This window comes from Bos mutus, chromosome 1 (genome assembly GCF_027580195.1).
Source record: "Bos mutus isolate GX-2022 chromosome 1, NWIPB_WYAK_1.1, whole genome shotgun sequence".
In the NCBI taxonomy this organism is placed as follows: domain Eukaryota; kingdom Metazoa; phylum Chordata; class Mammalia; order Artiodactyla; family Bovidae; genus Bos; species Bos mutus.
Window position 1 is genome coordinate 107,071,092 of NC_091617.1, and position 288,358 is coordinate 107,359,449.

The 288,358-nt window shown below is 40.2% G+C and overlaps 1 protein-coding gene and 1 non-coding gene across 2 annotated transcripts; both read right to left on the reverse strand.

Annotated features, from left to right (window-relative positions):
• Window positions 1-21,910: 21,910 nt before the first annotated feature.
• On the reverse strand, window positions 21,911-232,951 carry IQCJ (IQ motif containing J). The gene is given in 5 exon segments (XM_070361170.1): window positions 21,911-21,958; window positions 21,961-22,011; window positions 24,327-24,462; window positions 45,728-45,792; window positions 232,637-232,951. Coding segments are annotated over 5 exon segments (309 nt in total). The 5' UTR covers window positions 232,646-232,951.
• TRNAC-GCA (transfer RNA cysteine (anticodon GCA)) lies at window positions 34,411-34,482 on the reverse strand. Its single transcript has one exon. It is a non-coding gene; the product is annotated as a tRNA-Cys (tRNA).
• Window positions 232,952-288,358: the final 55,407 nt, after the last annotated feature.

Sequence of the window (288,358 nt, forward strand, 5' to 3'; positions counted from 1 at the left end):
CTTCAGCATTGCAGGTGGATTCTTTACTAGCTGAGCCACAAGGGAAGCCCATACCATAGGTGGTGCTGTGTAATTTGGGTGAATTAGGTCAAGAGGACTTGATCTTACTGCTGCTGAGATTGATCAATCAGTGGGATCAGGTGAGGACTGCCTGAAGCCTCGTTGGTATGATTACCCATCAATCTTTCATCTTGTGGCTTCTTGAATTCATGAGCATTACCTAACTCTGTTGCTTTATTTGGGCTGCAAAACAGTGATTTCCTAATTATATCATTCTTTCCCTATTCATTGCTTGGAATTTTGTAAAGAAGAAATTTCCCTTTTTAGGTAGGTGCATCTGGTTGTCCAAAAATAAAGTTCATACTGGAAAAACAATATACAATTAATTCTTTCATATGATTCATAGTCTTCTACTTTTAGAGTGGAGTTGTTGCTCTAGTTATTGAAGTGGTGTCCAATAATGTCTCCTTCTATCTCTGTAGTTTTATGACAACCCCTTGGTTTTAATGTATTTATTCTGTTTCCAATAATTGCATTCAATATCTCTTTCATGCCCAAATTGTCTCATGTTTGGCTCAGTATCCTTTGATAACTCTTTTGGTCTTTGGAATCTCCCCTGTGAATTCTACATATTTTTACCCCAAACCTGGAACCAGTCATTCCTCTAGTAATCCTGGTTCCCTTCAGAATGGTAGAGTATTCTTTTTACTGAGGTATAATTTTTAAAATTAATTTTTATTGGAGTATAGTTGATTTACAGTGTTGTGTTAGTTTCTGCTTTACAGCAAAGTGAGTCAGTTACACATATATATCAGAGTAAAACGGTTTTTGGAGATGACAATTTGAATAGCATGATGCTCATTTCTGTTGGGTTATTATTTCTTTTATGCCTCCTCACTGGACAGAACTAAGAAATACATAATTATAAATAAAGATAAAACTTTAAGTTTATATTGCCATTACCAATTACATTAAATAATGTAGGATTTTGCTTAGTATATTTGACTTTTATACTAAATTTCTTTTCTGATATCTGAAAATCTTTATTCCTTAAAACACTAAAATAATCACTAACTTGCATTCTGTAAATAACTATAACACTAAAAACAAGCAAAAAATATTTTGATATTATAATACCAATATCACTAATGAGTGAAGTGTAAGATTTCTTTGCAGCTCTATATCTCCTCAGATAATATTCCCTTAAAGATTGTAAAAATACCCATGTTCTGAAATCACTTGAAATAATTCTTTCTCTGTGGTTATGGCACATACAATTAGATTCATTTGTTTTCATTAATTTTCAAATTTTAGACATTGCTTTATTTTCTTTTTTAATTTTATTCTCTGAATATATTTACATATTTCCAGGTTCAAAACCTTAAAACAAGATAAGTCAAAGAGGTTTCATTTTCACTACCCTCAGTCCACCATGTTCCCTGAATCCACATACAGGTGATCATTTTCATTAGTTGTGTTAGTTTGCCAAGTTTATCCTTTCATCTCTTCTTGGCAAAGAAAAATATTCTGTACAGATATTTATTTATTACCACCCCTCCCCTGCTGTTCTTACATAAAAGGTAGCATACTACATATGCCTCTCTGCTTCTTTCTTTTGTTTTCTCAATATATATACCGGAGATGCTTCACACTAATGAGTTAAATCTTCTGCATTCTTTTTTTGTACAAGTGCCTGCTGTGTTATCCACCTTTTTCAGCTGTCTTCAGTGGGCAGATTATTCCAAATTACTTAGTCCCCATTGCCAGAGCCAACTTTCTTCTTCTTGGATCTGCAGGTAAAACATTAGTTTGATAAGTACAGCTCCATGCCCACAGGTACCAGTTATTCCCGTGTGGTTTCACTGGATGACGGCAGAATCTTTTCTCACCCTACTGCCCGGCCCTCTGGTACTTTACTCCAGAGAAGTATAAAAAAGAGCACAGTGCGGACAGTGAATGCTACCAAGACTCTCTCTCTTATCCTCTATTTGAAGAAACGTTTCCAAACTGAAATATGCCGCCACCATTTACTAAAAAGAAGAGACATTAGTTGGCCAACAAAGGTCCGTATAGTCAAAACTACAGTCTTTCCAGTAGACATGTATGGATGTGAGGGTTGGACCATAAAGAAGGCTGAGTGCCAAAGAATTGATGCTTTTGAACTGTGGTATTGGAGAAGACTCTTGAGAGTCCCTTGGACAGCAAGGAGATCCAACCAGTCAATCTTAAAGGGAATCAATCCTGATTATTCATTGGAAGGACTTACACTGAAGCTGAAACTCCAATACTTTGGCTACCTGAGATGAAGAGGCAACTCATCAGAAAAGACCCTGATGCTGGGAAATATTGAAGGCAAGAAGAGAAAGGGAAGACCAGCAACAAGATCGTTGGATGGCATCACCGACTCGATGGACATGAGTTTGAGCAAGCTCTGGGAGATGGTGAAGGACAGCAAAGCCTGGCTTGCTGCAGTCCACAGGGTCACAAAGAGTTGGGCATGACTGAGTGAACAGCACAAGTATCATTTCCTTCTTCCCTTGATGTTTTCTGAGAGTTGCAGCATCTAATGAATTCTCTCATTCAATCATTCAATAGAAATGTTTACTGAACATCAACTATTTGGAAGGCTCTGGACATACATAAAAATAAAATTAGGCATGGTTTCTGCCCCCAAATGGTATTAATGGAGGACTCATGAAAAAGATATTCTGTTTGAAATAAATTCAACCACATACTGCTTATCAAATGATCATTTAAAATGACTCAGAAATGTGGAGAATAAATTTAGTAACTTACTTATCAGGGAAACATAAAAATAAGGTAGGAATAAAGAATATGAATATCTAATTAATTAATACAGTAACTCTTTGTATGATGTTGTGAAACTGCTGCACTCAATACGCCAGCAAATCTGGAAAACTCAGCAGTGGCCACAGGACTGGAAAAGGTCAGTTTTCATTCCAATCCCAAAGAAAGGCAATTCCAAAAGATGTTCAAACCAACTCACAATTGCACTCATCACACACGCTAGCAAAAAATGATCAAAATTCTATAAACCAAGCTTCAACAGTACATGAACCTTGAACTTCCAGATGTTCAAGCTGGATTTAGAAACGGCAGGGGAACCAGAGATCAAATTGCCAATATCCGTTGGACCATTGCAAAAGCAAGAGAGTACCAGAAAAATATATACTTCTGCTTTATTGACTATGTCAAAGCCTTTGACTGTGTGGATCACAACAAACTGGAAAATTCGGAAAGAGATGGGAATACCAGACCACCTTACCTGCCTTCTGAGAAATCTGTATGCAGGTTAAGAAGCAACAGTTAAAACTGGGCATGGAACAACAGACTAGTTCCAAATTGGGAAAGGAGTATGTCAAGGCTGTAATTGTCACCCTGCTTATTTAACTTATATGCAGAGTACATTATGTGAAATGCAGGGCTGGATGAAGCGCAAGCTAGAATCAAGATTTCTGGGAGAAATAGCAACAACCTCAGATACACAGATGACAGAAAGCAAAGAAGAACTAAAGAGCCTCTTGATGAAAGTGAAAGAGGAGAGTGAAAAAGTTGGCTTAAAGCTCAACATTCAGAAAACTAAGATCATGGCATCTGCTATATTTATATTTAATGATTTTTATATATAAAACATTTCAGTATCTCTTTTTTACTGATGTATTTTCCCATTTTTTAAATGGTTTCATTTTTAACGTATGTCTTAAGTTCATTTGAAATTTTGGTATGTAGTAGGAAGAGAAGCAATAGTCTTGTCTTATGCCAAGTAGTTAACCTACTACCTGAGCACCATTCACTGACCAGTTCCTTATTTGTCACTGATCTGTGACATGATCTTTATCACGTGTTAAAAATCTATCTGTTTGAATCCCTTTCTGTACTATTTTCCTGGTTACATTTATCAGTTCTAGGACCTGGTTCAGACTGTCTTAAATATTATGTTTTGGCCACCTGATGCAAAGAACCGACTCACTAGAAAAGACCCTGATGCTGGGAAAGATTGAAGGCAGGAGGAGAAGGGGACAACAGAGGATGAGATGGTTGGATGGCATCACTGACTCAATGCACATGAGTTTGAGCAAGCTCTGGGAGTTGGTGATGGACAAGGAAGCCTGGCGTGCTGCAGTCCATGGGGTTACAAGGAGTCGGACATGACTAAGTGACTGAACTGATATTCAGGAGTGGGACTGCAGGTTAGACAGCAGTTCACCAAAATATTAATAATGGTCAGTTCAGTTTAGTCACTCAGTCATGTCTGACTCCTTGCGACCCCATGAACTGTAGCATGCCAGGCTTCCCTGTCCATCACCAACTACTGGAGCTTGCTCAGACTCATATGCATCAAGTCAGTGATGCCATCCAATCATCTAATCCTGTTAATAATGGCAGCCACTTTCTATTGGGTTAAGGGTGAGGAATATTTTTAAACTTCTGTGTATATTTTCTAAAATGAGCATAAATACATATTAAGAAGCAAATAGGCATTGCTATAAAATGAACAGAGAGTTTTATAATGTAATTTGGAATACTGTCATTTGAAATATGTTGATTGAAAAAAAAAGTCACCTGCCATTATTGGTAGGTTTCATTTATGTAGAAGCTTCATTTTCCAACAGTGTTAGATGAACTGGTGGTCACTGTATTTTGTTTTGAAATGCAAGTAGCTTCCTTCTTTCACTGACAAAATTTGGGTAAGTCATTCTTTACGAAGAGGCAAGACCTATTTTCTAGGAGTAAGCGTGTTCAAAGCTGTACTTTTTAGCGCTTGACACTGAACAGTTTCTGTGAACAACTATTACTCTAATGTATGGATGGTATATTATCACTTTTAAAATACACATAAATATGTATTTAAGGCACATATGTGGAAGCCTAAGTATTTGAAAATGATTCTGGTCCAAACAAAGGAAATCATTTATAACTTTTCCATGTAATTACCATCACAAGACTTAAACTTCAATCACATGAACAAAAGCTTCCCTGGATTCCAACACATTTTCCTGCCTTCTCTTCCTTCCAAAAATCATTAAAATGAAGTTCCAAAAGTATGTACTTCTCCTCTCTACTTCTAATTAGCCCACTCTTCAGTTTAGTTGGCAAATGTGACATTTGCATAACCAATAGCTCTCTTTCAAAGAGAACTGTGATGTGGGTAAATTTGAAAGGTCTAAAAAAGGTTCTGTGACCTTCAGTAGGGTCCATCTGACCACTCAAACAGAAGCTGCCCAGCCACAAACCACCCACGTGTCAGACAGGGAGCTTCCTACACACAGCCTACGTGGATCACTCCTCTCTCATCCGTTTCCTGCTGAAACCAGTCAGAGGTGCTGTTCCAAGTGTGAAATGTGGGTACAAGCAGCAATTCACAGAGTGTGCACTGCTTTTTTTGTGTCTGTTGGTGGCACATCGGAAAATGGGTCTGGCACAGCTCATCCCTCACAAATGCTGAATGCCATCCCTGGGGACAGGAATATCATAAGCCCAGAAAAACACAGCTTTTAGCTGCTTGGTACTGAAAATTTCAGGCAAAATTCCAAAATCCCTCAAAGCTAATGTCGAATTGACAAAGTGCCAAAAACCCTCTCTGGCATTAAATTTCCACTCTTTATTTTCTCCCTTCAGGTGAACAGCTTGTGAAAATAATAATGTGATAATGCCACCCTGTGTTCCAAATATCTCGAAGCACCATCTTGTTAAGCACCATCAGCGTCCCTTTGAGACTAACGGGAATTGAGCCGACTTACTCATTTTACAGATCAGAAAACCCCACCGGAGATGGGTCAAATCGGGGCAATGGTCACGAGACTTATCACATAGGACCCAGGTCTGAATTTACTTCTCAAAACAAAGCCAAGTGTTGTAGGAAAGGACCTGAAAAGCCAGCATTTAAAAGGGCCAAAGCAAGTTTCACACAGGATGCTAGGTGGGATGGGGTAATAAGCTGGCAAAAGTGATCAAAGCACTCCAGGGGGATAACAAGGCATAGTCTACGCATAGCAATAAGGCATAGTGTAGGCATGTGGCCAGTTGGAATCAGTGAGCTTGGCATGGGCCATGAGAAGATCAAATGTGGCATCAGGGGCATCTTACAACAGCAGGCAGAGTAGACTTCTTTTCTTTTTTTCAGTTCTTCTGAGCCCCCATCCCATATTTATAAATTCCACTGTTACAGGAATTACAGCAAGGAACAGGACTTTACCCTTCACTACAAAAGTAACTCCCTTTTCCTGCAGCCTAGCAATCTGGATTCAAACATAGGATCTAAACCAGTCCATGGGATGGCCCTGATAAGGACTCTGCATCTGGAGGGAGTATGTCAGAAGAGGGCACATTTTACAGCTCCTTATGACCACAGCAGCACTCCAACCATGCTGTCACCATGCTTTCCCTCAGATGTGCCTTTGCCTGGAGTTCTGGCTGAACAATTTCCCTTAGTGCCTCTTTGTTTCCTGAGCCTGAGTCTCCAGTCTTCCTGCTAATTCAGGCAGAGAGTCGATATCTTTCTAATGAATTCGAATTCATTAGAATTCGAATTTTTAGCTGAAATTAACTAGGCTCAGATTCTGTAGTTTGCAACCTGGAAGACTGAAATAGGCAATGACTAATGCTAAAGAAAGGGCTTCCACAGTGGCTTAGATGGTAAAGAATCTGTCTGCAATGTGGGAGACCTGGGTTTGATTCCTGGATTAGGAAGATCCCTTGGAGAAGGAAACGGCAACCCACTCCAGTATTCTTGCCTGGAAAATCCCGTGGATGGAGGAGCTCATGGGGTTGCCAAGAGTCAGACACAACTGAAGTGACTTAGCATGCACATGCTTATTACAATGTAGCATAAATATACAATGAATAGTACAAACTCAGTTAATCAAAGACAGAGTCAAATTCGGGGCAGTACCAGCAGCAAGGCTGACTCAGTGTTGAGCCCCTGAGTCAATAGTCACAGCTTTGAAATTTCTCTCAATTAGAAAAAATACACATAACAACTGGGATAAAATCTCTAAGGGTCAATTATGTGGCTATAGCTACACAGGTCAAAAGGATGCAGGCAACAAAGTTCATTAGAGATTTGACAATAGTGAATAGAATTGTGGAATTTATTAGAGGTCAATAAATCCTAAATTTTTGTTTCTTTTCTTGCATTGAAGTATCTTCATGCTAGAGATAATGAAAAGATAAATTATAACTTGGGTTCAGCTTTTACCCCTTTAAACCAGTTTTCTTCTCAAATAGATCCAAGTAATGGAACCTACTCTCTCTCCTGGGTCTTTTTTCCCACCCTTGTATTTTTAATCCATTTCTCAATCTCCCCATTTTCTTACTCCTTCTCAAGAGAGTGGTTTCTTGGTGGCTCAGTGAGACATGGGTGATCAGTTTTTAGAATCAAACGTTAGCTTAAATGTGTACCTAATGTCTGTTGAGCAAAGAAATTATTCTTGTTTTCTCTTTTTAATGAGAAAACTGCACTGTCTCCTCTCCATGTTCAAGTTGAAAGAGACCTTAGAGATCATCTAGTCCAGTCACTACACACCCAAACCCACACGCCTTTCCACAATATAGAGTCCCCTTCCATAGCATTCATTCTATGCAGCCCATCCATTCTGTGCATGTATATTTCTGGTGACAAGCTTACTGTTTTAAGGGAAAGTCGATGTCATTGAATGACAGTTTCAAAGTTTAAAAAGTTGTTCTTATTTTAAGTAAAGAAAAAAAATTATCAATGAAACTTTCACTAATTGCTCAGCACTAGGGTTCTTGGTGATCACATATCTGAAAACAAATTGCTTAGGAGTCAGAAAAATCTGGTTTCTCTTAACAGTTCCACTTTTGCAGCTGACCTTAGGAAAACTGTCTCTCCTCTCCTGCATGACATGTCCTCAATTATGAAATAAGAGATGAGAAAAATATTGTATTTAAGATCATTGATTAAAATAATGCTTATAACAGAAAGCTATGACACACCACTAGACACATGTCCAGGCTAGCTCTGGTTCATCAGTTAACATGATTTTGGTAAGGCTATATAACCAGCTAAAAAGTTACCAATTTGTATTATTCCATCCACAATGATTACCTTCTCCACAGAGATATCAGAAAAAATCCTCATAGTTAATACTGAAGTCCAGATACAATGCCTACATTTATATTCGTCATAGTCCCCCCAAAAGTTAAATAAGGTCAGTTTGTATGACTTGCTGTAAGGTATTGAAGCTTGATGTTCTTTTTCTAACTATTCTCAAATCACTAGTCTGAGTCTATCTTAGACTCTTATCTTAAAATATAAAGATATTTAGTAAGTCGTGCATGGTCAAAGGACGTGCTCTCTGTGCCAGCACCATGATCTGCCCAGTACAGTTCTATCAGTTCTGCTGCACCCAAATGAAACTCCGGGAGCAGAGATGTTTCCTGTGGTGCACAGGGGTCAGACGTCAAGCACCAGAAGTGTATGCTGGAGAAGCGTGTTACTGAGATAACGGCAGAGTGTTGCATTCGAAATGGGTTTTCCATCAAGACAGGTCTTATTAATGGAGTCAGGTGCTGTGTAATGTACTGTGTCAAGTGCAGAAGTACAGATTAGATGGTGTCAAAGACACGAGTGAAATCTAAAAATAATGTATATATATATGACTCACTGACTCACTTTGCTGTACAACTGAAATTAAAACTGTAAATCAATTATACTCCAGTAAAAAATTTTAAGAAGATACACATATGATGAGAATTAGGAGCATGGGAGAAGCTAGAGAAGATGGAAATGGCCTGAATCCATCCCAGGGACTGGTTGCCCGGATGTGTTTTACATGCTGTGGCTTGAGTTTACTTATGCAGCTTCGTATGGAGGGGATGGGATTTGAAAGACGAGTTACAGTGAGAAAAGCACAGTACATACTTCTGTCTCTTTGGAGGATATTTCTGGTATTTTAGCTTCCCTTGGAATCTCTCTAAGCTCTGTTTAGTTTCCTGAAACAGTTCAGATTACTCCACAGTTTCTAGTAGTATTTAATATAAATCTCAAATCAGTTAGGTCATATCTACTTAGGTCCAACGTGTCCTGTAAAGTAGGAATGGCCCTTGTGAGTTACAAAAGAAAGAAAGAAGGTATATTAACAATAAAACATGGTAACTGAGGACAAAAATCACGTGGTGGTAATCTCTATGCAGAAGCACCGACCCAGGGCACCTGATGTAATCTGAGCCCTGCCCTTACTCATTACAACAAGCCTAGAATCCATTTGGAACCAGTCAGGGTCCTGCTTTATTGAAATAATCCCTAAGAATACCCATTTTCCTCTAAAAAGCTACCTTTGGGAACTTAATATAGCACATTTCACTTGCAGGCTCTCCTTTCCTGAAACTGCTTCTGTTGGAACTGTAGCTGGGAGAGTTGCTTCTGGTTGGAAGCTGTGATGGAGACATGCAACAGCAATGCATCTGTGAGTACCTGGGATGGAAGAAGTATTTTGCAGAACCAACTTCTCTCTCTTATTGTCAAAAAAGGTTGAGATCAATAGAAAGAACTACCCTTGTCAGTCAGCTCCCCTTATGTTCAGATGCCCTGCAAAGCATCCTAACTAAGGTGATTTTCATTAGGTAAGTGAAAGTGTTAGGTATTCAGTCGCAACCGACTGTGACTCCATGGACTGTAGCCCTCCTGGCTCCTCTGTCCATGGGAATCTCCAGGCAAGTCTATTGAAGTGGGTTGCCATTCCCTTCTCCAGGGGATCTTCCTGACCCAGGGATTGAACCCAGGTCTCCTGCATTGCAGGCATGTTCTAATACCATCTGAGCCACCAAGGAAGCCTTCATTAAGTAAATATGCCCTAAAGTCCTTTGTAGCCAAAGGTTACAAAGCCTTTGCAAGGGTGGGTGAACCATAAAAAAAGAGATTCATGAGCATATTTTTACATTGGCAAGAAAAACAAAATGTCACTCAACTAAATTTAAGATTGTTCACACACATCTGCTACCACCAGAATGTTATAAAAAATCAAAAAAGAAAAAGAGAAAAAGAAATGAGAATAGTTCACAGTCTAAATAGCTCTGGACATTTTTCTATTGTTCAAATGACTTATGCTATTTCAACAATGATTGAAAGGCTATCAAAGCAGAAGCCAAAACATGTTTGTGGTCTGTCATGTAGCAACAATTTCTGGTTAAATAAATATACAGACAACCATATCTCAACTAGAAAATGTATATGTTAGATAGCTGTTGTTATAAATACATCACTAAAATGTGTGCAAAAACGCAAGAAATATAAAATGTTACATGTCAGACAATATCGTAAGTAAATCACATCCCTGAGAGATAGAGACAGAGAAAAGACTGCTAGAAAATATGTTTCTGAATCAGGTACATTTCCTCCCATTTCAGAGAATAAAGAAGGTACATCTTACAATATGAGCCTCAAATCTTCTAAATTAGAATATTACAGTCTAATTAACCAGAGCAATTTGTCCAAAGTCTACCACTGCAAGAAATGGATACAGTTTATCATAAAGCCACAATGAAAGTTTTAAAATCACAAAAGTGTGCTCAACAGTGTGTAAAAGGCTCTACTTATTCATCTCAAAAATCAAAGCATAATTATAAAATACAGGGAAATAAAACTCAAAGAACTAGAATCATAAATCTATCTTTAATTATTTTCAAAAATGAAGTTCTTTTAAACATTGACATCAATTAAAGAAATCATCAGTGGATCTATTAAGCAAAGCTGACAAAAATATATAACAAGAGCTCCTTAATATAAAACTAAGTCATGAGTCTCCAAAATTTTGCACCAAACACACTGTCAAAATGTTTAAGTGCCATTTATCCAAAAATCAAATGCCAAATTACTGGAGTTAAGAGTAACAGTAAATTTACTTGGAAGTTATAATAGAGAAATTAGTGATACTTGAATTAGCTGTTTAGTTAAGTAAGTTACATTTATAATGGTTTTTACATATGAGGAGAACTACTGAGGGAAATAAATTCCATATTACAATAATATAAATGGTAGCTTTATTAGACTTTAAAATAAATGCTTCAGCATATTGTCCCAAACCTCACTTAATTGTCCTGAGAAAAGATAATTATTTGTTAAATTGCCTTTTTATGACACTCTATTCCCTTAGACAAATTTAAATAGTTAATCAAAATATCTATGGAGATGATTCTTCATAGCAATTCAAAGTATCATTTCTTCATTGGCTGTGTGATATAACAGCATCACAGAACTACACCTTTGACAGTTTTAATGAGGTTGTTATAAGATATTTTGAATAAACTATTTTTTAAATTTCTGGTTTGAACAGTTAAATTGGACTACTTTGAAACAAATTAAATACTTCAGAGATGCCAAAAGTACCTCTCCAGTGGTCCATATCTAATCATTTTATAAAAGGATCTGCCCTTTCCACTTACTATTGGCTTTTACTGTATGTATTTTATACCAGTAAGTTTAAGTCATCAGATATACTCTATGAATGCCAACATTAGAATACCCAGACACTTTCTCTTTTGATAAGTAAAATAAAATCTGCAATTTAAAAGTTTAAAACTGTCCTTTCAAACAAGTGTGAATCAGAAACAACTTTCCAAAGACAGCCCCGAATTTACAGAAGGCAACAAACTGTACATTTAGGGCTATTTAAGTAAGTATATAAAAATGCTATCCAAAGCAATTGTTTTGTACAACTGCAATTAATTTGTGATAAATTAAAACAAAAACTCAGATTATCAAAATCTAGTCATAGTTGACAGTTATCAACTGCTGCAATAAGAAAGCAATTCTTCAAATTAACATACTAACACTTTCTAATATTGTATTTTTAAATGGTTAACCCTGAATTTGAAATGTGATGAACACCATCACTTTTTATAGCTTAGACTGACTTGGTTAGAGTTTGGAGTTTCCTCTTTCTACCTGTAAAAATATGGTAAACCAAAAATAGATGATAGACATTTAGAAAACTTACACTGTCAGATTGCTTGCCCTGGTCACAGTCCCACGTCGTCCTTGTTCGCTGGCCAGACCTCTCCATGGTGCTGAAGAGCTACTCTTGCCCATTTGAGAGGAAAGAGTTGTTTAGTCAAACTGGCTTTGCAAGAAATCCATAAAGGACTGTCTGCGTTAGCAAGTGAAGTTATCTGAAGAATTTCTGTACCACATACTACAAACGAGATGCTTTGCTCTTCAGTTATCAACCACGATACTCAGGCAGCTCAAAGAAGATTTTGGAGCACAAATCCTCAAGTATTGACAAGAAAGAGGGAAAGCTCTTTGGGAGATGAAGTTTGCTGATTTTTGTCAATGTTCTTCAAATTTGGGGAAAAAAGAGAGAGAGAGAGACTACAAGGCTATTTAGAGAACAGAGGATTCCAGAAAAGTTCTTGATCTTAATGCAGAAAACAAGCTCCCATTAGTCCAAAGAAGCCAATTCGCTTCATCCTATCATTGCCTCTATTTTTTGATAAAAATATAATAAAATGAAATAAAGCTTAGAATTCCACGAGGCACTGCACACACTGTGTAAACAGGTATGCCTCTCTCTAGCCCCAGCCTCTGTCTGCTGAAGATTATGACAGCAGAAATCAGGCTCGTATGACTTTCACAGATTATCTCTTTCTGAGGCTGAAACGTATAAAGAGCCACATGACACCCAATGATGTCATCTCTAAAGCAGGTCACAGTTGCTGCTGTATGTACATGAAGTCCTTCTAGTGAAGTATTTGACATGGTGATTTTCTTAAAAATCTACTTGCATTAAACAGTGTGGTCTTCTATCAATATACTTAACCCTATCAATACCATAAAGAGAAAATCAATTTATTCCCCACATGTGAAGCAGAATTTCTGTTTAAATTAAGATCAGCTTCTGCTGCTCCTTTAGGTTGTAATTAACCCATGGTGAAGATAGCAAAGAAGGGATTTCCCCTCACAGAGATATGAAGGGAATGAGAGGACTTGCAGAGATACAGAATCTACTTCTAAAACGTCTCTCAGAATTTTTAGCAAGTTTTTTAAAATTATGTTGTAACATCAATCCATGAAAATTGCAAAATAAAAATTAAGGCAACTGTCCTCAATTCCAGACATTTTACTTGATGGAATTTAAAATTTTCCATAGACAAAAATTTTACTAACACTATCTCACAAAGGATTTTAATATGTTTTCAAATGTTGGTAGGAAACTTTTTTATTCACTATTTCTAGAAGTTTTTCAGCTTTGAATAAAGTAACAAGACTTTAGCTACACTATAAATTTTACATGTAACTGGTAATAAATTGTATACACAGATATTATTTTAAAGAAAGTGTAATAATGACAAATATCTATTTCTATTCTGTGTAGTGTAATATATTTTCTCTTTCTCAACTATGTAGTCACACATCATAATTTAGGGTTTTCAGTTATAGTTGACATTCTTGTCAACTAATAATTAAATCATCAAATATCTTTTCATGCCAACTAAGAGCTCTCAAGAGCTGGGAGAAAGCAATGGCACCCCCACTCCAGTACTGTTGCCTGGAAAATCCCATGGATGGAGGAGCCTGGTAGGCTACAGTCCATGGAGTTGCTAAGAGTCGGACATGACTGAGCGACTTCACTTTCACTTTTCACTTTCATGCATTGGAGAAGGAAATGGCAACCCACTCCAGTGTTGTTGTCTAGAGAATCCCAGGGACAGAGGAGCCTGGTGGGCTGCCGTCTATGGGGTCGCACAGAGTCGGACATGACTGATGCGACTTAGCAGCAGCAGCTAGAGCTCTCAAAGTCAAAGTGAAGAATAAATTGAAACTAATCTAATCAGTGCTTATTGAATGTATCCTCTTTTAATATAGACCAAAATGGATCAAACAACAGAAGCCTTCCTTGTTGAGCACTGTATTTATATTCTTGAGAAAGAAAAGAACCATAAATCTTAGAAAGAGAAAATAGAATTTTCAACACAATGAGTGCCCCTGGGAAAATTCTATTAAAACAATAGTGGGTGTTTTGTTATAGGAACTATGAAAATTTGCCTAAGCACCTCCTCAAGGTACATCATTACAATACAAAAATATCGAGATGAAAATTAGAAAAAATATTGATCACCTGGATGATCATGTAAGTTTCTTAAATAAAATAGATTTTTTTTGCAATTTCTATAACTCAGTGTTTTCTATACTTCAATGATAATGAAAGTTACCTAGAATATTAAAATAAAAAATACAGAATTCCCAGATATTCTGATTCAAAATATCTACTGTGGTTATAGAATCTGTATTTTTTAAAGCTCTCAAAAATAATTCTTATTCAGAAAACTGCAATAATTAATAAATTACAAAGTATACAATTATCTAAGTGCAAGGGAAGTACAAAAATATTTATGATATTAATATTTGTCATAATAAAAGGCCAATTATTGCTGCATGAAGCATCCAATGTTGGAGGTTCCCTTCTTCCCATCTCCTCAGGTTTCTATGAGAAAGAAATTTCCTAAATACTACCAGTCTTTGACTTCTACCCTTTGATCCATTTCAGGAAGGTGGAAGGAGTTACTCTAATTGGAGGATTAGGCAAAGGTCCTGGCAACCAGCATCATTCTCCCTCTGCTTTTTAATGGAATCCACCTCTCTGCACAAGATCTGTGGGTGAGGTTGACAGTATTTAGTGCTTCCTGGGATTGGTAAGTTTCCCTAAAGCCACAGTTTAGTAGCAGAAGGCACTATGTCGGCAAGTCCTAAGTACACTCTCAAATCCAGCTTTGACAGGAAATAAAGCTCAGATTTCTACATCCCTCTGCCTGAATCGCTTGTCCTTCAAAATATGTTTCCAAATTAAAGGCAGAAAAGGAGCTATTTATTAACTCCCTAAAACCCCATCTCCTAATGCTGCTATGTTGTTGACTAGGTTTGGTCTTTGTAGCCAGTTAATGTAATAAGTTTTATATGTGAACCAATTGAGTAAATTTTGCATCATATAGCTCTGTGATAGAGACCTATTAAAAAAAAAAAAGGAGATGTCATGTGTAAAAGTTTAATTGGAAGTTTTCAAAATGCACTGTTCAATTTATACTATTATTGAGCCACTTAGAAACTCCAGTTCTTAGGATTTGATTCAATAAGTACTAACTCTAGTAGTGTTCCATGGATCAGCAATCCAATAAGATGTTACTTTTAAAGAGTTTCCTGGTCAAAGAAGTTTGGGAAACATGGAGACATGACTGCCTTCTTTAAATTCAAAATGTGTATTAGCTTATTAGTAAGGCCCCAATAAGTCCTGAAGTAAATAAATTGACTTATTTCACCGTTCACCCAATTAGCATCTATCAATATCCTATGAGACTAGTACTGCAGGTTTTACATTTTGGGAAATTCTGCTCTGGAAGATGTTTTAGCAGTCAGATTTTTGTACCTAAACCATCTATACAATTAATCACTGAAATGTTATTGAGGATCTCTTTTAAGTTGTCAGTACCTCTGTTAAAAGAATTGCCAACCCCTACTGGGGAATTATGTAAATTATGCAAGGGCAGAAGTTGTGTGTATTTAGGAGGTCATTTTTACCTCCAGTGCTAGGAAAGGCCCAGCACACAGTAGGCACTCAAATATTTGTTGAATGAGTGAACAAACACTATAGACTTAACCCAAGGATGTGAATAACTCCTCTTCCCCTCAAGATGTCTTATTTAGAGAAACTACATCCTAAAGAGTGACTTCCCTGGTGGCTCAGACAGTAAAGCGTCTGCCTACAATGCTGGAGACCTGGGTTCAATCCCTGGGTCAGGAAGATCTCCTGGAGAAGGAATTTCCAGTATTCTTGCCTGGAAAATCCCATGGATGGAGGAGCCTGGTAGGCTATAGTCCACGGACTCGCAAAGAGTCGGACATGACTGAGCAATTTCACTTTCGCTTTCAAAGAGTCTTAGGCCAATGAGCTATCCAGGAAAAAGAAAAAAGAATACATTAACAGACCTCACTCCAGTTCCACCACATCCAATTTCTCCTTGAATTCTAAAGCATCGCTCGATGTTCATCCAAAGAGTAAAATGCTGATTTGTGATGGTGAAACAGGTTTTGTAACAGAAGGTGCATCTGGTTCTAAACTAGGGATTCAACATTTTATCTCACCTAAGCTGTAGAATTAAGGAGAGGATCTTTATGAGGACAAATGCTGAGACTGGACTTGAGGTAAACTTCAAAAAGAACAAATTCTTTTTCAACTCTCTTTGTGTAAAATGAGGTACTTAATGCCTAGATTTTTGCATCTGTACTCCAAGGTCAATAACTTTTAGACTGCTTAGAAGGATTTATGATTTTACTATGGATGAATGAGTCAGTTATCAAATAAGGAATTGTCAATTTTGCATATCATTCTGAACTCAGGAAATGTTCAATGTTAGCAGTTCTTAAAATAATTTTTTAATCCTCAAACTGAAACAACATGCTCACCTTTAAACCTAACAAGAAAAATGTCCACAAATCATTAAGTCAAAAGGATGATTTGGGAAAAGGAATCAGTATTGCCAACCAATATTCAAATACATAAAGAAGAGAGTGTTTGTGGTATACAGATACTGTTTTTTGCTGGAGAGGATGTGAAGAAAAGGGAACCTTCCTACGCTGTTGGTGGGAATGTAAATGTGTGCAGCCTCTAAGGAAAACAGTAAGGAGGTTCCTCAAAAAACTAAAAGTAGAGTTGCCACATGATCATGAAATCCCATTTCTGGGCATATATAGGAGAAAGCCATAATTCAAAAAGATACCTGTACACCAATGTTCACAGCAGCACTATTTACAATAACCAAATACGGAAACCACCTAAATGTCTGTTGACAGATGAATGGAAGGAACATGTGGTACATATATACAATGGAATATTACTCAGCCATAGAAAAGAATGAAATAATGCCATTTGCAACAATATGGATGAACCTGGAGATTATCATACTAAGTAAATCAGAAAGAGAAAGACCGATGCCGTATGGTATCACTTATACGTGAAATCTAAAATATGCCATAAATGAACTTAGGTATGAAATATAAACAGCTGCACTAACATAGAGACTTGTGGCTGCCAAGGGAGGCAGAGGGGAGAAGTCAAGGATTGGGGGTTTGGGGTTAGCAGATGCAAGCTATTATATGTAGAATGGAAAAACAACAAGGTCCTATTGTATAGCACAGGGAACTATATTCAATACAAATCATAATGGAAAAGAATATGAAAATGAATTATATATTTATAACTGAATCACTTTGCTATACAGTAGAAATTAATACAACATTGTAAACCAACTAAACTTCAATAAAGTAATTTATAGAAACATTATTTTTGTACAATTCCATTTTATTCATTCACACGGTCATATATGGTTATAAATATATAATTTCTAAAAGTTTGAAAAAGAAAACACTTGTTCTCTAAGACCCTAGTTTGAAGAAGAGAAAAATGTATTTACTTCTATATCAAGAAGTCTTCTCTTTTTACATATGATTACTCTTGAGAAACATATATGCAGGTCAGGAAGCAACAGTTAGAACTGGACATGGAACAACAGACTGGTTCCAAGTGGGAAGAGGAGTACATCAAGGCTGTATATTGTCACCCTGCCTGTTTAACTTATATGCAGAGTACATCATGAGAAACACTGGGCTGGAGGAAGCACAAGCTGGAATCAAGATTGCCGGGAGAAATATCAACAACCTCAGACATGTAGATGACACCATGCTTATGGCAGAAAGTGAAGAGGAACTAAAAAGCCTCTTGATGAAAGTGAAAGAGGAGAGTGAAAAAGTTGGCTTAAAGCTCAACATTCAGAAAATGAAGATCATGGCATCTGGTCCCATCACTTCATGGGAAATAGAAGGGGAAACAGTGGGAACAGTGGCTGACTTTATTTTTGGGGGCTCCAAAATCACTGCAGATAAAAGATGCTTACTCCTTGGAAGGAAAGTTATGACCAACCTAGATAGCATATTCAAAAGCAGAGACATTACTTTGCCAACAAAGGTCCATCTAGTCAAGGCTATGTTTTTCCAGTGGTCATGTATGGATGTGAGAGTTGGACTGTGAAGAAAGCTGAGTGCTGAAGAATTGATGCTTTTGAACTGTGGTGTTGGAGAAGACTCTTGACAGTGCCTTAACTGCAAGGAGATCCAACCAGTCCATCCTAAAGGAGATCAGCCCTGGGATTTCTTTGAAAGGACTGATGCTAAAGCTGAAACTCCAGTACTTTGGCCACCTCATGCGAAGCATTGACTCAGTGGAAAATACCCAGATGCTGGGAGGGATTAGGGGCAGGAGGAGAAGGGGACGACAGAGGATGAGATGGCTGGATGTCATCACCAACTCGATGGACATGAGTTTGAGTGAACTCCAGGAACTGGTGATGGACAGGGAGGCCTGGCTTGCTGCAATTCATGGGGTCGCAAAGAGTTGGACATGACTGAGCGACTGAACTGACTATATTCTCTGAACTAAAATTTGAAGCAAAGAGATTGGCAAAAAAATTTGTGCTATTTCATGGTCTGAAAGACTAGATAGATAGAACTTGGGTGCTGAAATATTAGAATTCATGGAACCTAAATTTATAACAGCTGAGCGTAATACTGTAACTTGTCCCTGACCTGGAAAATCTAGGTTATTAAATTATTAAGTAGCACAAGGCTTACATTCTCTATAATGTCACAGCCCTCAAGACTGTACTGGAAGTCCAGTCTTTTAGGGCCTGAGTTTCCTCCTAGAACAAGTGCAACTTTGTAAGAAGACTTTCTCTGTTTAGTTACTAGATTTTTCCTGATGTATTTAAAGCCTAGAGGTTGTAAATCTCAAAAAGGGTAATAAAACTTGAGGATAATTAAGCATATTTAATATAGGCACACTTGCCATGTCTGGTAGGCAGGCTCAGTGCTGGCTTTGGTGGTGTCCTTGGGGAGGTATGGTGGGTCACCTGGCTGCCTGTTATTGACTACTCAGCACTTACGCTGAACGCCAGGACCCTTCCAGCAGCCCCATAAATATGAGGGCTCCACGGCTTTTCACCAGGACAATTAGGGTATCAGTGTCTTGAGTTGGTCTAGACCACTGCTCCTGAACCTGGTCAAGAATTACAAGAACTACAGAAACTGCTCAAGAATCACAAGAACTGTAATTGCTTCTGCCCAGGAGTGAAGTAGGGCCTCGTGGTGGTGGTGGTTGTGGGGGTGTGGGCAGCTGCTGGAAGGGCTCTTTCTGCACTGGCCTGCCTGAGAGGTGAGCCCAGGAAACCCTGTTCTCCCCAACACGCTGCAGAGTCCGCCATTTGTTTTTCCTCAAGTCTGAAGTGAGTAGAATAATCTAGATTTTCTTTTCAAACCAGTCAATCCTAAAGAAAATCAACCCTAAATATTCACTGGAAGGACTGATGCTGAAGGTGAAGCTCTAATACTTTGGCCCCCTGATGCAAAGAGCTGACTCACTGCAAAAGACCCTGGTGCTGGGGAAGAATGAGGGCAGGACGAGAAGAGGAGACAGAGGATGAGATGGTTGGATGGCATCATCAACTTACTGCACATGAGATGGAGCAAATTCTGGGAGATAGTGCAGGACAGGGAAGCTTGGCATGCTGCAGTCCAAGAGATCACAAAGAGTCAGACAAAACTGAGCAACTGAACAACAAAATTTTTCTTTTACTATGTATGTGGGTGTGATTTATCAAAAGAAACTCGTTTAGAGGCAAAAGTGCTTGCACCTGACATCAACTTTGAGCATTGAAAATTCATTTTTAAAGGATCAATACTAAAATGAATGCATAATATATTACTTTTTAAAGTACAGCTCCAATCTCAAAACCTATACACATATACATATATACCCTGAACATATGAAAAAAAATATATATATATACACACACACACTTTAGGGCACAATTTGATTCTCATGGATTCATCTGGTGAATTGAAAACAGGCTGCATGCAGCCCCGGCTCCCTCAGTGGGAATCAAGGTAAAACTGTTACCTGTGCTCTTCACAAGTTTTCCACAGTGTTTTGAAGGCATGGAGTGTTTTCAAGAGTGGGTTCAGAATTGACTAACATTTATTGAGAGACCTCAGGGCCCAGGTTCTGTGCTGTTTTATATATGCAGTGCCATTTAATCTTCACAGCAATAACAATCTATCTGTCTCTAAATCTATTATTTCCAATTGGCAGTTGAAGAAGGGCCTCTCAAGTGATAACCTTAGACTCAAAAGAAGTGGCAGAACTGCTATTTTAAGTCAGGTCCTCAGGTCCTCTTACCAAGCCAGGTCTCTATTCCCTGATCCACACTGCCCCCTACAGGCCAGATGGTAACAGTATGGGAACCAATGGGGGAAAGTGGGTGTGGCCAGGAAGGAAGGCCCAGGCAGAGGGAATCCCTTCAAAACAAATGGGACTCAGAATGTCTCCAAACAACGAAAGATTTTTTTGTATTTACGCAGGGATATGCTATTGATTTTTTAAAAAGATATAAACCTAATGCTTTACAAGGTACCATTCTATAGCTTCTTTCCATGATATCCTATTGCATAAATCACAGATTTCTTAAAACTGGGAACTAAAAAGTAAGTATTTGGTCACATGAATTTGCTTAAGAAAAAAAAAACAAAAAAACACAAAGCATTTTCCAGTGTTGTCCTCTATGCAATAACTAATATTTTTATGGTTAAAAAAAGTTATTCTTTGCTTCTCACTTTGATACCCACAAGTTCCTTTTCTTAATAACAGCTGGTATTCAAAATTGTTATTTCTAAAACAAATTTTTCTGTTACCACATGATACACTGTGATAAAGGGTACTTAATATGCAAATTGCTAACATAACTTAATATTATCTTCCCTCCTGTTGCTCTTTAATTTGGCATTGAGCAGCTGAGGTTTGAGGTTTTAATCAAAGAGCATTGAATGAGGCAATTTATAAAATCAAATGAGCGTTCTTTTTTCAATTATTTCATTCACTGTTTATACCTACTCAATTGTAAAACAGCCCTAGAAATGCATTAATGCAATGATTATGTCTTTCACTGCTTGACCATGTCTAAATGAAGGCTTATTTTCAAGTGCTGCAATATAGTAGAACAGTAAAGCATGCAGGCTCCAGCCCAGTGAGTAACCCAAGGCAAGCTGGTTATCTCTCAAAGTCTCATCTTCATCATCTGTAAAATGGAGATAATAACAGGACCTCCTTTATATGGTCATAGAGACGATTACAGGAAATAATCCACAGAAAGCATTGGCGAAGTGCCTGGCATACAACAAGTGCTCAGTTCTTACTAAGATGGTGAATTTGAGAGCTCATACGGAAACATTACTGTCGCTGTTTAATTTACAGCCAAAACATTCTAAGAACTGTATTAACTACATGCTTGGCCAAAAGAGAACAGGAGCATGCAAACGCATCATTCTCAGCTCAGCACAAGGACTACCCTGGATCAGGTTTCTGGCTTCCCATGTAGCACATGCCCAGAGGAGACAGCTAGGATGAACAGTAATTGCAGTTATTATAGGCATGGGGGCGGGTGAGCAGCTGGCAAGGCCCACAGGTTAGGCAAGAGCAGACTGGCCTCCAACTGAGGTTGTGTTAGAGGTTAGTAGAGGCGTAGAAGGAAACAGACCGCTGATCAGACTGGAGAAGACAGACAATGGTCTCGGCAGCAACAGTGACAGATCAAGCCCAGAGGAAGAGGACTGTGGTTCAGCAAGCAGAGAGGATCCAGCAGAAGTCAGGGGCCTGGGGAATCCCCCAGGGACACACCTCACTGACAGAATTTGACTGGGACCAAAGGCTTCTAACCCTGAGGTTCCGAAGGACTTTCTGATTATTTGAAAAAGCTCTTCTCTTTATGACAGGCTTAGCCAAGGTGAGCTGGGGGTCATCCTTATCCCGTCCATAAATTTGAGGTCTACTCATCAGACGGTGGTAAAACCAAGTCTTCCTATCTGCTCCCCTGATAGGGTTCATATATGAACCCAGTGGGTCTGGCAGGTCAGTCAAGGTAGAGCATGGGACTCTACCCAAGGTAGAGCATTTGACAGTCCCATGAAAAGAAATGGGACTGTCATTTTCATGGGACTGTCACCAACAAAAGATGTGAGAATGAATGAATCTTTTTGAATGAAGCCTCAGCAAAGGGATAATCATGGAAGATAAAACAACCTTTAGTTATACCAGTTCCAAACAATGAAGCATAAAGTTTTAAACAATAATGGCTTTGGTATTTTACCTGCCTGACAAATGAGAGACTTGGGAATGTGCCAACATCTTATATTTTCATGTTTTATTCTGTATTTAGTGTCACACCATTGCCATCATCAATACCAAAGTTGTTCTCATGGTCAACATTAGAATTCTGGGCAGGATCTGCTTGCTTTCTGAAGCTAATTCCAGTAATGATTTTTGAAAGTCTGCTTTGATTTTCAGTGTTTGTAGGCAGTCAGGAGTGAGCCAGACTCCCACACAGGAAATAGAGTCATCTTTGTCCCATGGGCACAGAGCTAAGGCATGATGACATGGTGGTGGAGCAGGGTGCCACTCTCAATTCAGTCTGACACACCTTATGGGAAACCAAATTGCTGGGCACACCAGAAAGGGAAAATCTCTGCTACTAAGAAACCTCAGGGCCCCTGGAGTCTAGGCTACATTAAATAAGGCGAAACCATTAGCAAAGCTGTGCAAAGATAGATGTAAACATAATGACCAACGAGGGGGAAGAACATGCATTTTAGGCACAAAAACACTTGAGGTGCTAGAATCAAAGCGATGCAGCAGCATAAATATAAAGCAAAGACAGATTCTTCCAGAATTTCAATAAGCCGAAAGGTTAACTATCCTAAAGCAATACTAAAACCATCAGGGATTTCTAGACAGTTGCTATTGTCTGGAATTAGGGCTGAGAAAGCACAAAGGTGGTAGTAAACTCAAGCCTTTAACTCCAGGGCAGAGTGATTTCTCATACTCAGTTTCCATCACTCAGATCAAGGCTTCCGAGTCGTTTACTTTGTACCTTCTATTAACATTCACAGCGAAGGTATCCAAAACACTCAATTTTCACATTCTTTTTCACTGACAAATCAAGAATTAAATACAAACTGCTAAACGCAGACATTTTCCAAAGTGGTTCATGAGCGCCCTCTAGTGACGGTGAGGCCAGTTAAGACAACACATGCCCCCTACCAAAACTGTATTTAAAAAGTGCAGATTCACCGTATTCCATTTCTAATGCCAGCTAAAAATAGATCTTCTGCCACCATTATTTCCACAGCTATAAACTTAACTTGCTTCTCTCTTTAGAATCCGTAACTAGATAAAGCCATTTATTAAAGAATATGTAATGCAATCATCTGAAAACATTTCAAAGTACCTTTGCTTGATCCCAATGTGAATGCATTATTTTGGCTGTTGGGAAGCATTTTTACAACCAAATAAACTTGATTACAAAGCAGTCAAGGATGATTTTTTTAAAAATAACAATACACGTGTATAGTTCATTTTTCTTCCTATTTCAGTACTCCAGTGACTATGGTAACTGATCACAATGGCTAAATCCACACAACTCTGTGTTACAATTGCCTAATCATTTATTTCCTCATACATTTGGTGTTCTTTTTTTTTTTTTTAAACAGAGGCTTCCCTCAAATTCCTCCATTCCTCAACCCTGTACTCCAGAGTTCTTAAACTAGTGGACCTGGGAAAATTGTGGTCTGCAGGCATGGTCTATTTACATTTAAAATTTTCTTACTGATTGCCAACATTTAAAAATCTTCTGAAGAAGGAAAATGATCTCTGGCAACACTTGGCAACATACTTCCAGGAGCCGGGGGAGGTGTGTTTGAGGGGGGGAATGTCCCTTTAGGTGAGTCAGTCACAACTCTCCCCATCAGTCACATAGGTTACTTACCCAGCCCTGAAAGCCTTTAAGATGCAATCTCTGAATCCAAGACCCCTTTCAGTTCTTCTCCTGAAAGTTCTCTTTAAAATCCTAGTAACCAACCTAATCTATCCTATTTGTGCCACAAAAGGCTGCCAACAGCACAGATTAAAAGGAACACACTATCATCAAGAAAAGTAAAAAGTAACAGAGGAATGCCAACACACAAATGCATAGTTTAGACTGATTTCAAATGCAGTCACTTCCCTAAGCCTTGATAAAGTTCTCTTTGCCTTCATGACCCACATCTTTGAGACGACAAAACCCTCACCATAGCAAACAAGCAACTTGTAGATCACAAACCACCTGCTCACATCCCCAGATTCCTCTCTTGGAGCCAAAGCCCTGGAGACCAGATGACTGGCCAACCGAGTCATGAGAAGGACATGTGCACTCACGGGTGTGCTGCTATCGGAGAAGGTGTTCATGCTGACAGAGCTGCTCAGCTTGTCCGAGGACACGGAGGGCGGGGAGGGGCTCCGCTTCTCCGGGGGCTCCTGCCGCTGCAGGTATTCACGCCATGCTCGCTGAATGCTGCCAAAAACAAACAAAAAGCACAGGCACCGTCACTCCAGTCATAGACTCAGACTCTGACAAGCACAAGGATTCCGAAGGAACTGACTTTGACCAGGAACCTCAAGCACACAGAGCGTTACATGGGAAGTCAGAAGACCTGGACTGTCTGTGTTATTGGTTTGACTTTCACAAGCTTACCTGAACTAAACCAGTCTATAAGAAATAACTTAGAAAAAGTCATCTGTCAAAGTGCAATCAGTTTGCACATGTAAATGTACATGCTTCGACTTATGGGACACAAAACCTTTCAATTTCTCATCACTTTTTCAAGTGAGAATAATAAATTATTGTTGAAAGAACTGTTCTGCGCCAGGGTCAGCACTTGGCTCTGGATAGAGGAGACAGCACAGCCCTAGGGGGGCCATTCACACAGACTTCAAGGTGAAGGGCGTTCCATGATGTTAGATGGTATAGTCTATGTGACCAAATGCATTGGCTCTGCTCTGGGACAAGACAGGCAAGTGCCCTGCGGTCATGGATTTTACATACTGTGGAAGGAAACCGGTAGTGTATGATGAATAAACAAAGACATCGACAGAGAAGACAAAAATATTTCAAACTGTTATGTACTATGCAGAAAATTAACTCATGATTAGGTGGCTTCTTGAGATTTCACCCAAGGAAGTTTTTTATGTCCTGTAGTTAGTAACTCTCAAAAGAGTCATCTTCTGATCTGAATAACAGAAACCTCTTCTTCATTCTTGCCTGGAAAATCTCCTGGAGGGAGGAGCCTGGTAGGCTACAGTCTATGGGGTCGCAAAGAGTTGGACACGACTGAGTAACTTCATTTCACTTCACTTCTTCATGAAAGCTAAGTGACATTTCTCCATTTGGACTAGTTTCTAATCTTTGAAGAGATTAATATCTAGATTTTCACATGTGACCAAGGAACTGAATCTGTTTTCTCCTGGGAGTTGCTAGACATGAACACCAATTGTCAGGATTCAGCTTTTGAAAATAGTTTTAAATGGCTGTGCTGATTCTCTCATGATCTCTTCTCAACTCCTGGAAGCATTTGATCTTCTTCAATTCTTTCACATACAAACAAAGTTACTGAAGGTGTTTTTGTATAAACAAACATTTGTTTTCATTTGGCTAGAATAGTTCAGAAACTGTCCATTCTCAATAATCAGAAAACATAAAGAACACATAAACATTTGTATGTGTTCCCTCATTTATTAAGGCTTTGTGAGTTATAATGTTCAAGGAAAAGTCCAGAAACTACAGTGAAACAACCCAGGGATCAGAGGCCAATTTTCCCTGAAACTATGAGCTGCTGGGGCCCTTGGTCATAGATGGTCACTGTTTTCTTATTTAATGTCTTCTCAAAATATACCCTTATTTATTTATTTTCCTTTGGTTTAAAATTTTAAACAGGATCTCAGAGAGACTCCTGTAAGATTAAGAGGGTCCTGTAAGGGTGGCTGAGTGTGGTAATCCTCTTGTTTCTTCTGGGATCCATTTTACTAAGGGAGTATCAAACTTGGCAGCTAATTTCCATGTCATCCAAAGTGCTTGAAGCGCTGGGCAACTGCCAGAGCACTGCTGAAAAGTTCTGCTACTTTTGGACACCTACAGCTTGTAAACCTGCCCATCAAGGACTTAAAAGCATGTGATTTTTTTTAAAGTAACTTAAAAAATAGAGAATACTGACAACTCATAGGATACCCACACGTTTATAGGACATGAAGTATTCCTCTCTCTAAGCCCCACTTTTTAATTGCCTTGGTTATTCAGAAAATATAGAACGAAGATATAGTAGCCTTTTGAGAAGTTGGGCTTCCCTTGTGGTTCAGCTGGTAAAGAATCCACCTGGGAGATTCTTCCCACCTGCGGGAAACCTGGGTTCAATCTCTGGGTTGGGAAGATCCCCTGGAGAAGGCAAAGGCTACCCACTCCAGTATTCTGGCCTGGAGAATTCCATGGCCTGTATAGTCCATGGGGGTCTCAAACAGTTCGACAAGACTGAGCGACTTTCATTTTGAGAAGTTATATTTTAGTGTGATGCACAGCAGGGGGCAGCATGACACCTTCAAACAAAACAAAACAAAACAAAACAAAACAAAACACTGCTGGACAAAAACCCAGGTGAGATCTGCAAAGAATTTAAAGCATTTTCTTCTCCTTTGTAGTTCTATGGGATCTGGAAAATGACATACCAGTTTTCCTTAAGTCAAAGATTAAGAAGAGAGTATTCTCCCCTTCGAAGTGGAAGGATATCCTCTTCTTTTCTTAATTGATAAAATGTGACATTTGTTGTTTGTTGTTTATTCTCTAGTTAGTATCCAACTCTTTGTGACCCCATGGACTGCAGCACACCAGGCTTCCCTATCCTTCAATATTTCCCAGAGTTCACTCAAACTAATGTCCAATGAATCGGGGATGCCATCCAACCATCTCATCCTCTGTTCAGTTCAGTTCAGTTCAGTGGCTCAGTTGTGTCCCACTCTTTGCAACCCCATGAATCGCAGCACGCCAGGCCTCCCTGTCCATCACCAATTCCTGGAGTTCACTCAAACTCACGTCCATTGAGTCGGTGATGCCATCCAGCCATCTCATCCTCTGTCGTCCCCTTCTCCTCCTGCCCCCAATCCCTCCCAGCATCAGGGTCTTTTTCAATGAGTCAACTGTTTGCATGAGGTGGCCAAAGTATTGGAGTTTCAGCTTCAACATCAGTCCCTCCAATGAACACCCAACACTGATCTCCTTTAGGATGGACTGGTTGGATCTCCTTGCAGTCCAAGGGACTCTCAAGAGTCTTCTCCAACACCACAGTTCAAAAGCATCAATTCTTCAGCGCTCAGCTTTCTTCACAGTCCAATTCTCACATCCATACATGACCACTGGAAAAACCATAGCCTTGACTAGACAGACCTTTGTTGGCAAAGTAATGTCTCTGCTTTTGAATATGCTATCTAGGTTGGTCATAACTTCCCTTCCAAGCGTCTTTTAATTTCATGGCTGCAATCACCATCTTCAGTGATTTTGGAGCCCCCCAAAATAAAGTCTGACACTGTTTCCACTGTTTCTCCATCTATTTGCCATGAAGTGATGGGACCAGATGCCATGATCTTCGTTTTCTGAATGTTGAGCTTTAAGCCAACTTTTTCACTCTCCTCTTTCACTTTCATCAAGAGGCTCTTTAGTTCCTCTTCACTGTCTGCCATAAGGATGGTATCATCTGCATATCTGAGGTTATTGATATTTCTCCTGGCAATCTTGATTCCAGCTTGTACTTCTTCCAGCCCAGCGTCTCATGATGTACTCTGCATAGAAGTTAAATAAGCAGGGTGACAATATACAGCCTTGACGTACTCCTTTTCCTATTTGGAACCAGTCTGTTGTTCCATGTCCAGTTCTAACTGTTGCTTCCTGACCTGCATATAGGTATCTCAAGAGGCAGGTCAAGTGGTCTGGTATTCCCATCTCTTTCAGAATTTTCCACAGTTTACTGTGATCCACACAGTCAAAGGCTTTGGCATAGTCAATAAAGCAGAAATAGATGCTTTTCTGGAACTCTCTTGCTTTTTCGATGATCCAGAGGATGTTGGCAATTTGATCTCTGGTTCTTCTGCCCTTTCTAAAACCAGCTTGAACATCTGGAAGTCACGGTTCACGTATTGCTGAAGCCTGGCTTGGAGAATTTTGAGCATTACTTTACTAGTGTGTGAGATGAGTGCAATTGTGCAGTAGTTTGAGCATTCTTCGGCATTGCCTTTCTTTGGGATTGGAATGAACACTGACCTTTTCCAGTCCTGTGGCTACTGCTGAGTTTTCCAAATTTGCTGGCATTTTGAGTGCAGCACTTTCACAGCATCATCTTTCAGGATTTGAAAGAGCTCAACTGGAATTCCATCACCTCCACTAGCTTTGTTCGTAGTGCTTTCTAAGGCCCACTTGACTTCACATTCCAGGATGTCTGGCTCTAGGTGAGTGATCACACCATCGTGATTATCTCGGTCACGAAGATCTTTTTTGTACAGTTCTTCTGTGTATTCTTGCCACCTCTTCTTAATATCTTCTGCCTCTGTTAGGTCCATACCATTTCTGTCCTTTATCGAACCCATCTTTGCATGAAATGTTCCCTTGTTATCTCTAATTTTCTTGAAGAGATCTCTAGTCTTTCCCATTCTGTTGTTTTCCTCTATTTCCTTGCATTGATCACTGACGAAGACTTTCTCACCTCTCCTTGCCATTCTTTGGAACTCCGCAGCCCCTTTCTATTCCTGCCCTCAATCTTTCCCGGCATCAGAATCTTATATATACAAATGCCTTTAAAATAGGCATTAAAATCATCTATTGGTATAAGCCCACTCATTTCCTTAATTAAAAAGCTATTTCAGTTTTTGAATATTTACCTTATTATCCTTGTCTACATATATGAAAACAGTTTTACTTAGTCGAAAGCATATTATATTATGTTCTTTTTTCTTTAAATTTAGGGGTCAAAAATGAAAGGCCAGTCACATCACTTTAGGCTGCTATTCTAAATTGCTACACTATTTCTTTTGAATGGTAGAGCCTTGCTATTATTACTCTCTGAATCATAGAAAAGTATTTGCATCATACATTTACTCCTCTTTGCACTGATACGATGTTCATAGATTAAATTAGTCTAATATTAGCCCTCAGAATACCATCTCTAAATGTTATTTTACTGTAGGAGAGAATTAAAATGCAGAGGCATTTGTCCCTCGGTCAAAGGGAATGACTTTCACTCTCTTATTCCAGCTTTATCACAATTTCTACTCACAAGTCTCCTTTACGGCTGCAGTGAAAACCCTGAACACTAACTACCTTGACATTTTTACTTCTGAAACTAAGCAATACCATCAATATAATGCTTTAAAAGCTGGTTGCAGAGAGGGAGCACTCTCTGTGTGTTCCCATATGTTGAATTATAAATAAAGTGTAGAAATTTACTTCAAAAGAGATGATAAATACATTTTTCAATTTCTTTGCCAGCTCAATTCCGATTTATCTTCCCTTGTCTCAGGGACGGCATAAGCATCTGCCTCTACCCTACCTCGTCAGTTTCACAGGGTGGTGCTTCTCTCCCACACTCACAGCTACTTGGGGACTCACAGCCTGGGCAGTTCTGGTTGTCTCTGGATGTCCTTACAGAGATGAGCAGCAGAGAACACTCTGAGAGTTGGGATGCTTAGAGGAGGTTCGAGGGAGTCCTGGTTTTCAATTGGTTTTCAAGGATGGATGGGATTTAGACTGCTAGGGAGGAAGAGGAAAAGACCTTGGACAAAGGCATGGAAGTGAAGGTACCTGGTAGGATGCAGGAGGATCCCAGAAATGACGGCAGAGGATATGAAGATAGGAAGAGGATCCCGATGTCGACGGGGTCAGGTGGGGGCAAGACTGGGCAATACCTGCCCCTTGTGAGGGGGAATCCCCCATCAAGGCACAGTCCATAGTTACCAGACCTTTTCAAAGGCAGCCAGAAATCTGGATTCTCATGTAAAACTTACTAAATAATTTAAAAAATACTTTATTACCCAAAGTAAGTGGAATTTGAGGATGAGAAAAGAGGGCACCATCAAAGAAAAGACAAGTCTAAGTATCTTAGGAAACGATTTTATACAGCTCTTTTTGTGTGCATTCTCCCAATCAGCCCTACCACATGTGGGCTGTCGGGAAGGCTCCACTAATATTATTATCATAGTGGTAGGTTTTGCCTGCCCAACATTAACTTCTCTTGGTTCCAGCACCCATTTCTCCACGGGGACCCACCAACCCTCAACCAGTGAGCTATGAATGAGGCAGGTCCCACCCCTCCACCGTAGAGAGCAGCTTGTGTGCCAGACTGAACACCCAGAGGGCAGTGATTGGTTCATAGAAGCTCACATGGCTCAAGCCAGGCAACAAGAGGCTACAGAAAGAGAAGCCCCCTCTTGCACCTGGAAGTTTGCAATTGGTAACCTTGAGCTATCCGTGACCAGTTTGCTACAATGTTGGGAGAGAATGAAGAGAGAAGAGCTTACAGAAGACAGAGATGCCTGGTGACTGTGCCCCTTGGATGTTTATGTTAGGTAATATAATAAAAAATCTCTTTTTTTATATACAAGTTAGTTTGAGTTGAGTTTCTATTACTTGCAACTACCAGTTTCTATGTATTAGATGAAACAGCCCCTTCTCCCAGTCTTGAAGAGTTGGCCTTGTGTAGGAGATAAACCTTATCATTCAACCTTGCCCCAGCTCTTGATTGTCTCCCAAGCTTCTGCTTATCCAAACAACCCATTTCATTTTTAATAACTCCCAGTAGCTAAGGGTGTGCCCACACAGGAGACGTGGGTTCAATCCCTGGGTCAGGAAGATCCCCTTGAGGAGGAAATGGCAACCCACTCCAGTATTCTTGCCTGGAAAATCCTATCGACAGAGGAGCCTGGCGGGCTTCAGTCCATGGGGTTGCAGAGAATCAGACATGCCTGAATGACTGAGTACACACACACAGACCAGTGAGTGCCACAAAGGGGAGGATCTCAGTCAGCACCTAGATTTGGACTCATTGGAAGCTAGACCCTCAGGAAGCAGCTTTCAAAAAAGTACAAATACGCACAGTCTTGTGGGACCATGAGCACAAGCCCTGCTGGCCTCCAGAGCCAGGAAGGGATCAAGGGGTAACATGCCCTGGGTGGCAGTCACAATAACCAGGGTGTGCATACTCAATTGCTTCAGCCGTGTCCAACTCTTCTGGGACCCCATAGACTGTAGCCCACCAAGCTCCTCTGTCCATGGAAATCCCAGGCAAGAATACTGGAGTAGGTTGCCATGCCCTCCTCCAGGGGATCTTCCCAACCCAGGGATCAAACCCGAGGCTCCTGAGTCTTCTGCATTGTGGGAAGATTCTTTATCCACTGAGTCACCAAGGAAGCCCAATATCCAGGGCACCAGATGTAAAAACTGGGGCCCCAGACACTCACAAGAGCTCCTCTGCAAGAGACGCTGAAGCTTTGGAGTATGGCTGAGGGGCAACTTGAAGATTAGTGCCCACCCCCCCAATGTCTCAGGAAAGGTTTACAGTCAGCCCTTAGATGTGCACTTAATTAGAAGCCTCCTGTTTCACATCAAGACTGAGCTCTTGGCTCTGCTCCCTCTCGCTGTGCCCTGGGAGTGGTAACAGTTTATAAGAACACTTTCTCCATTGGTTGTGGTCCATATCCTACTCCTCTGCTATAAAAGGGAGACTGTGTGCTGGGGCTGACCAGCTTTCAAATCAGCAAATGAGTTCTTTGACATGAAGTCTGGGCACTTTTTTAAAGGATGCTTCTGTGCTGAACCCTGGAGTGGGTGAATCTGCACACAGGCTCTTTAAGAGAGGTTCCTCAGTTCACCATAAACTCTAGGATCTCGTGAGCATGAGCCAAATGGTCCTCAAAGCCAAATGCTTGGGGAACTCATCTCTCAGGGGCCAGTCATGACAGTTGGGGTGTTCAATACAGAGTATAACTCTTTGTCTCCTCAGAGAGAAGCGCAAGATTTTGAGTGCACTCCCAAATAGGAGTCATCACACCAGCGTTTCATGGAGAGATTGTGTCTCAGCCTTTCCTATCCACTTTGATGTGGTTTCCCTCTTGTCTGCCCAATATGAAGGGGTCACTCCACCAGTTTTTAATTTTCCCCCTGAGAGGGAATTGTTCCATTCGTAGTTGTGGGTTCAGTGTGTCTGTGGGAGGACATAGTTCAGGATCTTTGTGTGTTGATGTCTTGAAACAAAACCTCGTGAAAACTAAACATGTTTGCACATGCTTAGTCACTCAGTCGTGTCTGACTCTTTGCTACCCTTAGGGACTGTAGCCCTCCAGGCTCCTCTGTCCATGGGATTCTCCAGGTAAGAATACTGGAGTGGGTTGCCATGCCCTTCTCCAGGGGATCTTCTCAACTCAAGGATTGATCTTGGATCTCCTGCATTGCAGGCAGATTAGAGTGATGTAGGTTCTTGCTCAGTTTTACTTCTTATTAGCTGTGGCCTTGGGAAAAGTACTCAACTTTCAGGCCTACACTTTGCTGATGCACAAAATGGGAACAACAATAATGTTTCCATATTCTTGCAAGGAGTCAAAGATATGGTATTTATATTTACGTCACTTAGCCCCAAACTTGACAAATAGTGGTTCTAGATAAATCACTATAATTACTTAAGAAAACCAGACACTTTCAAATATTTTTAAGTAATAGGTGCAAATCATAAGGGCTTCCCTGGTGGCTTAGTGGTAAAGAAACTGCCTGCCAATTCAAGAGGTTCAAATTCCGTCCCTGGGACAGGAAATCCCCTGGAAGAGGAAATGACAACCTGCTCCAGGATTCTTGCTGGGAGAATCCTATGGACAGAGGGGTCTGGTGGGCTGCAGCATATGATATACTGGATTTCTGAGGATCTTTACAGGAAATATTTTATTAGCCCAATTTGATATAAAAATATGTTTAGAAAAGGTACAATTGCATGGGGAAGACACACTAGTGTAAATGTTTTTCTTAGATTTTCTCATTGAAAGCTCACTACAATCTTTTAAGATATGGTTCGTATTCTCATTTTATAGAAGAATGCAATGAAGGCCCAGATAGGTAAGCAATGCTCCCAAGGTCACTCAGCAGACAAGGAGCAGGGCTGGGATTTGAACCTAGGGTGCTCTAGCTTCAAAGTCTGCTCTCTTAACCCCTCACCCCTCATGGCTTCTTTTAATGAAATTTAAACAAAATTTTGACAAATTGATAGGCAGTAGTTTCAAACAAAGGCACTTCGGGTTTTACTGAGATTTGAGTTTGACTTATTTGGGGAATTGTCTTCCTTCTCAAGGCTATGTCTGTCTGTCTCTGTCTCTCTCCCTTTTAGAGTCGAAATGTTATTTCATCACTAAATAAAATATACTAATAAAAAGTAAGGAGAGGAATTGATCATATTTAATGAGAAGACTTTTAAAAGATGATTCGTATTTGGTAGATCTTTATGTTATTCCATCACAAAATAAACATATTGTTAAAAACATAAAGAGACAGACCACACAGAGTTAATAATCGAGTGTTAAATGATGGCCTGTGTTCAGAAGATGCACTTTCGGTCTCACTGCAACATGCAAGGAGTGACCCTGATGTGAAGGGCAGGGATTTGAAGGGGTTTGGAGGGTCCATTTCCTTCCTCTGCAGCCAGGCCTCCCTGCTAAAGCCTGCACTTCTCTGCTGTGCACACTCATTCCCAGACCCTTGGGCAGCCTTGGCCCTAGCTCAAACCTTGTGACAACCTAGAGGGCTGGGATGGGGTGGGAGGTGGGAGGAAATGGGACGAGACATATGTGTACCTATGGCTGATTCATGTTGATGTATGGCAGAAACCAACATAATATTGCAAAGCAAATATCCTTCAATTAAAAACAATTTTTTAAAGAATACTTTGTGTCTTAGGGCTGCATAAGAGCGTTTGTCATGGTGCTTTCACTATGACTTTTGCTTTCACTAAGTTTTCTGACTTAAGAGGCTTTCCTTTGCTTGATCTTCCTGCCTTTCACCTTCCCAAAGTGACTTTTTATTAATAGCTGTGCAATCCTGATTGCTTTCGCCCTTTTGATGCAGTTCTTTGATCCTCTGAGTCTAAAACACAAAATTACCTCTTAACGGCGGCATTCTTGAGCCAGGGGATTTGCTCTTCCTGACATTTCCTCTAAATTCCACTCTCAGCACACTTGCTCTTTCCCCCACAGGCCTCTAATTCCTTCCAGGGGGCAAATACTTTGCATTGCCACCTACTGGTTGCGGTGGTTTAGTCTCTAAGTGAAGTGAAGTCGCTTAGTTGTGTCCAACTCTTTGTGACGCCATGGACTGTAGCCCACCAGGCTCCTCCATCCATGAAATTTTCTAGGCAAGAGTACTGGAGTGGGTTGCCATTTCCTTCTCCAGGGGATCTTCCCAACCTGGGGATCGAACCCAGGTCTCCTGCATTGCAGGCAGATGCTTTACCATCTGAGCCACCAGAGAATCATTTCACTAAACCTCCTAGCAAAGCAAGGTTCCCCCAAACTACTATTAATTAAATGAACAGGAGTCTAGATTTTTGTCTTTTTCTTTAAGGCCCCTGACGAGGCCTATGGTGTACTTTCCTGACTAAGGACTAAGTCTCTAAGTCATGTCTAATTCTTTGTGACTCTGTGGACTGCAGCTTGCCAGGTTCCTCTGTCCATGGGATTTTCCAGGCAAGAATACTGGAGTGTGTTGCCATTTCCTTCTCCAGGGGATCTTCCCCATTCATGGATTGAACCTGGGTCTCCTGCATTGCTGGCAGATGCTTTACCAAGTGAACTGCCAGGGAGGTGCTCTTATCAAACTGCCTCCTTTTAATGTTGTCCTGAGTGTGAAGGAATGACTGAGGTCCTTTCCTGCTCCTACTGACCCCCCACCAGAGATTGGCCTGCCAAAGTACATTCCATCTCAGGGCTTGCAGGGGCTGGACCGTCCAGAAAACCTTCATTGGAACCTACTTCTCTCTTCTCATTAGGGAGGGGATTTAAGAGTCTACAGGAAAGCAAATGTTACGATGTAGTAACCCCAGCTTCTCCTTCTCCCCATACCCCTTCTACCTGGGAAAGATAGGTTTCCAGCTGGTTCCCACCAAGAGAAGACAGAAGACCATACAGAAAGCTTGTGAAGTTTGACAGTAACTCTGGAACATGGAATAAAACATCACCTTTCATACCCAAGGCTCTGTAGGTCTAAAGGTCCCTTGAGAAGCAGGAATGGGTGTATGCCAAGGTATTCCTTGTTGAGAATGCCAAGGTCAGCCTGGGGAAGACCACCAGCAAAGCAAGAGACACAATGAGGGGTGCAACCCGCACCACGGGTGGGGGCTCAGGGGAGACCCAGCAACCCTTCCCACAGAGTCCCAACTCTTTTAAGGAAGGAACTGCCTAGGGTGTGAAAGCTCACCATCGACAGGAAACCTGGAGCAGCCTTGATGTTTAGCTCTCAGAGGGTGGGAGAGGTGGCACCAGAAGGGGAGGAGAGGAGAAAGGAGGGGTGACAGGGAAAGAGAAAGAGGAGAGGGAAGGGAAGGGAGCCGGCTGCACAGCTGTGGGGAAGATATAATGCATGTAGAGGGGAGGTGTTCAAACTGTCACGAGAGTTAAGAATTTAATAACCAGATTAGACAAGAGTCACTGAACTGGAGTCAATTCTCCGATGGGACTCAAATTCCATTATTGGGTAAGATTAAGTTTTCTCTCCCTCATCCCCCTCCACTGAGTGGAAATGGGGTTCAGAGTTATTAGAAGAGATAAAACCATTCTGTTTGCACCTCACTGAGCTGAGACTCCTCCATCATACCAGCTACACATAAAACCCCAGATTCTCAGAGCTACTGGGCTCTTAGGCACAGAGATTCTTTTTGTTCTTTGCCTGCTCCTCTCTCTGGCACCTGCCCCTCTGTCTCTACAGATTGGAGAAGATGAAAACTAAAAAAGACCAGGGAGGTTTCTTAACTTAATTTCAGCATACAAATTAATCACTTTAATTTTTCACACAGCCAACCTTCCTTTCCAGTGCTTTTTCAGTTAAGAGAACGTTATCTTAATGAGAAAATTCCTAACAATAAACAACCTATGTTTGGAAACTAACATCTTGTGGAACGAGGCTGACACACAGCTTACATAAAACGATTTGGTAGCCTGATTCATTATTCACTTAGTAAGTGTGACACACAGCTCCTTAGCAGGGGGCCTGACTGGTTGAGAAGCCACATCTGAACTTTACGTTGAGAGGCAGCCCTGTGTGCTCACTCAGAGGCAAGCTTTTTACTGATAACCAAGGTTAATGTAGATTTATAGGGGTGTGTATTCATATTTGCTTTTATCCAGCAGGATATTATATATCTGCATCATTTCTGTTTCAATTCCTACATTCAGCAATGGCTTACTTTTTCAAAGTTGTACACCTCAATGCTCCCCTCTTCAAGGTGACTTCTTTCCTAAAAGATTCCTCTTTGGGCTTTTTGCAAATGATCAGTGTTCCTGACCAAGCACAGACATGTTCAGATTTTCTAGATACATGCTTTTCAGAGTGTTAAGCTGTGTGTGTGTGTGTGTGTGTGTGTGTGTGAGAGAGAGAGGAAGAGGGAAGGAGGGAAGGAAGGTGAGGGAAAGGGGGAGAGAGAGAGAGAAAGACTATATACACTCACTGGTAATGCTCATAACTTATCTCCAAAGAAAAAATCTGAATGGGAAAGGATCACAGAGTACAAACATAAACAGTTTAAAATTGCTTCTAAAGTGACTATTTGGAGAAGGAAATGGCAACCCATTCCAGTATTCTTGCTTAGAGAGTCCCATGGACAGAGCAGCCTGGCAGGCTAGAGTCCATGGGGTCACAAGACTCGGACACGACTTAGTGACTAAACCAACCAGCCAACCAAAGTGACTATGATGGGTCCTTTCTTAATAAAGTTTTAGAAGGTTGTTATTTTGTTCTAGAATACATCCTGTCTGTCTTTGGATCTCATTAGTTTTATTTTTGTTAACACTGAGGTGTATATACCAGTATTTTTATGCTTTAGTCACTTGCAGTGGGAGAAGGAGAATCTCATTAGGCCATATTAAGAGAGAATAAGAAAGGAAAGGACAAGAAGTGAGGAGGAAAAGGAAAGGATTTTTTCTTAAAATAACTGGACAAGAGTTGGACTGGAAACAGAAGGAAGAGGGTGGAAAGAGTGTGTATGTGTGTAAAAGACATGGACTAAGGTGGAATAAACCAAGTTACGGAGAAGAAAGGCAGTGACAAATATTAGTGAGATCTGAAGAATGTTACTTTGCCTGAAAGGGAAACAAAGTGATGATCATCAAATACTTCCCTATGTTATCCATCAATGGTGCTGTGTGCTCAAAACAGCTTTGTTGCTACTTACAACTGGGAAGAAATACTGTGTAATATATAAATATAAATGTGAATAAATGTGTGATTCTTATACCCATGAACTCCAGAATAGTTCATAGATTAATAGAGTAAGAACTGTGAAAACACAAAAATTTTAATGTGAACTTTAAAATAACTTACATTTTCACCTTGGAGTCCAAGGGCTGTAGATTGAGGTGACACTTTTGAATGTTATTCTCCACATCCATGGCCAGTTGGTGACTACAAATAGAAATAATGCCTCAATATAAATGAATCCATAAAGCTGTCATCAATAAAAGTGCCAATTTAAATTTAATTGACAAAACAAGTACATATGCACTTTTGTTCATTTTATTAATACAGTCCTAAAAGTTCTGATTGATGGATAGTAGATAAATAACCATATCATAGAAAGAAAATGTGGTTTTGCCTTTTAACATTGCTTTTCTTTTTATTTCTACCACTTAGCTCAACATTCATATCTAAGGCATGTAAATCATTTACTTTACACAAAGACAAAGGCAGAATATTAAACTGTTTCAGAGGAATAAAAGCCATGAGTAGAATGTAAGCCCATGGTATTGTCCAACTAGTAAGTTGTAGAGAGAGTCTCATTCATTCCCAATGGTGTCACTACCACTGAACCTTTTCTCCTTTCATTGTGTAAGCTTTTTCAGAGCTCCCACTATGAACAAAGCATCAGTCAGCCCTGGATAAAGATGGAGGAACTGTGAATATATGCCATTGCTCCTATGAACCTAGGACAACCACTGGGTGCTACAATGGTCAAGGAAGACTATAGCCGCTGTGCTGGGTCTTGAAGAATGGACAGGGATTAGTAAGTTAACATGTAAAGGTAATGCCTATAAGGAAGATCCTAAAAGATGATGCTGTTAAAGTGTTGCACTCAATATGCCAGCAAATTTGGAAAACTTAGCAGTGGCCACAGGACTGGAAAAGGTCAGTTTTCATTCCAATCTCAAAGAAAGGCAATGCCAAAGAATGTTCAAACTACCAAGCAATTGTACTCATCTCACATGCTAGCAAAGTAATGCTGAAAATTCTCCAAGTGAGGCTTCAACAGTACGTGAACAGAGGACATCCAAATGTTCAAACTGGATTTAGAAAAAGCAGAGGAACCAGAGATCAAATTGCCAACATTCACTGGGTCATAGAAAAGGCAAGAAAATTTTAAAAAATCTACTTTTGCTTCATTGACCAGGCTAAAGCCTTTACTGTGTGGATCATAACAAACTGTGAAAAATTCTTCAAGAGATGGGAATACCAGACCACCTTATCTGCCATCAATAACCTCAGATATACGGATGACACCATGCTTACAGCAGAAAGCGAAGAGGAACTAAAGAACCTCTCAATGAAAGTGAAAGAGAATGAAAAAGCTGGCTTAAAACTCAACATTCAAAAAACTAAGATCATAGCATCTGGTCCCATCCCTTCATGGCAGATAGATGGGGACACAATGGAAACAGTGACAGACTTTATTTTCTTAGGTTCCAAAATTACTGCAGATGGTGACTGCAGCCATGAAATTAAAAGATGCTAGCTTCTTGGAATAAAAGCTATGACAAACCTAGACAGCATATTAAAAAGCAGAGACATTACTTTACTGATGAAGTTTGTATAGTCAAAGCTATAGTTTTTCCAGTAGTCATGTATGGATGTGAGAATTAGACCATAAAGAAAGTTGAATGTCAAAGAATCGATGTTTTTGAACTGTGAGGTTGGAGAAGACTCTTGAGAGTCCCTTGGACTGCAAAGAGATCCAACCAGGCAATCCTAAAGGAAATCAATCCTCAGTGTTCATTGGAAGGACTGATGCTAAAGTTGAAGCTCCAATACTTTGGCCACCTGATGCGAAGAACTGACTCATTGGAAAAGACTCTGATGCTGGGAAAGATTGAAGGCAGGAGAAGGGGATGACAGAGGATGAGATAGTCGGGTGGCATCACCAACTCAATGGACATGAGTTTAAGCAAGCGCTGGGAATTGGCAAAGAACAGGGAACCCTGGCATGCTGCAGTCCATGGGGTCACAAACAGCCAGACACAACTGAGCAACTGAACTCAACTGATGAGGAAGATATTAAAATAAAGGAGTAAAATCCAAAGAAAACAAAAACACTAATTTAAAAAGATACTGCTGCACACTCCCCAATGTTCATGACAGCATTATTTACAATAACCAAGATGGAGAAGTAACCTAAGTGTCCACCAAAAGATGAATGGATAAAGAAGATGCGGTATATACATACAGTGAAATACTATTCTGCTATAAAAAGAATGACATTTTGTCCTTTGCAACAACATGGATGGACCTGGAGGGTATTATGCTTAATGAATAAGTCAAAGACATACTGTATTGTTATCACTTAGATGCTGAATCTAAAACATAAAACACATGAGTGGATATAACAAAGCAGAAGCAGAGGATTACAAGGTACAAACTACTCTTAATATGTACGAAGTAAATAAGCTACAAGAATATATTTTACAGCACAAGGAATACAGACAATATTTTATAATAACTTTAAATGTACTATAATCTATAGAATTGTAAATCATTATGTTGCACACCTAAAATTAATATAATATTGTGAATTAACTAAGTATCAATTAAAAATTAGGTCACTGATTCCAGAAACACAACCCAGGCAGGCCCAGGCAGGACTAAATCCCACTGAGATCCCATTCTGAAGGCGTGAGAATAGGGAGAGGAGGGCAGGAAGCTATTGACCTGGCCATGCAGGTAAGGGGATCTGGGATGCAGCTATTGGTCGGGCCCAGTTAGATCCGGTATCTTTCTACACCACCTTAAGGATCTTGTTCACCTGTGACTTTATTGTTCACCTTGTCACTTTTTTGTGACAAGGAAAATGATTCATTGAAAGTGACTCTACTGACATTATTGGGACCTCTGATGGCAATTTATTTCCATGACTGTGAGCATCAAACTAAACAAATGAATGTATTCTTTCATTGATATGATGACTTGAAGTGCCATTGTTAAATGATTATAAAAGTGACCTATGTTCTTTGGAAAAAAAGAGTAGAAGTGAAATGTTCAGGCTATTTTTGAACAATAAAAAAAAATACTGTAGAAGGGGACAATACAAGTGGGAATAGAAGAGGAAATAAGTTTGTATAAGCAGAAAACTAATAGTCATTAGCCACACAATGTGTACAAAACACTGTTGTGACATTTTGCATGTATTACCTCATTTAGTTCTCCCAATGGCCTCTATTAGTCACGCATTATTTTCCATAGCATAGAGGTGAGAAATCTGAAGCTCAGAGAGGTTATGTGAAACTCAACAGAAATCACATTAAAACTCAACTCTTGCCACTACAAAGCACCGTTTGGAAGATTTTAATATCAGACTTTACTAAACTTCTACTGACTGTGGTTACCATAAAATATTTGACATCTAATCATGTGGTAATGGGTGTATGTGTATGTGTCCGTGTGTTTAAAACTGAAACAAAAGTTTCAGGAATTATGAATTCTCCAACTACATATAATGTACTCTGATATTTTTAAATTATATTTCAGATTTTTTAAAAGGTCAGTGGTGACCCAACAAATCAGTTTAACAAATCATCAGTGGATTGTAATCTACAGTTTGAAAAATGTTGCTACAGGAAAACAAAGAACTTGAAGCAGGAAAATGAGATAAATGGGATGTTTTAGAATGGCTTGTGGTGGGAGTGAGCAAGGAGAATGAAGGCAATCATTTAGCTGGGTATTCAAATTGGCCAGATAATAAAGACCAGGATTATAGTTACAGTAAAGAAGAGAAAAGGATAAGAAAAAAATTTGTGTAAGAGACATCATTAGAATAACGAATGTATTTTCTCCTCTCGAGAAAGGAATACCCAAGTGATGGGGAAAGCATGGTAGATTAGATATGGCCACTGCATGCTGCCAACAGCCCGACATACTGTTGTGGTTGCTCAAGTGGGGTGCTCGAGGGCAAGGGAAAAAACACCCTTGTCTTGTCTGTGCCACTGGTATTCAGGGTCCATTATTAACTTTATTTGCTCATTTAAAGTTATATTAAATGTCTCCTTTGTGCCAGGAATGATGCAAAACATGGGAGACACAATGATGAAAAGATTAGACATGGTTACTGTTCTTACGGTCCTACAGTTTAGGAGATGTATATTGAAAAAGTAACTAAAAATGTGGCAGATGTTATTAAAGGGCACCACAGAGACCTGAGCCAGTGGTGGTAGGCATGAAAAATCTTATTTTTATAATTCTATGGTCTTGTGGGAACAACAGCCTTGTAAAAAGGATACTTTAAAATACTGTATTATTACAATAAGAAATTAACAATTTGGGCAATACAGATATACATGAAGTATTGTGGGACCTGTTGCTATACGCAGCAACCAAAGACAAGGCTCAAGTCCATAATGAGAACAATTTTTATAATATTAGCAAATTTGTTAATGTTTGTTAATTTATACATCCTCAGGAACTGATACACTATAAATACCAATAGGTTTAAACTAGAATGAACTTTAATATCAATAATTGCCAGTGGGTCATAAAGTGATTGGGGATTCCCAGGTAGCTCAGCTGGTAAAGTATCCTCCTGCAATGCAGGATACCCTGATTCGATTTTTGGGTCAGGAAGTTCCCCTGGAGATGGGATACGCTAGCCACTCCAGTATTCTTGGACTTTACTGCTGACTCAGACAGTAAAGAATCCGCCTGCAATGCGGGAGACCTGGGTTTGATCCTTGGGTTGGGAAGATCCCCTGGAGGAGGGCATGGCAATTCAGAGAATCTCATGGACAGAGGAGCCTGGCAGGCTACAGTCTATGGATGGAGTCACAAAGAGTCAGACACGACTGAGTGACTAAGCACAGCACAATAAAATGATTATATTAATATGTCAGAAGACTGTGTGACTTGCAATCATGAATTTCCTATTCTCACACCCAGCCTGGCTCAATATTTACAAAAATAGCACTCAACCTAAGGTCTTAAGTTAATAAATGATTCTCAAAAACAACAGAGTCACAAGCAGCCGCCTTCCTGATTAATGGCCTTAGTAGTTGCTCTTCTCTGTTTATGGGCATATGCCAAACTTCACTGAGAGAAAGACAGACAGACAGACAGAGAGAAAAATGCACCCAAAGCTCCTGCATATGGTCTCAAGTAGAATAGAGTTGCCTTGGAGAAAGGAAATGGCAACCCACTCCAGCGTTCTTGCCTGGAGAATCCCAGGGACGGGGGAGCCTCATGGGCTGCCGTTGATGGGGTCGCACAGAGTCAGACACGACGGAAGTGACTTAGCATCAGCAGCAGCAGCGGAATAAAGTTGCAGCCTCCCCTCCCTTCCTATCAACTGTCTACCACAAAATCCTGTTGAGCATTCAGAATAAATGTAATGTTCCAAGGGGGAATAACAGATCAACTGCCACGACACCACTATCGCTTAACTTATGGTCATTTCAAGTAGCTGAGATGATTTACATCAGCACCCAAGTCAGCTACAGCTATAATGAAATGCCTAATCTGCTCACTCAAAGTACCCCAATTTCTCAGTCAAATTTGACAGCTTTCAAGGACACAGTGTGGCCCTGAAGTAGACCAGAATTCCAGGCAAATGGACGGAGCAGTTAGGACCAGCATGAAAGAGAAGCTTGCCCCGCAGGCCTGTGTGTTTTGAGAGAAGACTCTGAATCCCATCCCTCGAATTCCTCAATCATGACTGGGCAATACAAGTGTACAAAACAGATTGGCCATTTTCAGAAGCTTTTAGCTTTCTCGAGTTTCAAGAAAATTCAAGAGAAAAACAGAGGGCGGGCAATGAGGCAGAAGTCCACATATTGACCACTAGTCTTCGCGTATCTTCTTGAGAGCACAGAGCTGGGAAAGATACATGCTGGTGTTAGCAAGGGGTTTAATACAGAGTAGTGGTCAATTAGGAGGAAGAAACTTCTAGAGTTCACTTCCCACATTAAAATCAATAATGACAAAACAGCATAGTTAGATTTAAAAAGTAAACGAGCTGAGCTGAACATCACAGAGAAAGTGTGTCCTCAGAGAATTAAGCTAAATGAGATTATTGAATAACTAAAAAAAAAAAATCTAAAATATATGTAGACCACTGGTTCTCAACCTCAGATCCTCATTAGTATCACACAAAGGAAGCTTTCAATAAATACTTATTCTTGGACCTCAGTCCCAGGGCTTCATATTGGACTTGTCTGGGCTGGTATTTTTATTAAACTCCCTGGTGATTCGAAGTGTAGCCAGGATGAAGAACCACTGATTTAATGTCATTATAATACTAATTAATCTCCATAGAAGAAAAATCTTCTTCCTAGTTTCAGCCAAAAAGTTTTCATTTATCATTGTTTACAAATAGTGATGATGGTGATGAGAGAGAAGAGGAAAATCAAACTATTTTATTCTTCTTTATTCAAATTAATGAGAACCGGCATAACAAAGATAAATCAAATCCATAGATAAGTCAGCGTCTTCATTTGATCAAATGACCTGTTCTTCAAGTGGTACCATGGAGAATTCTTAGTATTGCCATAGGATGGCGATGAACCTGGGGGGTGGCTAATTCAAACAGCCCCCAGAAGGGTGGGGAAGGAGCTGATACTGAAGGCACCGTGCTATCATGGGTGCCACATTTCATGTGCTCCATAAGACTGTCAAGCCAGCATTCTTAGCTTCATTTTTAAAGATGGGGAAATGGGCTCAGGATGATTAAGTAATTTTTGCAGATTCATAAAGCCAGGAAAAAGCAGAAAGAGGAATCAAATCCAGGTTTTCCAATGTGCAGAAATGTTTTCAACAGCATCTCAGATGGCCATGCACACTCTTCTTAGGCACTTCCAGTGTCTATCACCTGACTGCTTAACAAAAAAAGTGCTCTCTGTTGAGCAGGCTGAATCTTTACTAAATTCATTCTTTTTTCTGTGTCACCAGCTATTGCTCCATAAATTCTGCTCATTAATCCCTGTTCTGCTTTCTAAAACAAGAAAAACAATGTAGTTCCTCTTTTATAGGAAAATGTCTTCAAATGTTTAAGTATAGGTATTTATGTCCCCTCCGAGATCTTTTTTCTCCAAGCTACACATCCTCAACTCTTTGCAGTAGTTTTTACATGGTCCCAGAACCCTCACAATGTTAACCCTTTGATGCTCTTGGGGATGTCAATGTGCTTTGAAAATGTGGTACCCAGAGACAAATGTGACCCCCACAAGGACTTGACCATGGGGCTCCCTTTGAAGACAAAAGGAGAACGGAGCAGCAGAAGATGAGATGGTTAGATATCAATAGCATCACTGACCCAATGGACATGAATTTGAGCAAAATCCAGGATATAGTGGAGGACAGAGGAGCCTGGTGTGCTATAGTCCGTGAGTCCATGAGGTCACAAAAAGACACGATATAGCCACTGAATAACAGCAATGACATGGGGCTTACTGGTTACCAGCATGGGCTCTGGTGGCACTGAACCTGGCTTTCATTCTCATCCTCACCACTCTCAGCTGAGTGTACTTAGACAAGTGCTGAAAGCTCTCTGGGTCTCTTTTCTTATGGGTAAAATGGAAATAATAATGTCTATATCAAAAGGCCATCATCAGAGTTTGCTGAGGAAACATCTGTGAGCATCCACTGGTACAAAGTACACTGTAAATGCTCGATTAATGATAGCTCATTTTTTTCTTCTTTTATCTTGACAATATATACCTACTACTCAGACTATTATGGTGATATTTTTAGAAGCCATATAAAATCATGGTCTTGTGTTAATGTCAGATAAAACCTCTAAGCATTCACTGACACAGAAGTCAGAATATGTCTTTCACAAGCTCTAATGGTACAATTTTCTTTAATATCTAAATAAAAGACTGTACTTTAATCTCTGTTCAATTTCGTCTCTTTCATTCTTGCTTTTAATTCCAGCTCAGTTTTGTGCCACTCTTCAGTATTATTTTGAATGCTCATTCTATCAGTCTTAATGTTACCCTTGTATTTTTACAAATTTTATGACCTCCTTCTCTACACATCCCTGATTAAAAGCCAAAGCCAGAGTAGGGCTAAGTTTCAAGCCCTCAGACATACCATCAGATACATCTCCAGGTATCATGTCTCTCTGTTAACCAGCACAGTCTGTGTACTGCAGCTCAAGTAGCCATAAGTCTGTTTCACTATATCTCAAATGAGCCACATTTCTGGGTCCTGATCAAATAATATCCTAAGATGAATTTACTTAATTATTTTTGCCTTGTGAATAGTTTTTTTTTTTTTTTGATGCCAGCCTTTCAACTTTAGTATTTTAACTTACTTTTCAAGCAAATACTTTCCATCATTAACTTGTTTCAAGGGGTTCTGCAATCTTTTCAATTCTTCCTGTGAAAAAGAAAAAAAAAATGTCTTACAGGTTGACTCCATGTACTCATGGGTAATATTTCAGGAAAATTGTTACGCAAATTGAGATAATCACTGTTACGAGTTCTGGACTTTGCAATGGATGAGTGTTTCACATACAATTTTATCCTTGATCAAATTAAAATACAGTTCTTCCACTTACATTGTATGATTTTTTTTTTAACCACTAAAGATAATGCCTCCTGTTATTTTTCCAGAGTGGCAGTATGTTTATATAGATCCACCCACACACCTCCCAGATATACTCTTATCCACAGGGTTATGTTTGCTGGTTGCTGGGTGAGGGGCTCTAAGGAAAGTGGACTGGGTTTGACCATTTAGGAAACAGCGTCTCTTGTCTCTTGGTAACTCTTGGTTACCTCAGCCTCAGTGCTCACACACACACACACACACACACAAACACACGCACACACTCCTTCCCTGAATTTCAGGCATCCAGTCTCGGTAATCCCATTCCCTCAGCCACAGCGATTGCTTCAGGGATGCGACAGAAGTCAGCCCAGGTTCCTGGTGAGATTGCCTGTCTCCAGACTTGTTGTCAGTCACAGCAGGATTTAAGGAAGGCCCACAGACAGCTACAGTCCATAGGGTCACAAAGAGCCAGACATGACTGAAGAGCCTTAGCATGCAGGCATGCACGGAAGTCTGGACCTGGGAAGACCACAATTCCTTGAGATCAACCTGCTTGTCTCATCACCACAAATGGCTGAAATGCCAAGAGGAAGCCCCAGTCTGCACTAACTACTCATTCACCTCTGAAAGACCATCAGACTAGTCCCAACATGTTTCCAACCCATCAGCCATCTGAGTCTCCTCGGTTAACCATTTTCTTTAACTTCTTACTTGACTGTACAACCCCAAATTTGACCCGATCACCCAACTCTCCCCAGTCCCTCCAGTCTTTCCACTGAACCCTTTGCAACTCACAGTCCATCATTATTAAAATCCTCTATCTCCTCAGTTTTTTTGAACATTCCCTTAATTATCTCACTCTAACTGAACCTTTGCTGTTCTGGGGACAGCTAAGTCTTTGCTGGAGCTAGAAGATCAAAGAACAGTTTCAAAAAGAGTTTTAGGATATAAAGGAGTCTGCTGATGACAAACCTGGCTGATCCTGAGCACCCTGTCTCCTCTGGAATCCTCTGGAGAGGTGGCCATTTCCTCCCCATGTGCCATATACAATACACTCTGGAGGAGGGATGGGGCTGTTTTTGCTTCTCCCTGCTGTTCCCAGATCCTCTTCATCCTATAAAACCTCACTCTTCTGGAAACACACCAGCAGCCTGTCCGAGGGCTCTGGTCTTTCTCATCTATCTTCTCTTCTCAGGAGGTCTTATCCAGTCCTCAGCTTTAAATTTATGCTTGCACCTGACCTCTCCTCTAAACGCCATCTGACACATCCACCTGCCTTCTTGGGAGTTCTGTGTGCCTGGCTGACAGGCATCTCAAGTTCAAACCAAAGTCTTGATTTCACTGCCTAGACTTTCCCACCCAAACCTCCTGCTTCACCACTTTTTCCTCATTTTAACAAATAACATCAATATTTACCTAGATATGCAATGATATGACTCCTAAAACCTAGAATTCAGCCTCTACTCCTTCCTTCCTCTCTCAATCCACGGTCAATCAATCAGCTGATTATATTGGTCCCAAGTTCAAAATATATCCAGAAATTGACCACTACTCCTCAGTCTGCTCTAAGGCAACTGTGAGAGTCTCCTATCTCCCTGCTTCCCAAGTTAGCCCACTTCATTCGCTTCTCCTTATATCAACCAGCACGACCATTGAGTATTTGGGTTTGCTTTTTTAAATGACTGAAAAGCACACATCATAAGTGTACAGCACAACGAGTTTTGACAAATGCATACGTTGGTAGAATTACCACCCTAAATGAAATACAGAACATTTACTTCACTCCTGAAGGTTTCTTTGTGCCCCTGTTCAATCAATTCCCCTCTCCCAAAGGCATTTCTGTTCTGATTTTTATCACCATAATTAATTTTTTAATTAATTTTTATTGGAGCATAGGTGCTCACCATAGGTTAATTTTGCCCGGACTAGAATTTCACATATATTTGTCTATTCTTTGTATCTGGCTTAATTCCCTCAACATCATATTGATACATAGGCAGCTATATATGGTGAATGGCTATGAAGATAGAGATGACTTAAGGGTAGACAGAGAGAGACACAGCATCCTTTTCACTCTTACACATTTTATTTTCAAGGTAAAACTTACCCTTCAACCCTATAGACTCTAGTTTCTAGACTCTGGTTCCTAAGAGTAAGTCTCTACCTCTACTCTCTCACTGTCAGTCACTCAGTTTTATCCGACTCATTGTGACCCCATGGAATGTAGCCTGACAGACTCCTCTGTCTACAAAATTGTCCAGGCAAAAATAATGGAGTGGGTTGCCATTTCCTACTCTGGGGGATCTTCCTGACTCAGGGATCAAAGCCATGGCTCCCGCAACTCCTGCATTGGCAGGCAGATTCTTTACCCCTAGCGCCACCTAGGAAGCCCCCTCTGTTCTCTATTTTCTCCCAACCCTCCACTCCTCCCAACTAATCCTTCAGCATATCCCACCCCACCTCCAGCAACCAGAGCAATAAATCCAGGTCATAGAAAAGGTCAGGCTTAAAGCCACTTTTATACAGAGAGGAAATAGGTTGGATAAGGATTCTTAGTTCTTGAAAACCAGAGGTGGATTTTTAGGCCATGAACTTTTCCTTGTTTCCCACCTGTTTTAGGAAAAGGAAAGAAACTGAGTTGTGGTGGTTCTGGCACTTTCTTCTCTTGCATGTGCCTGTGGGTTTCTTTTCTTTTTCCCTGGGCATCTGTGGGGCAGGAAGGAACAGGTTTCTGCACTTGGGGCCAGCCACTCTCTTTCCTTTGGTTTTTTCATTGCAGGGAGCTTTGGGGAGGGAGAAGGAAGGCTTTGGTACAGCACTTTATTCAATCTGACTGTCCACGTTCTAGGAAATCATATTAAACATAAGGTCAATGACTAACAAGAGCTTTCTGAACAGCTGCTCTGCTGACAATTTGGAGGATTGATTTCATCATTTGGTTATTTAAGCTAACTATACAAAAACACTTCAGTTCAATTGGCCTGCAAGTTCTACACTGTATCCTCGTTTTCTGGGAGATGGACAAAGAAACTGGCTTATTCCATGGATCTTTGCTCGGAGTTTCACTCTGACAGTTTTCCATCGATTTACCATTAAAAATATATACATGTTGACCTCTCCCACCCCTGGTTTCTCTCACTAGTCTTCGTTGCCTCAGTTGCACATCCAAGCATGCTGTTTCCTACTAGAAACCAGCATGGCTCCCAGGTGCTTTCAGATGGATTCCAGCATCTCACCAGAGCTTGTTTGTCTTACCAGGGAGGGCCTGCCTCATGCCCTCCCTCTCCAAGTCTGGTCCTGTGAAACTTCACCCAACCCTGAACTCACATGCTCTCTTACACTGGGGGACACTGGGGCCCCAACTCTTCTATTGGCCCGCTCTCATTCTTCCTTCAGGAAGCCCTCCTACTTTCCCCTCCTCCATAGAGCCTTCCCTAACTCAACAAGAGGATCCGGTACCTCACCCTGCCTCCTCAGCATCCTGGGATGATGGTGATCCCTGGTTTAGCCTTACCTCGTTCCCTGACCCACCCCACCACTGGGCTTTTCAAAATCAGGGGTGGTGATTTATTCACCTTGAGGTTCCTACTCCCCAGATGATGCATTTAGGTTGTGCCTACTGAATACATGCTGAATAAATGAATTGAGCTGAATGAGATGAAAAGAAAACTTAGTGGCTTAGTGTTCCCTTCAAATCTCAAGATGTTGTATGTCCTCCGGTGATTTTTCCCTGCCTCTCCACCTCTTTTGTTTGTTTTTTAATCATTCTTTAGCTTTCTTTTTTATTTAACATCATACCTTTTCTAACTTTACTTGGGTATACTTGACAGTTACAAATTGTATATATTTAAGGTACATACTTGATATATGTATACACTGTAAAAAAAAAAAGGATCACAATGAAGCTAATTAACATATTTATCACCTCCTACCCCTGCCAATTTCTTTCTTTTTTTTTTTGTTTTTTTTTGGGGGTGGTGAGCATACCTAAGATCTGCCCTATTAGCACATTTCAGATTTACACTGAAGTATTGTTAAGTACAGTACACTGCTGTGCATTAGATCTTCAGAGTCTACTTGTCTTGCATAACTGCACATGAGACCTTGACCAGCATCTTCGCATTTACACACTTATGCATCATCTCTATTCTCTTCTATGCTCTGGGAGGCTCAAAATTAGACTTTATCATGCAGGTCCCTTGGCTCTGTGGCTTTGAATAGGCTTTGAGCAGTGGGAGGCACTGGTAGGAGATCAGAAGGGAACAGAAGAGAGAAGCTGAAGTATTTCTCCTCTGTGCTTCCTTCTTTTACTGCCTTCAGTACAGGCTGGAGTCACTGCAGACCATAGCGCCTGTGGGGTGGTGGCCTCTCTCACGCAGTCATTCTTGTCACATTCCCATAACCGCTCCATCTTCTTGCCCCTCTGAAACATTTCTTTCCCTCTCTTCCCTCCTTCCCCTTCCTTCTTCTGGCCCTTCCAGCTGTTGATAGCCCCAGATGCTTCACCATTCCCTGTGGTTCTCCCTACATCCTGCCCATATCTATAGTCACTCAGTTCAACTCTTCAAATCACCCTTCTAAGTGAGTCATCTGCCTTCTCCCTGGACTCTGGCTCACATGTCTCAAGGATGCTAAGATTGCTTTTGTTTGCCCTATCCATGTAATTCCTTTTCCATTAATATAATCCAACAAGTTTAATTAACATTAATTAATCACATTCATTAACATAAGAACATGTCTGTTTGATGGCTGATCCCTATTAGAGAAGTTGTCCTAACTCAAGGGCCCAGCTCAGCTTTATGACTCAGTTTGACTCACCAGATCAGGGGACAATTTCTACCATGCTCAATTTAATGTCTGTCTTTTTGACATGTGGGCTAAGCCCCTCAACAAAGTGCAAGTTGAGCTATTCAAGTACAACCTGGACATAGAGCATTACATATTCTTTAATATCATTTCTCCAAATGAAATCTGTGTTATAAGGGGCTCTGAGTGTAGGCTGCCCTAAGGGGGAATAATTGACTGACTACTTGCCAAACAAAGCCCATGCTTCCCACTGGCATCAGAGTCCTTTTGAGGTCACTTTGGTGTGAAATGCTAGACTGGATGATGGATTCTGGATTTTGTTCTTTTGTGTCTGGCTTCCCTTTCCCACCTTAATCCTGTAGGTTTTCTCGTGTCACAATCAGGAGAATATAGCTAAGAGGTTAGACAAATGCATCTCTGTGGCCACTTGGTCAGCCCCTTAACCTGACCAATAACAAAACACTCTACTTGTTTTTTCCTGTCTTTGCCACTTTTACTGTATAAACAAGCAGGGAATGTTCTTCGGACAAGTTTAAAATCAGAAATTCACTCAAAACTGCTTTCTCTCTAAAGTGCACTTGTGTCTAAGCGGCAACCTTTTAACTTTTCTGAATTATGCCCTTGCTGTTTTATTCTCAGCATATCCCAGAGCATTTAAGGTAACTTAAAACCCACAGCAACAATCTACAATTTACTTCTTTGTGTAGCTATGGGTGACAAAACCGGTACCACTTCCATACATCATTTTTGAGTTGGGAATAATTTCATATTAACCTAAGGGTAGCTATTTAACAAAAGTTAAATGCCAAAATTACTTCTGACTATTCAATCATTCAATTAAACACCACCAGGCTTCCTCAATCCCCTCCACCACCCGCCCATTGCCCTTTTTTTAATGGAAGTGTAATAAGGGCACTAAAAAAGGGGTTACTAATGTTTGCATAATTTGGAAAAGTAGAAGACATAAAATCTATACTAATTTTAGCTCTGCATCATTAAACATGAAATATTGATTATTACTCTTTGCCACAGAATTTATGAAGCTAGTAGCTAGGCTGCTGTATCCACATAAAGTGAGTCTGATGCTCTGCCCTCGGACCTCAGTGGCTGTAAATGATGCTCCTTGGTGACAGCTGGGAGGCTGGCATTCTGATCCACAGCCTTAAGAGATACATTTCCCAGATTAGACCAGGAATGACCCAGCTGCACAGCCCAACTTCAGAAAATTAAATTGGAGGGAGTCCAAACCTCTGTTGAAATAACTGTGTGAATTACAATGCTTCCATGGGTCTTGTTATAATGTAAATGTGCTTTACAATTTACTGCACTTCCCTCCTACCCCTGCTGTGAATATGAGCATTAACAGTCATCTCATATATTTAAAGGCAAAAAGGCATCAAAAATAAAAATGCAAGATTCATGTTTTCTCCCTTTGGAAAGCAGAGGCTAAACTCCTTTCTTTTTTTCTTTGGTTTGTGTGTGTGTGTGCAAAAAGCACATACATTTTGTTTATGTATTATGCATTAATGTGTTTTATGGCTGACAGACCTGTAAATTTTACACAGGGAAGTTACCTTGCAGCTGAATGTGAATTTCTTTGGGAGGAAAAAAATGGCTAATAGGACATCAACAGCTCATTTAAAAGATTCATTCAGGTAAGCTATGGGCACATGAGGCATATATGAGGTAGCAGACTTTGAAAGAGATTTGATTTGCCTGTTTCTAGCACTTTAAGAACATTCTGAATGTCCAATGAGATGCATCAGGGGGCTATGGTTTTATGGTGACAATCACTTAGTGAGGTGATCCTGGTTTCACTATGCAAGGTCTCAGTAGCATGATTATTCATCACCTCATACATAGTGAAACCTACAGACTTAAGAACATACAATATGATACTAGGCATCATTGTGATAGCTCATTCTTTAATCTTGTTTGACCAACCAGGCTCTCATTATAGGCATTAGGACATAAAAGCCTTTGACTGACAATGCTGAGCATGCCAAACACCTGAGCTCATTTGAACAGATGCCAAAGAGAAACACCTTAAGTAAAAATCCAGTTATAACTGTTTCAATCATTGGTCACCTTGAATCTGATATGATATCAGCTCCTAAGATTCTCCTGGAGTGATGGATGGGAGGGTACACCTATAACCAGATCACCCAAGTCAACCCTGTGCCCTAATCTGAATAAGCATCTATAACTCCATCCACTTTCACTATTCGGCGCCAGTGGATCCAGGATTGTCAGACAGGGTAGCCAGCCCAAAGCCATGTGGAAAAGCATCTTCTAGGCTTAAATGTCCCGCATGACCTTTTCCTAAGATTGTGCATGATGTTCTCAAGGACTTTTGCTAGTTTTTAGGATCACCGGCATTCTAAAGTTACCATTAAGGAATGAAGCCCCAGCTCATTACAAAAAATCTAACCACTTCGACTAAATCTAGGATATGAAGAATTAAAACACTATTAGTAGTAATCTTGGAGAAGGCAATGGCACCCCACTCCAGTACTCTTGCCTGGAAAATCCCGTGGACGGCTGAGCCTGGTAGGCTGCAGTCCATGGGGTCTCGAAGAGTTGGACATGACTGAGCGACTTCACTTTCACTTTTCACTTTCATGCATTGGAGAAGGAAATGGCAACCCACTCCAGTGTTCTTGCTTGGAGAATCCCAGGGACAGAGGGGCCTGGTAGGAGGCCGTCTATGGGGTCGCACAGAGTCAGACATGACTGAAGCGACTTAGCAGCAGCAGCAGCAGTAGTAATCTTAAATTGGTTACTCTACTCAACCAATCCGGGCTTCCTGGATGGCTCCTGCAATGCAGGAGACATAGGAGATGCAGGTTTGAATTCCCACTTGGAAAGATTCCCTGGAATAGGAAGTGGAAACCCACTCTTGTATTCTTGCCTGGAAAATCCCATGGACAGAGGAGCCTGGAGGGCTACAGCCCATAGGGTTGCAAGAGTTGGACAGGACTGACTGTGCATGTTCCTGTTCACTCTGCTGCTGCTGCTGCTAAGTCGCTTCAGTCGTGTCCGATTCTGTGCGATCCCATAGACGGCAGCCCACCAGGCTCCCCCATCCCTGGGATTCTCCAGACAAGAACACAGGAGTGGGTTGCCATTTCCTTCTCCAATGCATGAAAGCAAAAAGTGAAAGTGAAGTCACTCAGTTGTGTCCAACTCTTAGTGACCCCATGGACTGCAGCCTTCCAGGCTCCTCCATCCATGGGATTTTCCAGGCAAGAGTACCGGAGTGGGTTGCCATTGCTTTCTCCACCTGTTCACTCTACTCAAAGTTAATTCAGCTTAATTTCAGCAGGACAACCATGAAGACTCAACTGAGGCTGAAATACTAAGTTACAATCACTAGGGTGTAGATATTTCTGCATCTTACGTATTTCTGTATTTTGAGGGGAAAAAAAATCTAAATACCATGATTCAAGCAGAAAATTCAAATGCACATAAGCACACAAGCCAGCAAATAAACCCCTCTGAGAATGCAGACAGAATAGCAAAGGTGGATGAGTGAATCCACACACACCAAGTCCAGGTTTCCTGTGCCAAAGGACAAAAAGAAAGTGCAGGTATACAGAACAACATGTGACTCCTGAAGCAAGATTCTGGAATGCATTTCATTGTAGTGCAGCAAATGCTGTCCAGATTAGATTCTTGGGTTAGTCCAATCAGAAAATGAGTTTGGGTTGCTTAGGTACTCATCAAGTGATATTGTGGAAAAGCAGCCCAAGTGCCTGCTGGGAAGAGCTCTCCTAACACAACTGCAGCACCTCAGACCTGTTCACCCCTCCCTCTGTTCTCTCCACTCCCAATGTATGCAGGACCTTTCCTGACTCTCACCAGGAACGGGTTGCACTGGATTGCCTAAATGCTTTTCTTTAAGTACATTTCTAATAATTTAACACTCCTGCTCATAAACCCTCAGTTCAGTTCAGTTCAGTCGCTCAGTCGTGTCCGACTCTTGGCGACCCCATGAATCGCAGCACGCCAGGACTCCCTGTCCATCACCAACTCCCGGAGTTCACCCAGACTCACGTCCATCGAGTCAGTGATGCCATCCAGCCGTCTCATCCTCTGTCGTCCCCTTCTACTTTTGCCCCCAATCCCTCCCAGCATCAGAGCCTCTTCCAATGAGTCAACGCTTCACATGAGATGGCCAAAGTACTGGAGTTTCAGCTTCAGCATCATTCCGTCCAAAGAAATCCCAGGGCTGATCTCCTTCAGAATGGACTGGTTGGATCTCCTTGCAGTCCAAGGGACTCTCAAGAGTCTTCTCCAACACCACAGTTCAAAAGCATCAATTCTTTGGCACTCAGCCTTCTTCACAGTCCAACTCTCACATCCATACATGACCACTGGAAAAACCATAGCCTTGACTAGATGGACTTTTGTTGGCAAAGTAATGTCTCTGCTTTTCAATATACTATCTAGGTTGGTCGTAACTTTCCTTCCAAGGAGTAAGCATCTTTTAATTTCATGGCTGCAGTCATCATCTGTAGTGAATTTGGAGCCCAAGAAAATAAAGCCTGACACTCTTTTCACTGTTTCCCCATCTATTTCCCATGAAGTGATGGGACCAGATGCCATGATCTTCATTTTCTGAATGTTGAGCTTTAAGCCAACTTTTTCACTCTCCACTTTCACTTTCATCAAGAGGCTTTTGAGTTCCTCTTCACTTTCTGCCATAAGGGTGGTATCATCTGCATATCTGAGGTTATTGATATTTCTCCTAGCAATCTTGATTCCAGCTTGTGTTTCTTCCAGTCCAGCATTTCTCATGATATACTCTGCATATAAGTTAAATAAGCAGAGTGATAATATACAGCCTTGACGTACTCCTTTTCCTATTTGGAACCAGTCTGTTGTTCCATGTCCAGTTCTAACTGTTGCTTCCTGACCTGCATACAGGTTTCTCAAGAGGCAGGTCAGGTGGTCTGGTATTCCCAACTCTTTCAGAATTCTCCACAGTTTATTGTGATCCACACAGTCAAAGGCTTTGGCATAGTCAATAAAGCAGAAATAGATGTTTTTCTGAAACTCTCTTGCTTTTCCAATGATCAAGTGAATGTTGGCAATTTGATCTCTGGTTCCTCTGCCTTTTCTAAAACCAGCTTGAACATCAGGAAGTTCACAGTTCACCTATTGCTGAAGCCTGGCTTGGAGAATTTTGAGCATTACTTTATTAGCATGTGAGATGAGTGCAATTGTGTGGTAGTTTGAGCATTCTTTGGCATTGCCTTTCTTTGGGATTGGAATGAAAACTGACCTTTTCCAGTCCTGTGGCCACTGCTGAGTTTTGCCAGCCTAAACAAAAATCATCTTCAGGATTAAAAATAACTGTTAATTTCCTAACCCCAGCATCTCTCCTTCAATCCCTTCTGAAATCCTTTCAGTTCAGTTCAGTTCAGTCGCTCAGTCATGTCCGACTCTTTGTGACCCTATGAGTTGCAGCATGCCAGGCCTCCCTGTCCATCACCAACTCCCGGAGTTCACCCAAACTTTTGTCCATTGAGTCAGTGATGCCATCCAACCATCTCATCCTCTGTTATCCCCTTCTCCTCCTGCCCCAAATCCCTCCCAGCATCAGAGTCTTTTCCAATGAGTCAACTCTTTGCATGAGGTGGCCAAAGTACTGGAGTTTCAGCTTTACCATCAGTCCTTCCAAAGAACACCCAGGACTGATCTCCTTTAGAATGGACTGGTTGGATCTCCTTTCAGTCCAAGGGACTCTCAAGAGTCTTCTCCAACACCACAGTTCAAAAGCAGCAGTTCATTGGTGCTCAGCTTTCTTCACAATCCAACTCTCACATCCATACATGACCACAGGAAAAACCATAGCCTTGACTAGACGGACCTTTGTTGGCAAAGTAATGTCTCTGCTTTTGAATAAGCTATCTAACCCTTATGGCAGAAAGTGAAGAGGAACTCAAAAGCCTCTTGATGAAAGTGAAAGAGGAGTGTGAAAATGTTGGCTTAAACTCAACATTCAGAAAACTAAGATCATGGCATCTGGTCCCATCACTTCATGGGAAATAGATGGGGAAACAGTGGAAACAGTGTCAGACTTTATTTTGGGGGCTCCAAAATCACTGCAGATGGTGACTGCAGCCATGAAATTAAAAGAGACTTACTCCTTGGAAGGAAAGTTATGACCAACCTAGATAGCATATTCAAAAGCAGAGACATTACTTTGCCAACAAAGGTCCATCTAGTTAAGGCTATGAAATCCTTTCAAGTTCATTGCAAATGCCATTTTGTATATTTTAGTATTTCCTTCCACAGCTAATTGCATGTCATTACTTTGAACTACTGTTATTACTACTAACATTTATTGAATTTTACCAGGTGCCAAGCACTTTGCATAAATTATCTTTTGAAAATTATGACTTCAGCCCCATAAAAATAGCAAAAGATGTGATTATTATTCCCATTACCTGGATAAGAAAACAGACTCTGAGAGATTAAGGAACTTGACCAAGGTCTTACAGGAGAAATGGCATGTCAACCCAAGCAGTCTGATTCCAGATTCTTTCCTTTTCACTCTTTCCCCATGAATGACATGGACAATGTGAGCAGCAGCAGTCTCTCACCAGTGGTGCTTGTAAAGCAGAAGTCATACAGGTCTGCAAAGTACTCAGACTTCTTACTTGAGCCAGACATGTCATCTACCCACTGTGTGACCTTAGACAACTGACTCACACCTCTCACCTCACTTCTGTCATTTATAAAATGATGACAACCTCTAGTACAAAGTGTTTTGTGATGATCAACTAAAATGACATATTTTAAAGTGTTTTGTGTACAACAAAGTGCTGGCCACTCATAAAGAAATTCTTTAAGTGCCTGTGTTCCTAAGGACAGCAATGACATCTCTCTTGTCATTCCTGTGGTGCCATCTCTCTCAGTTCTAGTTGTGAGCTCTTGGGCTGGGTGGCCCGTCAGTTTCATCATCTTTAAAATGAGGACACTAATTGTACCAAATTCCAAGGATTGCTGTGAGGCGTGATGATTCAAAATTCATGTAAGTCATTCAGCCTTGCACTAGGCACAGAGTAGGTGCTCAGTATGTTTGTTATTTTCATGGTTTTTATTAGTATACTTCTGTAGCCCCTTCAAACATGGGTCTATACCTTGACACCTTCCCCGGGCCCGCACTAAACCCATTGTCCATTAGTCACCCTGTTCTGCCAAATAGACTTCCTAATTGTGTCTAGAGCACACCTTCTCTGTTTCCACTGTCCCTGGTTGAGGATTTATCAACTGCCAGATGGAGCAACCTAAATGCTAACCTCATCCTTGGGTCAGTCCCCTGTTTGAAACCTTTCTTGCCTCCCTTCACCGATAGGAAGAGCTTAAGCCGCTGGGCCTGGAAGGACTGCATATGAGGTTTTGTGTGACCTGCCCCATCTGTCCCTCCAACTCCTTTCCCTGATCATCTGACCTCCCTATCCCACTTAATCCTCTTAGAACATCAACAAGTCATTAAAACTCAAATGTAAGATCAAGTGCTCAAAAACTTAAGAAGAGTCAGTCCACACATGAGTTGAAATAAAACAATGATAGAGATATTTTTAAAAGCAGAAGCAAAAGAGTAATAATGCACTATAGTATATATTTTATCACCAAAATTATCTACAACATCACCTCAATTATCTGGAGTGTGGGCTCTTGGAAAACTCCATACTACACTGGAACATGTCTCCTGGGTACTAGGTCCTCTGAATTCCTCACACAGTCCCTAAACCCACCCATATTACCTATGGAGTCTTCATTTAGAGTTTTCTTTAGAAAACAATCCTTGTAAATCAACTATACTCATAAATTTTTTAAAAGAAAACAATTCTTCAGCAAATTTATTGTGTTTTCTAACTTGCAGCAAATAAAAAAATTCCAAAAAATGAGATTATCAGAAGTTGTGAGCTGAGATGTTCTCAGACTAAATGTGGGAGGAAGAAACAGAAAAACTAGAAAGTGGATCCTGATCTATATTTTCACTGAACACATAAAGGAAAATTCTTACTGCCTGGAATGTTGCCTTTTCTTGCAAACTTCCTGCAAGTTCTCCCCTTTTGAAGTAATTTTAATTTGCTGAAACCTTGTATGTGTTTACTCTGGGTATAGCCCTTATGTTGCTCATATACTTTGTATTTTATTTTCCTTAATATAACCTAAATGTTTAAGGGTAAAATTTATTTTTTTTCATTAAGTGTAAGTATCTTTCAAGCTTGCAAACCCTACTTCTGAATCTGGCAAACTAGGGTGTGCCAGCAACAGGCCAGGGGAACTAGGACCCCGAGATTAGGACACATTTTCCCAGGGCATCGCTTCACCCCAAGGATAACAAATGCATGGTTTTAAAATGAAGTTCAAGGTTTACATCAATTTTAAAGTAAAAACAGAAGGCCTAAAATCAGGGTTAGGTTTCCTTATGGCAGCTTCTTCTCATAACCCCTAATAATAATATGTGCTCAGTTGCTAATTCATATCTAACTCTTTGCGACCCCATGGACTGTAGCCCATCAGGTTCCTCTGTCCATGGGATTTCCCAGGCAAGAATACTGAAGTGGGTTATATACATGCTCACTATTTTATGCTTTTGATATTTCTGAGAATTTGATAAGCACTACCCTAGTCAGGAAGGAAAGTGACTATCATGTATTTTTAAAACTAAGATTTCTGAGCAGTTTGCAATAGTATGATTTCTATCAACACTGAATAAAAAAAAGAAACATTCTGTACTTGTAAGGGTAACACTGTTCTTTTCATTGCCATGGGACTATATTTCTATAGAAAGGCTATTTCTAGCTCTATTGTGGCACTCATTGTAGAGGGAAGTGGAATCCATGTATGCCTGTACATATGAGATCAAATGAAGTAGATATTACTGTACTTATGGAAGGGAAAACTCACTCCTACAACTGATTGCCCATCAGACCCAGTGAATACTGAGCTTTCTACGCCTGGATTATGATCTCAAGGGTGCATCAATATGATAAATCTAGCGCCCAGCATAATTCTGGGACTTAGCAATAACTTGACTGCTAAGAGGAATATTTAATAAACAGTCATTAAATGAAGAAAGAGACACTTAGGGGTTAATGGAGGCCGCAACACAGAAACCATGAAACTGAAAACAGATTGAGGAAGAACGTGAAGAAGAGGCTCCACAAGTCAGCAGCTGTCCTTTCGTCATTTTTTCATGGTTTTACTCATGATTTAATGAAAATATAATCCTACATGTTCGGCACTGTGCTAGGCATGAGGACACAATGGAGCCCAGGGAAAAGACAAGCAGACACAGCCATCCACCTGCCACTTGAAAGGTCCAAAAATAACCAGAGGGGGAAAGGTGAGTTTTAAGTAGCCAAGGAGTTGTCTTAAGATTATTTTTACTCAAAAACTGGTTTAAATATTTTGACACTCAGAACAGAATGCAGATCAGTCAAATAAGGCTGACTCTTGTGTGTGCGACAATAGAGCCTGAACATGATATCCTAAGAGGGCCAAGAAAAGGAGGTGAGTGGGCCCATGTGCTCGTGGTGGAGCACTTGCTCCTACCAGCTGACTAGAATGGTGTGCCTGCGTGCAGTGTGCAAAGGTGTTGGAAATGGCACCAAAGTTCTAGGGCGCATATCAGGGGCTCATTCCGTAAGCATGACATGTCTTCAGGGAGGCAGAGATGAGGCAGGCAGGCAGACAAGAGAACAGAAGACAGTGTGTCCGAATCTGCTTTGTCACACGATCAGCCATGACATCATCACAAACAAGAATGCCTAGTTAATCCTTGCACGTTATAACCTATTAATAATTGAGTATCATATACATCTAGTAACACAAAAGGCAGATCATACTGAATAATAATGCTTCCTTCTATAGATTATCCATTCTAAATTAAGTGTTAATTTTCTTGAACAGAGAAACCCATGCTGAACGGCAAATAAACAGGACATCACTTTTCAAAAACCAAAGAAATTCCCAATGAGACGACTTTATCCTGCTTATACGTGAAAATTCCTCATTACATTTCATGATTTTAGTGATTGCCCAGATCGCTTCATAACAAGTAGCTGAACAACTTGATAAGAAGTAATATATTCTGAACTGAGGTATGTTGGAATTGATGTTTCCTTCAACAGCTATAGCAGAATGTTCAGAAAGAACACCAACATCCTGAAGAGGATATTAAACTTCAGCTGATCTGTCTTTTATTAAAATTACTATTACATCTTTTAGACATGCAATCTCTATGTACTCAAGATATAGTAACATTGTTATCTAAAAACCAAGTGGGAATACATGGGGGCAAAAATGAGTGGTTATCTAAAGGTGGAAGATGAAGAAGAAAAGAAAAGAGAGAATAAGAAATTATTGGAACAAAAAAATAAAGAGACAAATAAGAAGAAAATAAAAATAAATTATTGGAACACAATAGGGAATGGAGTCTGGATTACTAAACCCATGAGTGATATTAACTTTCCTGAGCAGCTCCCTGAAGCTCCCAGCCCCAGCCTGGTGACTAGACTGCTCATCTCTTGTCTCTCTCTTCATGTTAAATTGCCTTACTGACTATCACTTAGCCCTCCCTATTCAATATGAAATAGTCACTCTCAATATCTGTAAAATCTTCAAATTGACGATTTCATTCTGAATTCTCCAATGATTTCATGCACACCTGCTCTGTAACTTCCATGTCCCCACCAATAACACAAAGCTCTTCTGAAAACGCAATCCTTCTTTGACAAAAAATTCACATCATAGTCTTCAGGTAAATGTTTCTCCTTTGCTATATGAAAATCTGGCAGAATCTTCTCTGAAGAATGCTCTCAGCCACAATCTTCAAGAAAAACTTGATGCACACAATAGGCTCCATCCATCTAGCATCTGTTTATTTTTTTTTCTAATTTTATTTTATTTTTAAACTTTACATAATTGTATTAGTTTTGCCAAATATCAAAATGAATCCGCCACAGGTATACATGTGTTCCCCATCCTGAACCTTCCTCCCACCTCCCTCCCCATACCATCCCTCTGGGTCGTCCCAGTGCACTAGCCCCAAGCATCCAGTATCGTGCATCGAACCTGGACTGGCAACTCGTTTCTTACATGATATTTTACATGTTTCAATGCCATTCTCCCAAATCTTCCCACCCTCTCCCTCTCCCACAGAGTCCGTAAGACTGTTCTATACATCAGTGTCTCTTTTGCTGTCTCGTACACCGGGTTATTGTTACCATCTTTCTAAATTCCATATATATGCGTTAGTATACTGTATTTATGTTTTTCCTTCTGGCTTACTTCACTCTGTATAATAGGCTCCAGTTTCATCCACCTCATTAGAACTGATTCAAATGTATTCTTTTTAATGGCTGAGTAATACTCCATTGTGTATATGTACCACAGCTTTCTTATCCATTCATCTGCTGATGGGCATCTAGGTTGCTTCCATGTCCTGGCTATTATAAACAGTGCTGCAATAAACATTGGGGTACATGTGTCTCTTTCCCTTCTGGTTTCCTCAGTGTGTATGTCCAGCAGTGGGATTGCTGGATCATAAGGCAGTTCTATTTCCAGTTTTTTAAGGAATCTCCACACTGTTCTCCATAGTGGCTGTACTAGTTTGCATTCCCACCAACAGTGTAAGAGGGTTCCCTTTTCTCCACACCCTCTCCAGCATTTATTATTTGTAGACTTTTGGATCGCAGCCATTCTGACTGGTGTGAAATGGTACCTCATAGTGGTTTTGATTTGCATTTCTCTGATAATGAGTGATGTTGAGCATCTTTTCATGTGTTTGTTAGCCATCTGTATGTCTTCTTTGGAGAAATGTCTATTTAGTTCTTTGGCCCATTTTTTGATTGGGTCGTTTATTTTTCTGGAGTTGAGCTGTAGGAGTTGCTTGTATATTTTTGAGATTAGTTGTTTGTCAGTTGCTTCATTTGCTATTATTTTCTCCCATTCTGAAGGCTGTCTTTTCACCTTGCTAATAGTTTCCTTTGATGTACAGAAGCTTTTAAGGTTAATTAGGTCCCATTTGTTTATTTTTGCTTTTATTTCCAATATTCTGGGAGGTGGGTCATAGAGGATCCTGCTGTGGTGTATGTTGGAGAGTGTTTTGCCTATGTTCTCCTCTAGGAGTTTTATAGTTTCTGGTCTTACGTTGAGATCTTTAATCCATTTTGAGTTTATTTTTGTGTATGGTGTTAGAAAGTGGTCTAGTTTCATTCTTTTACAAGTGGTTGACCAGATTTCCCAGCACCACTTGTTAAAGAGATTGTCTTTAATCCATTGTATATTCTTGCCTCCTTTGTCAAAGATAAGGTGTCCATATGTGCGTGGATTTATCTCTGGGCTTTCTATTTTGTTCCATTGATCTATATTTCTGTCTTTGTGCCAGTACCATACTGTCTTGATGACTGTGGCTTTGTAGTAGAGCCTGAAGTCAGGTAGGTTGATTTCTCCACTTCCATTCTTCTTTCTCAAGATCGCTTTGGCTATTCGAGGTTTTTTGTATTTCCATACAAATTGTGAAATTATTTGTTTTAGCTCTGTGAAGAATACTGTTGGTAGCTTGATAGGGATTGCGTTGAATCTATAAATTGGTTTGGGTAGTATACTCATTTTCACTATATTGATTCTTCCAATCCATGAACATGGTATATTTCTCCATCTATTAGTGTCCTCTTTGATTTCTTTCACCAGTGTTTTATAGTTTTCTATATATAGGTCTTTAATTTCTGTAGGTAGATATATTCCTAAGTATTTTATTCTTTCCGTTGCAATGGTGAATGGAATTGTTTCCTTAATTTCTCTTTCTGTTTTCTCATTATTAGTGTATAGGAATGCAAGGGATTTCTGTGTGTTGATTTTATATCCTGCAACTTTACTATAGTCATTGATTATTTCTAGTAATTTTCTGGTGGAATCTTTAGGGTTTTCTATGTAGAGGATCATGTCATCTGCAAATAGTGAGAGTTTTACTTCTTTTCCAATTTGGATTCCTTTTATTTCTTTTTCTGCTCTGATTGCTGTGGCCAAAACTTCCAAAACTATGTTGAATAGTAATGGTGAAAGTGGGCACCCTTGTCTTGTTCCTGACTTTAGAGGAAATGCTTTCAATTTTTCACCATTGAGGATAATGTTTGCTGTGGGTTTGTCGTATATACCTTTTATTATGTTGAGGTATGTTCCTTCTATTCCTGCTTTCTGGAGAGTTTTTATCATAAATGGATGTTGAATTTTGTCAAAGGCTTTCTCTGCATCTATTGAGATAATCATATGGTTTTTATTTTTCAATTTGTTAATGTGGTGTATTACATTGATTGATTTGTGGATATTGAAGAATCCTTGCATCCCTGGGATAAAGCCCACTTGGTCATGGTGTATGATCTTTTTAATGTGTTGATTCTGATTGCTAGAATTTTGTTAAGGACTTTTGCATCTATGTTCATCAGTGATATTGGCCTGTAGTTTTCTTTTTTTGTGGGATCTTTGTCAGGTTTTGGTATTAGGGTGATGGTGGCCTCATAGAATGAGTTTGGAAGTTTACCTTCCTCTGCAATTTTCTGGAAGAGTTTGAGCAGGATAGGTGTTAGCTCTTCTCTAAATTTTTGGTAGAATTCAGCTGTGAAGCCATCTGGACCGGGGCTTTTGTTTGCTGGAAGATTTTTGATTACAATTTCAATTTCCGTGCTTGTGATGGGTCTGTTAAGATTTTCTATTTCTTCCTGGTCCAGTTTTGGAAAGTTGTACTTTTCTAAGAATTTGTCCATTTCTTCCACATTGTCCATTTTATTGGCATATAATTGTTGATAGTAGTCTCTTATGATCCTTTGTATTTCTGTGTTGTCTGTTGTGATCTCTCCATTTTCGTTTCTAATTTTGTTGATTTGATTTTTCTCCCTTTGTTTCTTGATGAGTCTGGCTAATGGTTTGTCAATTTTATTTATCCTTTCAAAGAACCAGCTTTTGGTTTTGTTGATTTTTGCTATGGTCTCTTTTGTTTCTTTTGCATTTATTTCTGCTCTAATTTTTAAGATTTCTTTCCTTCTACTAACCCTGGGGTTCTTCATTTCTTCCTTTTCTAGTTGCTTTAGGTGTAGAGTTAGGTTATTTATTTGACTTTTTCTTGTTTCTTGAGGTGTGCCTGTATTGCTATGAACTTTCCCCTTAGGACTGCTTTTACCGTGTCCCACAGGTTTTGGGTTGTTGTGTTTTCATTTTCATTCGCTTTCTATGCAAATTTTGATTTCTTTTTTGATTTCTTCTGTGATTTGTTGGTTATTCAGCAGCGTGTTGTTCAGCCTCCATATGTTGGAATTTTTAATAGTTTTTCTCCTGTAATTGAGATCTAATCTTACTGCATTGTGGTCAAAAAAAATGCTTGGAATGATTTCTATTTTTTTGAATTTACCAAGGCTAGCTTTATGGCCCAGGATGTGATCTATCCTGGAGAAGGTTCCATGTGCGCTTGAGAAAAAGGTGAAATTCATTGTTTTGGGATGAAATGTCCTATAGATATCAATTAGGTCTAACTGGTCTATTGTATCGTTTAAAGTTTGTGTTTCCTTGTTAATTTTCTGTTTAGTTGATCTATCGATAGGTGTAAGTGGGGTATTAAAGTCTCCCACTATTATTGTGTTATTGTTAATTTCTCCTTTCATACTTGTTAGCATTTGTCTTACGTACTGTGGTGCTCCCGTGTTGGGTGCATATATATTTATAATTGTTATATCTTCTTCTTGGATTGATCCTTTGATCATTATGTAGTGACCTTCTTTGTCTCTTTTCACAGCCTTTGTTTTAAAGTCTATTTTATCTGATATGAGTATTGCTACTCCTGCTTTCTTTTGGTCCCTATTTGCATGGAAAATCTTTTTCCAGCCTTTCACTTTCAGTCTGTATGTGTCCCCTGTTTTGAGGTGGGTCTCTTGTAGACAACATATGTAGGGGTCTTGTTTTTGTATCCATTCAGCCAGTCTTTGTCTTTTGGTTGGGGCATTCAACCCATTTACGTTTAAGGTAATTACTGATAAGTATGATCCCGTTGCCATTTACTTTATTGTTTGGGGTTCAAATTTATACACCGTTTTTGTGTTTCCTGTCTAGAGAATATCCTTTAGTATTTGTTGGAGAGCTGGTTTGGTGGTGCAGAATTCTCTCAGCTTTTGCTTGTCTGAAAAGCTTTTGATTTCTCCTTCATACTTGAATGAGATCCTTGCTGGGTACAATAATCTGGGCTGTAGGTTATTTTCTTTCATCATTTTAAGTATGTCTTGCCATTCCCTCCTGGCTTGAAGAGTTTCTATTGAAAGATCAGCTGTTATCCTTATGGGAATTCCCTTGTGTGTTATTTGTTGTTTTTCCCTTGCTGCTTTTAATATTTGTTCTTTGTGTTTGGTCTTTGTTAATTTGATTAATATGTGTCTTGGGGTGTTTCACTTTTGGGTTTATCCTGTTTGGGACTCTCTGGGTTTCTTGGACTTGGGTGATTATTTCCTTCCCCATTTTAGGAAGTTTTCCACTATTATCTCCTCAAGTATTTTCTCATGGTCTTTCTTTTTGTCTTCTTCTTCTGGAACCCCTATGATTCAATGTTGTAGCGTTTAATATTGTCCTGGAGGTCTCTGAGATTGTCCTCATTTCTTTTAATTCGTTTTTCTTTTATCCTCTCTGATTCATTTATTTCTACCATTCTATCTTCTAATTCACTAATCCTATCTTCTGCCTCTGTTATTCTACTATTTGTTGCCTCCAGAGTGTTTTTAATTTCATTTATTGCATTATTCATTATATATTGACTCTTTTTTATTTCTTCTAGGTCCTTGTTAAACCTTTCTTGCATCTTCTCAATCCTTGTCTCCAGGCTATTTATCTGTGATTCCATTTTAGTTTCAAGATTTTGGATCAATTTCACTATCATTATTTGGAATTCTTTATCAGGTAGATTCCCTATCTCTTCCTCTTTTGTTTGGTTTGTTGGGCATTTATCCTGCTCCTTTATCTGCTGAGGCTTCCTCTGTCTCTTCATCTTGTTTAAATTGCTGAGTTTGGGGTGTCCTTTCTGTATTCTGGCAGTTTGTGGAGTTCTCTTTATTGTGGCGTTTCCTCACTGTGTGTGGGTTTGTACAGGTGGCTTGTCAAGGTTTCCTGGTTAGGGAAGCTTGTGTCGGTGTTCTGGTGGGTGGAGCTGTATTTCTTCTCTCTGGAGTGCAATGAAATGTCCAGTAATGAGTTATGAGATGTCTATAGTTTTGGGGTGACTTTGGGCAGCCTGTATCTTGAAAGCTCAGGGCTGTGTTCCTTTGTTGCTGGAGAATTTGCTTGGTGTGTCTTTCCCTGGAACTTATTGGCCCTTGTGTGGTGCTTGGTTTCAGTGTTGGTATGGAGGCATTTGATGAGCTCCTGTCAATTAATGTTCCTTGAGTCAGGAGTTCCTGGAGTCAGGGTTTGGACTTAAGTCTCCTGCTTCCGGTTATCGGTCTTATTTTTACAGTAGTTTCAAAACTTCTCCTTCTATACAGCACCATTGATAAAACATCTACATTAAAGATGAAAAGTTTCTCTACGGTGAGGGTCACTCAGAGAGGTTCACAGGGTTACATGGAGAAGAGAAGAGGGAGGAGGGAGTTAGAGGTGACCCAAATGAGATGAGGTGAATCAATAGTGGAGAGAGTGGGCTAGCCAGTAGTCACTTCCTTATGTGCACTCCACAACTGGACCACTCAGAGATGTTCACGGAGTTATACAGAAAAGAGAAGAAGGAGGAAGGTGACAGAGGTGGCCAGAAGGATAAAAGGGGGGAATGAAAAGGAGGGAGACAGATCCAGCCAGTAATCAGTTCCCTAAGTGTTCTCCACCATCTGGAACACACAGAAATTCCCAGAGTTGGGTAGAGTAGAGAGGGGTTAGGGAGGAGACACAGGCGACCTGGTGGAGAAAAAGGAGAGTCAAAGGGAGAGAGAGCAGTCAAGCCAGTAATCTCGCTCCTAGTGAAAAAATGGGTCCTGAAGATTGGGTCCTTAAAGGTACAAAATTGGTAACAAATACATAAAAGCAAAAATAAAAATCTAGAGTAGAGTTTGGAATTTCAAAAATACGATGTTAAAGAAAAAGAAGAAGGAAAAGAAAGAGAGAAAAATGAACAAACAAAAACAAACAAGGTCACGAAAATTAAAAAGAAAGTACTGTACAAAATTGATAACTAATACCAGAAAGCAAAAATTAAAAATCTAGAGTAGAGTTTGGAATTTCAAAAATACGATGTTAAAGAAAAGAAGAAGGAAAAGAAAGAGAGAAAAAAACAAACAAACAAAAACAAACAAGGTCATGAAAATTATAAAGAAAGTACTGTACAAAATTGATAACTAATACCAGAAAGCAAAAATTAAAAATCTAGAGTAGAGTTTGGAATTTCAAAAATATGTTAGAAAAAAAAAAAGAAGAAGAAAAATAAAGAGAGAAAACAAACAAACAAATACAAACAATGTCACAAAATTATAAAGAAAATACAGGTACAAAATTGATATCAAATACCAAAAAGCATAAATTAAAAATCTAGAGTAGAGTTTGGAATTTCTGATATACAATGTTATATAAAAGAAGAAGAGAAAGAAACAGAGAAGAAGGAAAAAAAAGTCACAGAAATTATATAAAAAAACTATAGGTACAAAATTGATAACATATACCAAAAAGTGAAAATTAAAAATCTAGAGTAGAGTTTGGAATTTCAAAATATACAATGTTAAAGAAAAGAAAAAAAAAAAAAAAAAAAAAAAAAAAAAACCAAGGTCAAAAAATTATAAAATACATATATATGAAGTTTGCTGAAGAAGAAAAAAATAGGGTCTTTCTTTTTTTTTTTTTTTTGCAAAAGTAATAGGTTATAAAAGTGAAAATTAAAGGAACAATAGAGGACTTAAAAAAATTTTTTTAATTAAAAAAAAAGAAAGAATGATCGTAAAAATAATAAAAATATATCTAGGACTTTCTTGGCTTTTTTGTGGGTGTTGTGGGTTCAGTTCATTTTTGGCTAGTTCCTTGGTCAGACTTATATTTCTCAAGACCTATAGGCCCCTTCCTATGTAGTCCGTAGTAACCACAGGGTTTTGATCTATTGCCTGTAGCTTCCAAGGCGTTTCCCTCTGTTATATCTTCTTCTGTTTGCTAGTCTCTTCAGTATCTGGTTTCCACCCTGGCACAAAGGGCACGGTGGAGGACACTTTTTTTTTTTTTTTTAGGCTTACTTGTTCAGTAAGGGGAGGGGAGGGAGGGAGGGATGCTGCAAACAAATAACACTGGCGTGGGCTCGCAGTGCCTCAGCCACCCTGGGTCTGCCCCCGCTCACGGCGCGTGTAGCCTCCCTGTCCACACTGCTCGGACTCTAGGTTGTTCCGCCAGTAACAATCTGAGGCCGGCCCTGGGCTGCATGCACCTCCCAGGTCCAAGCAGCTCAGGTTCAGGCACTTGGGTAGTCCTCAGAGGTGCAGACTCAGTTGGGCCTGCGTTTTGTGCTCTTCCCAGGTCCAAGCAGCTCAGGTGATGAGGTGTTTGGTGAGCACCAATGTTGCGACTTATCGCCTCCCCACCACTCGGTTATCTGGGTGTAAAACCGGCGCACCTTCTCAGGCAGATGTTGACCGTCCAGAACCCCAAGAAGTTTTAGTTAGCAAAGAAGCCTGCTTACAGTTTTATAGATAATGTCTCTCTGGGGCTGTGATTGCCCCCTTCCGGCTCTGGCTGCCTGTCACCGGAGGGGGAAGGTCTGCAGCCGGCTATCTCTGTTCAGTCCTTTGTTCCGTGCGCGGGCCTGGCGGTCTTAGGTTAGGGCTGGCTTTTCGCGTGGTAGATATCCCACAGTCTGGTTTGCTCGCCCAAATTATTTCGTTCAGATAGCGCTCAGGGTGTTCGGGCCAGATTCTTACTCTCAGTGATGCAGCCCACGCCGCGCCTCCCTGCCCAGCCCCCGCTTGCTAATGGCGGATGCAGGCCTCTGCACTGCTTCTCCGCTGGGGGAGTTACTGTAGGGCTCGCAATCTGCGAGTTTTAATTGTTTATTTATTTTTTCTCCCTGTTATGTTGCCCTCTGTGCTTCCAAAGCGCGGCACAGATTCGGCAGTGAGAAGGTTTCCTGGTGTTTGGAAACTTCTCTCTTTTTAAGATTCCCTTCCCGGGATGGAACTCCGTCCCTCCCTCTTTTGTCTCTTTTTTTTGTCTTTAATATTTTTTCCTACCTCCTTTCGAAGACTTGGGTTGCTTTTCTGGGTGCCTGATGTCCTCTGCCGGCATTCAGAAGTTGTTTTGTGGAATTTACTCGACGTTTAAATGCTCTTTTGATGAATTTGTGGGGGAGAAAGTGTTCTCCCCGTCCTACTCCTCTGCCATCTTGGCTCCTCCCCCCCTAGCATCTGTTTAGAGTCCACTCTGCACCTGGTCATTCTCTGCCATCAAGCAGCTTTGAAGATCTAAGGCAGGGAGACAGCCTTAGATGAATGAATCTACAATGTCACATTTAAAGGCCATTATAATACACCCAGATGCAAGGTGAGTGGGGCAAATGCATTCTGGGACATCCGTTTTAAGGAAAATAGTCATGCTATTCCACCCCCACCCTGATCCTACACAAAAAACAATAAAGATTCTCACTGTGTTAGAAGGTCTTGAAAATATCAATGTAAGTGGTTATAAGCTTTAATAGGCCTTGGAATCCAATTAGCTGCAATTTTGTGGTGGCTTAATAATTTATGATAATTGCAAATTCATTAAGTTATAATTCACCACAGCCAAAACTATGGATTTCCTGATATCTTTAAAAACATGCATTCTCAAGGTGAAGCATGGTGTTGTCTACATTCATTGCTACCAAAATAATCTAATTTTAACCATTCAGAATGCATCCTATTACTTAAACCTGGATCATCTGGAGGTTTTCCCTGTTAATGCAGAGACGTAAACCTAAGACTGTCACACCAGCTCATTAAGCCTTCCGATTTCAGCAGCTGTCTAGTATTAGCTGAATGCAATCTACTGTGTGTGCTTAAATGGTCCCTGTTCACCTCTTCCTCTGCTCCACAAACAAAAGCACATCCAGAGAAGGCACACAAGTATGAACATGCACACCACAGACACAACACTTGCACAAAAAGGTAAAGTTGGTGAATTGTTATTATGTATATTCCTATCACTATCTCCTAAGAAAGAGAACTTCACGAAACATGTCAGAAGCCCCTTCACATGTCCATTCTGATTACAACTCCCTCCTCACTCCCTCCAGAACCACCTTCACCATAACTTACATAGGAGCCACTTCCTCTCATTTTGCGATAGTTTTCTCATCCAGTTGTACAGACTTAACCACTAAGGTCTAACTTTGCCTATTTTTAACACTTTTTGAGAAATAATTATAGATTCTCAGGGAATTACAAAAAATTTACAATGTGGTTTCATGCACCCTTCACTCTCCCTTATTAGCATCTTGAATAACTATGGTGCACTAGGAGCACTGTGAAATTGACATTATACAATTCACAGAACTTATTCAAATTTAATCAATTTTATATTCACTCATTTATGTGTGTATGTATTTATAGCACTATGCAGTATTTATCACACATATAGCTTTGTGCAGTGACCTCCACAATCAGGATACCTGTTAATCACCACAAGGCTCCCTTATGTGCCCCTTTTTGGCCACAGCCATCTCTTCCTCTTCCCAGTCCTGCTCCTGCCAACTAGCAATCTGTTTTCCATTTCCATAATTTCTTCCCAGAATATTCCTGAATGCATCCATAAGTCGTATAAATTTTTGAGAGTATTTATCACATAACATAATATCCTTGAGGTCTATTCATGTTGTAGTGTGTATTGATAGTACTGTTCCATTTTATTGTTGAATGCTGTGCTGTGCTTAGTTGCTCAGTCATGTCCAACTCTTTGCAACACCACAGACTACAGCCCACTAGGCTCCTCTGCCCATGGGATTCTCCAGGCAAGAATACTGGAGAGGGTTGCCGTGCCCTCCTGCCGGTGATCTTCCCAACCCTGGGATCAAACCCAGGTCTCCCACACTGCAGGCAGATTCTTTATGTGTTGTTCCATTTTATTGTTGAGTAGTATTCCACAGTATGGACATATTGCAGTTTGTTCAACCAGTCATCCATTGAAGAACATTTAGATTGTTTCCAATTTCTGACTATTATGAATAAAGCTGCTATGCACATTTATATATAAATGTCTGTATAAACATAACTTTTTACTTCTCTAGGATAAATGCCAAAGAATGCAATTTCTGGGTCGTATGATTGGTGCATTTTTAGTTTTAGAAGAAACTGTTGGAACTGTCATCCAGAGTGACTGTGCTATTTTACATTCCCACCAGAGGTACAGGAGTTAGCCTATTTCTCTGCATCCTTGCCAATACTTTGTTTTGCCCATTAAAATTTTTTTGATATGTACTTGATTTTTTTTTAGTTTACAGATTCTCCCTTTATCTCTTTCTTTTCCTACAAGTGTGTTTGCTGAGAAACTCAGGCAAGTTGAATTACAGAGTTTCCTAGTCTGGATTTTACTGATTTATATGGTCATGATGAATTTGTGCATACAGTTGGATCCAGAGACGTCATCAGATTTTAGTTTGGTCCTCCAGGCATACAGTTAGGTGGTTGTGTTTCCTCTCATCAGGAGGTTCATCATGGTCTGATGTATCTCTGATGATAGTAACCACTAAAGCTTAGTGCTTAGTCTGCACAGTTGCTCAGTCATGTCTGACTCTTTGTGACCCCATGGACTGTAGCCCAGCAGGGTCCTCTGTCCATGGGACTTTCCAGGCAAGAATACTGAAGTGGGTTGTCATTTCCTTCTCCCCACCCAGGGATTGAACCCACATCTCCTGTGTCTCTAGTGTTGGCAGGTGGATTCTTTATCACTGAGCCAGACTGCTTAGTCTACATCCATTAATTTTGGGGAGTGAGTTGCAAAATGATTGTGTACTAATTAAATTATTTTATTGTATTTAATATACAAAATAATTTTATAAAGAAACTTTCCCTTACTATTTGCTTACCCACTAGTAGATTGATATAGGAAAGTAAATTTTGATTATTTTAACAGTTTTTAAGATGAAGTGGTTCTCTGTCATCCTGCAAACGTGGCCAGTTATTTTTCTAACCTTACTAGGAATTCATGAACTTAAATCGTTTTTTTCCTTATTATTAAATATTACATATTTTAATTTTTGTTGTGTTTCTTATTATTAACACTCAAATTGTTCCATTATGGAGCATTGAGAACCCCCTTGAAACTGGCTCCTGTGTCCTTCTGATACAGCCCTGTAATCTCTGATAGCTTCCTGGCTGTTTGCTCTGACAAAATAATCCAGACTTATATATTTCCTGCCACAAACCAGGAATCAGCCATTTCTTCAAGAAGCCCTGGTTTCTTTTAGTGGGAAATGGTATTTTAATATCATCATCTGGGCAGTAGGAATGCTCATTATCACTGCACTGGTCATTATTTCAAGTACTTTTCAGTAGACTGAGATAGGATATATAATAAAATACCTCACGGGCTCCCACTGAGATTTCCAATTCAATTTAAGGACTGCAGAGTTTTAACTTAACCTCTTTCATAAATGTCTCTATTTCCATCTCTCACACTGAAGTCTGGTCTCAATGACATAGGAGATAATAGAATCCTGCATAATTACTCACTCCATAATAACATTATACACAGAAGAACTTACACATGTAATGTTACTAATACCACTACCACTCACTACAATTACCAAAAATAATTAGATTTTTACGTATGTCATCCTCATTTTGATCCCTCACTTCTTTAAATAGCTCTATTATATCTACATTGTTGCCTGTGGTCATTGTATACTATATTCTATCTTTTTTGATCCTGATCTTAATCTTAATTATTCAGTGAGTTTATGTTTAATAAAGACCACCATGCCCTCAGCTTGCATCTCTCTAATCAGTTTGGTTCTCTGAAGTTTTTTCTCTAGTAAATTCCTCTTAGAAACAAAATCCCCTAAGTTCTTATATGTCTGTAAGAGTTTGAAGAAGTTTAGCTCATGCCACACCAAAATGTGTTGCTTGTTACATCGATTATTTTGAGCTCAAGGAAGTTGAAAAATAGCAAAAGTAGGGATAGGGTTTCTCTGAACTCCTCTTATCTGCTTAAAGACAGATCCTCCAAAAGGAACTTGATTGCCACAAATCCCTTCCCTGGGAGGTTTATTGACCATTACAGGAGAGCAGATGCAATGCCCACACCACACGCAACTTGATCACAAACGACCACCTCTCCCAGCCAGTTTTCTAAGGGTCCATTCATCCTCCCTAAAAATCAATCCCCTCCCCTTCCCCTATTATGATGCTATAGAAACTCTGAAAGCTCACTGCTTTTAGAGTATTTACTTTCTCTTGTGATACCTCTGTGTATGTCATATTAAAATTAATAAATGTTGTTTATAGTAATGGTCATTTTTTTTCCTGTTAATCTACCTGTTATCAGTTTATTCCAAGCCCCAGCTAACTAACTTGGAGGTAGAGGAAAGGCTTTTTCGTCCCCTACAGAGTATCTTACATTTGGAAAATTTCTTTCAAATACATAAAGTCTTTGGCATACTTTTTTTTTTTTAATCTCTTAAATATGTTACTCCATTTTCCTTGGACCTAATAAAAAATCTAAAGGTAATCTAACTTTTTTCCCTTGTAAATCACATGTTCTTCCTGCCTAGATATTCAATGGCTATTTTTCTTTTTCTTTTTAGTTGAAAAAGTTCACTAGAATATATCGTAGTATTTGACATTATGGATTGATAGGTTTGGGTACACAGGATTCTCTTTCAATATATAGTTACAAGTAATTATTTCAGCAAAGTTTCCTCATGAATTATAATTCTGTTATTTGGTTTCCTTGATTTCATTTTCTTCTTTAGGGATTGAGTATGTTAGACCTTTCTTGCGTGTCCTAAGTATTTGTCATATTCTCTTAAATCTTTTTTTTTCCTCTTCCATTTCTTTTGTATTTTAAGCATTTTTCTCTTTTTCACTTTTTTATTTCTCTTATGGGACTGTGTACTTATTCACTCATGTGTCTTCTAGTTTTGTGTTCAATCCTAAAATTGTTTCTTTCTTTATTTTCAATTCTTTCTTGGGCTCTGTCATATCCCTGGCAGAGAGGCTGGATCTAGGATAAGCCCACCAGATTGGAAAGAATGAATAGAGTAGAAACTTCTCTTAATAGCGACTGTGGTCTGGCTTAAGAGACTGAGACAGCAGGGTTTTTTTGTCATTTGGGAGAATCTGGACCAAATAGAAAGCTGACATGCATTCTATATTCATATCTCCATGAAGTCTATGAGAAGAAGAAAGTCTGTGCCTTTTAAAGCCCCAGTGTTTGTCTCTACTTAGAAAAACTTGTTGCAATTTATAATCACTTCACTTTCTGTAGGAAAACTCTTAGACACAATCACCTTCAGGCTTTTTCCTTCAGAATTCTAGGGCTGAGATACAATTTTAAGAACAACTTTTCAGAAAAGCATTACGTAATTCTTGAAGGTCTCTTGTTAAGTATCTGTGGTACTGGAGAAGGTGTCTGGAAGTTAATGGTGCATCTATCCTATATCAGGAACCTTACATTTATGACACAACCAAATTCTCCCCCACAAGCCTATGACACTATTTCAATCATCATTATTTTAAAGAGGAAGACACTAACACTCTGAAAGGTTAAATACTTGTCTAAGATTACACAGAAGGGTGGGCATTTGAATTCAGACATGTTCTCACTTCAAGACTATAAATAATGTCACATTCTGTTTGAAATCTGAAAGATACAAAAACAAAACCCAGGTGTTGTTGTTTCTGACTTCCTAATTTACCTGCTCTCTGCTGGATTATTCTAAATAACCTTTCAAATGTTGGCAACCTGGCTGTTATGCTCTCTATAACAGATTTTTCCTTTATATCATTAGGTCTTTCAAATTCTGAAAGAAATTGAAGGGTAGCACAATATGCTATCCTAAATATGCCTCTTTGACATTTTAATTATTGAGCTGAAAGCAGCTGAGATGAAGCAGATACAAGAAAAGCTCTCTGACCTTTCCTACTTGCCTTAAAGCAAGACATAAATTTATAAAGGTACCTCCCCTCCCCTTTTCACCAGGAAGGACAGGCATTAATCTCCAGAGACAATTCTGGACCTTTATCAGTGCAGAGGAATCTACATAACACATCTTGCTGAAACTAGCACTTATCTACCATTAGTCCCATCATACATTTACTACTTTCACAGTTTGCTGCCCTAGAAACTCAAAGTTCCTTTCCTCTCTTGTGTTCTCTAAAAAATGTATTGTTCTTTTGTTAAGATGCTATGAAACCCAGGTTCTAAGCACTCCTTCGAATTACTCATTGCTGAGTGCTCCCGCATGTCTATGTAATGCACATGTTAATCAACTTATTTGATATTCACTCATTTGTTACTCTGTCTTTTGTCAATCTAATAAAGGCACCCATGTCTGAGAATCTAAAAGAAGCAGAGGAAAAAGATTTTTTTCCCTCCCCTACAAACCAAACATGTAAATGACAACTGCTAAGGAAGGAGTCTAGTACAGAAATGGAAGCTTTAGTTCAGGACACAGAAGAACTTGGGCAAGTCACCTAAACTATCAACTTTATTTTCCAATACTGAAGATGAAAATAACCACCACCATAGTCAGCAGCCAGGATATGCAGCCCCAAATCTTAGTGTTCCAAACCCACAGAGTTAAAGTTTTCGCCTGTGTTCCACATTCATCACAGATCCACTGTTGAGCTGCTGTCTTTGCTGTGCTGAGGTTGGGACCCAGGCCAATGGAGCAGCCACCCTTTGATATTACCTGAAGTGTTTCCAGTTCAGACGTTTCATGACTAGAAATAAGAGAGTGTATCTGTTTTCTGGGACTCCCAAAGCAAAATATGTAGACTGGGTGGTTCAGCCAACAAAATGTATTTTCTCATAGTTCTGGAGGCTGGAAGTTCAAGATCAAGGTCCCAACAGGGTTGGTTTCTCCTGAGACATCTCCTCTTGCTATGTCCTCACATGTACTTTTCTCTATGTATACACTTCCCTAGTATTTCTTTCTGCTCTTATAAGGACACTAGTCCTATTGGATTAGGGCCTCCATCCTAATGACCTCATTTAACCTCAATTATGTCGTTAAAGGAGATCCAACCAGTCCATTCTAAAGGAGATCAGCCCTGGGTGTTCTTTGGAAGGAATGATGCTAAAGCTGAAACTCCAGTACTTTGGCCACCTCATGTGAAGAGTTGACTCATTGGAAAAGACTCTGATGCTGGGAGGGATTGGGGGCAGGAGGAGAAGGGGACGACAGAGGATGAGATGGCTGGATGGCATCACCAACTCAATGGACATGAGTTTGGGTGAACTCCGGGAGTTGCTGGTAGACAAGGAGGCCTGGTGTGCTGCAATTCATGGGATCACAAAGAGTTGGACACGACTAAGCAACTGAACTGAACTGAACTGATGTCGTTAAAGGGATTCCCAGGTGGTGCTAGTAGTAAAGAACATGACAACCAATGCAGGAGACATAAGAGTTGTGGTTTCAATCCCTGGTCAGAAAGATCCCCTGAGGAAGGGAATATTACCCCCAAATATGCCACTTTGACATTTTAATTATTAAGCTGAAAGCAGCTGAGATGAAGCAGATACAAGAAAAGCTCTCTGATTCTCCAGTATTCTTGCCGGGAGAATCCCACAGACAGAGAAGCCTGTCGGGCTACAGTCCATAGGGTTACAAAGAGTCTGACACGATTGAAGTGATTTAGTATGCCCGCATACCTCTTTAAAGGCCCTATCTCCAAACACATTCACCTAGGGCCTTAGGGCGTCAGAAAAGGAATTTTTTCAGGGGAAGAGGGTTGCAAAACTAAGACCAAAACAGAGACCATAGAGAACTATGCATTGACTTCAATCCCATAGTCTTCTCCCATTTTTAATCTGCTACGGAGGCTGCCTCTCAAAGTCTAATGTGAGAGTGAAAAAGGAAATATCGGGGAGCATATGTCATGGAAATCTGAGACATACAAAGAATGAAACAGACCTGCTGTAGACTCACTTCTTGTCCATTAGGATTTATTCATGCCTCAACAGAGAAAAATTTCAAAAAACATAAAGGGCAAAGAGAAACCCGTTAAATTGCTCCATAGATATTCCTGAGTGCAGAGGAAAGCATCCCATTTAACTAGCCTTCCACTTTCACTCATCGAGGGCCTCATCCCATGGGACCAACAACTGGAGAATATTGCAAACTTGTATGTGAACTGGAAGTTATAAAGAAGTTGTTTTAGCTTAGACCAAAAGTCACTTCTCATATATAGAAATATGAGCAAGCCTATGTGTATATCCTGATGAGATCAGCCATTCCATTATGTCAGGGATACAAGCCAGTACAGTTAGAGAAAAAAAAAAAAAAAAATAAAGTCTCTAGCAAAGGAGAGACCCTTAATGCTTTATTGGAAAAACCTTGTGATCCTTTTGAAAGATCTGGAGTTGACTCTTTCTCAAATAACCTTTTTGAAGTTTGCTCATTGATGACTACAAAATTTACCTCTACCTCCTCTGTTAAGCACCAGATAGTCTTATCTCTCTTATACATCTAGAGGTGGTCCTCTTTTTTAACTGCAGGTCAGAGGATGTGGGGTCCTAGTCTAGTCTCATGTATAGAAGGCCAGTAACTTTGATATGTACTGAACTGAGATAGGATAGTCCCAAGCTTCTAAATGGGAAGACTTCCTCCCACCCTTTCTGCAACTCAATTCTTTTTAAAAGTAGTTTCTTTTTACATCGTAAGTTTGAATAAAAAAATCTGAGTCTTTGGATTTATTTTCTACAATGCCCTCAACCGGATGTCCTTTGGCTACTCATGCTTTTCTTAGAGATCATTAATAGTCATCATAGACAGAATAATGGTCCCCACCCTGAATGATGTTCCTGGAATCTGTGTTCCCTTACATAGCAAAAGGGTCAGTACAGATGTGATTAAGAGTCTTGAGATGGGGGGATTATTGCAGATTATCCAGGTATGTGCTCAGTTACTCAATAGTGTCAGACTGTTTGTGACCCATGGACTGTAGCCTGCCAGGCCCCTCTGTCCATAGAAATTTTCAGGCAAGAATACTGGAGTGCATTGCCATTTCCTCCTCTCGGAGATCTTCCCAACCCAGGGATCAAACCCGAGTCTCCTACATCTCTTGAATTAGCAGGCGGATTCTTTACCACTGAAGGAAGACCAATTATCCAGATGGGCTAATGTAATCACATGCATCCTTATAGGAAGGAAATAGAGTCAAAGTGAGAATGGAGATTTGATGATGCTCTGCTGAGGGCACTGAAGATTGAGGAAGGGGCCAGGAGCCAAGGAACACTGGCAGTCTCTAGAAGGAGGGGACAGGCTCTCTTTGAGAGCCTGTAGAAGGGATGCAGGCTTCTGTACACTTGATTGTAGCTCAGTAAAACCCACTTATTTCAGACTTCTGACCGTCAGGTAGACAAGATAATAAATTTGTGTTGTTTAAGCCACTAAGTTTATAATTATTCATTACAACAGCAATGGAAAACTAATAAAAAGTTTCAATCCATACAACTCTGAAATAAAGTTTGAAATAGAAAATTATGCCTACTTTTTTATTTACCCCACTGACAATATAAACAGCTCTGAGTCTTGTGAACTCTCAAATCCTTTTCCCCATGCTAGGTCACCTAGGGATTTTCAAATGGTCCAGTTAAGCCACAGGTAGATTCTGACACTACTTCTTGTCCTCTCTTATTATACAAAAGACAAAGACAAGCTGATTCAAAAGCTTGTGACACAGTATTGCATATTTACATTTCTGACCGCTCCTGAGTCATCCCATTGACTGACTTGTCATAATCTTGCATCTTGTGTATTTAAATTTCTGATAATATGTTATCTTTCTCTCCATCTTACCTCCCCACTCTCTTTCTCACACACACAGAAACACACACACATACACACAATTTCTCTTTGGTGAAATGTGATTATTACTATCTCAATAATTCAGCATACTCACTTAGAGCACACCTAAGTGAAAGCCACTCATGGTGCCTCTTGGCATCTGTAACTCTGTACTAGTTCAAGTATACTTGTTTATTCAGCTATTCATTAAGAACTCAGAACCCAGAGCCAGATTACCTGGGTTCAAATCCCAGTAACTCTTCTTGCTAGCTATATGAACTGAAATATTCAAGTTACTTAACCTTTTTGCTTCATCGTGTTTAAAATGGTAATAATAGCAACAACTACCATATAGGGTTGTTTTTAAGACTTCCATGTATTGATTATATAATCAATCCAAGGCAAGTGCTTGGAACAGTGACTGCCACCAAAGCTGTACTAGGAAGAGAACACAGCCCTTGTCATCAGAGTTTTCTAGAAGGAGATTCAAGTAAGAAAAGAGGTCAGTGTGACTGAGGGTCCATGCTTCAACACACAGGCTCTGGAAGTGCTTATGGGGATGCAGAAGGGGTGAAGGGGCAGTTGAGAAAGACTACTTGAGGAAGGAAATCCCTCAGCTAGGATCTGAAAAGCAAAAGGAGTTGGACAAGTAAATGGAGGAATTAAGGGAAGAGGCTGTGATCTGGGACAGGCAGAGAAAAGAGAAGACAAGAGAGCAGTGGGAATTAAGCATTCCTGTAGCAAAGACAGAATGTGTCCAGAAAGGACAGTATCTTGGTTTAAAAGTTACTCTCTCTCAATTCACTGGAATCCAGAAAGTTGAATCCTGCTTTTAGTACAATATGCAAATTCAAGATCATTGTTCCTAAGTAACAGAGATTGAGAGAGAATTCATGCTCCGGATTCTTACATGACAGAAATTATACATCTCACAAACTTTTAAGCCATCATGATGCAATTCAGCCAAGCATGTCATAAATGCTCAGCAAACACAAAAGATATTTTATTTTTCTAAAGAAAAGTGTCTTGAAGGACCATCTTGAAATCTAGATGACAACTCAATCATCCAACAATAAAGAAAGCACAATTTAGTGTTATTTATAAGAGTTCTACTGAGCAAAATTTCTAGAGGTTTTCAACCCTGGTTGGACATTAGAATTACCTAGAGAAGGGGGTTTCCCTGGTGGCTCAGGGGTAAATAATCTGCCTGCCAATGCAAGAGACACAGGTTTGATCCCTGATCCGGGAAGATCCCACATGCCTGGGACAACTAAGCCCGGAAGCCACAGCTCTTGAGTCTGTGCTCTAGAGTCAGCGAGCCTCGACTACTGAAGTTTGTGTACGGAGCCTGTGCTCCAAAACAAGGGAAGCCACCGCAATGAAAAGCCTGGGCACAGCAATTAGGCAACTAAAGAGTAACCCCCTGTCACCACAACTAGAGAAGCCCACACAGCAACGAAGACCCAGCACGGCCCAAAATAAATAAATAAAATTATATATACATGTAAAGAATTGCCTAGGGAGTTTTTGAAAATTACCTATTCCCAAGCCTCATCTCAAACCAATTAAAACTGAGTATCTATGGATGGAAACAGTTCACTCATACGTTTTCGAACCTTCCTGAAGCTATTGCTGCTAAGTCACTTCAGTCGTGTCCAACTCTGTGTGACCCTATAGATGTCAGCCCACGAGGGTCCCCCGTCCCTGGGATTCTCCAGGCAAGAACACTGGAGTGGGTTGCCATTTCCTTCTCCAATGCATGAAAGTGAAAAAGTGAAAGTGAAGTCGCTCAGTTGTGTCCGCCTCTTAGCGACCCCATGGACTGAAGCCTACCAGGCTCCTCAATCCATGGGATTTTCCAGGCAAGAGTACTGGAGTGAGGTGCCATTGCCTTCTCCGTTGAACCTTCCTAGGTGATGGTAAAATGCAGTCAGGGGTGAAAATTACTGGCTTAGCACTCTGTGTAAGATTCTAGAGTTTTGAAATATTCCAAACTTTTCTAGTAAGTGATCTATTCCAATTTAGATAACTATTTCATCCCAAATTTGTTAGGCAAAAAAGGGAGAGATAATCGAGTTCTTAAACTGGTGAAATGGCAACTATTAATTCAATGATTAAATTGATATTGCTATTTGGATTGTCTATTTACCTTCACATATACCCACAGTCAAGTTACTGACTGCTATTTTTCCCAAGTCACTCTATTTTGGTTTTAAAGCTAACTTTAGGGGCTGTTTGGATAACACCCCTCTGACATTTTATCGTATTGCCTAAATGAATTCACCATTGATGGGAAATGGACTGTGTGCATGTATGCACTCATTTATTTTGAGGAAAAAAAAATCATATATGTCAGTCAAGAAACAAGTCATGGACTGCAGAAAAAATGTCCTGCTGAACAGAAAATTAGGCAATGGGCAGGAAACAAAGGGCACCATAATGGAAATCTTTCAAGCTTGAATTAGGTTACTGACTAATGAGGATCCTGCAGGGAACAGTGATAAGGGGGCTGGATGTTTATAAAAGAACTATTCATGCAAATTACCTGACTGATTGTGTTGCTGGCAAGGCCCCTAAAATCCCCGTGATAAGGCAGGACCTAAAGGGCAGCAGCCATTAAGCAATTCAGATGCAGAGGCATCTGAAAAGAAAGTAATTAGGAATTTTCTTTACATGTATTAAAGGAGGAGAACTAGCATTATTTATTAATAGGAAGATACTTTGGCAAAAATGCCTTAAATTACACCTGGTTGACAACTGAAAAAGGGGGATCTTTTTTGATGTTCACTCATAACAATGTGATGCATTGCTGTCACAGGACACCTGTGCAGAGAAGGTGCCCGTGAATGCCTGAACTCACGGAGCAAGCAGGGGCTTCCCCAGAGGTGCTAGTGGTAAAGAACTTGCCTGCCAATGCAAGAAACATAAGAGATGCAGGTTTGATTCCTGGGTCAGGAAGTTCCCCTAGAGGAGGTCATGGCAACCCACTCCAGTATTCTTTCTTCATACACGCATGCACATGGAGAGAGAGTAGGGTGGAGGACAGAAGCTTCTCAGTTCCTTTTCTGAGTCATATATATGACATAAATATATATGTGTGTATTTTTTTTCTCTCCCTCTTTAATGGAAGGGAGAAAATCCTTCAGAATCTATATGAAACACATTTACTCATTCCATCTGTAGTTACTGAGTTATTTCTAAGAAATGTAAGATGTTCTAGAACCTGGAAGTGTGACCTGAACCCAGCCCCTATTCCTGAGAGAAACCTGAAACACAAGACAAATAATTACTGCTAACTGTAGGCGGAAATTGGGCTTCAGTGGAAAACTATACATTATCTAATCCAGACACCCTCTAGTTTATCTGCTCTAGCTGTTCATTGCCTTTGAGGTACTTCACAACTCTGTAAATTGTAGATAACTGACAACAATGCAAAATAAGTCCCACCTGCAGACTCTGTCCTGTCCAGGAAAGGTTTAGTTGACCTTTCTGCACTATAGAAACCAAGTTTACCTCCGTTTCATTTGCACATTCATATTTAATATTCCTGTTCTATAATGGGTGTTTTTCAACTTTGCTGGTTTTCTCATTAATGAATTAAATAAAATCATTAATGTGTTCATTTGGAAATTGGAATGAGGGCTATTGTAACTTCTTTTGAAGTTATTTTTTAACAACCGACTTCCCTTCAGTGTGGCAGGCTGAAAAGGGACAGCAATACCTCCTCTGACTCCAAACACATGGATCTGCGGAACAGACTTTAAAAAAAAAAAAAAAATTGTAGGTTCATAGCCAAGCTCAAAACTAAGAAAGGAAAAACTCCGGTTACCAGAAACAAAGAAGGAAACGATAGCCAAAGCTACAGGCCAGAGTTGAAATTGTGGTGCTCCCAGAAAAACTGGGTTAGTGCCTGCCTCGCAGGTGGGTTTTTATGTTTGTGAATGCACAGGACCTGCTGATAAGGTGAAAAGGGTCTCATCGATGGGCTGTGAGCCAGAAAGAAGGTTTGGTGTATGTGAATGAGTGAGGGGAGATCATTGCCAGCAGCCTGCCCTTGGCCACATGGTGAAATTGAGACATCATTGACAGATGAGGACCTAAAACCTGTGCTATATAAGTGAGAGGCTTGAATTTGAAACACCCATTTGATTAGAAGCATCAAGTCAAGAAACTAAGCTTAAGAATCATGCAGAACCAGTGAATCCTGTGAAGATCCTAATAGGAAGATCTTGAAATAGTTCAAGCAAAATGTGTTGAGGAGTGAACTAGGTCAATGGCAGTGAGGATCCAGGGAATGCGGGATGCAGGTAAGAGAACTCCAGGAGGCCGAACAGCTAGCACCAGCCCCAGATCAAATCAAGGAGAAAAAGAGAGTTGACTATAATAATCCCCAGGTTTTTTACTCCATTAACAAGTGTCATTAATAAGAATGAACAAAGAGAGAGTAAAACGATAGGCTCAGGTGGGCATAGAGGTGATCATAAGTCCAGTACTGTGTTCTGGTCATGCTGAGTTTAAGGTCTAGACAGATATGCCCAGAAGGCAGGTCAGCAACTCAAGGAACAGTCAAGGATAAAGACAGACATTTAGGAATCAGCAGGTAGTAATATGGAGAAGGCAATGGCACCCCACTCCAGTACTCTTGCCTAGAATATCCCATGGATGGAGGAGCCTGGTAGGCTGCAGTCCATGGGGGTCGCTAGGAGTCAGATACGACTGAGCGACTTCACTTTCACTTTTCCCTTTCATGCATTGGAGAAGGAAATGGCCCCCTCCAGTGTTCTTGCCTGGAGAATCCCAGGGACAGGGGAGCCTGGTGGGCTGCCGTTTATGGGGTCGCACAGGGTCGGACACGACTGAAGCGACTTAGCAGCAGCAGCAGCAGGTAGTAATAGGAAAGAAAAATAAAAGTTATGACAAACCAAGACAGCATATTAAAAAGCAAGGATGTCACTTTGCTGACAAAGGTCCATATAGACAAAGCTATGGTTTTTCCAGTAGTCTTGTATGGATGTGAGAGTTGAACCATAAAGAAGGCTGAGTGGCAAAGAATTGATGCTTTCGAACTGTGGTATTGGAAAAGACTCTTGAGAGTCCTTGGACTGCAAGGAGACCAAACCAGTCAATTCTAAAGGGAATCGATCCTGAATATTCATTGGAAGGACTGATGCTGAAGCTCCAATACTTTGGTCCCCTGATTCGAAGAACCAACTCACTGACAAAGACCCTCATTCTGGGAAAGAACGTGGGCAGGAGGATGAGATGGTTAAATGGCATCACCAACTCAATGAACATGAGTTTGAGCAAACTCCAGGAGATAGTGAAGGACAGGGGAGCCTGGTGTGCTGCAATCCATGGGGTTGCAAAGAGCTGGACACGACTGAGTGAATGAACAACAACAACAAATAGGAAGGAAGGGTTTCCTCAGGAAAAGTGTGTCAAATGAAAATTAAAGAACAAAAATGGCTGTTAAGAACATGAACATTTAAAGAATGAGTTGAAAAAAAAAAAAAAAAAGAATGAGTTGGAGAAGAGAAGCCCACAGAATAGATGGAACATCCCAAGCTAGTAAAATAGGAAGAGAAAATGGGGGTCACAGAAAGCAAGTTAGGAGTTTGCAAAAAACAAGCTTAAAAATAATCAAGATCAGAATTGAAAACCGGCTTTCATAGGTGGGAGACTGTCTGTGGCAACAGCAAAGTTTATTCCTTTGGTCTAATGGTATGTTGCAGGCAAGTGCAGATTTCAGTAGTTGAAGAGTAATTCTTTCCAGAGCCTTCTGCCACTAAAGTAGGCTTAGCTTCTCCCTAAAACACTATGACTCCCTAAGAAATCTCCCACATGGAAGCAACTTAGATGTCCATTGGTAGATGAATGGATAAGGAAATTGTGGTACATATACACAACAGAATATTACTCAGCTATAAAAAGGAACTCAGTTCTAATGAGGTTGATGAAGTTAGAGCCTATTATACTTAGCAGCAGTAGCAGCAGCAGCATACAGAGTGAAGTAAGTCAGAAAGAGAAAGACAAATACCATATATTAACACATATATATGGAATCTAGAAAGATAAAACCAATGATTCTATGTACAGGGCAGCAAAGGAGATACAGACATAAAGAATAGACTTTTGGACACAGTGAGAGAAGAGGGTGGGATGATTTGAGAGAATAGCATTGACATATACATTACCAGTTGTCAGCGCAAGTTTGATGTATGAAGCAGGATACCCAGAGCCAGTGCCCTGCGACAACCTGGAGGGATAGAGTCGGGAGGGAAGTGGGATGTGGGGGTCAGGATGGAAGGGACACGTGTATATCTATGGCCGATTCATATTGATGTATGGCAAAAATTGCAAAGCAATTATCCTCCAATCAAAGTAAATAAATAAATTTTAAAAATGAATTTTCAACTCCCTAAGAAATCCCTTTCAAACACCTGGAGAGGTGAATCACCATCATTCATTATTTGATTCATTCAACAAATATTTATTGAGCAACAAGTACCAAGACAAATTCTGCTAGGCAGTGAGATGTAAAAAGTTATAAGACCTAATATTTGGTGGAAGGAGTTTAAACTGAATTGGAAAATAAAATAAATGTATACAGCATAGGACAAGCTGTTACAGTGTCTAATGGGAGGATTCCCTATGATTGCCTGGAAGTGAAGTCAGGAAGTACTCTCAAGAGGAAATAAGTTTATAAGCTGAATTTTAAATATTAACAGCTAACATTAACGTAGTGCTTCTCAGGAGCCAAGTTTCATTCTAAATACTAAACATTTAACTCACTTCATCTTCACAAGAACCCCAAAGTGTAAGCACTATCATGACCCACATTTTACAGGTGAGGAAGAAGAGGAAGTTAATACAGATATTAACTTGCCTAGGATCACACAGCTGGAAAGTGATAATGTTAGTTCTCTGCTTCCAAAGTTAGTGATTAAAACCACTATACTACATTGCCTTTTGGGGCTTCCCTGGTAGCTCAGACATTAAAGAATCTACCCACAATGTAGGTTTGGAAGATCCTCTGGAGAAGGGAATGGATACCCACTCCAATACTCTTGTCTGGAGAATTCCATGGACAGATGAGCCTGGCAGGCTACTGTCTAGGGGGTCACAAAGAGTTGGACACCACTGAGGAACGAACACTTTCACTTTTCACATTGCCTTTCAAAAGACAGCTCAGAATTTGTTCAGTGGATGAGATGGGAATGGTTGTTCCTAATCTAAGAAAGAGTATGCAATAAGACAAAGAAACATGAAGGAACATGCAGTTACACTGAGTTTCACGCACGACTACCCTGGGGTATGCCATCTTAGTTTTGTGCTCAGTCACTCAGTTGTGTCCAATTCTTTGTGACCCCATGGACTGTAGCCCACCAGGCTCCTCTGTCCATGGAATTTTCCAGGCAAGAATACTGAAGTGGATTGCCATTTAGCACTCCAGGGTATCTTAGTCTTATCCGCTATCTAATTCAGGTTGTGCTTTTATTTAAAATCTAAATTGGAGAAATCAATGATTAAATGTAGGGCATTACTTTGATTACTGTGTAGATTTTTTAAATTGTGCAGTATCACTGGAAGATTCTCAATTTGTAATATAAAGTGGAGAAAATCTGGATGCAAATTTGAATTGTATAATTATTTATGTTAATCCTAACTTGTGTATTACTCAAACTGCATTTAAATATATATCCATAAGAAATAAAAAACAAACTTTTATTTCTAAAATGAAAAAAAAAATCTGATTTATTTTCTCTATAGTTATACACTCTTCTGCTGAATCTCAGCTGACTTTACCCGCACAGTCCAACACTAGAACTTCTCTGCCTCCTTCAACTCTTTCCACTGTCTTCACTACCATGCTGTAGGATTCGACTCTAGCTGTGACAATTTTCAAATCTCTATCTCTTTTCTGTCTAGATTGCGTGTCATCACTATGGCATTCCTTCTAAAACCATTAAGCAAAGAAATAGAAACTTGAAGATCCACACTAGTGCTTTCCTTCTAAACACCTCATTGGCCTGCTCAAACAGTGAAAAGAGATGCACTTTCACTTCAGTTCAGTTCAGTCGCTCAGTCGTGTCCGACTATTTGCAACCCCATGAATCACAGCACGCCAGGCCTCCTTGTCCACCACCAACTCCCGGGGTTCACCCAGACTCATGTCCATCTAGTTGTTGATGCCATCCAGCCATCTCATCCTCTGTCGTCCCCTTCTCCTCCTGCCCCCAATCCCTTCCAGCATCAGAGTCTTTTCCAATGAATCAACTCTTGACATGAAGTGGCCAAAGTACTGGAGTTTCAGCTTTAGCAGCATTCCTTCCAAAGAAATCCCAGGGCTGATCTCCTTTAGAATGGACTGGTTGGATCTCCTTGCAGTCCAAGGGACTCTCAAGAGTCTTCTCCAACACCACAGTTCAAAAGCATCAATTATTCGGTGCTCAGCTTTCTTCACAGTCCAACTCTCACATCCATACATGACTACTGGAAAAATCATAGCCTTGACTAGATGGACCTTTGTTGGCAAAGTAATGTCTCTGCTTTTGAATATGCTATCTAGGTTGGTCATAACTTTCCTTCCAAGGAGTAAGCATCTTTTAATTTCATGACTGCAGTCATCATCTGCAGTGATTTTGGAGCCCCAGAAAATAAAGTCTGACACTGTTTCTGCTGTTTCCCCATCTATTTCCCATGAAGTGATGGGACCGGATGCCATAATCTTCGTTTTCTGAATGTTGAGCTATAAGCCAACTTTTTCACTCACCTCTTTCACTTTCATCAAGAGGCTTTTTAGTTCCTCTTCACTTTCTGCCATAAGGGTGGTGTCATCTGCATATGTGAGGTTATTGGTATTTCTCTCAGCAATCTTGATTCCGGCTTATGCTTCTTCCAGTCCAGCGTTTCTCATGATGTACTCTGCATATAAGTTAAATAAGCAGGGTGACAATATACAGCCTTCATGTACTCCTTTTCCTATTTGGAACCAGTCTGTTGTTCCATGTCCAGTTCTAACTGTTGCTTCCTGACATGCATATAAGTTTCTCAAGAGGCAGATCAGGTGGTCTGGTATTCCCATCTCTTTCAGAATTTTCCACAGTTTATTGCAATCCACACAGTCACAGACTTTGGCATAGTCAATAAGACAGAAATAGAACTGGAACTCTCTTGCTTTTTTGATGATCCAGAGGATGTTGGCAATTTGATCTCTGGTTCCTCTGCCTTTTCTAAAACCAGCTTGAACATCAGGAAGTTCATGGTTCATGTATTGCTGACGCCTGGCTTGGAGGATTTGGAGCATTACTTTACTAGCGTGTGAGATGAGTGCAATTGCGTGGTAGTTTGAGCATTCTTTGGCATTGCCTTTCTTTGGGATTGGAATGAAAACTGACCTTTTCCAGTCCTGTGGCCACTGCTGAGTTTTCCATATTTGCTGGCATATTGAGTGCAGCACTTTCACAGCATCATCTTCCAGGATTTGAAATAGCTCAGCTGGAATTCCATCACCTGCACTAGCTTTGTTCATAGTGATGCTTTCTAAGGCCCATTTGACTTCACATTCCAGGATGTCTGGCTCTAGATGAGTGATCATACCATCGTGATTATCTGGGTCATGAAGCTCTTTTTTGTACAGTTCTTCTGTGTATTTTTGCCACCTCTTCTTAATATCTTCTGCTTCTGTTAGGTCCATACCATTTCTGTCCTTTATCGAGCCCATCTTTGCATGAAATGTCCCCTTGGTATCTCTAATTTTCTTGGAGAGATCTCTAGTCTTTCCCATTCTGTTGTTTTCCTCTATTTCTTTGCACTGATCGCTGAGGAAGGCTTTCTTATCCCTCCTAGCTATTCTTTGGAACTCTGCATTCATATGCTTATATCTTTCCTTTTCTCCTTTGCTTTTTGCTTCTCTTCTTTTCATAGCTATTTGTAAGGCCTCCCCAAACAGCCATTTTGCTTTTTTGTATTTATTTTCCATGGGGATGGTCTTGATTCCTGTCTCCTGTACAATGTCATGAACCTCATTCCATAGTTCATCAGGCACTCTATCTATCAGATCTAGGCCCTTAAATCTATTTCTCACTTCCACTGTATAATCATAAGGGATTTGATTTAGGTCATACCTGAATGGTCTAGTGGTTTTCCCTACTTTTTTCAATTTAAGTGAATTTGGCAATAAGGAGTTCATGATCTGAGACACAGTCAGCTCCCGGCCTTGTTTTTGCTGACTGTATAGAGCTTCTCCATCTTTGGCTGCAAAGAATATAATCAATCTGGTTTCGGTGTTGACCATCTGGTGATGTCCATGTGTAGAGTCTTGTCTTGTGTTGTTGGAAGAGGGTGTTTGCAATGACCAGTGCATTCTCTTGGCAAAACTCTATTAGCCTTTGCCCTGCTTCATTCTGTATGCCAAGGCCAAATTTGCCTGTTACTCCAGGTGTTTCCTGACTTCCTACTTTTGCATTCCAGTCCCCTATAATGAAAAGGACATCTTTTTTGGGTATTAGTTCTAAAAGGTCTTGTAGGTCTTCATAGAACCATTCAACTTCAGCTTCTTCAGCATTACTGGTTGGGCATAGATTTGGATTACTGTGATATTGAATGGTTTGCCTTGGAAATGAACAGAGATCATCCTGTCGTTTTTGAGATTGCATCCAAGTACTGCATTTTGGACTCTTTTGTTGACCATGATGGCTACTCCATTTCTTCTGAGGGATTCTTGCCCACAGTAGTAGATATAATGGTCATCTGAGTTAAATTCACCCATTCCAGTCCATTTTAGTTCGCTGATTCCTAGAATGTCGATGATCACTCTTGCCATCTCCTGTTTGACCACTTCCAATTTGCCTTGATTCATGGACCTGACATTCCAGGTTCCTATGCAATATTGCTCTTTACAGCATCAGACCTTGCTTCTATCACAGTGACATCCACTGGGTATTGTTTTTGCTTTGGCTCCATCCCTTCATTCTTTCTGGAGTTATTTCTCCACTGATCTCCAGTAGCATATTGGGCACCTACTGACCTGGGGAGTTCCTCTTTCAGTATCCTATCATTTTGGCTTTTCATACTATTCATGGGCTCTCAAGGCAAGAATACTGAAGTGGTTTGCCATTCCCTTCTCCAGTGGACCACATTCTGTCAGATCTCTCCACCATGACCTGCCCATCTTGGGTGGCCCTACATAGCATAGCTTAGTTTCACTGAGTTAGACAAGGCTGTAGTCCATGTGATTGACTAGTTTTCTTTGATTATGGTTTCAGTGTGTCTGCCCTCTGATGCCCTCTAGCAACATCTACCATCTTACTTGGATTTCTCTTACCTTGGACGTAGGGTATCTCTTCACGACTGCTCCCACAAAGCGCAGCCACTGCTCCTTACCCTGGACGAGTTGCAATTTATTGCCATTTAAACAGATTCATAACTACCTCACTATTTGCTGGTTATTCAATATTTGTAACTCACAACTGACAGTAAAGTTGTCAGTTGCCATTCTTACTAGTAGAATGACTTTAATGTCCATTTATTTAAAACTACAAACAAGATTTCAGATTTTTAACTGTTCTGTGTGGCAAAACTTGCCCGTCATCTAAAGGATAATCAATGGGACACACTGATGGATGGGAGGGAGGAGCTCCATTGCTGAGCTTAATGCCCAATGCAAGGCAACAGGCTTAAGCTAGAGGTATCCTAGGAAAACCAGGACATATGGTCACCTTCATTATTTGAATAGCCTCCTTCTTTTCTTTAAAATTTTTATAAAAGAGTATTCAGATTGAATAGAGTAATTGCAAGCAAAAGATTTAAATTTGGAGAAATGAACTTAAAACCCACCATTGCTCAAATTCTACATCTACTTTTCCTCATCTACACAATTTTTGTTCATTCGCTCAGTCATGTCTGACTCTTTCCGACCCCATGGAGTGCAGCACGCCAGGCTTCCCTGTCCTTCACCATCTCCCAGAGCTTGCTCAATCTCATGTCCATTCAGTCAGTGATGCCATCATCTGTCAACCCCTTATCCTCCTGCTTTCAATTTCTCCCAGCATCAGGGTCTTTTCTAACGAGTCGGCTCTTCACATCAGGTGGCCAAAGTATTAGAGCTTCAGCATCAGTCCTTTCAGTGAATGTTCAGGACTTATTTCCTTTAGGATTGACTGGTTTGGTCTCCTTTCTGTCCAAGAGTCTTCTTTTGAGCTCTCAAGAGTCTTCTTCAACACAGTTCAGATGAGGTCAGATCAGATCAGTCACTCAGTCATGTCCGACTCTTTGCGATCCCATGAATTGCAGCACACCAGGCCTCCCTGTCCATTACCAACTCCCGGAGTTCACCCAGACTCATGTCCATCGAGTCAGTGATGCCATCCAGCCATCTCATCCTCTGTCGTCCCCTTCTCCTCCTGCCCCCAATCACTCCCAGCATCAGAGTCTCTTCCAATGAGTCAACGCTTCACATGAGATGGCCAAAGTACTGGAGTTTCAGCTTCAGCATCGTTCCGTCCAAAGAAATCCCAGGGCTGATCTCCTTCAGAATGGACTGGTTGGATCTCCTTGCAGTCCAAGGGACTCTCAAGAGTCTTCTCCAACACCACAGTTCAAAAGCATCAATTCTTTGGTGCTCAGCCTTCTTCACAGTCCAACTCTCACATCCATACATGACCACAGGAAAAACCATAGCCTTGACTAGACGAACCTTTGTTGGCAAAGTAATGTCTCTGCTTTTGAATATGCTATCTAGGTTGGTCATAACTTTCCTTCCAAGGAGTAAGCGTCTTTTAATTTCATGGCTGCAGTTACCATCTGTACTGATTTTGGAGCCCCCCAAAATAAAGTCTGACACTGTTTCCACTGTTTCCCCATCTATTTCCCATGAAGGGATGGGACCGGATGCCATGATCTTCATTTTCTGAATGTTGAGCTTTAAGCCAACTTTTTCACTCTCCACTTTCATTTTCATCAAGAGGCTTTTTAGTTCCTCTTTACTTTCTGCCATAAGGGTGGTGTCATCTGCATATCTGTGTTTATTGATATTTCTCCCAGCAATCTTGATTCCAGCTTGTGTTTCTTCCAGGCCAGCGTTTCTCATGATGTACTCTGCATATAAGTTAAATAAACAGGGTGACAATATACAGCCTTGACGAACTCCTTTTCCTATTTGGAACCAGTCTGTTGTTCCATGTCCAGTTCTAACTGTTGCTTCCTGACCTGCATACAAATTTCTCAAGAGGCAAATCAAGTGGTCTGGTATTCCCATCTCTTGCAGAATTTTCCACAGTTGAAAATCATCAGTTCTTCAGCACTCAGCTTTCTTTACGGTCTAACTCTCACACCCATACATGACTATTGGAAAAACCATAGCTTTGACTAGATGGACCTTTGTCGGCAAAGTAATGTCTCTGCTTTTTAATATGCTCTCTAGGTTGGTCATGGCTTTTCTGCCAAGGATCAAGAATCTTTTAATTTCATGGCTGCAGTCACCACCTGCAGTGATTTTGGAGCCCAAGAAAATAAAGTCTGTCACTGTTTCCACTGTTTCCCCATCTATTTGCCATGAAGTGATGGGACCGGATGCCATGATCTTAGTTTATTGAATGTTGAGTTTCAAGCCAGCTTTTTCACTGTAGTCTTTCACTTTCATCAAGAGGCTCTTTAGTTCCTCTTTACTTTCTGCCATAAGGGTGGTGTCATCTGCATATCTGAGGTTATTGATATTTCTCCCGGCAATCTTGATTCCAGCTTGTGCTTCATCCAGCCTGGCATTTTGCATGATGTACTCTGCATATAAGCTAAATAATCAGGGTGACAAATATAGCCTTAACGTACTCCTTTCCCAAATGGCATATTTGACACATATTTGACACCCAGGGTGGATCATTTTTTAATACCCCACCCAATATAATAAAATTTATTTTCAGAAAAATATTCACTGAAAATAATCTTATTTTCTTGCTCTATCCTTCACTCTTAAACAATTAATAATTTTAAAATAATTCATTGCAATTTTAAAGATATTCAAATTCAGTAAAATACTTCATGTATGAAACAAAATTTGCATTTACTATAGAAAAATAGTACACCTTGAGATGTGCCCTCTATTTCACTGTTTCAAAACTCAGTCCCAAATAAGATTTCAAATTATTTTCAAAGTGACAGAATTAAAGTAACTCCAATTATTTCTTGGTCTATAGAATCCATGAGCTATCCCTGATTTTTATGAATCAGCCCCTTACACACAGGAATATGTAGTCCCAGGTACTGAAAACATGAACAGTTCCAAAGAAACATCAAACAATACCTGACCCTAGACACTGACTCTCAAAAAACTGTTTCAAAACTCAGTCCCAAATAAAATTTCAAAGTATTTTCAAAGTGACAGAATTAAAGTAACTCCAACTATTTCTTGGTCTTTAGAATCCATGAGCTATCCCTGGTTTTTATGAATCGGCCCCTTACACACAGAAATATGTAGTCCCAGGTACTGAAAACATGAATGGTCCCAAAAAAAACATCAAACAACATCTGACCCTAGACACTGACTCTCAACCATGTGTAGTTGACTCTGCCTGTCAGGGGTTGACAGCATTGACTTCTATGTAGAATACAATGTTTATTAAAGTCTAAGTAATAAAAACATGCTCATTTTAAGCTTTATGTATATAATATTAAAACTCATCAGTACTTCAGCAATTGTTTAAAACACAGTAATATAGATTTATGAGGAGACAGACAAAACCATTTTATCAGACAAAATCATTTCTAATTGTTGGCCCATGGTGTTGACAAAGAGCAGGCTGACTTTTAGTGGCTTTTGTTATTTTGTTATGTTGCCTATAGCCTATGAGCCTCTCACTGTCTGCACTGGGCAGAGCACACCCACGGGCCCACTCCTGGCCAGGCACAGCTTTCTCAAGACCATGGACCCTCCAGCTCACTCAACCTCTCCTTCTCCTGAGCTCTGGCTTCACTTCTCCTTAGCTGTGCCAGTTTATTTTGGTGTGCCTGGTATCTGTCTTTACAGGTAAGATGACCCATGACATAATAACATAACTTTTTTTTTTCATGTTGAGGCATTGCGCTGACAGCTAGGATATAAACTTCCCAAGGAGGGAAGTAGATTTATTCTCATCCTCAAAGTGGGAATTCACAAGTCTTCACTTCTGTGGTTTGTTTAATGGTCATTGCCAAGATACCCCCCATCCCTCCAGCTTTCATAGTACAAATTTAGGTTAGTATGGAGCAGTTTCATCCAAGTCCATCCCTGACTACAGCAAGATCATTTATTAGTTTCCTGGAGCTGCCATAATGAATGATTACAGACTTGGTGGCTTAAAACAACAGAAATTTATTCTTTCACAATTCTGGAGACCAGAAGGCCAAAGTCAAGGTGTTGTTAGGGTAGCACTCTCCCTGAAGGCTCAACGGGAGAATTTTTCCTTACCTCTTCCAACTTCTGATGGTACTAGGCATTCCTTGGCTTGCATCTGTGTAACTCTGTATCCAAGTAGGACTCTATGGGGTCTTCCCAGGACAAACTCTGCTCCCATATCCTTTGTTTTGGCTCCTCTCTGAAATATCTAGATAACTGTATCTGATGCCCATTTCCTGAGTTATTTTACAGATGCTAACTCCCACCATGGGGAAACAATGGAAACAGTGTCAGACTTTATTTTTTGGGACTCCAAAATCACTGCAGATGGTGATTGCTGCCATGAAGTTAAAAGACGCTTACTCCTTGGAAGGAAAGTTATGACCAACCTAGACAGCATATTCAAAAGCAGAGGCATTATTTTGCCAACAAAGGTCCGTCTAGTCAAGGCTATGGTTTTTCCAGTGGTCACATATGGATGTGAAAGTTGGGCTGTGAAGAAAGCTGAGCACTGAAGAATTGATGCTTTTGAACTGTGGTGTTGGAGAAGACTCTTGAGAGTCCCTTGGACTGCAAGGAGATCCAACCAGTCCATTCTAAAGAAGATCAGTCCTGGGTGTTCTTTGGAAGGACTGATGCTAAAGCTGAAACTCCAATACTTTGGTCACCTGATGCGAAGTGATGCTGGGAGGGATTGGGGGCAGGAGGAGAAGGGGACGACAGAGGATGAGATGGCTGGATGGCATCACCGACTCAATGGACATGAGTCTGAGTGAACTCCGGGAGTTGGTGATGGACAGGGAGGCCTGGTGTGCTGCAATTCATGGGGTCACAAAGAGTCGGACATGACTGAGCAACTGAACTGAACTGAACTGAACTCCCACCATACACCAAATAGAAGAAATTAACCACCTGATGCCTATGAGCACAAAGCCCCCAGAACTACCAGTGCCTAAGGACTGACAATGTTAGCCTCTGTGACACCACACTATTATCTCACTATCAACCAGAGAACTGTGCATGAGCAGGTCACGTACCCTGAGACTTCCCCCTCTCTCACCTTTCCTTTAAAACTGCTTTGTTCAAACCCACTGGAGAGTTTGGGCTTTTTGAGCATTAGTTGTCCTGTGCATTATGGTGCCTTACAACAAATGCTTCAGTTTCCTTCCCCACAATTCTGTGTCCATAGACTGGCTTTACAGCATGTGGAGCCAAGCTTAGTTTGGTAACAACTCCAATTTTCCTGTCTTCATGAGGCCGGAGACAGCTGGGCCCCAGTCTGAGCTCCTGGAACTTGTCTCCTGTTACTTTGATTTAACAATAAGGGTAGGAGCAGACTCTCCATGAATAAAGATAAGGAGGTCATATTTTTCTAGGGATCAAAGAGGCCTCCTAGACCACACATGTGCAGAAAAGATCCTCAGAAGTCAGGGAAGAGAGAGAGTGGCAACCCATAATATGTCCTGCCAACTTCCCAGAAGCCCTCTCACCAGAATCCATCTTAGCTAAAAGATGCACAGATGCACTGAGGAGGGCCCTGAGTCAGACCAGATGAGACAGTCAGACAGTCAGACAGTCAGACAGATGAGACCCTGACCAGACAATGAACAAGATGATTGGCCAGATGGAATCTGCAAAACCATCCCAAAAGTACACCTTTCTCTGAGTTCACTCATGTGTCCTTTTAACACATACTCTGCTTTAAATAAACACTTTACTTGCTTCACTACCCTCCATCTCTTTGCAGAATTCTTTCTTCAAAGAAGCAAGTACTGAGGTTCTCCAAGATAGCTGGCCCTTGTGGTCTAGCAGTTAGGATTTGGCATGCTCACCAATGCAGCCCAGGTTTGATTATCAGTCAATCTGCTGCACCCCTCGGCTCCCTGAGACCATTTACATGGCCTTCTCTGTCTTCTTCCTCCTATCTATCTTATAAGGACCTCTATCATTGGATTTAGTGCCCTCCCTAATCCAGAATTATCTCATGTCAAGAGATCCAGATCCTAAATTACATCAGTAAAGACTCTTTTTTCAAATAAGTTCACATTCTCAGGTTCCTAGGGTTAGGACATGGACATAACTTTTGTGTACCACTATTTAACTTATAGGCAGAGTACATCATGAGAAATGCTGGGCTGGAAGAAGCACAAGCTGGAATCAAGATTGCCAGGAGAAATATCAATAACCTCCGATATGCAGATGACACCACCCTTATGGCAGAAAGTGAAGAACTTTCTGGATGGCATCTTGATGAAAGTGAAAGAGGAGAGTAAAAATGTTGGCTTAAAGCTCAACATTCAGAAAACGAAGATCATGGCATCTGGTGCCATCACTTCATGGCAAATAGATGGGGAAACAGTGGAAACAGTGGCAAACTTTATTTTGGGGGGCTCCAAAATCACTGTATATGGTGATTGCAGCCAGGAAATTAAAAGATGCTTACTCCTTGGAAGGAAAGTTACGACCAACCTAGACAGCATATTAAAAAGCAGAGACATTACTTCGTCCACAAAGGTCCGTCTAGTCAAGGCTATGGAACAAAACAAAACAACAAAAAAAAAAAGGCTATGGTTTTTCCAGTAGTCGTGTATGAATGTGAGAGTTGAACTATAAAGAAAGCTGAGAACTGAGGAATTGATGCTTTTGAACTGTGGTGTTGGAGAAGACTCTTGAGAGTCCCTTGGACTGCAAGGAGATCCAACTAGTCAGTTCTAAAAGAAATCAGTCCTGGATATTCCTTGGAAGGACTGATGTTGAAGCTGAAAGTCCAATACTTTGGCCGCCTGATACAAAGAGCTGACTCATTTGAAAAGACCCTGATGCTGGGAAAGATTGAGGGCAGGAGGAGAAGGGGATGACAGAGGATGAAATGGTTGGATGGCATCATCAACTCAATGGACATGAGTTTGGGTAGGCTCTGGGAGTTGGTGATGGACAAGGAGGCCTGGCGTGCTGCAGCTCATTGGGTTGCAAAGAGTTGCACACAACTGAGTGACTGAACTGAACTGAACACACCCACAATGGGCTTCCCTGGTGGCTTAGATGGTAAAGAATCTGCCTGTAATGTGGGAGACCTGGGTTTGATCCCTGATTTGGGAAGATCCCCTGGAGGAGGGCATGGCAACCCATACCAGTATTCTTGCTTAGAGAATCCTCATAGACAAAGGAGCCTGGAGGGCTACAGTTCACGGGGTCACAAAGACTCAGACATGACTGAGCGACCAAGCATAGCACAAAGCCCTCTATAGACAGTGATAGTTTTGGGTTAATTCAAGAACCTTCCACAAATAAGAAGTTAGAGAAAAGAGAATTTCCCTTGGCAAAGTGAGGATTATTAGGAATAGAGTAGTTTCCAGTCCATTGGTCAATAATTTTGCACTAGGGACAAGTTCCTTAGAAGGAAGCTAAGAAATATCAGGAATGCAAGAAGCAGAGAAAAAGAGGCTTAGGATTGCACCTGACCTCTCCACGGAGGAGAGTGGTAGGAGTCAAGAGCATTGTAGAGAATACTGACGGTGGGGGGGGGGGGGCGCAAAATGTGGACAGGACAGTTTGTGGCCCCTGAAGGCTCATCAGCTGGGGCAGCTGACTGCTGATCTGGTCCCTCTGATGCTGGTGGGAAGTGGAAGGCATCAGTAGGACTAGCTGGGTGGGGTGAGGTGGAAACAAGGGCTGGACATGGCACAATTGTTCTGGGGATGGCTGTTCCTGGAGGAATAGTCTGACAGTCTTTCTATCATCTGTGAGGAGTTCCTGGAAGCACTAACAAAGAATCTTTTCACACTGAAAGGTCTCAGGACCTGATGGTGCGTGAAGACTCAATGAACTCATTTTTTCTCCCTTCTAAGTTGCTCCACTCCCACACTAGCAAATGCACATTCATTATCTTGTCACAACTGTGCTAAAGGGTAAGTTTTAAAATAATGGTGCTCTGCACCACAGCCCTAATTGCCTCCGAACTATTCTGTGTTAGCTTTCTTAGCATGTGTACAAATGAAGTCAAAAGATCTTGCTGCATTTGCTTTTCTGCTTGTTCAGCTAGGGATGCATACTGGAAAAATCAGAGCAATTTCAAGTGCCCCAAAGGTTCAGAATGAAGTTAGTTATTACCCCCTCACAATGCCAACCAGATGGAGCGAGATTTTTAATAACAGCTACAAATTTTCCCAAAAAGAGAGATCTTTTCAAAAACAACTTTTTAGCCTTGTTTGCCATATTCCCCAAATGCTAAACTTTCCTTCTTATCAGCTTTTGATGAATGATCAGAAATCTTATTTACAACTTCCCTGAGTGAGAATAGGACTCCGTTAGGCCTGCTTGCACCCATGACACTAGAGAGGCAACTGCTGTGAAACCCATCAATGCAACAGTCAAGTGACTTTCAAAGTCATCTATTTTTTTTTCCAAAATAATATACAGACATTTATTTTACTCTCTGATCATTTTATGGTATCTTAAATTTCCCCATGGCTCTTCATTTTGAAATGCCATCACTTTTAACTTTCATATTTTATTAATAAGAAAGGAATATTGATGGAAAATAAAACAATAAAGCATTTATCTACAGCTTTTTCATGACTCTACACAGTTGAATGAAGTAACTATTTGGGTTTTGAAGGAAAGTTCTAAAACATGAAGAAAATCATAGAATATTAATTATGAAATTAACTGTTTAGGTATATGGCATGAAAGCAAAAGGAGTAACAAAATAGGAAATATAAATAGACCGTATGTATAAATGTCCTTCTTCTACTATTGCATGTGGAACAGTGACTGCCGGGCTCAGGGGCTCTGCACAGTAATTCCAGAGCTTAGTAGAGTTCTATTATGATGTTGACCACTGACTAGTATCTTGGGATCTTAGATGAAAGCGAGTTAGAGAAACCAAATTACTAGGGTTCAAGAACTAAAAGTAGAGTTGGCAAGCTCTGATGTCTCAAGAAATCGGCAAGTGCAAAAACCATATGGGACTTTTGACAAAGTGCATAACCTTTGTGAATTTAAATTACTTAAACTAGCTGAACTAGAAATTTTATTCAGTAGATATTAGTTTTCCTCATCCCTGTACTTTATAAGACTAATGAAAAGTCAATAATAAGGTTCCACTGGGCTTCTTTGGTTGCCAGCAGCAGAGACTGCAAGGCTAACTTAGAGGAAAAGGAAGAATTTATCAACAGGATATGGCTAGCTCATAGAATGAGCAGAAAAGCTGAAGAACTAGGTCTTGGGAAATGGCATGAACCAAGGCAGAGTTAGAGAATGCAGGTAGTGAATCTAAGGGTCCACCTGTTCCATCATTCACAGGGATGAATGATGCTATCCACTTTGAATCTTGTATTACTCAGCTAAGATTTCTGTTCCAGGGAGGGAGCCACTTACCGGCCAGGATCACACAACAACCCCTTGGCAAGAACAGGGTTAGCATCTTGACTGACAGTCCCAGCAAGATTGTTAGTCCCAAATGGGGAAGATACTGTTCTGCAAAATTGGGGTGTTATTACCTAAAGAAAAGGAAACAGCTACTAGGTATGTGAAAACAAGGGGTCCCACCATGGTATGCAGTAGTGCATGGTTAACTACATGCATGTGTGTGTGCTTAGTTGCTCAGTCATATCCAACTCTTTGCAACCCCATGGACTGTAGCCCACCAGGCTCCTCTGACCATGGGGTTTTTCCAGGCAAGGATACCTGGAGTAGGTTACCATTTCCTTCTCCAGGGGTTAGCTACATAGCACCACAGAAATGCCCATTAGTCATTATGACTCTATCAGTGGAGAGAGTTAGAAAAAAAAGGAAATGTAAGAAATGGTTCAGTTTAAAAATGGAAGGTACCAAAATACAGAAAATGGTAGAAGGGAAGTTGATAGGTGTGAGCATGTTCCACTGATGTAGCAGAAGCTGAAACTGAAAACAGGAATGACTGAAGATCAAGAATCCAGAGGAGTGGGTGGGGGTGGGAAGGAAGGAACACAGGAGACAAAGGAAACAGGCAAATCTGTGACAGAGAGAAGGTGAGGCAGTGCCCATCCCATTTATTCTTCTAATGCTCCTAGCAAAGGGAAGGAGGTACCCAGAGTTCTGGGGCTGGTGGCAGGGGGCTACTGAGAACACTGAGTGGAGAAAAGAAGAAGAAATTCTGAAATACTTTATAGTCTAGAAGCAGGAACATTACAGTTGCCAGAATTCATATACTGTAAAGAAACATGTCATCCTAATTCCTGGGTGCCACTCAGAGTGTTCACATGAGGGAAACTGTCCACACTGCTGGTTGCCTTATTTACATGAGATTGTGGAGCAAATAATTTAACCTTACTGTAACAGGTCTGGCCTCTGCCCTCAGCTCCTGAGATATAATCTTTGTTCAGTTGTGGTCCTTGAGCTAGCTGGATTATTAACAGCATGAATAAGGGTAGGGGCTGGACACTCTGAGAAAAACATCAACGTGATTTAGGGTGGAGGATTTGAGTCATATAGTCTTAGTGGACTTGGAAACTGAGACCAACCATATGGGAAATTAATCAATTATCCCAGTGTAAGGGAGTCCCAGCAAAAACCGAACACAGTGGCTTGGATGAGCTTTCCTGGTTGGCAATACTGTGTGTGTACTGTCACACACTGGTGCCAGGAAAGTGGCACGGCCTGACTCCACAGTAGGAGAACCGTGGAAGCTCCGTGCTTGGCACTTTCCTGTCTCTGCTCTGTGTGCTTCTTCCCTTGACTGCTTTTAATCTGTATGCTTTCCTTGTAATAAACCACAACCATGAGACAGCATTCACTGAGTTCTGTGAGTCCTTCTGGCAAATTACCAAAACTGAGGGTAGTCTGGGGAGGCCCCTGATATCAGCGGTGAGGGCAGTCTTAAGGACTGTTCCAACTTTACAGTTGGCCAAACTCCTCACAGAGACACACTGCATGGTGTAGAAATGTTTGCTACTTGTCAGCATGGAACTAAACTTGTGAGGCCAGGGCAGCTGGTTGAGTCACCTGCCACTCGAGTCTGAGACCCACAGCAGGACTTGCCTGGCACCCTTCAGAACATCAGCTTACCACCCAGTGACACAGGAAGTGACGGTGCAGCCAGCGATGTTCTGAATGCAGAAGCACAACATTCACTCAGTCCCATTCAGAAACCCCCGTTCTGCCAGATTCTCCTACCTCCAGCACACAGCCACACTGGTCCCCTCTCTTTGGACTCCACCCTGCAGGAATTGCTTCCTACACACACACACACACACACACACACACACACACACATACCCCTGTCTCCTGAAATACCCGAGGACCCAGCCCTGTAGTGCTTCCCAGGTGATGCTAGTAGTAGAGAACCCGCCTGCCAGTACAGGAGACATAAGAGATGTGGGTTCGATCTTTGAGTTGGGAAGATCCCCTGGAGGAGGGCATGGTAACCCACTCTAGTATTCTTGCCTGAAGAATCCCATGGAGAGAGGATCCTGGTGGACTATAGTCCATAGGATCGCAAAGAGTCGGACATGACTGTAGCAACTTAGCAAGCAGTATGCAGCTCTGTTAGGCACACAGAGACTAATCCATCATTACAGCAGATTGAAGATGGCCACAAATTTTCTGACATTCCTCCCATTGGAAGATGGTATGTTCCCTCCCCTTGAATCTGAGCAGGCTCTTATGACTGCTTCAGCTAATAGAAAGTGGCAGAAGCAACACTGAGTCATTTTCTGTATAAGAAACACAGCTTCCATCTCCTATCTTTTGAAGTACTAGCCATGTGGGGAAGCCAGCCATCCCATAAAAAGCCAATCTAGCCACTAGGAAAGATGACTGGCCAGCTTCAGCTGTGCCAGCCACCTGAGCAAGATCCCAAACCCGAGAGTGAAGAAGCCCTTCTACACATTCCAGCCTCAGCCAATGTGACCTAGAGGAACAGAGAAAGAGAGACAGCGCGGAGAGGGCCCCAGGTGAGCCATTCTTGCCATCCACAGTCACCTGAGACCACCCAGCTGAGGTCACTGCATGCAGACAGAAGCCATGCAGGCATGTCCTGTGCAGATTCCTGACTCATAGGGCTGTGAGAGATCATAAAAGGGTGTCACAGTTCTATGACACTAAGTTTTAACAAGTTTGGTATGTGACCATAGGTAACTACAGTGCTCCCTCACAAACAGGGCCCAGTCTTTCCTACCTGGGTCTCTGCCTTCCCATGCCCATGGGGGCCTGGTTCTCTCTCACACACAGAGCCATGACCCTCTGGCAGTTGCAGAAACCAACCCTGCTACACATGCAAGAATTCAATCCTCTCTTCCTCCTGGGGACACTCAGGAGGACAAAGCCCTTTCACACACACCAGCGTGGCCCTCCTACCTCCATGGAAAACTGCCCTTAACATACATGAAAGGATTGAATCCTCTCCCACCCAGGGACTGAGCTCTTACACTCCTGGAGGACCACCCTCTTATGCCCACCTAGAGGTATTTTGATGGCCTGTCCTCCCATGCTCAGAGATGTCTCCTTTCTTAGACAGGATTCAGATTCTGCCTTCTGCATGGTGCTCCTCTCATGCACAGACTCACAAGAATCCAGGAGCCCCTATATACACTGTCTTTTTCTCTTCAGCTACAACTTGTACTTAACAGCCACCTTGAAAAGACCATAATGGAACCTCTGGGGTCTGGGGTATAAGTCACTTCTGATAAGCAACATTTCAAACCTTTTAGGAGGAGATGGGACAGACTGCTAGGCAAATGAGTGGGTTTGAGAGTGACATTTGGGGCCATGCTGTGACAAAAGCATTGCACACTAAACCAGAAAACTCAGGATGTTCATTCCTTATCACCACTGTGAACTTGACAAGTGGCCTTGCTTCCCAGAGCTGCAGGTTCCTTATCACTAAAGTAGGGAGAGTCACTCCACAGACCACACCCTCCCTAACTATTGCTGACCTGCTCAAACCAGTGTCCTTAGCTCTTCAGTACACAATCTTGTTAGATGAGGCTTTTCCTGTGACACTAGTGGTAAAGAATCTGCTTGTCAATGCAGGAGATGTAAGAGACGTTGGTTCAATCCCTGGGTCAGGAAGATCCCCTGGAGGAAGAAATGACAACCCATTCCAGTATTCTTGCCTGGAGAAATCCATCAGAGGAGCCCAGGCTACAGTCCATGGGGTCACAAAGAATCGGACACAACTGAGTGATTAACTCACAAATGACCACTGAAAAGGGAGCAGTATCCTTTTTAACTCACTCAGTGACATTGGGAGTTTACAGATTGGACAAAGGAGAAAAAGTTTTCATAAGCTATCAGAAGTTAGTCAATTTCTGGGTGAAAAAAAAAGCCAGTAGGAAGGAATTTCATTAACAACACATTTCCTGGAATGCTAGCTCCTCTAACAGCCAGCATGTATAGGTCAAAAAGCAGTTAGGAATGTAACAGTCAATTAAAAACCCATTGTACCTTATCAAAAAGAAACTGTCTTACTTGTCTGTGTGCTCAGCTGTAATCATCGAGCTAAAAAGAAAGCTGACAGAGACGGCTCCCTCCTTTTCCAAACAGCACAGGCAGCAATCTGCACCATTATGCAGGACTGCTGCTTACGCAGCCCAGAACAAGCGTGGTGATTGGCATTTACAACTTGCTTAGCTCCCGCCATAAATCCCACTCTGCTCTGGCAGTTGGAGTGCATATAAGGGAGGACCGAGAGCATCCAGAGGAACCATAGAGGAATGGCCACCACTTTATGCTTATCTGCTTCAGGACAGAACCAAGTTCTCTGAGGGAATTCTGAGATCCTTAGAAAGCATTTGGGAAATGGAGACAGGGAGATGGAGAGTCCCTCAGGGAACAGAAATCCAGGAACTTACTGTTCAGTCACATCTTCATATTTTGATTTGCTTTCTGTTTTCATAAACCACCTGGATTAGTTTTCATGTTTAGAAAATGACATTGATCCATCTAATGATTTCACCTTTCCTTCCAGCTCTCAGACTGACAACTCTTCCTGTCTTGGAACATTCCAGAAGGAGAACTAGGGTTTATTTTTCAGTCACTCAGTCATGTCCAACTCTTTGTGACCCCATGAACTGCAGCATGCCAGGCCTCCCTGTCCATCACCAACTCCCAGAGCCTACCCATACTCATGTCCATTGAGTCAGTGATGCCATCCAACCATCTCATCCTCTGTCGTCCTCTTCTCCTCTTCGCATCAGGTGGCCAAAGTATTGGAGTTTCAGCTTCAACATCAGTCCTTTCAAAGAATATCCAGGACTGATTTCCTTTAGAAGTGACTAGTTGGATCTCCTTGCAGTCCAAGGGACTCTCAAGAGTCTTCTCCAACACCATGGTTCAGAAGCATAGAGTCTTCGGTCCTCAGCTTTCTTTATAGTCCAATTCTCACACCCATACATAACTACTGGAAAAACCATAGCCTTGACTAGATGGACCTTTGTGGACATAGTAATGTCTCTGCTTTTTAATATGCTATCTAGGTTGGTCATAACTTTCTTTCCAAGGAGTAAGAGTCTTTTAATTTCATGGATGCAAGCACCATCTGCAGTGATTTTGGACCCCCCAAAAATAAAGTCTGATACTGTTTCCACTGTTTCCCCATCTATTTGCCAAGAAGTGATGGCACCAGATGCCATGATCTTAGTTTTCTGAATGTTGAGCTTTAAGCCAACTTTTTCACTCTCCTCTTTCACTTTCATCAAGAGGCTCTTTAGTTCTTCTTCAGTTTCTGCCATAAGGGTGGTGTCATCTGCATATCTGAGGTTACTGATATTTCTCCCAGCAATCTTGATTCCATTATAGATGAGAATAACTTTTAACCACTAGGATCTTAAAGAGTCTTTCAAGTTGCCAGTGGACCATCACGAGGCTAATGAAGCTATAGACATTCTCCTCTGGAAAACATGAACATGAACATGAACTTGCATGCAAAATTTACATACTTTTCCAGGCAACTACCAGTGAGTAGGATCTCAGAAGTGAACTGACTTGCCTGAGGTCACACTCTAATTACAGGGGACTGGGAAAGAACCCACATCTCCCATCTTCCAGTGTAGTGCTTTTCATGGTCTCACGTTCTCTATGCTGGAAAAACAGACTTGCCAAGTGACTCAACTGAACTGTAAGCTCCATAAGGACAAGGATCAGAGAGTTTCTGCTTTCCAACCTAGACCATAATTAACTCACTTACCCATGAGGAAGACTGAAAAATTAGATGAAGAATCACTGTCAAGAGTTTTCTTTTTAATAATGGCATTGTATACCATTAACTCTCAGCAGACTTGGTCTTCTATTCAATTTGAAACAATGCTCTTCCACATGCATGGCTTCATAAAGAACGCTTCTAGAAATTCTTACATAAATGCACCAGCATTAAGTATATCAGAGAATCATCTTTAAATAATAATTTTTTTCTAAATCTCAATCTTCCCCTTCTGACATGCTCAACTGTATATAAAATACCTTTGATTGGATTTTTCTAAATCATACTACTATAAAAAATTCAGATATTTACTTTTCAAAGGAATCACAGAGTAGTGTCTATTGAATGTAAAATTATTAAATTAGGTAATAATTAATATTAACTTTTCTGTGCATATATACATAATAAGCACAGGCCCTCACACAAGTGTAATCAGCCAATTACATGTCAGTTTCTATACTAGTGCCTTTTCTTTTACAAAAACACATGTTCCCTACTTCTCTCATTTCATACCCTAGCTAGGTAAGTTTTAAGGCCTCTTTATGATTACTGATGAACTTCTCTTAGCTTTTAATTCACTTCCTTCTTCACTTCTTTTTTTAAAAAAAAAAATATTTATTTTTATTTATTTGGCTGTGCTTGGACTTAGTTGTGTGGCATGCAAACTCTTAGTTGCCTCATGTGGGATCCAGTTCCCCAACCAGGGATTGAACTTCACCCCCCTGAACTGGGAGCACAGAGTCTCAGCCACTGACCACCAGGGAAGTCCCTTCACTTCTTTCTTATCTTTCTGCAATTGTCATTAAACCGTGGCAGTGCCTCATGAGAGCACAGAACTTCTTACACTTCCTTCTTTAACCACCTCTCTCACCAGCACACTGCTCCTTCACTCAACTCAGACTAGATAGGATCCCCAACTCTAGCTTTCTTTCTTTATCATGAGGCTTTTGAGAAGTCAGTAAAGATGTGGTAGAGTCTTGCTGTGATGGGAAGGTCAGAGGCCAGATCCTTTTCTCGTCTGCCCAGTACAGCTAAAGAGAGGGCATGAGGCTAGAGTGCAATGAATCAGATGTTCTCTTATAGGACACTCAGTCTTCAGCAAGAGACCAGGACAAACTGGCCCTTCAGCTGGAGGACCTGCTTCCCAGGTCTTCCGTCCACCACCACCAATCCTACCAATCAGCTCTCTTTCTATTCAATCAGCCCAAGCAGTTTCTCTGATTGCAAACAAACAACACTTACTGCTTCACGAAGAAACCCAGGGAGCAGACTAACCCAGATCACTCCACTGCCTCCCTGATGCCACAGCCGCATCATACCACTAGGAGGTTAACTGCGTCTCCCCTCCCAGCTATTTCAGGAGATCACTCTGTCTTCTAGTAGAAAAATCCCTAAACCAGGACATAGGACATCTGGATACTGAGCCCGGCTATGCCAATAACTGGCTAGGTCTCAGGGCTATTCATTTACTTACACTCCTTGAGCACTTACTATGTGCCAGCCACTGTTCTAAGTGCTTTACATGATTTACCTCTCACAACAGTTCTACAAAAATACTACAGTTGTTACTCTTTTTTTAGAAAACTGAGGCATGAAGAGGCTAAATATTCTCTTAGGAAGTCGTGACACAACTTAGGAAGTAGTTTGAATCCAGGAAAATCTGAAGCCTATGTACTCTTAGCCCCTGCACTATGTTGCCCTTCTGGGTCTTTGTGAACTTTTCTCTCAGTTGTAACTGAACTACTTTGAGGATCTTACTCTCTGTCTGGAAGAGATGTGTACTCTAACTATAGACCATTGTGACCAAGCATGAAGGATCCAGGACTGCACCCCTCGTGACTGCTTTAAGCTTTCACCATCTCTGAAACGCCCCAGTCCCTCTCTTCAGCTCCTGATGAATGTTCAGCTTGTCTTCAGAGCCTATTTAATCAAGACAGGGAAAAGCTCTCTTTTTGCCATACCTATGATCTTCAGCTTAACCATCTGTCCCTATGGCTGCCATAACAAAATGCCACAAATATACTGGCTTAAACCAACACACATTTTTACTCTTTTCAGGTCTGGAGATGGTAAGTATAAAATGGGTCTCACTAAGCTGAAGGCATGGTGTTGCAGAGCTGGTTCCTTCTGCAGATACTAGCAGAGAATCAGGTTCCTTGCCTTTTCGTTTGTAGAGGCTGCCTGCATTCCTTGGCTCATGGCCTCTTCCTCCAACATCAAAGCCAACGATGTAGTACCTTTTCTAATCCTGTGACTCTCTCACTTTGGTCATCACATCTTCTATGGCTCTTTTAAGCACCCTTGTTATTATAGTTAAGGCCAACCTAGATAATCTCCTGATCTCAAGGCCCCTCACATAATCATAGGTGTGAGGTCCCTTTTGCATGTAAGGTAACATATCCACAGGTTCCAGGGATTAAGATATTAATAATCCTTAAGGACGATTATTCTGCCTACTACTCTGTCTAAATGCACAACAGTTAAATCTACCACAACAATGGAGGGGAGTTCAGACATCTAAATCCAGAAACAGTGATGGGAATTCCATATTTCTTGGACTATTCTAAATGAATATTTATTAAAGGATCTAATCCTCCTTCTGTGCCAGAGAAATGCAGGCAGACATCCAGGAGAAAGGAAAATCACAAATTGGGACTCCCTCTGATTAGTTGCAAAAGTTATGTGAGCTTTTATCTTTCAACACTTTTTGAGTCTATATTTTATTGTTTAAATTCAGAAGCAGCTGGCTTTTCAAGCCCAGTGAAGCCCTGAATTTCTGGATTCTCTATATCATCTCCCATTTTTTATCTCAAACTAGCCAATTTTGGCTTTAACATCTTGTCTAATGAAGCAAGGAAACCATTACCAAATGTCCTGCCACTGAAGTTTCCAACTTTTCAGCCTGAAATATCTATTTTCCTAACTCACTGACTGCAAATTTAGAACCACATATTTTAGGTTTGCATATGGCAATACTCACTTCACAGTACTAATTTGTATATTAGAGTAGTATCAATTGTTGTAAAAAAAAATTTCTCAAAGGAACTCCTGCACAACTTATAGTTATCAGGAGGCAAAAGGAAAGGGATAAATTGGAAGATTGGGGATGACACATATACACTGCTATACACAAAATAGATAACTAATAAGGACCTATATATAGCACAGGGAACTCTACTCAACATATATAGGCCTATGTGAGTGTTCCAGGTAATGAGTGGCTTCCTATCATGAGGCAGTTCAGTGCCCTCAGTTCTTTGTACCCTGAGGCTCTGCCATCAGTTCCAGGTCCTGGTTGCCATCACCTACATCCAGCTCACATAAAGGGAGAAAGAGCATGCAAGGACCACAGACACATTTTTCAGTTCTGGGGCCCAGAAATGGTACACTTTTCTTCAGTCCAAATTCCATTGTTCAAAATCACCTGCCAATCTGCAAGGGAGGCTGCAGAGGGTGATCTACTTTAGTTTCCAGAACTATACATTTTGATTGGTTTATCTGCTCACCAAAGTGAGAGTTCTAGGGTAACTGCCTTATTTGCTTTACTCTGTTTCATTTTTTATTATTATTTAAATTTTTATTGGAGTATAGTTGATTTACAATGTTGTGTTAGTTTTAGGTGTACAGAAAAGTGAATCAGCTATGCATATACATATATTTGCTCTTTTTAAGATTCTTCTTCTGTGTAGTACTCAATACTCATCACAGAGTATTGAGTAGAATTCCCTGTGCTATACAGTAGGTCCTTATTAGTTACCTATTTTATATATAGTAGGATATATGTGTCAATCCCAATCTTCCCATGTTTCCCACCCCTGTTGCCCCATGGTAACTATAAGTGTATTTTCTATACCTGTAACTCTACTTCTGTTTTGTAGGTAATTCTGTTCTACTCTGTTTTAGAAGGTAGTAGGAAGTACCTGAGAATTATGCCTCTAAGATTCCATGGTTTCTCACTTTTAATATTATTCAGATCACTGATTTCAGATCAGCATCACCCAACTTTCAAACTCTTCATTAAAAGTAGAAAAATGGTGGAGTACCATGGAAAGAATATAGATTTTATCATTAATATAGAATTGTGCTTGAATCCTGGGTTTATTCCTTCACTAGCTATTTCATCTCCATTGTGTTACTTCATTTCTTTGAACTCTCATTTTTTTTTTCAAGGAAAAAGGAAAACTTTACCCATGATTACTTTTTTCCATACATCTCATAGTCTAATCACTAATATCTCACTGGCAAAGCTAATAGCTTCTCATCATTCCTTTAACGTCATCATACCAACTTATTTTATGGAGAATGTGTTCAGGGGCAGTAAGTGCTCACCCAGCCACATTTCTATGTCATAGGAAGAGTGAATACCATATTTACTATCCCTCTCAGCACGCTTTGTATATACTAGATGCTCAGGAATGGTACATCCCATTATTTTCTCCTTTCCCTTTTCCAATTGTTTAGAATTAGAGAAACGTGCCTCTGTGAGAAATTCTTGGTTCAGTGAAGTACACATGCTTTTCTGCTTGATTAAAATTTCACAGTCCATCTAGTTACCCTATAACCATTGAAGGAATGTCTCCATTTCTGCCACACATTCTTTGTTTAATAGGATAAAGCTCATTTCAGAGATTGCTGGAGAGCACTTTTCATTAGGATTTACAGGCCCTACTTTTAAAATTCAAAGCCCTAGAGTATTTACAATTCAACCAGAGAGTCAGAGTACACAGAGGAGAAAACAACCTTCCCTAGTCCACTGGTTGCAAACTGGAGGCCACAGACCATATCAGTCCTGGGTATGATTTGTCTGTGAGCATATACTATGCTAGTAAAAATTCTGACTCAGTTCCTAACATTTAGAAGTCAGGAGATGTGATATTAAATTGAAAGTTCTGGCTTCCGGAGGAAAATGGGAAGAGCTGGCTTCCCTGGGCCCAGAGCACACAAGGTAATGATGTGCTCAGCTGACAGCAGCTACTCTCTGCATAAGGAAAACACTTCAGTTTGCCTGAGCATCCTGCCTCCCTATCTCCATATTTATCTATATTCCCTGCCTGGCCCCTGTAGGCAACTGAGTTTGTGCCTTGTGTTCTGGATCCTATAGCCTATAAGATATAATTAAGATAGCTTCTGGCATAGTTTCCATGCCTTCAGGAGAAAATCTATTGGATCAAGTGACATGATTTTCTAAACTTTCTATGATGTCTATGAAAATAATTCTCACATTTGAGAATGTATTTCTCATCAGCGGATCCAAGGTGGACTCAGATGCCATGATCAGACCTGTGTTTCAGTCTGGCTTTATCTGGATCTAAGGAAGACTGGAGGTGGGAGAGAACAGTTAGGAAACAAGGGAAATCATTTAGAAGAGACAGAGGAAACAGCGGTTTGAAACAGGGCAATGGCGGCAGCCATGGAGAAATGCTGGATGTGGGAGATTCTACGGAGGTCAGTGGACCAGAGCTGACAATGGGTTGGATTTTAGTACTAACCTACCCTTCACAGCTCCCCAGATCCGACCGGACTTCCCACACCCACACTCCCCACTCCAGTCAGGCTCTACAGCTCAGTTTCCAATTTCTGCCTAACATTCTAATAGGTCACTTACACACAAGTAACGGAGGAAATGGGGGCATCAAAGACAAATCAAATTGTAGCTGCCTTTAAAGAAGACAAAGAATGCAGGAGAATGGACATTTGTTTTCTTTTTCAGAAGGTGGGGCATGGGAGAGGCTGGAGGTGGGGGGAGTTAAAGGTTTAGCTTGGCACATAAGAATTAAGAAATGGATGGATATGTACAATAATTAGTGGCATAATATAATGGCCAATCCCATGGACTCTAGAATCAGATCTGGGTTTGGATCCTAGCTCCACGACTTCTTATCTATGTGACTCTGGGTAAGTTACTTAGTTTCACAGAGCCTTGATTTCCTCTGAAAAATGGAAATTACAAACTGAGCCTATTGCATAAGTGTATAGGGCAGGAGTGAGTCTGGGATCCTAGAAAGAGACATGAACCATCCCAAGCATGGACAATGAATGTGCTCCCTGGAGAAGACATTGCAAAGGGAAGAAACTCAAGCACAGAGTCCTGCTGGGAGGCAGAGAGGCAGACGGAGCCCTAGGACAGCATTTTGCAAATACTACTGCATATTATAATCACCTGGAGACCTTCCAAAAAATACTCGTGTCTGGTCTAGCCCCTAGAGATGCTGACTTTTTGGCATGTGGCCTGAGGGTTACGAGTTTTAAAAGTTACCCAGGTGATTTTAACACACAGACAATTTTGAGAATCACATTCCTAAAGAAAGGATGAATATGAGTGTTAGTTGCTCAGTCATGTCCAACTCTTTGAGACCCCATGAACTGTAGCCTACCAGGTTCCCAGGCAAGAAAACTGGAGTGGGTAGTCACTTCCTTCTCCAAGGGTTGAACGTCGGTTTCCTGCATTACAGGTGGATTCTTTACCACTGAGCCACCAGGCAAGCCCAAGGAAAGAATATCTCATTTTAAAATGGGCTCCATCCATCAAAAAGTAGCTCTAAATGTAAATTCCAACAAAGCCCTTTCTTATAACATTACTGTATGTCAAAGACTTGTTAGAAGATATAAGAAAAATAATAGCCACCATTTACTAGCAATTAGAGTAGAATAATGTACCGATTATGAGCATGGGCTCTGAAATTAGGCCTGGGTTCAAATCACTTATTCACCTGTACTAATTTGAGAGAGTTACTTATCTTTCTACCCTTTAGGATTATATTACTGATAATCACAGAGAGTTAATTTGTAAGGTAAATGCATTAATATGTGAGAACTTAGAAGAGTGCCTGGCACAGAATAAGCACTTCGTAAAGCTCAACATTCAGAAAACGAAGATCATGGCATCTTGTCCCATCACTTCATGGGAAATAGATGGGGAAACAGTGGAAACAGTGTCAGACTTTATTTTGGGGGGCTCCAAAATCACTGCAGATGGTGACTGCAGCCATGAAATTAAAAGATGCTTACTCCTTGGAAGGAAAGTGATGACCAACCTAGATAGCATATTCAAAAGCAGAGACATTACTTTGCCAAAAAAGGTCCATCTAGTCAAGGCTATGGTTTTTCCAGTGGTCAGGTATGGATGTGAGAGTTGGACTGTGAAGAAAGCTGAGCACCGAAGAATTGATGCTTTTGAACTGTGATGTTGGAAAAGACTCTTGAAAGTCCCTTGGACTGCAAGGAGATCCAACCAGTCCATTCTGAAGGAGATCAGGCCTGGGTGTTCATTGGAAGGACTGATGCTAAAGCTGAAACTCCAGTACTTTGGCCACCTCATGAGAAGGGTTGACTCATTGGAAAAGACTCTGATGCTGGGAGGGATTGAGGGCAGGAGGAGAAGGGGACTACAGAGGATGAGATGGCTGGATGGCATCACTGACTCAATGGACATGAGTTTGAGTGAACTCTGGGAGTTGGTGATGGACAGGGAGGCCTGGCGTGCTGCAATTCATGGTGTTGCAAAGAGTCGGACATGACTGAGTGACTGAACTGAACTGAAAGTGCTTACTGTATTATTATCCTTATTGTCATTACTTTGGGTTTATTGGTACCAGAGTGACCCAATGAAGGAGACTATAAGATGGAATTTTGGGGAGAGGTCATCTGCTAGCCAGCTGCAAAGATGATTCTATCACTACTCAGAGGGGAAGAATGGACTAACCCTGGCATATTTTAACAGTGCAGTTTTTAAACCTTTTAACCAATGGTGAACTAGAAAGATATACCAAAGGAGGGGAGTGTACTGGCAGGTGCAAATACATCAGATGTTTGATAGATCCTGGAAAAGTAATCATTAAATAATACTGACTGAATGCCATAGCAAGGCAATCAATATTAACTCAGGTCTTCCCAAAAGGGATCTATGACCATTTACTTAGGCAATACACTGAAGAAAGGGAAATACTTAGATATTTTGAGGACCATGGACACTGATACCTTCTGACAACTAAGTGGACAGAACTACTAGAGCACATGGTGATAGCCTCCGTCATCGGACGCTATCAGTTTTGGCCAATGGCCATATGAACAAAGTAGCCATGACGACAGGAAGGGAGGGTACAAAGGGGCTTAACAGCATGGGATTCCTTGCATCAAGCCTTATCTAGCTTCCACTGCTATCAAACATTCCATCTGTTAGTACAAAAGACCAGTGATTCTCCGTATGGCACCATCCCCTGAGAAGACCAAACATCTACTTACAGACAAGTTGATTACACTGAAGCCCTTCTTTTTAAAAGTGATAGTGATTGATCTTGACTGGAACTGACACATATTCTAGGTTTAGATTTGCTTTCTCTACCCATAGGATCTCATCCTACCCTACTATCCAAGGGCTTATAGAGTGTTTGTCCCACCAATATGGAATCACACTTGGTATCACATTGAACCAAGGAACCCACTTTGGAACAAAGAAGGTACAGCAGTGGGTATCCGGGCTCCTATCGCTTACTGCACAAGCCATAAGCTGCTGGACTCAGCTGACCTTTGGAAGGCTTATTGAGATATCAGTTTAGAGATGACACCTTTCAAATACTATCTGCTGCCTAGACCAGGAACCAAGGGATAGAAGTAGGAGTGGCCCCACTATGATCACTCCCAGTGACCTACTTGGGAAAATTGTGTTTTCCATCTTCATAACTCATCAGCTCCATAGGTCCTGGCCAGCAGAGAGGGAGTAATTCCTTCTGACCAGGTGTCTACTGGGGTGTCTCTTGGTACTTTCCTACCCAGTTTTTAAGATTAAACATAGCAGTCACAGACCACGAAGGACATCGGAATCAGGGGTTCAGACCCCTAAGGGATGAGAATCTGGGTTGCCTCATAAAATAAGCCACTTGGACCTGCAAAGTGCTAACTTAGGGTGAATGGTGGGTAGTAAAGGAAAGAAATGATGAGTATCAATGTGACCCTGAGACCAGCAACTGTGAAGGGGCTGAGGTTCATCTTCTAACCTTCTTTTTATAAGCTTCCCTTGGAAAGAGGCTAACTGGAATTCTGGATGACCTGTTTCCAAACAGAGGGAACTTAATATTTGAAAACAGTAGATCTGAGCAATCAAGTGGTAAACTACAGTCATTGCTGAGGTGCATGGCTCGGGATGCCCTTCAGGACCAAGACACCCATTTCCTCAGGTGCCAAGAGTGTTGGCCACTGGTGGCACACAGCAGCATCCCTCCCAGGAATTGCTCTTGGCTTCCTTTCCTCAAAGTTATATGACCTCCCACAGGTGGTTCATATTCAATGGCTGATAATGCAGAGATATGGAAAGCAAGGCCCTCTTATCTCAGTTCTGGACAACTTTGATAGACCTTTCTAGTTCTAGAATTCCCAGCTGAGGCCTTTGTTACAGCTGTTTCACAGGTCAACTCCTCCCTCTTCCCAATCCTACTTCCTTCGCCCCCTCATATAGGTGATTAATGACAGTACTCTCCTATAAATATCTTGACACGAATACCCATCTCAGAGTCTAAGGGAATAACACTATGACAACAGAATAAAGGTTTTGTACTTGTGGTGCTGGAGAAGACTCTTGAGAGTCCCTTGAATGGCAAGGAGATCAAACCGGTCAATCCTAAAGAAAATCAACCCTGAGTATTCCTTGGAAGGACTGATGCTGAAGCTGAAGCTCCAATACTTTGGCCACCTGATGCGACGAGCTGACTCATTGGAAAATACCCTGATGTTGGGAAAGATTGAAGGCAAAAGGAGAAGGGGGAGGCAGAGGATGAGATGGTTAGATAACATCACCAACTCAATGGACATGAATCTGAGCAAACTCCTGGAGATAGTGAAGGACAGGGAAGCCTGGTATGCTGCGGTCCATGAGGTCACAAAGAGTCAGACATGACTTAGCGACTGAACACCCATTTAATGGATAAAAGAAACAATTTCCTCCACTCTAAATTTACTCTTGATGAGAGTGGCAATTCATGGATTCTAAAGGAAATTTGTCTCTAGAGCATGTAACTCTTATTAATAAAAGTAAAAATGAGAGAGATGCTAGGGAGAGCATGCTTAAAGGAGCCAAAATTCTGATTTTTCCAAATGATCATCTACCAAGATACTTTGGAAAGCAAACTCCCCCTAATAACTTTAGCATAAATTCATGTGTGAGCTTAATTAAGAGGGAAGAGTCTCTTCTCACTTTTCTGAATTTAACAGCATCACTACTCTGGGGAGGAAATGTCAGCTTTCTAAGGGAAATGATTTTCTGTTAAAATGTCTGAAAGGGCTTCAGAGGCCCCAGTAGTCTCCTGTACAGAGAAATGTACCAGAGATACTGACAAGAAAGTCATCATAATGATAAAATATAGACCTTTACATAGAACCTAATGGGGAGAAGGGAAAACAGAGCCGGTATCCAATCGCCTCTGTTTCCTGAATAGAATTTTCAACCTTGGCCAGGGTGTTTTCAGAACGGCTTTATAGTATCTTGTAACAGAGATAAAATCTCCCTGTTAAAATAGCTATAATATTAGTCACCTCAGGGGGATGCTGTCAGGCTTTGCAAAGTGCTTTGTGGCTCCTCAGATAAAAGCAGAGATAAAGCTATAGTGTTATTATTTTTCAACTTGGAGGGCTATTTGGCTAACCCTCTGCATGAACTCACTCTAATAAACCAACTCAAAAGCCTTATATAGGCTATAAATCCCATAGCCCACTTCATTTCAGCAATGACAGGGAAAACGAGATGACCACTAGCTAGCTCTGTGGGCCAGCTGAAGTGTCAGACTCCCAGAAGGGAAAACAAGAGACACTGAGCTATGGGTGCCTAAATGGGGGAGGAGGGTATCACTGCTGCCCTACCTAACAACTATTACATCTTTGGGCGAAATCTAGATTCTCAGTCCAGAGCCACGATGTTTATGATCAGTCCCCAGCGTCTTCCTCTTTTTCTTCCTCTTCATATTCCTAACTAACAGAGGCAGAGGCATCTAACTCAACATCAAAATCCACACCCACCCCACCCCACCCCATGAGTAAAAACTGTCCTGGGAAGTAGCTGCCAGCTAGGTACGGCCACGGGACATGTTCTCACCACATGATACGTGTCACTTTCAGGCCCGGGTAAAGGTTAAAAGGAATTGTGTTTTTCCCACCCCCATCTGCTGACTAAATGCCAAGGGCTCATGAATGGTGAGTCACTGAATTGAAGAACTTCTGAGAAGAGGACCATCCCTATAGGACTAATGAAATGAATGAAATTACATGAACGAAAAATCAACCTCTGTTGTGCCAAGCACTGATATTTGGAGGTTTATTTGGTATAATATGTAGTATTATCTTAACTGTACAAGAACATCTTGAGCTGTTACTGTGTGTCATGGATTTTTCCAAGCACATATCCTGGATATGTCTCTTTTTTTTGGAGAAGTATAGAACAAAATACAATTATTGGAGAACAACTGCTCTATAAGCTTGTGTTGGCCTCTGCCACACATCAAGACCAATCAGCCAGAAGTATATATAAATCCTCTCCCTCCTGAACTCCCGACCCATCTTGTCCCTGTCTCCTTCGAAATTATCACAGAACACTGGGTTGAGCTCCCTGTTCTACACAGCAAATTCTCACTTGCTACCTATTTTACATATGGTAATGTGTATGTTTCCATGATACTATCTGAATTCATCCCACTTTCTCCTTCCCCCACTGTGTCCACAAGTCGGTTCTCTTGTTCTCTGTGTCTGCATCTCCATTGCTGCCCTGAAAATACATTCATCAGTACCATCTTTCTAGATTCCATATGCTGACATCAAGCCCCCAAGTTAGCTCCTGCTATTATCCCCATTTTACAGATGAGAAAATGAGGCACAGAAGAGATATGTAAACTATACAAGGCCACATTGCTGGTAAACAGTGCTGAGTTGAGTCTTGAATCCTCACTGGCCCCAAGATGCTGTCTCCATTATCTTCCTTCCTTTGTCCTCGGTGCTCCTCAGGCTACAGCCTAACCTGATCATGTACCTCATGACTAGTCTTACTGTTGGGAATGATTTTCCTTTCCTCCATCTTTTCTTGTCAAATCCAGCAAGGCACTGTGGAACTTCCAGTTGCTTCTGAAGCAGTCCTTCCCAGCAGGACTCACCCCTTAGTTCCAAAGTCTCACTATGTCCTTCACAGGTCATTCTGTCACAAGAAAAGAATACACTCCCTAATGGGCCTTCTGGAAGAACAACTTATCCTTTTTTAGGCTTCACATACTGGGAATTCAGTACTAACTTACCTAGCTCAGAGCTTCACACATTACCTGGAAGAAGTAGGTGCTCAGGAAATGTTTATTGGATTGAACACATGCACATAAAATACAGAGCAGGAGACAAGTGCTTGTCTTCCTCAATAATACACCAAGACAACTGCAAGATCTCTGTATCAAATCCAGAAGAATCTAGTTTGGGAAAGGAGAGGCTTTCTCCAATTCAGTACATCTGAGCAGGTGCTGACCCTGACCCGAGTTCCCAACTCTGGCCATACATCAGGTGGGTGCTGGGTAGTTCCAGCAATAGTTCAGGAGCACTGGGATGGAAGGTATCCTACTGAAAACTGTATCCACCCTCCACGCCCTGCTCACAGCTATCTAGTGCCTGAAATTTTACAATTAAAGGTCCATTTCTTGACAAAGATTGAATATTTTCAGATATTTATATCCTGATACAAACAGATTTGGCAGGCCCTTTCCAGAGAGTGTACTATGAGAGGTAAACAAGAGGGTACAAGGATCTTAGCATGATGGCCCTTTCATTTAAAAAGAGAGGAATCAGAATTGGCAACAAGGGGAGAGAGAGGGAAAGAACCACCAGGATGTGGAACACAGGGCTTGCCTGCTGCACAGATGTACTCAAGGTTGGTCCAAGCCCGAGACAAATCCCCACGGGATTGCATGCCTTTATGTAGAGGGAGGAAGCTATTGACAGCCTCCTATTTTTCCGAACTAAGTCTCCTTGAAACAGGACTCAAAAATCCTACCCTTGGCCAAGACTAACCACTAACTGCCTTAGGGCAGCAAATACCATACAATTAGTTTCCAGAGCTTCACTCACTATCTCTGTCAGTTTTAGGAACTGCCTGTCACTATATCCCTCCAGTACCAGAGGATGAGGCTATGTGCAGCATAAAACCATGAAAGAGCCAGAATTTGCTAGAATAATCCTGGTCTTAAATGTTCCAGGGCTAAAGCTCCCAGCTGACTGTTAGCAAACTATGAAGGGCTAAACATTGAATTGTTAATTGTGAAAGTGAAAGTTGCTCAGTCATGTCCAACTCTTTGGGATCCCATGGACTATAGTCCATGGAATTCTCCAGGCCAGAATATTGAATGGGTAGCCTTTCCCTCCTCCAGGGGATCTTCCCAACCCAGGGATCAAACCCAGGTGTCCCACATTGCAGGTGGATTGTTTACCAGCTGAGCCACAAGGAAAGCCCAAGAATACTGGAGTGGGTAGCCTATCCCTTCTCCAGTGGATCTTTCCTGTCCCAAGAGTCAAACTGGGGTCTCCTGAATTGCAGGTGGATTCTTTACCAACTGAGATATGAAGGAAGCCCTAAATTCAGCTTAAATATATACATATCTTTATTTATTATGTATTATTGTTTTATTTATATATATTAATTAATACATTTTATTTATAAATAATAAATAAATTATTAAAATTATAAATTATAAATAAATACATTTTGTTTATTTATTAATGGGAGGGTTTAATTATCATCCCACCTTCAGGGGCTATGAAAATACAAAATGAATAATAAAATAAATAATACCTCCTACCACCTTCTGTAGCCCCAGTTTCCTTTTCCAAATTTCCTTTTACAGAAAGCAGCAGATTAGCTACAGTAGTTATTTCCTTGACCAGTAAACATCCTTCCTAAACATCCCACACAGTGGCTATCTTCTGAATCCAATCCTCCATTATATCAAAGTTCTATTCATGATATGGGACTCGACATAAGCCTGCTTCTATAACATGAATTCAGATGTGCCTTGAAGTCATCACTAGCCAAATTCTTCCTACCACAATCTCATTACCACCCCCTTCCCCAACTGAACCTGTAATTTCATGCTTAGAGCATCATCCTGTCTGGTTTAAATCAAATTCTGGTTTAAAAATATAAATTCTCCTAAAGGGAAAATTCCTAAAACCATTAAATGAACAGAGACTATAAAAGTCAACTTTTATTAATTCAACCATCCAAAAAGTAATTTCTTCAACTCCTACTATGAGCTGGACACGTTGATTCAATAAAGGCAATAGTTGATTTTAAACCACTTAGTAAAGGAGAGGGAGACCAAGGAAGGTCTGAGAAACTGCCATAACCAAGAGTAGCCTAAGAAGAAATGAAAACTAATTGTAATATAGTATCCAGGAACTGCATTAATGGGATCCAGGAACAGGCAAACGATATTAGGTAAAAATAAGAGAATCTAAGTAAAATATGGATCTTACTGAACAACTATTTATCAGTATTAGTTCATTAATATGACAGATGTACCATATACTGGGGCTTCCCTGATGGTTTAGAGGTAAACAATCTGCCTGCAAAGTGGGAGATGCAAGAGACACGGGTTTGATCCCTGGGTCAGGAAGATACCCTGGAGAAGGGAATGGCTACCCACTCCAGTATTCTGGCCTGGAGAATTCCGTGGACAGGGGAGCCTGGTGGGCTACAGTCCACGGGGTCTCAAAGAGTTGGACACAACTGATCATACATGCAGCATACACTGGAAGGTGTTCATAATCTGGGAAATTAGGCATGGGGTATATATGGCAATCCTCTATACTATCTTGCCGATTTTTCTGTAAATCAAAAACTACTCTAAAAAAATTTAATCTATTTAAAAAAAAAAAAAGGAAGGATGAGAACACTAAAAACAGTGACAGAGGCATCCACAACCCCTCCGTTTCTAATAGTGCCCAGATTTCCTTTAAATCACCTCTCCTTTAATGTCAGTAGGCAACTTGGGTGGGATCCATCCCAGTTCCAGCTCCAAAGAAGAGCTCTCATGATCTAAGCCAATGAGAATATCCCACTCACCTGGGCCATGTGATTGTTCAAAAATAGGCAGGTAACCAATCAGAGCAACAGGATTCCAGCAGTTGCAAGAAAAGCTTTTATCCTTCCTCTGGATCAGGGTATGAAAATCTGAGGTTTCCAAGCCTGTAGAAGTTATCTTGTTACCAGGAAGAGAGTAAGACCGAGGGATGCTATGAGACAGCTCACAGCCTGGGGAAGCAAAGCTGAGAAACAGGTCTGGGCGGCATTATTTGAGTTTCCCAGGTGGCACTAGTGGTAAAGAATCTGCCTGCCAATGCAGGAGATGCAAGAGACAGGACTTCAATCCCTGGATAGGGAAGATCCTCTGTGAGGAGGAAATGGCAACCCACTCCAGTATTCTTGCCTGGAAAATCCCATGGACAGAGGAGCCTGGTGGGCTACAGTCCATGGGGTTGCAAAGAGTCAGACACGACTGAACACACACACAGGACAGACTATGTACTGCTCCTGAGGATAGCAGAGTGTTTGGGTTTCTGTCACTTGCGGCATGAAAAACTAATTTTTGGACGTACAAAGTTCACAGCGTTGCCCATGGTGCCCACCTGACTGATCCGGGAAGGGTGCCCGCAGAGAGATGTTTCCTGCCTTTACTGACATCACCAGGCCTTGTGGCAGAGCCCCACTCACTTAAAGAGGCACACGCAGTCACAGTTTTATAGAGCTTGTTTATGACTTTGAAAACAGAGCAGCAAAAAGACTGAGATGGTGTCAGATGATAGGTCCTTCTGTGTTCTTTGGGGCCTGTCAAATCAAGTCACCTTCCAGTTCTAGGCAAGACTAAGTAGAGATCAAAGGGTCATGCTTTACTTGATTCTGACACTGAGTTCTCAGTCAGGAATAAAAAGCTGGACTTCAACAGCCATGGAGGCAGGAACCACTTTTCTCGTTCACCCTGAATTCCCAAGACTTAGCATACCAACAAGTTTCTAATAAGAGCTCAACATATGTCTGCTGAAAAATAAATAAATTGCTTAAAATTGCCTTTATTTAACTATAAGCTAAGTTTTCTAGGTTGAAAGAAACATTTTGCTATAACAGCATGTCCAATCCAGTGTCTTCCAAACAAAACCTTGAGGCAAGTTTCAAGATTAGATGCCCAAAACCAACATTTTAAAGGGGAGTTCGGTGGATTTCTCAGAAATCCTTGCCTGAGCAATGGGGTGTTGTCACCCTGAGGCTTGTTTTTCACTCTTCAGAAAACCAGCCATGTGATTCAAGAAAGCCTTTCAAAGATGACCAATCTGACATTCAATTTTATCTCTCCAACGACACGTTCAAAAGTGCTGCGCTGGTTTAGACCTGCTAGTTCAGATTGATGAGTGAGAAACACGCTGCTCTGTCATTAACTGCATCTTGCTAGACAGGAAGCAACTTTTCAAAAATAGCTAGCGATTCAGGCTGGTGAAAAAAGAAAGAACAGTAACAGTTACCTTTTCTCCCATCTGAGTTTGCTGAGCTGAGAGGGTGAGCACATTTTCTGCTGCTCGAAAAGCAATGGTTATCTTAATAATATCTACAACACATGGGGCTATTGACCTGCTCTTCACTGTAGCTTCTATTTGCTGATCACAAACCCTGAACAACAGATACATGAGGGTTTCAAACTGACTTTCCATGATGTTTGGGTTTTGTGAACTGTTTTGAAATGAGTTGTCTTGTTAAAGAAGCAAGTTAGAACCCAATGCAAGCAGATTGGCTACTGAATGACTTTATATTATGGTTTGGGCTTCCCTGGTGGATCAGACATATTTACGTCATACTAGGTGCTGGGGATACATAATGATGAGGCTGCCTAGATCAATCATATTTATCTCATACCCCAAAAGTATAGCCCTTACTGTATCAGCTTTATTGTAGCATTATTTCCATCTTGACTACCCTCCTGCCCTGTTAACTCTTGATAAGATAACCACGGAAGTTTTAAAATACATCCACAAATTCTGTGATATTCTTCTCTTCAAAAAATGGAAACAAATTTCCCTCACCTTGAGAATGGATCTGCTGTTGTGACTTGCTTCTAACAAACAGTTGCTCTTGTTCAGTCGGTCAGTCATGTCTGACTCTTTGTGACCCGATGGACTGCAGTCTGTCAAATAGAGTTTGACAGAATTCACAGTGTGGATCTCCAAGACTAGCTCTTAAAATGTTTGTGGCCTCCTCCTGGTTCTGTCTCTTGGAACACTTGCTCTGTGGGGTGGGGAGGGAAGCAAGCTACCATGTTGTAAGGACAATCACGCAGCTCCAGGAAGAGGCCCACATGGTAAGGAATAGAGGCCTTCTGCTAAAGTTAGCATGGAACTTTGGCTCCTGCAAACCACCATGGGAACGAGCCATCTTGGAAGTGTATCTTCCAGACCTGGTCAAGACTTTGGATGACTGCAACACCAACTAACATCTTGACAGCTATGTTGTCAGAGATGCTTAACCAGAACCATTTGGCCGAGCCATTCCCAAATTCCTGACCCTGAGAAACTATGAAAATAATGTCTGTTGCTTTGAGCTGTTAGTTTTGGGATAATTTGCTATGCAGGCAGTAGATAACTAATACAATGACTTTCCAGAAACTGCAGGTTTTATGAATATAGTAGAGTGGCATTTAAGATCTTTTCCAACCTTCTTCTAGAGTGCCCTCCTTTACTGCAGACATTGTAAAGTTGAAAACCTTACTTCGGAAACATCCTTGAAGCTAGGGTTTCAAATGAGATTTAGTGCCCACCAATCAGAATCAAATGAATGTTGCATTTAAGATGACTATGGAACTTGCAGATTTCTCAGTCAGCCATGAGATTCAGAGACTGAAGTACAAGTGAGAGTTCAGAGATAAAGAGGAAGATTTAAAAGTTGTCAGAATATAGGTGGAAGTTTTTGTTTGACAAGAATAGTTTAATTTTTATTAATTAATTAAGTTTTACTTTTGGTTGTTGCTGGGTCTCTGCTGCGGCATGCAGACCTTCTCTAGTTGTGGCACATGAGCTTCTCTTGTGGAGCACGGACTCTAGAGAAGACAGGATCAGTAGCTGCAGTGCACTGGCTTCTCTAGTTGCAGCCTGCGGGCTTAGTTGCCCTGGGGCATGTGGGATCTCAGTTCCCTGAACCAGGGATCAAACCCAAGTCCCCTGCACTGGAAGGCAGATTTTTAACCACTGGACCACCAGGGAGGTCCCTAGCTGGAAGTTAAAACCAGGTGAGCCAGTAAGACCTCTTGCCCAGGGAGAATGTCAGAGGGAGGAGAACCTCAGATCAAGGACAGGGCATTGAGGAATACCAGTGTTTAAGAAATGGGAAGGAGGAGAGGCATGTGAAATTTCTGAGAAGGATCCAACTAACACAGGAAAGGCAACAGGACACAGTGGTGAAACCTCAAGAAAGGAGACAGGAAACCTCAAGAAAGAAAGATGAGAAGACAGTAAGACAAGAACCGAAATGTGTCAACCAGGCTTAATGGTGTCTTACATTGTCCAAGAAGTTGCCATGAAGATGCTGGATTTAAGTGTGCGGAAGAGTGAATGGAGGTTGAGGAATGAGAGAGCACCCTTGAAGAAGCTTAGCTATGACAGGAAGAGGAGAGGGCAGTATGGATAGATTAGTAAATCTTGATCCAGGAGAATGATTTTTCCATTGAGGGATTTCACTAATGTGAGAAAATGCTTCGGCCACAGTGCTAAGTGAAAAGCAGCAGGTCACAGAGCTGTCCAAACAACTTGATGACAAAATCATGTAAATGAAAACCATAGCCATAGAAAAAAAGGCTGGAAAAAAATGCACCCAAATGTTATGATGTGTTGATGTGGCTATGTCTGATGGAGGGGGTGGGGTAGGTTATGGGTGGTTTTTATTTGCTTCTTTTGCCATTTCTTTATCTTTTACATTTTCTCTTTTTTATAGAAAAATTTAAAGAAAAGTTAAATGATAACATAGTGTATACCTACATACTCTTCATTTAGAACCTATCTTTCACTAATTGTTAACCTGTTCCACATTTTCTTGTCTCTCTCTCTCCTTCCCTCTCTCCATCCATCCATTCATCCATCTACTCTGCTGCTAAGTCGCTTCAGTCATGTCCGACTGTGTGACCCCATAGACGGCAGCCCACCAGGCTCCCCCACCCCTGGGAATCTCCAGGCAAGAACACTGGAGTGGGTTGCCATTTCCTTCTCCAATGCATGAAAGTGAAAAGTGAAAGTGAAGTCACTCAGTTATGTCTGACTCTTAGCAACCCCATGGATTGCAGCCTACCAGGCTCCTCTGTCCATGGGATATTCCAGGCAAGAGTACTGGAGTCGGGTGCCATTGCCTTCTCCATCTACTCTATTCTTCTTTAATAGTGGTCTATATATAATGTATAATATTACATATATATATATATATATACACAAACACATATGTACAGGGAGGCCTGGGGTACTGCAGTCCATGGGGTCGCAAAGAGTCAGACCTGACTGGGTGACTGAACAACAAGAACATATATGTATATACATATATAACATTTTTTGTTGAATTACTTTTAAATGGCAGACATGATGTCATTTTGCTTTTAAGTTCTCCTGGGAAAAATGACATTTTGAAAAAGATAATTATTAAAACCACACCAATTATGTGTGTATGTGTTCACACAATCACTAGGATTGTATGTGTGTGTGAGAGAGAGAGAGTGTGTGTGTTACTGACTCTAGGAGAGAGGAAGAGCTCTGAGTTTTGACCCATGGGTCAAGAACAAATTTCAAATAAAACTCCAAGAGTCAGAATCTGCTTGTGTTGTTCTCTGCTGATATACAGCATCAAAGTTTCTATTTAAGCATATTAATAGACTACAGACAAACCTCCCTGTCTACAACAATAGTCCTCCTTTTCCTTCTGAACCCACCTTGGGTGCCACTTCCTCCAGGAAGCCCCTTCAGCCAGGTAAACTTTTCCTTCTTTTCAAATATCAAAGCATATTTGCTCATCCTTCTCTTATAGCTCCCATCACATCTTCCAGGAGTTTTTCTCAGGATTCCTCATACACTTGAATCTACTTGAGCACAAAAGTTCTGTTTTGTTCACAAATTCACAGCTAAGGTAGATCTGGCTCGAAAACCTGGCTCTTCCACTTTTTAGTTGAACATATTATTTAACCTCAGATACGCAGATGACACCACCCTTAGGGCAGAAAGTGAAGAGGAACTCAAAAGCCTCTTGATGAAAGTGAAAGTGGAAAGTGAAAAAGTTGGCTTAAAGCTCAACATTTAGAAAACGAAGATCATGGCATCCGGTCCCATCACTTCATGGGAAATAGATGGGGAAACAGTGGACACAGTGTCAGACTTTACTTTTCTAGGCTCCAAAATCACTACAGATGGTGACTGCAGCCATGAAATTAAAAGACGCTTACTCCTTGGAAGGAAAGTGATGACCAACCTAGATAGCATATTCAAAAGCAGAGACATTACTTTGCCAACAAAGGTTCGTCTAGTCAAGGCTATGGTTTTTCCTGTGGTCGTGTATGGATGTGAGAATTGAACTGTGAAGAAGGCTGAGCACCGAAGAATTGATGCTTTTGAACTGTGGTGTTGGAGAAGACTCTTGAGAGTCCCTTGGACTGCAAGGAGATCCAACCAGTCCATTCTAAAGGAGATCAGCCCTGGGATTTCTTTGAAAGGACTGATGCTAAAGCTGAAACTCCAGTACTTTGGCCACCTCATGCAAAGAGTTGACTCATTGGAAAAGACTCTGATGCTGGGAGGGATTGGGGGCAGGAGGAGAAGGGGACGACAGAGGATGAGATGGCTGGATGGCATCACTGACTCAATGGACGTGAGTCTGGGTGAACTCCGGGAGTTGGTGATGGACAGGGAGGCCTGGCGTGCTGCGATTCATGGGGTCGCAAAGAGTAGGACACGACTGAGCGACTGATCTGATCTGATTATTTAACCTCTAATTCTCAGTCCCTCATTTAAAATTTTCTCAGAAGGTTGTTATGAAAGGAAACAATGTGTTAAAGATGGATCTCTATTAAATACTTAATAGGTGGTAGTTATTTTATAGCTCTTATCATAGTCTCTCTTCATAGATCTGTTCAATAAATACCTGCTTAATTAATACTAATACTAACTCATTAGTAACTGATACTGGTCAAATATCACAACTGCCTCTCTGGCTCCCACACACCTATAGTAGATATTTTAATCCAAGGAGAAAAATATGATAATTTTAAGAACAGGCATGGATTACAGTAAAAGTCTGTGTGAGGGCTCTTCCATTTTCCCTTAAATAACTGCATCATGGTAATTCTCACTTACATTGATGAGACCAGGAGTGCTACAAGCCCACCAACCAATTACCAGTTTATTAGATTCCTTGAAAGATCATGGAAAGCAGGGAGAATCAGTGTTCAACTTCTGGGTCAGGAAGACCCTCTGGAGTAGGAAATGGCAACCCACTCCAGTATTCTTGCCTGGGAAATTCCATGGGAAGAGAAGCCTGACTGGCTACAGTCCATGGGGTCACAAAGAGTCAGACAGGATTGAGCAGACATGTGTCATGATAGAGGGGAAAGTATGCTGGGCTAGGGGTCAGAAAACTCACACTTAGGAATTGATTCCATACCTTTTCTGTTGGATTATTGTTTCCTTCTACAACTGAGGTGATAATAATGCCCTCTACTACTGTACAGAGCTGTATGGAAGATTAAGGAGTTCAATAGCTATTAAGTGCTACGCAGATATAGCGATTGTTCTCTACCTGGATATCTTCCAGCATGCTCCCTTCCTTCAGAACAGAATACAATGAAAAGGTGAGACAGCATATAACACAGGGGTGCAGCACTATGGGCAGATAAACAGAATTGGTAGAAAGCACCTCTGAGTAGAACCACCAGCCACATAGACAATGTTGTACTCTGTGGTAATAACACTTTTATTGCTCTCTGAATATTTCCTTGTGCCAGGACTCCTGTTGTATTCCCACAAGGAATGACTTTTCTGGCTGATTGCAGGGCTGCAATGACTTCAGTCATCAGAGTGAGTGGTTTCATTACTAGGTAACAAGTCATTCACCCAAGATTAAGTGCCTGTCAGTCAAGTGGAGGTATGGATGGAACCACCTGTCCCAGAGCTGTGTGATACACCTCAGCGTGCCCTGGCCTGTGACGGGTCCTTTTCTGACTACTCCCGTTAGTAGGAAGACGCTCGTTTGCTTCATGCCACCCATCATCTCTCCATGAATTTACTCTCAGGATACTGACATCCCCAGTATGAGGAGATAGAAATGAGGAAATGCTTTTCAAAAGCTGCTGCTGCCTGGTATTGCCTCTGAACAGCTCCCTTGGATTTGCTCTAAAACAGCAAACATGATTAGAACTGAATTTGCCCCATTTTGGAGGAGAGCAAATCATTAAAATGTCCATTATATATGCCTGTGCATGTGTCACAGAAAACACTGCTTCTTGCAGTCAGAAGCTGAGTTCACTATCTATCCCTGGACAAAGTATAGTGCTCAGCACAGGTGAGGCATTCAACATCCACTGACCACAGTGAATTAAACGGAAGCAATATTTGTTTCCAGGTCAAATTCCATGGCTTGTATGAACTGGTATTGTATCTTTATATTCTCTTTCTGTTGCATCTCTTTTGGTCCTAGTATTTAATAATTACATAATACATGTTTTGTTTTGTTTTTTGTTTTTTTGCAGTAACCTCTGTAGTAAAAAACATTCTTTTTTTGTGTGTACAGCTCTATGAGTTTGGCAGATGCCTACAATTGTGTAACTACTGATGCAAACAAAATAGAATTTTATCACCTCGAAAAATTCTCCTGTGCTTCTTTGTAGTCCTTAACTCCCCGCAACCTCTAGTTCCTGACAATCCCTGCTTTGTGCAAGGATTTCATTTATCAAACTTTCATTCAGTTTGGTAAATCTTAGGAGTGGGATTGCTGGGTTATGTAGTAAATATGAGTTTAGCTTTATAAGAAGCTGCCATACTATTTTCCAGAGTGATTGTGCCCGACTCCCTTTTCACCAGCAGTGCAGGAGAGTCCCAGTTGCTCCACATCCTTGGTAGCATTTGGTATTGATGGTTGTTTTTCGTCAGGCATTCTAATAACATGTGGTGCTGCAGTAAGTGTTATATGTGAATTATCGGACAGGGGAGGAAAGAAGAGAACACACCCAGATTCCTCCATACAGTTAGGAGTGTTGTGATAATTAAACCAGTAAAGACCATTCCAAAGGAGTCCCATTGATATGGGTTATAGAACAATAACATTGCTAAACTATAAATTTCTCTACCTGAAGGAAGAAACTTGGGTGTGTAGTTTCTGATCAAAAGCTTCCCCACTGTTTTTTGTTTAAGAGTAAAAGTTTTCCTGTCACTAACATGATTCTTAAGACCTATATCCACTTTCTAAGATATAACACACAAACAGAACATTAATGAACCACCCAATGGTATTTCCAGGAAATCTTCAAAGCTGAAATTGCTTTTTGATATTCACCTGGCTACACACTTGAATCTTTTATATTTTATCATCAACACTTGGTTCAATTCTGTCTACACCATAGGAGATTATTCAGTTAAAATAAATTTTGCCTTTCCTTTAGTGTACCAAGATGGTACAACCCTAACCCATGTGACCTCAGAGCACTTCAAATGTGGCCAATGCCATATTTTAAAATTGTAAACTAAAACAGGGTATGAAAGAAAAAATGTAAAATATCTCATTAATTTTATATTGATTATATGTTGAAATGATAGCATTTTGGGACATATTTAGGTTAAATAAAATATATTACTAAAATTAATTGTGTCTATTTTAATTTTTAATATAGTTATTAGGAAATTTTAAATTACAGTAGTAATTACATACATGACTTACATTACATTTCTATTAGGTAACACTACTCTAGAATGTAGGACTATTGCTAAAGAGAGTTAAATTTGGTTACATTGAAAAGCTCTATGCATGCTGAGTTGTGTCCAACTTTTTGCAACCCCACAGACTGTGGCCTGCCAGCCTTCTCTGTCCATGGGATTTTCCAGGCTGGATGAAGCACAAGCTGGAATCAATATTGCTGGGAGAAATATCAATAACCTCAGATATGCACCCTACTCCAGTACTCTTGCCTGGAAAATCCCATGGATGGAGGGGCCTGGTGGGCTGCAGTCCAAGAGGTAGCTAAGAGTCGGACACAACTGAGCAGCTTCACTTTCACTTTTCACTTTCATGCATTGGAGAAGGAAATGGCAACCCACTCCAGTGTTCTTGCCTGGAGAATCCCAAGGATGGAGGAGCCTGGTGGGCTGCGGTTATGGGGTCGCACAGAGTCGAACACGACTGAAGCAACTTAGCAGCAGCAGCAGATATGCAGATGACACCGCACCTATAGCAGAAGGTGAAGAACTAAAAAGCTCCTTGATGAAAGTGAAAGAGGAAAGTGAAAAAATTGACTTAAAACTCAACATTTAGAAAACTAAGATCATGGCATCTGGTCTCATCACTTCATGGCAAATAGATGGGGAAACAATGGAAACAGTGACCGACTTTATTTTCTTGGGCTCCAAAATCACTGCAGATGGTGACTGCAGCCATGAAATTAAAAGACATTTGCTCCTTGGAAGAAAAGTTATGACCAACCTAGACAGCATATTAAAAAGCAGAGACATTACTTTGCCAACAAAGGTCTGTCAAGTCAAAGCTATAGTTTTTCCAGTAGTCATGTATGGATGTGAGAGTTGGACTATAAAGAAAGCTGAGCGCTGAAGAATTGATGCTTTTGAACTGTGGTGTTGGAAAAGACTCTTGAGAGTCCCTTGGACTACAAGGAGATCTAATCAGTCCATCCTAAAGGAAATCAGTCCTCAATATTTATTGGAAGGACTGACGCTGAAGCTGAAACTCCAATACTTTGGCCACCTGATATGAAGAACTGACTCATTGGAAAAGACCCTGATGCTAGGAAAGATTGATGGAGTAAGAAGGGGTCGACAGAGGATGAGATATTTGAATGGCATCAACGACTCAACGGACATGAGTTTAAGCAAACTCCAGGAGTTGGTGACGGATAGGGAAGCCTGGTATGCTGCAGTCCATGGCATCGCAAAGGGTCATACATGACTGCACAAATGAATTGATGTATATATAGTACAAAGTATATATAGTACAACTATATATATATATATATATATATATATAATGTAACTTTATAAATGTATATATATATTTAAGAGTTTACTTAGAGTATACAAAGAATTCCTCCAAATAAATATTAAGAAGTCAAGCAATCTGATTGAAAATGGCCAAAATTTTGAATAGAAACTTTACCAAATACCTTACATACAAGCATAAACCAGAGCATGAAGAGATGCTCAATATCATTAGTCATTAGAAAAATGTACATCCTTATTTAAAAAAACTAAAACTAAGAAAACTGATAATTTCAATTGTTTATTAAAATGTAGAGCAACTGGAACTCATATGTTTATATTGGAATTTAAAATGGTACAACCACTTTGGAAGAACAGTTTGGCAGTTTCTAATAGTTAAATGTGTACCTACAACTCAGAAATTCTAATACTAGGTATTAGCCCCATCCACACAAAAACTTGTAGGTGAAAAGTAGCTCTATTTATAGTAGCCCCAATCTAGAACCAACCCAAATTTCCGTCAACATGCCATCAATATGAGGAAAATCCATAGGGGATATTACTTAGCAATTAAAAAAAAAAAAAACAGACACTATTGAAACTGAGCAGGACTCTGTGGGGCCCTCCTAGGTACAAAAACCCTTCTGTGCTCTCATTTCTTATTTGTAGGAAAAAGGCTTCAGCCTCCTAGACCTTCCCTGAGTTCTAAAGGGCAGATTCAAACAGTTACTAATTAGGGAAGTGAGGGAATACATAAATAAAAAAAAAGGAGCTCTCAAGAAATATTAGCGCAGTGACAATAGACTCCTAGTTCCTGCCCAAGGGATATACATAACATTATATCTTTGAGCTTCACAAAATCTAAAACCCTCACCCAGGTGGCAGATGGTAACTTCAGGCTGAGCCCAAGATTCCTGGAGCACCACTGTGCTACCTCACTACCAATCAACCAGTAGAAAATCGCATACCCTGAAGTCCTCACCCCAAATTTTGTGTTTAAAAACTCTTCCTTGAGAACCATGGTGGGGTTCAGGTCTTTTGAGCACAAGCCACCTGTTCTTGCTTGGCCTTTTCTCTGCTCTGATGTTTTGCTTTGCTTAGCCTCACTGTACAGGCACATAAGCTTGGATTATACAATCTTGTATAACATGCAGTAAACTGGATAAATTTCAAGCACATTATGCTAAGCAAAATTCTAGAAAAAGGAAAACTAATCAAATACTTTGGCCACCTGATGTGAAGTGACAACTCACCTGGGAAGACCCTCATGCTGGGAAAGACTGAAGGCAAAAGGAGAAGAGGGCAGCAGAGGATGAGATGGTTAGACAGTATCACTAACTCAATGGACATGAATTTGAGCAAACTCGGGGAGATAGTGAAGGACAGGGAAGCCTTGCATGCTGCAGTCCATGGGCTCACAAGGAATCAGACATGACTTAATGACTGAGGGCTTCCCCAGTAGCTCAGACAGTAAAGAATCTGCCTATAATGCAGGAAACATGGGTTTGATTCCTGGGTTGGGAAGATCCCCTGAAGAAGGGAATAACAATCTACTACAGTATTAGTGTCTGAAGAATCCAATGGACAGGGGAGCCTGGCAGGCTACAGTCCATCAGGTCACAGAGTTGGACATGACTGAGTGACTAACATTTCACTTTAGTGACTGAACAACAACTACAATGATGATTGAAATAAGACCAGTGGTTGTTAGGGGCCAGGGTTGGAAAAGGAATTGATCAAAAAGGAGTAAGAATGTACTTCTGGGATGATAGAAATCTTCTTTATCTTAAATGTGGTACACTGTATACACTTCTTACTGTTCATTGAATTGTAAGTTTAAATTAGCGAATTTTATTATGGCATCTGGTCCCATCACTTCATGGCAAATAGATGGGGAAACAGTTGAAACAGTAGCTGACCTTATTTTTCTGGGCTCCAAAATCACTGCAGATGGTGATTGCAGCCATGAAATTAAAAGACACTTACTCCTTGGAAGAAAAGTTATGACCAACCTAGATAGCATATTCAAAAGCAGAGACATTACTTTGCCAACAAAGGTCTGTCTAGTCAAGGTTATGGTTTTTCCAGTGGTCATGTATGCATATGAGAGTTGGACTATAAAGAAAGATGAGCACTGAAGAATTGATGGTTTTGAACTGTGGTGTTGGATAAGACTCTTGAGAGTCCCTTGGACTGCAAGGAGATCCAACCAGTCCATCCTAAAGGAGATCAGTCCTGGCTGTTCATTGGTAGGACTGATGTTGAAGCTGAAACCCCCATACTTTGGCCACCTGATGCAAAGAGCTGACTCATTTGAAAAGACCCTGATGCTGGGAAAGATTGAGGTCAGGAGGAGAAGGGGATGACAGAGGATGAGATGGTTGGATGGCATCACCGACTCAATGGACATGGGTTTGGGTGGACTCTGGGAGTTGGTGATGGACAGAGAGGCCCGGCGTGCTGTGGTTCACGGGGTCGAAAAGAGTCAGACATAACTGAGCGACTGAACTGAAGTGATTATATATAAATTGTTTCTCAATAAAGTTGATTTAAAAAGTAAAATCAGCAATAGAATTATCAATAACAATATGAAGAAATGGAAATTTTCATAGATGGCTGGGGGATGCGAGTATGAATTGGTACAACAACTTGATAGTAATGTGGCACTATGAACAAAGTTGGTGATGAGCCCAGTCAATGATCCAGCTACTTTACTATGAGAATCTTCTCGTGAAAGATTTCCAAACATGTACATGGTGAGATATGTACAAAAATGTGTGCCCTATGTGCGTCAACACAGATTTTAAAAACATGGCTAATCAGGGGAATTCCCTGGTGGTCCAGTGGTTAAGATGCAGAACTTCCAATGCAGGAGGCAAGGTTCAATCCTTGATCAAGAAATAAAAATCCCACATACTGCTCAGTGTGACCAAAATAAATAAATACATAATTTTTTTAATGGCTAATATTTAAAAATGGACATTTTAAAAATAACACAATATACTTTGTTGTGATTTTGGGATATCAAATAAATATTATCATAAATATATTATTGCGTAATATATGGGCACAAATATGGATTAGTATGGATAAGTAATATAACCCACAACTTTAGGATAGAGGTGTCCTGCCTTTATAAGGCAAGAGAAAGAAAGGATAAATGAAACATATATTTTCATAATATATTAAAAATATATTTTAAGCATCTATAATAATTATTGTAGATTGATGGTCAATACCAACATCAGATTGATTATATTCTTTATACCCAAAGATGGAGAAGCTCTATACAGTCAGCAAAAACAAGACTGGGAGCTGACTGTGGCTCAGATCATGAACTCCTTATTGCAATTCAGACTTAAATTGAAGAAACTAGGGAAAACCACCAGGCCATTCAAGTATGACCTAAATCAAATCCCTTACGATTATACAATAGAAGTGTCAAATCGATTCAAGGGATTAGATCTGCTAGACAGAGTGCCTGAAGAAATATGGAAGGAGTTTCGTAACATTGTACAGGAGGCGGTGATCAATACAATCCCCAAGAAAAAGAAACGCAAAAATGCAGAATGGTTGTCTAAGGAGGCCTTACAAATAGCTGAGAAAAGAAGAGAAGTGAAAGACAAAGAAGAAAAGGAAAGATATACCCATCTGAATTCAGAGTTTCAAAGAATAGCAAGCAAAGATGAGAAAGCTTTCCTAAGTGAACAATGCAAAGAAATAGAGGAAAACAATAGAATGGTAAAAACTAGAGATTTTCTCCAGAAAATTAGAGATGCCAAGGGAAAATTTCATGCAAAGATGGGCACAATAAAGGACAGAAATGGTATGGACCTAACAGAAGCAGAAGATATTAAGAAGAGGTGGCAAGAATACACAGAAGAACTGTACAAAAAAGATCTTCATGACCCAGATAACCACGATTGTGTGATCACTCACCTAGAGCCAGACATCCTGGAATGCAAAGTCAAGTGGGCCTTAGGAAGCATCACTATGAACAAAGCTAGTGGAGGTGATAGAATTCCAGCTGAGCTATTTCAAATCCTAATAGATGCTGCTGCTAAAGTGCTGTACCCAATATGCCAGCACTTTTGGAAAACTCAGCAGTGGCCACAGGACTGGAAAAGGTCAGTTTTCATTCTAATCCCAAAGAAAGGCAATGCCAAAGAATGCTCAAACTACTGCACAGTTGCATTCATCTCACATGCTAGTAAAGCAGTGCTCAAAATTCTCCAGTCCAGGCTTCAGGAATATGTGAACCGTGACTTCCAGATGTTCAAGCTGGTTTTAGAAAAGGCAGAGGAACCAGAGATCAAATTGCCAACATCCATTGGATCACAGAAAAAGCAAGAGAATTTCAGAAAAACATCTACTTCTGCTTTATTGACTATGCCAAAGCCTTTGTGTGGATCACAACAAACTGGAAAATTCTTTAAGAGATGGGACTACCAGACCATCTTACCTACCTCCAGAGAAACCTGTATGCAGGTCAAGAAGCACTAGTTACAACCAGACATGGAACAATGGACTGGTTCAAAATTAGGAAAGGAGTATATCAAGGTTGCATATTGTCACCCTGCTTATTTAACTTATACACAGAGTACATCATGAGAAATGCTGGACTGGATGAAGCTCAAGCTGGAATCAAAATTACTGTGAGAAATATCAACAACCTTAGATATGCAGATGACACCACCCTTATGGCAAAAATCTAAAAGAAACTAAAGAGCCTCTTGATGAAGGTGAAAGAAAAGAGTGAAAAAATTGGCTTAAAACTCAGCATTCAAAAAATGGAGATCGTGGCATCCAGTCCCATCACTTCCTGGCAAATAGATGGGGAAACAATGGAAACAGTGAGAGACTTTATTTTGGGGGACTCCAAAATCACTTCAGATTGTGACTACAGCCTTGGAAGAAAAGCAATGACAAACCTAGAAGGCATATTAAACAGCAGGGACATTACTTTGCCAACAAAGTTCATATAGGCAAAGCTATGTTTTTCCATTAATCACATATGGATGTGAGAGTTGGACCATAAAAAAGGCTGAGCACTGAAAAATTGATGCTTTTGAACTGTGGTATTGGAGAAGACTCTTGAGTCCCTTAGACAGCAAGGAGATCCAACCAGTCAGTTCTAAAGGAAATCGGTCCTGAATATTCATTGGAAGGATTGATGCTGAACTTGAAGCTCCAATACTTTGGCCACCTAATGCAAAGAGCTGACTCACTGGAAAAGACCCTGATGCTGGAAAAGATTGAAGGCAGGAGAAGGGGACACCAGAGGATGAGCTGGTTGGATGTCATCATTGACTTATTGGACATGAGTTTGAGCAAGCTCTGGGAGATGGTGAAAGACAGGGAATCCTGGTTGGCTGCAGTCCATGGGGTCACAAAGAGTTGGACATGACTGAGCAACTGAAAAACAACATAATGATTATTACTCTAAAATGATCTGAAATATTTATAATAAATTTTTGTATTTTTTTCTGCGGTAGAAATAATAGGTGTTTGTTCTAATCTCTGTGCTTATATGTACATTGGAAATATTTCCTTTTTTAAGTAAAGAACTGTTAGAGCTACTTTAACTACAAAGAATAATTAAAAACTATAATCAAATGTGACTTTATATTCAAGAAAAGATAAATATTTGAACAATCAGAAAATTACTTTGTTGTTAAAAATCTTTAAAGAGAAGATAATAATCATAAAATAAGACCAGGAGCTTATGAATATAAAAACAAAAGAATATAAATCTAGAACTGAAAGTTTTTTTTTAAAGAGCAATTAGAAATTTTATAAATGAAAATATAGTTATTATAATTTTTTATACTCAGAGACAAGTAGATTAGAAGAGAAATGTAATGAAATTGTAATTGAATTAGAAGTTAGAACTGGTGAAATTTCAGACAATACAGCAAAGAAATATAAAGGGATGAATAAATTGACACATATGAAGGATTTATTCAAAAGTTTCAAGATACGCCTAATAGAATTTTTGGAAGAAGAAAACTGCTAAGTGGTTTCCAGAACTGGAGAAAAACATGAGTCATTAGAATAAAAAGAAAACATGATACACAAGCAGAAAATATAAAATTAAATTGACATCCATGCATACTATAGTGAAATGAGACAATATCAAGGCGGAAAACAGTATGGAAGGAAAAGATTGCCCAGAAGGAGTAATAATCACTTGGCAGCAAACTCATTAGCAACAAGAGATGCAAAAGTTAACACAGACTATCTCCAATGTTTGGTGGGAAAATCTAGAATTCTTCACCTTAATTAGAAAGTGTGGAAGTAATGACATTTTGGGGTACATAAGAGTGAATTATTACCCACAGATCTTTGAAATAAGAGGTGTACTTCAGCAAGAAAAGAAATTATCTTGGAAGATAAGAGTGGAATAAAAGGAACCAAAGAGAACAAACAAATTGGTAAATTTTGTTTACAAATCTAAATACTAATAGTAGAAAATATACTCTCCAAAAATACAGAAAACTAGTTAAAGATAGAAAAATCATCTTGAGTTCCAAGGACACGTCATTTCTGAACATTGGGTTAATGACAAGAAAAGAAACTATAAAAAATGTCTAGTATAATTAAAAAAAAAAAAAGTTAGCGTGAAGGAACACTTAAAGACCAAATGCAGAATTTATTCATTTTTCCTGTTTCAAAATTCTGTATGCCATCCTAAGGGTTGCCCACAGTCTGATCCTAAGGATGGCATGGGTGTTTATGACAAGTAATCTAGTCTTAATAAGGTCTGCAAAGCAAGATTGCCTCTGGCCATCTAAGTCTTAAATTTATTTTAATTATAGTGAGCAATCTCCTGAAATAATATTCCCAGTTGTGGGATTTGATCTGGGGATTTGATCTGTTTTGTATCATCTTACATGATGATATAGGAAAATAACTCTCAACATCTCTGATGAACCAGCACAGAACCAAAGAATATATTTGGAGCTTCTTACAAATCCTTAAGATATTGCATGCATAGTGAATAGAGATCAGTTTCATTTGAATGCTTTATCATTCATCATGAAAACGAAACATCAACAGGCCTTCTGCCTCTTTCTTTGGCTGCGCTCTGCCTAATAGGAATCTTAAGCTCTTTCTATGTCACCTCTGAGATAATTAACATCACTCAGAAAGTATCTGAACAGGAGCTGTAGCAGAGAGAGCAAGCACTGTTACTTGGGAAAAGTTGCAATTAGGATCTGCAGGCAAATGCAGAATTCTTTTAAATTTTACTTCAAACCGAGATAAAACTCCATTATCATGAAAGAAGTGGTAATGAGTAATCTGATGTAAAATGTATGTTTATTATATGTAGTATAATTATAATTACAGTTATAAAACTGATAAACACAGTCATAGAAAATTTGGAAATGAAAGGAAAAAAAAATCCCATCATCCTGACATGACATTTATTGTTTTGGTTTATTGCCTTCTGGTATTTTCTTCCTATGTGTACTTTTTCATGGTTGCAATAATAGCATTTATACATTTTCATGAGGATTTAAATCATAACACTTTTCCATGTTGCCAGCTTTCACAGCTCTCATTTTTAATGACTATGGGGATGTCATTATGGGGATGTGCCATCACTTATTAAACCAATCACCTACTCTTGGACATTTTTAGCTGAATAATATTTGACAATTATAAAAATCAGTTCTGTGAACATCAAGCTTATGGTTATTTTCCATATCTAGTCTATTTTCTCAGAATAAATTCCCCAAAGTGAATTACCAGACCAATAGGCATAAAGGTGTTTATGATTCTTAATATATATTGCTACAATGTTTTCCAAAAATGTTGCAATTTGCAGTGACAACCAGTGGAAGTGTTGCAGTTCAGTCAGCCAGCACAGAACATCAGAGTCTAATCTTGAAAGCAGGATCTTTCAGTGGTTGGTTCCTGGACCAGCAGCATCAGCATAACCGGGGAACTCGTTAGAAATCCAAGTTCTCTGGCCAGAGACCTACTGAATCAGAAACTTTGGGAGTGGGGCTTAACAAACCATGCTAACGAGCCCTCCAAGTGATTATAATACACCCTAAGACTGAGAACCACTGGTCTAAAATCAGTGACCCTCAACTTTCGCTGCACATAATAATCACTTGTAGAACTTCTAAAAACCTGTTATGCCCTGAGACACAGTTCCAGGGGTTCTGATTTGTCTGGAGTGAAACAAAGGCATTTGTATTTTTTACAAGGTCCCCTCGAGTGATGTGCAGCTAGGGCCCAGAATTATTAGCTTCAGGCAATGCTAACTGACCCTCTGATTCTTGAATCTACAACAGCATCACCTGGAAACTTGTTAGACATACATACATATTTTCAGGCTCCACTCTAGAATTCTTGGGATGGGGTCCAGGGATTTGTGGTGAACAAGCAGCCTAGATGAAGTTCACAGACATTAACCACGTGTCTAATGGGCTGTTTGGATAAGACAGCGTCCAGTGTCGCTGGTGCACAAATGCCTACACAGCCACACACACACACATGTTGCAGTTCAGTCGCTAAGTCGTGCCTGACTCTCTGAGACCCCATGGACTGCAGCAAGCCAGGCTTCCCTGTACTTCACTGTCTCCTGGAGTTTGCTCAAACTCATGTTCACTGAGTAGGTGATGCCAACCATCTCATCCTCTGCCATCCCCTTCTCCACCTGCCCTCAATCTTTCTCAGCATGAGGGTCTTTTCCAATGAGTCAGGTCTTCGCATCAGGTGGCCGAAGTATTGGAGTTTCAGCTCCAGCATCAGTCTTTCCAGTGAATATTCAGGATTGATTTCCCTTTGGATTTCACACACACACACACACACACACACATATCCAGTCTCTAATGTATATTATATATATTCACAGTTGGAATCATAGCATTTACACATTTTTAATTTAGATTTAAATCATATACTATTCCATAATGTCAGCTTTCACAGCCATCATTTTAAATAACTACTCCATTTGGGGATGTACTATGATATATTAAATCAATCAGTTACTCCTAGAAATACATATATACAAATACAATCATGTATGTACACATACTAAAAAGTGCATAGATACAAGGATATGGGCAGGTAGATACAGATTTAGACAGAGATGTTGGTTAATTTCCTGGTGAGGGGAGTGCTAAAAGGTACCTCGTTGCTAGTTTTATCATATTTCTTTAATTACTAGTGAGACTAATCATGACCCATATTTGTTCACCTACTGGTTTCCAAGAATAATGACTTTAAACGTAGATAAAGTTTGAATATTCTGATATAGAAAAAAATTTAAAGAACTGGCCAATTACTAATGACTAACTTACAAAGGAGGAAGAAAACTTTCCACAAGCATAAGGAGAGACCAGAAAAGTTATTTAAATACAATCATGCCTAGCAGAATGACTAAGGAAAACATTGCACCTTAATTAACTGGGAATGGAAAGCTAATATTAGATGGTACTAAAATGACGGATGACTTCACTTTCACTGCTCATTTTTTTTTTTTAACTTGGGCTCTGAGAGAATGCTGATGAGGAATCCATAGCAGAAGCTGTGGGGACAGGTTGCCACTTCTCACAGGACGTCTGAGGAGCTGAGGTTGACAACCTGGCCTCACTTCCCAGGACAGCCACGGCATCTCACCCCAACTAGGGCAATCTCTGACTCAGACCAGTACCGTCAAGCTCAAACAGGAAAGGCAAGAGAAAGAGCCAGGACCAGGAAGAGTGAGAGAACATTAGCCCGAGAGTCACAAGGGATGCCCGGCTTTCATCCTCTGAAGATCTTCTTGTTACTTACCAAATTTTTGCTTAGCACATTAAAAAGCATGAAAGATATGCTCATTAAGAGCTCATTGGCTGTGGCCTTATTTCAGAATAGCCAACTGGCTAAAACTGAACGTGTCCCTAGTCATTAGAACCAGTCCAATTAGACAACCCTCAAAAGTTATGTACATAAGTGACCATTCTAGCTGGAAAAAAAGAGGCATCATGTTACTTGATTTCTTCTTTCTCTTTCTTCCCTTCTTTATTTCCATTTTTCTTTTTCCTTTCTTTTCCCTTCTTTCCTTCCTCCCTTTCTTCCTTCCTCTTTCCTCCTTCCCCTTTTTTCTTTCTTTCCTTCTTTATTTGTCTAACTTATTGTGTAATCTTAAAAAAAATACTAACATCTCATCTATGACATTGAACCTACTATGACTTCCTAACCCGGGCTTCTTCACACTTCAGTGGAAGTGTGGATGGGCTAAAAGTGGTCTCTGCATGCCTAACATTGTGAATAACAAGTTGTATGCAGGTGTGCTGTGCATCTTTCCCAAGGAAGAGGGTCATGGTGTATAACACTAAAGGTATTTGGGTATCAAGAAAGTTTACAAACCACTTGCTGAGAGAAACTATCCTTCCTTCTAGGATTGAGTCTCTAAAGTATATCCAGTAGGTCAATTCTAGAAATGGGTGGGGAACAATCTACTTATAATTATTGACCTGGAATAGTGAGTTGCTGAGATGTGGTGACCTGACACTAGATGGTCACAAACAGGCTAGGGTTTTCATATCCTATCCTTCCTATCCCACCCAGGAAGGACATTTGATGATGGCTAAAATCCTTGGGCCTATTCCCTTCCTCTTTCAGTACTTCCTCTACACACACCCAGAATCTGACCCCCAAATAACCTTCCAGTCCAAAGAATACAACTAGGCCCAAGTGATCTAAGTTGGAGTCAGGAATCCTGAGAGGGAACGAGGCAAGGCACCAAGGCTCTCAAGTGCCCCTCTTTATTCTTTATTCCTTATGTTTATTCTGGCAACTGGCTAGAGCTAGGGTGTAATTTAGAATATGGGCTTTGGCATCATTGACGCTCACCTGCAACCTTTATTTTCAAATTATATGCTTTTTGACAAGGTATTCAGCCATCTGAGGCTTAGTTTGCTCAACTATAAAAAAGGAATACCAAAAGCATCTCCTTTAGGAGAGATGAGGACTCAGAGGACTCAGAGGGCTCAATGAGATGATGCATGGAAAGAGATCAGTGTAGGGCCACAATGTCCTTGTGACATGTGCCAGGAGTATGTGCTAAAATAAGTGGCAGACACTAAGCCATAGTCACCATCATCCTCATCAGGATCACTGGGAGAGTTTGCTGGGTCTAGCAAATCCCACACCAGAGTAACATCAGCTATTTGGATCTGTTGTCTCTGTTAAATTAAGTTTGGGGGGTGGCTTTTGGTTTTTGTCTTACTTGTTTTTAATGATAACTTCAAAATATTTTGTTTAAAAAGTAGTAACCAATGAGAATAAATGTTGTGGAATATTCCACAATAAATGTTGTGGTCAATAATTATAAGAAGACAAATCAAACTACTAGCTACAACAGTACCCATCTTCAGTGTTAAAAATCAACTGTTTCATGCAAGAATGGGAAGTAGACAGGCCAGAATACTGGAGTGAGTAGTCTTTCCCTTCTCCAGGGGATCTTCCCAACCCAGGGATTGAACCCAGGTCTCCCATATTGCAGGCAGATTCTTTACCAGCTGAGCCGCAAGGGAAGCCTAAGTAGACAGGCAGAGTGGTCTATTACTAATCTCACGGATGAAATAATGAATACACATAAAGGCAGTGAAAAAGTCAGTTACTTACATTCCTGCTCAAATACAGTGATTTTGCAAAACTGGTATCTAATCACCTATGACCAATGAAACCATTTATAAGATTGCTTCATAGCAGTGGTTATAGGAGAGGAGGAACCACAATTATAATCCACCGCATTTTTAACGTAAAAATTTACATGACAAGTATAACTGAGAGAAGGTTTTAAAACCACTGATCACTAGTAATTTTGCACAGTGTGTATACTATGGGAGGACTGTACTGTAGGAGTCTCTGCTTTCCACAGGTCCCTATTTTAGGATTTCAAGAAACTTCTTCAACTTCACTGTCACTCTATTCCTTCTGTCTGGGGCCTCCCCACTCAAGCTCACAGGACACAGTGAAAGGTAATGAGTGAAACAAAGATAAAAAACAGCAGATTATGGCTATACACGGGCCTCAAAGCAGGACTGGCTCATCTCACAGCCAGTCCCCTCAACAGCGTCAGCACTCTTTAGCTATGCTCTGCATCCATCCACCTTTCTGAGGCTTTGCACATGCCCAGAATGAAAAAAATAAAAGGCCCGTTTTCTGTCTCTACGAAGGATTTTACTGCCAGTATCCACTCACCTTCTGACTCTTCTTGCCCACTCCAGTCCTTCCAGGTGAGGAGAAACTTCTCTGAAAAGAATAGTAAGTCAAAAATAGTTTGGAATCCTGTGTAGTTAAATTTTATCTCTTGTCCTTCTCTTCTTCCTCTGTCATGGCCAGGATCCAATAATCTTGCCTGGGCCTTCACATCAGAAGTAGCTTGAGATATAGACAACATGTATCTATTTTTGTGAATACAAATGAGCTACCTGGGATGTGAGACCCATGAGAGACCCAGGAGAGCAGGGATCATGTCTGTCTGTTTTCAGTTGTAATGCCAGGGCCTGTCACATGGTAGTAACTCAATTAGTATTGACTTATGAATTAATTAATTTAAGAATTATGCCTGGAAGTACCATCTTCCATCTTAAGAAACAATTCATGACACCTTAAATCCTCACCTTTTTGTTATTTTAAAGTATGGCATTATATTCCAGGATTGAGAGTCAAATGTTGCCTGCAGAGAACAGCACTTTATGCTAATATGGGAACTTGATTTATTTTTACGTGTACATTAATCATGCACTTTGGAGAAGGAAATGGCAACCCGCTCCAGCATTTTTGCCTGGGAAATCCCATGGACAGAGGAGCCTGGTGGGCTACAGGCCATAGGGGTCGTAGAGAGTCGGATGTGACTGAGTGACTATCACTCGCTCACTCATTCACTAATCACGCACTTAGCAGAGCCCAGTGAAATGAAAGTGTTAGTCACTCAGTCGTGTCAGACTCTTTGTGACCACACAGACTGTAGCCCGCCAGGCTCCTCTGTCCATGGGATTTCCCAGGCAAGAATACTGGAGTGGGTTGTCATTCTTTTTTCCAGGGGATCTCCCCAACCCAGGGATTGAACCTGCATCTCCCACATTGTAAGTGGGTTCTTTACCATCTGAGCCACCAGGGAAGCCCCTAGCAGAGCCCAAATGAGGCATAAATTAGTGAAACTGTGAATTAAAACTTGTGGCAAGAGCCCTAAAGTCAAAGTAGGAAGTCCTGGGTTCCAATTTCAGCTCCAAGTAGGTGGTTTTCCTTACTGGAAAATATAAATAAAGCATTCTGCCTTGGCTTGTTGCTACGGCTACCTTGGAAAGCAAATGAGACAGGGAATGTGAAACTTAAAAAGAGCTATAGAAATATGAGAATTCCTCACTAGCTGAATCCAGTGGATTCATACGTTTTGAAGGCAAGAGACAGCTGTGCTAGGGTTTTAGGTAACTACCATGTCAGGTGAAGATACTTGAGAAAGGGACACAGCAGAGGAAATAAACAGGGTTTAAAGGCAAACTCTGCCTCTTCCCAGTCTGATCAGAAGCAGGCTGTATGTGCAAGACCACCAGCCAGACTAGCAAATACTGAGCTCCCTTCCTACAGAATTTTTCCCTGGTGGCTCAGTGGTAAAGAACCTGCCTGCCAATGCAGGAAATGTGGGTTCAATCCCTGGGTCAGAAAGATCCCTTGTAGAAGAAATTGTGACCCACTCCAGTATTCTTGCCTGGGAAATCCCATGTACAGAGAAGCCCAGTGGGCTACAGTCCATGGGTTTGCAAAAAGTCTGTTATAAGTTAGCGACTTAATAACAACAACAACATAGTTAGAGGTAAGTTTCCATCACCCCTAACACTTCCACTCATATCAGACACATGCCCCTTAGCCCCCAGATCGGCTCCAGCTGCCAGGGGTCACTCCCAATGACCTCTAGGAAGCCATGTTGGGGGAGCACATCTCAGATGCCAAAATATTCTTCCTTCTTTCCTCCAGGAAGAGTTTTGAGATTTGGCGGGTCTTGAAATCAACTATACTGGCCAGATGGAGCCATTCAACTCTCCCTTGGCATTAAAGTACCCTATACTTCTATGAAACCATCCTCCAGTCTTTACACAACAGCAAGTTTAACTATGCATGTAAATGCCCCCAATGATGTCATTGCTCTTAGTGCTGGGAAGAGGAGTATTTCCAAATTCCTGAAAATACTTCTTTTATACCAGGTCACTTATTTTGGGAAGTGAGGGAGCTAGTGTTGACGTTTAATTACAATCCAGTGCCCATAAGGATTCACTTTCCGGGAGCACCCAAGGCTTGAGCTAACATAATTTTAACTCAAAGGACAGCAAAAATAAATTACAAGAATCCTCATGTCAATGAATGTCAGATTGTTAAAGCCATAATTGAAAGTGGAACAGGAATTCTAACTGTATTGGCTATGTTCCACGGTTAGCTTGACCCAGATCTAAAACTACATGTTTGAAGATTGTGGCATTGTTGATGAAAGTTATGAGAGTAGGAAACAGAAAAGAATGATGTAATTTTTATAAGTTGTATGAGTTCGTTTAAAGTTGGATGGAGAGTTATCTAATTTTTCACATGCTACAGACATTTGAAAGAAAGGTTTGTTTGGACTTTTTTTAACACACTGAAAATCGTTGCTTAGCAACTGCTTCCTGCGTGCATGATGCTGTTATGATTTCCACCTGCTGGAAAAAAATCAATAAAATTATTGCTTTGCAAATCAGAAAAGTAGGGAAAATGAACCAGTGACTCAAATGAATGCATGATACATTTGCAAGATTCCAAAAACTTTCACAGACACATATGCATTTCCTTTTTAAAACAATATTTTATAAAATGTACTTTAATAAAACTTAATAGCCCAGGCTTACCAAAATGAGGCTTGTTTAGTATAGTTTCTGTTGTAACTAAATATACAAAAACAGCTTTATATTCAGAAAGACTATGCAGTTGCCTTTGTGGTATAATCTGAAGGCTAACCCCCAGAGCTCTGCAATCCCCAAACCTTCCACTGACACACAGTATCCAAAGTCACCACCCCTGGAGGCAGGTCTCTGAGTTGAGTGCTTGTATTCATAAGACCCTATTAACATGAGGCGTCATCTGGGAGGGCAAACACTTTAACACCTTGTGATATGTGCTATCATCACACTATATATTTGGGCTTGCAGATATAGTGTCCAGGAGATTTATTTGTCTCACAAGCCAATTGAGCTTAGTGTATGCCGCCCTAGTGATGCTTCAATCATAATGAAGGTGTCCTTCTAAAACCTCTCTAGGATGACAAGAGAAAATAAGACTCTCTTGTATTTAATGCACTGTTATTTTGGGTTTCAATCTCATGTAGCTGAACCTGAAGCAAGATATGGCCATGTAGCTGAATCTGAAGGAAGAAGATATGGCCACTTCCTTCTTTGTGAACACCTGATTTACACATACCAGTATTGTAAAAGGCAAGACGGTGAGGAAGCAAGAAGTCTAACCTGATCTAGGTTTCTTTTTTATGGTATCAACAGCAAAAAAAGCCAGTAGAAATCATAGCTCTGGCAGAGAAACCAGGAACAAGCCTTTGGTATGACTCAGTTACTTTGAGATATTTATGGCCCTTTACCAAAGGTAAGTTTCAAAGAGATTACCACTTGCATGAATTTAACCTGCCAATTTTTTGATAAAAATAGTTTAATCACATGTTGAATTCATTTCTAGATTTTTTTCCCCTAAATCACTTAAATATTTATCATAGAGCCTTCTGGACCAAAAAATCAAGTATTCCCAGGTTTCATATGGTACAGGAAACAGGGATCAAGAACATCCCCAAGAAAAAGAAATGCAAAAAAGCAAAATGGCTATCTGAGGAGGCCTTACAAATAGCTGTGGAAAGAAGAGAAGTGAAAAGCAAAGGAGAAAAGGAAAGATATAACCATTTGAATGCAGAGTTCCAAAGAATAGCAAGGAGAAATAAGAAAGCCTTCCTCAGTGATCAGTGCAAAGAAATAGGGGAAAACAATAGAATGGGAAAGACTAGAGATCTCTTCAAGAAAATTAGAGATACCAAAGGAATATTTCATGCAAAGATAGGCTCAATAAAGGACAGAAATGGTATGGACCTAACAGAAGCAGAAGATATTAAGAGGTGGCAAGAATACACAGAAGAACTATACAAAAAAGATCTTCATGACCCAGATAACCACGATGGTGTGATCACTCACCTAGAGCCAGACATCCTGGAATGTGAAGTCAAGTGGGCCTTAGGATGCATCACTATGAACAAAGCTAGTGGAGGTGATGGAATTCAAGTTGAGCTATTTCAAATCTGAAAAGATGATGCTGTGAAAGTGCTGCACTCAATATGCCAGCAAACTTGGAAAACTCAGCAGTGGCCACAGGACTGGAAAAGGTCAGTTTTCATTCCAATCCCAAAGAAAGGCAATGCCAAAGAATGCTCAAACTACTGCACATTTGCACTCATCACACACGCTAGTAAAGTAATGCTCAAAATTCTCCAAGCCAGGCTTCAGCAATACATGAACTGTGAACTTCTAGATGTTCAAGCAGGTTTTAGAAAAGGCATAGGAACTAGAGAACAAATTGCCAATATCCATTGGATTATGGAAAAAAGCAAGAGAGTTCCAGATAAATATCTATTTCTGCTTTATTGATTATGCCAAAGCATTTGACTGTGTGGATCACAACAAACTGTGAAAAATTCTTCAAGAGATGGGAATACCAGACCACCTGACCTGCCTCTTGAGAAATCTGTATGCATGTCAGGAAGCAACAGTTAGAACTGGACATGGAACAACAGACTGGTTCCAAATAGGAAAAGGAGTTCATCAAGGCTGTATATTGTCATCCTACTTATTTAACTTATATGCAGAGTACATCATGAGAAACGCTGGGCTGGATAAAGCACAAGCTGGAATCAAGATTGCCGGGAGAAATATCAATAACCTCAGATACGCAGATGACACCGCCCTTATGGCAGAAAGCGAAGAACTAAAGAGCCTCTTGATGAAGGTGAAAGAGGAGAGTGAAAAAGTTGGCTTAAAGCTCAACATTCAGAAAACGAAGATCATGGCATCTGGTCCCATCACTTCATGGCAAATAGATGGGGAAACAGCGTCAGACTTTATTTTTTGGGGCTCCAAAATCACTGCAGATGGTGACTGAAGCCATGAAATTAAAAGATGCTTACTCCTTGGAAGGAAAGTTATGACCAACGTAGACAGCATATTGAAAAGCAGAGACATTACTTTACCAACAAATGTCTGTCAAGTCAAAGCTATGGTATTTCCAGTGGTCACGTGTGGATGTGAGAGATGGACTATAAAGAAAGCTGAGCGCCGAAGAATTGATGCTTTTGAACTGTGGTGTTGGAGAAGACTCTTGAGAGTCCCTTGGACTGCAAGGAGATCCAACTAGTCCATCCTAAAGGAAATCAGTCCTGAATATTCATTGGAAGGACTGATGCTGAAGCAGAAGCTCCAATACTTTGGCCACCTGATGCAAAGAACTAAACTATTTGAAAAGACCCTGATGCTGGGAAAGTTTGAAGGTGGGAGGAAAAGGGGATGACAGAAGAGGTGGTTGGATGGCATCACTGACTCAATGGACACGAGTTTGAGTAAGCTCTGGGAGTTGGTGATGGACAGGGAGGCCTGTTGTGCTACAGTCCATGGGGTCGCAAAGAGTCAGACACTGAGAAACTGAAGTGAACTGAACTGACGTTGGCACTCAGATTGGCTTCTAAGCTTTTGTAAGTTCAGATAGTTAATCACTTGAAGTCTTGGTAAGAGAAAATGCACTCTTTCTGGTACACATACTCAGAAAACAGGTCCTAACCTTATAGCTCAAGCATAGTGAATACGCAGTAGAACTGTTGAGGAAGCGGGGCCTGGAGCCACACTGCCCAACCGCAGTACTGCTCTGCCACCACTGGGTGACACTGAGCAGGTTATAAGCCCTCCGTGCCTCAGTCTCCCCACCTGTAAAATGAGGGGGATAATAATGGCATCTATTACATAGAAAAGGTATGAGGATCAAATGAGACAAAACCTGAAAAATATATAGAATTGCGTGAGGCATGTGTGAACGTTCAATTAATTATAGTCATAATGAATATCTCCCCATTCAGCACAAGGTCAGGTGTAGAAAGGTCAAGTGTAAGAACGGGTGAATATGTGGGTGCTTGTAGTGGGGCTAGGGCAGTATCTCTTATAGTATTTATTCTGGTGCTGCTGTTGCTGCTGCTAAGTCACTTCAGTCGTGTCCCACTTTGTGTGACCCCATAGACAGCAGCCCACCAGGCTCCCCTGTCCCTGGGATTCTCCAGGCAAGAACACTGGAGTGGGTTGCCATTTCCTTCTCCAATTCATGAAAGTGAAAAGTGAAAGTGAAGTCGCTCAGTTGTGTCTGACTCTTCGCGACCCCATGGACTGCAGCCCACCAGGCTCCTCCATCCATGGGATTTTCTAGGCAAGAGTACTGGAGTGGGTTGCCATTGCCTTCTCTGATTCTGGTGCTAAGTTTGGCCAAACTTTGGTCCACAAGAAAAGACAGATGGAAACTGCAGGAGAGTTAAGTAAAGAAGGCAAGAAACTGAATCTCTCTTCAGAGCTTCATATCTTTGACCATGGACCATTTGGTAGCCCAGTGAAGACCACAGTCCTTCTCAGAACAGTAATTTCATAAATAAGGAAATAAAATACACAGGGTTACAAAGAAATCTAACCAGATTGAAATTTAGTAGTTAAAATATTTTTAAAAGCACAACTGGAATTATGTAGTACCTGTGTTTCATTATTAGCATAATATATAAATATTTTTGAGTATTTTTTATTTCTGTATTTTTGATACACAGACATTTAGAGCCTTCAACTTAGAGGGACTGCCCCTCCTAGGGTTAGCCAGTTCCTAAAGATAGCAAAGACTTGCCCACATGCTCAACTTTGATATACAAGCCAACTGTCTAGAGCCCACACTACAACTATTTGCTTGAACAAATTTTCACACCCCAAGCCAATATTCCCCCATATCGAAAATCACTTCAGGGCCAGGTACAGGGTAACTAGGAACCCAGAGTTTGATGGAATTATTCAAACTGTCAAATCCCAAACTCATTCAGCATACCTATGCTGCCCTGTCAGCAGCTTCTGGCAGGAAAGAGCTCTCTGTAGGAAGCCCCTTTGTCTTGTCATTAACCTTAAACCAGGCACCCCCACCCCACCCCTCTACTCATCTCTGGCCCTAGCATATTTTCCCAATCTTTGGATCACACAATACCCTGCCTAATCTGTCGGTTATTTCATAGATCAAAAAGTAGAAATGAAGAATAAGTAAGTAACAGATTACCAGATCTCAACCCCAGCTTCCCCTTCTGTAATCTCAAGCAAGTTGTATGCACAATAGAGCATCTGAAGAAAGATCACTAGGAGCTGACAAGTCTGCCCACAGTGGGAAGGGCCATGACTCTGACCCCCAGAGATTAAACTGAAATTATTTCCCCTTTGCCCTTTAAAACATGTATGGCTGAGCAGAATCTTCAGAGGTGGTTTTTGGGGAACACTGAGTAGACCATCTCTCCAGATTGCCAGCGTTCTGATTAAAAGTGACTTTGCTTTCTACCAATATTTGTGTCTGTCTGTCTGTCTTTCATATTGATTTTTGAGTGGCAAGCACTGGACCTGATTCAGTAACAGCCTCACTCATTCCTTTACCTGAAAACCTCAATAAATGCTCTGGGCCATGCTCTTCCCTTCTTCCCTTCTGCCTCCTTATCAACCCAACTCTTTCCTCATGTGGCCTTGAGTGGTATGGCATACCTTCTATTTCTAGAGATCTGTGAGTATAAGTTTATTCCTATATGATTATTTCCATGTCTATGTGTCTTGTGCGTGCATGCGTCCGTGCATGCTAAGCACTTCAGTTGCATCCAACTCTTTGTAACCCCGTGGACTGTAGCCAGCCAGGCTCCTCTGTCCATGGGATTCTCCAGGCAAGAATACTGGAGTGGGTTTCCATTTCCTACTCCACCATGTGTCTTACCACACCTAATTAAGACAAATCCTGGCTATGAAATTTAGAACACTACCAGGGGGGTCTAATAAATTCATAATTTCAACATAATGATAAGTGCAGATGATGTGGAATATTTACAATGTGTGTAATATGACATGGCTATACCTGTGATTTCTTCGGTGACAAAATCACACATCCTGCCAATTCTGCTGTAGTTTTCCCTATATTCAAAATTTAAAAACTGAAAATTGAAAGTCACTCAGTCGTGTCCGACTCTTTGTGACCCCATGGACTACACAGTCCATGGAATTCTCCAGGCCAGAATACCGGAGTGGGTAGCCTTTCCCTTCTCCAGGGGATCTTCCCAACCCAGGGATCAAATCCAGGTCTTGTGCATTGCAGGCAGATTCTTTACCAGCTGAGCCACAAAACAAAATTAAAGAAAACATTTAATTTCAGACAGAGGTTAGAAAAGAAGAAAAAGGTAATTTTCTCATGTAAGTTCATAGGTCCCTCAATTCTGTGATCTGTAGCTTCTATGACACAAAACCCTGTAAACAGATGTAACTTGTTGACTTGTTTTGTACTGATTTTAAGGCCAGCAGTTCTCCAAAACTCAGGTCAGATTGGAGTTCTAAGAGTTCCAGAAACTTCCCTTCTAGACAGCCATCAAGGAAGCGCAAGGCTGCTGACATCACTAAGAAGCTTCCCCCCGCTGAACATAAAGACTTCCTATAAGTACTTGTTTAGAAGGAGGAGGACACACAAGAACAGTGGTTATTTGTCTGTGGGGCCATGGGAATTGTGTCATGGTTGACAACGGTAAAACAGAAATTCTTCCCTTTTATAATATCTTTTTATATAACCTATAGCTATACTGATAGACATACACTTAAAGTAAGACCATAAGAGGGTAACACCTATTCAAAAAAATCTTTCAGAGAATGCCTCCATGGTTTTACCTCATACCTACTAATAGTCTAGAATGAGGTCATTATTCACACTGTATAAAGATAAATATTTACTTACAAGACAACACTGCCTGAGGTTTCCTCTGACCAGTGACATTATTAAATGTTTGCTTCCATGGGATAAGAAACCACCAGAAATAAGCATATGCAGGACAGAGGTAAGAGATAAAAACCTTATACTCCTGAAATTTGTAGAGTGCCACTTACATTCTTTTGAGCAGACTACCACTACCTGTAAACTGACCATGGTCAGTTGACCCTACCACAGTTGATGGTAACAACCCTTCCCCCTTCATTTCTTACCCTCCAGCTCCTCCCCTGCTGTCCAGCCATTGTATGCTCAAGGAATGCAAATTAAGTTCAACAATAGACTAAGCAAAACACAATTGCGAAGGTTAATCTGCCACTGATGTGATGAGGCGGCACAATACAAAACCAAATATGACTGACTTTTGGATTATCAACTGCCTTGAAATGCCAAGTCCATTGGTAACAATAGTCAAGTGTACGTTGTAAAGACTTAAGAGAATGGAAAAGGGCCATTGGCTGGCCACTTTTGGTAGCAGGGCTGGGAGGTGCATCTTGGTATGTTACTACTCAATGGATGGGCTTAAAACTTCTTAATGTCTTTTCATTGACTATGGTACTGGTTTTCAAGCTTTTATTTTAGTACTTGAACTTTTCACCTCCCTCTAAGCCCAGCCCAGGGCCTCCATCAACACCCATTTTCTTTAGGAAATCTTGCTTTTTCACACCTCTGTGGCACTCACTTGAACTGTGCATTTTATTCATCTCTTATAAACACATTCAATCTTCCCAATAAAATTAGAAGCTTCTCCAAAACAGAATCCAGTTTTATCTTAGATTTCTCTTATCTCCAAGATCTAGCACATAGCAGAGCTTAAGAAATATTTGATGAAAATATGTAGGGAATTAGATAAAATTGGAGGCTGTTAAAATGCATAAAGAGTGCTAAATATATGTATATATTTAGAAAGGAGATGACATGCATTCAGTGTCTCTGGCATGCCTTTCAGGTATGTTATGGCTATAGTTCAATTTTCAAAATAGGTTGGGTAATTTTAACACTAGCTAGAAAGCTAAATTTCACTATCTCAGAGATGATCTACATTAGTAAATAAATGTTCACTGAGTGCCAGTCTGGTGCCTGTACTATTGGTAGCTTGGTTAAATGAGTAATAAATTACTTTAAAAAGGTACAACTTAGTCATTATTTTATTTTGCCTAAAATATTAGCTGTTTTCTAGAATTTCAAATGATTTGCATATTTTAAAGGCTTATGACATTCAGTTTCTATAATAATCTTTTAAAAAGTCAAATTAAAACTGACATACTAAAACTAGGCCTGAGTGCCTAGAAACTCATCAACAGTATTTTTATTTTCTCATATCAAAAGTTGATGTCTTGTTTAAAAATGTCCCGTATTAAAATCTTTTTTCTGTGATACCATAAAAGACTGCATAAAGACAGTGTTATTATCTCAGAAGCAGGACATGTAGTCTTCTGCAAAGTTCTTGGGGTCGTACAGGTGGGACTGCAATTACCTAAGTGTTCTAAATGAAGAAATGATGTATTGGTTGCTGCCCTTCAATGCAGGGCAGCCAGAAACACCATTTAGCTAGGATCACCGGAGAAATTGCACCTTTGTACTCCAAGAAGGGAAGTTGTTTCATATCTTACCAGGATCTCAGTCTTGTTGGCCTGGAAAAAGAAGTGTGTAAACAGAGAGGTGGAGGGCTGGAGAGACTGAAAGCAGGATGCAAGGAGGGAGGTGGGTGAGGAGGTATTAAGGGGAAAAATGGAAGAGAGGGAGAAAAGGGGAAAGGAGAGAAGGGCAGAGAGAGGAGAGGAAAGAACAACAGAAGGACAAGATGTGAGGAAATAAGAAATTTATGTAAGTATTAGAGGACAGTGAGTGTTGACCATGATCATGGCTACTGGCCTTAGCTATGACACCAGACAGCTGTGGCTACAATGCACAATGACACCCCAGCTACAGGTAGTCTGAATTCACAGTAACTGCTCTCTCAGACTCCAACCAGAGAGGCTTTGCTTGGTGCTAGCAGACATACCAGATCTGAAAAGGCATCTTTGAGTTTAAAAGGACTTTGCTCACAGAGACAGGTGAGCCAAGCCCCCAGAACCATTGAGAGGAAGAGGCCCAGAGAAGTGGTGAGGAGGAGGCTCCTCCTTGGACAGTCTTCCAAGCTCAGAGGCCTCAAACAGGTCATATAGGAAAGTCTTTTCAACTGACAGAAGGCAGGGCTGACACAAGCTTGGCTAATCAAAATGATTAAAGTTGAAAATCATAAAAAATAATTTAAATATTTTATTTCAAATAAAAACATATCAATGTGATAGGAACAGAATGAAGGGACAAAGTAGGTGATTAACCCCACTTATAACCCCACTAGGGATTATAAGTAGAAAAAATATAGGACACCCCTGTAAGTTAATGATTACTCAAGAAAGCAGGATGGCTTAACCACAAAACCAAGCAGGCTTGCTTAGCAACAAAACCTTGCAGCAGAAGCACCAGACATGTGCCAAGCAATAAAACAATGGTAGCATGAGACCCACATCCTGCCCAGTGAGCTCAGTAAGTTAGTACACACTCTCTGCACACATGAAGACGACAATTTGTGGATCTAGCTTGAACATTGTAGGGACAAGAAAACTCCCTTGCTCAAGCTGGAGGAGAAGCTGATGATGGAAGCATGACGTCTACTCAAGAAAAACAAGAAAACTCTTTTCCCCCTCCCCACTTTTCCTTTGATTATAAAACTGCAGCCCAGTAAGTTCTCCGGACACTGCATTACTCGCCTGAAGGTGTTAGTCACTCAGCCATGTCCGACTCTTTGCAACCCCATGGATGCTAGCCTGACAGGCTCCTCTGTCCATAGGATTCTCCAGGCAAGAATACAGGAGTGGGTTGCCATTCCCTTCTCCAGAGGATCCTCCCAACCCACAGATTGAACCAGGGTCTCCTGCACTGGCAGGTAGATTCTTTATTGTACACCTCAAGCATTCTATTCTAACAAATCACTTCTTACCTATCTATCACTTTGATCTTGCTGAATTCTTCCCTGTGTTGAGACATAAAAAACTCTGGTACCGGAGCTCTTCAGAGCCCCTGAAATGACACCAATCGGTTTCAACTGTGCATACATATTCCATCTCCTGATGAGTCAAGTTCTTGCTTTTGAATCTTCTGACTGGAGTCCCATCATGTTATGTGCACCACCCATTATGCCACAGTGCTGGTTTCCACTTCAGTTTTTTTTTTTTTCAAGTGGAGCCAAAACTAATATGAAAAGTTGTGAAACAATCTTAGTGTGAACTCTTTCTAATGCTATTTAATGTCCCTTCAATTTTGTACCATAATTTTGCCCACAACCAACTTGAAAATTTCTGTGCTTGTTTGGGAACTTTAAAGTATTTTCAGAAGGCTTGTGATGGTTGGGGCTCTTTGTGTCAAGCAACAAGATTCATTATGGCTGATTCACTAAGAAAATTAATTCATAAAGAAGTATTTGGAAACACAGAATTTGGGGAGGGAGGAGATGAAGAAGTAGGCTCAAACTAAACTCTGTGGAATTACATCACAGAAATGATTTCCTAAGGAATCTGCCACTGCAGCCAACTCAACTCTAAAACCACAATACAAAACAGATGTCCCATGTCCCAGTCCCTTGTCCTTCAGTTACAGGGGCATCAGATTGATAAATCCTAGGTGACAAGGGAAATGGAAATTTTAGACTTAGAGAGAAATTTTAAAGATCTTGTGTAGTCATAAAGGACAGATGTCCGCTATAACTTTTAATTTTCATAAAAGTCACCAATTCTCCTTTCACACTTACTTTTCATTAGTCAGTTGATGCAATATTTAAGTAAATTACATAATTACAAAACCAAATACAACCAGAATGCAATAAAACATTGGTTACTGCCATATCTCCAGGACTTAAAACAATATCTAGCACAGAGCAGACGATCAGTAAGTTTATGTTGAATAAAAGAATAAACAGACATAGTAATCAGCACAATTGACAACCTTACAACTCAATCGGTTATAGCAGGTGTAGGTATAGTAACTCTGAACTGTCACTGTGGTGGAGGCATCATCAGAATATTTTACAGAGGGAATGGAGACTTTCAGTTATTTGCAGTGAGTGAAAGTCACTCAGATGGGTCCGACTCTTTGCAACCCCATGGACTGTACAGTCTGGGGGGTTCTCCAGGCCAGAATACTGGAGTGGATAGCCTTTCCCTTCTCCAGGGGATCTTCCCAACCCAGGAATTGAACCCAGGTCTCCCCACATTGCAGGCAGATTCTTTACCAGCTGAGCCACAAGGGAAATTGTTTGCAGAGTTAATCCAAAGAATGCTGATTAAAAGACCTACAGAAAATTTTCTTAACCTGCTAATAAGAGATGTATGGTAAGATTTTGGTAAAGGATACATGGTAAGATTTTGATTTTATTTCTCCCCTAAAGTTTTTATTGGGCTTTCCTCGTATCTCAGTTGGTAAAGATTCTGCCTGCAAGGCAGGAGACCTGGGTTCAATTCCTGGGTCGGGAAGATCCCCTGGAGAAGGAAATGGCAACCCACTCCAATATTCTTGCCTGGAGAATCCTATGGACAGAGGAGCCTGGAAGGCTATAGTTCATGGGGTCACAATTTAGTGACTAAACCACCACCAAAGTTTTACCCACTTCTACATAATTAAAACATTATAATGTCTTAACTTACATAATCAACCTGTGAAAAAGCAACAAGCATCCCTTTTTACATCTGATTAAACCATGTGGTTCACTGCAAGCAAATGACTTGCAATATCTATAGCTAAAAACTGGCACAGCCAAAATCAGCTCCCAGACCTATCCACTCCTAGTTTGCTATTCTTTCTACCTCACTGTCTAGTAGATTACCCAAACTTTTCAGTTAGCTACCCTAAAGCCTTCACTCATTCTTTGCTTCATTCACTCATCCCTGGAGGCTCAGATGGTAAATAATCTGCCTGGAATGCTACACAGGAGACCCAGGTTCTATCTCTGGGTGGGAAAGATCCCCTGGAGAAGGGAATGGCAACCCAGTGCAATATTCTTGCCTGGAGAATTCAATGGACAGAGGAGCCTGGTGGGTGACAGTCCATGGGGTTGCAAAGAGTCAAACACAACTTAGTGACTAACACACACCCTAAAACCTTCATTTCTTCTTTGCTTCATTCACTCATCCAGCTAACATTTCCTAAGCACCTGTCTTGTGCCCAGAACTGAGGCAGCCCCAGGGATATCAAGCTAAAAAGAAGTTCACATTCTCAAACTAGGGGTAGAGGAAGGGAAATACACCAAACATTCTCTAAAAAATTCAAAATAAATACTTTTAATATTTTGAGATAGAGAACTCTCTAAAATATACTCTATACTTTCCTGACTCTTAAACACTATTTGACCTTTTCCTAATCAGTCAAGGTTATTAATATGACTTACTATTGTAGGATTAGGAATAATTCCTTCAGGTATGAGTTCCACTGGCCTTTGCAGAAAATGTCTCTGACAGCTCTAGAGGAGGGGAACCTGCAGCAGCCTGCCTTGTCTCACTTCTTCGCAGCAGATTCTTTTCTCCTTAGTAGGAGAAAAATAAATCTTCCTTAAACTTCCAAGCAAATTATTAATTCACTTCATCCACTGCTATATGTATCAGACCATGGTGGAATTATGTGTTCCTATTTCTACCTTCCTTACTAGAATGCAGATTGGGGCTGGGGCAAGGATTATGTCTTTGCACTTCTCCCCTCAAACTTAACATGATAACTTGGGCCTTAGTAAGCACTCAAAACTGTTTGTGGAATTAATTCTCATATAACACTAAAGAGCAGGTATTATTCCCATGTTACAGGTGAGTAAACTGAGGTTCAAAAGAGGTCAAAACCACACAGTGAATGGCTGAGCTAGTATTGAACCCCAGGTCTTCAGTCTGCCTTAAATAACCAGTGGTCTTCCCTAGTCGAGACATAGCTACTGGTTTTAGAGAGTCTTGAAGAGTTACCTACAACTTCCCTCGTAACACAGCAGGACCCTGAGAGACCCTGATTGTGGAGGTTGGGCTCTTCAGGAAGGGAGACTATGGCCCCGAACAGTCAGAATTAGCAGCATCCTTCAGCTGAGCATTTACTCTCCAGCACAACCAAATGCCCCCACAGAAGCCCCCCGTGCCCTGCTTTCACAGGTGCCGCGACTGAACAGCCTGTAGTCACAGCCCTTCACCATCTTATTCCAGCAGGACAGGCTGGTGACCATTTCCCTAACCAGATGCAGGTCCTGGAGGTGGGAATCTTCACTGTAGTGTCTCCCCTGTCCCCAGTGCGCCAGAGGACTTTGTACATCCTTCAGACTTCAACGAAGTGAGTTTGGACTTCAAACCTAGAAATTATGCAGCCGTGACTGGGAGGGGTGGGGGGAACCACCTCAGGTCACAGAAATTTGAGTCTGAGATTTGGAAAGAATCTTAAAAATCATCTAGTCTGAGTACCTCTGTTCTGTGGGATTTGTAAGAAGGGCAAGGCAAACCACTCCAGTATTCTTGCCTGGAGAACCTCATGGACAGAGGAGGCTGGTGAGTGAGCTACAGTCCATGGGGTCACAAACAGTCGGACACGACTGAAGTGACTTAGCATGTAAGTGACTTGACTGAGTTCCCTTCGGGCCATGGCCCTGGGAGAGGCCGCTCCCCAGAGGACGGCTGGTTAGGGAGGAGGCAGGTAAGAGAGCAGCCAGCACAGCAGGTGGAAGGAGGGGAGGCATAGATAGTCTGGATATCATGGGGGGAAGTGCTAGGGAGAGAAGTCAAGTGGGCAGCTGCAGCAACTGTAGGACAAAGCCAAGCCAGTCAGACCCGACTAGAAGGCCCAGGCCCCACAGGCAGGATACAAGGCCCATGGCCACAAAGCACGGGCAGGCTGGCACTGAGGGAGGGCACAGCAGATGGGAGTGGGCTCCCCACACCACCCGGCTGAGGTTATTGTTTCTGGTCAAGGGGCCCCAACCCACTGCTTTGTTGGAAGAGAGGTTGTGCTCCTTACAAAGAGTGGGGCTCTGGGGTACCTGCCATCCAAGGTCAGTGTGTTTGAGGAGGAAGATAGAAGATGACACAGAGACTGAAACCACCTCCACCCTTACCACCTTCTGCAGAGCTCCCCTGCATTCACCACCTCACTGGAAAAGGCCCGATGGAGTGTGGGCACACTGGGGGCTGTACTGGCTGCAAAATTCCTCTAGAAAGTAGAAATATAAAAGAACTGTGCTAGTTGCTGGGACAATGCACAGGGCTCTCTCTGACCCATGAGAACTGAGTAAGGAGAAGGAGGGGCAGGATGTGAGGCTGGGCAGAGTGAACTCATGAGAAGACATCAGAAACCCAGACTCGAGGCGGATCTGTTTGATAGTCACTTCACCTTCCCACATGTGCTGCTTCAACACGTGTTCCCTGCATGGTTACTGTGTGCTGGGCACCGTGCTAGGAGAAGGAGGACACAGAGGCCAGTAAGCAGCAGTTTCTTAGTCTCAACATTCAGAAGCACACACCATGTGCATGCACATGTGTGTGTACATGGAGGGGCAATGCAATACATGCTCTGATGCCCAACACACAACCCCTTGCCTCCCAATCTCCAGGACCTACGTGTCCTACTGAACGCATCAGCAACCCTCCACCTTCTTTCCCCAGCCTTGCACAGACCAGAGCTAACAGGGGTTCAGTGCCTCCAGGCCACCCTCAGACAGTGATGAATGGAAACCAGAGGACACCTTCATCTTGATTCTCCCCAGGAGGCCCAACTTCACACTGGCGCCCAGTTCCCCAGCAGGTCCCAGTCTTGGCAGCCCACAGGAAACTGCTTCTATCACACCTTGCACTGGCTTCCTTCACTCCCCTCTCTTACCCACTTTCTTACCAGTCCTTCATGGAATCACTTTCGCAAAACTACTAGCACTCAAATCCCTGGCTCAGGGTCTGTTTCTGCAGAAACAAACCAGGCATTCACAACAAGTTCTGGGAAAGAGTTGAGCAGTAACCTAAGTCCACAGGGTGAGGAAGGAGGTAATGGCAGGGAGAATGGGGGGTGTAGTGGGAGGGCGGGCGGGCATGCTGGCACCCTAGGCAAATGTGACCACTGCGAAAAAAAAAGCAGAGAGAAAGAGAAAGAATCTTCCCGGTGGACGGATAACTTAAAGGCCTTTGGAACGGCTGTGGTATAAAGGGAGTGGAGGGGTGGGGAGAGAAGACTGGAGAGGTTTGGAGCAACTATACCTCCCAGCCCTGTGAGGCCTCCCTAGAGACCGTTGTTTTTCTCTGGGAGGCTGCAAGCACAGGCTCAAAGCTTGGTGTCAAATGGGGCATAAGAACAACAGGATCAGCAGAGTAAATCCCTTCAATCCAATTCACTTGAGTTGAGATTGCAGTGAATTGAGAAGAAATGTTAACTCCAGTCTCCTGAACAACACTTATACCAGGTGACTGTGCTGAGACTTTCAAAAGCTGAGTTCAAAAGAAGGACAATTTCTCAGGAATATTACAGCCCAATCTTAGTTCTCCATTCCCTTCTCTTTTACCTGGAGAAGTCTTAGAATCAGCCTCAATACAGTCTCTTCATGTTCAATGCTTTGCTAATACAACCCCACCCAGAAGCACCCAACAGCAAGCTGGAACAGGAAAAAAAAAGTTCTATTTTTAAAACGCCAGCAAAAAAAGATGCTGCCTGTGAAACTGTATGATAGAAGCCGTTCACATCCAGTATCTGAAAGAGCTACCGTTGGTATGAATAATTCAAAAACAGCTCCAGACAAATGATCCTGGGATTATATGGAAATAGGAAAAAAAAACCCTCTGGAGTGGGCTGCTCCTTTTATTAAAGCCTGGTTCACATTGAACACTGTTTTCTCTGGGGTTATTTCTACTACAAATGAACAGTCAATAAGGCAGAATCTTTGCAATTGTGCTGATGTGAGAGCCTGAAGAGAAGTCATTTTGATCTTCTATTCATTTTTACCTTGTAAATTATTAACTAATGTGGACTGGGAAAAAATTAAAGATAAGCAAATTATTCTTCATTTGTTTATTTTAATTATTTAGTGGGCTCACAAGCTTCATTACAAAACATACAGGAGGATGAGTCTTCCCCTAAATATTTATGTTTGTTTCACAGATCTGACACAATTAAGAACTGTGAGAGGTGCCATCCATAACTTAAATAAAACAGGGCTTGGTGGCCCAGATTATATGGCTGACATTAGGCTACAGCCTGACTTTGCTGATTATGGCACTCCTGTCAAAATGTATCTAGCAATCTGAAGGAGTGGTTGCTGTGTGTCTGAATTTCCCTGACAGCCGAAATTTTACAAAACCTTTGACATTCTCCATCTTCAAAGCATTTGCAAGAAAAATCCCTCTTTACAATCACATTTGGTTCTCAATGTGTTAATAAAGCCATTAGGTAGAGGTGATTTTGCACTGTCAAAAAGAATAGACTTTGATGGCAAGAGAGTCCTTGATGAAAATTTTCACTACCATTAGGGAAAGACAGCACCTATACGAGGCAAATAGGGCTTCTCAGTTTCAATGTATTTAAACTAATGGATCACTTTGCACTAGAAAGATGTCAGTATGTGGGAGTGATCAGATAAAATGAGCCTGGCTATTTAAGCACATGTTTTCCAGATTCTCTCAAGAATATCCCAAATGAAGTTTTCACTTTGTGCATAAAATAAACAATTTGAGAACTGACACCAGGGATGGTATCAGGGATATTCATGTATTACTCATGCCAAGGAACAAGGTTGCTATTTAATACCTGATCTTTCAGAATATTCAAAATGTAACATAATTGTAGAAGGAAATTGGGGCAAAGGGGCAGAAAATTTTCCATAGGGTGGAAAATAAAAAAACTAGGATAGAGACCATGAGATCTTGCATAAGACAAGATTTGGCTGTGAGATTCCTAGCAGCTAAAAATAAAGAGAAAATAATAGTTTTAAGATTAGTTAGTTATACAACTTACAGAACCATGGAAAACAAGAACAGGAAGTGAAGAATAAACACAACAATATAGTCAGGTAATCTGACTTTCTTATTGTGGTTGTTACTGTTCAGTCGCTAAGTCATATCCGACTCTGAGACCTCATGGATTGTAGCACACCATGCTTCTCTGTCCTCCAGTATCTCCCAGAGTTTGCTCAAATTCATGTCCGTTGAGCCGGTGATGCTATCTAACCCTCTCATCCTTTACCGCCCCCTCCTATAATCTGATGCTTTTCAAATTTAGCTCAACAAGTGAACATACAGAATGTATGCAACAACACTATAAGTGAATGGTTTGCAAGCAGTTATCTTGCATGTGTCTGAATCACCTGGAAGGTTTGGCAGACACAAAGCTTCTGATTCAGAAGGTCTGGACTGTGGCCGAAGAATTTGCATTTTGAGCAAGTGCCCAAGTTCTGCGGCTGCTGCTGGTTCAGGAGCCACATTTTCCAAACCACTGGTATAAATGAATTTTCCAGTTCCACTTCAGTCAGCATCCCTAGAAACTTTATGTTATGCTGTTTTTAGCAAGTTTCAGAGAGAGATTCAGATGTAAAAATCACGCAGATAAGACTTTGTACAGAATTTGTATACTGGTTACCTTGGAATAAGCTGAGACAGTTGACAAAAAATCCAATCATAGTAATTTTGCATGACATTAATTATTATGCTACAACCCCCCCTTACTTCCCCATTCCCAATCTAACCTTCACCAAAATGAAAAGTTTGACTGAGAATTGTCTAAGGTCACAAAGTCAGTTTTAGGATGTTTCAAGATCTAGGTCAAGCTCAGGCCCCAAACAACTATATAAAGTTCTGAGAAAGAGGATCAATATGTCAACAAAACTGATTCTTGTTCTTGGGAGATCTTCTGTGTTTTCTGCCTTAATGTGAGAACATAAACTATTATTTTGTCTTGAGATACCATGAGGAAGGAAAGGAACAAAGGTAGCAATTGAAAAGTAAAGTCCTTGGCATCAGCTGATACATGCTTCCCAGGTGGCGCTAGTAGTAAAGAACCTGCCTGCCGATGCAGGAGACTCAGGTTCCGTCCTTGGGTGGGGAAGATCTCCTGGAGGAGGGCATGGCAACCCACTCCAGTACTCTTGCCTCGAGAATCCCATGGACAAAAGAGCTTGATGGGCTGCAGTCCACAGAGTCACAAAGAATCAGGCACAACTGAAGTGACTTGGATGTACAACCTTCTGGAAATGATAGTCTTTATGCCTTAATGAATATTTTAAACTCAGTCTGAATTCCAGGAGCAAATAAATAAATCATGTCCCTTTCACTGAAATAAGTGCTTCTGTCCATTCCCCCATCCTTAAAGGATGAAACCTCATTTTGCTATGAATGCTTGACTCTAGTAAAAATTAGCATAAATCCTACATTGACATATTAAAGGGAAATCATACAAATGTGAAAAAATGAATAGAATTTTCTCAAGGCTAAATCCTGGGACTGAAAGAGGAATGTTACTTAATGCACAGATGCTGAAAAACTCTACATGAGAAACAGGGATTCAGCCTTTATTTATTTTAATAGCTGACATTAATTTTAATTATTTATGACAATTCTTCAAAGTTTATTTGTAATAGTAATGAAATCTTAGGAAGTTAAGCCCCCGTGACAGCCCTTGACTGTTTAATCTCGTTTGAAAAATATGATGAAAACACAAAGTTCTTAGAATTACATACCCTGTGAATTAATGAAGTGAGAATTAACATATTCCCTTCATGCCGGAGGCTTTTATTTATGCACCTGAAAATATATTTTGAAGCTATTACAGTCCTTTCTAATATCATGCTTTTACGAACGTTTTGGCTGAAAGATTGTATTATCGTAACAAATGAGAAACCTAAAGTCCTGAGAAGTTAAAAGATTTGTCCAAGGTTAAACACAGAGTAAGCGTCAGAGCAGGTTCAAAACATGAGTTACTCTGGATTTTTCCCCTGACTGTCCGTAGCATCAACCCTGTGGGGGGCGGGGTTAAGGGAAGGCAGTCACATGAAGTGCAGGAGTGGGACTTGCCTCTCTCGATTCTTTCATAAGGCTGAACTCTAAAACCTCAAGGGCCACAGTAGGGGAGGAAAGTTGGAAAATAGCACCTGGGATGTGAAAGGAGTGACTGTACCCGGTGTGGTACTCTATTCTGTTGCATTTGTCTGCCTCCTCCTTTTTTTTCCCCACGCTCTGATTTTGAGCTTATCTAAATGTTTATTTCCAAAGACTTCCCAACCTCACCTCTACTATTTGCCATATCTTCAAGGTAGAGCCAGCATCTGGTTCTTTTTTTATCTTCCACCCTTGCCTTCCTTTCGTCCCAAGTGTTCCACATTTCAAGGTGAAGCCCTGCCTTCCCAAGGTCAATCCCGTAATGTAAGTGGATAGTGAGGAGGGTTTCTACAAACACCGTCAACCTCCACGGCTGAAGGGGGCCAATGTAACTGACCCTTTCCGATCACAATAGCATGCATCTCCCTCACATCCTTCTTCTGTCCATGCCACCTCCACACACCCATCAAGATCCTACTTGCACTTATTTTCTCCCAAATATATCCTTCATGTAGCCTTCCTTGAGGCACAAATATTAATAGCTCCTCAATCACTCAGATGATTACATTCTGCATTGTGGTGGCTGTGGTCTAGTCTACCCACCTTATCCCAGGTTCTAATCACTCTGGGCACACTTTGCATCCCATGTCAATCTCCATGCTGTCTTGCACAAAAATTTGCATCCCATGTCAATCTCCATGCTGTCTTGCACATGGTTAACACCCAATGAGTATCTGTTAAAGCTATTAATATTTATTGAATTTATTCATATATAAGTGGGCCCTGGTATAAAGGATCAATACATATTTGTCAAATGAAAGAATGGATAGGAAGTTGGAGAAATGAATGAAAAAAATAAACTTATAATAATGGATTTATTCATCTTTTTCCCCAGATAAGTCTTTCTCCTATGATTCAAAAAACCATATTTAATAAGGCATAACCCTAGGAGTTATTTCAAGAATCAAAATGTTGCCTGTCACAAAAATTTCTTTTACAATTCATATTCACTATTCTTGAAGAAAAAAAAAAAATCTTTGGAACTTTTAAGGTTGCTTACAGTTACAAATTCTTTCCTACCCACGTAACAGAAACAATTCACTGCTTCTTCTCAAAAGTAAGTGGGTTGTATGTGATCAATCTAGATGAATTAACATGAAACTAAGGACGCAAATGACTCCACCTATGAAGAGATGTGCCATAAATGCCCTCCACATCCCTGAATGTCTTCTCCTCAGTCTGACCAGCTTCTCCACTGTTCTCTGCAACACATTCTTCTCCCTTCTTCATTTTCTCTCTATATCAGTAGGGAATCACCATAGCAACAATCTGAAATAAATCAATTCAGCTACTATTTTTCTGGATGTTACAGCCTTGTTCAGAGGTCAGATTTCAAAGAAAGCAAAAGACTGAAGCTCCTGACAGATGAAGAAGGCAGAATTTTCTGCTAACCTGAATAACAACCAATGAAAGGAACCAGAAGGTGATCTCATCGCTTCAAGTTCAGAGACAGACAGTTGCAAAAAGGGACAAAAGGGGAAAGAAGAATATGATCACTCAGACTTGCTTCTGCAGACTTTTAACCATCTGTGAGCAGTGCTGGAAGAAAAGGTAGAAACAATTTAAGCCAATTAAAAGAGGATGAACATTTTTCTTATTTAAAATAAGGCCGTTCATATCCAATTATTTAAAAATAAAGAAATAGTTTACCATTAAATGTCTTTAATGATAAGAGTCATTGATTTATTTCCTCCTACAGGCTTCCCTAGTGGCTCAGATGGTAAAGAATCTGCCTGCGATGCAGGAGACATGGGTTTGATCCCTGGGTTGGGATGATCCCCTGGAGAAGGGAATAGCAACCCACTCCAGTATTCTTGCCTGGAGAATCCCTGGACAGAGGAGCCTGGTGAGTTATAGTCCATGAGGTCAAAAAGATTTGGACAAGACTGAGCAATTAACACACACAGAGGCAGTAAGGGGCTTCCCCGGTGACTCAGTGGTAAAAAGTCTGCCTGCAATGAAGGAGACCCGGGTTCAACCCCTGGGTCAGGAAGATCCCCTGGAAAAGGGCATGCAACCCACTCCAGTATTCTTGCCTAGAGAATCCTTTGGACAGAGGAGCCTGGCAGGCTATGATCCATGGGGTTGCAGAGAGTCAAATACGACTGAGCAACTGAGCACAGAAAGCATGTATGGATAGGCAGTATGGTCTTTTCTACCCAAAGAAGACAGGAAGATCCTGTAAAATTCTATCCAATGTATACTATGATAGTTGATACAACAGGAATTGTGTGTGTGTGTGTGTGTGTGTGTGTGTGTGTCTATAAATTGAATATTTCAGAAAGGCTGAACATAGATCACAAGTAGTCAAGAGATCTGGAAGTGAGTTGTGGCTCAGTCACCTACCCAGCAATGGGACCAGGAACAGGTCACATAGCATCCCTAATCCTCAATATCTCATCAGTGAATAAGGCTAATATTATCTGTCAGCTTACCTAAGAGGGAAATTGTGAGGCTTTGTGAGGTAATGTGCGTGAAAGGATTTGTCCACCATAGCACTGTTTCGCCCATGGTCAATATCAGAGACCTTTATGATTCCCAAATCATGCCAAAGATTTGCTAGCTATTCTGTACTTGCATGCACACAACAGTCAAGTCTATCGTGCTTGGACATAACTGAAAAGTCTTCAAATAACTCTTTTGAATAATCACAGTAAAAGTGATCAGTCAAGAAGCTTGGGTTCTAGTCCTAGATCTGCAAGTAACTAAATGTACAAGCCTGTGTGGGTCATTTTACCTACGAGAGTTTCAGTTTCCTCTCTGATGTCTGTCATACCTTCTGGCTCCAATATTCCTATAGAACACATTAGGAATGGACTGGTTAGAATTTTGAAGTTAACACCTGTTCCTATTTATTTCAGAGGTAATCATTTACACATGGAGTTTTGCAGCCTTCTTCTCTTCCCTCAATCTGTAAAGAAAATTAAGGCATCTATTGTTCAGCCAGAGTAGGCAATGGCACCCCACTGCAGTACTCTTGCCTGGAAAATCCCATGGACAGAGGAGCCTGGTAGGCTGCAGTCCATGGGTTCGCTAAGAGTCGGACACGACTGAGCGACTTCACTTTCTCTTTTCACTTTCATGCATTGGAGGAGGAAATGGCACCCCACTCCAGTGTTCTTGCCTGGAGAATCCCAGGGACGGGGGAGCCTGGTGGGCTGCCGTCTATGGGGTCGCACAGAGTCGGACACGACTGAAGCGACTTAGCAGCATCAGCAGCATTGTTCAGCCTCCCCTCCCCAACCTTCACCCTGCTTTTCTGAGAACAATGACAAAGTCCATTGGGGCATTTGTGGTGAGGAGGGTACACAATACAATATGAGGGATCATACAGGAAGGCACAATGAAAGGAAGAATTGAATGATAAAGACAAGAGTCAGCACAGATGAGAAAAGAGATTTTTCTGGGATGAAGTGGGACCGGAGGGAGGTCAGAAGCTATCAAAAGGTTCAGGCTACTGAAGGATAGAAAGAACCCTAAGAATTTGTCTGGACAAGTACTTGGATTTCTTTAAATGGGAGAAATATTAATAAAGATTTACTTAGGCCCTTATTCTTTAAATGTAGCCTTCTCTGGACCACATGAGTCACAGCTTTATAAGCAATGCTGTGAGTGACTTCTTCACACCCACAACTGGCTATGTGACATGGAGACAGTGACTTCAGGATTTTGTTTCAAAAACATATGTTTTCCTTCTCAAGGGCTGATGGATATCTTGAATCTTGTATTTTTGCAGAAATTATTTTGGGCACACTGATGACAAACACATGTCCACTTACACTACCAAAAGTGACTATATGTCAAATATAGAAATATATATCAAAGGCTTATCTATATTAATAATAGGACCCTCTAAGGCTGTATGTCTGTAACTTAAAAAAATCAGTTGCAATTATCAAATTATTAAGAATATAAAAAGACTCAGTGGGATGTGAGAAAGCCAGTATTACAGATTTTTGGCCACTGTTTGGCAACACAATCCAAAAATAAAATTTTAAAAAGTCCTGTGCCCTCAGTACATGGCCTCTAGGTAACAACCTGCTCCTCAAGCATTTACCATCATTAATACCTAAATGACATGCCTTCTTACTGATAGTTCTTGGGACCATGGATACCTGCTGTGAAGGACCCAAGATCCCATGTTCTCTTAGGGGTGCCAACAACAAACAGCTTTCCCCTCTGAACAAGCTTTGGGAATCTTCAGGGAATAGATTGACCCACAATCAGTTCAATTGGCAGTCACAGGTTTTTTTTGTTTTTTTTTTTTTTTATTCTTCCAATTTTATTTTATTTTTAAACTTTACATAATTGTATTAGTTTTGCCAAATATCAAAATGAATCCGCCACAGGTATACATGTGTTCCCCATCCCGAACCCTCCTCCCTCCTCCCTCCCCATACCATCCCTCTGGGCCGTACCAGTGCACCAGCCCCAAGCATCCAGCATCATGCATCGAACCTGGACTGGCAACTCGTTTCCTACATGATATTTTACATGTTTCATTGCCATTCTCCCAAATCTTCCCACCCTCTCCCTCTCCCACAGAGTCCATAAGACTGTTCTATACATCAGTGTCTCTTTTGCTGTCTCGTACACCGGGTTATTGTTACCATCTTTCTAAATTCCATATATGTGCGTTAGTATACTGTATTTATGTTTTTCCTTCTGGCTTACTTCACTCTGTATAATAGGCTCCAGTTTCATCCACCTCATTAGAACTGATTCAAATGTATTCTTTTTAATGGCTGAGTAGCAAAAAAATAAACAAATGGGACCTAATTAACCTTAAAAGCTTCTGCACATCAAAGGAAACTATTAGCAAGGTGAAAAGACAGCCTTCAGAATGGGAGAAAATAATAGCAAATGAAGCAACCGACAAACAACTAATCTCAAAAATATACAAGCAACTCCTACAGCTCAACTCCAGAAAAATAAACGACCCAATCAAAAAATGGGCCAAAGAACTAAATAGACATTTCTCCAAAAAAGACATACAGATGGCTAACAAACACATGAAAAGATGCTCAACATCACTCATTATCAGAGAAATGCAAATCAAAACCACTATGAGGTACCATTTCACACCAGTCACAGGTTTTTGATGAAGACTGAAAACTAAAATACAAAATTGAGTCAAATACTTATCCTCCGTTTCAAGGAACTGTCACAACCATCTGTTCAACGGAGGAAGCAAAATAATAACATAGTTGGACTCTGCAGAGGAATGACTGGTGAGTACTCTAAGAATGGAAGATAATTAATTACTCCATGCCTCGAATTACTCAAACCAAATGAACAGACAGAACAGACAGACAAAAGGGAGGAGACTAATCCTTTATTTCAATTTCCTTTAGGAACAACAAAAAGGTCATCTGGATCTGATTAAACTGTATGCATCCAAAGTAATCAAAGCACAATGGGACATGTGTTAATATGTCATCATAAAAAATTTATTCTGTAAAAGTAGACAAATTCATGACTTAATATATAATTAAAATCTGAGTGTATGGGATATCTAAGTAATTCTAGCAGGGTCTACCACTGCACTTTGCCTATAGTAAGATGCTTAGCTGATTTGGAGGAAAAATATGACTGGATAGTAATTTATTAACCTAAATCGTACCTCTAATTTGTAAAGAGAATTTATTCAAATACCAATGTTTATTTCTTAAAAAGATTTACTATGTTTTAACAATATTTGAAGAGAATTTCTTCTACTCTCTTAGCTAATCAGAAATTTCTCAAAGTAAATATGGGCTCTAATGCAAATGATGTAAGCCACTTCATTGCCTTATTTGTAGACATAAATACAGATGGAAAATTCCTCTTGATTGTCAGTATTCTAAACAGGAGTTTTATTATTCTAATAAACCGTTCCATTTCTACCACTTAAAGCCCTTCAATGGTTTCCCATCAGTCTTAGTATGCAGATCAAAATCCTTAATATATCCTACTAGGTCCTGTGGGATCTGCCCTGCCCACGCTCCAATCTCATTGTCTGCCCTCGGCTCCTCATTCAGTGCTCTTAAGCCTCTCTGGACTGTCCAAGTATCACAACCTGACATTGCTCAGTCTCTCCTCTCTGCATGGAACCTTCTATTCCACATTCCTCTTCTGGTCAACCTTTGATGTGTTTTTTTTTCTCCCCCTGATCCTGTTCTTCAATATAATTTCCTTACAGAACCCTTCCTAGAATCCCTAGATGAGATCTTGTCCCTTTGGGGAGGTAGTCCTTCCTGGGTCTCTTGTGCTCCTGTGCGTCTTACTGAATGGATCAAGACTGCAGGGTAGGCTTCCCTGGTGGTCAAGTGGTTGCAAATCCGCCTGCCAATGCAGAGGACACAGGTTCTATGCCTGGACTGGGAGGATCCTACATGCTGCAGGGTGACAAAGCCCGCACGCCACAACTAGTGAGCCTGCACTCTAGAGCCTGTGCTCTGCAACAGGAAAGTAGCCCCTGCTCCACACAACTAGATAAAGCCTGCGAGCAGCAACAAAGACCCGGTGCAGCCAAAATAAATGATTTTTTAAAGTCTGCCACCAAATGTGGCCTTTGGTGGGTACTCAATATATATTTGCTAATTGAACAGATTTGATGATGATGGAAAACACAGAGTGTCTAGATGGGCATGTGTTTTATGCACATTATTTCATCACATCAAATCTAGGAGGTAGTACTATGAGTTGATGTATATTACCCCCTCAAAAAAAAAATGTTGAAATCTGAACCCATAGAACCTAAGAATGTGACCTTATTTGGAAACAGGGTCTTTGAAGGTATAATCAAGTTGAAATGGCATTGTAATTAATTAGAGTGGGCTCTAATCCAATACGGCTTGTTTATAAGAGTAGGAGAAGAAAAGAGACACAAATACATGAAAGGACCATGCCACATGGTGACAAAGGCAAAGTCTGAAGTGGTACAGTGGGAAGCCAAGAGACGCCAGAGGTTTCCAGGAAACCACCAGAAGCCAGGAAAAAGGAAGACAGGATTCGCCCCTTCAGGTTTCAGAGGCATCGTGGCCAACACCTTGATCTCAGACTTCAGCCTCCAGAAGTGTGAAGAAGACACTTCAGTTGTTTTAAGCCACCCCAGTTTGTGGGACTTTCATGTGGCAGCCCCAGGAAACTGGCACAGGGAGGTGCCACCGCCTCATTTTACAGAGGGAAACATTGAGGCACTGGGCAGCAGAACGACGTGGCTAATATCTCACTGCTGGTGTGCGGCAGAATCAAGAGAGAAACGCAAGCACTTTGATTCCACAGCCTGTACCCAGAGGCCCTATATAATCCTGCCCCTGTGATGAACTCTTCCTTTCACACTCCACACTTTGCTCTTAGGTGTCTCTATGGAAACTGCCTAATGATTTAGCACTATGGACATGTGACAAAATTTAAAAGGGTGATCATATCTTACATACAGTGTTGTTCAAAACCTGGAGGATGTAGAGGTTTGTAACAGCCCGGTGTGTGACCCACAGGCCTCTGCACAAAGCCTCTCTATGGCAGTCCATCCACAGCTGTTCATCTCTGGGCCTTCCCTTCCCACTCCTGGGAAGCCTGGGGCAGCTGCAGTGAATGAAGAGTCACTAGGTTTCAAATCAGAAGCCCCTTTTTAACCCTCTTTTAAAAATTCATAACTATTCCATGCAATACTATCGATAAAATGGCAAATACTTCTCATATGTTTGTCAAAACCTACAGAGTGTACAACGCCAAGCATGAACTCTAAACTATAGACTCTGGGTGATGATGTATCAGTATAGGTTCACCAGTTGTAGCAAATGTACCTCTCTGTTCAGCTGTGCATTTGAAGGGAGGCTATACATGTGTGACTGGAGAAGGGAATGGCTACCCATTCCAGCATTCTTACCTGGAGAATTCTAAGGACAGAGGAGTCTGGTGGGCTACAGTCCACCAGAGAGCAGCACATGGCTGAGTAACTAACACACACACACACACACACACATACACATACACATCAGGTATGAACTGGGGAAAATATGTTCATTCAATTTTGCTGTGAATCTAAAACTTCCCTACAAGATAAAATCTATTAAAAATGTTTGATTTACATCCTATCATTTTTTAAAAGTGACTTTAGGACACTCAATTAAAAGACCTAAATTTTGATCCTGGTTCTGCTCAACACTCGCTGTGGAACTTGGGCAACATATCTTAATGTGACATATGATATTACACACGATATGATTATGTGATGTGAAATCGTCATCAGAAAAATGGGTATAGTACACTGCATCCTATTGCTGACCTTCCTTGCATGATCTGTAATGCAGCTAGAGAAAAGCAAATACATGACTATGAGTCTCAATAAATATATGTTTGAGGCATGCCTCATTGGCAGTTGCTTCCAGTTGGGATGAGTGTGTGAAGAGGATCTTTCTGTTGGGCTGCCCCCCAGCAGGTATCTCCACCACTACTGTTGGGTTTGTGGGCTCCCGAGCAAGCTCACAGGGGCATTTGTCCTGGTCTTTACAGCAATGCCCCCAAGAGTTGGCAAAATATTATTCCTGGGCTGCTGAGCAGGGTCAGCCAGCCAAGCAGGACTTTGGCAAGTCGACTTCAGCCTGGGGGTAAGAGCAGTGAGCCAGACCTCACGAAAGGGGATCATTTAGCAGCTTGACAGTAAAGATATGTGTAAAGAATACCAGGGGAAAAAAAAATGTCCATGACACTGGAGTGAGAAGTTGGGACGCATTCAAGCCACACAGCCTCACAGTAAAAGGGCCAACAATATGCCATCACATAAAATATATTTTTTCCAAGTAAAGCTGTTTTCATATATAGTTCTATAAAAAAAGAAGTGAAGACAAAGATAGTTAATTCATTTATTTTTTAATTATGTTACTTCAAGACCAACATGTCAACAGAACTAACCTAGGTTTCACTTTTTCATCACTAAGTCAATACAAATAAAGTAAATAAACATGTAAATAAAAATTCAACATTCTTACTAAGCAGAACCCAAAGAAGAAAAAAAAAATGCCCTGTGGTTTCATATTCTTTCCTTACTCAGGAAAATTCATTTTATAAAGATTTAAGTGCAAATGTACAGATTTACTTGACTATTAGCTTGGCTTCTTATAGAAATAAAGGCATTGTTTCAAGGTCTCAGAGAAGAGATAATTGTTTGATTCAAGGCCAAGTAACAAATAGGTCATAGGTCTTGTTTTCAGGATCTCAGTGTTGGAAGAAAATAACTGCTTCTTATATAAGAATCAATCACTATTTTATGAATAAACCTCCAAATTACTTCTTATGAAAGACTGCAATAAATAAATACATATAGAAAATCAAGTATGGACTATCAGGCCAAGAGCATCAGTCTGAAACAGAGACGGGAACAATCTCATCTGAAAGCAGTAGAACATATCCACCAGGGAAATTCAGGTGCAGGTGTTAAAGATTATAAAGGGAACATGAACACACCCACCTGATCCAACAAGGCACACCTTAACACAAGCCCATGCTAATGACCAACTTCTCCTTACTCAAGTACTGGTTAAGCCACAGGCCAGTACCAGAGCCTAGTTATCTAAGATTTGCTGTTTAACTCAATAAAGGTAGGTGGACTTCCCTGATGGCTCAAACTGTGAAGAATCTTCATGCAATGCAGGAGACCTGGGTTCAACTCCTGGGTTAGGAAGATCCCCTGGAGAAGAGAATGGCAACCCACTCCAGTATTCTTGCCTGGAGAAGTCCATGAACAGAGGAGCCTGGTGGGCTACAATCCATGGGGTCACAAAGAGTCAGACACAACTGAGTGACTGACACACAAGCACACACAGTGTTTGAAACAAAAGTTTTATTTTGGAAGATGTATAGGGAAAGCACAGAACTTTGGTCTAAATAAACTGAGGCTTGAACTCTAATTTTACTGTTATAAACCATGAACCCCTGGGTAAGTTATGTAATCTTTCTAAATTTCAGGGCTTTTCATCTGTTTAAAGAGAGACAGTAACACTGACCCAAAGAACTGTCATGAGGATGACAGGCTCCTGAGGAGAGTGGGGTGCCTAGCAGATTTCTGGGAACACGCATAAGGCTCTTTCCGGCTATACTGACTCCACCGACCACATTTCAGTGGAAATATTCACATTAACTCCCTGCCAACAGGAAGAGGCAGGAAAGCTGAGACACTGAGTCCTTGTGAAAAACCTGAACCTCAAGCTGTCCCCTAGTGAGCTGTGGGACACAGACAAGTCCCTCCTGGGGCCTCTGTCTTCTTATGTATGAAATCAAATGATAATTATATTCACTTCCCACAGCTGTGGTGAATATATTAAATAAAAAGATGTTATGAAATTCATCTCTAAATTTCAAGGTACTCTTAAAATATTGTGATTTCTAGTTTATGTATAGATAAAAGGAAAGTATATGGAAATATGAAAAGTTACATTGGAATAAATATATCTCATACCCATTGGTTTTGTTTTTAAATTTTTCTTTTAAAAATTGTGGAAGAGTAAAAACTTTTTAACAGATTTTAATCAAAAGAGATCAGATACATGATCTTGTAACTTAAATAAAAAGGTCAATTCTGTGATCTGAATGTTTGTGTCCCCTCAAAATTCCTATGTTCCCCCTGAAATTCTAAATTTGGATTCAGAAACTAACCCTCAGTGTGATGGCATTAGGAAGTGAAGTCTTTAAAGAGATGAATAGGTGCTGAGGGTGGAAGCCTTCATGAGTGAAATTAGTGCCTTCACAAAAGTGACCTCAGACAGTAACTTCACTCCTTCCACTTCGTGAGGATGCGACAAGAAGACAGGCATCCATCAGCCAGAAAGAGAGCTCTCACCAGACACCACACCTGCCAGTGTCTTGATCTTGGACTTCCAGCCTTCGGAGAAAGAAACACTTGTTGTTTATGAGCTACTCAGTCTATGATAGTTGGTTAGAACAATCTGAATGGATTAAGATAGTCAATAAGTCAAAAATAAAGAACAGCTAAAATTATAGAATTATCTAAGTGTAATTGAATTGCTAAAGCAGAGATACTGTCCTCAATTTTTTTGCTTTACATTTTTAAAAGTCCTATGATGAATCTGATAACATCAAAAACTCAAGGAAACACACACACACACACACACACACACACACAAACACTTAAAAGACAGGTCTTTAGGTATTGTTCATAGACTGCTACCTGAAGGGTAAAGGTCAGATCACTGCTGTGGAATATTCTTTAATACTCTCAGTAACCTTCACCCATAAAGAAATATGAAGGTCACATCAATAGCTCCATGTATTATTTTTCAACAATAAGTAAACTTGAGCCATAAGAAGGATTTTCTAACATTCACTGCACTCCTTGATACAAGTGGTTGCTGGCATTACCTGACAGGGAAAGACTCTTGGTATTTGTGCTATTAATTCACACCATGCTGAAGACTTCCTGACAGCTTGATGGTTACAAGAACTGAAGTTAATTCATAGGCTTCCCTTGCTCTTCTTGGATTAAATAAGTCTTTTGCCTCAGATATTCACATTTTTGCCCATAAAAGTAGCACCAAATGCCCTCTGAGGGGAGCACACTCAAAGACCCACCCACAAAGCCCAGGTATGGCCATGAGGAAACTCATTCTTCCCAAAGGGGCAATTTACTGCTCTGCTGGTGTAATGTGGGGAGGCTCATCGATTTCTGTGAAGTGTATTACACAATCTATAAAATGGGAATAATACTATCTTTCTTCAGGGGGCTGTACTAGGATACCCAATTTCCTTATCAATAAAAAATTTATTCTCATGAAAGAATCACAGTGGGGATGAAGCTGAAGTCCATGAGGCACAGTGGTAAAACACAGGCTCTGAAGCCAAGATGTCTAGATTCAAATCCTCACTCTTCCCGTTTACTGGTGCTATTACCTAGAGTAATCTACTTAGCTAGTCTGTGCCTCAATTTTCCCATCTATAAATGAGGACAATAACAGGACTACTCCATAGGGCTATGTAAAGATTAGAGAGTTGTTATTTGAAAAACACTTAGAGCAACATCTGAAACATAATAAATTTTGTATGTTTCAATACAAGCTTCAATTTAAAAACCCACTGATTATTGTCCTTATTTTCAAGAGTGCTGCCCACTAAGTCTCCCCAGTGTGCATGTGGGTACAGTAGCCTCATGGCTGTCAAAAGATTCCCTGTGGCAGACACTGCTAGCTAAGTTTCCCTTTCTTCTTGGCCACATAGATCACACTTCCCAGCCAACCTTGCATTTGGGTGTGCCCCAAGAAAGTGAGACTTGATGGGCTTAGCACATAAAACCCTTTCTGCACAATCTTTGATAAACTTTTCCTTTCCATGGCTTGATGCAGAAAAACACAGTGATGGGGGAAGCTGTGTGCTAGAGATGGCAGAGCCAGAGATGGAAGGAGCCTGGGCCCCAGTATCACCCCATCTATGGGAGAGCTACCTGACCAGGAACACCTGCATTCTCCTGTTGTGCTGATAAGAAATAGTCTTACTGTGTTAAGCTCATCAAATTTTGCTTTAGCAGGAAGAAAGATCTCTTCAAGAAAATTAGAGATACCAAGGGAACATTTCCTGCCAAGATGGGTACAATAAAGGACATAAATTGTATGGGCTTAACAGAAGCAGAAGATATTAAGAAGAGGTAGCAAGAAGAAACAGAACTATACAAAAAAAGATCTTCATGACCCAGATAACCATAATGGTGTGATCACTCACCTAGAGCCAGACATCCTGGAGTGCGAAGTCAAGTGGGTCTTGGAAAGCATCACTATGAACAAAGCTAATGGAGGTGACAGAATTTCAGCTGAGCTTTTTCAAATCCTAAAAGGTAATGTTGTTAAAGTGCTGCACTCAATATGGCAGCACATTTGGAAAACTATGCAGTGGCCACAGGACTGGAAAAGGTTCATTTTTCATTCCAATCCTAAAGAAAGTCAATGTCAAAGAATGTTCAAACTACCACACAATTGCAGTCATTTCACATGCTAGCAAAGTAATGCTCAAAATTCTCTAAGCTAGGCTTCAACAGTACATGGACCAAGAACTTCCAGATGTTCAAGCTGGATTTAGAAAAGGCAGAGGAACCAGAGATCCAATTGCCAACATCCTTTGGATCATAGAAAAAACAAGAGAATTTCAGAAAAACATCTACTTTTGATTCATTGACTACATTAAAATCTTTGAGCGGATCACAACAAACTGGAAAATTCTTCAAGAGATGGGAATACCAGACCACTTACCTACCTCCTGAGAAACCTGTATGCAGGTCAAGAAGCAACAGTTTAAACTGTACATGGAACAATGGATTGGTTCCAAATTGGGAAAGGAGTACATCAAGGCTGTATATTATCACCCTGCTTATTTAATTTATATGCAGAGTACATCATGAGAAATGCTGGGCTGGATGAAGCACAAGCTGGAATCAAGCTTTCTGGGAGAAATATCAATAATTTCAGACATGCAGATGATACCACCCCTATGGCAGAAAGCAAAGAGGAACTAAAGGGCCTCTTGATGAAGGTGAAAGAGGAGAGTGAAATAGCTGGCTTAAAACTCAACATTCAAAAAACGAAGATCATGGTATCGGGTCCTATCACTTCATGGTAAATAGTTGGGGAAACAATGTAAACAGTGACAGACTTTATTTTCTTGGGCTCTAAAATCACTGCAGATGGTGACTTCAGCCATGAAATTAAAAGATACTTGCTCCTTGGAAGAAAAGAAATGACAAACCTAGACAGCGTATTAAAAAGCAGAGACATTACTTTGCCAACAAAGGTCCATATAGTCAAAGCTATGGTTTTTCTAGTACTCAAGTATGGATGTGAGAGTTGTACCATAAATAAGTCTGAGCACTGAAGAACTGATGCTTTTGAACTGTGGTGTCAGAGAAAACTCTTGAGAGTCCCTTGGACAGCAAGGAGATCAAACCAGTCAATCCTAAAGGAAACCAGTCCTGAATATTCATTGGAAGGACTGATGCTGAAGCTGAAGCTCCAATACTTTGACCACCGATGCAAAGAGCCAACTCATTAGAAAAGACCCTGATGCTGGGAAAGATTGAAGGCAGGAGGATAAGGGGACCACAGAGGATGAGATGATTGGATGGCATCACCAATTCAATGGACGTGAGTTTGAGCAAGCTCCAGGAGATGGTGAAGGACAGGGAAGCCTTGAGTGGTGCAGTCATGGGGTCACAAAAAGTCAGACATAACTGAGCAACTAAAAACAACAACATGCAAGCAACACTGTCTAAGGGCTTCCCAGGTGGTGTAGTGTTCAAAAATCTGCCTGCCAGTGCAGGAGACACGAGAGTTATGGGTTCCATCCCTAGGTTGGGAAGATCCCATGGAAAAGGAATTGCCAACTCAATCCAGTATAGAATCCCATGGACAAAAGAGCTTGATGGGCTACAGTCCGTGGGATCACAAGAGTTGGAGTCCATGGGATTGCAAGAGTCTGACATGACTGAGTGTACATGCCTCCCCCACCTCTACACACACACACACACACACACACAAAACACTGTCTTAACTACACAGTCCAGTGTTTCCTCTAGGGTGCTGCATATTGAGGCAAGTCGCTGGGCTGAAAACTGATGCCTAGAGCATGGGTAACAGAAAAACTTTATCCAGACAGGAAAGCAGAGTTATGCAGTGGCCAGAGGCAGATGCCAAGTAAACCTTGCAAGAAATGTCAAATCCAAAGGGTGAAGCATAACAGTCTAGAAGAAAGTGTAAACTGAAAGATGGCTTCAGTCCAAAAAAAGCTGTCAAAGGCTTAAGAACAAGCACTTCCAATCAGCTTAGATGATTCTTAGGGAAAAAAAAAAATTTTTTTTTTTTTTTTGGCCAAAGTTCCTGTCCCCATGAACACAAGCCAAGCATCCTATAGGTAATATTTTCTTGACTGCATATGGTATAATGCACCCAAACATCTTTCCAAGTGGGTCTGCCTCAGTGACAAAAATCCCCGTAATTCCTACAACTCAGGCTGATGCAGTGTTGTGCCCTATTAGTACAGAAATGCAATATATACACGGGACAAAAAGTAAGGTTATTATCAACTATGAATTTCTGAGCTTGTGTTGCTTTATAAGAACATTTTCCTAATTGCTTAGACCTGAGCAAATTAAACAAGATGCATGGGTAATATTTTCATGACAGGAGAGGGGCTAGTCCTCTGCATGGACTGATGCTGAGAAAGGCATGTTTGGGTATGTCACATCCCGTAGAAATGCTAACCATTTGAGTACTAGCAAGGATCTGCCAAGGGGCCCAGGATGGTCAGAAAAGGCCACTGAAGAAGGATGCAGAAGTTCTGGTCACTCTCAGGTTTGTTCTATCACTCTCTCCAAAAGCGGAACTATTCTAAACACCTAATCAAAGAAGCTGAATCAATTCATTCAAGTGAACAGATCCTCTTCATTCTCTGTGTGTTGAATAGACTCTAGGGTGGCACCATCACCTCCTGGCATCCACAGCTTTGTGCGATCATCTCCCGCTGATTAAGGAAGGAATTTATGACTTGCTTCTAATTTATAGAATGTGGCAAAGGTAATGGGATGTTCTCCTGATAATTACATTATATTTCAGACTTCTTGCTATCAAGCTTACTCTAGAGATTCTTTTTTTTAATTTTATTTTATTTAACTTTACAATATTGTATTGGTTTTGCCATATATCAAAATGAATCTGCCACAGGTATACATGTGTTCCCCATCCTGAACCCTCCTCCCTCCCCATACCATCCCTCTGGGTCGTCCCAGTGCACCAGCCCCAAGCATCCAGTATCGTGCATCGAACCTGGACTGGCGACTTGTTTCATATATGATATTATACATATTTCAATGCCATTCTCCCAAATCTTCCTACCTCTCCCTCTCCCACAGAGTCCAAAAGACTGTTCTATACATCAGTGTCTCTTTTGCTGTCTCGTATACAGGGTTATTGTTACCATGTTTATAAATTCCATATATATGCGTTAGTATAGTGTATTGGTGTTTTTCTTTCTGGCTTACTTCACTCTGTATAATAGGCTCCAGTTTCATCCACCTCATTAGAACTGATTCAAATGTATTCTTTTTAATGGCTGAGTAATATTCCATTGTGTATATGTACCACAGCTTTCTTATCCATTCATCTGCTGATGGACACCTAGGTTGCTTCCATGTCCTGGCTATTATAAACAGTGCTGCAATGAACATTGGGGTACATGTGTCTCTTTCACTTCTGGTTTCCTCAGTGTGTATGCCCAGCAGTGGGATTGCTGGATCATAGAGATTCTTTCTCCCTGCTGATTTGATAAAGTAAGCAGCCGTACTGGAAAGCCAGCATGGTACAGAACTGTGGGTAGCTTCTGGGAATGCTGGGGAGCCTCTAAGAGCCAAGGGCAACCTCCAGCTGACAGCAAGAAAGATGGTGGTGACCTCTGTACTTTCCTCCAAACATAAGAAAATGAATTCTGCCAACAACCTGAGTGAGCTCAGAAGTTAGATTATTTCCCTGTCCAGGCTCCAGATGAGAATACAGCCTGGTTGACACTTTGATTGCAGCCTTTGAGACCCTCAGCAGAGGATCCATTTAAGTAACACTTTGACTCTAGACTCACAAAACTTGTGAGATAAGGTGTTGCTTTAAACTACTAAGTGTGCAGCAATTTGTTACACAGCGATAGATAGCTAATACACTTCGTTAATAGAAAGTGATCACAGCTCCCTGCATTCCATTAATGTTACTCTTGTAACACTTGTAATGTTGTGGGGTGGGGGGTGGGCGGGGGGGGGTACTGCTACAGAATTTTATTCTAGCAAACTATACTATGCTTCTGCCACTTCCCTCATCATCCCCTGGACAGGTTTTAAGCCCCTCAAAGATCCATGTATTTCAACATTCTAGAGGGCTTGCATCCATATCACATAAATAATATCATAATGTATTCATGTCACACATTAAATTTTCTCTGCAGGAAAATGAAATTTTTTAACTTATAATTTTACCTTGAAATTATTTGGCTCAAAAACTCATCTAATTTAGAATGTCAATTATGTCTCGGCAATTACCATGCATACTTAGGAACTTGTGAAAGAAGAACATATCACCTTCAAATGTTTTCCAATATAATGAAATTTTCACACATACCAAATTGAACACTTAATGAAGTCAAAAAAATGCATTTTTAGGAGATGTTTAAATACTTATTAATTTCATTTTTGTAGGCTTTTTTAAGAATTGTGGGGCCCATGGTTTCTTGTTTAGGTCCCAATCTGTTTTATCCCCCGCCCCGAGAACCTCATGTGTCCTGGATCTTGTGCCAGTAATACTTAACGAATTAAAAAAGGCTGTCTTTCTTGTATATGTCTTTTTAAAATTAAATCTATAATTTTTCATTCATGCAAATGTCATGGATAGGTCAAATATAGTGATATCAAAAAGAGAAGAATAAAATAATGCACACATATGTGCACGCTCAGTCATGTTAGACTCTTTTGTGACCCCATGGACTGTAGCCCACCAGGCTCCTCTGTCTATCAAATTTTCCAGGCAAGAATACTGGATTGGGTTGCCATTTCCTTCTCCGGGGGCTCTTCCCAACCCAGGGGTTGAATCCACTTCTCCTGTGTCTCCTGCATTGGCAGGCAGATTCTTCAACACTGTGCCATATGAGAAGCCCACAGTTTTCAGAGCTTGTTAGTGAAAAACAAAAAGAAAGCAAGCACACACACAGACACATGCATACAGACACACATCAGGACCTTCTTAATTTTAAACTAGGGTTATGTGGATCAGTATACTCAAGCTTCTGTTTTTCACTTCAAAAAGTCCATGTAAATGGTATCATTTTCTACTCAAGGTCCTCAGGTCAATAGCAGCACTCAGATTATGCTTTTGAATTCACTATCCTTAAAACTAGAGATGGCATCTTTCCAAATGAACAAGTCAGTCCTTAATGCTGAGCCTCAGCTGCCTTATCTGTAAATGGGAGGAACTGATCGGTGGTCAGTACGGTTCTTTCTGTCTCTAAAACCATAAGAGTTCAGAAGCAAGAAACAGACTTGAATTAGACCCTGAATACTGACAATCATGTTATTTGTCTCTGGCCATACAACTTCATTGTTCACCAATATTTCTCCTCCTGAAAATTATATAATTAAAAATCATTTGTGATTACAAAAAGGCTTGTAAAATTAATTGTACTCATTCAACCATTTAGGAGAAGACAAATATCAGAAAGGCCGTCAAATGGCAGCATCTTTGTGTTGTTTTTGAACTTTTTATTTTGCATTGGGATATAGCTGTTTAACAATGTTATGATAGTTTCAGGTAAACAGCAAAGGGACTCAGCCATACATATACATGTATCCATTCTCCCCCAAACTCCCCTCCCATCCAGGCTGCTGCCACATATCATTGAGCAGAGTTCCATGGGCTGTACAGTAGGTCCTTACTGATTATCCATTTTAAATATAGCACATGTCCATCACAAACTCTCTAACTATTCCTCACCACACCCCCCATGCTTCCCCTTGGTAACCATAAATTCATTTTATAAATGGCAGCCTCTTAATCCATACTTGGATATCATAGGGGAAAAGACTGGGTTAATTTTTTCCTCAAATTATATTCCTTAGTTACCTAGAGCTTGAAAGTCCTGGGTGCCCATCTGCCAGGAGTGCTTTGGAGATTGTTTACAGAAGGGAAGCTGAAGGACGTGACCCCATGGTAGCTTCCAGTTCTGAGTCTGAATCTTAAAAGCAGCAACAACAGAATGTTCTCAGCCAAAAAGCAGACTGTTAAAAACTCCAGGAGGAGCTTGGCTGATTAGCACGTGTTCCAAACCTGAGAGTAAGGATTTATAAACTGGTTGGAGGGGCTGGCAGGGGAAAATTAACAGAGGAGTAATCGCTGTGTGGGGGATGAGACTTGCTCTGTGTTTTGTGTGTTTAGTGTAAAGGAGCAGATTTTATGTAAGCCATGAAGAATAAAAGAAAGTTACTCTCTGCACAAAAATGAGGCAAAACAACATAGATAAATGAGATCCTGAGAACCCCTGTTTATGTGCCAGATCGAAGACTAAACAATGTTCATTTATGTTTAAATGTAATCCCTTTCTACCTATACCAGCTGGAATCTCAGCAGGAACAATAATCAGTGCAGCTGGTTTAAAGTAACAGACCTCAGTGAAGGGTACGGAGGTGGATACAGGAAGGCTAAAGGAACCAATAAGGAGTGGCCAGGCACCCAGAGACTAGCAACAGCAGGTAGCAGTCACCACTCACCAGGAAAAGATAGTATTCCTGGAGCCCAGTAAGAACAAGAACTGTCAGGGAGGTGATGACAAGGAGGCTGAGATCAAGGAAGGCATATCCCTTGCCAGAGACTCGGTTATTCCTTACATTGAAGCAGGAGAGAGCAAAGAAATGCCAGCTTCTTTCCTATCACCATCAATGCCTCCTCCTGGCCAACTCAACTGGCAACAAATGCCTGGATGATGCAGTCACAGTGATGAGACACCAGAGGCACAGAGAAAAGCAGAGAAGGGATTGGGGCAGGGAGGAAGGGGCATGGAAAATAACCAGAACACACCTTAAGAGACACCCATGTATGTAATGGCATTCCTGTTTGAAATGTCAGCAGGCTGAGGATCAGAGTAGTTAAATTACTTGTCGCAGGTCACACAACCAGCACAAATTGGCTGAGTTGGGATTTGAACCCAGGTCTGTCTGGCTCCAAGTTCACACTTAACTCCTCCATATCACTCTCATAACACTTCCTATATGTAAGCCCTTCACTATTTACCAATTCTTTCACATATTTTAAGGGGCTTCCCTGGTGGCTCAGACAGTAAAGAATTTGTCTGCAATGTGGGAGACCCAGGTTCAGTCCCTGAGTTGGGAAGATTCTCTGGAGAACGGAATGGCAACCCACCTCAGTATTCTTGCCTGAAGAATTCCATGGACAGAGGAGGCTGGTGGGCTACAGTCCATGGTGTTGCAAAGAGTCAGACACAAATGAGCTCTCACATACTTTTCTGTATCTGTTCCCTAAATAACTCTGAGGGGTAAGAAAGTCAGATTTTAGCTCTGTTTTACAGATGATGGAGCTAAGGATCAAAGAAGCAATTAACACTTTTCTTCTAAAAGTCAGATGATAATGAATGGCTTTGATCCAACAGCAGAAGGGACTAGGCAATAGAGGATGGGGGCTGCCTGATACATGTTAGCTAAACAGAAAAGATTAAGCACGGATCAATAATTTGCAAATTTAAAAATAAGAAAGGCACTAGCAGGTATTTATTGCTGCAATCTTTAATTTTGCATATGTCTTTCATCATTAGTCTAAATTTTATTTTTCCCTAAGACTACATTCAAAAAGATAAGAATTAACATCTGGCTAACTGAGTGCTGCCTTATGAATGATGTGCCTTCTGAAAAAAGTCACCCAGTAAAGCTGTAGACTGCATGATTTTAAAAGTGTGATGCAAAACCATTTCCTATTCTCTAGCATCTTAAGAGCAAGGGGCTTCCATTGTTAACAACATGGAAGGGATTGTTAAAAGATATCGAAAGAGAAACACTTTTAAGTTATTAAAAGAAATAAAAAGACCTTAACCAGGAGAAGTATAATTCTACTAAATATGTCTACTTTTGTTGAAAAGTAGATCAGATTAGATGATGCACTAGTCCTGCTTCCACATGTCATCTGAAAATATACCCTACTTAACTAAAAGCAGTTATCACACAAAGGTCCACATAGCCTTGCTCACCATTGCATCCAACCCGGGTACACCCTAGCATAGCAGATGCTCTAGAAGTTTTTGTTAAGTCTACACCTGAAGAGCTACTTATGTTTCAAACTCTATGTGCCAGAGAAGTTATACAACCTCTGTATTTCATCCTCTCCTCAGTCCTATGTTGTTGAAATCATCATCATCCCCATTTCATAGATGAGGAAGCTGAGCTTACATGGCTAGCAGGTGGTGTGGCCAGGATGAGCTCCATACACTGTCATCTGTAGTCCTCTTGTGTCTCAGAGACCCAGGTATCATGATCTCAAAGATCCACCAACTCCGTGGTCACTGAAAGTCAAAGCTCTCGCGGAAGCTTTTGTTAATTCCCAGGAGCTTTCATTATCTCACATACAGTCTCTGCAGAGCCTCAACTGTAAAGAAACTCTGAGCAGAAAGACACTGCCTTGAAGATGACACGAGGAGGAAGGAGGAGGTACTTACATCACAAAACTTCCCAGCAAGCACCTGAAAAATGCCTACAAAAGGTTTCTGTTTGCTGTGAAGTTAAAGTGTTAGTCAGTTGTGTACGACTCTTTGCAATCCCATGGACTATAGCCCACCAGGCTCCTCTGTCCATGGAATTCTCTAGGTAAGTATACTGGAGTGGGTAGCCATTCCCTTTTCCAGGGGATCTTCCCGAATCAGGGACTGAACCCGAGTCTCCTGCATTGCAGGCAGATTCTTTACCTTTTGAGCCACCAGGGAAGCCTTCTTTCTGTTTACTGTATGACGCCATAGATTTTTGTGATTTCAAGAATGTTATATAATGGAGTCTGTTCACTGTATCACTCTATTATATAACATTGTTGAAACTGCAAAATCTGAGAGCTGGAGAACAAACAGATCAGTGGGTCCCAGAGGCTAGGGGTGGGAGGGGCCTGTGGCTATGGAAGCTTAACACTAATGATCCTGATAATGGAACTGTGTCTTGACTCTGGTGGTAGCCACACCAATCTATGCATGTGATGACAGTACATAGAACTAAACACATCCATGAGCACGTGCACACACACACACACACGTGCACACAGATTCAAGTGAGTGCATGATAAACTGGTGAAATCCCAATAGGATCAGTGGATGGTAACAATGTCAATTTCCTGGTTGCCATCCTGAACTATAGTTATACAAGACTTTACCACCACTGGGAGAAAGCAGGTGAAGAGCAAATGAGAGCTCTTTGTATGATATCTTACAATTGCATGAGAATCTAAAATTATCTCAAAAAAAACCTAATGGAAATAATAATTACATCATAGACATTGCTGTAATCTTTCTTCCCTGTTTTCCAAATTATCACTAATGTTGTTTAGTGATTTTTTATAATTAAAGTTTAAAAAATGCATTATTGAACATGTGAATTGATTTTACAGATAGGACATTAGTACATGGAGATGGGAGTAAAAAAGAAGGTATTTCATACCAAAGAATCAAGAGGACCAAAAGCACAGAGGGAGGAAAGCAGAAGGCACCTGTGTTCAGGAAACAAAGAGAACCCTATTTGCATAGAACACGGAGGAGTGTGTGAGTAGCCTGGGTGAGGTAGGTAGAAAAAGGTGAGTCAGTTATGTCTGACTCCTTCCAACCCCATGGACTATACAGTCCATGGAATTCTCTAGGTAAGAATACTGGAGTGGGTAGCTTTTCCCTTCTCCAGGAGATCTTCCCAACCCAGGGATCGAACCCAAGTCTCCTGCATTGCAGGCAGATTCTTTACCATCTGAGCCACCAGGGAAGCTATAGGTAGAAAAAGGTGAGTCTGGCTAAATCATGAAGGGAAGTCAGTTCTGAAGGCACTGTGGAAAGAAAAGTGTCTTGTGTGTTTGGGGAAAGGAAAGGGAATGATGTGTTCAGTGTGGATTTTAGGGGAAAATGTGTGGTCACACAGGTGGGCAGAATGGACCAGAATGCATGTGGACTGGAAGATGAGAATGTCTAAGCAAGACTTAATGTAGAGGATTTAAGTTTAGAAACAAGAGGCCAATGTGCCAACACTGCAAAGAACATGGAATGTGTGGATGAAACTTGCACCTGGGAAGGGAAATTCCAACAGGTATCACTAGAAAAATATTTGTGAAATCTGCTTGTATATTCCTAGATAACAAGAGAAGAAAAAACATGTTTCTAACTCCCATTCTGTTATCAGACGGATAAGAAAATTCATGTCTACACCAGGTGAAATGACACAGGTAGTATAAAATTAATATTTGATGTCCTGATTTCTACCCATTCCTCTAGCTCATACATAGACATATCTGAAACCAATGCTAAGCTCAGTTATTACTAATTTTCATCTTAGAATGTACTTCAAATTCACAAGGCTCCAAAATTTCTCTTACAATTGTATCCTCTGGTAATCTTGGTTTATTGTCCCATGAATTTTAACACATAACTTTGCTTGAATATAAAACAGAACCATTTTACTAGACTATGGTTTATTCAGACAAAATGAAATAAAAGAATTTTTTTGAATTGTTTTATAGGTTTATGAAGATGGTAAGCAGGAAGCAATAATTTCCAATATTTCCATCTACAGCCTTTCAGATACACTATAATAAAAGTGACCAAGGTCTCTTTTTAAGTAGACAGCATTAATAACTTATAAGGGATCAATGATAACTGTTTATCACATGAATAAGCACTGTGAGTTACAGAACTCCCAGATTAAATGAGAAGCATTTATTAAACTTCTGCATTGCAGCAAAATGTTTGGTACATGTTGGACAGAAAACCCAAAAGCAGCCCCCCACTGGTTTTTAATTAAATGTAATTCCCACTGAGTTAATAAGCATGCTATCAATAATGTGGCTTTCTATTAAAGTTTTGATAATAATTGTTCAAGCTATATTTTGTAATTACTGATAATAGGTTTGATAAAGTTTTCTAATTGCCACCCTCTTCTTGACTAACACAACTAAATGTACCACTCCTTTTGTGGTACAAAGGACGATCAGTCTTTCTATTCCTAGAGCCTCTCAGTCTCTCAGAATAAGGTGCTGGGAAGCTGCCACACTTGCAGCCTCAGACAAGCTCAAGAAAGCAGTGTCCCCATTTTCCTACCCTACAGGGACTATCTCTGCTCCCACCTGGTTAGAATATTGTTCCTACAGCACCCTGGTGACTTTGCTACACTGGGAGGTCCCCCAGCTTTGTTCCCTATGTCAAGATTGCCATGAATTAGGTTTAGATTTGAACTGCTGATCCAAGTTTGCACCATGGAATTTGGAATGTTGTTATACCTTCCACGGACAGCCTTAAGGAACCCCTCACATAGTAGTACAGAGATTAGGGGCAGGGAATATAGTCAGATAACAGGGAACTGAATCTTGGCTATGAACATTACCAGCTCTGTGACCTTGCCTTTTCTTTTAATTTCTTTTAAATAAACTCTAGTTTTTAGAGCAGTTTTTGTTCTATGAAAAAATGCCAAGATAGAACAGAGGATTCCCATTAAATTCCACATCCAGTTTCCCTTGTCATTAACATCTTACATTAGTATGGTTCATTTGTTGCAATTAATAAACCAATATTGATATATTCTTATTAATGAAAGCCCATCTATTATTCAGACTGACTTAACTTCTACCTAATGTCCTGTTTCCAGTCAGGATCGCTTCCAGGATGTCACACTACATTTAGTCTTCATGTATCCTTAGGCTCCTCTTAGCTCTCACAGTTTCTCAGACTCTCTTTGTTTTTAATGACCTTGGTAGTTCTGAGAAGGACTAATCAGGTATTTTGTAGAATGTCCTCAGTTGGGATTTGACTGATGGTTTCTTCTTTAGTCTTGTGTTTGGGGGAGGAAGATCACAGAGGTAAAGCACCATTTTCATCACATCATCCCAAGGGAGGGCTTCCCAGGCAGTGCTAGCAGTAAAGAAACTGCCTGCCAATGCAGGAGATACAAGAGATGTGGATTCGATCTCTGGGTTGGAAAGATACCCTGGAGGAGGGCATGGTTTGATCCTTGGGTCAAGAATATCCCTTGGAGGAGGGCATGACAACCCATTCCAGTGTTCTTGCCTGGAGACTCCCCATGGACAGAGGAGCCTGGCGGACTGCAGTCCATAGTGTCACAGAGTTGGACGTAACTGAAGTGACTTAGCATGCACACGCAAACCAAGGGGACATATCATCATAGGACTTACTCACGTGGATGACTACTGATGTTGGCCTTGACTACCTCGCTGAGGTTGGGTTTGTTAGGTTTCTCTACTATATTTGGCTACTCTTTTTGTCCCCTTCTCCATGATGGATTCTTTGCATGGAAGTCCCTATGTGTAGCCCACACTAAAAAAAGTGGGTATTTTGCCTTTTTGTGCCTCAGTTTCCTCATCTGTAAAACTGGGGATAATAATAGAATGTCTCAGTATGTTGCACATATGGAGTTAATATATGTAAAGCATTTAGAACAGTGTCCAGCACAGAATAAGCACTAAGCATTAACAACTCTTATTGTTATATTCCTTTTATACCAGATTCCTTATGGAAAAACGCACTGAGATCGTCATTCATCCACTTAACCACCATACTCTGAGCACCTGCTATGTGCCAGGCATGGTCCTAGACTCTGGGAGTTACAATGTTGAGCAAAAACAAATACATCTCCTGACCTACAGAACATAAAAAGAGATTAATAAAGTAATCACACAAATGAACACATACTTCCAAACAGTGAGAAGTGCAATGATGAAAATTCATGGAAGCTATGGGGGCATATTTCAGGGAAACCTCCTTATTTTTCCTCTAAAGACATGACATGTTTCCCCCAAGGGCAACATGTGGCTTAGGTAGCACCTGTGAGAAGTGAGTAAGGTATACAGAGTGAGATGGACAGTGGCATGATGGGAGGCAGGACAGGTAGGTGGGTCACACCTATGGTATGGATCCATAGTAGCCACTGCAGATGGTCAAGCAAGAAGTGATCTGATCCGATATTAGTTTCAAAGAGATCACTCTGGCCACAATGTAGAGCTGGGATTGTATGTGGTCAGCATAGATGTAGGGAGACCAAGCTACTACAGTAATCCATGTAGAAATGACGGCAAATTGTACCAGACAGGCGGCCACAAAGAAATGCGAGGTGGAAGGACTCTGGAGCGCCTAGTCACAGACTGGAAATGAGAGAGGAGGGAGCAAGAATTATGGAGCCTGACTCTACCTTTCTGTCTTGAGGGATCAGATGGCAAGCAGTGACGTTTAGGGAAAGTGGGACACTGAAATGAGACAGAGTGAATGAAATGATGAGGCAAGAGTCTAACAGAGATCGGGGTACCAGGTGGGATAGAACCCTGATGGACCCCCTGAAGAAGTATGGACTTCATACAGGAGAACCTATGTATTCCCAGGTGGCTCAGCGCTAAAGAATCCACCTGCTGAGGCTGGAGGTGAGGGTTCCATCCCTGGGTCGGGAAGATCACCTCGAGAAGGAAGTGGCAAATGACTCCAGCATTCTTGCCTGGGAAAGAATTCCTCCAGGGACAGAGGAGCCTGGCAGGCTACAGTTCATGCAGTCACAAACAATCAGACAATCTAGAGACTAAACAACAACAGCAGCAGAACCCAGGAAAAACAGGAACATTTTATGTGGACCTGTTCCTTTGTTTTGGCCCAAGAGTCTAGACAGTGTTTTTAATTCTATATATTCTAAAACTCTTCTTCATCCCACCAACTCAAAGGCAGCTCCTCAGCCCTGTCAGCAATGCCCTTTGAGGTTTTTTAAAAGAATCTGAGGCTGGAAGGTTAGAATTTAGACTTCTCAGATCTCCAGAGTTTGGCACTTGAGTGTAGAAACATGAAGAGAGTCAGCCCCCAGCTTCTGGCCCCCAGACTCTGGCCTACCTGCCCCTTCTGTTCCCACCCTCAAATCCACCAGTGCCATGAAGGACTTCAAGTCTATGAACAGCCCAACTCATTTATTCAAGCTCCGGTCCATCTATCATCACCACCCCCAGGAAAAGTAGCTGTTCCTTGGTCACCTCTACACAGATCCTAGATGTCAACCGGGCAGGAGTGTCCTGAATCCTGGACATCGGCACTGAGGGCTTTAAGAAGGACATGTATTCCAGAAGGCTGGTGTGAACTCTTCTCCCCGCTGGTGCTGACTTTATTTCAATTACACTCACCATAAGCACCACTGTCATATTACCTTGAGCATAACTTACTGCCTGTCACATTTAAAATTTACTGTTTTGAAAGAAGGGGGAAATGTCATGTCCCTAACTTTCCAAATCTGATGACTGACTGAGATAGACGCTGCTTCCCTCTGAAGGTTCAAATAAAGGAAAAAACATCATCATAATAAACATCATCACCATTCATCTCGGTGGTAATTACCCATTCATGCCAACCCCCCTCAAGATTTAAACTCTAGTTAAAATGCAGAAAGATGAACAGACTGAAGAATGTAGCTTATTTATTTATTTCCAAAGAGAAAGTGCCATTCTGCAATCCAAAGACTTTAAGACAAATCTGACAGCCTAAATTACATCCTACCAAAGGAAATGGTTTTGATAGAATAAGACATTAATAAACAATCTGGATTTTCCTCATTTATTTTCACTTTATTTATTTGTCATATTTACTCTATATTTCAAAAGGCAACTTATTATAAAAATCCATATACAAGAACAGATAGTTAAGAGTGAAGTTAAGAAAACAATATCAGAAGCTGTTTAAAGGGGAAAAAAGAAATAATTTAATTGTGAATCTGAAATCAGACATTATTCATATGAGCACTAAATGGGCTCTGAGTTTCCTAGAAGCCAAAGCAAAGGAAAAAAAAAAAAAAAAAAACTGGGAGGAGGGTCACACGTTTCTCAAAGCCTGTTAAGGAGCAGATTCTCAGTTCTTTAAAAGAGACACACTTTCCACCACCACCAAAGTTCTACCAAACAGTACCTCCAAGTAGTAATGTTGAGGGCTGCAAAAAGTTCTCCATTTCATTACTAGTCCTGCCTATAATCTAAATGTGTAACAAGAAGACATGATTGTTAAGAATAAAGTGCTGCCAAGCACATGCTTTCTGAAAAAAATGATTGCTGCAGACAGCAGAGTTAGGGAAATATCTGGAAATCAATACAAGACTGAGTTTTAAGTGCTTGCACTCCTGTTAACTGGACTTCCCTGGTAGCTCAGCTGGTAAGGAATTTGCCTGCAATGCAGGAGACCCTGGTTCAATCCCTGGGTCGAGAAGGTCACCTGGAGAAGGGATAGGCTAACCACTCCAGTATTCTTGGGCTTCCTTGGTGGCTCAGATGGTAAAGAATTTGCCTGCAGGGCAAGAGACCTGGGTTTGATCCCTGTGTTGGGAAGATCCCCTGGAGAAGGGAACAGCTACCCACTCCAGTATTCTTTTTTTTTTTAATATAAATTTATTTATTTTAATTGGAGGCTAATTACTTTACAATATTAATTCCATTACAGAGGAGCCTGGCAGGCCCCAGTCCATGGGGTCACAAAAAGTCGGACATGACTGAGCAACTTTCACTTCACTCCTGTTAACTAGAAAGTGGGTCTCAAAGGGTCTATATTACAGTTAACTTAGAGGAAACAAACATGCAAAGAATTTCAAAATCAAAGCAAATATAGTTTAATTTATAACTCCAGTTATAAGAGATTTCAGTAGTCAATTTGAAGTCAGACAAAAACCTTGGGGAAGTGTAACTTATGCCAGTGATATAGTCAGTTAACAGGCATGCCAGCCTCCTTTCACCAGGCTGGACTGAGATTTCCGAATGATCAAATGGTTGCAGAGAGCAATTTTTCTCTTCTTTCTAGTAACAGAACCCCAACCTGCTCAGGTTGGCAGTCTACCCAGTTGAAAATCATCAGGTTTCTAGACTCCTTTGCAGAATTACTCGCCATGTTACTTGCCATAAGTTGACACAGTTATGGCCAAGGAGCTATGAACTAATTCTACTGGAAGAGGTCTCTTGCTAAATGGGATTCCACTGATTTTGATTTGCTCTTCATCCTTCATCTTGTTTGAACACAAACAAAATGTCTGAAGAAAGACCAGCCATCTATGGACAACAAGTGTAAAAAACAGATATAAAACTACTGAAAAGGGAGCTGGAAAGACCTTGGGTACCGATGGCTCCAGACAGCACCCCCAACCCCAGTTCTGCACTGCTTCCCTGCCCTTCTTATGAAGTGAAAGAAAATAAAGAGACCCCTTTTGAGTTAGCCACTCCAGATAGGTTTTTGTCACAATCAGCAGAACATAATCCCTAACTGAAAAATAGACACAGACCCATCTCTCTAAATGCTTCATTCAACAAACTAACAGTGAGATTTCAAGTCCAGGGAGACTGGACAGAAGAGAATCTCCTTCTTGGTGTAGCATTCAGCTGGCGTCCAGAGTGTTGTCGACATTCACCAGACCCAGTTTTCCTTCTGGTCTCACAGCTGAGTACATTTCACATCTTCCCCAGAGGAGTCTGTGTGGCTGAGTTCCGGTCAGTGAAACAGGAAAGGCGGTGATGTTAGCATAAAGCCCTCCCCTCCCTCAATTCTCCAAGCTGGCTTTTTCCCATCCTCCAGCTGAACGGGAAGGAGGACAAACTCCTGGCAAATGAAAGAGCCACACAAAGGAAGAGCCCAGGTCCCTGACCCAGGACAGCAACACAAAAGAAGAACGTGTATTATGTGAAGTCACTGGATTTTGAGGTTGCTGGTCAGCCTACTAAGAATATACCTCTAGGAATGGTCTCCAGAGTGGAGGGCAAGTACTATAGCAGGTAAGCAAAAGGATCCACTGCAGTAGCCTCTACTTAACCACATTTTAATGAATGTAACCAATTTTGGGCTATTTTTAAATGTACATATGTTGGTAAAGTAGTACATGTATAAAACAAATAAATACGTTTATACTGAAAAGTATGATCAAAAATGTTCTTTTTACTGGATACACAATTCAAAAAATCATGAACATCACTGTTCTAGGGCAGTGGTTTTAAAACAATTTTTAAGCAAGGAAACTTCTCATAAAAACATCCACGTGCAGTCAGTACAGAAAATAGGTGATGGCTTTGCTGCTCTGGTTAATGAGGGTGCCCTAAATCCTGGAAGGAATGAGGCTACACAGGGAAGGAGGAGAAGGATCAGTATTGAGGTTTTGCATAAGATATTGATTAGAAAGAGAATCACATTACTTAATATTTCAAAACAATAGTGTTCCACAGAATCTATGGGAGAAAGCAATGGCAACAACATTCTAAAGACCTATTTATAACCGACATATTTCTAGTCTCCTTGGTCTTGGTCACCTGGTTTGAATGGATGACTTATACACTGGCTCTTCACCCAGGGCAAGGGGAACTTGGGAGACCTGACCACCTCCCTCTGCTTGATCCTACTGCCAAATTTCCTTCTCTTCACCTAAGCTTCAGGAACAGAGCAGGAGGAGGCAGAAAAAGAGAGAAAACGGCAAAGTGAGATAACACAACACTGTTTCTTGGGCAGCTGAGGAAACCAGGGGCAGCTTCGACATGGCAGGCTTCTATTCGCAGAGGTACAGAGAGGCCGTGGTTTGCTCACCAATCTCCCAGCTTCTCTTTCATTGGGTTAAGCATGCAAGGGAGCTCAGAATTTAGCCCAAAGAAATACTTAAAACCATTTAGAAACAAGAAGTCTTGCGTGAAATTAAACCTATGTTACTGATAAGTGTGAAATACAAAAGAATTATTCACACACCAGAGAACCCCAGAAAATACAGTGTACTGTTTCTATGGCAAGACTATCCAGAAACCCAATATACTCAGGGACCTGGAGCCTATGTCAACCGCTCTTCAACCCATAGAAACGAGTGTCAATCTGAAGTACACAAACCTCTGACTCATTTCTTCTTTTTCTTCACAGTGGAGAGAAGGAGAAGGAAATGATAACAAAATTACACCCAGCAGCCAAGTATGGAGCTGAAAAGAATAATCGGCTAGAGCTGTCATTTGACTTTCTATCATTTCTAGCAAGCTTGTACCATCAAATATTTCATTTATTCTTCAACCACTGCTGCCACTTAATTTTTCAATGCATGAAAACAGATGTGAAATTTCCCTGGTGGTCCAGTGGTTAAGACTTTGCCTTCTAATAATGCAGGGGGTGCAGGTTCGATCCCTGGTCGGGGAACTAAGATCCCACATGCCTTGCGGCCAAAAACACCAAAACATAAAGCAAATGTAATATTGTAACAAATTCAATAAAGACTTTAAAATGGTCCATGTCAAAAAAATCTTTAAAAATAATTTAAGAAAAACAAACTTTTCCTTTAACTTTTCCCCTTATTATAGTACCATAAGTCTTATGCACAAGTTCAGAGTCCACTAAGTCAGGGCCATTTTGTATCATCAGAGATCACTGAGTAAGCTGTAGTTAATTCCATGTGTGCATCTTCCATCCCTAAGTGCTCTCCCAGCCCAGCCCCTGCACTCAGCGGCCTCAGCTTCTGACAGGTACCAATGATGTAACTACTATCCCAGCCATCATATCGAGGTGCCAAGAATATCCCTTTGTATCATGAGTGTTGTAAAGGCAGAGCTATCTTTGAACTCTGTGTTGCTTATTAAATGGACATAAAGCAACTCAAAGGACAATAAGAAGCAATTCTTTAAGCAGAATCTCCCTATAAGAATATTCATTTCCTTCTCTGTGACAGATGCTGTCAAGGGGCTTATATGTAACTTCTCTTTCTTTTCCTCCCCTTGAATATGTTTGCTGTCCTGATGATAAATCTACAGTCTCTGCTGAGCAGAAGAAAAATAGCTGGAGCTTTTCTGTATGCCAAGGCTGTGGGCCGCATCTATCATCCTCTTGCTTCTGTTTTCCTTTTAATTATCTCACTTCAGTCAGAAACTTGACTTCAAATCATAAGCCTAAGGAGAGACTAGATTTTAATTCACAGCAGCACAGCTAAATATTTTTGTTCTAAGACTGTATTTCATAGTAAAGCTGGGAGCCCCAGGGCTCTTTAAACCAAATGGCAACTATAAACATTTTTCTTCATGGCATGGTTTTTTGCTTCAAATCAAACTTGAGTTCACCTACAGCCCAGCAACCAAAAAGTTATTATAAGATCACATTCCCCTTTTCCAATCTGCCACCTAGCACACAAGAGCCTGAATTAATCACACATTAGAGAGGAATTTTCTTAAATGGACCATTTCTTTAGGAATTTTCTGATGCTTAATTTAGGCCTCTAGTAGGGGTCAGTTGACTGCTTCGGAGGCGGGCCCACTCTCCTCCAGTGGGGGACAGTGTTCCCTCTTCTCTTTCTGATTTTCCCTCCAGCTCTGCAGGTTCTACCCCAGAGAGACCCGGGAAGCTAATAATCTGGGGCTGCATTCAGACTGCTCAAACGATCTTCCCCACTCATTAAGCACGAGCTCTGTCCCAAAGTACCACAACCATGCCACCCACAGTTGAGTTGTTTCAGCTTCCCCAGGGCCCCAGACGAGAGTGTGCATGGCTGTGGATCAGGTCCCAGGTCTGTTATCATGCTGGAGAGACTTCACACCAATTAAGAGAGCTGATGGCCCCTAGAGCAGAGGGAGGGAGGGGACGGTCAACGCTCCTCAGCGTTCTGCCAGCAGCCTTTGTGCGAGATATTAAAGTCCTTTCAAAGGGGATATACTATTTCTATAAGCCCAAAGGTCTGGGTTAAGCAGTTTCCTCTTATATTTCTTTTCTTTCAAGGGGGAAAAAAAAAGACTTTACAACTTCCAATAAGAAAGGTGAGTTCATGTTTCAACAAAATTGATTGGATGAACTCAAACATGGCAGCGTTGTCAGTGATATCCAAGAAATTGAAAAAAACAATCCAATTTTATGGGTCAGGGTGGGTGATGTGGTAGAAAAGTAAACAAATGGCAGACACTGGCAGGCTCTGGAGGCTGTCATTTTAGAGATGGAAGGAGCTAAAGAAGTCCTGAAAAGCACCAAGTTGGTTAGGTAAGGAAACCAAGTCTGCAACTTGCTTACATCTGCCCAATGAGCAGGGCACAGAATGAGAGCAAGACCCCAGGGTGCTCCTCAGGTGCACTGAGAGTCTGTTGGGCACCTGTGGCATGCAGTACGCCATACAACAGGGGGCTCTTAGGTCACTGACAAACTCCTCCCCACAAATCAGTGTCATAAGTACGACCCATTGAAGTATTTCTCAAAATGGAATTATACAGCTTGTTTTCAAAGAACTGGAAGGAAAAAAAGCTCAAGACCTAATATTGCATTACATTAAAAAATTATAATGCTATTTAAATATGTATAAATGTAAAACTAAACCCTATATACTTATTGTTCTTTTAAGCAACTATCAAGCCAGAGCAAATTTTCAAATTAAATGCAAATAAAACTACAAAACCAACAAAATCCAATTAATAGCCTTACTTCAATGTGACGAATTTATGTGCTTTTGCCAAAACTGAGTCACCATTGGGAACGTGCATTGTGGTGCTGACTGCTAATGGCAGGTTCTTTGGACTGAGCACACCCATTCCACCGCATGTGGGGGCTGCCCCATTCAGCCAGCTTCTGGGTTTCCTCCTTAGTCCAGACTAGGAACCATTTGACCCCAATACGAGAAGGAATACAAGCCCAGTGTTCAGTTACAGGATGGCCTAGAAGATGCTTAGATTAATTTGCACACTGTCATCAAAATAAAAGCCCTAATTGTAAAGATTCTCTTAGAATACACATTGTACCCTCAAGAACAGACCTGTTCGAGAGATGCTGGTCAATTTGTCAGTTTTTTTCATTGTTTTCCATTTAAAGTCATATAATCAGAAGAGGAAGCTGGCTCAAATAGAAATATGTTTCAATGTAATATGATTAAGACAAAATCATTTTACTGGATAGTTTTATATTATTTCAAGTTAGAGCATCACTTTCATACTTGAACTCCATCCCCTACAAGGAATGTATCTCCACCCATTTGCTGGTATGGGATTTGAGGACACTCTGTATTCATAAAGTCTTGTCCTGGAGCTTCCTGGGAATATAAAAATCACAAATATAAGTCAAAACTGTGTGGCAGTTACAAGGGAGTCCCCAGTGAGGGCTAAACCACAAGACGGGAATCCCAGTAGTAAGAAGGCCTGCAGCAAGAGCAGGGAGGCCCAGGACAAACATCTGAAACTATGATTTGCAGGACCACATCAATAAGGTTTGCTATAAGCCTCTTCTGTTATCTTAAAGCATCTAGTCATTTTCTGATACAGGTCATTTTCAAGTTCTGTTGTATACAATACAATGTCACACTAAAATTCCTTTAACCACAATTTCAAACTGGATGTTCTTTTTTTTTTAAAGTCTATCAACAGAGGGCTTGCCTGATGGCTCAGCAATAAAGAATCTACCTGCTAATGCAGGAGAGACATGGGTTGGATCCCTGGGTCGAGAAGATCCCTTGGAGAAGAAAATAGCAACCTACTCCAGTATTCGTGCCTGGCAAGTCCATGGACAGAGAAGCCTGGTGGCTGTAGTCCATGGGGCTGCAAAAGAGTCAGACATGACTCAGTAACTAAACAACAACTGTAAACAGATCTTAACTTGAAGCAGCAGGTGAAGAGAAGAATGCTTACTGTTAAACACCTGGATCCTCAGATTCTCAGTCTCTGGATTCATGACACCAGATGCGACACAGCCTATGTCTGTTAGACTCAATTGAGTAATCATTCATGGAGCACCCACTGCCTAGGTACTGTGCTGGGTGCTGGGGATACAATGGTGAGTAAGAAAGAACTGTTCCTCGTAACAGTCACAGTCTGGACAAGGAAAGAGTGACTCAGGAAACAATCATCCAAGCAGGGCATCTAATGTTACAGCAGAATCAAGCAGAAGAAGAGGAAAAAGCACTGAAGAGGAACAATCATTGTGTCTGGGCTAGAGGAGAGGAAAGGATCCCTAGAGGAATATTCTAGGATATTCCTGCCAGGCTTTGAAAAAAATGAAAAGGAGTTCATTAGGAAAAGGCCAAGTGGGAGAAGATGCAGCAGAAAGACAGATGCAAACAGTAGAATGTGATAACAAAGATGATATTCAGATTATAGCCAACATTCACTGAGTGGTTCTATGTGCCAGATACTGTTAAACACTCCAGGCACTCTCTTTCATTCAGTCTTCACAACAGACTTATCCCTGTTTTATTGATAAGAAGTTTAAGCCTTGGAGAGATTCACCTGTCCAAGATCCTACAGCTAATAAGTGGCAAAGTTCAGGTCAAACTAGGAAGAAGATAGTCACAGCCTACATTTTCCACCTCTCCAGTCTACTGTTCAGAAGGCTAGAGCATGAAGTAGAAGGCAGAGAGGAAAAACATATCTGACTGCTAAAAAATGTTGATATTTCTATCAACATTTCTATGGATGAGCATGAAATACTATAAAACCCCCTCAAAAGTTGTTGCAAAGGATAGGTTTGATGTTTCACACACAATGTTATTAACTAATATGTATTAGAGATTTTTTTTATTACAGACTCTGATTTCATTCTTCTTGTGAAAGGTGGAATTTTTGTTTACTTTTGATTTTAAATACTCAAGGGAATGTGATGAACATCTTCATAAGACATTCATGTATAAATAAACTCATGAATTAGACAAAATTCTTTATTAGTCCATATGTCCCAATTTCAGGTTAAGAAATCAATACATACATACGCACAAACACACACACCAGCTATACAAAACATTGAATCCTGAGGCTGTCTCTAGAAACTAGCAAAATAACCGAGAATATGATTATTTCTTGCTGAAAATAGAGGGATTTAAATGACAACATAAATGACAACAATTACAACTGGCATGGTTCTTGGTTAATACAATTAAAAATAGTCTATGATATGATGTAGTTTCTTAGTCTTTGAGAAATTTTATGTGCTTGTAATTTTTTTAATTTGGCTCTTTGAGAGTTAAAGAGAAGTTGTCTCCTTAGTTGAAAGAAAGTGAATATTATTATCATAAGGCTCTTAGCAAGCCAAGCCTTCACTTTTGCAGGTTGTCTGATCATTTCCTTGTAAATGTCCTGCTCTCCTCAAGTGAGCCCAACAAAAAGGGTGGATTTACGTATTCAAATTGCCACAGTTGGAGAGAGCTCTTGTAAGGGAGCTAATCCCTTCTACTCTACAAAAGTAAAAAATATCATAGCAAAAACAGCAGGCATGGAAACAACTTTCCATCAACCTACTCAGTAAGTGCCAGGTGCAAGATTCATTCCACCGGGCTTCCACTTAGCTCAAAGCTGCCGTTAAGACAGGAGACAGGCAGAAACAACATCCATGTCTAAAGATTTCTGGTTGAGTTCAGTGCTTGTCATTGATAATTTAAGAGCTATTATATCCACTTCACAGAGTTATTGGGAGGATTAAATTAGATAATGTATTTAAAATGTCTATCACAGTCTTGGACCTGGGAGGCATCCAATATGGGTTGATCCCATCCCCTTTCACACACAAACCCCACTTCCTCCCTATCTCCTGGTGGAGACTGCCAAACAACAGCATTTTTCATTACAGTGCTTTCTTAGAAATCTGATGAAAACATAAAACACAGGGAGTTTATAGTGTAATTATTTTATATTTTTGTGACTTCAAATAGTTGCTTCTGAGACTAAGTGGTAGGCATGTGAGGGTATCAGGATGATGCGGATTTACTGCTGAGCTCCATCTTGGGGCATGAAATTCACCAATAAATAACTGCAGAAGAGGTTCATGGCTAATGGTTATGTAAATCACAGTGTGAGAGAGGTTTTTTTTGAAAGACTTGATATAAGTAATCAAATAGAATACACAGTATTTTTACAAACAAATCAAAAAAACTCTTTTCTGTTTTCTTTCCTCATCACCTATTTTATGTAGGGAAGAAGACATTCCTCTTTAATCCCCTGAAATTAACACTTAAGAGGTCAAAGAATTGCCTTTACTTTAAAATAAGCAAATATGATTATAAATTTAAGCCTTTGTCTCTTCTAGTCTTGTTACTATCTAATTTTTGTTGTTGTTGTTCTACAAGATGAGAAAATATTCAGGTTTGTAGAGAACGAGTGATTAACAAAATACATGGAAATCAAGTAGTTAATTTTAACCAGGTCTTCAATATCCTTAGTGCTGACAGTAAAGGAGAGCTGGGAAATTTAATCTCAATTTGTCAATATTTACAATCTCTAAATGAAACAGCAATCACAATGGCAGTTCCTTGGGGCTCCTGGCAAGCACTTATATTTTGCAAGTTCTCATTTCAGTAACTTGAACTAGAGACAATGTTGTGTTTGTCAAACCAATATTAAAGTCCTTTCCATGCCCATCAAGTTGTTCTCTAGAAAATGTTTTGGAAATCCACAGATGCAACATGCATATTCTCACAGCTATTCTGGAAAGCCCTGGTAAACAGGAATTAGGGATGACAGCAAGTTCAGGGTGTAGAAGGCTGCTGTCCCTGTCTGTCATCTGTGCCCAATACCTCAAGAGCATCTAATGAAAGAGTGAATGAATGAAGACAATCTACCTTGAGGGTTAGGAAGCTCAGGCCTTGGGTTCTTAGGCCTCCACACGGTCCAGATGCTTGACCTTGGCAATTTGCTTACCCTCTCTGTGCCTCAGTTTCCTCATCCATAAAGTATAGTAATAATAGTACTTAGCTCATGGGCTGCCATGAAAATTAAAGGAAGCAATAAGTGTAAAGCACTCAGAACAATATCTAGCACATGGTAAATACCTAATAAGTTGTTTTACTATTGCTTTCAGTCTGATTAATATTACTCATCACTTACCAGTATTAATATTAGACTCAGTAGCACCATCCTTAAACAAACTGGACAGAAGTTTCATTAGCAGGTGCATGGCAATTTAAATTAAATTTTAATTTTAAAATCAGAAAATAAATTTAACGACTTCAAGTATATCAAGCAGTTGAGTATGTCAGGTAAAGGAATGAGAGTTTTACTTGAAACAAATAGAAAAGAAAGATGCCTGCCACCTGAATCACAGCTCTTAGAAAAATTAAGGGCTGGTAATTTGCAGTAAAACAGAATATTTGACTTCCCAAAAGGACTCCCTTCAGGAAAATCATTCTAAGTAACAGGATCCTCTGGCATCTATAAACCAGAACTTGATTTATAAAAACACAAACAACATAAAAGTATGTGCAGTCATTTTCCAGCTACCCTGCAGGAAATAGATCTTGGGGAAGTTTTTGATGACCCCAATTTTTGACAAATCCAGTGAGCAGTGGATTTTGTGCAACTTTTCAGCAACAGCTAATGGAAATGACCAGTCTCCCTCTTGACCACTTCCTCCACTATCTTTCTCTCCTTTCCTTCCTATCTCACTGGTAGTCCTTCTCGTCTCTTTTGCTGGGTGCTCCTCTTCATCTGGACTTCCAAGTGTGGAGGTACCTGGAGCTAAATCCTTCACCCTTCCTCTTCCTTCTCTAGCTCCCCTCACTCCCTCAGGGCTGGCTTTAGAATGATCTATACACAAACAGGGGCTTACCTGGTGGCTCACAAGGTAAAGAATCTGCCTGTAATGAAGGAGACCTGAGTTCAACTCTTGTGTTGGGAAGATCCCCTGGAAAGGGAATGGTAACCCACTCCAGTATTCTTTCCTGTACAATTTCATGAACAGAGGAGCCTGACGGGCTACAGTCCATGGGGTCACAAAGAGTCGGACGTGACTGAGCGACTAACACTTCCACTCTCACTTCATACACAGACAGCTCTCACATTTCTATCTCAAGGCCTAACCTTTGCTCCAGCCCTGGGTTGCTTCTCTACTTGATAAGGTCCGTGGATTTCCAGCAGATATCACAAACCAAGCACATCCACCACCAAGGTTCTGGCTTTCTTCCTGAAATCCACTCCTTCCTCAGTCTTTCCCATCTCAGTCAATAGCTCCATCATTCCCTATACTCAGTCTTCCTTTCTCTCACCTTCCCCACCCCAGTCTCCCCTCTTCCTCTACACACATCCAGTGAATTAGCAAATCTTATTTGCTCTACTTTGAAATATATTTCAGACCTGACCACTTCTTACCATTCCCACAGATACCTCCTTGGGCTACAACAATGGTCTCTCTCCTATTCTATTTGCCTCCGTAATCAGTCAAATGGACCTTTCTAAACAAAAGTGAGATCAAGTAACTCCCTGGCTTAAAATCTGTCCATGGCTTCCAGATACACTCACGATGTCTTAATCATGGCCTCTAAAGCCTTAATGAGAGTCCCTTGGACTGCAAGGAGACCCAACCAGTCCATTCTAAAGGAGATCAGCCCTGGGTGTTCTTTAGAAGGAATGATGCTAAAGCTGAATCTCCAGTACTTTGGCCACCTGATGCGAAGAGTTGACTCATTGGAAAAGACTCTGATGCTGGGAGGGATTCAGGGCAGGAGGAAAAGGGGATGACAGAGGATGAGATGGCTGGATGGCATCACTGACTCGATGGACGTGAGTTTGGGTGAACTCCAGGAGTTGGTGAAGGACATGGAGGCCTGGCGTGCTGCAATTCATGGGGTCGCAAAGAGTCAGGCATGACTGAGCAACTGAACTGAACTGAACTGAGTGAAGAACAGGACCCTAAGCATACTTTGGAGGGGATATCAGGAATGGCTTCTCAAACTAAATGATATTTTTAAGAAATATAAATAATATATTCAATATAACAATAGGTGTTATGCAGGTGATAGGCATGGGGGCCAAACAGGAGATGCAAAGACTTCTGCTGCTTTAGAGGAAAGTAAAGAAGTCAATATGATCTGGATTCAGATTTGGAGAATGGTGGGAGCAGGAGCTCTAGAATAATGGAGAAGTATAAATTCACCATAATGACTTTATACCATAATAACTGCCCAGAATTAGAAGCAATGAACCAGCTATACACACAAATAGACATTTTAAATGTATTGAGGGGAAAAGGCAAGAAAGAATGAGAGCTATAACACAGTAACATATATAAACAGACACAAAGACTTCATATTTTATAAGGAATCACACATCATCACATTTACATCAAACACATTTGAATGGATGTCTTGGGGGGAAGGAGAATGAGTATGGATTAAGAGGAAAATAATTTTATAAAACAAAAAAGAGAACTTGCACAAACTATTGATAAGAGAGTCCAATGAACTGAGGAATGGGAATTGCTCAACTCCAAATCCAAGTACCAAGGGAAGGAACGAAAGGAGGGGTGGAGTAGGAGGAGACCAGAGACTAGATCACCAGGAGGCCAAGGAGAGAATATTTATGACCCACCTGGGAAACAGCGAGTGGTCCTGAGCAGGTTCATATCCGTCCTCAGACAGCACAGGGTACATTTGCTTTGCTCATTTCTAAACTGTCATCTCCCCAACAATCACACTTGAGATCTATAGGTCAAGAAGCAAAGACACTGGATCTATTTCTAAGGATTCCAGACTGAAAATAAATCTATTAGAGAAAATGAAAAAGGGAGAGACTGGACGGAGGTGCTCTCAGCCTCACCAGCCTGGCCTCAAAATGAAACATATATACATACATTAGCAAACAAACAAAATGAATATAACAAAACAGACACAGATTCACAGACACAGAACAAACTAGTGGTTACCAGTGGGGAGACAGAAGGAGGGAGAGGCAAGATGGGGTAGAGGATTAAGAGGTAAAAAATACTATGTATAAAATAAATAAGCAAACAAGGATATATTACACAACACAGGGAAACATAATCATTATTTTGTAATGAGTTTCAATGAAGTATAATATATAAAAATACTGAATCAGTATGATGTACACCTGAAACGAACATAATATTGTAACTCAACTATACTTCAATTATTAAAAAAAGAAATACATGTAGGTTGTGCAATGTTAATATATATTAAATCAAATCATTGCAGGGTTTACTTTTCAAAAATGGGAAACTGAAACTACCCAGCATTATTCCTTCTTAAAAAATTGACCCAGAGGGATGGTATGGGGAGGGAGGTGGGAGCAGGGTTCAGGATGGGGAACATGTGTACACCCGTGGTGGATGCATGTTGATGTATGGCAAAACCAATACAATACTGTAAAGTAAATAAAATAAAATAAAATAAAATGAAAAAAAAATTGTATCTATTCCATATTTAAGCCCCAACAGCTATTAGGCATTTAAAGTGCCCTTGTCTGCTGTAAAGAGAAATGAACACTGCATCTGTCCAGTAAACCAGCAATGTAGATATAAAACACTGCAGATAAGTCAGTGATTAAATGTTAGCTCTCAGAAGATTCCCCACAAACTTCTGTAAGAAATACCAGCATTACGGAATTTTAAATTTAGCCCAGAAACGGGAAAATACAAAACTTGTTTCATAAATATTTTATTTGAGAATGATGAATTTTGTTTGGACTTTTTGCCCTTAACTGCCCTATAAAACATACTTGCTCTTTAGTAAGGGAAAATATAGATCCTAAAACACCCTTAAATCAAGCCATAAGCTATTACAACTCCATTTTGTGCTTAATCTACTCACCAAACACCTGAAGAGTAGAATATGACACATTTCAGGAAGCTTTATAAATGTCTGTCAAACCACAGGTCAGTAACTAAGAATGGAAAGCATAAGTCAATTTACCTACAAAAGAAGTAATCCTCCAAGGCTTTAAAATATAAAATGACACTGTAGATTTTCTGCAAATATTTAATTATGTGCACATTTTACAACTGAGAAGACATTTAATAATATTAAAAGTTAAGTTTATACTAATTTGTAAGTAACTTTCACGTAGAATCTTTGTGAACAGAAGTGGATATTTCCTCAGTGATCTGAACCACAGACATACCTGAAACATACTACTAATATATGATAGCCTCATCTCTGATGTAAAAATAAATGAAGAGCATATGCTAGAGGTAAAATGCATAATGCTTGGAAATGCACTTTGATTTGAAACCAAAAAAAAAAAAAAAAAAAAAAAATGAAAGCAAAACCTGCAGAAGTAGCAAATCATTTCATGCAGCTTTTACACAAGCGAAGTTGGATCATATCATAGAGCTTTTATAGGATGATCATACCAGGGATAGACAACCAAACGTTACTGCTATTGGTTCTTTCCAAAAAGAGAAAGTGAGAGAGGAAGAGAGAAAGAGACAGATCCCCTCAATTAAGGCAAAAATGTCACTAGTCACCAGGATTTTTAATTGTTCCCATATGATGAAGAGAAAAAAGCACAATACCTATACAAACTAAAAGACTGAGTACCAGCTATTGTTCTCAGAAGAATTAATTCACTTTTTGGCTCTGCTTTTACATATTTAGTCAAATCTAATTATTTGTTTGTTTTTTAAAGGTTCAATTCAGTTCAATCACTCAGTAGTGTCCTACTCTTTGCGATCCCATGGACTGCAGCACGTCAGGCCTCCCTGTCTGTCACCAACTCATGGAGTTTACTCAAACCCATGTCCACTGAGTCGGGGATGCCATCGAACCATCTAATCCTCTGTCATCCCCTTCTCCTCCCACCTTTAATCTCTCCCAGCATCAGGGTTCTTTCAAATGAATCAGTTCTTTGCATCAGGTGGCCAAAGTATTGGAGTTTCAGCTTAAACATCAGTTCTTCCAATGAACACCCAGGACTGATCTCCTTTAGGATGGACTGGTTGGATCTCCTTGCAGTCCAGGGGACTCTCAAGAGTCTTCTCCAACACCACAGTTCAAAAGCATCAGTTCTTCAGCACTCAGCTTCCTTTATAGTCCAACTCTCACATCTCACATCTGGAGAAGGAAATGGCAACCCACTCCAGCATTCTTGCCTGCAGAATCCCATGGACGGAGGAGCTTAGTGGGCTACAGTCCAAGGGTCGCAAAGAGTCCGACACGACTGAGCGACTTCACTTTCACTTTCACTCACATCTATACATGACTACTGGAAAAACCATAGCCTTGACTGGACGGACCTTTGTTGGCAAAGTAATGTCTCTGCTTTTCAATATGCTATCTAGGTTGGTCATAACTTTCCTTCCAAGGAGTAAACATCTTTTAATTTCATGGCTGCAGTCACCATCTGCAGTGATTTTGGAGCCCAAAAAAATAAAGTCTGTCACTGTTTCCACTGTTTCCCCATCTATTTGCCATGAAGTGATGGGACCAGATGCCATGATTTTAGCTTTCTGAATGTTGAGTTTTAAGCCAACTTTTTCACTCTCCTCTTTCACTTTCACCAGGAGGCTCTTTAGTTCTTATTCACTTTCTACCATAAGGGTGGTGTCATCTGCATATCTGAGGTTATTGATATTTCTCCTGGCAATCTTGATTCCAGCTTGTGCTTCTTCCAGCCCAGCGTTTCTCATGATGTACTCTGCATAGAAGTTAAATAAGCAGGGTGACAATATACAGCCTTGGTATATTCCTTTTCCTATTTGGAACCAGTCTGTTGTTCCATGTCCAGTTCTAACTGTTGCTTCCTGACCTGCATACAGATTTCTCAAGACACAGGTCATGTGGTCTGGTATTCCCATCTCTTTCAGAATTTTCCACAGTTTATTGTGATCCACACAGTCAAAGGCTTTGGCGTAGTCAATAAGGCAGAAATAGATGTTTTTCTGGAAATCTCTTGCTTTTTCAATGATCCAACGGATGTTGGCAATTTGATTTCTGGTTCCTCTGCCTTTTCTAAATCTAGCTTGAACATCTGGAAGTTCAGGGTTCGTGTACTGCTGAAGCCTGGCTTGGAGAATTTTGAGCGTTACTTTACTAGCGTGTGAGATGAGTGCAATTGCGTGGTAGTTTGAGCATTCTTTGGTATGGCCTTTCTTTGGGATTGGAATGAAAACTGACCTTTTCCAGTCCTGTGGCCACTGCTGAGTTTTCCAAATTTGCTGGCATATTGAGTGCAGCACTTTCACAGCATCATCTTTTAGGATATGAAATAGCTTAGCTGGAATTCCATCACCTCCACTAGCTTTGTGCATACTGATGCATCCTAAGGCCCACTTGGCTTCACATTCCAGACTGTCTGGCTCTAGGTGATGATCACACCATCAAGGTTTTCTAGGTCATGAAGATCTTTTTCGTACAGTTTTCTGTGTATTCTTGCCACCTCTTCTTAATATCTTCTGCTTCTGTTAGGTCCATACCATTTCTGTCCTTTATCGAGCCCATCTTTGCATGAAATGTTCCCTTGGTATCTCTAATTTTCTTGGAGAGATCTCTAGTCTTTCCCATTCTGTTGTTTTCCTCTATTTCTTTGCACTGATCACTAAGGAAGGCTTTCTTATCTCTCCTTGCTATTCTTTGGAACTCTGCATTCAAACAGGTATAAATCTCCTTTTCTCCTTTGCTTTTCACTTCTCTTCTTTTCACAGCTATTTGTAAGGCCTCCTCAGACAGCCATTTTGCTTTTTTGCATTTCTTTTTCTTGGGGATGGTCTTGATCCCTGTCTCCTGTACAATATCATGAATCTCCATCCATAGTTCTTCAGGTACTCTATCAGATCTAGTCCCTTAAATCTATTTCTCACTTCCACTGTATAATCATAAGGGATTTGGTTTAGGTCATACCTGAATGGTCTAGTGGTTTTCCCTACTTTCTTCAATTTCAGTCTGAATTTGGCAATAAGGAGTTCATGATCTGAGCCACAGTCAGCTCCTGGTCCTATATTTGCTGACTATGTAGAGCTTCTCCATCATTGGCTACAAAAAATATAATCAATCTGATTTCAGTGTTGGCCATCTAGTGATGTCCATGTGTAGAGTCTTCTCTTGGGTTGTTGGAAGAGGGTGTTTGCTATCACCAGTGCATTCTCTTGGCAAAACTCTATTAACTTTGCCCTGCTTCATTCTGTACTCCAAGGCCAATTTTCCTGTTACTCCAGGTGTTTCTTGACTTCCTACTTTTGCATTCCAGTCCCCTGTTATGAAAAGGACATCTTTTTTGGGTGTTAGTTCTAAAAGGCCTTGTAGGTCTTCATAGAACCGTTCAGTTTCAGCATCTTCAGCATTACTGCTCAGGGCATAGACTTGGATTACCGTGATATTGAATGGTTTGCCTTGGAAACAAACAGAGATCATTCTGTCATTTTTGAGATTGCATCCAAGTACTGCATTTCAGACTCTTTTGTTGACCATGATGGCTACATTTCAGACTCTTTTGTTGATCATGATGGCTACTCCATTTCTTTTTTTTTTTTTCTTTTCTTTTAAAATTTTTTTTAACTTATTTTATTTTTTAACTTTACAATATTGTATTGGTTTTGCCATATATCAACATGAATCTGCCACAGGTATACACGTGTTCCCCATCCTGAACCCTCCTCCCTCCTCCCTCCCCGTATCATCCCTCTGGGTCGTCCCAGTGCACCAGCCCCAAGCATCCATTATCGTGCATCGAACCTGGCTGGCAACTCGTTTCATATCAGCAGATGAATGGATAAGAAAGCTGTAGTACATATACACAATGGAGTATTACTCAGCCATTAAAAAGAATACATTTGAATCAGTTCTAATGAGGTGGATGAAACTGGAGTCTATTATACTCCATTTCTTCTAAGGGATTCCTGCCCACACTAGTAGATATAATGGTCATCTGAGTTAAATTCACCCATTCCAGTCCATTTTAGTTCGCTGAATCCTAAAATGTTGATGTTCACTCTTGCCATCTCCTGTTTGACCACTTTCAATTTCTCTTGATTCATGGACCTAACATTCCAGGTTCCTATGCAATATTGTTCTTTACAGCATCAGACCTTGCTTCTATCACCAGTCACAATGACAACTGGGTATTGTTTTTGCTTTGTCTCCATCTCTTCATTCTTTCTGGAGTTATTTCTCCACTGATCTCCAGTAGCATATTGGGCACCTACCAACCTGGGAAGTTCATCTTTCAATGTCCTATCTATTTACCTTTTCATACTGTTCATGGTGTTCTCAAGGCAAGAATATTGAAATGGTTTGCCATTCCCTTCTCCAGTGGACCACATTTTGTCAGAACTCTCCACCATGGCCTGTCCATCTTGGTAGCCCCACACGGCATGGCTTAGTCTCATTGATTTAGATAAGGCTGTGGTCCATGTGACTAGATTGGTTAGTTTTCTGTGATTGTGGTTTCAGTCTGCCCTCTCTCAGAGCCTACCATCTTACTGGGATTTCTCTTACCTTGGATGTGGGATATCTCTTTATGGATCCTCTAGCAAATCACAGCCACTGCTCCTTACCTTGGATTTTAAAGGTTAGAAACCTCAAAACCATTAGTATCAATAAAGGATAATGTATCAAAAATGCCACAGGTGAGAGCAGATATCTAGTTCAGGGCTCAGGTAATTCAGCCTAACCAGCAGTTGCCTGTACGGACACATGTGATCAGTACAGGGCATTTCAACTGGAAAACTACTATCTTTCCTGGTCAGAGTCTAAATAGAAGCCTAATTCATGAATTAATGATTGTTCTTTCCAGCTATGGATATTAGTTGCTATTCATTTCTAAGCTTCTAAAATACCTGCTCTTTTCTCTGAAACTATTTTTTACTGAAATTTTGAATAGATTTGTCTTTTATCACTCTACTCCCTAGGTGCTTAGAAGGATAAATACTATTATCAAGGTGTACTGCAAAAGTGAATACATTTTAATAGGATTATGATAACAGAATCTTTATCCAGTGACTGTTTCATAGAGGAGAGGAGACTTCTGTTTTAAGAGTATAGTCTTTGAAATGAAAAGAGGATTATCTTATTAGCTTGGCAACTGATGTACAGCACTTAAAGTCATGTTTCTTGTTTGTACAAAGAACCATTTTAGGTGAATATGCTTTTGACTGGCTACTAGTATGACATTCATCATAGCAAAAGAGCAGGAGAAAATGTAGTCAAAGACAGCCATTCTGAAGATTCAAGCCAGCTGTGATTACTTTTTTTCTGAATCTGAAAGGCAACCTAACACACTAGAAGCTAAAAATGTACAGCTGTTATGTGTAAATAGTACATAAATGAAATTGTATACAGAAATATACTCTCATGGGATAGAAATATCTTTAACTACAAAATAATTTAATGAGTTTAGCCTTTCCTACACTAAAAAAAAAAAAAAAACTTAACTGTACACAAGCTAGATACAATGGATATTGGCATTATAAAAGTATTGATCCTGGAAAGACTTCAGGCTAAACCTGATGAAACCAGAAGAAAAGGAAAATCTAATGTCTGGAGGACACTGGGTTTAAAGGCCATGGATGAGGAGAAGTCATCATGGGAGACACCAAAGGACAATTCTTAGGAGGTCACTAGCAGAACCTCTCCTGACAAAGATGGAGTCAAGAGACGTCAATACCTTGGGAAGGTTGCCATTGTAACAAAGCACATTGGCATGATAGCTGATTCTCACTGAACAACTCTCTCCTTCACATGGAACAGCCTCATCCCCTATAGGACAATCTACCAACATGCATGGAGTGCCTCTGGTATGCATAGCTATGTTGTGCTTGATATTACCTTAATTTTCCTTTTGACTGATGGTTTCCACATTCCATATAGAGGCCAGTTCTCTGTCAAGCATTCAGGAATATGAACATTATCTATAGACATTTACAATTTTAACTAGAAAACTACTAAGACTGTAAGTTTTCACTTGATGTCATGGTTTTGAAATAGTTTTTAATAGTTTTCCAAGTTCTAAATTATAAGAATATTTTATAGGAATAACTTTATAATTGATTGGCATGAAATTAGGAACTATAATAATAACAGGGAAAAGAGGATACTCAAAATATATAACAACCAGTTTCCTTGTTGTGCCAAGCGTCAATCCTTTGGTGGCTGGATTTCCAAGATACAGATGGTGGACTTGGTTCCAAAGAGGATGCTGGGAGAGTGGAGGTGAGTGTTTTCATGCAACAGCAGTTATAATCAAATAATGTGGAAGTACTATTTGTATTATAGTAGTATTTCAATATTGTAACAACCGGTTTCACTGTACAGATGCATACTAAACAAATATCATCACAGTTCTGATGAAAACAAATGTATATCAACCAACAGTTGATAACAAGGAAGATAACTTTAAAACATCTTTCAGGATTTGACCCATCCAAGGTCAAATCCTATCTCCTAAAATACAGTTTCATGAACTTAACACTTGACAGAGAGCAGATATCTTTTAGCAGCTTCAATCTCATCCTCCTACTTTAAGGGTTCACAAGAGGCTACGCTGCCACTCCCGCCTCGTCAGTGAGCCCGTCCAGGGGTGACACATTTGCTCTCACTATTTTGTAGTTGTGCAAAGAAAGAAGACAGTGAAGTAGAGCAGCGCTCCCCACCCTTTTTAGCATCAAGGACCAGTTTCGTGGACAATCTTCCCATGGACTGGATGGGGGACGGTTTTGCAATGATTCAAGCACACTACATTTATTGGGCACTTTATTTCTAATTTAACATTGACAAGAGGTGCTGGTCCATGGCCCAGAGGTTGGAGACCCCTGAGGTAGACAGAAGAAAATGCCACTGCAGACATGGCAAGGAGCACAGGCTTGGGGCATTGCCAAGAGGACACATGTAAAGGAGGGAAAAACCCCAAAGAACCAGGAGGCCCAGCCTGTTCTCATCACTCAAGCATGAACTACCTGTGTGACACATTCTCCTCCCCAGCCTCCATCTCCCCATCATGAAAAGAGGGTGGCCCCTGTCTTGCCAGCCTCACCAGGTTTTGGTGAAGTTCCATTTGGAGGACAACACACAACACAGTTGACTCCAGCTGCCATACAAAGGAGATGGAGTTCATGGAAAGCGGGGGAGTCAAATCTTGATAAAAGTATGTGAAATCTTTATATACCTCATCTATATGAATAACGATATGTCTGCGTGAATAATGATAATCTAAAAAACTAGTTCACAAAAGGGGTTTTCAGTGGTGATACAGAGGTCCCGGACTTTTTTCTAAATGATTATTCTCTCAGAAACTAGTGGTCTAGATTCAGTTTCAGACAAAGGTTAGATGGAATCCAGGAAAAGACAAATTCCTTCTGCAAAATTGTCACAAGAATCTAAAAAATGGTAAGGATCATGCAGGCTTATATGCTAATCTACACCCACTGACTCAGATGCAGGTGGAGGATCCTGAAGGACACACGAGATTAATACAAATCCAGGCATTTGCTTCATCATTGCTGAGAAAGTACAAAGATGAAAAGAAACCAAAAAGCTGATGAAATGGAGGCAAAGTTCAAACTGCCAAAGAGGGATGTTAAATGAACTGTCATAACTTTGAGAAATGGGAAATTCCAAATTAATAAACACTGAGTTAAAGATCGAAGCCAGTTGTATCAGATCATAAGTTCCCAGAAAATTTAGTTATCTGAAAGTTCATTGTAGATATTATGATGCTTCATCTCTGAATACTTTCACATGTATATTCTAGAAACAAGGGTATCTCTTACATGACCACAATACAGTTTGTCGCTCCGTATCAGCATGGAATTGGTTCCAGGACCACAGCGGATTCCAAAATCTGCTGATGCTCAAGTTCCTTAAATAAAATGGTGTATTGAAGTCGGTCCTGCATCCACAGATGTGGAACCCTCGGATAACGAGGACCACAGTGCAGTATCGCGGCTTTAAAAAAATATCATATTAATTCAAGAATATTATCTTGAATACAGTCCTTATTTAAATTTCTCCAGTTGTCTCTAAAATGTCTTTTACAGTCTTTGCTCAAGATGGGTAGTGGGGAAGAGAATCTAGCATCCAACCAATATTCATAAACTATATTAGGAGGCTGTGTTTCTCTTTAGACTTTTTACAACTATAATAGCCCCAATGCCTTTTGTTTGTCTGTTTTTCAAGACATTGACTTTTATACAAACACCAACCACTTGTCTTATAAACGGATTTCTTCATTTTTCAGACTGTTTCTTTCTGATTATATTCCTAATTAACATTTTTATCAAAGGTACTGGTAGGTGATACTGTATTCTCTTACACATGAGGAAGCACATAATGACAGGGATAATGACAGCTGGTAAGGTGATGTCCTCTGGATCACTTCATTATACAGGTGTATTTTCCTTTTTGGGGTGATATCTTAAGATTATAAGAATGTCCTTTATCTCCAAAATGATTTTAGCACCCATTGGTGACCTTTGCCTAATTTATTATGAATTTCAAAATAGGGATTGCTTAACACCATTATTTCGTCTGTATTCTTAGAAAAAATAATTCTGCATTCATAGGCTTACATTCTTCTAAGAACAGTTTTCCTCACTCCTCCTGCCTTTATTTTTAGTATCACTATGAACCCATAGACTGTTTAAAATTTTACTAAATGAGTTATAATCCATTTGTGGTCTTTTTATGATGCTTAAATTGTCCCAAACTTTGCCAAAGGGTGCCCCTTCAAGCTATCTTGTGTGTGTGTGTGTGTGTGTATGTGTGTTTAATGACTCCCTTAGGTTTTGACCACTGCCTTTATTTTCTCCCCAGATTTACTGAAGTATAATTGAAAAAGAAAACTGTAAAACTTTAAAGTGTATAATGTGATAATTTGGCACAATAATTGTGAAAAGATTCTCATAATCAAATTAACACATTCTTCACTTAACACACTCACATGAAAATGTTTAAGACCCACTCTCTTATAAAACACATTATTATTAACTATAGTCACCATTCTGTACATAAGATCCTCAGAACTTATGCATCTTATAACAGTTTGTATCCCTTGACCAATTTCTCCCCAATACTCCCACTCCTCAGCCCCTGGCAATCACCATTCTGCCATTTGTATTTGTTTCTTTGAGTTGAACTTTTTTTTTAGATCCTACACATAATACCATACAGTGTTCGTCTTTCGCTGTCTGACTGACTTCACTTAGCATAATGCCCTCAAGATCCATCCATGTTGTCACAAATGGAAGAATTTCCTTCTTTCTCATGGCTGAATAATATTCATATATATATATATATATGCTTGTATGCTAAGTCGCTTCAGTCATGTCCAACTCTTTGGCCTCTATGGACTGTAGCCCGCCAGGCTCCTCTGTCCATGGGATTCTCCAGGCAAGAATACTGAAGTGAGTTGCCATGCCTTCCTCCAGGATTCATATATATTATTTTATATATATATATATAATCTTCTTTACTCATCTATCAACAGACACTTAGGTTGTTTCCATATCTTAGCTATTGTGAACAGTGTTCCAGTGAACATGGGAGTACAGACATCTCTTCAAGATCCTGATTTCATTTCCTCTGGATAAATACCCAGAAGTGGGATTACAAGATCATATGGTAGTTCTATTTTTGATTGTTTTAAGAACTTCTATACTGTTCTTCATAGTGGCTGCACCAATGTATACTCCCACCAACGCTGCACAAGTGCTCCTTGTTCTCTACACCCTCACCAACACTTATTACATCTTGTCTTTTTGATAATAGGCAAACAGGTGTGAGGTAATACCTTACGGCAGTTCTGATTTGCATAACCCTAAAGATTACTGAGAAGGCAGTGGCACCCCACTCCAGTATTCTTGCCTGGAAAATCCCATGGATGGAGGAGCCTGGTAGGCTGCCAGTCCATGGGGTCGCTAAGAGTCGGACACGACTGAGCCGACTTCACTTTCACTTTTCACTTTCATGCACTGGAGAAGGAAATGGCAACCCACTCCAGTGTTCCTGCCTGGAGAATCCCAGGGACGGAGGAGCCTGGTGGGCTGCCGTCTATGGGGTTACACAGAGTCGGACACGACTGAAGCGACTTAGCAGCAGCAGCAAAGATTACTGAGGTAGAGCACCTTTTCACACACCTCTTGGCAATTTGCATACCTTCTTTGGAATAATGTCTATTCAGAGCCTTTGTCCATTTATTTGGGTTTCAGCTAGAGATCTACAGGTTCCTTATATTTTTAATATATTAACCCCTTATTGAATACATCAATTATAAGTATTTTCCTTGATCAATAGGCTGGTTTTTTTTCATTTTGTTTACTGTCTCTTTTGCTGTGCAGAATTTTTTTAGTTTGATGTAATCTTACTTATTTCTGCTTTTGTTGGCTTCACATTCCAGAATGTCTGACTCTAGGTAATGATCACACCATCGAGGTTTTCTGGGTCATGAAGATCTTTTTGTACAGTTCTTCTGTGTATTCTTGCCACCTCTTCTTAATATCTTCTGCTTCTGTTAGGTCCATACAATTTCTGTCCTTTCTTGCGCCCATCTTTGCATGAAATGTTCCTTAGTATCTCTAATTTTCTTGAAGAGATCTTTAGTCTTTCCCATTCTGTTGTTTTCCTCTATTCCTTTGCACTGATCTGTGAGGAAGGCTTTCTTATCTCTCCTTGCTATTCTTCAGCACTCTACATTCAAATAGTTATATCTTTCGTTTTCTCCTTTGCCTTTAGCTTCTCTTCTTTACTCAGCTATTTGTAAAGCCTTCTCAGACAAACATTTTGCCTTTTTGCATTTCTTTTTCCTTGGGAATGGTCTTGATCACTTCCTCCTGTACAATGTCACAAACCTTTATAGTTCTTCAGGCATTCTATCAGATCTAATCCCTTACCTACCAATAGACTTCCCTGGTGGCTTAGATGGTAAAGCGTCTGCCTCAAATGCAGGACACCTGGGTTCAATCCTGGGTCGGGAAGATCTCCTGGAGAAGGAAATGGCAACCCACTCCAGTATTCTTGTCTTTTTGATAATAGGCAAACAGGTGTGAGGTAATACCTTACGGCAGTTCTGATTTGCATAACCCTAAAGATTACTGAGAAGGCAGTGGCACCCCACTCCAGTATTCTTGCCTGGAAAATCCCATGGATGGAGGTGCCTGGTAGGCTACAGTCCATGGGGTTGCAAAGAGTCAGACACAACTGAGTGACTTCACTTTGTATAATTACAAGGGTTTTGATTTAGGTCAAACCTGAATGGTCTAGTGATATCAAAAAACTTATCTTAGGTTCTCGTCTAGGAATTTCATGGTATCAGGTCTTACATTCAAGTCTTTAATCCATTTTGAGCAGATTTTGTGTATAGTGTAAGACAGGAGTCCAATTTCATTCCATGGCATGTGAATATTCAGTTTTCCCAACACCATTTATTGAAGAGTTTATTCTTTCCCCATTGTGTAGTCTTAGCATACTTACTGAAAATTAACTGACCATATATGCATGAGTTTATTTCTGGGCTCTCTATTCTGTTTCACTGATCTATGTGTCTGTTTTTATGTTGTTACCACACTGTTGTGACTACTGTAACTTTGTAATGTAGATTGAGATCAGGAAGAGAACTGACTAAGATATCTGATACTACAGATTCACCATGTATTTTCCCTACCTTACACCTGTAATCACCCATTTATTCCAGGAGTATTCTTTTTCATGAATGTTACAATAGCAAAACTGATGGATTGATGATCTATAAAGATGACACTGCTGAAGCATTCAAAAACACACTAGAAAAAATTCAAATTTAGGTTGCTAGGTGTCAGTGTTATTAATATAATTTTAAAAGGTCCTTATTTGATGTTTCTGACTATCCTTTAGGAATTTAACTTTTTAGCTACATTTGTAGGAATTATACAAATCAACCAGGAAATCAGAACATTCATGTAAGAAAAAATACATTTTTTCCTTTTTCCTAAAAGCTGGTCATGTGTTTATGTTACGCCCACATGAACCCAGACATTTGATCACTTTGATCAATGCCTTCCAATTGGACAATTTAGTGAAAAGAATGGGTGGAAGCCTGGGACTAAGTCAGACAAATGGTCTGTGTCAGGTCTCGCTCTGTCTCTCGGAAGGAGGGGCCCTGCCAGTTCCGGGCCTTATGAAAAGGAAGGTCGCTGCAGGCTCTCCTCAGCTCTAGACTCAGCTGCAGAATCATCTCATTTCACCCGCTTGCACTTTGATTTCTCACAGTTGACCTCCACTTTACTCCATTCCCTTCCTCCCAGATCTTCCATGATGACATACCTACAGCATACCTTCCACCTTTCAACCAAGTCTCCTGATCTTCCCGCGGTCCTCAAACACTGATCATGGATATAGACCTGGTACCAGCCCTACCCACCAACTCTGAGAACACATGCTTATAAGAACCAAACCACCCTTCCAACAACTTCATACAGTGTCTTTCCATTTTGCTTATTCTTTTAACTTTTTTATTATTACATAATTGTAGATTCACATGCAGTTGTAAGAAATAATACAGGGAGATCTTATATACTCTTTATTTAGTTTCTCCCAAAGATAACATCTTGCATAACTAAATATCACAGTAGGGAAATTGACACTGATACAATCTATCTTCTGTAATTATATTTTATATGCACTGTGTGTATGTGTGTATATTTAGTTCTTTGCAATTTTAACCCATGTACATGTTTGAGTAATTGCCACCACAGATAAAATACCATTCAGTTCCATATAGGGATCCCACACGCTACCATTGTATAACTACACCCACCTTCTTCCCTATTCTCTAACTTCTGATAACCACTAACTTCTTTGATTCTTTTGTATCTCTAACTTCTGGTCTCCATCTCTATGATTTTGTCATTTTAAGAATGCTATATAAGCACGTGGAACTCTGCTCGCTGTGGTAGAGTACATAGCAGCCTGAATGGGAGAGGAGTCAGGGGGAGAACGGATACATGTATATGTATGGCTGAAACCCTTCACTGTTCACCTGAAACTATCATAACGTTGTTAACTGGCAATACTCCAATACAAAGTAAAAAGGGTTTTTTAAAAAATAACACTATATAAGTGGAATCATATAGTGTGTACATGTTTGATATTAGTTTTTCTCACTCAGCATAATTCTTTAGAGATGAATCAAATTGTGTATGTCAATAGTTCGTCTCTTTTTACCAGTGAGTAGTATTCTAAGGTGGGCTTCCCTGGTGGCTCAGAGGTAAAAAATCTTCCTGCCAATGCAAGAGACACGGGTTCAATCCCCGGTCTGAGAAGACTCCCTGGAGAAGGAAATGGCAATTCACGCCAGTATTTTTGCCTGGGAAATCCCATGGACAGAGGAGCCTAGCAGACTACAGTACATGGGGCTGAAAAGAGTCAGACACAACTGAGCCACAAAACAACAGCAACAGGGCCTTTTTATCTAGGCCTCGTCCCTCAATCTTAGTTGAAAGGTCACCTTTTCTCCATATCTTTCCCCCCAAAAATGAACCCCACACCTCATTGGGCAAAATTAACTGCATCTCCATGAGACTCTCTTTATCCTTCCCTATTAGCTCTGTTTTTTCATCTGTAAATGGGGATAGTAAAAAAATTTCTCTTGTAAGTTTGTTTTGAGAATTAAATGAGTTAATACATGTAAAGTATAACAAAAGCATATGCTAGAACACAGTAAGTGCTCAATACATTATTACTGTTGTTAAAATTATTATATACCTTTGCTGTATCTCATGTAGTGGTTTACCATAGATGATTTTTCTGTATTGGTAATGTACTCCTCTCTTGAGAGTCCCTTGGACTGCAAGGAGATCCAACCAGTCCATCCTAAAGGAAATCAATCCTGAATATTCATTGGAAGGACTGATGCTGAAGCTGAAACTCTAGTACTTTGGCCACCTGATGCAAAGAACTGACTCATTTGAAAAGACCCTGATGCTGGGAAAGATTGAAGGCAGGAGGAGAAGGGGACGACAGAGGATGAGATGGTTGGATGGTATCACTGACTCGATGGACATGAGTTTGAGTAAACTCCAGGAGTTGGTGATGGACAGGGAGGCCTGGCATACTGCAGTCCATGGGGTCACAGAGTTGGACACGACTGAGCGACTGAACTGAATTGAACTGAATGTACTCTTCTACCAGGTTGTAAGACTTTTGATGGTATATATTACTTATTCTATTTTAGTATATTGTAGGTTCTTGATAATTCATTGAACTAAGTCAAATCAATTTAAACATTATTAAACTAGCTTTCCCCCTTGAATCAACAAACTATTTTATTGAACTAATTATTTTGGCAATTGATGGATATCCCATTACTTCAATTTCTGTTTCAATTGTGCTAATTCAAGCCTGAATATTAAAAAAAAAAAACAAAAAACACTTGCTCTTTCTGCAGTGAGATAATCAGAGTATTCATTCATGATAGAAAATACAGGTTTCTTTTACTTAATGCTTCTCAATAAGACAACGCTGATTTTTTTAAGCAAAAAAATTGTGCTAAGTCTAGTACACAGGCATTGTTTAAAATTTCCGGCAAAATTTTACTTTCTCATTCTTAGAAGCTGTCTCAAGAAGGTGCAGAAGAGTTAGAATAGTTAAATATTTGGGTAAAGAATAAAAATACAAAATCCTATTAGAGCAAAGTGATGGAAATGAGAAGGATTTTGGGGACCACACTGAAAAAATATGTTCATTTGTAGATGGTGGTTATATAAAAATAAAATTTTCTAGAAAGCAACAGTGTTCTCTTCTCCCACTGAACATAATTACTGAGCCCCTGAAAAAACCCAGAGCCCCTCTGTCCCAGGATATCTTGTTAGACAAGATACTGAACTTCCTGTTTCTGGCCTACAAAATTACCTTAACTGACACAGCATTTATAAGTGGACTGAGTCTCTAAGTCTGCCTAACACACTGATGTTTAAGAGGGAAACTGCAGTTTAGTTGTTCAAAAGTGTATTCATGTTTACAATGAATATTCTAGAAGAGGAACAGTCAGGCATGCTGTGTAGCTGGTGAGAAGGAACGGTATAAACACAGGCTCCAGAAGCAGGGAATCTAGGCTCAAATTCCACCTTTGCCAATTCACCAGCTCTGTGGCCTTAGGCAAGACATTTTGTTGACTGAGTTTCAGTTCCTTCATTGTAAAATGCCCCTGGTAATGCCTACCTCATAGGTTTATAGGGAATATTAATTGCAATAATGTAATAATAAAGGGGCTGTCAAATAAAGAACCCAAATAAATGTTAGTTTCTCTTCCCTTAATTAATCCTTTGCCAAGCTGAAACACTAACTCAGTTTATTAGACCATTAATGCAGATGCTTTCTTTCCAGCAGGAATTACTCTGCCAGCAAGGCTGGTGTCATCAAGAGAAATTCCTACTGAAAAGTTTCCAATCTTCACATTTCTACTGTGAATCCTAGCATAGTACACAAAAGATCAGGCAGGGTTACTTTCAGCCCTAGAGAACACTGAGGGATAACCACAGTGGAAGGGTTTATACACCCTTGATTGTCTTATTCTCACACCTTAAAAAGAATATGTGGGTGGAATTAATTAGCTCCAGTGTAAGTTTGCTTGTAGTAAGTTTTCCTCCAAATTATTTCAACATTTTCTGTTACAACATTTCTTTCAAAAGCTAATGATATTATACTGATATCATAACCAACCTCTCAAGTACAATTAGCACACTAGTTTTTGGATATATTAAGTTTAGAGTATAAAACCAAAATGAGATATTGGTATTAATAGAAAGTACTCTATTATTGGAACAACAATACAGGCTAGTGTAAAGGGAATAATAGCTATGAAGTAGCTAGTAAGGGGTAGAGTCAAAATGGGAACCTGGATCCATCTGGATTTTATTAGATGTTCCTTAATCATTACTGTATTATTTTACAATAAATGAATAGAAGTTATGTTTACTTAAATAGTCATTGATTTAGATGTTCTCTTGTACTAATATGATAAAATTTATCTGGCAGATAATTTGATACCAAATCCTTAAATATGCATTTACACTTAAACCTAGAAACTCCACTTAAAGGAATTTATTTTTTTAATAATAATTAAAGATTTATATAATGATTTTTCAAGAAAATTTTTCTTGTAGGAAGGAAAACCCTAAGTATTCAACATTAGAAGATTAGGTAAATAATGAAATATCTAAATATTAGCTAAATAATGAAATACCCAAAAGAATACTAAGCAACCATTGAAAATGAAGCTATAGAAAAAACACGTACAGACATGGAAATATGTGAATATTCTGTTAGGATTTGAAAGGCCATAAATTATTTCCTTAGTGCTCTACAGTTTTTATAAAAATAAATATACTTACTTATAAAAGTTTCAATAACTACATACCAAAATAAATATGAATAATGCTTCTAAGGACTTTTTTCCCTTATGCTTTGATTCTGCATATTTTCTGCAGTAAGTATAAATTTATTGCATAATAAAGAAAAATAAGTTTTTAAAAATTCAAAAGAAGATTTAGTAAAGTACTTTTAAGCTAAACAGCAAATAGATTCCTTTATCATTCATTGTGTGGATTCTGAGTTCTGGCTTTCTGGATTTCCCCTAAAATCTGATTTAAGAAGTTGAAATTTAAAAGACTGAAGACAAAATCCCAGGGCAAGAATGCTCTTTTAGGAGAAGTGACTATCCTTTTGTTAAAGCCCTGGATGACTGGGTCTTTTTACCTGCCTTATCTCACTGTGGATCATAAACTGATGGACCCTGTTTCAATCTAGGGGTAGTCTCTTTAGATCAAGCCCCTTCCTGAGCACTGAGGCTCAGTGGTTTTAGGCAACTTTTTTGCTCTTGCTTAGTTCTTTGCAGTTTCAAGAAGGTCTCTTTCAAAAGGAAAGAAACTGATCAGTGCCCACTCTGGGATGTAGCTCCTGCAGTCACCTCCAGGTGGACAAAAGCTGTGCCTCTATCAGAGCCATGCCTGCTGCACTGACCAGGACTCTGACTTATTTATAATATTATTAATAATTATTATTGTAGTTGTATGTATTGACCCTTTGCTATGCTTCATGCACTCTGTCAGGCACTCATCATACATTATTTTATTTAAACTCTTAATAGCAGCCCTGGAAGATTAATACTACCATTATTCCTATTTTGATAGATGAGGGAACAATAGCTAGTACATAGTTAGTAAGAAGTAGAGTCAAAATGGGAACCTGGATCCATCTGGATTTTATTAATGTCCCTTAATCATTCAAATGAGCACATTTATAATTCACAATGTGGGGGGTGGAGTTCAACTGGGCATTCCTAGGTCTTCCAGAGTCAGAAGAGCAGTGATTTCACAAAAACACTAAACCAACTTCACAACCGTAGGATTAATTCTGCTTCACAGCTCTGCTCTTGGCAGTGGTGGCAAGAATACCCAAGATACAACCAAGGGTCCTTGTGTGTTCAGGTGCACACTGACCGGCTTCAGCTTCTCATTTAACCTCTCCAAACCTCATATCCTCATGTAGAAAATGAGCTTTATAGTACTTGTCTTAAATATCTCATTTGTGAGTATCAGAGGAGACAATGTATGTGCCAGCACTTTTAAAAGTACAAAGAGCAAGGAATCTTGATTAACCCCTGCATGCAAATTACTTTTGCCCTCGAAACCCAAAAGCAATGGAACTTTTATATAGCATTTTGCAAAAGACTGAGCAAGAAGCTTTAGAAATACAGAAAAACCTTAATGCAAAAAAAAAAAAAAAAAAATCCCAGTGTAACATTTCCCCATGTTTAGCATTCAATTTAACAAGTCCTGAGGAAACATTATTGACTCAACATTCCCTTCTCCCATCTAATGCTCTTTGATTTAATGTTTACTCGCTAAGTGCATGAACTTTCAAATAACAGGAATTTTTGCCACAGGACTTAAGGCTCTCCTGTGACTTGATGTTAGGAAATCTCCTTAGTAATTTTGTATTCTGCTCCCTGGGAGCAAATTGGAGCTTTGGCAGTGAGTTGATACATATTCTATTTTAATTTAGGATGATATTTGGCTCAATAATTCAAAAATATTATACCAAAGCTTAGGATTATACTTGCATGAAGGACTACTCTTTTAAAAACTAATATCTAGTGGTAGGGGAAAGAAAGGAGTTTGTCTTGACTATTTTTTAAATTGCAAAAGCAATACACACCTATGTTAATTCAAATAGTACACAAACAGTGAAAGGTAAAGATGTTCACTCAATACACATTTGTACTTCTCATTGGCAAACACTACTGACAGTTACTCATATATATTCTGAAATTTCTTCTATGATTTAATAAGCACATGAATATGTATATAAATACATTAGCCTATTTTTAACACAAACAGTATCATTCTTATGGTAGGGTTTCCTCTGAAAAGCATTTTTCCCCCTCCTAAAAGTATGTTTGTACAGCTTTTTCTATCCACTTATATGGCTCTAACAGTTAAATCTCCTCTGTGGTATTCCATTGCATGGAAATACCATCAATTATTTAAACTTTTTCTCTGGATATATATTTAGTTGTTTATAGGTTTTTAATATCACAAACAATGCTGAAAACAATGACTCTACCACATGCCTTTGCTCAATGATATGAGACCATCTGTAGGAAAATTCTTAGAAGTAACACTGATAGGCCACAAGAGAGGTGCATTTAAAATGTTGATGATATTACAGATTGGCATCTCAAGGTGGCTGTACTAATCTATTATTTCCTTCACAATCAGTATGCGACCTTCACCAGCAGTGAGTGTGGACTGTATAAGAAATCAGTAGGCTGATTAGGTGCATGATATCTGTGATTCAGTGGACACTGGTTTAAAATACATATTTGTAGGTCTTAGATACCAAGAAACTTAAGTTTACTTGGTAAGGAATGGCCAGGCTCCTCGCTCTGAGAAGAAACAAGGTTGAAATGAACTGAAGCTCATAAAGAGGGGGCTTAACACTCATGGAGTGCTTCCTACATGCGAGGCACTGCTCTAAGTGTTTATTTAGATCAAGTCATGCATCCCTCCTCCCAATTCTAAGAGGAAGGTGCTTTCATTATTCCCATTTTAGAGACCAAAAAAAAAGGCACAGAGAAATCAAGTACTTATCCCATGTCACTCAGCTGCTAAATGACAGAGCTCAGATTTGCACTTAGGAAGTTTGAGTCCTGCTGCTGCTGCTGCTAAGTCGCTTCAGTCGTGTCCGACTCTGTGTGACCCCATAGACGGCAGCCCACCAGGCTCCCCCGTCCCTGGGATTCTCCAGGCAAGAACACTGGAGTGGGTTGCCATTTCCTTCTCCAATGCATGAAAGTGAAAAAATAAAGTGAAGCCGCTCAGTCGTGTCCAACTCCTAGCGACCTCACGGACTGCAGCCCACCAGGCCCCTCCGTCCATGGGATTTTCCAGGCAAGAGTACTGGAGTGGGTTGCCATTGCCTTCTCCAAGTCAGGTACTTATAACTGCTTATGTGTCTACTCCTATTGATGAGCTAAACACATGTTAAATACCTATTCTATGCCAGAAATGATCCTGCACCACTTTGTCCTCACAGCAATATAAACTATTATCCCCATTCCTCAAAGATATTAACGTGACTTGCTCCCATGACAGAGGGACAATTTGTACTCAGGCATGTCTGGTTCTGAAGCTTGTGTTGATTTTACTATACCATGTCTTCAGAATGAAATGTGTCAATATAAGGAGGCTAACCCAGAGTCATTGATGTCAATAAATAGAACGTATCTGGGGCTGTATCACACCTAACCTTTCCTTCATCAGACTTCTGCATAGTTAGAATGTTCATGTACTTTTAATCCCTTGCATGTGATCACATAGTGGCAATTGGCCCTCTCCCATTAAGAGTGAGCTCAAATTTTCCAGTGTGGACCAAAATTGAAGGCAGAATTAAGGTCCCCCAATTCCAAGTATCAACAAAGCCCATTTAAGAAAAGTGACATAGTTGGGTGAGGATATGCAGATGGACGCTCACACTACAGCAACATATATCACAAGACTATGGCAGCAACATATTTTTATCTCAGTGAGCAATTCACTATCAGTCCATCAGAAAATGAAGTTTGGCACTGGTTCCTGAGTTTACAACTATACTTCTTTAATGTATACAGAAAGGAGTCAAGGGAAATAAGAAGAGCTGCAAGAAAGAGAGGAGCTTAGAGAAGAGGCTTCCAGGTAGAAAAGCCAGCCAGTCACTGCTCTGTTCGCACTCACCACAACCAGTGCAGTGTGTGAGAGTTCAGGCTCTGGGTTCAAATCTTCCCCGCTACTTGTGTGCTGTGTGACTTTGGACAAGTTACTGAACCTCTCTAGTCATAGATTCCTCATCTGGAAAATGAGTAGTACTAATAGTATTTAGCTCTTTAGCCTGTCATGAAGATTAAATATTACCCAGTACAGACTGCTGCCCTGAGGGTTGAGAGTACAGAACAGAATCACCCAAGTCCACACAGACAGATCCCTCCCTTTCATGCTGCAGCCTTATTACTTCTTGTTTAACGCAATCAGGAAAATATATATCTACATCTACGTTTGGAACTGAGAGGATTTCTACTCGTATAGAGTTACATTCTAGAAGTCAGAGTACATAAATCCTTATTTCTATGTCTGGTAGCCCTAGTTTTGAATGGACATCAGATCTATGTTATCATCACAAAACAACACGTTACCAGAGCTTATCTTTGATTATCACTGTTTGTTAGTCACCAGTCTGTCTGTATATGCCACTTAGTAGCCTTTGGAGGTTAATTTGATCAGTTCTTAAAAGTTTACTTTTTTTGTACACTACAGATGATAATGTAATATTACCACAAGTATTTTCCTGCACTACACAGTAAAATAAGCAAGCCTGAAAGAATATGCAAATTTTACTATGTTGTTCAGTTTTAAGGGCAATTAAATATTTGCTTTGAGCTCCTCACATTACACTGCAAATCCGTAAAAAACCTACTATCATTTCTGTACCTAAAGCTTATTTAGCATTATGTCTTTGCCATTATTTCCCTTTCACTGAAAATTGGGTTTTCAATTATGCATCATAATCCTATATTATGTGAATTTTATTTGCAAAGAAATTTAATCTTTTTTTCTGTTTATGTAAAATCAATAACCTCTGTTCCTGTGGGAGGCAGTGGCTCAGGTCTTCTCTATGAGGAGATGTTTGCATCTCATGAGACAAAGTTAGCTCTTCTATCTCCCCCATGAACAAAAACCATCAGTGAGATAGGCTGGTCCTACTGGCCAGGATCAGGTGTATATGAAACCAAGACACCTTCTTTAAAAAAAGAAAAAAAAAGGCATAATAAAAATAATTCACTCAAACTGGCTGCTGGAAACTGTGTGGGTCCAAAATAGGTATTTTCACAGTTGAATTTAGAAAAAGGAACCTAAGTTCTATCAGAATGGTTGGTGTCTATAAACACAACTTCTGTCTTCTATACCTTAATCTTTTGTTCAAGGAATTAAGGCAGTGAATTAAATATTAGTCAAAACTTGAGAAGCGGAATAAGCAGTGCCTGAGATGAGACAAAAATAAAAGATTTGTATGTCATTTATTTGGGGGAATCAATGAGGAGGTCCGTCATGCACACAGCCAGTGGACCCTTGTTGTCTTCCCTTAACAAAAGCTTTCCCCTGTTCATTTCTGGCTGCCATACACTAGCCTCCTGGAACCCAGTTTAAACTGTTAAGTTGTCTTTGAGTACTCTCTTCCCTGAACCCCTTCCTTTAATTAATCCTGGAGTCCTGTTCACCTTTACTTCATATTTTCCAACATCTTTTCCATTCTTTACACACTGAGTTCAAGAATCCACTTCCTCTTGCCTGGAATAGCAAAAGACCCTTCTAACTGATCTCCCTGACTCCTGACCGCTCTCCATCTGGTGCAGTGTTGACACCAAGACCATAATCACTTTCATACAAGATCATTTACATCATGTCACTTTTCTGCTCCAAAACCTCCAGGGGAAAAACTTAAGCTCCGTGGCTACAGTTCTTTGATTGAGTGATTTTCCCAGGCCTATTTCCCATTAACTGCTTATATATCTTCCAAATTCCAGCCAAGTTGCTGGAATTCCCCTAAACACCCCAAATCACCGCATTCTGCCTCTTCCATAATGAAATAGTTTCTCAACTCTACAAATTCCTACCCATCCTTCAACCCTAAAATCAAATACAACCTTTCTATATATACAAATCAACACTTCTGCTATTCCTTAGCTGGAGTACTGAAATTCCTCCAGCTCTGGGTCCACACTGTCCACAAAATCAGATCAGACTCTACAGGATCTTTCTGTGCCACAGCAAGGAGCTTGGGATTTATTCTCTAGGCTATAGAGAATCAATTAACAGTATTAAGCATTGGAATTATAAATCAGAGTTGCATCTAACTCAGATGATGCTCTGGCAGTGGAGAGACTGAACTGGATGGTAGATAAGACATTAGAGATAGATGGACCCATGAATCTCCCTGAAGGAAGGGAATGTTTTGGAGGGGAGGATCTGAGCAAAATTCTAAGTGTGTTGAATTTGAGGTTTGGAAGACCAGGGTGAGACAAGCAAAGCACATAGGGTATAGACTTAAGGAGGCACTCACTCTTAAGCCATGCCCTGCATTTGCATGACCCTGAAAGTGAACACTTCCTTAAATTCTTTGTCCTGTGTATCTAGCTTGCCTCACCCTGAATTTCAATGGTATATTCTGTATAGACATCACCCTGGCAGCCAAGGAGGTACACATCGCAGATCACCCTTCAAAAAAGAACTTGCTGTTCAACTACAAGAAGCACAGGTAGCTGACAGCCTCCAGCTAACAGAACATTCAGGAATGGCCTCAACTTTTGAGACACGGCCATGCCCTTCCTTCCGGGAATCTCCAGTCAGTGGCTGAGCAGGTTAGGGGTACTCGGCCTGGCCATTTCTGTCCAGTGTGGGGTTCCTCTAATAGGTAGTCTTCCCTTTGGAGATCGTTCCTGGATTGGATGAGGCTGTGTCTGCACTGTGGTCTGAAGACTTTCCCTGCACAACTCTGCTTCCTTCCTCTTTATCTTTACCCTCCAGTAAAATACTTGCTCAGTAATTCTGTCTCAGCATTTGTTACCAAAGGACCTAAATGACACATCTAGTCAGCAACTGGTCACACCAGTCTGGATCTGGAGCTAAGATGAAGTGAAGGGGCTTTGAAATGCAGTGGTTAGAAGACTGGGCTCCAGAGTCTAGGTTCAGATCGCAGCTCACCCATTTCTGACCTTGTATAATCTTAGACAAGTTATAGAACTTCTCAGTACCTCAATTTCTTCATATATAGGATGAATATTTTAATTAGTCAATGAAGACTATATGAGATCCTCCATTTAAAGTATTAGCATAGTACCTGGCCCAGAGTAAATGTTCAAGAAATATTAACATTATTGCATAGATTTTGAAATGCTGTTTTATAGAGCTTGACAGAATAAAATAGAAGAAATATCCACTGGCTCAAAGAATTTTCCATAGGACATACTAAGGCTAGTAAAGAGTAATTTAAAATATTTCATACCCACCTCTGTAATTTTTTTTTCAATTTCTATTGCTGTTACTCCCAGTGTGGTCCCTCTTCCCCATATAATATCACCTTTGTTTCCTCCTGACATGATTTGCTTCCTCTCAGATTTCTTTTCCATCCATGCAAAATGCCTATTTCTGTCCTTTCTTTCAATTGCTGCTAATAACTGCCTTAAAAACTTGGTTGAGAATTCACCTTCTCCAGTTTCCTTGGCTTGTCTGCCCTATCCACCCCAACTGTGATCATTCCTCTCTACTTCAGACTCTAAGAATGGAAACATTTTGAAACTAGGTAGGGCAAAATATTCTCCAATTAGTAATAACAAAAGAGCAGGAAAGCATCTCCTCTTTCTTAAGACCTCCCACCCCCACCCACCCACTTACTCAAGGCCAGGTTATGATTTGGCAAAGGGATGCTCAATAAATGCTTACTTAAAGGATGGATGTTTCAGCCATGTTGCATGGTCAGTCCACAAATTATATTTTTATAGCTTCTTTCTATATGTGAACCTTAAAAAATGAAATGTTTCATAAGACAGTCTCAGTCATACAACAGAGAAATTATTGTATGAGGGAAGTGTTTTACTTCACTTTAGGTATTATAGGTAAGATAAATCTGTTTTATAAAATAAAGACCTGATCTATGATCCATCTAAAAGCGAGTAGGAAATCATAATTAGAGACAGATGGTGAATGTGGCATTCTTTCCTCTATTTGGTACACATAATATTCCCTTCAAAATGGCATTGTATGTTTTCCTGTTACCACACAGTGCCACACAAACTCAGAAAAATAAAACCTCTTTTTATGCCTATGAAACTCACTTCAAACAAAATAACCAACTTCAAAAGTAAGATGAAAGGGTTTTGCATTGCAGTTGAATGCAATGAATGTTTTTACATAGCTTAATATTTGTATATTACATTAATGCATATTGCAATACATACAAAAAAAGTACTAAATCTTCAGTCATCCTGTACATTCAATTTGAGACCTTCATCAAGTTACTCACAGAGACAAGATTTCTACATCAAACAGGTTACAATATTAGATGTATTTAAATATTGGAAATGAATAGTACTTAAAATCAATTACACACAGAACAATACACGAGTATAACATTAATAGGCAACACCGGTTTTTAATGGCTTCTAATATAATATGTTCCTTCAAGGAACCATTTGTACATAATGAAATGCATTTTTACTGTACTGTTTTGAGCAATTATGAATTGAACATGGCTGATAAAAATAAGTATTAAAATGTATACAAAATTTTTGGAATTACATATAATCCTCTGTAAGTATACAGATCTATAAGTGATAAAACATTAGATCTCAAACACTAAAAAGTAACAATGATTTTCACACTAATTTTCAAGAATATACCTTTTCACTTTTACAATTCAGTAAACTATTTTACCAAAGTTAAAATTAATTTGTTCTATAATCAATATCATGAAGTAAAAGTAATTAGTAACCAATATAAAATAATTAACCTGTTTACTACTTCATTTTATATATGGTAAGTAACTACAACAAGATGGCATTAACACTATCCTAACCTGTTATATTTAACAAGTTTATATTTAAGTTGTTTCCATTTGCAAATATCAATACCTACTGCACACTTAGAAACTCACTTGTGAAAATCTGCTTCATTTAATTTCTCAGAAAACTGCTAATTCAACCTACTTTTGTTTGTGAATTCTGAGTTGCTACATTATTTTCTCATCTTCACAACAATTAGTAATTATTGATCTCTCAAAAAGCAAGAACAGAATGCAAAGTAAAAGAATTATTACAATATGAAGACAAGAAAGCAAATCTTATTCTACAAGTGAGCAATACTCAAGAGAAGTTGTTTATCTTAAATGCATAGCACATTACAGTCCTAATTAGCTCACCACCACAGTGAGAAATATACATACACATTTTTCAAAACAAGTCTTTTAAATAAAGTACTGCAAGCATCTTTCTAGCTAAAGGATTTGAAATAGCAATTAAGTCTGAACCTTAAATCATCTGTCTCTATAACTAGAAGAGCAAGTCCCCAGGATGTAAATCTCACCCAATGAGACAAGGGATGCTGAATGTATTATTAATTGCTAATAATTTCTTAATTTTAGAAGCTAGCACCCAGTACTGGCAAAGAAATGATGTGATTTATGAGCCCACACTCTCATGCTGCTTTACTAGAGTTCAATAAACACACGCACATCCTAAATGTACAGTATGAATGCGATTTCTACAAGCCAGGAAACAGAGCAGGACTCGGCAATAGCAAATTTACCCCATCTACTTATTATTCCAGCACCAGTATTTAGAGTACCTAAAATGCCTGCTGAACACTGCAGCTCAGCATCCCCATGGGGTTACTCTGAAGCAGAACCACATCTCTTCCCCTCCGTGATTACTGAGTTTTAAGAAGGCAGGTAACATGGGGTAGAAATTTTCGTGCAGCAGCAAGACAACTCTCCAAATTTTCAAAAACCCAACACTCCCTGCCCGCCCCCCCACACACACACTACCTTTTTTTAAGAAAGAAAGGAGGGTTTTTCAAAAAGGTGCCTAAAACATGCCATTTGCATAGGGATGAAAAACGTATTTTTCCTCTACTTGCTGCTGTGTGAGATGTTTACAGATCTGATTAGAAAACCTGGATGTACATAAAAAGTAGTGCTTTCAGTGAGATCCCTTTAGTGAAATCTGTCTGCAGACAAATGTGTCCATAAATAATACATATTTATGTCAACATGCCTACATTAACAAGGACACACACACACACACACCTAGGCATTAATTAAGCTTACACTGTCCTCCAAGCCCCCTTTAACATTTAGCATGCATGTTATTCAGAAGACAGATTTAAAAAAAAATAATAAGCAGCTGCATATAATGCATGCCAAAGTGGCATGTTAAGAGGAGCAAATACATTACCAGACGCATTTTGAAGTTTCTGGAACACCTGCAGGTAAAAGGAGCCTGTGAATCGGATGCTGGCACGCGGTTATTCCTCCAAATCCCAGAGCTCGGTGTGACTGTAGGGGAATGTGAGGCGAGTGTGAGGCTGGAAACCTTTGAGTTGAGCTCACTCTAGGCATCAGAAAGCCTCAAAGAGGGGAAAGAAAAAGGCAGCCCACAGACAGCTAGATGAGAAACTTCTGGCACCTCTCCAGCTCAGGAATGAATTCTCTGTAATTTGGAGACGTATAGTGATGGAAATGAAGAGAAACTTGGATTTACGGGGGAATTTGCTCAGCCATGCAGAAATGGGCAGGTAGCCCGTCTCGTAGCTCATTTTAAAACAGTCATTCAGGAGCAAGACTGAATCAAAAAATTAACAGGCACCCTTTCTCTGAAAAAATAAAAAGGCTACTCCTGCCAGCTTCCCAAGATGCCTTTACAAACTTCAAATGGATCATTCCATCAGCTATTTGTTGCACATTTTATTAATCCCAGTGCAGAGGTAAACTGGAAAATCTAATTCCTTTTATGTAGAAAACTGGATTTATTGCTTCTTTTTATAATGCACTTTAGTCATATGAACACATAGATCTACTTACAGAGTTCTCATTTCTTGTGTAATACCACTACTGTTTGGTCCAGATAAAATGCTAAAAGGTTTGTTTGCAGCTTTTCAAGGAAGGGGAGAAAAATGTTTTAATACTCAAAAGCCGAGCTGAGTACAGATATTTAAATATAGAGTTTGAAGCAAAGAGAGTATAAAGGAAGCGCCCTGAGCCATTAAGTGCCACATAAGAGATACGGTTATACATGAGCATTGAGCAGGCAGGTGGCTCAAGTCTATAAATAAATACATAATTAAGGATGGGAAGAAAAGAGCTTTGGCAAATTAAGTTCTTAGAGACAATAGCTGTGATTTTGTTTAGGCTTACAAATAGGCTAATAATTCCTGGGAAGCACATGTGGGCTTCACCTTGTCTGAAGAACTCCTCAGCTCACGCATAGAGAGCAAGGTTGGAAGCGCTGCATGCTGGCAATCTATATTCAAATGTAATGAGGAGCAGGACGATATTACCATGAAGAATGTTGTCATATTACATTGTGCCTGTGTGGCTTAACTACTCATCCAACCTTGCAAATGGCCATTTGCCTGGACTCAATAGCAAATGTGCTGTTGATGGGAGGGTGGAGGTGGGAGGCCGGTTTTATTTGTTTTACTACCTGTGCACCTTTGAGAGGCTTGGGATAAAACGCATGGGCTGAACGTGGGAGTGTTTCTTTTCAAGGCCATGTTTATCTGTAATAAATTCAAAGTAGAATTAATGAGGACCAATTAAGCTATTTATTATTTTAACTCTTGAGGTCAAGGGCAGAACAGTGTTTATGTACACTGATAAGAGGGTCGATGGCAAGACAGCTGAAGATGGCCAGGCTCAATAAACACGTATTGACCAAGCAACTTTCCAGCCTCCTCACATCCCAGGGCCCAGTCCTTTCTGTCTAGGAGTTTTGTTTTCCTTATCTCTCCAATGCCATCTGTTTCATCTTTCCATTCAACAAATATGTAGTGAATGAGACACTCCACCTGGTGCTGCAGACACTTAAGACAAGGCCCCCCTCAAGATGCTTACCGTTGTCTGGCAGTACCACAATGGGTGTCAGGAAGGGATGAGCACAACCAAAGTACTTATCAGCACCTAGGCTCACCACCACCTCTTTTTCCCTTTGGGTGCACTTTTGACAAGGAGAGGCAAGCAGAGTTTGCGCGTGCATTTTGGAAAATCTCCCTAGGTGATTCTGATTGGTTCCTTCCTCCACCACACAGGAGTAAGGGTGATTCAACATGACTGTGACCAGCCCTCTAGTAACTGAGAGGAGAGCATCCCATCCACTGCTGTGACTCAAGCTGCAGAGCCACTCAAGCCAACCTACCCTCTGTGTCTGTTCATCCCACACTGCATTGGTGTGCCCTAGAGCCTGGATCTACAGGTTCTGAATGGATCTGGAAGCCAAAGCTACAGGCAAAAGAAAGAGCAGATATTCTGGTTCATTCATATCACCTCTCTGAGCCTCTATCTCCTTATCTGTAGAATGAGAGGGCAGGGCGGGCTTTGAGTCTGTGATTTCTCTGCCAAAACATATGTGCACCCTCTCTGAGGGAGTCAGTTCTATGCTACACTGGCACCTACACAACAGCAAGCCTGGTCAGAACTCAGAATTCTCCTTTCTACCAGCTCACTGCTTTAAAGTACCTACTCAGCAAATCGAATTTTGTGAGGGTGAAGCTTTAGCATAAGGAGCTAGGAAACCAGCATTGCACATGTCTCCTTCTCTACTTCTTCACAGGGGACCATTGAGGAACTCAGAATGTGGAAACAAGCACGCTATCCACTGGCTCCCTCCTTCCTCTGCTCCAGCAACTGCCTCAGCTCCAGTCCCAGAGGACCCCCTAGTAAGTGACTTACTGGAACCTTCAGGTAGAGTGGTCACACAGCCAGAAGCCAGGCTGTCACCCAGTGCCATCCCCCACTATGGCCAATTCCCTTCTAATGAGTGTGAAGACCTGGAAGGGTGGACTTGCGCCTTCCAGAACAGCTCCTCCAGGTTCTGCTGCTAATTTCTGATGGTGGAGGGGAGTCCAGGCCACTCCTCAGAGATGTAGGAGGAGAACAGCCACACCGTCCTCAGATGGCCAGCCTGCCTGCCCGCCCCACCCCTCCCTCAGCACAAGCTCATTCTGTTCCACAAGCCCACCCACGGTGACAATAAGAATAGCTCAGCGGGGAGGGCTCACCTGGCCTCCTCTCCACATGACTGCTCTGCATTCACTCAGGAAGAAAACCATCCTGGCAGGTATTTTTGAAGACAAAGCTCCTGTGACCAACTAAAATATAAATCTCTTCATGCAACAATTCTACTAAAAATTAAATGATTTCTCTCTCGTCTAGTTCTCTAGTTAAGAAGATCAGAAAAGCTTGTCCTTGATGCACAAAGAGAAGGAATAACACCAATGTTCAAAGGTGGTGGCACTGCAGAAATGCTGGAGACACAGGCTTGAGTTTGAAGACAAGATTCTCTACCCAGTGGGTCTTCAGGTAAGCCATTTAAATTTCCTCAGACTGCTTCCTCCTTTGTAAAAGAAAAAATACTGACCTTATCAAGTTATTCTGAGAATCAAAAATCTTAAAAATTCCTGATACATCAAGAAATAATTATTCTCATTATAATAATGAAAAGTGTTGAATCATCATCAAGACACCATTCACCTGTGGAAACAGGCAATGTCTTAGTCATCTGCCTTCTCCCTAGTATGTACGCCATGTGCCTCCACGGCATTACACAAGTTTGTTCGTTTTTAGCATCTGCCTCTCCCATATTCCCAGCTAGGTGCCAGGGACATGGCAATGGACAAGACACAGGTGGCTCCTTGCCCTCATTTGACTCACAGTCCAGTGAGGGAGACGAAAATTAAGTGTTGCAGTCCATGGGATCGCAAAGAGTCAGACACGACTGAGTGTCTAACGCTTTCAAGCGTTTTGAAAATAATACTTCAGGAATTCCTTGGCAGTCCAACGGTTAGGACTCCAGGCTTTCATTACCAAGGGGCTGGGTTCAATCCCTGGTCAGTGAACTAAAACCTTGGAAGCCTCAAGGTACAGCCAATTCAAAAAAAAAAAAAAATGGGGGACATCTTATGTCCTTTATGCTGAAGCTGAAGCTCCAATACTTTGGCCACCTGATGCGAAGAGCCAACTCAATGGAAAAGACCCTGATGCTGGGAAAGATTGAAGGCAGTAAGAGAAGGAGATGACAGAAGATGAGATGGCTGGTTGGCATCACCAACTCAATGAACAAGAGTCTGAACAAACTCCTGGAGATGGTGAAGGACAGGGAAGCCTGGTGTGCTACAGTCCATGGGGTCACAAAGAGTTGGACATGACTGAGTGACTGAACAACAAAATATATAATTTCAATACATAAGTTAAGTGCTTACTGAAATACATGTTTCAGTCTTCCATAACAAACTACCATAGACGGGGTGGCTTAAACAACAGATCCAGAGACTGGGAAGTCTGATATCAAGGTGCCTAAAGGTTCAGTTCCTGGTGAGAGACCCCTTCAGGGCTTGTAGATACTCTCTCGCTGTATCCTGATGTCACTTCCTGTTTGTACAAGGGCACCATTCTTGTCGTGGGGGTCCCACCCTCATGGCTCATCTAAACCTAATCACTTGTCAAGAGTCCCACCTCTAAATACCATCATGTTGAGGGCTGGGACTTCAGTGTATGAATTTTGCAAAGGCACATTCAATCCATAAAAATACACGGAGGAATTAACTAACTTGTTAATGATAATCTTTTTAGTTTGTAACAGCCCAGACAATGTCAAGAACGCAAATGAAAGAATCTGTGTGAGTGCTTCCAATAATCATCTACAAACTGGGGTCTCAGGGCTAGGTGGGCTGGCCCTCATCAAGTGGCAGGTTTTCCCCCCGAGACCCACCAGACTGGCTAGTCCGGCTGACCCTTTGATCTGTCCTCATGGGCCCTCTCATCCCACCAGCAAAACGCTCTGATTCCTGGCCTCACTGTTCTACATCCAAGCTGTCAGAAATGCAATAACGTTTTTTTAAAGAGCAACCAGGATTTTAATTAAAGTTCCAGGGATCCAGCCAAGGATATTTTTTCTAAAAGAGAAGCAATATCTGTTTTTGGAGACAGAACATTTCATAACAGAGATCTCATATATTTCAATGAATGATAGTGACATGTACTATACCCACACAGGAACCAGACTATGGATTGTCATGTGTGTGCATGTGTGCATGTGTGTGCATGTTTTTTAATGCTCATCCTGCCTAATGAGGATAAAGTCAGGGAGACAAATGCACCCCAGTTGCTTAAACCGTTCAGATACTTAAGGCAGACAGTTAATGGAACAACATTAGAGCTTGTGTCTTAAGGGCAGGAGACTATCTTTTGTTCTCCCTGATGATTCCCTTTGATTTAAAAGGCTTTGGCTATAAGACTCCTGGCAAACAGCATTAGGTAAGAATTCGGCTTCTGCAAGTGCTGGTCAGCAGATGTCTAAGTAGAGCTGATACAGGCAGAGACCACGTGGGGTTCTGCAGTTCCACACAACTCATGCTCAGTTGCAAAGGAATTTAAAGTAGAATGAGGCCCCAGTGTCACAGCTGTTGAGTTTGGCAAGATTATTCTACCTATGAGTTTTGCCTTGTAAATCCATGTTTGCTGCTTGGAAAGTTTCTAATAATCTCCCCTCAAAAATCTCTAATAACCTCCAGAAAATCTCTAATAATCAAGACAGTCAGGGGCTATAGAAAGTGAGCTCCAAAGCCACACAGCTTCCTCCATGAACCTGAAAAGGCTCGTGTGTGGGAAGGGAGTGCACCCGTGTCCATCTTAGGCCCATCTGGGGTCCTTAGATACTGTGAAACTGAGGCATAAGTGGAACGCCTGTTAGGAGCTGGCAGGCCACCTCAGGCAGAAGGGCCAGAGGCTTAGAAGCTTCTGGTATCTGCTCATCCCCAGAGATGTGCACTGCCATGGGGCCAGCAACCACAGATGGTGCTCTACATAGACAGGGAGGGGCAGACGCCATGGGTCTGCAGGGGATCTCAGCCAAGATGCTGACTGAGCACCATTACTAAGCCTATGGACATGGAACAGGAAGCTGGAGGTCAGATGGTATTAGCCCCTTTCCTAAACTTATGGTTTTATTTCTTTGGATGCAAATGACAAAGAATAAGGAGGTAATTTTATGAAAGGGTAACAGACAGTGCCATGCTAGACAGACATCTCAACCCTAAACACTTACTCACATAAGAAAACATTAATGTGATTTCCCCACCTCTGGTAAACTAGCAACAATTAGGCTAAATTACCCCCAACCTAGCTTTTTACATCAATTTCAGCAGGTGATAATTGCTATAAACTCACAAGATAATGTAACAGACACACATATAATTCTTTATCATTCTCTATTTTGCTGTAAGGCAAATACATTGTATTCTTTAAGTGACAACAGCAAGTGACAATATTTTCAAGCCCTGAAAGGCTAGCCAGTGGAAGAAAATGAGAACAATGTGTAAGCACCATCCACAGAAATCCAAGGTATGGAAAGTGCCTAGGAATTAATTGTCTGACTCTTTGTGACCCCAGGGACTGTAGCCCGCCGGCTCCTCTGTCCATGGAATTCTCCAGGCAAGAATACTGGAGTGGGTTGCCATTCCCTTCTCCAGGGGCTCTTCCAGACCCAAGGATCAAACCCAAGTGTCCCACATTGCAGGCAGATTCTTTACCCTCTGAGCCACCAGGGAAACCCATACACATACAGGAGTCAGCTACCACTCAGAATGGGGTGGGGGTGGATGTAGAGAATTGCTTTACAATGTCGTGCTGTACAGAGCATGGGGCGTTTCCACAGCAGGCACACTTGATCCTCACTCCAAAGGAAATGGGTCCAAGCAGGGGACAGCACTGGACCAGGAGTCAGAAGACCCAGGGTTGCAGTTGCTGCTCCATCACCAGCTCTGTGATCTCAGCCCCAGATCTCTCATTAGTGCAGTGGGGATTATGTATGCCCTGCCTACTTTGCAGTATTGAGATATGGAGAGATAACACTATTATACTAATTTGTATACTGACTGAAAACAGTATGCAAATGTACTGTAGTCTTACTGACCTACCTCAGCCCAGATCATCACCAGTAAATCATTACTATTCCATCCACATAAGTTTAAGCAAAGGGAGAAAGTGCCTCTAAGAACCTGAAGAGGGAGTCAGCGTATGGAGGATTAAGCCATAGCAAAGAGAGACAAGAAAAATCAAACTTCCCCCTTGTTAAACAGTCCAGCCCAGTCAGGGGCAGTGCAACTTCAATTAAGTGCCAGGCTTCCAGACAGCCTCGTAGATTGACTATCAAAATTCCTGCTCAACTGAACTGAAACCCTGCAAAGTGGCCACCACGAAGACTCACCCAGGAATTCCTCATGTAAACAGTAGTCGATGTCAATTAACCTTTGTGAACAGGAAAAATAAATGGTAAGGTTGAGGAATTAACAAGGAGATAAACACAGATGCCAGACACAAACATGATGTTACTGTAAATGCTACAATCACATGGTGGTTAATTTTAGTATACTCGAAATGGCTCTCGTGATAAAAGATCTTTCCTAAAACTGGAAGGGCATTAAAAATAGGGGCTGAGTCTAATCTCTGTTTTCCCCTGTAGCACTCTGATTAGGCCCACATCTGCAGTGGCAGTGCAAATATTTATTGATGATACCATATTGGTGCCCTTCTGAATGAATGCTTGAAGAATCAGTAAATATATTGCATTCAGCTGTGTATCATTCAACTTCCTTAATTGAAGATTCAAGCAAAATTAATTAAATCCATAAGTTATGAAGACATCCTTTCCCCCAAGGGGAAAAAAAGATTCACGGAGCGTAGAACAGAGTGACAACATCACTTGAGCCCAGTGGCTGGCAGCTCCATAGCAACGATGCAGCTGGAAGCTGCCACCCCCACCCCTCGGCCGCCCCCTTCTCTTCACATCTCCACATCCCACGTCCATCCAGCAGCACGTGGGGCCTCACAGACATGTGTGTCAACAACCCAGAGACAAGTCCGAGCTCTGTTCAGACCACCCCTGACCCATGGCCCAAAACACCTCCCCTGCACACCTCCTGGGCTTAGATATGTACGTGCTAGTTACGCAGTCCTGCCCTTAAGATAGTGGACCAAATGCAGAGGTCAGTAACTACTAGAACTCCTACCTTCCCTCACATTTTTGACAATATAATGTTGACAAAGTTTATATGCATTTTGTGAATTTAAGATTGATTTCTTTTAATCTGTTTTATTTTCCCCCTTAGATGATAAATTCTTAAATTTAAGGAACACAATCTTTTAGAGCTGTTTGGCACCCTGGAGAGAGCTCTTCATTCACACAGTTCTTCAACAAATATTTTACTGAATGCCAAATAAATAAAAGTTTGGTGATTGTGTTATAAAGGGAAGTAGAGCAAGATAAGAGGGGAAAAGAGCAGTGGACGAGAGGAAATGTCATTTTACTTAGTGGCCAGCGAGGCCTCACTGATAAGGTCACATTTGGGCTGAACTGAGGATGGAGGGTGCAAGTCACGTGAATTTCTGACAAAAGAGTTTTCAAGCCGAAGAAACAGTAAGTCCTGAATGTTCAGTGTTTGGGAAAGAGCAAGGAGGGCAGCATGGCAAATTCTTTCATTTTATAAAAGAAGAAATTGGAGCCTAATTTTGGCAGACACAAATGTTCCCATTAAGTTAATATTAGCTGCCATAACAAAATGACCAAATACTTCAACTCAAGAGAAGTGTGTCTTTGTTTACAGAAAAAAAAAAAAAAAAGCAGAGGACTCCTCCAAGCAGTGATTCAGAGACCCAGCCTCCTTCCATACTGTGTCTTTACCATCTTCAATGCCAGGCACACGTCAGATGTTAATCTCTGGTGTCTGTTAGGGAGAGATTATAGAGGATCACATATAGGAGGCTGGTAAGAGGCCAACCTAGAAATGGCACACAGCAATCCCACAAACACTCATCCTCTATCATTTTGTTACTTGACAAGCACCTATCACAAAAGAGACTGGAAGATACAGTCTAGCAGGAAGATGAGGAAAAAGGATTTGGTAAGCAGCTAGCCAGGCCTTCCTCCTAGCCCCTTGCTTTCTTCCTTTGCAAACATGTGCATGAAAATACACATGTGTGCATGAAAACAATGTTCTCTACAAAGTGAATAATTGGTGCTAATGATAATATGAGACAGGAGATAAAAGAATTTCTAGTTATCTGCTACCAGCCAGAACACTTTCCATTGTCAAGTAGTTTAATCTTACTGAGATGAGAACACTGGAGAGAGAGACACAGAACAGAGTGAAGGATCAGGTGGAGACATGTTGTGACGAGGACGGAAGAGATTGCACAGACAGAAAAATCTTATCATTAATACACTCACCTCCACGGCTTCATGAGATTTAGTTGCAATTTAACCACCAGTTGTCTCTGAATTTTCTCTGTCACTCATATCAGCAAGACTGTTGTGAGGATTATGCAGAGATTACATACATAAATACAAAACTGAGTTATCACTGTTGTTATAAAATGCAATTATAAATAACATAAAGAAAATATCAATGTTAGGAGGGCAAGAAATTAAGAGTCATACAACAGAATCAGGTTGTTTTACGGAAAGTCTTTTTCAGTATCAAAAACAGTCCAATTAAAACTTTTAAAAGCAATACATATCTAGGAAAAACATGATTACCAGGGAATAAGTCAGGATATAAATAATTACTAATGAACAAAGTCTATGCTTTGAAAACTCTACCCTTTCTTCTTAAACTAATAAGGCCAAAAAATAAAAAAGCCTTTTTAAAAAACAGTCTTCTATAGTTTTAAATTTCTTAGGAGAAGCTAAAATTCAGAGAAGGCAATGGCACCCCACTCCAGTACTCTTGCTTGGAAAATCCCATGGACAGAGGAGCCGGGAAGGCTGCAATCCATGTGGTCACTGAGGGTCGGACACGACTGAGCGACTTCACTTTCACTTTTCACTTTCATGCATTGGAGAAGGAAATGGCAACCCACTCCAGTGTTCTTGCCTGGAGAATCCTGGGGATGGGGGAGCCTGGTGGGCTGCCGTCTATGGGGTCGCACAGAGTCGGACACGACTGAAGCGACTTAGCAGCAGCAGCAGCAGCAGCAGCTAAAATTATATAATTAAAGTCAAATGAACCCATCCCATACAGACATTCATAATTTGAGATTAATGAAAGTGGTGGTCCTTTGAAGGAAAATCTAAATTAAAATGATATAAGGCTGGATTTTATTTAATGCTCATTAATAACAAGAAAACACCATGTAAATTAAATCCACCACTGACTTTAAATTAAGTTGTACAGATAACTTGAAAAATCCCTCAAAGATAAAATCATAGGTGGGCTTCCCTGGTGGCTCAGATGGTAAAGACAGAGTCATGAGAAAATTAAGATAGCATAAAATTAGGAAAGTGGGAGAAATAGAAAGAGTTGAGTCATATCATTTCATTTTAATAAATATTTGCTGAGCACTCACCATGAGCATTTAATGCTGACCACCTCCTGAAAATAACCCTATGAGCCCCAGATTTCTGAAAATAGTCATAATTCCTCTAAAACTGAGCATGAATTTTATAACCTTACTTGCATCTGGCACCAAGATTTTTCCTTCTGCAAGAACAAGTTAATGATGATATGGAGAACTGCAGTGGCTTTGGGGGTATGCTTGATGGAGTTAATTAAGTGGTAGTGGGTAATATATGAGCGTGGGGTACACACAACACAGAGTTATCCTTTCTCTGAACTCATTACATTCATTTCCTGTTCCACTGATTTGCCCATTAATCATTGATCGTGTGCTGCCTGTGACATTTCCTGTCTTGTCAATCAGTATTATTACATTACTCTTATGCTGGTTTAATAGCTTCATCTTGCCTCTCCGAAAACAGAAACCATATATAAAACATTTTAACTTATTTGAAAACACATTTGCACACAGTAGGTGCCAAATTGTAATATCTGTTGATGTAATGATTGAATTCAGAATCTGGATCTTTTTCGATTAGGCCAAAACAAATTAAAAGTAAATCCAAAAAAAAAAGTAAGTCTAAGGTAGAATAAGTAGAATATATCCTTTTCTCCCTAAAACTCAGGATCTGAAGCTCCTATTGGAAGTGTTAAGGTTGACTTTTGTCAGTAATTACAGGAAAGCTTTGAGTAGAAGGAAACACAGGGGAAATGTGGAGAGAAAGGACTGGGGGAGAGAAGGAAAGAGCAGTGGATTGAAAAGCAAAACCAAACTTTATAAAATCCACCTACTAAACAGTTGATTAATATCTCTGTAAGCTTCACATCCAAATACCAAAAACACATAGAAGATTACTAAACACTAATAAATTTTAAAATGTAATTGATAATCTCCTTACAACAATCCATATTTTGTTCAAGACATATTTTACTTTTAAATGTAAAAAGCCGTAACTTTGAAGAAAGGACTGTATTAGGCACAATAATGTGCCCCCACAGACAACCACTTGAAATTGTAACTTTGTTACATTAAGTGGCAAAGGGAATTAAGGTTGCAGATGCAAAGAAATTTACTAATCAACTCATCTTAAAATAGGGAGCCTTTCCTGGATTATCCTGGTGAGCCCAAGTGAAAGTGAAACTCGTTCAGTCATGTCTGACTCTTTGTGACCCCGTGGACTATACAGTCCATGGAATTCTCCAGGTCAGAATACTAGAGTGGGTAGCTATTCCCTTCTCCAGGAGATCTTCCCAACTGACGGATCAAACCCAGGTCTCCCACACTGCAGGCAGATTCTTTACCAGCTGAGCCACCAGGGAAGCCCAAGAGTACTGGACTGGGTAGCCTGTCCCTTCTCCAGCAGATCTTCTTGACCCAGTAATCAAACCAGGGTCTCCTGAATTGCAGGCAGATTCTTCACCAAATGAGCTACCAGGGAAGCCCAGTATAATCACAAGGGTCCTTGAAAGTGGAAGGAGAAGAAAGAAGAGCTATGTATGGGTGATGCAATATGAGAAAGACTCCACCAGTCATTGCTGGCTCTGAAGATCGAGGGGGAGGGCTATGAACCAAGGAATTCAGGCAATCTCTTGCAACTGTAAAAAGCAAGGAAATGGATTCTCCCCTACAGCTTTAAAAAAAATGCAGGTCAGCGGACATCTTGATTTTAGTCAGTGACACCCATATCAGACTATTGACCTCCAGAAAGGTAAGATTATAATAAATTTACATTGTTTTAACACTAAGTTTGTGTTAACTTTTTATAGTAAAATATAATACAAAGTGTGAAGAAGAAGAAGTTTGACAATAGCTAGAATGCATATAGTAGTTTTATGTAATGAAGTCTATGCTGCTGCTGCTGCTGCTAAGTTGCTTCAGTCGTGTCCGACTCTGTGTGACCCCATAGACGGTGGCCCACCAGGCTCCCCTGTCCCTGGGATTCTCCAGGCAAGAACACTGGAGTGGGTTGCCATTTCCTTCTCCAAATGAAGTCTATATTAGTGAATAAAATACAAATGACTGGATAAAGAGTGAATGCTAATCTGGATCAAAAGGAAAAAGTTGGATCCATATCTCACACTTTATATCAAAATAGATTCTAGATAAATAAGAATTTTAATAGTAAATATTGAAACCATAAAATGCTGAAAACAACATGGGAGAATTTATTTTTATGATACAGGGAAGGTTTTTCTAAGAATGATGAAATCCCAGACTTTAGAAAAAGACAATAAATACAAACAGATAAAAGTCAAAAGTTGCTACATCAAACAAAAATAATAAAAGGCCAGTAAAAGAAAATACCAGTCACAAAAGTGGAAAATAAATAATTGCAATTCATATAACAGGCCCAAAGCTGTTTTCCTTAACATATGCTCTCTGGGTAATCAATAGAGAAAGACCAAGAACCTAAGGATAAAAGGGCAAGACTTAGACAACTAACAGAAAATGAAATGGCCACAACTATTAGACCTGTGGAGAGTTGCTCAAACAACTCTTACAGTAAGAGAAATGCAAATTAAAACTATGGGAAAATTTTTGTTATAAGATTTGCAATGATCAAAAAATATGAGGTTGAAGATCAAGGAAAATACACACTCTTGTGATGGAAATAAAAATTGGTACACCTCTAAGAGGGAAACTGAGCAAAATCTGTTCAATTTTATATGTGAATATACTCCTTGATCCAGGAATTTGACTTCTAGGAATTTATGCTAATGACAAAAGCACAAAGGAACTTACATAGGTGCAACAATATTTACAGAATCAATGGTTTAATAGTGCATGTCTGTACAAGTCTGTAAAAATACAAGATAGCTACAAATAGAGGACTATAAGTAAATTATGGCATATCCATACTATAGGATACTAGGCAAGAAAAGAAAAGGCATTTCTATACGAAGTGATATAGAAGGGACTTCAAGAGATATCACTAAATAAAAGAGAGGTGTTGGTGTTAAAAAAAAAAAAAAAAAAACAAGAATAAGGGTAATGATAACAGGAAGACCCAAAAAGAATAATACTTATTTTCAGAAAACAGACCCTTAAAACTCAGAAGCTTTTTGTGATTGTAAACCTGCTTTCTTTGGGCAGCTGCTCTTTTCTTTCACAGTGAGGTGTAAAGTGTAAAATTCCTTTTAAAAAATGTGATGAAATATGTCTCAGAGAAAATGATAATGTGCCTTAGCCCTCTCCCCCAACTCCCAGTGTATTGTTTTGGTATGGTCCTAAGCCATACTTTAGTTTTAATTTTAAAGAAAGAAAAGTGAAAGTGAAGTCGCACAGTTGTGTCTGACTCTTTGCTACCGCATGGACTGAGCCTGCCAGGCTCCTCCATCCATGAAATTTTCCAGGTAAGAGTACTGGAGTGGGTTGCCATTTCCTTCTCCAGGGGATCTTCCAGACCCAGGGATCAAACCCAGGTCTCCCACATTGCAGGCAGACAGACACTTTACCATCTGAGCCATCTGGGAAATAGCCAGGTTTTAAAGAGCATAATACAATAATTGCTTCAAGTTCTCTGATGAGAAGAGGTACCATACTAGGAATAGCAAGCAGGTAGACTCTGACAAGGTCAAAATGAACCATTCCCTGGGTAGTAGTAAAACTCCAGCTGTTCATCACAGGCAGTGTAGCAGGGGTGAGAGTGGAGCAGGAATTGCACTTACTGTTATTGCTGATTTGTTGATGTTGAGTTGAATTCAGTCTTTTAATTTTGAGAACCTCCAAAATTCATACACTGTGTTGTGTTCAAATACGAATAAATATATATAAATAAGCAAGCAGATATGTAAAGGGAATAGTAAATCTACCCAAACAAGGCAGGAAAGCAACAGTACTCCATTACCAAAAGCATTGCTACTGCTACTGCTGCTAAGTTACTTCAGTCGTGTCTGACTCTGTGTGACCCCAGAGAAGGCAGCCCACCAAGCTCCCCTGTCCCTGGGATTCTCCAGGCAAGAACGCTGGAGTGGGCCACCATTTCCTTCTCCGATGCATGAAAGTGAAAAGTGAAAATGAAGTTGCTCAGTTGTATCCGACTCTTAGCAACCCCATGGACTGCAGTCTACCAGGCTCCACCCTCCATGGGATTTTCCAGGCAAGAGTACTGGAGTGGGGTGCCATTGCCTTCTCCACCAAAAGCATTATTGGTACCTAAGTATAGGAGAGTTCAGATAGACCATGCCCTAAGTTGACAGGTTACCACTAAAAAGCATCCCTCTTTTGTGTTGTTTTAATTGCAGGGAGAAAGTGTTTGGGGAAAATGGGGATCAAGAGATAGGTTCCAGGGCTGACTTGCCCAATAATTCATCTTTGTGAAATCTAGATTTTCCACTTTAAAAACTAAGGAGATTAAACTAAGTCAATGTCTTCCAAGCTTTGGGATCTATAATGGTGGAAGTAGTAAATGAGTTGGTGTGTGTGTTAAGTCACTTAGTTGTGTCCGACTCTTTGTGACCCCAAGAACTGTAGCTCACCAGGGTTCTCTGTCCATGGGATTCTCCAGGCAAGAATACTGGAGTGGACTGCCATTTCCTTCTCCAAGGGATCTTTCTGACCCAAGTAGTGAACTCAGATCTCCTGCATTGCAGGCAAATTCTTTACCATCTGAGCTATAAAAAGCACTAAATAATATTGAATCTCTTAGTAAGAAAGTTATTTGCTTTTCAATGCCCTTTTTAACTTTTCTAAAGTCAAGGAGAAAGTCTCAGCTTGTTGCTAGTATAGATTTGACACCTCCATAATAAAAGCAAATCTCCTTTTTTAAGAAAGAGAGGGCAGGCCTTAAGTTCTGAGGTCTCCAAAGACAAAGTCACTATCTAGAATTAACATATTGATTTATCTTTATTGATTTAGTTATATCTATATTTCTATTTATGGCATACAAAACTGGTTTTATTTACGGTTTAATGCAATTTAAATAAAAACAAGAAGTTGATTTAAAGAGAAACATTAAATAATATATAGTGCTAGTTAACATGGGTATGTTTTTTAAATCTTGAACAAGAGGTACCCAACTGACTTGAAGTTTGAAAAATGGGGAATTAAATAATTTCTAGACTCCTTTCTCATTCTATTACTCACTCTCTGGGCCAATGATCAGAAACCTTGCCTCCACTATCAAGGCAACCTACTGAAAGACTATCTGTTCCATTTAGTTTCTAAGATAACTCTTGGAATTGTTCTATTACTGAATTAATATACACACATCTCATTTCCAGAAAACAAATAATAACTGCCCAAAGCCAGGAAAAGCAATGTGTATATCATTATTGTATATTTAAAGAATAACTGGTTCCTGGCTTCTCTTACATAAGAGAAGAATTCTAAAAAGAATTCTAGGCTTAAAGCCACAACTAAGTCAGTGTAAATATATTGTTTCCCTGTTTACACTTTATACACCGTTAGGAATGTTACAAATATAAACCTCTTCAGTCACTATCTCAGAACTCAAGATCCTTCAAAACAATGCACTCAATACTATTTGAAAGCTCAAACCTGGAAGTCAAAGGAATATTTTATTACTGGTATGCATTATCTACATATCTTAGCCCAACCAGGAAGGTATCATAAGGTGGCTGTCCATACTTATAATCTGCCAACCCAGTTCTTGCCATATAAATCCGGAGAAAGGAAAAGGGTAGGGGTGTTGGGGGGCAAAAGCCAGGCCAGACAAGAAAAGTCATGAAAGTACAGGTACCACTATGGGCCTCGCAGGGGATGGCTTGTTGCTGATACTGAGTGGGGAGCAGGGAGAGTGGAGGCAGTAAATAATGGGGTTCAAAGTGGAACCAATATCCTCCTGAGCAGAAATTAAGGAGCTCATGTGCCAGGCTGACTGGGTCAACTACTTGCTGATATGTGACATTGGACAAGTTACTTAACCTCTTTTGCTTCAGTTTCATCAACTGTAAAATGAGGCTAATAATAGCTGTCTCTCTGGGTTTCTCTGGGGATTATATTAACATGAATACAGGTAAGTGTCTACCATTAGTGTATTAACATAGCAGAAGATATTAAGAAGAGGTGGCAAGAATACATAGAAGAACTGTACAAAAAAGATCTTCACGACCAAAATAATCACAGTGGTGTGATCACTCACTCACCTAGAGCCAGACATCCAGGAATGTGAAGTCAAGTGGGCCTTAGTGAGAGAGTCATTTCCTAAGCAGGTTGATAGGAAATCTAGGGGTCCCCAAGGAGAGAGGGGTCTGGAATTCTCAAGGAGGAAGAAAGGACAAACTTTTCACAGTCTTTGTAGACCAGGACCTGGGGACTGGAGTCGATGAAAATGAGAGGGTAACAGGCAGGAAGGCCAGGGGTCTCCAAATGGAGGAAATAGCCTGCAAGTGTCAGACATTTTTATCTCTCTTAAGCGGCAGGAGGAAACAAACTAGCAATACTTTTTCCTTCTCTATACAAATTTAAAGGAGGTTTCTCTTAAAATACTGTGTTGCCATAATGACACCTGGTTTCGCCTGAAGTTAGCTATTCTCGAGCCTAGAGATAACCAATGCCTTTTTCTTATGGAAATGTCCATCTTAAGCTATGCTAATGTACTATGCCTTTACCCCAAACTCTGTCTCCAAGTCGGTTCCGCCTCTTGGCCCAGAACCTACTTGACAAACCAGTATGTTATACTCAGATATTGTTCCCCTAATCTATGTAAATGAAACTATTTGTATGGTGGTCTGCCCTTCTTCAAGATTCAAGTTAATCATTTTATGGCCCAGGATAAACCATTTGGTGCCAAGATTATCCCAAAATGCATCTTATGGGTGAGGGGCCTGGTGCCATTCTGAAATTTAAGACATTCCTTTATTTCATTAACAGACTGCTAGTGACTATATAACATCCAGCTGAAGACTAGCAGGGGGGTACTCTTTCTGCCCCCTTCTGATGCCTATGTCAGAAGCTTTCTCTATCTCCTTTATACTTTAATAAAACTTTATTACACAAAAGCTCTGAGCGATCAAACCTCGTCTCTGGCCTCGGATTGAATTCTTCTCCTCCGGGGGCCAAGAATCCCAGTGTATTCACGTGATTCAACAACAACCTTTCATTAGGAAGCATTACTATGAACAAAGCTAGTGGAGGTGATGGAATTCAAGTTGAGCTATTTCAAATCTGAAAAGACGATGTTGTGAAAGTACTGCACTCAATATGCCAGCAAATTTGGAAAACTCAGCAGTGGCCACAGGACTGGAAAATGTCAGTTTTCATTCCAATCCCAAAGAAAGGCAATGCCAAAGAATGCTCAAACTACTGCACATTTGCACTCATCTCACATGCTAGTAAACTAATGCTCAAGTTCTTCAAGCCAGGCTTCAACAGTACTTGAACCATGAACTTCCAGATGTTCAAGCTGGTTTTAGAAAAGGCAGAGGAACCAGAGATAAATTGCCAACATCTGCTGGATCATCAAAAAAGCAAGAGAGCTTCAGGAAAACATCTATTTCTGCTTTATTGACTATGCCAAAGCCTTTGACTGTGTGAATCACAAGAAACTGTGGAAAATTCTGAAGGAGATGGGAATACCAGACCACCTGACCTGCCTCTTGAGAAACCTGTATGTAGGTTAGGGAGCAACAGTTAGAATTGGACATGGAACAACAGACTGGTTCCAAATAGGAAAAGGAGTACGTCAAGGCTGTATATTTTCTCCCTACTTATTTAACTTATATGCAGAGTACATCATGAGAAATGCTGGGCTGGAGGAAGCACAAGCTGGAATCAAGATTGCTGGGAGAAATATCAATAACCTCAGATATGCAGATGACACCACCCTTATGGCAGAAAGTGAAGAAGAACTAAAGAGCCTCTTGATGAAAGTGAAAGAGGAGAGTGAAAAAGTTGGCTTAAAGCTCAACATTCAGAACACGAAGATCATGGCATCTGGTCCCATCACTTCATGGCAAATAGATGGGGAAACAGTGGAAACAGTGGCAAACTTTATTTTTGGGGGCTCCAAAATCACTGAAGATGGTGATTGCAGCCATGAAATTAAAAGACGCTTACTCCTTGGAAGGAAAATTATGACCGACTTAGACAGCATATTAAAAAAGAGAGACATCACTTTGCCAACAAAGGTCCGTCTAGTCAAGGCTATGGTTTTTCCAGTAGTCATGTATGGATGTGAGAGCTGGCCTATAAAGAAAGCTGAGCGCCGAAGAATTGATGCTTTTGAACTGTGGTGTTGGAGAAGACTCTTGAGAGTCCCTTGGACTGCAAGGAGATCCAGCCAGTCCATCCTAAAGCAGATCAGTCCTGGGTATTCATTGGAAGGACTCATGTTGAAGCTGAAACTGCAATATTTTGGCCACCTGATTCGAAGAGCTGACTCATTTGAAAAGACCCTGATGCTGGGAAAGATTGAGGGCAGGAGGAGAATGGGACAACAGAGGATGAGATGGTTGGATGTCATCACCGACTCAATAGACATGGGTTTGGGTAGACTCTGGCAGTTGGTGATGGACAGGGAGGCCTGGCATGCTGTGGTTCATGGGGTCGCAAAGAATCGGACACAACTGAGCAACTAAACTGTCCTCTATTATCCCTCATTGTAGCACAACTTTGTTGCACTGCCTCAATAGTCCCTCAAAAGAGGGGAACTGTGCTTCATTCACTCTTACTTCCAGAACCATTAGTGATTCATAGTACATGATCTGATGTTCTTGAATGAATTCATTAACATAACAATGCTATTGGGCTTTCCTGGTGGCTCAGATGATAAAGAATCTGCCTGCAATGTGGGAGACCTGGGTTCAATCCCCAGGTTGGGAAGATTCCCTGGAGGAGGGCATGGCAACCCACTCCAGTATTCTTGCCTGGAGAATCCCCATGGACAGAGGAACCTGGCAGACTACAGTCCACGGGGTCACAAAGAGTCGGACATGACTGACTAAGCATAGCATAAGTGCTATTACAATGATTCTTTTCAATATACAGGCTGACTACCTTTAGAGGATGCACTAACACGTGTAATCGTTAAAACTGGAAGAAGGGAAAGGCTTAATTCATCCCAATAGGGCTTGAGTGCTGTTTTATGGAATTGAAGGAAACAAATTAAAAACACATATTGTGCATTACAGTGAAAAAAATGATAAAGAAAAAAGAGTGGGGGATTGCACACAGCAGTACTGCTTTGCGCCAAGAATTTTAAAGCACAATTTGGTCTTTCAAACACACACTGCAGAGATAAATAATTTCTTCAATAGCCCTTTATTTTTCCCAACATTACTAATTAACCTGATGAGAGGGACTTAGCCAAGCTGGCTAGCAGAGTACAGAATTTGGATAAGGACTTGATGAGGGACATTGTTCTCCAATAGGCAGCTGAGAGGCTCTCTGTCAATGTGCTTAACAGTCTCTTCAGCTTTCATAATTCTGCCGCCTCAGACTCTCAGAGCTTGTTTTCCAAAACATGGCATAACTTGGACTCACTCTCAAGTTAAAGTATTTTGAAAGGTTGTGCCAGAATTTTTGAAAGAAAATATATTATTTAACTTTATGATTCTAAAATGGTGATGATGATTCGAAGGAGATGATGTAACAAACAAAACATTTTGAAAGTACATTTTGTCAACCAAAGTTAGTTTATCTCCTATATGACATATTCTCTCTCCTTTTCTTTCTTTGATGAGGGAGGGTATTCTAAACAATACCTTGTCTGAATGCCCATAGGTGACTAACTCTGCTGGCTCACTTTGTTTAAAGCTGAACCTAGAAGAACAACAATAACTCTCATTCACCTCCTGGGATCTAATTAGTGGAGAACTTGCAAGGTAAAAAAGTCATCTCCACTCACCACGTGTACTTCACTTAAATCTGTAATTTACCTCCCACATTTGAATTACCAGACAGTTCTAAAAATGTGCCAGTCTGAGGTTGCTGGAAACTAATATGGCTTAATAATTTCCGAACTTGACTTTCAAACTGAGTTTGCAGAAATTTCAGCCAGCTATTAATATGATGGCAAAAAAAAAAAAAAAAGAGGATATTTTCTCTTTGCTTACTACTATTTCCTTCGAGAAAACAAGGATGCAAAGACTCCAAATCATCAAATAGATCTACTGCCTTTTGGAATATATAATCTCTCTTTACATTGTTTCTGTCCTATCAGTTAATCAGTCTCTATATTAAACAATATTAGGTAACAGGAAGTAATGAACCTAACTTTAATCCACTAAAATAGCCTTGACATAGATTCAACTGTAATCTTGTTGATAGTTTTATTATTTAAACTTGACTAGATCTTTAAAATGTGGTAATGTTGAAGTTAGCAATCTTAATTGCAAAAAGCTTTGATTCTATTAATATGAAGTACATGTGAACATTATTCTATGTAATTTGCTAATAAGGTTAACCACTGAGTTAGTTGATTCCCCAGAAATTCCTTTTATTTCTATTACTAACTTGTGAAATGCCAAATTTCAGACGTATAAATAGCCCTTATGAGAAAGACATTTGATGATTCTGATTAATTCTGTTCTGGGCATATAGGTGATAAAAAAAAAAAAAGCATTTGATGACTCCCGATGTTCCATAATTGTTGTATTAGTTTGCACAAAGAGGGGGAAAAAAATCTCATAACATTTTAAAATAAAATTTAGATTTTTCTATGAAGCATTTCCATAAAATGAATACCATGGTGTCAGTAATAACAAGCATAACTGGAAGGGAAAAGTACTTTTCTTTTTCTAATTAACTTTATAGCCAAGACTGATATCTTTCCCTAGGATATTTGACTCCTTTTGTTTTGCTTCTAGTATCTATTGCTTCAAACACGTAAACTCCTTCCCCTAGTAGGAGATGATCTCAATTGCATTTCAAAATATGAATTTCTTTCTCCTGGGTTCTAAACCCTAGAGAATTTCCCATTTCTGCAGTTTTCAAAGGGAATGTTTGGGCAATGCCAAATGTCTCCCCCCACGTCAAATCTCACAATCTCATATACTCTCTGGAAAGATGGCTGGAAATAATTAAGATCCTCAAAACCATTTTTCTGGGTACTCAGAGCTCTGCCACTCAAACTTTTAATTATAAACTGACATCTAATAAAGCAGAATGTCACAGAGCTACTGCAACTCCACTCGCCTTGCAGTGTTACTGTGGATCTTGCTATATCAAAAGCCTGCCTTGCGGATCATTTTTAATTAAATAAAAGGCAGGTCCTCCCAGAGCAAGAATTACAATGAAAGTCAGCTTTTCAGTGGAGCAGCTGTGTAAACGGGTTCTAAAATTAGCCTAGTCATTTCCAAGCTGTGTTTTACAGCTTCAATGTGTCTTCTGCAGCCCATGTCAGGATGAGAAAATGAATTTTCTCAAGAACATCCCAGTCATTTTGGGTTCAGTCCATTTTAATGATGTCATAGCCAACTCAAACCTTTCAGTCCTAGGCAGTCTGGGTGTAGGGAGATGTGATCAAAAAGTGCCATCTGAGAAGAGCGTTTGCTTTAATTTAGATGGTGTTGACAGACCGATGGGTATTGTAATAAAACCACCTGGCCTCTTGCCCAGGGGAGGTATAAGCTAAACAAGACAAACAGGAATATAATGAACAACTTGGGCTGACAGGCAGTAGCTAGCTTCAGATTTCAGACTTCCTGTCCTTTATTAGAACAGTTAGGAGGAACTTTTTTGATTTCCATTTCTCATACTTGTTTTTGTAGGGAAAAAGTGGGGGTTATCACAGAAAAAAAAATTCCTGTGAGACAGGGGAGGCACTATCCCTCCACTTACTACCTCAAAAAAAAAAAAAAAAAGAAAAGAAAAGAAGCCTGAAATGATTTTCTAACCCAAACTACTGCACTGGCTGTGGCTGTCCTAGAAGATTAAGGGGATGGGGGTGAGGAAAGATGTGGAGGACTGGAGCAAGAAGAGGAAGCGAATGGAGTTGGTATTGCACGATAGGTGAACATTAACAAGAATCTAATGTATGCTTCTGAGAGCATTCAAATCCATACATAACCACAAATAAATGATCATTTCGTGGGGAGCATTTGCCTTCTGTGTCCTTTATTAGTGGATCTAATGTTGCTAATGCATACAGCACCATGAGATTCCTAGATATAAGGGGACCAGACCTTGCAGAATCACATTTTCACAGAAACAGCCATTCTAAGGCTAGGTATATGAAATCATCTCTGACCTAGAAGAGAGAGTCAAAGAGATCAATAGGAAGAGAGAGGGTCATGTTAAAATAACACACTGACAAGTGGTGAGCCCATACTCAAAACTTAGAACCAGGAGCTCAACCCATTCACAGCAAGTCTCCCAACCACCCTCTTGGGTAGGAACTGTCCTTATAGATCCCAGGGGATCTAAATGGTAACTGGCTGGGATCAAAGAATTGTATAGTGGCTATTCCGATGTGTCTATGGGGATCTCTGGACATGCTACTGTAAAATGCTATTTATCTTATCAAGCAGTGAGCACCACAAACATTCTAGGTGTTCAATTTATTCTCCAAGTGACCTGAAAATGATAAGCAGAGGTAGATCTCTCATAAACGTAATGAAGCATTGATTTCAAGGCCCCTGATTTGCATCGCCCCTGTGAAGTTACAGAATGTTCCAAGTGAAGAGGGAAGGCAAGCTGCAAGCACAGATTTCTGGTGTGCTTGGGAAATCTATAGTTCCCAAAGAGATCTCAGAAGAAAGGAACTTGGATCCTCAAGTTTCCACTAATTTGTTGTGATTTCTTTTCATTCAAAAAAAAAAATTCACCTCAAATCTGGGCTCCGTAACAACCTAGAGGGGTGGGATGGGGAGGCACGGGAAGGGATGTTCAAGAGGGAGGGAACATAGGTATACCTATGGCTGATCCATATTGACGTTCGGCAGAAACCAACACAATAAAGCAATTATCCCTCAAGTAAAACTAAATAAATTTAATTTTAAAAATTCACTTTGATGTACACAGTATTCACAGCTTCATGTCCTTTTTCTGAAAGCCCTCAAAATCACATTAAGGCCCCAGAAAACTTGGATTTGCCCTTCATGGTGATATTTAGACTTTCAATATATTCTTGTCAGCCTGTGATTTGAGAGGTGAGGATGTTTTCCAAGAAGTAGTTATTATTGCTTTCAAAAGTATCCCAGTTTGAATAATAGATGATATGGTCGCTCTACACATAGAATAATAGATAAGAACATAAATTGGATGAACGTGTTGAGTTGAAAACCAATCACTGTTATTTAAATTTAAAGTTATTTAACTTCTCTGCACTTCATATGTAAAATGAAGATAAAAGTACGTACACCTCATAGATGTTTATAAAGATTGAAGGAGCCCATATATGTAAAGCACTTAGAGCAGTGCCTGGCACAGAGGAAGCACTATATGCTATTGTTATTGTTGTTAAATTATTATAAACTCCTCTTAACAAATTAATTATCAATATTTATTTATGAGAAAGCACTGTGCCCGTAAAAAGCTAATAATCTACTGGTGAATATTAGCATGTATGAAGTGAAGTCGCTCAGTCGTGTCCAACTCTTTGTCACCCCATGGACTGTAGCCTACTGGGCTCCTCCGTCCATGGGATTTTCCAGGCAAGAGTACTGGAGTGCGTTGCCATTTCCTTCTCCAGAGGATCTTCCCGACCCAGGGCTCGAACCCAGGTCTGCCGCAGTGTAGGCAGACGCTTTACCATCTGAGCCACAAGGGAAGCCCCATTAGTATGTATAATCACTGATTAAAAGATATCTTCATTGACTTTTGATCACTTTTTTCCAGTCTTGAGATATAATTGACACATAACATTATTTTAGTTTAAGGTATACAACATAATGATTTAATTTATGTTGATACCACAAAATGATTTCCACAATAAGCTTAGTGAACATATAGCACCTCAAAGTTATAATTTTTTCTAGTTATGAGAACTTTTAGTATCTACTCTAAGCAACTTTCAAATATACATTATTGTTAACTATAGTCACCATACTGTAGATTACATACCCAGAACTTATTTATCTTATTATAACTGGAAATTTGTATCTTTTGATCACACTTACTAACTTACCCCAACCCACCCCCTTCCTCTAGAAACCACCAATATCTTCAGCTCATATGAGTTCATTTTTCTTAGATTCCACATATAAGTGAGATCATAAAGTATGCATCTTTCTTTGTCTTACTCATTCAGCATAAGACCCTCAACCATAAGTCTCTCTATGTTGTTTCAAATGGCAAGATTTTTGTCCTTCTTATGGCTGAATAATATTACATTTTAGATACAGATATCTAATTTGGATTTAGATTTAGATCATACTTTATTCATTCATCTGCTGATGGACACAGACTGTTTCCATATGTGGGCTATTGTAAGTAATACTGCAAGGAACATGGGAGTACAGATATCTCTTTGAGGGAGTGATTTCATCCTTTGGATATATATAAATATATATATATATATATGTATGTATGTATGTATGTATGTATATATATACCCAGAGGTGGGATAGCTAGGTCAGATTGTAGTTCTATTTTTAATTTTTTGAGAAACATCCAAACAGTTGCACAGTTTACATTCTCACCAACAGTGCGCAAGGGTTCTTTGCTTTGCAAGTCCTCACCAACACTTACCCCTTCTCTTTTTGATGATAGTCATACAACAGGTATGAGGTAATATCTTACTGTGGTTTTGATTTGCATTTCCCTAATGATTAGTGATGTTGAGCATCTTTTTGTGTTGACCATAAGGATGTCTTTTTTTTAATGTCTTTCTGTTCTTCTGCTCATTTTCAAATAAAAAAAATGTGTTTTTTGGGATTTTTTGCTTTTAAGTTGTATGAGTTCATTATATACTTCGGGTATTAACCCTTCATCAAATTATCAAATATATGATTTGCAAATATTTTCTCCCATTCTGTAGGTTGCCTTTGCATGTTGTTGATAGTTTTCTTTGCTGTTTGAAAGCTTTTTAGTTTGATGTAGTCCCAGTTGTTTTTTTTTCCTTTTGTTGTCTTTGCTGTCGGTGTCAAATTCAAAAACAGTCTAACTTGTTCTTTTATTTTTATTATTGGAGTATAATTCCTTTACAATGTGGTATTTGTTTCTGGTATACAAAAAAGTAAATCAGTTATATGCACACATATATCGTCATAGACCTCCTTCCCACCCTACCCCCATCCCAACCATCTAGGTCATCACAGACCACTGAATGCTACACTACAGGTTCCCACTATCTGTTTTACACATGGTAGTGTATTTAGATCAAACCTAATTTCCAAATTCATCCCACCCTCCCTTTCCCCCACTGTATCCGTAAGTCCCTTCTCTATGTCTGTGTCTCTATTCCCATCCTGAAACTAGGATCATCTGCACCATTTTTCTAGACTCCACATACTTGTATTAATATACCACTGTTTTTTTCTTTATGACTTACTTCACTCTGTATGACGTCTCTACAAATGACCCAGTTTCATTCCTTTTTGTGGCTAATATTCTGTTGTATATATGTACCACATCTTCTTTATCATTCATCTGTCAACGGGCACTTGGATTGTTTTCATGTCCTGGCTATTGTAAACAGGGCTGCAGTGAACACTGGGGTACATGTGTCTTTTTGAATTATGGTTTTCTCAGGGTATATGGAGAAGGCAATGGCACCCCACTCCAGTACTCTTGCCTGGAAAATCCCACGGACAGAGGAACCTGGTAGGCTGCAGTCCGTGGGGTCGCAAAGAGTTGGACACGATTGAGCGACTTCACTTTCACTTTTCATTTTCACGCACTGGAGAAGGAAATGGCAACCCACTCCAGTGTTCTTGCCTGGAGAATCCCACGGATGGCGGAGCCTGGTAGGCTGCCGTCTATGGGGTCACACAGAGTTGGACACGACTGAAACAACTTAGCAGCAGCAGCAGCAGGGTATATGCCCAATAGTGGAATTGTTGGGTCGTATGGTAGTTCTACTTTTAGTTTAAGGAGCCTCTATACCATTCTCCATAGTGGCAATGTCAACTTTCTCCACACCCTCTCCAGCATTTACTGTTTATAGATTTTTTGATGTTGGCTATTCTGACTGGTGTGAGGTAGTACCTCATTGTAGTTTTGGTCTGCATTTCTCCAATAATTAGTGATGGTGAGCATCTTTTCATGTGCCTCTTGGCCATCTGTATGTCTTCTTTGGAGAGATGTCTGTGTAAGTCTTTCACCCAGTTTTTGTTGGGTTGTTCATTTTTTGATACTGAGCTTCATGAAAGAAAGAAAGTGAAGTTGCTCAGTCGTGTCTGACTCTTTGCAACCACATGGACTGTAGCCCACCAGGCTCCTCTGTCCATGGGATTCTCCAGGCAAGAATACTGAAGTGGGTTGCCATGTCCTTCTCCATGAGATACTCCCAACCCAGGGATTGAACCCAGGTCTCCTGCATTGTAGGCAGCTTCTTTACTGTCTGAGCCATCAGGGAAGTCCTGAGCTTCATGAACTATTTGTATATTTTGGAGATTAAACTTTTGTCCATTGCTTCATTTGCAAATACTTTCTAACACTCTGTAGGATGTTTTTTCATCTTGTTTATAGTTCACTGTGAAAAAGCTTTTAAGTTTAATTAGGTCCCATTTGTTTTCACTACTCCAGAAGGTGAGTCAAAAAAGATCTTGCTGTAATTTATGTCAAAGAGTATTTTTCCTGTTTTCCTCTAAGGATTTTACAGTGTCCAGTCTTACATTTAGGTTTTAATCCATTTTGAATTTACTTTTGTGTATGGTGTTAGGAAGTATTCTAATTTCATTCTTTTACATGGAGCCATCCAGCACCCTTTATTGAAGAGACCTGTCTTCTCTCCATTGTATATTCTTGCCTTCTTGCCTCCTTGGTCATAGATTAGGTGATAATAGGTGTGTGGGTTGATCTCTGGCTTTCTATATTTCCATTTTCATGCCAATACCATACCATCTTGATTACTGTAGCTTTGTAGTATAGTCTGAAGTAGGAGAGCCTGATTTCTCCAGCTGTTTTTCTTTCTCAAGATTGCTTTGCTATTTGAGGTCTTTTGTGTTTCCATACAAACTGCCAATTTTTTTCTTCTAATTCTGTGAAAAACATCATGGGTAATTTGATAGGGATTGCACCAAATCTGTAGATTGCTTTGGGTCAGATAGTCATTTTCACAATATTGATTCTTCACATCCAAGAACATGTGTATCTCTCCAGCTGTGTCATCTTTGGTTTCTTTCATCAGTGTTTTATAGTTTTTTGAGCACAGGTCTTTTGCCTCCTTAGATAGGTTTATTCCTAGATATTTACTTTCTTTTGTTGCAATGGTAAATGGGATTGTTTCCTTAATTTTTCTTTCTAATCTTTCATTGTCAGTGTATAGGAATGCAAGAGATTTCTGTGCATTAATTTTATATTCTCCTACTTTACTAAAATGATTAGCTCTAGTAGTTTTCTGGTGGCATCTTTAAGATTTTGTATGTATAGTATAATGTCATCTGTAAACAGTGACAATTTTACTTCTTCTTTTCCAATTTGTATCCTTTTTCTTCTTTGATTGCCATGGCTAGGACTTCCCAAACTATGTTAAATAAGAGTGGTAAGTGTGGGCATCCTTGTCTTCTTCCTGATCTCAGAGGAAATGCTTTCAGTTTTTCATCATTGAGAATGATGTCTGCTGTAGGTTTCTCTTATGTGGCCTTTATTATGTTGAGGTAGATTCCCTCTGTCTTCTTTCTGGGCTTAGGGGGAGGGTTTTTTTTTTTATCATAAATGAGTGTTGAATTTTGCCAAAAGCTTTTTTTGCATCTATTGAGATAGCCATATGGTTTTTATTCTTTAATTTGTTAATGTGGTATATCACACTGATTGATCTGCATGTACTGAAGGATTCTTGTATCTCTGGGATAAATTCTACTTGATCACAATGTATGATCCATTTAATGCTGTTGGATTCTTTTTGCTAGTTTTTGTTGGGAAATTTTGCATCTATGCTCGTCAGTGATATTGGCTGGCAATTTTCTTTTTTATGGTATCTTTGGGTTTTCATATGAAGGTGATGGTAGCCTCATAGGATGAATTTGGGAGTGTTCCTCCCTCTGTGATTTTTGTAAGAGTTTGAGGACAGGTATTAGCTCTTCTCTAAATATTGGATAGAATTTGCCTGTGAAGCCATCTGGTCTTGAACTTTTTTTTTTTTTTGGAAGATTTTTAATTACAGTTTCAATTTCATTGCTTGTTATTGGTCTGTTTATATTTTCTAATTCTTCCTGATTCAGTCTTGGAAAGTTGTACCTTTCCAAGAATTTGTCTATTTCTTCCAGGGTGTCTATTTTACTGTTATATGGTTGCTTGTAGTAGTCTCTTATTAGTCCTTTGTATCATATTTCTGTGGTGTCAATTGTCATTTCTCCTTTTTCATTTCTAATTTTATTGATTTGAGCCCTCTCCCTTTTTTCCTTATGACTTCAGCAAAAGGTTTATCAATTTTATCTTCTCAAAGAACCAACTTTTGTTTTTATTGATCTTTGCTATTGTTTTCTTCATTTATATTTCATTTATTTCTACTCTGATCTTTATGCTTTCCTTCTACTAACTCTGGGTTTTCTTTGTTTCTTTTTCTAGTGTCATTAGGTATAAGGCTAGATTGTTTTTTCTTGCTTCTTGAGGTGAGACTAAATTGATATGAGTGCCCCTCTTAGAACTGCTTTTGCTGCATCCTATAGGTTTTAGGTCATCATGCTTTCTTGTCATTTGTTTCTAGGTATTTTTTAAATTTCTCCTCTGATTTCTCCAGTGATTTCTTGGTTATTTAGCAGTGTACTGTTTAGCATCCATGTGTTTGTGTAACAGGTTTTTGTTTTTTTTTCCCCCTGTAATTGATTTTGAATCTCATAGTGTTGTGGTCAGAAAAGATGCTTGATATGATTTCAATTTTCTTAAATTTTCTGAGGCTTGACTTGTGACCCAAGATGTGATCTATCCTAGAGAACACTGCACATGCACTTGAGAACAAAATGTATCTTGCCACTTTTGAGTGGAATGTCCTATAAATAACAATTAAATCTATCTGGTCTATTGTGTCACTTAAAGCTTATATTTCCTCCTTTATTTTCTGTCTGGACGCCTTGTCCATTGGAGGAACTGGGGTGTTAAAGTTCCCACTATTATTGTGCTTCCATCAATTTTCCCTCTTATGGCTCTCAGCATTTGCCTTATGTATTGAAGTGTTCCTATGTTGGGTACATGTGCGCGTGTGCTAAGTCACTTCAGTTGAGTCCAGTTATTTGCAACCCAATGTAGCTTGCCAGGTTCCTCTGTCCATGGGATTCTCCAGGCAAGAATACTGGAGTGTGCTGTGATGCCTTCTTCAGGAGATCTTCCTGACCCAGGATTGAACCTGCATCTCTTATGTCTCCGCATTGGCAGGTGGGTTCTTTACCACTAGCACCACTGTGCATAAATATTTATAATTGTTATATCTTCTTGGATTGATCCTTTGAAGATTATGTAATGTCCTTCTTTATCTTTTGTAACAGTCTTTAAAGTCTGTTTTATCTGAATATTGCTACTCCAGGTTTCTTTTGTTTTTTTATTTTTTAACTTTACAATATTGTATTGGTTTTGCCATATATCAAAATGAATCTGCCACAGGTATACATGTGTTCCCCATCCTGAACCCTCCGCCCTCCTCCCTCCAGGTTTCTTTTGATTTCCATTTACATGGAGTATCTTTTTCCATTTCCTCACTTTTAGTCTCATATGTCCCTAGGTCTGAAGTGGTTCTCTTGTAGATAGCATATACATGTCATGTTTTTGTACCCATTCAGCCAGTCAGCATGTTTTGGTTGGAGCATTTAATCTGTTTACATAGACAATTTTCAAGAGAATTATCAACATGTATATTCCTATTACCATTGTCTTAATTGTTTTGGGTTTTTGTGAGTCCTTTTCTCCTCTTGTGTTTCCCACCTAGAAAAGTTCCTTTAGCATTTGTTGTAAAGTTGGTTTGATGGTGCTGAATTCTCTTAGTTTTTGCTTGTCTATAACACTGTTGATTTCTCTGTGGAGTCTGAATGAGATCTTTTCTGGGTAGAGTAATTTTGGTTGTAGGTTTTTCCCTTTCATCACTTTAAATATATCCTGCTACTCCCTTCTGGCCTGCAGAGTTTCTGTGGAAAAATCAACTGATAATCTTATGGGGATTTCCTTGTATGTTATTTGTTGCTTTTCCCTTGCTGTTTTTAATATATTTTTCTTTGAATTTAATTTTTGTTAGTTTGATTAATAAGTGTCTTGGCATGTTTCTCCCTGGATTTATCCAGTGTGGGACTCTCTGCATTTCCTAGACTTGCATGGCCATTTCCTGTCCCATATTAGGGAAATTTTTGACTATAAGCTCTTCAAATATTTCCTCAGACCCTTTCTCTTTCTCTTCTTCTTCTGGGATCCCTATAATTTGAATGTTGGTGTGTTTAATGTTGTCTCAGAGGTCTCTGAGATTGTCCTCAATTCTTTTTATTCTTTTTTCTTTATTCTGCTCCTCAGCAGTTATATTCACCATTCTATCTTCCATCTCATTATTTGTTCTTCTGCTATTGAATCCTTCTAGTGTATTTTTCATTTCAATTATTCTATTGTTCACCACTGTTTGCTCATCCCTTATTTCTTATAGGTCCTTGTTACACATTTCTTGTATTTTCTTGATCCATGTCTCCATCCTGTTTCTGAGACTTGGAATCATCTTTACAACTGTTATTCTGAATTCTTTTTCACATATGTTGCCTATTTCCTCTTCATTTATTTGGTCTTTTAGGTTTTTACCTTGCTCCTTCATCTGTAACATATTTTCTTGTCATCTCATTTTTTTTTTTTTTTTGATGGGTGGGTGTTACTGTCTTACAGGTTGTTTTGGCCTTAGGTGTCCAGCTCTGGGGTTTGAAGGCAGTAGGAAAGAGCCAGATCTTTGTGCCTAGATGAGAACCTCCAGAAGATCTCACTCCAAGTAATACTCCCTGGGGTCTGAGGTTCTCTGTTAGTCTAGCAATTTGAACTCAGAGTTCCCACCACAGGAATTCAGGCCTGACCCCTGGCCTGGGAACCAAGATACCACAAGTGTACAGCAAAAAAAAAAAAAAGAAAGAAAAATGTGGGAGGTGAACAAAAATTAAAAATAAAATTAGAAAAATTAAAGATGCATGTTAGAAAATAAAAAGATAAATGAAACAACAACAATGCAAAATAGAGCCACAACAACAAAACAAAAAATTTAAAAATTTTTAAAAGGGCCAGAAATGACCTTGGGAGGGGTGGGGCTCAGGCAGGGGTGGGGCGTAGGCTTGGGCAGGACCTGGGCTTAGGATGTGTGTGACCAGAAAAGGCCTAAGGAGGCAGGGCTTAGACTCATCTCTGCCTGCAGGGGCTTCTGAGGGAGGAGATTTAGGACCCACAGCCTCAGCAGGTGATCTGGGGCCCCAGCGGATGGTGGAAACACTGGTCACTCCCCTCCAATTCCCGATCCCTCCATGGTCTCTCCCTGTGCCCATTGATCCTTCACTGTGGGTGGGCCACACCAAGCATAGGAACCCCTGCCCTTCCCCAGCCAGCCCTCGGGGGCACTGATCCCATCCCGCTTCCACTTCTCCACCTCTCCCTTTCCCATGTTCTACCCAGTCATGGGGGTTTCTCCTGTGCCCTTAGGTGTCCAGGGTCCCCTGCCAGTGTCTTGTACGTACCCTGTTGTGAGGAGACAGCAACTCCCCATTCTCCTACTCAGCCATCTCCCTTATTGTCCCTAAATTTTCTTGAGTTCAATTCCCTCAATGCATACTGGGAAAATCATTCCTTTTTGTGGAACTTATTAAGTACAGCAAACATGCCTGTAGAAAATTATTTTATACAAAATCATGTTCGGAATTACCTAATTTCATGTAATGGCTCCAGGAGAATAAATTAAAATTAGTGGCTCATTTAGAGATAATATTGAACTCAAGATAATGTTCCCCAAATGAATGCTGTCTAGTTACAGTATAAGCAGGTAGTGGGGTAGTGAGTTCCGTAATACCAAAAGGGATGCAAGAAGTGATTAACCAATCACCTAAAGATGTGTTACCTGGATTCTGCTTTAGGTAGATGATTAAACTTGACAACTTTCAAGGTCAAGCCCCACAATTAGAATCTATGCTTCTATCATGTCTTAATATTGAATAATTTCCTTCTCTTTACCACAGACTCAAGCTCTCCTCACGGCTGCATTTAGCATGATGGGGTTAACACTCTCAATGCTGAGGATTAGAGTGTGGCCTGTTAATTCACCCTTGTCCTTATAGAAGAAAAACTCCATGAGGACAGATACTAAATTCACAATAGGTATATAGAAAATATCTAGATTCTCCAGACTTCAAAATAACAGAGAAAAGTAGAAATGTTCAAGGGGTTCAAGAACTTTGCAAGAGGAAAAGGCTTAAATATTTAATATGTCTGGCAAGGTCTTTTTGGGAGAGATTAATATTCAAATGCAGTTTGTTTGTATTAAAGTATTTAAATGCTATGCATTTAATATAAAACACATATTCTCACTTCTACCCTGATGCAAAATCACACTGGGAATTATGTGATCATGTGTAATTTGTTAAATGCAAATCACATTTTAAATATTCATATACCATATTTGCATTCTTTTTTTTTTTAATCAGAATTTTCAGAAAGAGGAGGGAAAGCAAAGCTGGAACAAAAGTTAAAACATATCCTACTCAAGACACCAAAGAAAAGAATATAATATGCATGTTAGACAGACAAATCCCTGCAGCTATTGACAAGACAACCAGAGAAATCTGCACAGATTTGAAATGTGAAGTTCACAACAAGAGATTTATCAGAACTTAGAAGCCAGGTAGAATCTTAAAGGCAGTTGACCCTGCCATTCATTTTCATAAATGCCAAAATAGAGGTTGAAAGAAGAAAGTGACCTGCAGTTTGGTAGACCAAGAGGAAACAGATATTAGTTAGATTCTATGATGAATATCCAAACAATGGGGATCCACTCTGCCTTACATCTCTTCCCTCTTCACCTAGCCCTGCTCTTTCAGAAGACTCATTAAGTAGGTTCAGTGGAATCCAACAGCTGAAAATTAAAAATCAATAAGAACAATACTTTCCTAATGTTGTTGTTCATTGTTCAGTCACTAAGTCATGTCCAACTCTTAGCAACCCCATGGACTGCAGCACACCAGGTTTCCCTGTCCTCCACTATCTGCTCGAGTTTGCTCAAACTCATGTCAATTGAGATGGTGATGCCATCCAACCATCTCATCCTCTGTCACCCCCTCCTCCTCCTGCCCTCAATCTTTCCCAGCATGAGGATATTTTCAATGAGTCAGCTCTTTGCATCAGGTGGCCAAAGTATTGGAGCTTCCATTTCAGCACCAGTCCTTCCAATGAATATTCAGGGTTGATTTTCTTTAGGATTGACTGGTTTGATCTCCTTGCTGTCCAAGGGACTCTCAAGAGTCTTCTCCAGCATGAAAATTCAAAAGCGTCAATTCTTCAGTGCTCAGTCTTCCTTATGGTCCAACTCTCACATCTATCCATGACTACTTGCTTAATATAAATGATAATACCCAGTGCTGGCTGGGGTGGTGTGAAATATATTCTTACATTGCTGGCAACAGTTTGAATTGGCATAAGGTTTTGGAAAGCAATTTGGCAAACTTCATCAAGAGTCTTAAGTGCATTCATGTCTTTCTTTCCAGTAATTACAAATTTAAGTATCTAAGTGCAGAGAAATAATCCTTAAACTGAGTAAAAAAAAAAAAAAAGTCTATGCATACAAAGGTTATACAAGGCCCTTCACCACAACAAGGCTGTGATCCATAGTGAAGAATTCTGACAAAACATGGTCCACTGGAGGAGGAAATAGGAACCAAGTTTATTATTCTTGCCTGGAGAACTCCATGAACAGGATAAAAAAGCAAAGAGATATGATACCAGAAGATGAGCCCCGACATTGGAAGGTGTCCAATATGCGACTGGAGAAGAGTGAAGGGCAATTACTAATAGCTCCAGAAAGAATGAAGCAGCTGGACCAAAGCAGAAACAATGTTCAGTTGTGGATGTGTCTGGTGGTAAAAGTGGAGTCTGAAGCTGTAAAGAACAATATTTCACAGGATTCTGGAATGTTAAGTCCAGGCATCAAGTAAATTGAACATGGTCAAGTATGAGATGGCAAGATTGAACACTGATATTTTAGGAATCAGTGAACTACAATGGACTGGAATGAGCAAAGTTAATTTAGATGACCATTATGTCCATTACTGTGGGCAAGAATCCCTTAGAAGAAATGGGAGAGCCCTCATAGTCAACAAAAGAGTCTGAAATGTAATACTTGGGTGCAACCTCAAAAATAACAGAAAGATTTTGGTTCATTTCCAAGGCAAACCATTCAACATCACAGTAATCCAAGTCTATGTCCCAACCACTGATGCCAAAGAAGCTGAAGTTGACCACTTCCATGAAGACTTACAACATTGTCTAGAACTAACACCAAAAAAAAAAAGAGATGTTCTTCTCACTATAGGGGACTGGAATCCAAAAGTAGGAAGTGGAGAGATACCTGGAGTAACAGGAAAGTTTGGCCTTAGAGTACAAAATGAAGCATGGCACAGGCTAACAGAGTTTTGTCAAGAGAACACGCTGGTCATAGCAAACATCCTTTTCCAATAACACAAGAGAGGACTCTACACATGGACAACACATGTCAATATTTTGGTCAATACTGAAATCAGACTGATGATGTTCTCTGCAGCCAAAGATGGAGAAGCTCTATATAGTCAGCAAAAACTAGGCCTGGAGCTGACTGTGGTTCAGACCATGAACTCCTTATTGCAAAATTCAGGCTTAAATAGAAGAAAATAGGAAAAATCATTAGGCCATTCAGATATGAACTAAATCAAATCCTTTATGATTATACACTGGAAGTGACAAACAGATTCAGGGGATTAGATTTGATAGAAAAGTGCCTGAAAAACTACAGATGGAGATTCGAAACATTGTCCAGGAGGCAGTGAACAAAACTATCCCAAAGAAAAAGAAATGCAAGAAGGCAAAGGGGTCATCTGAGGAGGCTTTACAAATAGCTGAGGAACAAAGAGAAATGAAAGGCAAAGGAGAAAGGGAAAGATACCGAACTGAAGGCAATGTTCCAGAGAATAGCAAGGTGAGACAAGAAGGCCTTAAGTGAACAATGCAAAAAAATAAAGGAAAACAACAGAATGGGAAAGACTAGAGATCTCTTCAAGAAAGTTGGAGATATCAAGGGAACATTTCATGCAAGGATGGGTATGATAAAGGACAGAAATGATAAGGACCTAACTGAAGCATAAGAGATTAAGAAGAGGTGGCAAGAACACACAGAACTATACAAAAAAAGGTCTTAATGACCCAAATAACAATGGTGTGGTCACTCTCCCAGAGCTGGACATCCTAGAGTGTGAAGTCTAGTGGACCTTACTTGACAAAGAAGCATTACTGCTAACAAATCTGGTGCCGATAATGGAATTCCAGCTAAGCTATTTCAAATTCTAAAAGATGATACTGTTAAAGTGCTGCACTCAGTATGTCAGTAAATTTGGAAAACTCAGCTGTGACTGCGGGGCTGGAAAAGGTCAGTTTTCATTCCAATCTCAAAGAAAGGCAATGCCAAAGAATATTCAAACTATTGTACAATTGCCCTCATTTCACATGATCGCAGGGTTATCCTCAAAATCCTTCAAGCTAGTCTTCAGCAGTACATGAATTAAGAACTCCCAGATGTACAAGATGGATTTTGAAGATGGAAGAGAAACCAGAGATCACGTTGTCAACATTTGTTTAATCATGTAGAAAGCAAGGGAATTCCAGAAAAAATCTACTTCTGCTTCATTGACTATGTTAAAGCCTTTGACTGTGTGGATCACAACAAACTGTGAAAAATTCTTAAAGAGATTGGGAGTACCAGATCACCTTACCTGTCCCCTGAGAAATCTGTCTGAGGGTCAGAAAGTGACAGTTAGAACTGGACATGGAATGACTGGTTCAAAATTGGGAAAGAAGAACAAGGCTGTATGTTTTCATCCTACTTATTCAATTTATATGCGGAGTATATCTTGTGAAATGCTGGGCTGGATGAATCAAAAGCTGGAATCAAGATTGCTAGGAGAAATATCAACAACCTCAGATATGCAGATGATACCACTCTAAGGGCACAAAGTGAAGAAGAACTAAAGAGCCTCTTGGTGCGGGTGAAAGAGGAGAGTGAAAATGCTGGCTTAAAACTCAACACGCAAAAAACTAAGATCACAGAATGTGATCCCATCACTTCATGGCAAATAGAAGGGGGGAAAGTGGAAGCAGTGACAGATTTTATTCTCTCAGACTCCAAAATCACTATAGATGGTGAGTGCAACCATGAAATTAAAAGACACTTGCTCCTTGGAAAGAAAACTGACAACCTAGATAGCAGTATTAAAAAGCAGAGGCCTTACTTTGCCAACAAACGGCCGTATAGTCAAAGCTATGGTTTTTCAAGTAGTCATGTACTTGTGAGAGCTGGACCATAAAGAAGGTTGTGTATAGTGCTAGTCACTCAGTCATATCCAACTCTTTGCAACACCATGGAATGTAGCCCACCAGGCTCCTTTCTCCATGGAATTCTCCAGGCAAACATACTGGAGTGGGTAGCCATTCGCTTCTCCAGGGTATCTTCCTGACCCAGGGATCAAACACAGGTATCCTGCATCGTAAACATATTCTTTACCATCTAAGCCATGAACAAAGCCAAAGAAGGTTGAGCACCAAAGAATTTATGCTTTCAAATTATGGTATTGGAGACGAGATTGAGAATCCCTTGGACAGCAAGGAGATCAAATCAGTCAATCCTAAAGGAAATCAATCCTAAATATTCATTGGAAGGACTGATGTTGAAGCAATCCTTTGGCCACCTGATGCAAAGAGCCGACTCATTGGAAAAGACCCTGATGCTGGAAAAGGTTAAAGGTAAAAGGAGGAAAGGGCGACAGAGAACGAGATGGTTAGATGGCCTCATCGACTCAATAGACATGAATTTGAGCAAACTCTGTGATATAGTGGAAGACAGAGGAGACTTGCACGCTGCAGTCCATGGGGTAGCAAAGTGTTGGACACAACTTAGCAACTGAACAACAACAACATCAAGGTTTATCAAAGGATCATATATTATAGCCCAAAGTTAGAAATGGTTTAAATGTACAGAATGAAGAAATGACTAAGAAAATTATTATTTATTCCTCACATTATAATATTCCCCATATTATAATTTAAAATGACAGTTACATGAAGAGTCTATGGAAATTATAACAAAATGTATTCCATATTAATGTTTTTAAGGAGGACTGAACCCATAGTCTGAAATAAGAACTATATAACATCTACTTCATATTAACTTAAGCAATGATAATTAGAACAACTAAAAGCAGTCAGAAGTCTGATGTTAATATCTAGTTTCTTTACTTTCCTAAGAAATTCCTAAAGCCAGTGGTTTTAAAATTTCATTGTGAGCAACTCATCACAAAGAGAATTTATCAAAACTACAGATCCTGACTGGTGGGTCTAGGACAGTGTTCAGGAATAGACATTCTTAAACAGACATTCTTAGTCTCTGGGTGTCAAGGAAAAAAAAATTTTTTTTCTCTGATTCCTTCTGAATATTTCTTTTGCCAGGCCTCCTGAATTCTCCCATGTGTTTATCCCAGAAGACTGAACCGTGAGTAGGTGAATCCTTGTACCTCTTCTTTACCTAGGCTCTATGTATCTCAGTTCAAGGTCAAGGAGGCACAGTTACAGTTTTTCCCACATTTTCTGTCATGTTTTATTGATTTCACAAATTTAAAAACGTATTTTCAAAAAGAATTTAGAAAATAGATGCAAAAAAAAAAAAGAAAATAGATGCATTTATAGAACCATGACTAGAGTGATAGCAAAAAAAAAAATTCTTAATAGATAAGCTACAACAGAACTAATTTAAATTAATTTCATGGAAGAATGCAAGACAAAAATAAAAGAATGTTGTGAACCATTTTTGATGGAGTTTTTTGAATACCTAACACTATGATTTTTATTAATGGAAAAGATCTTATCTTTGCCCTCTGAGTTTTACATATTTCAAGTACTATATACAGGAGAAATTATTTTCTTTGGAGAAAAGTAGCATCCCCTTTCAGCAAAATGATGGACCCAAAACTAGATGCTTGGATAAATAAGACAAACTCATAGATTATTTTAGACAAACATATTTTGTAAGGCATTTTGAGCTTAGGAGAAATCCTCAAGAACCAAGAGAGGGAAAAAAGAAAAATGATGAGCTGAATCTTGCATTGTGCCAGTCAGCAAACACAAATGAAGAAGCAAAGTCAGAAAATTTTCCAGAAGCCAGAGCTGATAAGATGTCTGGAAGGCCGCCCTTGGCCAGGTGAAGAAATTGAACCCAATGCTCCTGCTTCAAGCAAGGACTCTTAAAAGAGCCTGAAACATTCCAAGATTGGCAAACCTCCTGGCTCTCAGCAGGTGCAAACTCCAATCTTCTCTGCAAAAAACAACTAACATTTAGGCCCTCAGAATTTCCACCAGATCAGTTTAATCAAACCTGCCAAGCATACAGGGAAACAAGCCTTCATGAGTATGAGTCCACAGACTGAAAAAAGAAGACCTCTAAGAACTTCTGAAGTTGAAAATATCAGATGACAAATATAAATACCTGAGTATAAAATGTTTCAAAATTTAGAATAAATGAGCTTTAGAGTTGTCACATGGCATGAAGTCAGACAGAAAAAGACATTCCATATGATATTGCTTACATGTGGAATCTTTAAAAAATGGTAAAAATGAACCTGTTTACACAACAGAAAGAGTCACAGATGTAGAAAACAAACATATGGTTACCAAGAAGGAAATAGGGCGGGGTGGGGGGATAAAGGAGTTTGGGACTGACATATACATAAAACAGATAACTCATAAGGACCTACTATATGTATAACACAGGGAATTCTACTCAGTACTCTGTAATGATCCATATGGGAACAGAATCTAAAAAAGAGTAGATATATGCATATATGTAACTGATTCACTTTACTGTAATTAACACAACATTGTAAGAGTTGTGTAACTAACAACATTGTAAGAGTTGTGTAACTAACAACATTGTCAACTATACTCTAATAAAACTTAAAAAAAAAAAAAAAGAAATCCTTTCCACATAGCCCAAGAAAACTCATCTCCCTTAAATATGAAATAGGTATACTGCCTAATTCCATACTAAATGATTGCTAGAAAAAAAGATTAAAATAAGCTGTTAAATATCCCAACAGACAATGAGAACAAACCAGAAAATGTGGACTCAGAAGCGATAATCTAATATTTCAAAATGAGCAAAAATAAATTGAGAAAACTTAGTTTAAAAAAATAGCACCCATCAGAAATAAATGAAGTCATAAATAAAATGACAGGAAAGAAGAGAATAAATATGAAAAATTATCAGAAATAAGATAGAACCAGAAAAAATTAATCAAAAGGAACATGAGAGAAAACAGACTCACACAGAAATAGAGAAAGCAGTAAAAAGGATCTGAGTGAGAGAAAAGATAGGGGAAAAATGCATAAACATGCATATAATTTGAGTCTTCAAAAAGAAAACTAAAGCAGATGTAACTGAAAAAAATTAATAATAATTCAAGAAAATATGAATATGTCTGAAATTTTAAAAGACATCTTAATATGGAAAAGGCACATCATGAGATTGCTAATACATATATATTTGTAAAACTATTAGACTTTTTAAAAGAGGGAAAATGTATTTGGTCATCCAAACAGAAAGACCAGGTCACACATGAAGGGCAGAGAATAAAATTGGTGTCAGACTTCATAACAACAACATTTTATGGTGAAAACAATGGAACAATATTTTTAAAGATATTCCAAGAAAGAAAACATAAGCCAAGGATTTTATATATATCTTTCCAGAAAACATGCCTTAACTAAATAATAATGAACATGTAAGAATTCAGAGATATTGATTCCATGAAATTTCCTGACTATCCTACCGGAAAATGAGTTTCAAACAAATAAAGAAATTATTGGGAAAACTTCAGTATAAAGAATAGACTGAGTATTGAATCTATTTTGCTGTAGAACTAACATTAAAAGATAAGGATGGGGAAAATAAATAGTATAGAAAGTGTCATATGCTCTGATGATGTAAAAATCATACAGCTAACAAAAGGGGAGGAAAGGAAGAACAGGCAGAAACTTCAATAGCATTGGCAAAGTTCTTAAAGGTTCATGAATGTTCACTTTATTATTATGTTGTATACTGGACATAGGTGGTACATAATTTAAAAGGTTTTTAAAATGAGTGTTTGAAGCATTAAGATGTCATCTCCTCATCCCAGCTCTCTGTAAATAAATACTACAATATCCATCAGAATTTGTAAACTAGAATAACTTTTATCAATGATCAACCTTCAGAAATGGGTCACTAATGTAAATTTGGGTGCTTCTACTACTAATGTAAAGACTGCAAAAGTGAAGCTGCACCAATTAAAATAATGCATCAGTAAGCATCCATATATATAGCCATATACGTGTGTGTGTGTGTGTGTGTGTGTGTGTGTGTGTGGGACAGTCTTGGGAGTCTGGCAGTCTTGGGAGCAGGTATAGTTAAGTCAAGGATGAGGGAATTGAGTTCTTAGAGAAAGTAAATTTTTTAAATCTTTTCTGGATAAGGGATCTTTCTTCAGAATTAAAATGGCCTGATATTTGGGAAGTCAAGCCAATTGCTAAAGAATTTGATTTCAACCATGCCTCAAAGTTGTGGAAATGGAAGGAAGCCTGCAGCAATGGAAGTTTTCACTTGTGGGTTAAGACAAGTACCAAATATGTCTTAGTAATTAGTGGCTGGCATGGCTCCCTTCAAGTCTGTTGCTTACCATCTGTGATGTGTTTGCTAGCCAATCTCTAACTCCTCATTAAACAAGAGGACTATTTGACTAAATGATATTTTGAGCTATTGATTACTAAGTCAAGCACCAGTATTACAAATGGGGGCCATAATTCTTGATCTTTGGATTCTGTGAAGAAAGCATCTAGAGACCTACATGAAAGAAGGTTGGTATACCTGGTTGTGGACATGTACAAGTGAGTCTTGTTTTTCATATAGTTGACTTTTGGAAGAAAATGCAGTTGTAGAAAAACATAGGCCCTTGCAAAACTGTGCTCATGTGCATATTTTCATACCTCAGCTGAGTAATAAACATTTAAATCTATCACACTATGGCACTGCCTGCTTGCAGCCAGTTCCATTTTGGCAGGCACCATCTTTGTGCAGCAATTTGTGCGATTATGTGAATACTTTATTGCATTTTGTCCTTATTGGTTTATAAATGAGTGGAAAGCGTAAAAATGAAAGTGCTGATACTAGTGATAGCAAGTATAATTCTCATAAAGTTAATATAATTGGTACAAACTTGGAAATCACTAGGTGTGCTGAAAACAGCGAATCTTTAGGCTCCATTGGTAGCTCACTGGACTCAAGCCAGTTGCCTGTGTCTTCAACTGTGAAGGCAAATAAGGAAATTAAAGAACATGCATAAAATGCTGGCATTGTATAATCAAACATAATGTCTCCAAGGAAAAGTAAAATCAGAGATTTTATGTATTTTAGCTCTTTATAAAATAGAGGCAGTGGTAGTGGTTGTAATCATACTGACCATTACTACCTGTCAAGCTCTCAGTTAAGTACTTTATACACCTGTCTGGCTGAGTCATCTCAGTTTCCTCTCTTTTGTGTATGTGTGTGTGCACGCATGCACATGTGCGCACACACATACTTAGCTGCTTAATTGTGTCTGACTTTGCAACCCCATGGACAGTGACCCACCAGGCTCATCTGTCCATGGGATTTCCCAGGCAAGAATACTGGAATGGGTTGGCATTTCCTGACCCAGGGATTGAACCCATGTCTCCTGTGTTGGCAGGCGGATTCTTTACCACTGAGCCACCTGGGACTTCTAAATGCTAGAGAGCTCAGATCTCAGGCCTCTTTGCTTCCTCTATACCCACTCCCTTCAAGATCACATCCATTCCTGAAGCTTCAAATGTCATCTACATACAATGACTCCCAAATATCTAGCATCAGTCTCCATATTTTCAGTTCAATTCAGTTCAGTCACTCAGTCATGTACAACTGTTTGCAGCCCCATGAACTGCAGCATGCCAGGCCTCCTTGTCCATCACCAACTCCTGAAGCCTACCCAAACTCATGTCCATTGAGTCAGTGATGCCATCCAACCATCTCATCCTCTGCATCCCCTTCTCCTCCTGCCCTCGATCTTTCCCAGCATCAGGGTCTTTTCAAATGAGTCAGCTCTTTGTATCAGGTGGCCAACGTATTGGAGTTTCAGCTTCAACATCAGTCCTTCCATCTTTTCCCACACCCAAATATATCCAAACTTAACCACTTCACTCCATCCCCACCACAACCACTCTGGCCTAAGACCCCATTTTCTCTTGTATTAAATTATTACAATAGGCTTTTAACTGGTCTCCCTGCTTCCACTCTTACTCTTCCCCAACCCATTTGCCATGATAGCCAGAGTGATCTTAAAAAAAAAAAAATCAAATTATGTCTGTTACCTGCTTAAAACACTCTAAGAACTTTTCATTGCATTCTGAGTGAGATCTAACTCCCTACCCTAGTCTACAAGGCGATATACAAGCTGCCTCCACCTGCTCTCCAGATACTCTCTCCATTCATGGTAATTCAGCTCCATTCCACACCCTGTTCTTTCTTGAGTATGATTTGTTCATTCACAACCTTCACACTTCACTTAGGATGCCCTCCTCCCATATCCATGCATGGCTTCCACCTTGCCATTATTCAGAATTTAGCTTTCTAAAGCGGCCTTCCCTATGACCCACCTGAACCCAGGGACACCGACTCCAGAACCCATCCTCTAACCTTTTCCTGTTCTGCCTTCCTAGAATAAGACTATCATGACTACTATCCAAATTGTCATATGCTCCTCTCAGGAGTTTTCAGGAACAAAGACATAATGTTTGACTTGACTTGAGGTGTTCATGTTCACACAATCAAAGCAGGGAGGAGGAGGGAAGTGCTGGGGAGTTGAATAAACTCTATCTTCTCACATGCAGACTTCTGGCTCTTTTGAGGTGTATCTTTTCTATCCTTTCAGATTATCTTTGGTCTCAATTTTAACAAGATTTTGCCAAAATTAAAATGTGAATGCAAAAGGGTAGAAGGACGATATTAATAAGCAAGAATGTTTTCTGAATTTTCCTGAGTCCTCTACCCAGTAAGGCTAGCCAAAACCACAGTTGAACTGTCCTAAATATGCCCAGTGATGCAAGCCAAAAAGGAGTTACATCTCCCCAGGATCCATAAGGCAAGACTTAGGCCAGAAAGAGTATCATCCTCTCTAATAAGGATATATTCATATAACTGAAGAGCAAGAAAGTCATTTCCAGTTATTCCACACTGCAGCAGAAACATCCCAAGTAAAAGTGAGAGTGTTAGTCACTCAGTTGTGTTCGACTCTTTGCAACCCCATGGACTGTATAGCCCACCAGGCTTCTCTGTCCATGGAATTCTCAAAGCAAGAATACTGGAATGGGTAGCCATTCTCTTCTCTAGGAGCTCTTCCTTACGCAAGGATTGAACCTGGGTTTCTCACATAGAAGGCAGATTCTTTACCATCTGCACAACCAGGGAAGCCAGAAATATCACAGCCATCTCCCTACCACAATGATGCTAAACAGAGAAGCTGTAGATTAAACACACACACACACACACACACACACACACAAGTCACCATCCATAGTCTTCACAGTCACGATCAGTAGTGTTGAGCCATCACAAGCCTGAGCAGCTGAGCACAGGGGCCTCAGGCACAGGGCAGACCGCAGAGCCATTCTAAAGTCAAAGAACTGAGGTGGTTTGGCACCTGATGAGAGACAAAGAGGCAAGATCATGAGGAGAGTGGCCTGTGACAGCATCATCACAGATGGGAGCCAAAGAGGCCTGACTGGGAAGATGGGCACCCATGGTCAGCTACTGTCCAGCTCCACCCTCAGCTTCTCACGTTTTTCTGAGGCAGATTCCTTCCAGGCACCCACCTTGCCAAGCATCCAACCTTCCCTCACCTCTTCCCTATCAGGGCGTGTCACCTGGCTGCTCTATAAGAAACAATCTGAAGGGGATGCTTTACACTTTATAAGCTGGCATCGCTACCCTTCAGAGACCATTCATTCAATTGAAAGGAACTTCACAACAGTGGTTTCAGACATCAAGAGATGATCGGTGGGCAAATTCCACAGATGGAGGAACCTCTTCAGGCTCTCTGAATATAATCTGCTTCTGCTTTTGCCTCCCAGCTAGAGGTGACAGAGCAGGGGAAGTGGCGATGGAACTAGGAGGAATTACCATTAAAAGAAGAAGTGAAACTGTAAAGGCAGTCAAACAAGAGGTACAGGGAAACCTGGTATATTGGGTGTTTTTACTTGATATCCTTAAATCTAGAAATTCGTGTTCTCTTTCATTTTTCTTGGTTGATCAGCCTAGAGGCTTCTCAACTTTGTTGATCATTTTGAAGAAAAAGATCACAGTTTTGGCTTCACTGATTTTCTGTATTGATTTCCTATTTTCAATTTGACTGATTTCTGCTCATTGTTTCCTTTTCTTCTACTTAATTTGGAGTTAATTTACTGTTTCATAATGTGGAAATGTATGTTACTGATTTTAGACCTCTCTTCTTTTCCAGTATATGCATTCAGTGCTACAATTTTCCCTCTAAGGATTGCTTTTGCCACATCCTACAAATTTTAATAAGTTATATTCTCATTTTCAAACTTAAAAATATTTTAAAATTTATCCTGAGATTTCATTTTTTTGACAGATGTGTAATTTGGAACTGTATTATTTAACTTCTGCCTATTGGGGGATTTTCCAGTTATTGTTCTTTATTGATTTCTGGTTTAATTCCTTTGTGGTCTGAGAGCAGATATTGCATGTTTTCTCCTCTTTTAAATGTATTAAAATTTTGAGCAAGCTCTGGGAGATGGTAAAGGACAGGGAAGCCTGGTATACTGCAGTCCACGGGGTCACAAAGAGTCAGTCACAAATGAGCAACTGAACAACAACAGAGAGTGTTAAGCTGTGTTTTATAGCCCAGAATGTGGTCTATCTCAGTGAACATTCCACGTGAGCTTGAGAAGAATGTATATTTTGCAAACACTGGATGAAGTAGTCTATTGATGTCAATTATATGCACTTGCTTGATGATGTTGTTGAGTTCACCTATGTCCTTACTGATTGTATTAATCTGTCCATTTCTACTAGAAGGGTTTTGAAGTCTCCAGCTATGATAATGTATTCATCTATTTCTCTGTGTAGTTCTATCAGTTTTTGCTTCATGCAGTTTGATTTGGTTAGGTACATATACATTAAAGACTGTTATGTCTCCTTGGAGAATTGACACCTTTATCATTTTATAATTCCCTTCTTTATCCTTGATAACTTTCTGTGCTCCAAACTCTGCCTGAAATTAACATAGCTACTCCTGCTTTCTTTTGATTAGTGTTTCCACAGTATCTTTTTCTCCATTCATTCACTTTTAACCTATATGCATCTTATATTTACAGTGGAATTTTATGGCAGTGAAGAGTTGAGTCTTGTTTTTTCCATTCGGACAATCTCTTTTAATTGGTGCATTTAGACTGTTGATGTTCAAACTGTTTATTGAGCAGCTGGATTTATATGTAGTACATGTGTTCATATTCTTCCCTGTTGATTGTCCTTGTTCTTTGTTCCTATTTGTGTCTTTTCATTTTTTGTGATTTTAAATGAGCATTTTATATGATTCAATTTCCTCTTTCCTCTTAGCATTTCAGTTATAATGTTTTCTTGCTAGGTCAAACTTAAAATGCAAATTTTATAAAACTCTAACAAATATTAGCCAATAAAGTACATCACTATATGGAAAAGACTACTGTGTGAAAAAAAATATATGCCAAACCTTAAATGTGATACAGAATTCAAAACCTTGGGTTCAGCTTATAAAAATTAGCATGTCCTTCTGAGGCTAAACATAACTATTAAAAATGGCTAGAAGTAATTCATAATCTCTAGATGTAAAGACTTAAGCTCCAAATAAGAATGTCATAGTATGAATAAGGTATGCTACTTTCATTTCATTTTAAAAAGTATACTTGGTGTAGTGCTAAACAGTATGCCTTGAAATTAGCCAGATGTGGTTAACAGACAGGCGTTCAGAAGCATGAATCACTCCTCAAACTCTTCCACATTTGAAAATCTGTGACTAGAACCAGGCATTTGGCCACTTTCACAGTCTTCAGAGTCATGGACTGTCTTTCTATAATTAATTTCTAGTGTCTAAAAATGCTTGAATTCAACACTGCATCACTGTAACACCCTTTTAGAAGACATTTTAATCCACAAAAGAGATAGGAATTTAAGTCAAGATTCAGGAGAGTGTGGTACCTTCAGATCCGAGAACTCAACTGAGGTGCTAACTGGATAAACATGTTCTGCCCAAGCTCTGTCCACATATACCTGAGGCCTTGACAAATCTGTCCCAGCCCACTCCTCCACCCAGTTTCTGGCAGGCATCCTTGAGAGCCATTGTAAGTCACCCCCTGAAATATATGGGTTAGAGAGAAAAAGGAAACAGTGGGTCTCAGAATGGAAAAAAAAAATGAGTGTAGATGACCACACAAACTGTCTCTGTTATTTGCTTTCTTTCATCCTTAACACACTCCAATCAGTCATCTGCTCAGTGTACCTCTGAACTGTACTCAGCAAAATGACCAATGACCTCCATGTAGCTAATGAAGTAAAGGCATTTCTAAACTCATAACGCTTGAATGCTCAGCAGTACTGACCCTTTGTTGACCCCACTCAATATTCCCATCTCCTGGGTTTCTTTTGGTGGTTTCTTATGCTCTATTTATCTTAGCTGCTGGTGCTCTTTGGGGGTCTAGACTACTATGCCTTCTTTCCTCCTCAATCTCCCTCATCCTTGCTGACCTCAACCCTGCTCCCTTGTAGAATTCTAGGAGAATCTATTTGTCATGTAATTAAAGAGGAATTCAGGTATTTTGATTTTTCTGTAACCTATCACAACTGACCCTTTATTCAGAAAAGGGAAAAAAGCATAGTAGTTTTTAATCCCCTCCTTCATTATTACCCCCCTCTTCCCACCTCCCCCATCAGTCTCCATCCCCATCACTCTGACCTATTGAAAGGATAAGAATTGACCATTCCCTTCCTTTAGAAGTTGAATTTAGAGATTAGGTATGAACTTAGAGATTGAATTTAGAGATTAGTTAAACTTAGAGATTAGGTATGTGAATCTCCATACCATCTTCCATAGTGGCTGAAAACACTTGATGACATATTTAGAGCATCAGTTTAGCTCAGTTCAGTCGCTCAGTCGTGTCCGACTCTGTGACCCCATGAACTGCAGCATGCCAGGCCTCCCTGTCCATCACCAACTCCCGGAGTTCACTCAAACTCACATACATTGAGTCCGTGATACCATCCAGCCATCTCATCCTCTGTCGTCCCCTTCTCCTCCTGCCCCCAATACCTCCCAGCATCAGAGTCTTTTCCAATGAGTCAACTCTTCGCATGAGGTGGCCAAAGTACTCATGCGAAGAGTTGACTCATTGAGTTTCAGCTTTAGCATCATTTCTTCCAAAGAACACCCAGGACTGATCTCCTTTAGAATGGACTGGTTGGATCTTGCAGTCCAAGGGACTCTCAAGAGTCTTCTCCAACACCACAGTTCAAAACCATCAATTCTTCAGCGCTCAGCTTTCTTCACAGTCCAACTCTCACATCCATACATGACCACTGGAAAAACCATAGCCTTGACTAGACGGACCTTTGTTGGCAAAGTAATGTCTCTGCTTTTTAATACGTCATCTAGGTTGGTCATAACTTTCCTTCCAAGGAGTAAGTGTCTTTTAACTTCATGGCTGCAATCACTATCTGCAGTGATTTTGGAGCCCCCAAAAATAAAGTCTGACACTGTTTCCACTGTTTCCCCATCTATTTCCCATGAAGTGATGGGACCAGATGCCATGATCTTCGTTTTCTGAATGTTGAGCTTTAAGCCAACTTTTTCACTCTCCTCTTTCACTTTCATCAAGAGGCTTTTGAGTTCCTCTTCACTTTCTGCCATAAGGGTGGTATCATCTGCATATCTAAGGTTATTGATATTTCTCCCAGCAATCTTGATTCCAGCTTGTGCTTCTTCCAGCTGAGCGTTTCTCATGATGTACTCTGCATATAAGTTAAATAAGCAGGGTGACAATATACAGCCTTGACGTACTCCTTTTTCCTATTTGGAACTAGTCTGTTGTTCCATGTCCAGTTCTAACTGTTGCTTCCTGACCTGCATACAAATTTCTCAAGAGGCAGGTCAGGTGGTCTGGTATTCCCATCTCTTAAAGAATTTGCCACAGTTTATTGTGATCCACACAGTCAAATGCTTTGGCATAGTCAATAAAGCAGAAATAGATGTTTTTCTGGAACTCTCTTGCTTTTTTGATGATCCAGTGGATGTTGGCAATATGATCTGTGGTTCCTCTGTCTTTTCTAAAACCAGCTTGAACATCTGAAAGTCACGGTTCACGTATTGCTGAAGCCTGGCTTGGAGAATTTTGAGCATTACTTAACTAGCATGTGAGATGAGTACAATTGTGTGGTAGTTTGAGCATTCTTTGGCATTCCCTTTCTTTTAGCACAGAAGATAACAAGAAGAGAGGGAGTTAATATGAAAAGGAGACAGAGAAGAGAGAAACAGAAAAGAGGAGAGGTTTAGGCTGAGCAGAAAGAAAATCAAATATAACTGATGAGTACAAGATGATGATTTGGAAAAGACCTCTTTGCCTACTCAAAATCCCGTGACTGAGCCACACCATCTGAAATACTTTCAAAGAACTACTCTAGTTCAATTACTAAAAGGAACAGTGCATTAAGTGATGCCCAATAGATACCATTTTAATATACTACAGTATGCTCACAAGTAAAGACCACTGAATATTTAAAATAGTATACTAATGACATAGAGAACTAATTAACCTCCAGATGGTAAGCATTTTACTTCTTGCTCAACAATAGGTTTAGATCCACTACCTTTAATATGAAAAAATGATATCTGTCTATTAGTAGTTTAGCAAGTTTATATAAATTCTTCCACCTATCTTTTTTTGAGGGCATAGACAGCGTAGGGATTCTTAGAGGAGTTAGAAATAAGAATGGGGTATTCCCCAGTGGTCCAGTAACTAAGACTTCATACTCTCAATGCAGGGGACAAGTCTCATCCCTGCTCAGGGAACTAGATCCCATATGACACAACCAAGAATTCACATGCTGTAACTAAAAATCCCTATGCTAAAGGTTCTGCATGCCACAATCAAGATCAAAGATTCAGAGTGGCACAACTAAGACCTGGCAGTCACTGCAGTCTGACAACCATTAGCTCAAAAGCCCACCAGTACCAATCTCAATTAAAAAATTTTTTTAATTTTTTATTGAAGAATAACTGCTTTATAGAATTTTGCTGTTTTCTGTCAAACCCCAACATGAATCGGCCATAGGTATACATATACTCTCTCCCTTTTGAACCTCCCTCCAAACTCCCTCCCCATCCCACCCCTCTAGAGTGATACAGAGCCCCTGTTTGAGTTTCCTGAGCCATACAGCAAATTCACATCGGCTATCTATTTTATGTATGGTAATGTAAGTTTCCATGTTACTCTTTCCACACATATCACCTTCTCCTTCCCTCTCCTCATGTCCATAAATCTATTCTCTATGTCTGTTTCTCCACTGTTGCCCTGTAAATAAATTCTTCAGTACCATTTTTCTAGATTCCATATATATGCATTAGAATATGATATTTATCTTTCTCTGACTTACTTCACTCTGTATAATAGGTTCTATTATACTCTGTATAATGAGGTTCATCCACCTCATCAGAACTGACTCAAATGCATTCCTTTTTATGAGTGAGTAATATTCCACAATAAACTGTGGAAAATTCTGAAAGAGATGGGAATACCAGACCACCTGACCTGCCTCTTGAGATATTTGTATGCAGATCAGGAAGCAAGAGTTAGAACTGGACATGGAACAACAGACTGGTTCCAAATAGGAAAAGGAGTATGTCAAGGCTGTATATTGTCACCCTGCTTATTTAACTTATATGCAGAGTACATCATGAGAAATGCTCGGCTGGAAGAAGCACAAGCTTGAATCAAGATTGCTGGGAGAAATATCAATAACCTCAGATATGCAGATGATACCACCCTTATGGCAGAAAGTGAAAAGGAACTCAAAAGCCTCTTGATGAAAGTGAAAGAAGAGAGTGAAAAAGTTGGCTTAAAGCTCAATACTCAGAAAATGAAGATCATGGCATCTGGTCCCATCACTTCATGGGAAATAGATGGGGAAACAGTGGAAATAGTGTCAGACTTTATTTTGGGGGGCTCCAAAATCACTGCAGTTGGTGACTGCAGCCACGAAATTAAAAGACGCTTACTCCTTGGAAGGAAAGTTATGACCAACCTAGATAGCATATTCAAAAGCAGAGACATTACTTTGCCAACAAAGGTCCATCTAGTCAAGGCTATGGTTTTTCCAGTGGTCATGTATGGATGTGACAGTTGGACTGTGAAGGCTGAGTGCCAAAGAATTGATGGTTTTGAACTGTGGTGTTGGAGAACTCTTTGGACTGCAAGGAGATCCAACCAATCCATTCTGAAGAAGATCAGCCCTGGGATTTCTTTGGAAGGAATGCTGCTGAAGCTGAAATTCCAGTACTTTGGCCACCTCATGCGAAGAGTTGACTCATTGGAAAAGATTCTGATGCTGGGAGAGATTGGGGGGAGGAGGAGAAGGGGAAGACAGAGGATAAGATGGCTGGATGGCATCACTGACTTGATGGACGTGAGTCTGAGTGAACTCCGGGAGTTGGTGATGGACAGGGAGGCCTGGCGTGCCGCGATTTATGGGGTCGCAAAGAGTTGCAAAAAGTCGGACACGACTGAGTGACTAAACTGAACTGAACTGAATATTCCATTGTGCATATGTACCACAACTTCTTTATCCATTCGTCAGTGGACATCTAGGTTGCTTCCATGTTCTAGCTATTGCAAATAGTGCTGCAATGAACAATGGGATAAATGTGTCTCTTTCAATTTTGGTTTCCTCAGAGTATATGCCTAGGAGTGGGATTTCTGGGTCATATGGCAGTTTTATTCCTAGTTTTTTAAGGAATCTCCATACCATCTTCCATAGTGGCTGTATCAATTTACATTCCCACCAATAGGGCAAGAGTGTTCCCTTTTCTTCACACCCTCTTCAGCTTTATTGTTTGTACACTTTTTGATGGTGGCCATTCTGACCAGTGTGAGGTGATATCTCATTGTAGTTTTGATTTGTATTTCTCTAATAATGAGTGATGTTGAGCACCTTTTCATGTGTTTGTTAGCCATCTGTAGGTCTTTGGAGAAATGTCTGTTTAGGTCTTTTTCCCACTTTTTGATTGGGTCATTGGTTTTTCTGGTATTGAGTTGTATGAGCTGCTTGTATATTTTGGAAATTAACCCTTTGTCAGTTGTTTCATTTGCTATTATTTTCTCCCATTCTGAGGGTTGCCTTTTCACCTTGCTTATAGTTTCCTCTGCTGTGCAAAACCTTTTAAATTTAATCAGGTCCCACTCTTTTACTTTTGATTTTACTTCCCTTACTCTAGGAGGTGGGTCATAGAGGGTCTCGCTTTGATTTATGTCATCAAGTGTTCTGCCTATGTTTTCCTCTAGGAGTTTTATAGTTTCTGGTCTTACAATTAGGTCTTTAATCCACTTTGAGTTTATCTTTGTGTATGGTGTTAGGAAGTGTTCTAATTTCATTCTTTTACATGTAGCTGTGCAGTTTACCCAGTACCATTTATTAAAGAGGCTGTCTTTGCCCCATTGTATATTCTTGCCTCCTTTGTCAATAATAAGGTATCCATAGGTGTATGGGTTTATTTCTGGGCTTTTGATCTTGTTCCATTGGTCTATATTTCTGTTTTTGTGCCAGTACCATAATGTCTTGATGACTAGCTTTGTAGTATAATCTGAAGTTGGGAAGCTTGATTCCTCCCGTTCCATTCTTCTTTCTCAAGACTGCTTTGGCTCTTCGGGGTCTTTTGTGTTTCCATATGAATTGTGAAATTTTTTGTTCCAGTTCTGTGAAAAATGCCATTGGTAATTTGATAAGGATAGCAGTGAATCTATAGATTGCACTTGGTAGTATAGTCATTTTTACAATATTGATTCTTCCTACCCAGGAACATGGAATATCTCTCCATCTGTTTATATCATCTTTGATTTCTTTCATTAGTGTCTTATAGTCTTCTGTGTACAGTGCTTTTGACTCTGTACACAGAGATATTTAATTTAATATTTAAATTAATATTTAATTCTTTTTGTTGCAGTGGTGAATGGGATTGATTCCTTAATTTCTTTCTCATTTTTCATTGTTAGTATATAGAAATACAAGTGATTTCTGTGTATTGATTTTGTATCCTGCAATTTTGCTAAATTCACTGATTAGCTCTAGTAATTTTCTAATACAATCTTTAGGGTTTTCTATATACAGTATCATGTCATCTACAACAGTGACGGCTTTACTTCTTTTCCCATCTGGATTCCTTTTATTTCTTTTTCTTTTCTGATTGCTGTAGCTAGGATTTCCAGAACTATGTTGAATAACAGTGGTAAAAGTGGACACCGTCGTCTTGTTCCTGATCTTAGGGGGAATGCTTTCAGTTTTTCACCATTGAGAATAATGTTTGCTGTAGGCTTATCATATATGGCCTTTACTATGTTGAGGTAGGTTCCTTCTGTGACCATTTTTTGAAGAGTTTTAATCATAAATGGGTGCTGAATTTTGTCAAAGGCTTTTTCTGTATCTATTGAGATGATCATATGGTTTTTATCTTTCAATTTGTTAATATGGTGTGTCACATTGATTGATTTGCATATGTTGAAGAATCTTTGCATCCCTGGAATAAACCCAACTTAATCATGGTGTATGATCTTTTTGATGTGTTGCTGAATTATGTTTGCTAAAATTTTACTAAGGATTTTTGCATCTATGTTCATCAGTGATATTGGCCTGTAGTTTTCTTTTTTGTGTTGTCTTGTCTGGTTTTGGTATCAGGGTGATTGTGGCTTCGTAGAATGATTTTGGAAGTGTTCCTGCCTCTGCAGTTTTCTGAAAGAGAAGGATAGGCATTAGCTCTACTCTAAATGTTCGATAGAATTCTCCTGTGAAGCCATCTAGTCCTATGCTTTTTTTCTTTTTCGGAGATTTTTGATCACAGCTTCAATTTCGGTGCTTGTAATTGGGTTGTTCATAATTTCTATTTCTTCCTGGCTCAGTCTTGGAAGACTGAACTTTTCTAAGAATCTGTCTATTTCTTCCAGGTTATCTATTTTATTGCCATTTGGTTGTTCATAATAGTCACTTATAATCCTTTGCATTTCTGCATTTTCTGTTGTAACCTCTCCTTTTTCATTTCTAATTTTGTTGATTTGATTCTTCTCTCAATTTTTCTTGATGAGTCTGGCTAAAGGTTTGTCAATTTTGTTTATCTTCTCAAAGAACCAGCTTTTAGTTTTATTAATCTTTACTGTTGTTTCTTTCATTTCTTTTTCATTTATTTCTACTTCAAACTTTATGATTTTTTTCCTTCTACTAATTTTGTTTTTTTGTTGTTGTTCTTCTTCTTCTTCTTCTTTTCCCAGTTGTTTTAGGTATAAAGTTAGGTTGTCTATTCAATGTTTTTCTTGTTTCTTGAGGTAGGATTGTATTGCTATAAACTTCCCTCTTAGAAATGCTTTTGCTGCATCCCATAGGTTTTGAGTTGTCATATTCTCATTGTCATTTATTTCTAGAACTTTTTTAATTTCCCTTTTGATTTCTTCAGAAACCTGTTGTTTATTTAGAAACGTGTTGTTTAATCTCCATGTGTTTGTGTTTCTTACAGTTTTTTTCTTGCAATTGGTATCTAGTCTCATAGCATGGTGGTCAGAGAAGATGCTTGACACAATTTCAATTTTCTTAAATTTACCAAGGTTTGATTTGTGACCCAAGATGTAGTCTATCCTGGAGAATGTTCCATGTGCACTTGAGAAGAAGGTGTATTCTTCTGCATTTGGATGGAATGTCTGGAAGATAACAATGAGATCCATCTCATCTGATGTATCATTTAAGATTTGTGTTTCCTTATTAATTTTCTGTTTTGATGATCTGTCTATTAGTGTGAGTGGGGGTTAAAGTCTCCTACTATTATTCTGTTACTGTCAATTTATCCTTTTATGTCAGTTAGTACTTGTCTTATGTATTGAGGTACTCGTATGTTGGGTACATAGATATTTACAATTGTTATGTCTTTCTCTTGGATTGATCCCTTGATCATTATGTAGTGTCCTTCCTTATCTCTTGCAATCTTCTTTATTTTAAGGTCTATTTTGTCCATGAGGATTGCTACTCTAGCTTTCTTTTGCTTCCCATTTGCATGGAATATATTTTTCCATCCTCTCACTTTCAGTCTATATGTGTCCTTAGGTCTGAAGTGGGTTTCTTTTAGACAGCATACATATGGGTCTTGTTTTTGTATCCATGCAGCCAGTCTGTGTCTTTTGGTTGGAGGATTTAATCCATTTACACTTAAAGTAATTATTGATATATATGTTCCTACTGCCATTTTCTTAATTGTTTGGAGTTGATTTGGTAGATCTTTTTTCTACTCTTGTATTTCTTGACTATATAAGTCCCTTTAACATTTGTTGTAAAGCTGGTTTGGTGGTACTGAATTCTCTTAACTTTTGCTTGTCTGAAAAGCTTTTCATTTCTCCATCAATTCTGATGAGTCCCTTGTCAGGTACAGTAATCTTGGTTGTAGATTTTTCCCTTTCAGTACTTTAAATATATCCTGCCATTCTCTTCTGGCCTGCAGAATTTCTGATGAATGATCAGCCATTAAGTGTATGGGGTTTCCCTTGTATGTTACTTGTTGCTTCTCCCTTGTTGCTTTTAATATTCTTTCTTTGTGTTTAGTCTTTGTTAGCTTGATTAGTATGTGTCTTGACATGTTTCTCCTTGGGTTTATCCTGTATGGAATACTTTGTGCCTCTTGAACTTGTTGACTATTTCCTTTTCCATGTTGGGTAAATTTTCATCTATAATCTCTTTAAAATTTTTCTCATACCCTTTCTTTTTCTCTTCTTCTTCTGGGACCACTATAATTTGAATGTTGGTGCATTTGATATTGTCCCAGAGGTCTCTGAGACTGTCCTCAGTTCTTTTCATTCTTTTTATTTTATTCTGCTCTTCAGAAGTTATTTCCACTATTTTATCTTCCAGCTCATGGATTCATTCTTCTGCTTTAGATATTCTGCTATTGATTCCTTCTAGAGTATTTTTAATTTCAGTTGTTTGTCTCTGTATGTTTATTCA